This window comes from Sciurus carolinensis, chromosome 8 (genome assembly GCF_902686445.1).
Source record: "Sciurus carolinensis chromosome 8, mSciCar1.2, whole genome shotgun sequence".
NCBI lineage: Eukaryota > Metazoa > Chordata > Mammalia > Rodentia > Sciuridae > Sciurus > Sciurus carolinensis.
This window is the reverse complement of record NC_062220.1, coordinates 17,963,572-18,251,929: the sequence shown is the minus strand read 5'-3', so window position 1 is coordinate 18,251,929 and position 288,358 is coordinate 17,963,572. Positions and strand designations below refer to the sequence as shown.

Sequence of the window (288,358 nt, the reverse complement as noted above, 5' to 3'; positions counted from 1 at the left end):
CAATACAACCCTCCTGAGCTCTTCTTTTTACCTTTGTCTCCAAAGCTCCCTTCGTTAGAGTTCAATTATCACCTGTTCTACAAAGACCTTCATCTCTCTCTTAAACCATCCCTCACTTTAAAACCCAGCTACAGAGACTTTTGTCCTTCTCATCATTCTCCTTTTGTCTTTGGTTGATTTCTTCTGCAGAGAGTTGCTTTGCCCTTCTCAGTGTAAATCAGTCCAGTCTGTCTACCCTCTTGCCAACTTGCACAAGTTCAGGAACCAGTGTAGAGTGAATGAGGTGTTTTTGCATTGTTTTGTGTTTGCAAAGGAAATAGATAAGAAGACTCTTGCATTATGCAACATTAATGTCTTTTTCTATTACCTATCTTTTGATACTTCAAGTTCTTTTCCTAGAATAAAGAAAGGTATACATCAATACATAAATTATATGATTCTACATTTTATTCACTATTTCTGTGTCTCATTTGTGGTCTGTGTATTCTGCAGGATCTATACATACAGCCAGTAAATGTCGTATGAAGAAAGGAAGGTATGAATCAGTTCTGCAGAATAAGTTTAAATGTGAATTAATACATAAATTAATGTAATTTTTCATTTGAGTTTCTATGTCTTATTCTCAAACCTGTTTAGTCCTGCAGAGCTACATCTGAGCCCAGACTTTCTGATTGAATAAAATAACAGAATGAAGTAGGACCCTTGCCTTCCGTGATCAATATTCAAAAAATTAACTCAAAATGGATCATCAAAAGTAAACATAGGAGGGTTTTCAAGATGGTGGACTAGAGGGCAGCTGCATTTCACGTTGCTCCAGGATGCAGGATTCAAAAGAGGAGATAGTGAGAGGTTTGGGACCAACTCAAAGCCGCCGGGTGAGTCTCTCCCGTTGGGGAGGCGACCCGGATGGGGCAGTAGCCCCGGAACGCAGGGAACTTTGTGAAGTGGAGTTGCTCGGTGAGACGCCCCTCCCCCCGCTGGAGCGGTAAACATGGACAACTGGGATCATCGTAGAGGAGGCGGCTCAGCACAGCGCTTGGACTCCGAGCAACCACTGGGGCTCCGGGCGGCTGCCTGAGGAGGAGCTGTGTGGTGAGCTGTTTGTACTCAGAACGACTGCTTCTGAACACTGGGGGGTTGCCCAGAGGAAGAGGAGAAGTGCAGCGGTCGCTTGGTCTAGGAGTGACTGCATCAGAGGAGGAGGCGAGTGGTGAGTTGATTGGACTAAAAGCGACCACTCCTGAACACCGGTGGCCTGCCTGGAGGAGGAGCGCGGTGGGTCACTTGGTCTCGGAGCCACCGCTCCTGAACACCTGGGGGGCTACCCCGAGGAGGAGGAGGAGGAACAGGGCGGGTCACTTGGACTCGGATGACTGCCTAGGGCTACAGGCGGTTGGTGGGAGGAGGAGACGCAAAGTGAGTTGCTTGGACTCCTAGTGACTGTGTCGGAAACCGGGCCGCTGTCCGGAGGAGGAGGCATGTGGCGGGTCTCTGGGTATCAGAGCTATTGTACGAGGCTCCAGGTGGCGGCTCAGAGGAGGGGCTGCATAGCCAGGTGATTAGGTGCAGAGCAGGGTCCCAGGAGCTAGGTGGCTTCTTGCTGGAAGAGCTGCACAGAGACACGCCTAGGGGCGGAGCGAAGTTTCCAGGACTGCGGGCAGATTCTCTGAGAGAGGCAGCCTAAGGAGACTCCCCTGCGAAGGGTGAGGCTCCCAGGCCCAGGAGGTAGGTCCAGGCCCCTGGGAACGTTACAGAGGAAGACAGCCCAGCTCAGGTGGTAGTTGTAGATTGAGGGGAACCTCTAGGAGGGCAACTGACCAGCGAGACGTCCCCACTGGGTGAGTCTTCCCTGCCAGGTGAGGTTTTCCCACAGGGACGGTAAAACCAGAGACACAGGCACAAACAGGACTTGCCTCAGCCCACAGCCTAGTTCCCCATTGGATGATCATTGGTCAACAAGTGGAGGCACCTCTGCCCACTAGCAGGGAATATACACCACCTGAGGGTCACCACCCCTAGAGAGGCAGCTTCTTCGTGGAGCTCTGCATTATCAACTTCCTCCAAGACTTCAGGCTACTGAAGGATAAGAGGGGATATACTAGCAATCTTCAGGGACATTATAAGTCGATAGAGGAAATCTGCAATATCTTAATGACCCACTGATTCCTGAACAATAGGAGAAAACAAGGGAAGAAAATACCCCAAACAAATCTAGATGTTACATCAATAAAATCCAACGACAGCATGGCAGAAGAAATGACAGAAAGGGAGTTCAGAATGTACATAATTAAAATGATCAGGGAAGCAAACGATGAGATGAAAGAGCAAATACAGGCATTGAATGATCGCACCAATCGACAGTTAACAGAGCGAATTCAGGAAGCAAAGGATCATTTCAATAAAGAGTTAGAGATATTGAAAAAAAAACAAACAGAAATCCTTGAAATGAAGGAAACAATAAACCAAATTAAGAACTCCATAGAAAGCATAACCAATAGGATAGAACACCTGGAAGACAGAACTTCAGATATTGAAGACAAAAAATTTAACCTCGAAAACAAAGTTGAACAAACAGAGAAGATGGTAAGAAATCATGAACAGAATCTCCAAGAACTATGGAATATCATGAAAAGGTCAAATTTGAGAATTATTGGGATTGAGGAAGGCTTAGGGAAACAAACCAAAGGAATGAACAATCTAGTCAATGAAATAATATCAGAAAATTTCCCAAATCTGAAGAATGAAATGGAAAATCAAGTCCAAGAGGTTATAGGACTCCAAATACACAAAATTACAACAGACCCACACCAAGGCACATTATAATGAAAATACCTAACATACAAAATAAAGACAGAATTTTAAAGGCTGTGAGAGAAAAGAATCAAATTACATTCAGGGGGAAACCAATATGGATATCAGCAGATTTTTCAATTCAGTCCCTAAAAGCTAGAAGGGCCTGGAACAACATTTTTCAAGCTCTGAAAGAAAATGGATGCCAACCAAGAATCTTATACCCAGCAAAACTTACCCTCAAATTTGACGATGAAATAAGATCATTCCATGATAAACAAAAGCTAAAAGAATTTACAAAAAGAAAGCCAGCATTACAGAACATTCTCAGCAAAATATTTCATGAGGAAGAGATAAAAAACAAAGAAGCAAATCAGCAAAGGGAGGAATTATCCTAAAAGAACTGTCAAATAAAGGAGGAACCAAGATGTGTCAAAAATTTTAAATATGAACCAAATGACTGGGAATACAAATCATATCTCAATAATAACCTGAATGTTAATGGCCTGAATTCATCAATCAAAAGACATAGACTGGCAGATTGGATTAAAAAGAAAAATCCAACAATATGTTGCCTGCAAGAGACTCACCTCATAGAAAGAGATACCCATAGACTAAAGGTGAAAGGATGGGGAAAAACATACCATGCACATGGACTCAGCAAAAAAGCTGGAGTATCCATCCTCATTTCAGATAATGTGGACTTCAAGCCAATGTTAGTCAGAAGGGATAAAGAAGGACATTTCATACTGCTTAAGGGAAGCATAAATCAGCAAGATATAACAATCATAAACATCTATGCCCCAAACACTGGCTCAGCCATGTATGTTAAACAAATCCTTCTCAATTTTAGAAACCAAATAGACCATAACACAATAATACTAGGTGATTTTAACACGCCTCTCTCACCATTGGACAGATCTTCCAAACAAAAATTGAACAAAGAAACCATAGATCTCAATAACACAATCAATAATTTAGACTTAACAGACATTTATAGAATATACCATCCAACCAAGAGCGAATACACTTTCTTCTCAGCAGCAAATGGATTCTTCTCTAAAATAGACCATATATTATGCCACAAAGCTAATGTCAGCAAATACAAGAAGATAGAGACACTACCTTGTATTCTATCAGATCATAATGGATTAAAGTTAGAAATAAATGAAAGGGTAAAAAACAGAAACTAGTCCAACACCTGGAGATTAAACAATATGCTATTATATGATGAATGGATAACAGAAGATATTAGGAAGGAAATTAAAAAATTCTTAGAGGTAAACGAGAACAAAGAAACATCATATCAAAATCTCTGGGACACTATGAAAGCAGTACTTAGAGGAAGATTTATTTCATGGAGCGCATTTAATAAAAGAAGTAAAACTCAAAAAATAAATGACCTAACACTACAGCTAAAAGCCCTAGAAAAAGAAGAACAGACCAACACCAAAAGTAGTAGAAGACAGGAAATAGTTAAACGCAGAGCTGAAATCAACGAAATTGAAACAAAAGAAACAATACAAAAAATTGACAAAATAAATAGTTGGTTCTTTGAAAAAATAAACAAAATTGATAAACCTTTAGCCACACTAAGAGAAGATGAGAGAAAACCCAAATTACTAAAATTCGGAATGAACAAGGAAATATCACAACAGACACGACTGAAATACAAAACATAATTAGAAGCAATTTTGAAAACCTGTACTCCAACAAAATAGAAAATTTTGAAGATATCAACAGGTTTCTAGAGACATATGAATTGCCTAAACTGAACGAGGAGGACATACACAATTTAAATAGACCAATTTCAAATAATGAAATAGAAGAAGTCGTCAAAAGCCTACCAACAAAGAAAAGTCCAGGACCAGATGGGTTCTCAGCCGAGTTCTATGAAACCTTTAAAGAGCTCATTCCAATACTTCTCAAAGTATTCCATAAAATAGAAGAGGAGGGAACCCTCCCAAACTCATTCTATGAAGCCATTATTACCCTGATACCTAAACCAGACAGAGACACATCGAGGAAAGAAAATTTCAGACCAATATCCTTAATGAACATCAACACAAAAATTCTCAACAAAATTTTAGCAAATCGCATACAAAAACATATTAAAAAGATAGTGCACCATGATCAAGTGGGTTTCATCCCAGGGATGCAAGGTTGGTTCAACATCAGGAAATCAATAAGTGTCATTCACCATATCAATAGACTTAAAGTCAAGAATCACATGATTATTTCGATAGATGCAGAAAAAGCATTTGATAAAATACAGCACCCCTTCATGCTCAAAACACTAGAAAAAATAGGGATAGTGGGAACATTCCTTAACATTGTAAAGGCCATCTATGCTAAGCCCATGGTAATATCATTCTAAATGGTGAAAAACTGAAAGCATTCCCTCTAAAAACTGGAACAAGGCAGGGATGCCCTCTTTCACCACTTCTATTCAATATTGTCCTTGAAACTCTAGCCAGAGCAATTAGACCGACCAAAGAAATTAAAGGGATACGAATAGGAAAAGAAGAACTCAAACTATCCCTATTTGCTGATGATATGATTGTATACTTAGAGGAACCAGGAAATTCCACCAGAAAATTTTTAGATCTCATAAGTGAATTCAGTAAAGTTGCGGGATATAAGATCAATGCACATAAATCTAAGGCATTTTTATACATAAGTGATGAATCTTCAGAAAGAGAAATTAGGAAAACTACCCCATTCACAATAGCTTCGAAAAAAATAAAATACTTGGGAATCAATCTCACAAAAGAGGTGAAAGACCTCTACAATGAGAACTACAGAACACTAAAGAAAGAAATTAAAGAAAACCTTAGAAGATGGAAAGATCTCCCATGTTCTTGGATAGGAAGAATTAATATTGTCAAAATGGCCATACTACCAAAAGTGCTATACAGATTCAATGCAATTCCAATTAAAATCCCAATGATGTACCTTACAGAAATAGAGCAAGAAATTATGAAATTCATCTGGAAGAATAAAAAACTCAGAATAGCTAAAGCAATCCTTGGCAGAAAGAGTGAAGCAGGGGGTATCGCAATACCAGATCTTCAACTCTACTACAAAGCAATAGTAACAAAAACGGCATGGTATTGGTACCAAAATAGAAAGGTGGATCAATGGTACAGAATAGAGGACATGGACACAAACCCAAATAAATACAATTTTCTCATACTAGACAAAGGGGCCAAAAATATGCAATGGAGAAAAGATAGCCTCTTCAACAAATGGTGCTGGGAGAATTGGAAATCCATATGCAACAGAATGAAACTAAACCCATATCTCTCACCATGCACGAAACTAAACTCAAAATGGATTAAGGATCTCGGAATCAGACCAGAGACCTTGCATCTTATAGAAGAAAAAGTAGGTCCAGAGCTTCAACATGTCGGCTTAGGACCAGACTTCCTCAACAGGACTCCAATAGCACAAGAAATAAAAGCAAGAATTAATAACTGGGATAGATTCAAACTAAAAAGTTTTCTCTCAGCAAAGGAAACTATCAGCAATGCAAAGAAAGAGCCTACAGAGTGGGAAAAAATCTTTGCCAATCATACTTCAGATAGAGCACTACTCTCCAGAATCTATAAAGAACTCAAAAAATTCTACACCAAGAATGCAAATAATCCAATCGACAAATGGGCTAAGGAAGTGAATAGACACTTCACAGAGGAAGATCTACAAGCAATCAACAAACATATGGAAAAATGTTCAACATCTCTAGTAATAAGAGAAATGCAAATCAAAACCACCCTAAGATTCCATCTCACCCCAATTAGAATGGCGATTATCAAGAATACAAGCAACAACAGGTGTTGGCGAGGATGTGGGGAGAAAGGTACACTCATACATTGCTGGTGGGGCTGCAAATCAGTGCAGCCACTCTGGAAAGCAGTATGGAGACTCCTTAGAAAACTTGGAATGGAACCACCATTTGACCCAGCTATCCCACTCCTTGGCCTATACCCAAAGGACTTAAAATCAGCATATTACAGAGATACAGCCACATCAATGTTCATAGCTGTTCAGTTCACAATAGCCAGATTGTGGAACCAACCTAGATGTCCTTCAATTGATGAATGGATAAAGAAAATGTGGTATATATACACAATGGAATATTACTCAGCCATAAGGAATGATAAAATTATGGCATTTGCAGGCAAATGGATGAAACTGGAGAATATCATGCTAATTGAGATAAGCCAATCTCAAAAAACCAAAGGAAGAATGATATCGCTAATAAGTGGATGATGACACATAATGGGGGGTGGGAGGGGTTAGTGTTGGGGTTGGAGTTGGGTTTAGGGAGGGGGGCAGGAATGGAGGAAGGAAGGACTGTATAGAGGGACGGGAGGGTTGGGAGGGGTGGGGGAGAAGGGAAAAAAATGGCAGAATGAATCAAACAACATTACCCTATGTAAATTTATGATTACACAAATGGTATGCCTTTACGCCATGTACAGGCAGAGAAACAACTTGTATCCCATTTGTTTACAATAAAAAAAAAGTAAACATAGGAGTTAAAACCACAAAATTAGAAGAAAGCACAAGGGTAATCTTCATGACCTTGGAATTCATCAGAAATTCTTAGCACAAGCAACAAGGAAAACACAAATGATAGCAAAAGATAGATGAATGGGATTTTATCAAAAATTTGTGCATCAAAGAATATAACCAAGAAAGAGAAAAGACAATGGACAAAATGAGAGAAAGTGTTTGGAAATCATATATCTGATAAGTGTTTAATATTCAGAATTCGTAAAGAAGTCCTGCAACTCAACAACAAAAATACTAACAACACATTTAAAAAATAGTGTTGACTTGAACATATATCTCTTCAAAGAAGATAAACAAATGGCCAATAAGTACATGCAAAGATACTCAACATCATAAGTAACAGAGTGGGCATCAGTCACATTGTATAATGATGCACCACTTCACATCTGTAGCAATAGTTATAATTTTAACAAATGGAGGATAAGAAATATTGGCAAAGATATGGAGAATTGGAACCATTGTAGGTTGCTGATGGAAATGTAAAATGGTGCAACTGTTGTGGAATACATTTTGGAAGTTTCTCAGAAACACAAACATAGAATTACCATATAACAAGTAATTTCTACCCTTCGTCCATAGTCAAAATAATTGCAAAGAGGAAGATGAATAAGGTCTAGAGATCTGTTCTATGGCATTGTACCTATTATTAACAATGCTATATTGGGCATTAAAAAATTCATTAAGGTAGATGTCATGTTAAGTGTTCTCATAATGGTAAGTAAATAAGTGAATGAGGGTCACAAATAGATATTTGTATGCCAGTGTTCATTATGTCATTAGTCACAACAGATAAAATGTACAAATGGTCATGTGTCCAACTGCAGGGGACTGGATAAACAAAATATGGCATAAGCATACCGTGAAACTCTGTTCAGCTAGAAAAAGGAATGAGGTTCTGATACGTGCTACAACCCAAATGAACCCTGGAAACGTGATGCTAAGTGAAATTTACAAGAAATGACCAATCCTGTATGGTTCTGCCTATGTGGACTGGATGATCTAAAATAGGCAAATGCATAGAAACAAAATAAAGTTGAGAGATTACCAGAGCCTAATGGGAAAATAGGAATAGAAAGCTCTAAAAACACATGGTGGTGATGGTTGCACCACATTGTGAATGTGATCAGTGCCAATGTGTTGTATACTTAAGATGGTTTAAATGGCTTATTTTATATTACATACATTTTAAAAGAATGCAATTTTTAAAAATTGCTTGGAATGGAGTTAGTGTAACCTTTTCTTTCAAGAAGATAACATTAATTCTTTCATCTTATCAGTCTATCAAGACAAAGGTGGGCAATTTTAATGAATAAATAATTGTATTATGGTACTAATAAAACATTAAAGTTATTAGAAAATTATTAGAAATAGAATGATTTATATATATATTATATATATATATATATAATTATAATAATAGGACTATGATAACAATAGAAAATAATAGAGTCATTACCACTGTATAGAAGAGGAAAGTTGGCTGAAATCCCTTGACATGCCAAGCAAGCCTATCTGCTAAGAACAAAGAAGTGGAGTTGCTAATTAATTTGTACAGAAAAGTGTGGAACCATAGGAAGTCAACAAGCAATAAATAGAATTAAAAGCATCAGCAAGAGTCCAGTTGTTAGATAACTTGACTTTTGCCTCAAAATTCAATTGACAATGTAATTTTTAAAATGCTCAGATTCAGTTAAGTCCCTCTCTTAGGACGTGAGGTGCTTGGTACTCAAAGGCAAGTCAGAGGGTCTTCACTTTGAGGATGAAGGAAGGCAAGCAAGGGGGTGTGTTTAGGAATTCCTCTATACCAGTGATTATCCCGCTGGAATGAGCCTCAGAAATTGTCTCACAGACTTGTTCCAACACAAATCGCTGGGTCCCACCTTAGCGTCCCTGACTGAGTGGGTCTGGGCAGAGTCTAAGCATTTTCACATCTAAGAAATTCCTTGGGTTGCTGTGGCTAGTTTTCTGAGGAAGCACATTTAGAGAACCACTGCTCTCAAAACCTGCAGGAGGTGCTTCTGCTTGTGACCTCTAACTCCTCCTTCCTCCAGCTTCTCCGCCTTCTTCTTGGGGTTCTTGGGCCGGGTCTTGTGCTTCCTTGCTCTGCCTCATCTCACACTTGAAATGCAGTGCCAGCAATTCTGCACCAATAACCTGGGCACACTTCATGGCATCTCCTTCAAGGAGGAAAGGCAATTGTTTTCCTCAGTTGAGAAATAAGGAAAACCTTGGTCACTTCAAGTGGCTGACCAAAACTGTATACTTGGTTATTGCCATGGGTGGAGTTTAGGTCTCTTTACTCTCAACTTCAAGTCCTTGTCAATCGCATGCCTGGAGCTTCAGAGGTCTTATCTAGCCCAAGCAGTGAGTAGGTGCAGACGACACAGGAAAGCAATGACTGAAGAACAGAAACGAAACTTTTTACACTCTCCTCTGATTTTCTTCTCTCTAGCAAATAATGAATAAAGTATGACACTTGCGTGCAGATGGAATAAAATAAAATCAGGCTAACTTCTGGATTAAGATGATGTCTGACTAATATTCCATAACTTGATCTCTCTGAGCTTCAAATAAAACACAGTTGGACCTTCATATCCATGAGTTCTGCATCCACAAATTCAATAAGCCAGGGATCTAAATATTTTTTTAAAAATCACATCTGTGCTAAACAGGTGGCTTGTTTCCTTTTTGTTGCCATTTTTCCTTACCCAATACAGCATAGACACTACTTGCCTGATATTTACTTTGTACTAGGTATTATAATTAATCTAGAGAAGATTAAAAGTTTACAGATGAAGGGCACAGATTATCCCTTTTTTATTTAAGGAACAGCCTTATATTTTAGTATCCATAGAGAGTCCTGGAACTAAATTCCAGTGGTTACCAAGGGATAATTCTACCTATGAAGACTGATAATAAAAAGAAAACCTGGAACATCAAAAATTGACATAAAAAATTACTGATAGAATCTGAGAGGAATTTCCACTAATTTAAGACTAATAAACTGAAATAAGAAAAATTCATCTGCAGTTGATATTAACAGCAACATGCTCAGGAGAAAACCTTCTGATTGGCACGATAGGCTTCCAGAGTCATCTCTTCCCATGGTTATGGTTTTCCATCTCAATTTGAAGTCCCAAGAGCTCTTCCAACCAGAAATCCAAGCACTGGTCTCTCTCTGGCCCTTTTAGCTCCTGGGCTCATTTTGCACTTCATCTTCTGTCCTCCCACATTCCTTCTAAGAAGAAAATCTCCACTGTTAAAATAAAGGTGTGAGCTGAGGTAGGTTAAGTGCTACATTGTATCACCTCACCTGAAGCTAAAAGCAGAGCAGGCAAAGGGGATGGAGAAGTTGAACATGCAGGGCCCCATTAGATGTTGTGGCCAAAATGACAGTTTCTAAAAAGTAAACACACACATGTGCACACACACATACACACACATACACACATACACACACACACACACAGAAGTCACTTTAGATAATTCATGAAAAAATTATCTTTTCACTAACAAACAAAAGAACTTGCACCAGGTCTTGGATATTGTTTTGGAAGTTTGCACTTAGGTCAATTTAACTAGGAGTGTTTTATCTACTATTTCTCTAGTTTGATATCTGCCTAGAGGATTCTAAATAATAATTGAGATACTGTGATAATAATTAAGAAGAATCTACTCTCACCTTCTCTCTCTCTCTCAATAAATATTGTGATTTGCTGGAATGTAGCTTTTGTTTCAAGGTTGACTAATAAAATAAGTGACTGTAATAATGTGCATAGGAGGAAAAACAGTATCCAGAGTTAAAGCATATTTGGGGGAAAGTACTATAAACAACAGATGTAAAACTTTCAATGCATTGACTTTGGTATTCTCAATAATATTTGAGAAATCATGACCTCTAAGAAATGAGAAATGAATAATCAATTGGTAAAACTACAGCTTGAGATGAGAAAGAGCTCTATAAGAGGTAGATATAAATAAAAAGCTGATGAAAATGATACAGTCAGCTTGCAATAAAATTAAAAATAAAAAAGGCAGAAGTAAAATGTGGATGAGAACAAATAAGGACAGAGAAGCACTACAGAAAATTAAATTAGTGATGTGCAAGATGAACTTGAAATACTCCTTAAGGAAACGTAGAGGAAATGGAGGAGGTGAGACACATAAACAAGGTGAAAGACTTTGGAACCTTTGGCAGTATGACCAACCAGGTGCTCTGAGAACCTTCTCCCCTCTGTCCTCAACAAAAACTGCAGAAGTAGAAGAAAGAGAAGCAAAGGAAGAAGGAGAAGACAAAGACAAGATTTTAATCCTGCACAGAATACATTTTTTAAAAATGTATTTCTGGGTTTGCAATTCTATTTACTCTTCAAATTGTTGAATGACTTCATAGAAATGATGAACAATAGAAATTCTAAGAGCCAGGTTTGTGCTGAGAACGATGGCCTATGGCAGATGACCATTAGGTTTCCGAACTTGAGTCACCTGAAAGGTGCAGTCTTGAGCCAAGGAGACTATGTGATTATGTGCACAATGCTTATCTCTGGCTCCTGGTGGAAGTCTAAGCAGAGATCCCTGGAGGAAAACATCTTGAATTGAGACCCTCAGAAGTCCCTCAGAGTAAGATCAACCATGATAATCTCATCAGATATCTAAAATACAGAGACAGAACATCATAAGTCAGAATCAGCAACAGATAAAGATTCCAAGAACTGAAGATTCCAGAATTGTCAGATATAAACTACAGACTAATGATGCACAAGACTCTTTTTTCCTTAGAAATATTGTTTACTTAAATTCCATCCAACAAATATAAATGCCTTTCATGTACAAAGAGTTGTGCTAGACGAGGTAGGAAATAGATGAATAAAGTGTAGCTTTCTCAAAATGCTTATAGGCTAATTGCAAAAGGTGGAGATAGAGAAATATAGGACCATAACCTAAACCTCTAGGACAGGGAAAAATAAGTACCCAAGTAAAAGTGTGTGTGTGTGTGTGTGTGTGTGTGTGTGTTTTTAATAATTTGGGTTTCAACATATAAAAAAGGTACTGTTTCATGAAGGTTGAAGAGAATATCATGAAGGATGTAGTAGTCACTTCCCTATAGGAATGGGTAATTCAGATCCCGATAGGGTAAGTTAGGGCCGGAAAGATAGGTTGTGTTATTCTTTCCAACTAGCCCGAAAGGACTTAGATGCACAAGTCTTTTAAAGAGATAAAGGTCAGAAATGAAAATGTATAAATAATAAGGGAATAACTAAACTTTTAAAATGAAACTTTGATCAATGCTATACAATCGTGATATTTAAATACACACATCTAAAAGGTTAAAACTTAAAACAAAAAGACTTACATATATCATGATGAAATAAGTAGCAGTAAAGAGAGGAAGAAGATCTTAAAAGTAGGCAAAGAGAAATGATAGCCTTAGAAAGAATGCAAATTAGACTGAAGACAGACCCAAAAACCACAATAGAAGGCAGATGACAGTGAACTGACAGGCTCATAGTGTTTGAAGAAAATGCCTGTCAAGTAAAATTGCATACCTCCCAAATAATCCTTCACAAACAACAGAGAAATGAAGACATTTTAAGTGTGGCACAAGCGAGGGAACTTATCCAGTAATGAATTTTCTCTATAGGAACTTCTGCATATGAATAGAAAAACAATCCAACAGAAAAATGGGCCCAAGAAATGCCTGTTGGAATGAAGGAAGACTTATTTTATGTGCTTTTGTGTATTTCTAAATATTCCATAACATCCATGTATTTTTAGCATAAATCAATGTCAGTTTCAAACATAATGAATATGTCTTCTTCAGATTGGTCTCTGATTTCTACCTCTCGAGGGAAATGCATTAGAGGAAACAAAAGCCAGAGAAATAGTGTTTTGCTCTTGGATGGAACCAACAGAGAGCAAAGCATCCTGTGGAGAAAAGATTTTATTCCTCTGATACGAAAAGGTAATTGGGGAAATAATTTAAGAAGAACAACAGCAAAACCATTGACCTCCCTGAGCCCTAGGATGGTCCATTGTGACACACACATTCGTAGACATTTGCTCGTTTTCAAAGCATTTCCTTCTATTATCTTCTCTACGACTTGGGGAGGCAGGCAGGGCAAAGAATCATTATTTCTAGTTTGCAGACCATCAGAGGTTAAGAGAGGCTGTCTTTCCTTCAGTTGCACACTTTAAAAATGGCACCACCCCGACTACAGCCTTTGTGTTCTCACTTCGTGTAATTCTCTTTCCACCACATGCTCGCACCGTGCAGAGGGACTGGCTTTTGTTATCGTTCATCTTGATTATATGACTTTGGGCAAAATTACAGTTACAGTGTTAAGAAATTATATTCCAGTGAATTCTTAGATCTCAAACTGGCTCTCCAAATCAGATATTTGGTGGAATAGAACAGCTAGTCCATTGAATGAGCAGATTTTCAATGAGGTGCAGCAAAATATCACTTTATTCTTTCCATCACTGTTCTTCTAAACCCACTGTTTGAGCTCTTTTTTTTTTTTTTTTTTTTCATTCCCATTTTTCATGGGTGGGTGAAATAACTCTTTACTTCTTTCTTGGATTTAAAAAAATATCTGTAGACTCATCGATCACAAGAATAGACTCCATTTTCATCATCAAAGTCCCCAATCCATTTTAAACATCAGAACTCTAAACTTACCTCTGTCAAATATTTGCCCTCCCCAGTTTGATCTGCTTCCAGGAAGGCAGCCCTAAGTGGAGAAAGAGCATGTGTGTGTCCCTGGGGCTACGAGTGCCTGTTCCTTTTTCTTACCTGACTCTGGTTTTAGAGGTCTAAATGGGGCTTAATGGAGTAAATGGGGACAGAAAGAGTCTGTTTTTTTTTTTGTTTTTTTTTTTTTAATTTTCATACCACAGTCTGAGGCTGATTTTCTCTAGTTTTAACAGGTATTTATTTATTTATTTATTGGTGCAAGGGATTGAACCCAGGGGCACTTTAGCACTGAGTGACAGTTCCAGCCCTTTTTATTTTAAAAATTTGAGACAGGATCTCACAACGTTGCCGAGGGTCCTGCTAAATTGCTGAGACTGGCTTGGAACTTGCCATCCTCCTGTCTCAGATTCCTGAGCCACTGGGATTACAGCTGTGGACAGGTTTAGCGGGTGTTTAAAGCTGACTTTCCTGGATGGCGCTCAGTGGATACCACAGAGGTCCCTCATTGGGACAACGGGGCTCCGTCTTTCTCAATGTGAACAACAGTCCCTCCTCTAGCCAGTCCTCCAAGATGGTCTTCTCTGCATCTGGATCTGAGAATCCACCTTCAGCTTTTTCTGCTAGGACGGCTTCTCTTTAAAAAGAAGTGCTTTGGATGAGGTCTCTTTTCAAACAACCCGCAGGCCAGCTTCCTCCTCTGAGGCTCTGGCCTTAACCAAAGCAGAGACCTCTCTGCCTTGTGGCCAGAGGAAGCTGGGCCAGCTTCCCTGCTGAGTTCCCCTACGCTCTCCCCTCAGGCAGTCAGCTCCAGCCTCAGCTTCTCCCTTCAGACTTCAGCACTTCAGCGGCACAGGACAAAAGTCGGTCTCTTGTGTTCTCCAAACTTGTGAGGAATGTACCTCAAGCTCTCCGAGGGACCCTCTCATTTCTTTTGAAGTGGGGTGGTGAGGGAAAATGCCACAACCCTCTTAAAGTCTGACTTCAAGAAAACCCTCTCTAAGAAGAATCAAAACTTCTTTGCTCCAGCCCGGTGTGGGGAACAGAAGTCACTAAGCCATTTTTTGTAGATTACTCTTGCAAGTCCTGGATAAAGGCTTCCTGGGAATGATGTAATTAGTTGACCCTTATTGTCTTTTTTTTTTTTTTTTTAACTTTGGGACCAATAAAACCTAGACAGAAAAAAATCCTGCTTCTTTTCCTGATATTTAGAAGCTTAACTTAAAAATTTGAAGATTTAACACTTTTTTTAAGGTTTTTTACTCCTAGATTTTTAGAAGATTTTACTCCTAGATTTTTTTACTCCTAGATTTTTAGATTTCCTAAAAGGTAAGGTTTTTTACTCCTAGATTTTTAGAAACCTCACTCTCAACCAAATTGAAAGATAAGTAATCATCTACATTAACTTGGCTCCTTTTACGTGAACTTGCCAAAATGTTACTGTACTATATAATTTTCATTATTAGATGTTTCAATAACATACTGAGTATCTTTTTCTCTTTTTCAGTGCTAGGGATTGAACCCAGGGGTGCTTTACCATACAGCTGCATTCCCAGCCCTTTCTTTTTCTTTTTCTTTTTTTTTTTTTTTTTGTTTGTTTGTTTTAAGTTGTCCATGGACCTTTGTTTTATTTATTTATTTGTGGTGCTGAGGATCGAGCTCAGTGCCCCACACATGTCAGGCAAGCATTCTACCACTGAGCTACAACCCCAGCCCCTTTCTATTTTAAGAGAGGTCTAACTAAACTTTCTATTTTGAGAGATGGCCTCAAACGTGGGATCCTCCTGCCCCAGGCTCCCAAGCTGCTGGGAATACAGGCATGTGCCACTTTGCCCTGCAAGAATCTTTTCTAACCCTAAACACACAACTCAAACCCTTCACTCTTACCACTGAGTGCTTCTCAACACATTTGTGCCTGCTCATTGCCCTCTATCTAAAATAACTGTCAGTTACTTATAAACCAGTGATTTCCAAACTTCAGTGCGTCACCCAGAGAACTTTCAAAATCTGTCAATGCCTGAGCTTCACACCAGCCCAGTTGGAATCACAATCTCTGGGGACTGGGGCATTTGGGCATTTTTTAAAGTTCCCCCAGCTCATTCTAATACTCATCCAGAGTGGAGAGTTGCTACGATGCGTTCTCCAAGCGGGGATGCAATTTAAAGCTAATCTGCAATCTCATTCATATTCACATATTACAAAGGATACGCTACTTCTTTCTTAAGTGATTCTGGTTCTTTTCTTGAACTCCTCAGCCCAGACAGGGTTATGGGTCAGTGTAACACAAGGCAGGGGAAGGAGACCCAACAGGAAGGGGCTCAGCTACCAGGTGGCCTCGGGGCTCCTGCCTTTTCTCCTGGTGATTTGTTTTGACTCATGTGGAGAGGAGACAGAACGGAAAATAGATTTACTTCTCTAATTTTTACCTATGGGAAGAGAATACCTCTCAAATATGACCTGTGAAAAGCTGATGCATGCCGGTGCCAGATGATCACAACTCAGGAGAGAAAACTACAAAATTTTCAGGAATTTTGGGAACTAGTTGATATTACATTGTTAACTTGAAATTGACTGTGATGGGAGTATTTGCACCATAGAAATTAACAAAATCTACAAAGAAGGTTTCCTTCTCTCCCCCACAAAGCTAGTCGTGGAATCTTTTCCAGTAATCATTGGATTTAAGTATTAAAAAGAGATTTTCAAACTATCCTTATTTTCAAAGTTTGAGGCAAATGCGAGGAGGTTTTACCATTGAGTGAGTCCCTTTTCTCAGCAGATCTTATAGAAATGATCTATGGATAAGATTTGGTGGTGGTGGTGGTGGGTTTTTTTTAATTTTTTTATTTTAACACACTGCATTTTGATTCATTGTATATACATGGGGTACAATTTTTTGTTTCTATGATTGTGCATGATGTAGATTCATACCATTCATGTAATCATACTTGTACACAGGGTAATTATGACTGTCTCATTCCACCATCTTTCATACCCCCACCCGCTCCTCCCTCTCATTTCCCTGTATGTAATCTACAGTTCCTCCATTCTTCTCTCACTCCCCCATACCCCATTTATATATCATCCTCCACCTATCAGGGAAAACATTTGGCCCTTGGTTTTTTGGGATTGGCTTATTTCACTTAGCATGATATATATATATATATATATATATATATATATATATATATATCACAGTTTATTTATCCATTCATCTGTTGAAGGGCATCTAGGTTGGTTCCACAATCTAGCTATTGTGAATTGAGTTGCTCTAAATATTGGTGTGGCTGCATTACTGTAGTGTGCTAATTTTAAGTTCTTTGAATATAAACCAAGGAGTGGGATAACTTGGTGAAAAGGTGGATATATTCCACATCTCCATACTGCCTTCCAGAGTGGCTACACCAATTTGCAACTCCATCAGCAATGTAAAAGTGTGCCTTTTTCCCCACATCCTCGCCAACACCTATTATTGCTTGTGTTCTTGATAATAATCATTCTAATTGGAATAAGATGGAATCTTGGAGTTGTTTTAATATGCATTTCTCTAATTATTAGATATGTGGAACATGTTTTCATTTATTAGTTTACCTGTATATCTTCTACAAAGTGTCTGTCCAGTTCCTTGGCCCATTTATTGATTGGGTTCTTTGTATTTTTGGTGTAACATTTTGTAAGTTCTTTATAAATTTTGGAGATTAGTGCTCTATCTGAGGTGCATGTGGAAAAGATTTTCTCCCATTCTGTAGGCTCTCTTTTCACATTATTGATTTTATCCTTTGCTGAGAAAAAGCTTTTGAGTTTGAATCCATTCCATTTATTGATTCTTGCTTTGATTTCTTGTGCCTTGGGTGTCCTGTTAAGGAAGTTTGATCCTAAGCCAACATGATGAAGATTTGGGCCTACTTTGTCTTCTATTTGGTGCAGGGTCTCTGGCCTAATTCCTAAGTCCTTGATCCATTTTGAGTTGATTTTTGTGCAGAGTGAGAGATAGGGGTTTAATTTCATTCTGTTGCATATGGATTTCCAGTTTTCCCAGCACTGTTTGTTGAACAGGCTATGTTTTCTCCATTGTATGTTTTTGACTCTGTCTAGTATGAGGTGATTGTATTTTTGTGGGTTTGTCTCTGTGTCTTCTATTCTGTACCATTGGTCTGCCTGTCTATTTTGATGCCAACACCATAACCAGGGATGAAGTCGGAGGCACTTGACTCCTGAGCCACATGCTCAGCTCTTTTAATTGTTTAATTTTGAGATAGGGTCTCACTAAGTTGCTGAGGCTGTCTTTGAACATGCAATCCTCTTGCCTCAAACTCTTGAACTGCTGAGATTACAGGTGTGTCCCACAGCATCCAGTTTATGGATAAGATTTTTATAGGTCAAGAAGAGAACATAAATCAACGGTCATTGTAATAAATTATGTCCTTGCACATGATTTACTGAAGTGTATTTGTCATAAGAAGGAAATACACCATGGAAGCTTCCTGACTTATGAATCTCAATTCATGCCCTTGCAAAATTCCTGCTTTGTTAATCAACACCCATTTTCTATGTTTGTCCAATCTATGCATGAGCAAGCAGTGTTTATGTCATGCTTATTTGTTTCGTTGTTAATATAGGGATACATTTAGGTAATTAAAAATATTTTCAGTAAATCATGTATTAGCAGCATTTCTCCTCTGTAGATTAGGAATTCAACTTAAGGGAGAATATATTATGCAGGGTTGTAACATTGTATAAGAACATGTCAACTGTCATAAGCAGAAAGTTGCACACAATGGAGGCTATGGTGGAAGCATCCTGAGATAGCTGATAACCCACCTACCATCCCCCTCAGGATTGTCTCTTCCACCAGAATAACTAAAAACATGAAATTGGTTTATGTAACACTCAACAAGACCAAAAAGTCAGGTAGTGCCCTCTGTTTAATAGGTAAATAATAACTCTGCTACTTCCAGGGGCAGATTAAAAATAAAGAAACAAAACTTTAAAATATCTTGACAAAGACTTTATTGAATTCAGATGCATAACTCCTAAGATTTCTCACTTGCAGCAAGTTTCAAGAACCTGCTACACCTGTGTCTTCCTGCCTACACCATTTTTTTTTTCTTTTTAAGCATCCCTCCTCCCTCCATCTCCACATGTCAGTTTTCAAAGGACTACCCCATGGTCCCCACCATTCTAGCCCACTTCTGCTGGCTGCTGCTCCATGTCTCAGAGTTCCATTGTGAACTGCACCTCTATGCCCTGTATCTCAACCTCCAGGACCAATTCAGATGCACCCATACCAGGACTTTTCTAATGCACCATCATTAGCCATCACCTGAGATGGTCGGTGCTTCACTGCTCGTGCCATGGTATTTATATAGTTCCTTAGAATAGTCAACAACTGATCAGACACTCGTATAAAGACTGACAATTTCAAGCAAAATCATCCAGGACAATATTGGAATAGTTTGGAGACATAACAGTCATTTGTAGTAACTAAATGCATCCAAAGTGGAGAAGTTCTCTTCAGCAGTAAGGGAAGTCTTCAGAAAAACCACAGATGGATGATAAGATCTTTGGTGAGATTTACTCTTACCACTTAATAACTGTGCCAGTTTCTAAAAACTGCTTTTGCAGGCTTATACTCAGTTCATGAGCCTGGCATGTGGTAGGAAAGACAACCATATATGGGGTCTTTTTAGGTAACCTCACCCATCTCCCACCCCGTATACACATCAGATTATATTTGGAAATCTCTTAGAGGTTTGAGTCCTTTTTTTTTTTATGATATACCCAGCTGTTGAACTATTGCATACCCAATCCCATTTTATTCGGGAGAAACCATTAATAATAAAAGAAAATTCTTAGGATATTGCAAATAAATAAGAAGAACCAGTGTTCTTCATTTTTCTTTGTGATTATAATTACTAAAAAGATTCAGGGGGCAGGCATGATCTCTGAGTGGTGTGATTATAGGTTACTTATGTTTATTTTCTCAACTTTCTAAACATTAGCAGGGAACAGTGCATGGATGGTCTTTTAATATAAAAGAAATATTTGTTGCAGATAAATTCCTGATCATGGACACTTTATTATCCACTCAGTGAGTAGATCTTGTATATGTGAGTCAACACGACTCATATATGAAACAAGTCAAGTCTTCAGTATCTGTGTTGTGATGGCCATGAGATCAAGGAACACTTGTCACCTGAAATTCTTCCCGTCAACTATTTAATGCTTGATATTCTTTTAATACAAGATAGTTGTATATTTTGGGCTACTAATGCCCAATAACAATCCCATAGAAAGGCAAATAATAAATATCACTTCCACACAGAGGGTCCGTACCAAGTATCAGAATTCCCCATATTACTCCCCCAAGAAAAAACACTGGGCACTACAGGAAATTAAATCAGCAGAGAGGATTCCGTTTTCAGGTAGTCAGCCACAGGGAGGACTTTATAACCAACACCAAGCAAGAGTTCACTTCCCTTCTTTGCACATGCTCTTATCCCTGGGTATAGGTTTTAGTTCGAAACACAAATTTTTCTAGCTATATTCCCCCCCTGTGTATCTGCAGTCTTGTTATCTCTCCAGAACTCATTTCATTGTGGCTCTTTTTTAAAATTCTAACTATGATTTTCCATCTGCTGTCACTGAACTGGAATGTCCCCGAAATGTAAAGCAAATCCCACAGGGGTTTGCCTCAAAGACTCGTTTGCCTGATAAACAGCAACTTGCAAAATAGGTTTTAACACCTTTCAGTTAACAATAAAAAAATTAAAAAGCAGAAGACAAAGGCTTCCCTGGCTTGCACTGTAGGCTTGGACGAATCCTCTCATTCTTTATCTATTGAGGGAGAGTTACTATAGAAGGAGCTGGAAGATTTCACCCTGCGTGGCAGAGCTGCCTGGAATTTTTCTGGGGTGAGAGGTTGGACAGAGAGGAACTGGTAAACTGCTTCCTTTAAATGATTTCCCTGTACAATGTTTATAACTGGGATGTTTGCCTGCCAAAACGCTTGATGGAAAGGGAAGTGCCCCTCCTCCTTCTGTGGGCAAGTGGAAGAACAATTTCAGACTTTTCAGATATGTAAAGAAACAACATTATTTATTGAACTAGTATTTACTGAGTGCCTACACTATGTCAGAGTTTGTGCTAAGTATTGGTTAAATGGAACCGTGGACAGTCCCTGACAATACAGCTTACTATTTCGTAGAAGAGACAAGTATTAATAAATAATTGTACAGAGGCATTGCAGCTGGGTCTTGGGCTATGGAGGAGTGGTCCATGACTTATGAGAATTTACATAGGAAGGATTTATTCTAGCGAGTGTTGCCAAAGTGAGGAAGAGATTCTTGATCTGGGATCTTCAGGGTGAATAAGGGATTATTGCTACAGAATAGGACGTCAGAGATTTAATTAAGGTCAAAGAATTTGTGAGCCCTGTGCAAAAGGCCTGGGGTAGGAGGGAGCATCCCAAGCCCTAGAGTTGGAAGGAACATGATGCAGATTGAAGCAGGAAGACTGAGAGTGACAGAGGTAGCTTTTGCAGGCAAGTGTTACGAAGCTTTGTTTTTATGATTTTTATGTAGAAATAATTGGAGGTCTATAGAAAAGTTTTAAACAATACAGACAACTCTTATTTTCCTTCACTCAGGAACCCTAAGGTTCCATATTATAGCACCATAATGCATTGATTAAAAACAGGAAATGAACAATGGGCACAATGGAATTGACTCAACTGCAGGGTTTTTTTAGATTTCACTAATTTTTCCACCATTGCCCCATGTATATTTCACAACCCAAACCAGGATGGCCTGTTTTTTTAATCTCAGGTATTAATGGTCTCTGACCTGTGAGAGTTTCTTAGATTTTGCTTTCCTTTACCACCTTGACTCTTTTGCAGAGCACTCGTCAGGTATTTTGTAGAGTGTTTCCTCTGTTTAATTTGTTGATGTTTTCTTATCACTAGAATGAGATTACAGATTTGGGGGAAAAGTCTAGAAAGCAAAGTTTTTTCACCCTAGCCTCATATTAAGAGGTGCATAATATTAACATGACAGCACTGGTGATATTATCTTTGATCACTTTATTAGTGTGGTATCTGTCAAGTTCCTCTTAAGTTGCTACTTAGTTCTTTCCATAGTCTATTCATTAAAGTTAGTCTCCACATGGAGCCAAAAGGGAAAGACATCTAAACTACTTGGAGACAGGAACATCAAATAATATTGAACATTGGTTAAAACATTCACAGCAGCAAATACATATTTGGGGAAATACTTTGAAGCTGCAGAATAATTTTGATTCTTGAAGTGTTATCCATGAATTTTAGTGTGTACTAGTAAACTTTGCCTGGAGTGATTATTTTTGTAGTGAATATTTATTTTCCTGATTCCTTTTATACATATTCTTTTGAATTCTTCTACAAAAATGTGCTCTTTCTTCCACAGCTATTTACTTATTCAGTCATTTGTTTAATTCAGCATAGACACTAGACACATGCATATTTGTCTTATTTTGAAGTTATAATCAATGCAATCATTACTTACTTTCTTACTTTCTTGTTCTAGCATTTAGCTCTTCTAACTCTTCTAGATTGTTTCCTGGGTCTATATTCGTTTTCCATAGGATTTTTTTTTTTCGGTGCTGGAAATAAACCCAGGGCCTTGTGCTTTGAAGGCAAGCACTCTACCAACTTACTGAGCTATGTCCCCAACCCAGGATGTTTATTTTTTTTAGTTTAATCTATTTTTATTTTAATTGACAAATACTAATTGTACATATTTATGGGATGTTATAATTCAATACATGTTATTTTTTGTTGTAATTGACACGTAATGATTGTATACCTTTAAGGGATTACATGCAATACATGTTTGCAACATATAATGATAAAATTGGAGTAATTAGCATTTCCATCTCCTTAAACATTTATCATTTCTTTGTGTTGGGAATCTTTGAACTCCTTTCTTTCGTTCTTTACAAAACATACATATTCCTATGTCTTTTAAGGACTCTGTCAATTGTTTTCTGAGCAATTCCTTGCTGTGTGGCATTACAAATGTTGAACGAAGCATTTACTTCAGGGGTGAACCCTACTTTTTTATTGTGTATCATCCCTTTTCTATATGCTACTGAATTTGACTAGTTATTTTGTTGAGGATTTTTTCTAAAATGTGTTCATAAGATATATTGGTCCAATTTTCTTTTTTGCAATTTATTTGTCTAGTTTGGGTTTTGGAATAATGTCAATCTCATTATGTGAGTTGGAAAGTGTCCCATTCTCTATTATCTCAGGGAAATTGTGTAGAATCAGGTGAACGTATAGTAATAGGGACTTAATTTACCCTCCTCTATCAAGCAACTGCAAAAATATGTGCAAATTTTGTCAGTCTCTATATATATTTGCATGTACACACACGTAATCAGTAGTTCAGTTTCAGATATTGAACCAAAGGCAGCCCAAGATAATTATCCCAGAGAGAGGAAAATAAAGCAGGCGAGCCTTATGATTGCCCCAACTTACTTCCTAAAGAGTACCCAGGTAGCAATACATCGAAGGGAAACCCAATCAGAATTCGGTGGCCTCCCTGAACAGATTAGACAGACGGGACTCAGACTTCACAAGGATCAGGAATGTGTGTGTGCGTTTCTGTGTGTGTGTGTTTCTGTGTGTGTGTGTGTGTGTGTGTGTGTGTGAGAGAGAGAGAGAGAGAGAGAGAGAGAGAGAGAGAGAGAGGAGAAAGAGAGAGAGAGAGAGAGAGAAAGCGCCACAGGTATCTTCAGAGGACACCTCCTTGTGTTCTGTTAAGAACTCATCAGAGAAGACCTGTGAGGAAATTTTAGCACTGGGAGAAAGCCACCAGAAGAAAAGAAGCAGACATGGTGTAATGACTCCATAATGCTTGGGATATCAAGTCGAGTCTTCATCAGGTTAGTTCCTATACAGCCAAGACAAAATAACCATAATCCAAAGATAATGGTTATTTCCCTGGGTCCAGAGACCCAGGGAACAAAGCTTAGAAAAACAAGAGTGAAAAGGGTTAAACTGTTTCCATTTAACTTAAACTTATCCCAGAACTAAGTGAGTTCAACAAGGCTGCAGGATGCAAAAAAATAATGTAAAAATTCAATTTTGATTCTACCTACTAAAAATGAACACATGGGCATGAACTTTTAAATGCAATATTATTTATAATTGCTTTGAAAAGAAAACTCCATGTAAATCTTTTAACAAAAGGTAAAGACTTGTGTGGTAAAACATAGAAAATGTTAATAGAAGGCCTAAATAAGTGGAGAAACACCATGTTGTTTAATTGGAAGGCACAAAAACAGTAGTGGTGTCCATTGCTCCCCCAAATTTATATGCATGTTTAATACTGTGTACTTCAAAGTCCCATAACAATTTGTGTGTTTATAGGCAAAATTATTATGAAGTTTCAGTGGAAAAGAAAAATAATTAAAATAGCTAAAGTAATTTTTAAAAAGAAGGTGTTCAGAGCAAACAGTCTACCCAGGGTCAGTACTCATTGCACAGTGTAGTGTATTAAAATCAATGGAAAAGAACTAAGTACTTAGATGTATGCCTAACTAATTAAAGGAAGTCATGGCAACACATGGTGCTTGTAAATAATTGCACATACATAAGCAAAACATATATTTCAACCTCAGTTTCACAACTTATTAAGAACTAATGGTTCACAGGCTTAAATGTAAAGTGTAAAACTGTCAAACTGTTAAAACATTTAGATAAAGAATATAGGAGACCTAGTATTGTGATGCCTCCTGTTTCACTCTTCCTGCTCAGAATTGCTTTGGCTCTTCTGGGTCTCTTATTCTTCCAAATGAATTTCATGATTGCTTTCTCTATTTCTATGAGGTACATCATTGGAATTTCAATAGAAATCGCATTGAATCTGTATAGCACTTTTGGTAGTACAGCCATTTTGATAATATTAATTCTGCCTATCCAAGAACAAGGGAGATCTTTCCATCTTCTAAGGTTTCCTTTAATTTCTTTCTTTAGTGTTCTGTAGTTTACATCATAGAGGTCTTTTACCTCTTTTATTAGATTAATTCCCAAGTTTTTTTTTTTTGAGTTTATTGTGAATGGGGTAGTTTTCCTAATTTCTCTTTCAGAAGAGTCATCACTTATGAATAGAAATGCAATATATTCATGAGTATTGATTGTATATCCTGCAACTTTCCTGAATTCATTTATTAGTTCTAAATGTTTTCTGGTGGAATTTTTTGAATCCTTTAAATATAGAATCATGTTGTTAGCAAATAGTGATAGTTTGAGTTCTTCTTTTCCTATTCATATCCCTTTAATTTCTTTGGTCTGTCTAATTGCTCTGGTTAGAGTTTCAAGGATGATGTTGAATAGAATGTCTTTTTCCAGTTTTTAGAGGGAATGCTTTCTGTTTTTCTCTATTTACAAACAATAAAAAAATGAAGGAGAAAATTAATCTGTATCTAGTGTGAGGCAGATTTTTGGATTTACACTAAAAATATTACCCTTAAAAGGAGAAATGAATGAATTGACTTCGATGCAGGTTTTAAAAATTGATCTTCAAAAGATCCTCTCACGGATGAAAAGATGAGCTATCGGCTAGAAGTAAATATTTGCAAACTCATACAACAAAGGGCCAATATCTATACTACATACAGACTTACAAAAATTAACAGTAAAAAAACACATGCATTGCTTTTAGAAAATTGCCAAAGTGCACAAAAATTATTCCACCAAAAGTGAAAAGTCACATAGCAAACATGCACATGAAAATCCCTTAACATCATCATCCTCTGGGAACTTGCAGTGAGGTATGACTACATGCCTAACAAAATGTCTAAATGAAAACTTGTAAAAAGAGTTAGTGCTGATAAAGATGCAGAGAAACGGGCTCATCCATGTTTGGTGAAAATGTACAATACTACAATCATTTGGGGACTGGAAAACAGTTTCTGGACAATGTCTTTGAAAGATCACATACACCTACCATGCGACCTAACAATCGTACTCCTGGCATTTATCCCAGAGAAGTGAGGATGTGTTCATTGGAAACAAATGTATAGAGAGTAGCTTTATTAGTAATTTATAGAAACTTTAAACAACCCAGGTGTCCTTCAATGGTTTAATGCTTAACTGAACTGTGCTAACTAAGCTAGCTTAATTAACTGTGCTAACAGTGATAACTAAGTTATGTACTATCCATATACACAACAATCTGGTAAATTTCCAGAGAATTACACAGAGCAACAAAGTCCAGTCCCAAATGATCACATGTTGTATAATTAATTTATAAAACATTCTTGAAATGGCAAAATTATAGAAATGAAGAATAGATTAATAATTGACAGGGATTAAAGAGGGGACCAAGGACGGAAGGAAAGTGGCTAAGGCTCTGAGAGGTCAATATGGGGGGCATGAAATACTTTGTATCTTGACTGTATCAATGTCAATGTTCTGCTTGTGATTTTGTACTATAATATTTCAAGATAATGCTATTGAAGGAAACTATATATTACACAGGGTCTCTCTGCAATGTTTCTTATAAATACATGTAAATATTTAATTATTTAAAAATAAAAATTCTTTTAAAAATAATATGTGACAATTGGGTAATTACAGGTAGAGAAACATATAATTGTAGGAGCCTTACACTATACCTGAGGTGGTATATGTTAGAGCAGTATATTGTAAACCTGAAAGTACCTATTAAGAAAATTAAATAGTGAGGTATATACAATAAGCTAATATAGTATATGAAACAAAATCATAAAAGTCCATCAATGAAAAGTATAAAAAGAGAAAAAAGAAAAAAGGAACAGATGAAAAAACTATTAAGTTGGTAGAATTAACCTTACTATAAGAGTTAACTAAAGGTCTATACTAACCAAAAAGGTCAAAGATGTTCTGAATGGATAAATAAGTTAGATCTCATTGAAATCTATCTACAAAAGTCACTTAAATACAAACAGCATCGTGTATAGATAGCTATGTCTACATGAACCCATTTTAAATATGAATAAATGTAAATAAAATATTTTATAAAAAGTCAAATGATAAAAATACATGTTATGCTAATATAGATTTGAAGAACTTATATTAGTTTTACCTAATCTAATAATAAAGTCTAGGTTTTTTTTACCATCAATACATAACACAAGGTAAGGAATATTACCTTGGTGATGAAGACTGTGATTTCATAATAAAGGCATTAGTTCATAAGGACATAACTGAACATTTTTATGCACTTAATAAAAAGACTTCAAAATACATCCAGCAAAGCAGATAGATCTGAAAGGGAAAATGAACACATTTATGACTACATTTGAAGATTTCAACAACTTTCTTTTAATAACTGATAAATCAAGAAAATATTAAGAAACTATGGAGAACACAAATTATCAAGCATATTGACTTTATAGAATAGCCCACTCATTTCCTTTTCAGAAAATTTACCAATATAGACAATGTGCTTGCCCATAAAACAAGGTTCAATAAATCTGAAATGATTGAAACCATGCAAAGTGTGTTCTCTGACCATAAAAGTATTGAATTATAAATTAATAACAGGAAGTTATGTGGAATGTTCCAAATATTTAGAAATTTAAAAAAATGTTTTTGTATCATTTATGGATAACAGATGAAATCAAAGTTTTAATCAAAATATTTTGAATCAAATAAAAATGAAAATGTCAAATCAAAAGATATGTGGGATGCAGCTTAAGTAATGTTTCTGTCCAGTTAAACATTGAGAAAAATCCACTAGTGTACTCCTCACATTAAGTACATGGTAATACTAAAGGAATTTGAGGTTAGTGAAAGTAATAATGACAACAAAATCCAAAACTACTCCACATTTGCCCATACTAATTCAACCCTACAGCTGAATGTCCAACAATAGAAGAAGAATGCTCATTTCATTTATTCAATTATTTCAGCTCAGCTCTTCTGCAAACTATGCTCAATACTCAATCAAAACTTATGGGACTCCCCATAACTGCAAACAGAAAGCAAAACATAGTCAAGAGACAAAGCAATCAACGGAACCAGACCATGAGATGGTTGAGATGTTGAAATTTCAGACAGGCATTTTAAATAATAATGATTGGTATGTTCAAGACTCTAATAAACAAAGCTGACAAAATGCAATAATACGTGCAGAATTTAAAAAAAAAAAGCAGCCAAAACCATAAGAAAAAATCAAAAGGAAAGGGTAGAAATAAAAACCAGAGAAATAGATATAAAGACTTGGGACAGTCAGATCAGCCTCAAAAAACTCAGATAAGCATCTTTGCATTTACAGATTTATCAACTGAAATTACCCAAACAGAAACACAGTAGAAAAAAAAAAAACAGATTGAAAAAAAAAAATAGAACAACTAAAATTGTGAGACAATACTGAATAGCTTAACATGCAATTCTTCCAAAAAAGAAAGAAAAAAAACAGGGTAGAGAAAATAGTTGAAAAGATAATAGCTGAAAATTTTCCAAAAACAAACCAACAACAAACAAGATACCTTAAACTAGATATACAAGAAATCTTGGGAAATCCTAGAAGGTTAAAAACAAAGGAAATAAAACACACACACCTACATACCAACATGCTTCATATTTCATTAGCTCCAAATCAAAAATAAACTAAATATCTTGAAGATAATGAGAGGACAGAATAATACATGATTTATAGAGTAAGGAGAGAAATGAAGTAGAATTCTTGTCAGAAAGTATGCAAGCCCAAAGAAAAAGGATCATCATGTCTAAAGTACTGAAAGTAAAATGTTGTCAACCCAAAATTTATACACAGTGAAAACACTTATGTAAGTAGAAGAGGCATGACTTTCTTTAGAAAAACAAAATAAGGAATTCACTGCCAGCAGACTTGTGCCATACAGATGCTGTGTGATATGGTTTTCGGGAAAGCCTGAATGTAACAGGTAAAAACTTAGATCTACACATATACACATCACACAAAAAAATTCTGGAAATGGTTAATATAAATGTAAATATAAAAGATGTTTTAAAATGCTTTAGTTGCTATAAAAGATATTTTCTTGGTTTATATATATATATATATATATGTATACACACACATATATAGAATATATATAATAGCAATTTGAAGTTTATAATATATTATATATATATATAATAGCAATACATTTGGAGTTTATAAAGAAATGACATAAAAAAGATAAAAAGAAGGAAGGAATCTGTAGCCATCTATAAGATTCTTTTACTACATACAAAACCACATAGTATTATTTGAAATATGTTGATCGATTATTTGAAAGAAGCTATATTATGATTAATTAAAGCTGCACATTGTAAAACTTAATGGAACCATCAGTTGCTTAAAGAAGCATTAACAATGACCCAGTGACACAGATTATGTAAAATATTATGAACATAAAATTAATCCAAAAGCTTCCAGGAACAAAAAAAGAGGAATAAAGAAACAAGAAAAGGAAAACATAGCATATTTATGGGAATCCAAGTCTGGTAAAGGGAAATTGATCAAATTTGTGTTTTTATGTATGCACTAATGTGCCATAGTGAAAACCATCCTTATGTATAATTAATATGCACCCATAAAAATAAATAATTAAAATATAACTGGTTATCATGAAAAAGAGAAAGAAAATCATTGAATGTAATTCAACATATCAACATAAATAAAAAAAAGTTTAATCATCTCAGTAAATGCAGAAAAGGCATTTAACATTTTCAACATTCATCTAAAGTAAAACTCTCAATAAACTTGAAGGAGAATTTCCTCAACTTGATAAATATATATCAATTAAATAAGTAAATAAAATTCTATTAAAAGTGAGAGACTGAATGTGTTCCACCTAATTTCAGGAAAATGGAATAGATGTCTCCTCTCATCCATTTTACTCACTATCATACAAAAATTACTATCCAATGCAATCAGAGAAGAAAAAAATAAAATGCCTGCAAATTTTAGATAAAAAAATAAAATAAAATTCTATTTGAATGTCAATGCAGTTTTTGTAAACTAATTTTATGTTTTGCATTAAAAATCCTAGAACTAGTAATTTAGGTTGACATTGGCATAAAGTACAATGGCAATGAAGTATAATTATAATGGAAAAAAAAAACAGAATAGTACCCAGAACCATGAAACAATTAGGTATAGATTAACAAAATATTTGCATGATCTATACATTGAAAGCTAAAAATCACTGATTCAAAGATTCAAAAAATATTTTAAAAAATGGTGAGTGGAGGAAATCAGACTTAAATATATATGTGAGTAATGTCACATTTTACAAATTCTAGAAAATAAAACTATTTTTAGTGCTGGAAAACAAATAGATGGTTGCCAAGGAAGAGAGATGTTGATTGGGATGACATATAGAGAGACATATGAAACTTTAGGAGTAATAAAAATATCATCTTTATTAGGAGTAATAAAAATATCATCTTAATGGTAATAGTTTTGAGTGTATAAAATTTTTAAATTAAATAATTTTTATGCTTTAAACATATATGATGCAGTTCATTAAACATCAATTATCCCTCAAAAATCTCATTTTTAAAAAAAGCTATGTTCCTATACAATTTGTAAATGAAATCTGTATTGATTGATTCTTAGCCAGAAAATCTCATAAATGCTGCGTTTGCTAATGGACTTTGAAATGAAAAATTAAGGAAACAAAAATCTAATCTAAATGTTCAAATACATAAAATAATTATTGATTCTGCTGTTCATAAGGTGTGAAAGTCAAATTGTTATAAATGGGAGATTAAATTAAATGAAAAGAAAAGATCAAAAAAGTTTGATTTGAGAAAAGGTCTATTCCCAGGAAATTACTTTGCTGATGTAAACATGTTATGAAGAAAATTAATCTTCTTTTAGCTTCTACCTATGTATTGAAGTTGCCAGGAATTCACTACTCAATTATAACTGATTTAGAATTACAGCAAGGTAACTTGATGTCTTTTCTTTGATTTTATTTCTTGTATAGTACAGGCCTCTATGACTGGAGTAATGATGTTTAGCCCTGGCTATCCATTAACATTCAGTGTAGGATTAAATAAAAAAGGAAGAAAATTCAGAAACACACCCACGGAGGTTCTGAAGCAGTAGGGCTCACATCCTGTCCAAATACTTGGATTTCATAAGAACTCCGTTGAAGATGGGATGCCCCATAATGATTGACAACTGTGATTCTTGAAAAATTAAGAACCCTATGTCAAGTTGCCTGTGATTTTTACCCAAAGGTAATAATCCATGATAAAGTCTTCAAGGAGTTCTCTAAAGGTTTTGACTCTAAGTGAAGGAACACAAGCTAGTCACATTTGGATGGAAAACATGGAATGTAAAAATAACAGATGATATATGAAGATCTGGAAAAGGGGAAATATTTTGCCGATAATATTTATTACTTCAATTCATATGTAATTACTTCATCATAATGTTTATGCTTTGTTGATCACTAAATCAGAATCCCATCACCTTGGTCTAATCTACTTCACACTCCTGTTCTTCAATAAAATAACAGTGGGATCAAACCATGAGATCAATATGGAGGCCTCACATCTTGCTGATGATACTGAATTCTGATGTCAGACACCAGGAAGGGACATTCTTGACTTTTTAAAAATTAGTTTTTTCTTTTATTTTTTATAATAAAAGGAAAATTTAATCACATAATTTTTCTTATACACTATTTCTTTACAATTCCATTCTAATAACCTTGAAACTAACAATAATAAACAAATAAATCTCCAACATGTCACTACCAAACGATAATCACAGTCATCATTTGGTATGGAACATGTTTTTATAAAAATAAAGTCAAATACCTTTGTCAATATTTTTCATCTTTTCATACTATAATATTTATTTTAAGTGAATTTACTAACAATTTTTAATGATTTTTATTTTTGCCATTCACCTTGTTTCTTTAGTCAATTGTTATTTGCATTTATTTTAGGAATATTATTGAAGATATTTCCATTGCATAGAACAGAAATGTTAAAAATGGTCCAGTCCTTATGTCAAATATGCCACAAATAAACAATGTAGTCTCATTTACCTGGCTACTTTTGCTCAAAATTTCACTCATGGTATTAGATAAAACACTTATTATATGTTTAAGAGTTTTGTTTTGTTTTTGCTGAGTCCAAATCTATTTTTGGATTCACCACTTTTATCCTGCTTTTAAAATTTGATAGCTATTTTTCCAAGGTGGAGAGGAAGGTGGAAGAAGAGTCATTACTACTTACTGGATATTTGTTAACCAAGTACAGTACTTGATACTTTATATGCATTATACTCAAGGGTCCCCATAAGGAAGCTATGAGAGAGTCACTGTTTTTGCCCTGGATTTAAAATTGAAATAACTGTGTCATGGAACACATAAAAGACACTATATTCCTAAAAAGTGATTGATCCTGAGTATGGACAATCACTCTGTTACTGCAGTGCCCTAGATCTTGAGAACCATGAAATACTCCTCCTTTACCTGCCTCCAAATTTGTGAAACATTTTGCTTCTGTTTTTCCACCACTGTGGTGACAAGGGATAAAACAATATTCCTAACTGCTACATTTATAAGACCAAAACTTTCACTGACAGCAAAAATCATAATTTCAACCTATGGATCAAATTCACGTTTTTGAGTATATCCAAAAAACACTTGGAATTTTTTGTTATCATTTCCATAGTTCTTCCTTTCTCTTTCTCCCTCTTTCCCTTTCCACTCTACCTAACAATTCCTTTAACTTCAGACTTCTCTATAGTTACAGAGCCAGAAGTCTCCACATTTGGCTCAATACTGAAGTCTAAATAGGGTTGCCATATTTAGCAAAGAAAAATGCAAGGGTGCATTTTTAAACTTGTATTTTAATTGAAAAACAAAGACATTTTTAGTGTATGTATGCATCATGAAATATTTGAGGCAACTAATACTAAAAAAAAATATTTAGTTTTCATTTGAAATTCAAATTTAACTTGCTGTCCTGTATTGGATCTAGTAAGTCAAACCTAAATTGAAGCAGTATAATTTTAGACACTTCCCCCCAATGAGAGATAATCTTGTGTGTCCCAGGCAAATAAAAACATAAGACATTATTACAAATAATGCTTACTGGGTTTGTTTGTATAAAAAGAACATCTAAAGTCTACAATTAAAAGTGTTTTCTTTCCTCCTCCAGGAACCCTTTTTACTAACCCCTCTCCCATACTTTGAAGAGGGAAAGAAGAAAATATCAAGGCACCAATCATAGAATGCACAACATGGAAGGAAGGACTCATAAATATGGACCATGCCTCCTGAAATGCATTAAATCAGTGTCTGGGGGGCAGTCTTTTCTTCCATATCTGCTCTCTCCCTTTTTCCTATCGTACTTCAATCTTGACATAAATCTAGAAACAGCAGCTTTGCAAAGGCAATCACTTTGCTTGCAAACAGCCACCATGACCTACCCAGGATGGGGAGTTCTTTCTCCTTTCTCTAAGCATAAAACTGGTAAAGGTATTAAGGGAAGGCAACTTGAGACTTCTTTGCCTTTCTCTTTGGATTAACCTGAGAATCATTAGCTCCCTTTGGTAGTAGGGCCAAGTCTCTGCCTTCCAGAATGAGAATGAGGCTCTCCTGGATGGCACCATTATTCAAAGTTAGCATGCCATTCGATGCAGTCTATTTAAAACTTTATTAGGAGCTTGGATTCTTCCTCCCCTATAATTTACAAGGCAGATCAGAGAGGCAGTTTGCTCTTAAAACAATGCAATTGTGAGTTCCCGAGCTGTTGTCAGACCGACTTCCCTTCCATGGAAAGTAACTCCCTTGATGTATGCCAGAGATCTGTACCCCTAGATTAATGAGAGAGGGTTCACATAGCTGGTGCTTAATTCTGGAACTTTAAAAATGGTGAAGTGACGGTAATGGAAGGGGTAGAGGAAGAAACCAAGTAGCAAACAAGAGTCTTGGGTATGGTTCCCTTTTCTCAATCTTGCTGTCATTAGTGGTATGGCCTTCTGTAAGTTACTCACTGTCTTTGCAAGGCAGTATGTTCTTCTATAAGTACTGAGACTATTGTCAGGATCTTTTTGAAACTAGAGGTCTATGGCATTTTACATTAGCTTTCTGTTTCCCTCTGGATCCTTGTGTTTTGCTCAATTCTTGCAGCTCTGCTACTGTTTGAACAATACTCATAAATCACAGGGATCGCTGGCCCTCAAACAACTCTTTTAGAAATCTTTATGAAACAAACCAGCCTAAGAAATATCAAGGGCTGCTTCCTTAAAGGACCTTTGGGAAAAAGAGGTAAGGATGTATAATTCTTAAAATACAAAAACAAAACCCAGACCCAAGGCACTCCAGTGAGAAAAGGAAGAAAGGGGAACTTGATGAAAGTAAAATACGCAGCTAGTTGGAAAAAAAGAGATGAGTAAGAGAAAAATACAGAGAAGTGTTACAGTAGGACAGGGAAAGAATGACAGGCTATTCTTTCATGCATTGTTAAAGATGTGACACAGGAAAAGAGCGGAAGAAATCACAACACAGAGAGAAGAACAGGTTCAGGCTGCAGAAATAAAACTGAGTTCATTCTGGCAACAGAAGGGCTATAAAGTTTCCCAAAATAAAGAAAGCACGGAGATTCACATACACTGCTAACCAATTTCTATCCATGGATTGTTGGGCTATATGACAGAAAAGAGACAGGGAGGCAAGGTAATGAGTGGGGTGGAGTAATTAGGTAGCCTTTTGTATTACATAATGGCAGAAATTAGTCATGTGGGAGTGGGGATGCGGAGGACATCATGGGGAGGAAGACGGTGATGTGTGTCTATACTCCCTGGGAAGATCATGAGAGAACCACTTACTGAGGTGTCCTCAAGAGTGTTGGAGGGTTCGAAATGTCCGACTATTGAAAGATGGAACTCTCTCCGAGATCTTTACATACTTTCCATTGACTAAACAGAAAGAAGATGCAACTTCACAGAAGAATATTTGATGCTTGGGTGAGATTGGATGGGTTTTTTTCCCATTGGACAGCTGATGGGTAGCTGCTTCCTCAACCTATACAGAGAATTAGGTTTACTCTGAGCTGCAGGGACAGCTGGCACGATGAGAGAACATCCCTTCCTGAGTGGGCTGCAAGCATCTCAAGGTCATGGAGAGGATTTAGGTCATGTGTCCCTCCTCTCTTTCTACCCAGTAAGAATATGTTATCATTGTATTTTCATTCTCCTAGAATTAAAGATTAGAACACATTCTCATCTGACCAAAAGGAAAGGAAGTAAACACAACTTTGATTCTTATCAACTGATTCCAAGTGATAGAGATTATTTGAAAACATGATGTGAACCTAAATCAGGAGGACAAGATAGGAGCCTGGGCTGTACATGAATGTGAACTAGAGAGTGGTATGTGTGGTAGAATAAAATTATTCTAAATGGAGGATCATTTTCTATGTAGCACTGTCTCACAGGTCAGTAAAGGAGATAAATATACCTAACACTAAATAGCTCCTTTTGCTTATAGTTATCATGTCCAGTCCATAATCTCTGTACACCTGTCTTTACTGACACCTGTTTGATTGGAGAAAAAAGTGCATCAAAGCCAGCCAATACTGTCAACCCCAAAGTGCAAACACATCTGGTTTACTTAGCCATTATCTCTGTTTAAGTTAACTTTAAAGACTGATCGCTAGACAAACTGCTATAGAGAAACCAAACTCTAAGCACTTGTTGAATTATTGCTCTTAGCAAGCTCTGTGTTGAAAACTTATGAGGAAACAAAGTTGGAAAGAAAATCTCGGCCTTAAGTTCTCATTCTACTTTTAAACAAGAAGAAAGACATTTAGCAAAATAAAAGAAAGTGCAGAAAGAGGATAGAAGAGATGTTGAAATGGGAAGAAGAAAATTGTACAGAAAAAATGTCTTACATGTAACTGAAAAGATAGACAAATATACTGTATGTATAGAGACACATATTGTAATAACATACTAGCATTTTTATTCATCAGATGGGTAAAAAGTGAAAAAATGATGGGTGGTGAGAATGAGGAAAATAAATCACTTTATATTCAGTTGTTGAAAAAAATGTATATGTGTGTACATATGTGTGTATATTTATATATATACATATACATATATATATAAAGATTTTAAGTACAATGTGCATTTGATATAATTTATTTTTGGTAAATTTCCTATATAAATATTATATGTGCTCTACATGAGTTTTCTCTTTTTACACACACACACACACACACACACACACACACACAAAATTCTAGTAGTCTTCTATCAACTATGTTAGTGTGGAATCTTATACAGTTGTCAAAATATATTAAGGACTGAGGAGGGGCTCACTAGGAAAACCATAGGTGTGTACTAAGAATTTGAAACAATAAAGGTGTCAATCAAAAATTTAATTATTAATTCAATTAATTTTAGATTAGATATGTTTAAATTTAAGGTTAATATGCATAGTATGATCACAATACATTTGTGTGCGCCCATGTGTTCACACTGGGTAAGGAAAAGAAGAAAGATTGAATGTGAGCTCTTTGAAGAACAGACTAGAACTTTTTTTAGGTGTACCAGCTCTATGTACATATTAGTAGATGCACAGGAAAATAAGTTATTAGCAGTTGTTACTCTGGATGGGGGACTTACAAGGAAGATAGTGATCTTTCCATTTTTTATTTATAATTCTCTGTAAAGTTTCAAAGTATAATGCAAGTAGTTAATACTTTTGTCATTTAAAAATCATTAAGAAAATTTAACAGATCATGAAGTGCCTTATGGTTAGTATTCAGGTGAATTTTATATAGACAATAAAAGTGATAAGAGAATCAAAAAAGATAGAGTTAATTCCTCATTTGACTCAATCTTGAAAGATCAATGGAAGGGGTACCACTGAAGGTAGATGTCAGACAATGCTTCTTTAGAATCCATGGAAGCTGGGTGTTACCCTTATCTCCATGGCTGAATCACTGCAGGTCTCTGGGCACAGTGAACATATAAATGTCAGAGTTTTAAGCTGTGACTTGGGAATATAGTGTTTTCATTAACTGATGGAATTGGATCTGCTTGATCTTTTGGTATCTAAAGGCTTTGAACAGACAACTCTTGAGAGCCTTCCTATTCAAGAACTAAGTGATATTTAAGTAGGAATGCATTTGAAAAAAAGGAGGGAAAGGAAGCTGAAAAGTACAACCTTACTTCCAAAATTAGTGAGTAAACCCCTTTCCTCCAGAGTGAAAGGTGAATAAGATGGATTATGGGGAACATGATGGACAGGGTGAGTGTGAATGGCACTGCAGATATTTTGAGTGCCAGTCCAAAGAGGACAAACACCACCCAACGAGAAGCCACTGATGAGTTTAGAGCAGAAGACGTGTTGCCAAATTGAAGCTCTAAAGAACAGCAGTTTGGAAGTGATATGAATGAAGAAGGGACTAGAAGCTTTCGGGGTTCTATTTAGAGGTCTTGCCAATACATATGGGTGAAGAAAAAGTATCCTATACTGTATATTAATCATGGGCATAGAAAAAAGAACTCTAAGACCTGGTTTTAGAATAGATAATAGATGCCAGGAGGCTGAATGATTTTTTTCCTGATATTTCAGTTTGTGTAATAAAAAACCCATCAATTTGAGCCATAAATGTCACTATAGAACCCTGTTGTGGGAATTAAAAGGGATTCAATTATATGCTGTGTATAATGTTTATTTGTGTCTTGGTCACTGATTAATAAACTTTATGGGTTACATTTAAAAATCTATACTCCTGCCCATAAGTGGAAATAGGATGATTTACCCAACATTAGCCAACACAGTCCCAGTGCATTAAGAGTCGAAAACCACAAAGGAAGGTAATATACAGGAATGTTCACAGGAAGCACTCTCTGTCCTTCATACTTACATTATACGATTTTGATTCTAACAAGTGAAACAATACTGCAGAGCTAAAATTCTGACAATTTTATGGTACAGACTTCTACTTTAAAGAGAAATCATGTTTTGTTCTTGCACATTCTAATTGGCAAAGTCCTTCCCGACATGTTGACTCCTTTGAATATGCACAATTCTTTGAACTGAAGATGCTGGAGTTGATAGCATTGTTGCCCACGAGGAAGTTTACCCAAAGGCCCATGGCTGGTTAATGGTGGATCTGGTGGAGCCCAGGTCTCTTTCCATGCACTTACACAATATGTAACAAGAGGTAATGACTATCATATGATAGTCCCTCTTAGATCATTTCATAGCACATTGGAATGAACACAAATGTTTTCTAGAAAAAAATATTTATGATTGCATTATAAAGTTTTTGTAACTAACTGCTTATCATAACTGCTAAGTATGTCTGTCTCTGAAGATTCAGGCTCACAGAATAGGTATTTCTTCCTCAAGCACGCCCAGAAAGGAGAGGTCTCTGTGATACTGACTGCTTTCTTAGGCTGTAATGGCAGACATAGTGTCACCATTCTCCCATACTTTATTTCAGTTATCTATAATTTAGTATCATTGGTTCCTCTTAAGATTTTACTTTTGTCCATCTTGATGTATATCATAGACCAATTTCTAGAAACTCAACGATAGTGATTTTTTCCTACTGCATCAAAACTAACCATGAAGCATTGTCACATTAAGAAAAGGATTCTCTATACCTCCTGAGACTGGATGTAGCTGTGTGATAGTTGAGATTCCCCCAAAGTGATTTCTAGATGTTTCCTGGTCACTTGGACACCTAATAAGGAATAGTTACTTTGTTGTTTCTTTCAGTTTCTGTGGTGCTGGGGACCAAATCAGGTTCTCATACATGATAGGTAAAGGAATCATTACTTTGGAAGTCATACTGAATGTTGTCTTTGAGCATAGGAAGTGGTGAAGTTGGGTGGAACATCTCACATCGCACATAATCTTTATCATTTGCATTAGACCAGATTTGCCAACAAGCAGATACTCATTTGGATTTGGATGGATATGTAAAATTTACTGGCGGAGGAAGTGGAGGAAGATAAAAATGCCTTCCTTTAGACAGGAATGCAGGTGAGAGGTAAGGTAGAAAAATTGGGTAAAAACATCTTGGACTATATCACAGTTGTATGAATGGTTCTGTCAGGTTAATCTAGAGTCCTTGAACCATTGCCACTAGCTGGAGAAGTCTGTCATTTCACCAGCTTGGGCCTACTTGGTACCTTGGATGTTCATCAGGAACAGTCTATGTGGAAAATGGACTCCATGGATCCAGACAGAGAGAGCAGCTAGGGTCACCAGTTAGTGTGGGCAGCAGAGAAGATAACTTCAGAAGGACGTCTTCATGGGTCCTACAACAGTGGTATTTATTCTTCATTCCTCTAAAAGAAGTTGCTCTGAAATATTTGATATTTTTATATTCTTAATTGTTCTCAGTCTTACTGGCCATGAATTTCAAGTGAACCAAATATTAAATCAAATATATCATTTTTAAAGCAAATTAGGCAGAAATATTAAGCATGCCAGTTAAAATATACTATTATTTTTTGCATCTATACATGGATACACAAATAGAAACTCTATATAAATATGCAGAGGTGCCAGCACATATTAAATATGTTGTATCTATCATCTACTAAAATTCAGACTTTATGTAATAAAGTTATCTTGACAACAGTCATATTGATATCTCTATAGTAACAGTGGCTCTTGGAAGACTCCTCAAAATCAATGACATAATGATTACCATTTCCTGCAGTGTTTATTAAGAGCTTCACAAATAAATTTTAAAAGCAATGAATTCTTTTTATTTAATTTTCTACTTGTTTCAACACTACAGAGGAACCTTTGAGTCATAATCAAAGAGGGATACCTAGTCTTTCAAAGAATGAAATCGAGTTTTAAATAATGCATGGGCAAGACAAAAAATTGTGTGTGTATAAAAATTATTGTTATATAAATTAAAATTTAGTTCTTAGTAGCTAGACTTGTTTTTGAATGAAAAATGAACACAGCACAGGCCTAGGGGCTAGTTCTGTTGAGCTCTAGTAACTGGCTTAAATGAGTCATTTAAACTATTTCAGTCTTCAGTTTCTTCATTTAGAAAATAAAGAATTGCTCCTATGGCTTCTTTATGTTTCCAGGAAGGTCAAATGAGCTGTGAGGTCACCCCAGAGGACTTCTGAATGTCTATGAGAAAACAATAACTAGAAATGGTGATTGGCAAGATATACTCTCCAGGGTGGTTATTCATGGTGTGTAGCATTTTCTTTCAAAGGAGGTGAACAACCTCCTGAAAGCTGCTCTGCATTGTTTTCAAGTGAAAAATACACGGCATTCACCCATGTGCACACCCTAAATTCTAGGAGGAGTGATGACTGCCATGTTATCCATATATATGTTCAATGAACACTAATGGAGTACCCTTCAGTACTGTTCCAGACCCCTGGTACACAGGAGTGAATAAGAATGGATCTGTTAGGCAAAGTCCTTGTTCTCATGAACCGTGCACTCCAGGTAACTCTTCACTGGTGGCTTAACTTATATTCACAGGACAAGCATTCTTAAATAGAAATTTTTGTATAGGAATTTTTATTAAGAACCAGTATGTATGAAGGAAGGAGGGAGTGGAACAAGTTTGGGCAGAAAGAAAAGTTAAATTGAAGCTTAGTTGTAACAAAGGCCTCCTCCAAACCCAGAGCAGGAATGACTTTCCCACTGACTAGGTATCTGAGGGCAAGAAACCTTCCCCACAGCTTGGGGAATGAATGCTTAGTTCTAGCAGGGTTTTATAAGTGGTGGATCACAGCATCCAGGAGGAAAAATGGATATATGCTATTTCACATGGTGGATGCAATGGAAAACACAAAGTAAAACCAGGCATTAGAAGAGTCTGAGGCATGGAGGGGGATTCCATAGAGAAAAGGTAGTATGATTTGTTGAGAAGACACCTAAAAAGGCAAAGTAGTGAAGAAAATGGAAGAAGAGAGAAAACAAACTGCAAAGACTTTGAGGTATGTGTGTTTGAATAACAGTAAGGAGACCAGTCAGAGTTGAGTGACATGAACAGAGGGGAGATTTGTGAGAGGTGAGAGAGCTGGTGTGGGCAGAGGGGGTGTCATGCAGTCATGCTTGCTAAATATTGTGGTTTCCTCCTATGGCAAGGCCTTTTGAGCTAGCAATGCAGAGGGACTAAACTCCTGAACTCCTGGGGATTTATATGCCAGTAGGGGTGTGGGTGGAATATATGAGGCAGTAAAGAGTAAAAACAAATATAAAGGATTATTTGCAATTGTGCCTAGCACTAAAAAGATAAGTTCTGAAAGGATAATAATAGAAAATGAATGGGCTAAATAGGTATCTTCAGTTTGCATTCTCAGGGAGATATCTTTGAAAAGATCAAAGAACTGAGACTGGTGTCACCTGAAAATAACATCAGAATCTACATGCAAATTACTGAACAACATAGAAATTTTATTCCATTCACATGTATGAACTTTTCTCTCAATTAGTAGTATGTAGCCTGTGGGAAAATTTGATCAGTAATAAACTTTAATTGTGCCATCCTCATTAGCTGGCTACAAGATCCTACTGGATGGACTCTTGAAGAAAACCCACCAAATTCTGGGGTCCTCATTTTTCAGGGGATGAGACCACAGTTTTAATATATCCAAATTAATTACATTCGCTCTAGGAATGTAAGGCCAGTGAATGTCCAGAGAACAAGATAGATGGAATAGGACTAATTGAGCCACCATTTGTCAATTTTTCATTAGTTTACTTAATTAGAACTTGGTGAGTGAGACTAAGGCAATCTCCTATGTGAGTCAATTAACTTCACAAAGTTCCATAGTCACTGAGAAAATTGATAATCCCAACTAACATTCCAATTCAATTCATCTCGAAAATGCTTATTAATGATGCATCACATTTAAAACACAATGCTGCATGCACAACAAGTATACTAAGATGATCAATATATGGTTCATGTTTCCAAGACCATTATCAGAAAATTAGAGGAGGTGGGGATTTTTTAGAAAGAATAGAGCACCAGGTTGACTATGGTAAGTATGTGGAAGCACAGTGGCTAGTCTTTAATTATTAAACACGCTTTCGATCATGAAGAAGATGGCAATGAATTTAAGGTGACCCATCAGCAATACTAAACTTTAAAGAGGATTCCTTTGACAAAGATTAGCAGTAGGTGGAAAAGAGGACATCTATGAATTTATTTTCTAATTCTTTTTGCACAGATGCCAACTCTGATGGATTAAATTATGTTCCCCTTCCCCAAAATTCAAATGTTGAAGATTTAATGCCCAGTATTTCAGAATGTGACCTTTTCTAGGATGGGGTTCTAACCAGGTTAAAATGAGGTCAATAAGGGGAGCCCTAAACCCATGACTGGAATTCTCATAAAAAGGGAAAATTTGGAGAGAGACGCATAGAGCATGAAGACAACCGTCTATGTAAGCCCAGGCACACGCCTGGAGCAGACCCTTCTCTTACAGTTCTCAGGAGGAACCAATCCTGCCAACACCTTGGACTCCAGTACTATGAGACAACATGTTTCTGCTGTTTGGGTCACCCAGTTTGTGTTTTGTTGTTATAGTATCCCCCAAACCTAATATTCTTGTTTAAATATGTTCCCAGCTAATATCTTAAGTCAGAAAAGACTAATTAATTAATGCAATGGTTAATTCACACTCACAATTATCTAGCTCACACAGAAATGAGAGGTTTGGAAAAGTTCATTTTGAGATGACCAAAGTTGATCCCCACAAGTGCTGTGTTTTTTTTTTTTAATTAAAGAAATTAATATTAAAGGTGTATTAAAATTTAATTAACATCATTCAAACTCAGGATTATTAGGATGACTCAAAGTGTTTCACCATCTTGAAATACTACCCAGGTTTTTAGGGCCATCGGAATGAGAAAGTCTATGTGTTCAGGTTATAGTCTCAGAGATCTCTGCTTCCTCAGTTGCTAAGATAACTTTTAAATATTGTTTTTTTTTTCTTTTATCCCCTCTTGCCAGGATTCTAGTCATCTACTACCCTCAGTGTCTGCATGCCCGTTTCCAGAAGTTCTTTAATCCTTATCCCCTGACATAGTTAGTTGTCTATTGGTTGGGAAGCAGTACAGTCTGTAAGAGTTTTATATAAAAGAAGAAAAAAATGGGTCTGTGCTAATATCTGAAAAAAATGTCCACCCTAAAACATATATTTTACATTTTTAAACATCTATCTTTAATGCTCAGGAGTTGTCTCCTTGCTTGTTTGCTCTCCTGGGTTTACAAATATGTTGGAAGTCTGTCTTCTGACTAAGAAAACCATTGCTTTACTTTAGTCCTAACACATACAGGTAGTTGGTGTCCTGTTCCCAAAGGAATGTTAGTCATCTGCTTCCTGAGTTGCTGAGGATGTCTGTGTGCACTGAAGATTTAAGATGTGTCTGTGGAATATGCCTCTCGTTCATGAACACACGAATTAGGAATAACTTACGGGAAAAGAGCAGTAACTGATTTTGGAGAACTGCTCTCTTATCTAATTCAGTGAGTGTTTAATTCATATAGAAAAGTCTCTTGTAAAGAATTTCTCTCTGGGGTACTAAGTGTTTGAAGCCTTTTCTCTGGACTACGGTGGGTGCAGACTCCAGGTTTCCTGATGTTTGTCCTGATGCAGCTCTAGCTCCAGCCCTGCACCTGCTATGCCCTCCCTGCTTGCTCTGCTGATCCACCATCCGTCTCCCCGGCTTCCTGCCCTTTGCTCCTCCTCTTCTATGATGGCTCCCTAGGCAGTCTCAGCCTTGCCCACAGCTTCAATTACCACCTAGGAGCAAGTGACTCACAAGGTTATATATCTAGTTTAGACCTTTATTTTGAGTTCCAGATCTGTATTTTCAACTGTCTTCTTGTCACCCCTCCTTGTTTGTCTCAAAGGTCCTTCAAATTCAATGCTTTCAACATGAAACCTCCTCTGGGAGTCTTATTTTCTTCCTGTGTTTCCCGTTTCAGAAAACGGCCTCATCACTACATGGCGTCATCCTCAAAATCTCCCTCTTCTGCCAATCACAGCCAAGTCTCACCAAATTCCAGAAAATTCACCTCATCAACCACTTTGAAGCTTACTATGTTATTCCCACCATTGTACAAGTGGGACTTGTATAATGCTCAGTTGGACTTGAGCAAGACCACGTTTATCTATCCACATTTGTTCATGAATTCTTCCAGCACTTTTCTCCTCACTATGGCCAGAAAGTAGTTTTGAAATGTACTGAATTATAGTCATCCTGCCCACACCCTCCAGTGGATTCCCAATATTTTCATTAATAAGACAGAATTCCTAAGCATGGTTATACTGTTATGCAGGGTCTCCCTCCTCCATGCCTGCCTGACTCACTTCCTTTTATGAAGAATCATGTAAACCTCATTGCTTCTCTCCCACTCCCTCTCTGTTGTCCTTACTTTTTCTACCGTTCATGTGCTCTGCCACTACAGAGAATTTGACCCACCATTCCCTTTTTGTACCAACATTTATTTATATTCTTTACCTGATTAATTTCTACTCATCTTTGAGATTTAACTTAAGCTTCATTCCTTCAACCATGTCTTCCCTGACCCCTCCCCCCAATCACACTTGCAGATTCAGACCGCCTTACTTTGTACTCTCAAAGCAAAATAACATTAATTCCATCACATTCACCATAGTTGTAATTTTCCATTGAATCAGTGTGATTACTTGCTAATATTGTATCTTCCTTCCCCTTGTAATTTCTGTCTTTGATCACCATTTTATCCAGGGTGTATTTTTTCATGATCAGTAATATCGTAGCTGTTTAATAAATATTTACTGAATAAATGAAATATGATGAGATTTTGGTGAATCAGAGGCCCCTAAGCATTGTCCCCAAGATTACAAAGAAAAATTATAAGAACTTCAGCTACGGTATAAAGATGGTGGCAAGAACCTTAAAAAAAAAACCTAATAATTGTAGAGGTAAGAAATAAGATGGGTCCTTAGCTGGATGTTTAGGATTGGATTTGTAAGATATCAGAACTGGTTCCAAAATGTTCTTTGACTTTCAACATTAATATCAAGATTTGAAGAAATAGAAATTATTATGCAAGAAATAGGACAAGAAAAACACTCATTATCCAGAACAATTATCCATGCTCAAACGGTGTCCAAGTTGTTTGGCACTATCTTAGGGCCTGTATGACACCTACCTCATCTCTTTCCTATGTCTAAAATATTACTCCTCCAGAACTTGACCTCACTCACTAATTATCATCCAGTCTTTGCCTGAGAGTCAGTTCCTGAGTGTCATGACTTCCCTGACTAATCTTTACCAGTCAGAATAGAATAATCCTTAAGGGCAAAAGTACTTGTGGAATAAGACTGAAAGGTTTCTGGGAGCTTCACGTAGTAATCAGCATGGACGGAGTCAAAGATCACCTTATAGTGTGACTCCAACTGGCTTTAGCAAAGCTCAATCGAAGGCACTTGATATTGAGGGAAGAACTGCATAAAAATGGAGCAAGGCTATGTTTTCTTCTCAGTTTCAGCACTATCACTCCCCAAATCTCAGAGATGTTGGCAGAGGCTGACATCATAGAATATTTGACTAACTGGCTCTATCCAGATAATCTGTGGTGGAGTCATGTGTCCTAACCTCTCTCCAAGGTTCTGACTCAAGACTGGAAACTATTCTTGAACTGTCCCTAGTGCTGAATGTTTAGTATTAGCAAATGGCTTTCCTAAAACTTCTGTACCCTACTTGCTCTGCTAGGGTAGTTACTATAGTTGCCATACTTGACTGAGACTTTTGGACAAAATACTTGGCACAATTATAGTACCATAATATACCTGGAAATTGGGATAAATTATTGTTAAGCTTGTAGTACCTAAATCATTTATTTGACCCAAGTGGAAACCTGGTATGCTTGTTTCCTATGGCTGCTGCAACAAAGGGCCATAAACATGGTAGCTCAAATCAATACAAATTTATTTAGCTCAGCAGTTCAGAAGTCCTACAGAAATCTCACTGGGCCAAAATCACGATGTCAGTAGGACTATGTTCCTTCTGTGGGCGCTGAGAGAAAACTCAGTTTTCTTATATTTTCCAGCTTCCGGAGGCTGCATGAATTCCTGGGGTCACCAGCCCCCTGAATTTTCAAGGCTATCGATGGCTGGCCTTCTCACATCACATTGCTCCAATACTCAGCTGTCTGCCTGGATGATCACTTTTAAGGTTGCTTGTGACTACATAGCACCCCATTGAGCAATGCCAGAATATCTCTCTAACTTAAGGTAAGCAGGTTATCAGACTTTATTCTATTTGCCATTTGAATTTCTTTTTTGCTATGTTTGAGAGAAGCTGGAAACATATCCAGTATCCAGGGATTAGAATGTGGACATCTTGGGGAGGCATTTCTCTGCCTACCAAAGCTGAGGATTAGAAATATTGCTATAAGAACTATGATAAAAATGGTTGAAGAAGCTTGATGAAGAGCTTCTCTCTGTTCTAAAACATTGCTGAACATCTGGAATCACTTAGGATATTAGCATGGACATAATGTCTTTGTACAGATGAAAACAAGTGAGGCAGGAGTTAGTTAAGTGACTTATCCAAGGCCACATGGTATCCAAGAATTGAGGCTGGGATCCAGGACATTTGAAATTCTTATTGCATTCCATTTAGGAAGAACATTTATTTTAAAAATAATTACTACAAATCTATCAAGTGTTTTACTTTTAATTCATAAACCTTAAAGTTAACCAGGTGCAGTGATACACACCTGTAATTCCAGGGACTTGGGAGGCTGAGGCAGGAAGATCTCAAGTTCAGTCAGCCTCAACAACTTAGTGAGATCCTAAAAAAAGCTTAAAGTTTTAAATTTACATTACAAAGGTGATTAGACAATGTAGAATAAGTTCGTTCTTTGATGTTGGCCAGAGGAGTATTCATATAAGTATGTGATACAAGGAGTATCCCCATGCTCTGAGTGCCCTAGGTACAAGAACTTCATGTTCCCAGGTGTGGGCAGTGTGTAGTCGCCACTGTGGCAGGGCAGTTCTGTATGCAAAATACATCCTTGCTGTGAGAAGCTGAAGCTCACCATGTGAGGTTCATCTCCCTTCCCAGGAGTGTGCACATAAATAGATACATGTTTGAGGAGTTATTTTTAAATGAGCCCAGATGATCACTATTGAGGAAAAAATACAAACATTTGTGAGGATGGAGGCAAATATAGGAGCAGGTGAATGGAGACTTGAGATCTACTCCTGAATAATCATTCATCTTCAAATCTGTGTTGTTTGAAACTGTATTATGAAGTATTATCTGTGCTGGAGAGCCACGTTTATTCTTTAGGGCTAACTGAAAGCTAAACAAATACTTTGCATGTTTATAGACAGTCACATAAAATCGCTTAAAATATGCTGTCTCCCTAGCACTGCTGTACTTTGTAAAACAGGCATGGAAGATGCTATTTATATCTCTAATAAAGCATTTAGATTAATTTTTACGGTTCACCACGGATCCATTTTGAGAGAGACTGGGGCACGCTGGTCTTGGGTATCAGAGTCTGACCTTCATCCTCAGCTACTAGATGCCTGTGCATTCCAATCCTCTCTTCCACTCTGTCTCAACACCCCCAGACTATTTTGATACATTCTTTTCGTTTGTACCATCAGGTTTCTAAAGAGGCTATATTGTCACTACACAAGAGAGACAGTGAGCAAAAGCAGAGAACTAGAAGATTTTCAGGATTTTTTTGTTTTCAATACTTTTTCCTTAAGAGCTAAAATGAAAGGGGTTTACAAGCTGCATCCTGAGGAACTGAAAGCTGTGCTGTCGTTTCCAGCAGTCTAATGAAGGAACATGAAATGGCAGTCACTCCTTGTCTTTTCCTGGCTATTCTTCATCTACTTTCCCATCTCCCATCATGCGCTTGGGTTGACATGAGGAACTGGTTCTTTGGTGTCTCTCTTACATGACGAGCATCTGCTCCATCAGGACTTCCAAGTTCACTCAGTAGATGCCTTTTCCATAATTTCTTCCCAAACTTCCTCTTTCTACTCCAATCTTTTTCCATTGGATGCAGTCATGCTTAGAATTTATTCCTGGTTTACCATTTTCATTAGTGTTTAATTCAATGTTTTCCTCTTGGTGCATAGGTTATACTCCCTAGGGATAGCTTAGATTACAAACAAAAATATCTATGAGAAGTTCTATAAAGAAGAAAGACTAAAATAAGAAAATGTATTAAAATGACATCTTCACTAAGAAGTTATGGCAAAAAAAAAGTTTTTAATGTGGTGGGATTTTTAAGAATCATGTGAATAATGTATTTTATGTTAATATGTATATTAGTGTCTGATCTAATGTAAACTCAATGATGAACACTACTCATATTTTAGTGAGTTTTAAAAAGACTTCCATGAGAATTATTATCATAGTTACAAAATAAAATGTTGAGAAATGCTCCATATCATTTGTTGTTCAAGTTGCAAACGTTGTGTAGAGTTTAAATTAAATATACCCAAACAAAACTGATATGGCCATTGCGGGGAAAGTCCATTCTGCTGACAGCCTTGTAGGAGCCACACCCCAATTTTAAAAATGTTATTAGGTTCAAAAGTTCATGGTTCAAACCAAAAATAAAAATAATTTAAGGAGGAATGCACATTTAAAGTAACACAGAAGTACTGGATTGTAAGGGTTGAGGGCTAACATTTTCAAATGAATCTCCAGTCAATTCTTAGGATGCAAAAGAATAGAATAGCAATTGAACTTGAGAAAATGTTTAAGGCCAAAAGGTTGAGAATGTGAGAACACTTCTGAGTTAGGTGACCAGGAAGAAAAAATTTGATTTTCTTCTATAAATTATAGATTTATAGGAAGTTTATATATACCATTTTGCAATCCAAAAATGTTCATGGTCTAGAGGTTTAGAACTAGTTTGCATTTTCATAGAAACCACTGCTCAGGGTTTTTGAAGCCAGAGAAAAGCAACTGTCAGGGTTCTGAATTTGACAGGAGGTAAGACAGGAATCTTGCTTTTGAGCAGAAATCTCATCCTTTTCATTGAGAGTTATATAGTCAAGGCATACCTGGATTTCATATTGAGTCCACAAACATAAAGAAGGGTAATGACACACTTATATTATTTACTGTGCTTCCAGGGAACAGGATTAATTTCCTGACTAACTCTTCCCTTGTCTCCAACCACATGTTGCTTGATATTCCCCAAATAGGTATTATTTTTAATTAAGAGGAAACACCCACTTGGAAGGAGTTGGAATTTGACACAGGTAAAAGAAATCACTGGCAGACCAATTTAGCCACATGCTTATCATCAATAATAATGCACATAAATAATAACGAATGTGTCAATAATTCATTTACAAATGCTTTGACAAACAGGATTTTATTTAATCATCATGACGATGCTGGCACATAATTTGTACATTATTTACCTGTCATAGAACTGAGACATGAAGGGTAAGCATTTTCTCTAGGGTCACCTGAGCATTAAATGATGAAATTTGAGCCTAAACATGGCTTTGCCATTGGCAGTTCTGAATCACATCTTTCCCATGTTTTGACCCTAAAAGCAAGTCTACTATTTAAAACCTTTGCAGTCTTCCACCTCCTGCACTGCCCTGCCCCTCATGTTGCCCAGATGACCCTGCTTTTGAGATAATGACAGCAATGCTTTCTCCCCAGGACTGTTCTTAGGAACTGGATGGCTTATTATCCATGTTCACCTTGAAATTTGCATCCCTTCCTATTATTCATTCTTTCACTTACTCCTGTGGACAAGTTCTGAGGCAAGATGCATAGGAACCTGAGAGAGCACCCCTAGGAATAAGCCAGCAAACTGAAGGGATCTGCTCTGGCTCAGTGTTTCCCTCTCTTCAGTTCATTCTGTGATCAGAGACCACATTCCAGTTCTTAGTTACACTACTCCCATCCCCAAAGCCATCACATAATTAGAACAAGCTGTAAGGGCCACAACCAAGAATTTGCTTGAGAAATTACAATGTCCATGTGCCAGATACACTCACTGGTAAGTAAGTTGGCTTATTACTTCTAAAACATACAATTTTTAAAAGTAATAAAAAGAAAAGAAAGAGCTACAGGGTGGTAGGAAGATTAGGAATCCATCCTAAAGCATAGCATCCTGCACAAAGAACTTGTAGGAGTGTTCCTATCCTATCCTATCCTAGACTTCTCCATTAACCAACCACAGAAAGTAGACATGGTACTCAGTGATCTCAGATTCCATTTATACTTCCTTAGTGCTGTAAAGTGTGAGCCCAAGACTTTGAAATATGGTCATTGATAATATTTTCAATATTGGAAGTATCTTTCTGATAAATGCCTTAAGTATTTTAAGTATCACTTTATTGCCCAGAGATTTTACTCACAAATTTTAGGTAGAGTGTAAGTCAGGTAGAATTCACCTCTAGCATCAGCAGCCTGAGGCCGAGATATCTTTTTTGTATATGTTTCTCCCCAATTGTATCTTTAGCTTCTGATGGCAGGAAATCTTCCTTATTGCTTTTGTAGCCCTAGTATTGAAGAGAATATTGAGCAACCTATAAATATAAGTTAAAACAACCCCAATGCTTTGGATCCGGTCTGTGGTAGCTCCCGAGAAACACTCATTCTCAGAGACTGGATCTGGTATTCTCAGAACCACACTCTGAAATTCGTGTCACATGAAAAGGAAAGGAAAGCAATGGCTACTTGTTTACACAAGAGTTGCTCAAGAAAGTACTTCCAGGGTGCGACCATCAAGCAGAAAAACTGTCTACTCCATATCCTGGCATCAGTGAAAAAAGAGTGCATTATGTCATCTGTGGAGTCCTAAGGATAGGTTTTGAGATGCTTTTGAAGGCACTTAATGATTACCAATGCATGCTTTTGTTGCAATCTTTTTAAATAAACTAAGAAAATATTTGTCAATAAAAACTTCATAGGAATGGAACACACATATTAACTGTGACGAGGACTTTGCCTTGTCCCCCTCTGTGAGGATTTATAGACCACTGCCCTTGAGGTTTTGTAAATGAGGTCCTTACCTAGTCACCTTGCTGATTAAATGAGGAAGAGAGGACAAAATGCCCAGGATGTGTCTTATTAGGCACAGTAAATCAGGGAATTCTTTAGAGGCCACTTTCTTCAGCATGATTAGAAGAGTCTGTTTTTAAAGTGAAATAATCCATGTGAAGTGAGATTAGCAGTCACTCTCAGTTGAGTCTTACTTAGCAAAATGCTACTTTCTGTATCACAATGATCACATTCACTTTCAAGAAATAGATTGGGTCGCATTTAGTAAGGAAGCTGTCATATGCTGTGATGGCTTGCAGAACATACTTCTTTGGCATAGGTTAGTATTTCCAGCCTTCCCTTGAATGGTCATTTTAAGCTCGCCTAAGAAACTAGCTTGCTATATGATCTAAGACATACATTACAGGAATTCTCTTGAGTGATTAGTTCACTCTCAACTCTAAGTAAAGCAGGTTTCCCTACAGACTAAGATTTTAAGTATTCCTGGATGACTCTTTCCTGCACAAAGAGGTCTAAATCAAAGAATTTGGAGCCTCGTGCATATAAAAGAATCTGATAAGACCTTCACTTTGAACTTGCTAGAACCTTATCTCTGTCTGAGATTCCAGCATCTGAGATTGTGAAAAGGGGAAATTTAAGCTGTTTGTCAAAATATACTCTGAGATAAATGTTGTTGGAACTTTTCAGGTCAACCTCTCTTAGGGTTTCACCTCTGAAGCAGCCCTGAGCCTTACCTCCTGGTAGGGGAGACTCACCCACATTCACCGCTTCTCTAAGCAAACCTGCATCCTGTGTAGCCTACCCCTTCCGTATCCTTAACACTGATTTACCACCACAGCAACTTCTTAAGGTTTTTCAGGGTGGTGCTCCTCTTCCCCTACCCTTTTCCCCCTTCCTAATATTCCCTGTTTGAAAAAAAAGAGATTTGCATTTTAAATATTTCAGACTCAGCAGCAGTAAATGTTTTCAGGCTTTGGATAACAGTACCACTGCTAAGACGGGAAGAGTTTAAGACATCTGTGATGCCAAACTTCAAGAAAAAGGAAAAGAAAAAAAAAATAGCAAAGTATTGTTTGTCAGACTGTCACTAAACATTGTCACTCAGAATCAGTCCCATTTGTAAATGAAAACTTCTATTGCACGGTCTGAAAAAGAAAAGCTTAGGATTTTCTAGGAGAAAAAGAGATCATCTTTTCTAGCTAAAGAACAGAAGCTTTTAGATTATTCCCCGGGAAGGTTTATAGGGAAAATAAATAACTCTAAGAAGAATGGCATGTCTATTATGCGGCTGTTATTAAGATTTCAAAAAACAGTGAGGGATACTGCAGAACCCATTTTAAGTAGTGATTGTCATCTAGTGGAGATCCACTTTTAACCCAAGATAGTTTTATTTCAAGCTGAGGTCAAGGAAATGAAAGGTTCTTTTGGCATGCGTCAGATAAATCAGGCTGCCTTTGCCAAACCTCCTGCTGATAAATCCTGTGTTTCCCTGGTTCAACTCTTAAACAGTTTGTGTGAGTGGGAGATGAAGGACAAGGTAGGATCTCCTACTCTAGGCTCATTTTCCCCATATAGACTTCATCTTCATATCTTGGTTCTTTGAAAACAGAAAAACAAAAAAAGCCATGGCCGCCATACCTGGTGGGGAAGCACTGGGGTTGAACTTGGCACCCTCTTAATCCACTTAAGATGACAGAGTGCTGATTTGTACATTTAATTACTGAAGCCTAATTATTGCTGCACTGAAATCAACATAGCACAAGAAAATGTGTGCCACGTTCCCAGGAATAAGACCCATCGGTCCCCTGCTCTTCATGTTAGTGGTGACCTTATTTACAGTGTTATTCAGAGGCGAACTTTGTCAGAAATTCAAAGTCATCCCTTATAGGCATCTTCAGCACAAGCCTAAAACCGGTGTTATGAGGAGGTAGGTAATGAAGTTAGGCTTCACAAGTGGAAATTACTAATTTATTAGAGTTCTTTGAGGTGGAAAATAGGCATGTAGATAAAGGAAAAGCCATAGATGCATTCTACAAAGTCTTTAAAAAGCACTTTTGAAAATGTTCCACACTGAGAGTTACTAATAAATGTAAATGCTATATTCCTAGGGTGAAGGAGCACTCTTTTATCTCAGAAACTAAAATTGTTTAAGATATGAATATAAAATGCTCCAGAACATGCATGATTCTGATTATTTCTTGTATAGGAAGAAACCAGAAAGGAAAAGAACGGGACTCCCGGGGGCCCGTGTTAGGCTGGATGATGTCTGACACACCTGGTTCATGATGTTGATGAGGCTGTGGTTCCAGTGTCCCCGCCCACTACTAAATACTTTCTTGCAGTAGGTCATAGTCATGACCCAGGTAGCTGTGTTTCAAAATTTTAATGACATTTTTTTGTGTGTGTATGGTGCCGGGGTTGGAAACACTCTACCACTGAGCCACATCCCCAGCCCACTTGACTGACATAACTAATCTGTTCTTCGCCAGGCACTCTGCTGAGAACTTTACGTGAATTAATTATTTTATTATTTACAAAACCCTACAGATATCACTGCATCCATTTTATAGATTAAGTAACTGAGGTCCCAAATGATTAAATAATTTTTCCAAAATCATGCAGTCAGTGGCAGAGATCCAAGTACACATAGTAAGAGTGTTCTCAATGAGGACCCAGGTGAAGAAAATGAACAGTATTGATGATTCAGTCTATGTGCTTCCCCAAAGGTCTTAAGTATGGTCACTTATTTCAAACATCGTACTTCAGCTAGGAACATATTTGTTAGCCTTCATTGGCTATTAATTTTTTGGAATCGGTACCACCTGTTAGTAACAGGGCATTAATGATAGGAAAGAATATAATAGCAAAAAATCACTGGATTTTCTTCTGTATTACTGATCACAATTCCATTTCTTTTCTTGTTTTGTTTTGCTTTTGGTTTGATGTGTGTGTGTGTGTGTGTGTGTGTGTTCAAAAAAATTATGGCAACAATGTTGGCTTATGGAGGCTTAGTAAATAGAAATAATGGAATAAGAGATGAAATTGTGGATTTATTTTCAAAAGTGAATCTAAGGGGGGAAAATGACAAAATCAGATTATGCTGTGAACCCAATACTGGGAAAGGCTAGGGATCAGGTTGAACAGATCTGTCCTTACTTTTTCACATGGATCTTATTTTTCTGTTATGGTGGGATATGAATGTGGATATTGAAGGTAGGTATAGTATGCAATGCTTTATTTCAGGATGACATTAACTAAGCAAAATCAAGTTTCTGTCAGGTTCTGCATGGGTGAGTTAGCCATGAGTTAACAGAAAGGGCCAAAGATTTTAGTGTAGAATTTCCATTAATCAATGAATCTGTATTGTTGTATAACTCCATCTATGTAGATGTTTCACATGAATGTCTTCTCTCACTGACAAGATTAGAAGCTTCTAGAGAAAAGAACAGTGGCTATCACCATCCTGTGTCCTTTAATACCCAGCAGAAGCCTGGGCATCAATAATTAAGCTAAAGTCAATTGGATATATTAAATCGATAGATCCTTAACTTGCTCCTTGTCTGTTTTTGTGATTTGAAAGGTGATGTATCCCTTTCTGGGTTATTCAGTTTAAGGTTTCAACCCCTTTTCATGTAATTCAAGTTGAATGAGAGAAAATGCAAACTACATTACACACCATACAAAATGCTTTCACAAAAGCAAGACTTGTTCTCAGCTGTACTTTAGAAAAATCATATCATTCTACCTTTATCAGACCAGTTAGTAACTAAAAATAATGGGTGCAATTTCTGGAAGGAATTTCTCATTGAAATAAATAAAAACCTAAGGCTAGTCCTTATATAAAAAGTTAGCATCCTATTTTTTTTCATGGACATCACAAATTCCCCAAAGCATCAGACATATTTTAAGGCTACTTCTCAGTAATTGAAGAAATTTAGGAAAAAGATAGCATTTGCCAAAGTCCCAAAGAAATAAACAATCTAAGTCAGCATGATTATATATTTACTACAAAGTACAGTGCATTATTCTAACATTTCCCCACCTGGAAAAACTGGGCTTAAGTATCTTCTGCAATCAACAAGCAACACTGCATTCGTCCCAAAATGCCATGTCACCTTTGTAGCAATCAGACACTTGCTGGAATGGGACTTGGGAGTGGTGGTGGTGATTGCAAAGGTTCTGATGTGGAAATTGCAGATGGAGAGCAGGGCTCTGGGGATGGACATGGAGAAAAGAAGAAAAGAGCTTGGAGAAAAAGCTGTCATATTTGCTCAGAAGAACCGCCAAATCAGAGAGCAGACAAGATTTCATTGGAGGAGCTCCGTCAACGGCAACTAATCCTGTCATATTGAAAGAAAATTGTAAATGTTCTCTCCAGAAATTGCCCGTCCATTGCAGCTAATCGAACACACACGCACGAATACAGACACGCTCTCCTGCCATGCCCAGACCCAAGACACCCAGGCGCAGAGACCTGCTACAGTGAGCGCGCGCGCAGACACACACACACACACACACACACACACACACACACACGCCAGCTTGCGGGTTGGCCAGAGCCTTGTAGTCGCAGATAGCACAAGGAACTCGCCAGAGGGATTGGAATAAGTGTTGCTCTCCCCACACTAATTACTACTTCCCCAGGCACTTTAGTGAAGAAATGAATCCCGCCCAGCTCGCCGGCACATCCAGGTCTCGGTTCTATTTTAGTCTCCAGACTTATCTTCGCGAAGGCCAGGTTTGAAAGTCTTATTTGCTTCTTTTTTGGTGGTTTGTTGTGGAGGGCGGGGGCCGCAACAATTTAACTCCAGTCTCAATCGCGAACCCGTCTCAGACTGTCCAGGCGGCTGGGACCCGTGCGGGGTGCGCGACTGTGCTCGCGCGCGCGCCAGCCCCGCAGCTCCAGCCAGAGTCTTTGGGTCGGCAGTCTCCCCGCCTCCCCCGCCCCACCCCTCCAGTGTCGCGGCGCCAACTAATCTTTTCCTTTTCTCTTTCAAGATCAAGGGAGAAAGCGAGCCGGCGGCTGGCTTCGGACTCTAAGCGGTGCGCAGCTCGCGCCTGAGCCGGCCGACCCCGAACCCGCGAAAGGCTCCTCGCCTGTGCTAGCTTCCACCAAATCGCAGCCAGGAGTGACAGCTGGAGCTAAACCAGCAGCAGGTAAGGGCACCGTGTTGCCCAGTTCTCCGCTTGCCCACACTAGGGGCCCTGGTGCGACGGGTTTCCTCCCAGTCTCCCTAACCCGGGCACTGAGAGGTCGCGGTTTGGGGGGAAATGAAGGGTGGTCCCGACACTTGCATATTTTCCAAAGGAAACTTTCGCTTCTGAGGTTTGGAGTTATGAAGGCAGCGATGGCCAGTCTAGAAAGAAGGGGGAAATGAGGCACAGCGCAGGGTGGGGGCGCGATTACGCGGGTCACAGAGTCCGGAGGAATGTGGCGAAAGCAGCGTGGGAGCCGCGCTGCCCCGCAGCATCACTTAGAGCATGACATTTCCTCCATGGTCACCGAACCCCCTCACAGTCAATCCCTCACCTCAGATGCCTTCATGGAAAAGATAAGGAGAGCTTTGCCTCTCCCGCCCTCAAGCCCCTTTCTGCTTGGAGTCTGACCAAGTCGTCTGTGCGTTTAGGGTGGAGGCCCGACTGATCCTCTCTCCGCGCCTCCCTGACTCCGCCTTCGGAGCAGCCCCTCCAGCGCTGGAGAGAGGTTTGGCATTGCGGTCCGTGTACCCTGGCCAAGGGGCAGGGGAATGAGACTAGGGAACGGTTTCCAGGACAAAAGCGAAGGAAGCTTTCAGCCACCCAATCCAATTTGTGACACGCGCCGCCGGAGGTTGGCGGCCCGCCGCCACTGTGAGACAGGGTCCCACCGAGCCGGTGAGGTTCAAGACAGTGCCTGGGCTTGACCACCCAACTCACGGTGGGAACTGGATCACCCTAGAGGACCATGAGATCGTAGATAGGGAACTGCTGCGCCCCAAATATTCCTCGCTGCACCTGGACAATCGCCGCTAACTTGTAGCTCTCCGAACCCGCGAGGTGCGGTCCAAGCGCAGTGGCGCGTAGAACATGCAGAAATTCCACCTGTGCTCTGCACCCCGCGCCCCTGGTGTGACCCCCGTGGAGTAGGTAGAGGTTTGCCTAGCAGAGAGCTCCTGTGGTGCAAATCCAACCAAGTTATTGATTCAGAGCGGGGCACACACCCTCACCCTCAGCCTCCGTCCTCCTTCAGCACCGCAAACCTTTCTCTACTTCATGCAAGCCGCTGTCCTCGAGGCTGCTCTGAGACACAAAATCGTCCAAGGGGGGGTCCACCGACCCGCCAGTCCCAAGGTTCTTGCATATATGGAAATATCCGCGGAGAGAATCGCTCGGTGCAGAGAGGAGGGAGGAGAGCAGAGAAATGGAGGTAAACGCTTAAGGCAAGTAGAGCTGCCCGCTGACATCTCACCCAAGCCGCCCTCTTGTGTCCTTATGTCAGTTCACGGCCATGGCTTGCCTGTGACTGCAGCTACCCAAGGCTCCAAGTGCCCGCCCAGGAGCTGCGAGCCCTGCCAGAGCTCGGCGCCTCCGGGTCCTCAAGCTCCGGAATCCCCCCACATTGACTTTTTGTTTCCATTTCCTTTGTTGTTGTTGTTTGGTTGGTTGGTTGGTTTTTGTTTTGCTTTTCTTGCCCTTTTCTTAGCACTGGATGGCTATGGGTACGTGGCAGGCTTGTGGTGTGTCTGTTGCCTAGTACACTCAGTCAGAGACAAAAACACAGGTCCCCTTCCCCACGCTCTGACACACACACACACACACACACACACACACACACACACACACACACACACCAGCGCTCCTACACACAAACACTCTGGATAGCCCTGGGCTTCTGTAGCCAGGGTCACCGCCAGGGTTTGGGCCTCAGCCCCGCACAGCATAGGGGAGCCAGCTGACTCCAGAAAGTAACTCTGGGACCATTAGAAAGGCCTGCAGTAAAACTATATTTGGATGGGAAGTGTGGTGGGGGTGGCTCTGGAAGGAACAACTCCAGCTACCTCTCTGTGGAGCTGTGAGTGCTCCAAGAGACTTCTGCACCTCAGGCCTCTGTCCCTACTGCACAGGCCGCTGGGTGTCGCAGCAGGAACCCACCCAGGGCCCACAGCCTTTCTCCAGCCCGCCCAGAGAAGTTCAATGACCTAGTGCTGAGGTGGGCCAGCACCCCTCTTTACTCTTTGCAATCTGGTGTCCCTGGAGTGAAGAAACTCTAAAAATAAAGCAGCTCATAAACTCCAGGGTAACTAACCCTGGATTGTAAGGCAAAGCCTTCACATTGTATTTTGTTTTTAATGGATATATGTATATAAACAGTCGTAATAAGCATACAGTAGAATATTTACATACACACACATGTATATATGTATACATATGTGCATTTTAACTGCCAAGCAAATAATAGGGATAATGATACTCTTGACTACAAACTAGTAACAATTAGGCATTAGGCATATGTGTATCATCGTTGTTGGGGAATAATAACCAAGGCACTGATGACTGTAGAAGTAAAACCACTTGATTTGGCCAAGAAACAGTTTCATGCTGGGAACTCTATTAGGCTGCAATTCAAAAAGTGGACTTTTGAGACTCTGGTCAAATGGATGGCAGAATTCTGTGCCAATAATGTCGCCAGCCTTGCAGGCTTGGCAGCTAAGGACTCAGAAGCAATGCTAAATGCCATAATAGTTTTTTTTTTATTGTTATTAATATTATTAATAGTGGTCCTCCAGTTATGGAAATACAACTTCCCATTGACTCTGTGTGCTTTACTGGGCTACGTAATAATGCCGACTACACTTAAAAATAAGACTTTAACCTAAAAAGATGTGGGAACTCCATCCAAGTTGGTTGGTTTGAAAGCTCTGTGAATGAGGTGAGGTGGGCATGGGAGAAAGTTCTAGGACTCAAAATGCTGAATAGACTGCCTGATAGATGCTTTGCCTTCTGATAAAAGAAAAAGGCAATGTTTGTTTATGTAAGTGTGTCTGAGGGTTCCTGGAGGGGAAATGGAGTCAGAAAATAGGTGGGTTTGAATATCCCTATCCTAGGTCAAGTATAAGAGAGCCCAAAGAACGTGTTTCCACTCTTAACTGACTTCAGAGATGGATGTGGAAGCAACGATTAATTCAGATACAGGTAAAAGTCCTTTGGGGATGATTTTCCACGTTCTCTTAAATTGGGAGGGCAGCAATTGCTATCATCACATCATTACAACCACAACAACAAAAACTATGTTTCTCTAAATGGGACTCTGGCCTCTTCTTTGCACAGACAAGCCCCAAAGTCAGGCAGCTGGATGCATGTTCACTGGGCCCAATTCAGATCCACAGCAGCCAGCCCCCAGGGCCAAGGGCACAAGAGGCATGAGCAGCTTCAGAGGTAGGAAGAAAATAGCACCGTCACCAGCCTGCTGATGGATAGGGAAGGGACTGAAGGCATAACCGGCAAAGCCATCAGTGGAGAATAAGCTGGCAGATTAGAAGCCACCCTCTGACCCATAGCAATGAATAAACTTAAAGCAAGCACAACGGAGGAGGAAGAAGAGAACACAGAATAGAGTGAAAGGGAAATGAGGAGGGAATGGGAGAGGGGAAAAGGAGGGCAAGAATCTGTGGGTGTGCTGTTAACAGTGCGGGGTTCAGCCTCTGGCCCTGATGTTGGCCTTCTTCGTGATTGTGTGAAAACCTATTCTTAATCTTAAAAATTCTTCCTTTTACTCAGTGAGATAGAGATAGCTAAACATTTTGTTACACAGTTCACTTGAAGGGCTAATCTTCTTCACTGAAAGTTATATTGGAGTTGATTCCTTGTTTTATGATGTGGGGTCTCTGTCACACTTCTCATGTTGAACACTGACCATATCCTCCTTGTGGCTGTTAACAACTGGCTTTTGTTTCCTATCATCTGTCCTCCTTCTGCTTCCCTTTGGTTCACTGAGCAAAATGTTAGAACTCCTTTCTTTAAGGGTCAGCAGTGCAAGCGTGAGGACTGCATCCCCAAGCTTAATGGAGTTGTGTTGTGGTTTTGGTGGTGTTTGTTTTGTGGAGGACATGGGAAACAGGCCATCCTTCCTGGGGTAGGCATCTTCAGAGTATGTCTTAAGTCTCTGGTACCATCCAGAGCAGCTTACAGGTATTATATTATGTGTTTTGTTAGTGCTTTATCTTCCTTTATCTTCCCAACTTAAGATTGTGCCAGGCACATCCTAGGGACTTATTAAATCTTTGTTCACTGGGTAAATAGATGGATTGATTTTCTCATTTTATCATCGCAACAAAATATGAAGCAGCTGCTATTTTCTTGGTTTTATGGGAGAGGACACCAGCATTCAGAGGGTCCTAGATCACACAGCTATTACGCTGCAGCCCCTGCGTGCAGACACACAAACACCAGCCTGTCGGACTCGTCTTTACTCCTCTGCTGTGCTGATTGGCTCTCTATACATAGCAGTATCATTTGTTTTCCCCTATGTTTAGGGAATGCAAACTGTTGTATTCAGAGTTCAATGACGTTCTCCCCATCTGTTTAATTCAACTTTGCATGTTCTTGTTGGATCCCCTAAACTCTAAGCAAAGAAGATTGAGTGCCAACTAGATTCTTAGTTGGCACAACATGCTTATTCTATTTAGTCAGTGATTGCCTCCGGCAGGGGAAAACAAAGGCACCCAAATTACCTGACATTTTGGCAGATGCCATTTCCACTTCTCAGCTATACTGAGATATTACTAAATGGATTTTCTTTTGTCTGAAGCAAAAAAAAAAAAAAAAAAAAAAAGGAATTTTGATATCATCCAATTGAACTCATGGTAAGTGTTGAAGTGGACAAATAATTTCCAAAGGTGACACAGCTAACCAAGAGTGTCACAAGAATACACATATGCCAGCTTCCAATCTACTGTGTCTTCATTTAGCCATGCTGAATGAACTCCTCTTTCTTTATTAAGATTGTTCTGGGCAATTCCGGTTCTGAATTTCAAAGGCTTCATTTACTTTTAATTAAATATTCTTGTCCACCTTTGCTTTGAAAGGCATGATGTGACTTTGTGAATTGCTACTAACAAAAGATGAAGTGGGTTCCAGTTAGTTTGCTTCCTGCTACTCCTTAGATATTCTTGTCTTACTTTATTTCTTTTTCTTCTTTCTTTTTTCACATTTTCAAGCTCCTTTTATACTATGACCTAAATATACAATCATCTTAACTGGTGCTGTTACCATGGTAATGTTTCATGGTAGATAAGGGTACACACTAAAAAACCAGTTTCTTTCATTAGTGATGGAATTCTTTCTCCCCTCCCCTTCCCCCTACAGTCACGCTTTCGCTGACTGATGCCATCTGGTGTTCACTAACAGGAAGCACGTTGGTTTGGACAGGACAAGGACATCAGTTTTAAAGCTGGTGGTGGGGTGGGGGGTTAGATGTCAACTGCAATTACAATTAAAAATGGACATAAGTAAGAAATGTCTTCAATTAATGTGATTTAAGCAAAGAGATTAGAACAAAATATTTGTTTTCTGGGTTGTTTAGTGTTGTATATTGTGCAGTGTTCTAGAAAGTTATGGCAAAAGGAGGGATATTTATACCTTTTCATGCTAAATATTGTGAAAATGTGTCTATGGGAGAAAAAGGAGAGTACATATCTCTTGGAGGAGAACCTAATAGAATATTCTATATATTTAAGTCTTTAAGACTTCCAAATGGAAGTCTTCTGTCTTTAGAATGGGAACATTTTTCTTGCTGGAAATACTTGGAAGCTTTATTCTTTATATGATCGTATGAACAACATGAACACTAATACCACTTTCACATTTTTTTAACTACTAAAGATATGATGAGCTGGAAGTGAGGCAGGTAGACCATAAACAGCTCTTCATTCCCCTCACACCAAAGTCTGTGGTCTTCTGATCCAGTAAGTTCTATCCTTGACACCTCTCAAGGATCCAGTCCCTCCATCCATTGGCACATCTTTTCAGACCTTTCGCACCTCACACATGAACTATTACCAGAGCCATATGTTTCTAACTGGTCTCCCACCCTTCTGTCTTTCTCTAGTACAATCTATTCTCTCAATGCCAGAGTGACCTTTCTAAAATGCAAATCTGAACGTGTCATTCTCTCGGGAAAAACTTCAGTGTTTCTTGACTGTTTTGGATAAACCCTGAAATGAAACCCACACAAGATCTGCTATAGCTGAGTAAAGCTATTTGCCTGCTGGATCTCACCCATCATTTCTTCATTCTCTGACTGCACTGGAGGGCATACTCATAAATAGCTATACTAGTATAATGACTGGTACAGACTAAATGCCAAGTAAACATTCATCAAAATATTTATTTTCTTTTTATTCTCCTCCTCCTCCTCTTCTCCTTCTTCCTTTTAATGTAATTTATTATGGTCATTATATCAATCAGCAATGATAAGTTGCATACTTGCTATTTTATATATGTAATCAATATAATGATAATGTAGCTTTGCTGGCATTTAATATCCACAGAAATCTTTTGGAAAGTGAAAATGTGGGTTTCTTTTTTTATTTTAATGAGCACTGTGGATTTGGGTGAATCATTTTCCTGGATTTAACTAAATTATTTACAAAATACGAATGCTAGGCAACTTAGATGATTTTATCTGGTGCTGATAACATAACAACTAGAAGTTGTGAGGGATGTAGATGAGGTTTTGAGTAAGAGCTGAGCCATGTGTTTTACAGATGATGCTATATTCATTTTTAAAATGTATTAGCAGTAGGGGAGATTTACCTTTTTTAACATTTCACTTTCTTTTCCTCATTTTTTGGCACAGTTTATAATTCCATTAGTTTATATTCCCCTTCCCATTTTACTGTATCAGAGAAGCTATAAACCTCTTCATGGACTAAATACTAGTTTAAGGTTAGATTTCCAGCCCATGGAAAATGGAACAGCAACAACAAAACTGAAGATCTATATTTTTTAAAAAACTTTTCAGATAAGTGAAAATAAATAATAAAAGCATGGTAGAAGGTAATGTTTTGAAGCTATCTGCATTTATGTGGCTCATAAAAGCAAGATTTCTCTTGCTATATATCCTTAAGCAGTGACCTCTTGCAGAAATAAATATTTTCTTCAACACTCAATATTCATAGTGGTTTGAATGACAAGAGTGTGAATTAGTAAAGTTGCCACTATCTTCTAAGAAGTCTTTTAAAAAGAGACTAATAGACAGATTAAGTTCCTAAAATACTTTATTCCTCTTGCAAAGATTGAGAGTCAGCAAGTTGGGAATGACTCCCAGGAATCTAGATTTTTAACAAGCACCTGACATGATCCTGAAGTAGATGATCATATTTTACATAATAGCAGAATGAAAAATTAGAAGCTAACGGTCACTGAAGAGGAAAACAGAAAGCTCAACTCCATATGAGTTCTTCATCCCTACGTGGGTCAAGGCCCAGAAAGAGTGCTGAGTTATGGCCAGAGACTTTTTGATTCCCTAGGCAGATTCTAGTGTCAGTGATGAATCACAGTTCAGGAGGACAGTCATAGATAAAGATGCTTCTCTTCCATTTTCTATGGAACCTGCATACCTGTTGTTTTCACTGGGGCACAGTTCTACCTGCATACCTTATACCTTAGTCCTGACCACTTAAGAAATAAGCATTCCATTTTCTTTTCTAAGACTCAATTCATCTTTTTCTCTTCCACAGTCCTTCTGTTCTCTTGTGTATCTTCCCGGACCATAAATATCTTCATGACTCCAAAACTCCTCTGTGTTCTCTTTTAGATTTTTCTGGGAGATCTAGTTAGATGGAGCACCTGGCCGGCCCTCTTCCTCTTCCTCTCTCAGCCTTGGATGGGGGAGGAATTGTCTGAGGCAATTGTCTTAAATGTTAACAGGGATGCATTTGGCTGCTTATATTACAAAATGTCGGAGCACTATGATTATGCTGAATAACACACTGATATAATATCAAACCTCCTCTAGGAATCAGAACATTGTAATGATTTTTCCTGATGTTATTGTTCACTCTTAATCATAAAGATGATTCTTCTGTTTTAATAAAGCAAATAAGCTTTTTCCTACTTCACCATCCATGTCAAGCCAATAACAAGATGAAATTTCTTAGGAAGGCAAGCTTCTTATTTCTTGATTATTAACTACTAAGGAACTCTTTACAAGTGGCAAGACAGGGAGCTAAAGAATTACCTGAAGGACAATGTTCCCACTCTTCATAAAAGCAAAGCACAGAACAATTTCACTGATAGGAGAAATAAACTAAATTTCCTACACAACTTCATATTGTTGAACTTGTACCTCCCTCAGCACTGTTACAGTGGGAAAAGTTTCTACCAAGACCAGCATGAAAACCGGGAGAGAGAGAAATTGCACTTAATTGTATTCTTTGGAGGACTTCTGGTTTCATTTTAGGGAGAAGATAATGAGCAGCCCGGGGGGCCAAGGCATGTTTCCCAGGTAGGTCTGCTGTTTTCTTGCTTTATCCTCAAAATTAGTTTTCCATCAGATTTTATCAGTGGAGTGTGCAGTTGTGTCTTCACATGTAATCCTAAATATTAAAGTTTTTTTTTTTTTGCTTTTTGGTCCTTAGTACTGAGTGCTGAGGTCCTGAAGGAAAGGAGAGTTTTGGCTGATGCAGGTTTAAGTCCCGTTGTTTCTGGCAAATGGATGTCATTCAACGGCAAAAAAGGAGGCCCGATTTTGTCTTTAGTCTAATGGGAGCATAAATGGATATTTCCTGTGACTAGATATTTCCATGTTAAGGGAAATTTCAGAATTATGAGCAAGATACTTTTCTGTGACAATAACAAGGATCAGAGAAAGATGAAATGTCAGCTGCTGTCTCTTGTGTTGACAAAACTTAGGACTGCTGCCATTTCTTTACATCTATTGTCCCTGTCCCTTGCGCTCACCCTATGTGATGTTTCTTTGTTTATTTTTCTTCCTAAGCCTTGACATTGGGGCTCTTCCACACTAAGTGTCCAGGTCTCAGTTTTAGAGTGAGTTTGTGACTTTGGTATCAGACCCACACCTAAGGTTAAAAATCGGTTTTTAAACTTTAATGTTTTGCTGTACTTATCACAAGCAACTTCTTTAAGAGGCCATTCCATTATATTATTGACATTTAATTTTGATACAGTCACGGAGAAACAGGGAAGAAAAAGAAACGGAGGTAAATCTCACTTCCAATCAGTGTTCAGAGAAAGGAATCGTGAGGAAGTGGAGTTTGTGTGAGAGGGATGAGTCTCAGGTGAGGTTTAAAACCACTGTCTTGGCTGCAAACCTCCTGGCACAGTCCAGTTTACAGACTTCACATCTGAAAGTGCAGGAGGCTTCAGGATCTCCTGGGACCTCTTTTTGGACATGGACATGAGATACATATAGGGTGTTTCTGTTGAATAGGAAACCACCAAATATGGGTGAAATGTTATTATTTGATCTCCTTCTATTTCATATTGCTTTAACCATCAATTCCATTGCTGTGCAAAGTAATAGTTCTTATTTAATGTTAACCTCTGCATTGCAGATGCACAAACAAAAGGCCAAAGGACCTAATTGTTTTAAGGGATAAACCATCAGCAGATTAATTCTGTTCCTCTTTACATGTCCATTGTCAACTCCATTTATTTGTATACCCCAGGCTCCTGAGAATCATTAGTGTCTATTGGTAAATGATAATACCAGCTAATTTTTTACAATTAATTGAAATTTCACACTCTTACACTTCAATATCAGTCAATATTTTTACATACTGACACTTTTAATCAAGGATTATCTTTCACAAGGGAGCTACAACAGGGCCCTAATTAATTAAAGTGATAATTGCTTCTCTCTCCCTTGCAGTTTGTTAGTTACATAACACATTCTGCAGGAAATTCACATCTTTAGATTCCTCTTTAAAATTCCCCTATTTTTAAAAAGATCCTTTAGTTTCTAATGCCATAAGAATTTACTGAATACTCAAATTATTTATTTTCTAGCAGTGATACAGAAGGGTCATATTTATTTTCCAGTGAGATTCCATATTCAAACAAAATAAAATGACATCTTTCTATCATTGACGTATTCCAATCAAATCCCAAGGGTCACTTTCCTAGAAGAGAGTGTGGCAGTCCAGTGTCTCCCACTTTGACGTCCTCTAGCTTCTTTTAGGTTCTTTATTATAGTGCAAGTTCTCATGTTCATGCCTCCTGGGTGCTTTCTGTCTCCTAGTCCTCAGCTACTTAATAGCTCTCCCCTGCCTGCCACCTGCCTCTCTTTAGCCTTTTCAGTGTAAAAGCTTTGTTAAATTTTCCCATCTGTGTTGGTCTCATCAATTCAGGAGACACTGAATCTAGATGCCGTCTATAATTGGCAGCCATCCTCTCTTCTCCTTTAATAGATATTGCTCTCACTCCCATCTTTTGGCACCTCTTGGTATCTGAGATGCATTTTTGGAAATAATTGATGGCAACGTCAAATTTTGAGCTATTTTCCTAAGTCTTGGGAATCCAGAGCATTGAAATCCCTGCACCATATATTGGTCAGATTTTCTAAAGGTCACTCCTGTTTGCTTCTTTTAATTAAATCACTGTGACTATCTCATTTCACTTGTAGCAAACATTTGACCACATTTTAAAATTATTATTTCTCCCAAACTTGTGTGTGCTGTCTTCACTTTTCTAATACGATTGCAATGAGACTTGATACCACGAGGTCAGTTATCTACTATTCAAAAATTTCCCCTTCTTAGGTATAATTGTGGAAAGACATCTTTTCTCTCTTTCTTTTTATAAATAGACTTTATTTTTTGTAGCAGTCCTAACTTCACAGCAAACTACAGTGAAAGGCACAGAGAGTTCATAGACTAGCTATGCCCATGCATGCAAAATGTCCCCTATGATCACCATGCCCTAGTAGAGTGGTATATTTGTTAACAGTCCCTGAACCTACACTGACATGTCATCACCACTTAGAGCCCATCGTTTACAGGAGGTCTCACTCTTTCTGGTTCTTCTTCTCTCTTTTTGGTTGGAAATGGGATTTCACTCCAGGATGGTTTCCTAACTTTATTTATTTATTTGGTCTCCTGACTTTAAGCAGTCCTCCTGCTTCAGCCTCAGGAATATCTGGGACAACAGGCATATGCCACTGAGCCCACCTGGGATTCACTCCTGGTGTTGTACATTGTGTGGATTTGAACAAATGTATAATGATGTTTATCCACCATTATGATATCATAAAGTGTATTTCCACGTCCCTAACTCATGACATTCACTTATCAAATCCTTTAACCTTCTCCACACTTTAGTTTTCTCTAGAACGTCATGTAGGTCAGACTGGCTTCTTGTACTTAGTAATAAGCATTTAAGTCTGTTCCATGTCTTTTCATGGCTTGCTAGTTCATTTCTTTTTAGAACTGAATAATATTCTGTTACATGAGTTTTTCTAGAGGACTCTTCTTTTTAATCAGTAAAGGTTTACCCTTGCTCCTTGAAGATAAATTTTAACTGTATATTAGAAAATATATTTCCTTTCACCATGCATATTATTTCATTCTTATACTACATTTTTCTCTGATTCTTAATTTCCATGTTCTTAAATTCTGGAACTTTCCAATAATAACCACATAACTCCTGTCCTGAATATTTTAACTCTATCTCTTCTTCCTCTTCCTTTAATATACCCTACCCTTAATTGAGTACTGAGAGGATTTTTTAAATAAGAATTTTAAATAATTCAGGCAACAAAATCCTTTACCTTTCTGTTGAAGGATTTAAATGGTTTGTTTATCCAGTTTGGGCAACTGTTCTGCTCCCTTGAGTCTAAATTCAAGAAAAGGGGAGGAGGGGATGTCAAGGAGCTGTTTCTTTTCCATTTCTCTTCCTCAGTTGATCTCCCAAGATTTGGCAGCCATGGTCATGAAGAAGCTGGGTAAAAATGCTGGTGACCTAAAGGAAAGACTATTCCGTGAAACAGCACACTGACCCCTAAACGAGAACACATACATCTTAACTCACTTTAATCAGACAGGGAACTCTGATTTCTATTTGAGAAGTAAGAGAAGTCCTGGGGTCACTTAATGTCCCCTGGGGTGTGCCCTTCTCTCTTCTCTCTGTCTTTAGGAAAATTGATGCTATTGGATGTGTTGGTCTAGTCATCCCAGCTGTTTTAGACATGGAGTTTGCACAAGATAGTTAATGATACCCTTATTTGACTTGACTTTTAACATCTTCTCTTGGGTCTGCTCTTTACCTTATACGTGCATCGATATTTCAGCTCCTTCACACAGCAAAGTCCTCCTGATGTTTTCTGATTTCATTTGGAGAAACCTATTCCATAAGGACTGGATTTGAATGTCATTTGTTTTTTTTTTGTTTGTTTGTTTGTTTGTTTTCTCCTTTTATTTCTCCTTCTTCTTTACTTTTTTCTTTCTTCTTCTCAGTTTTGAATCTGATCCCTACCTCTATTCGGCACAATAAATATTATCTAATGAAGATGTTAAGGGGTGGTCTGCTAAAAGTTTCAAGTTTCCTCTTACCCCAATATACTTCTATTCATTCGGTAGTTACTGTTTCCTGATATAATGCCAAAAAACTGTTCTGAGGTAAAATTTCTCTTTCAGAATTAATCTTTCCTTCTGACACATTTTCCCACTTTTGAAAACAGCGCTCCATCTAAACTTTAGCAAAGTTTCCTCCAGCTGCCTTTGTTGGTATATGGTAGCATAATTCTGGTTAAGTGAATGCAGTTAATCTCAAGCACATGGACTTCCAAAGGGACCAAACTCTAGTTTTTATATATAACATATATTGAAAGAAATTTTAGCCAGAAACCAATCACGTATGATTTAAGTAGATTTTTCTACACATTAAGGATAAATTTACTACCATTTTCCCTTCTTACTTGACCCTATGTAAAAGGCATATGTAACAGAAGATGAAAATCAATTTGCATTGTGAATCTAAGTACCATTCTGAATAGTTTGCCATGTGTAGCCTTAGGAATAGAACTGAAGTATGGATTTATATGTCCTTTCATTTACTTATTCATTCAGTAAGTGTTTTCTGAACATGCATTTTCCTCATAAGGGTGTGCATATGTCCCACATCCCTCCTGCTGGGCTGCTCTCTGCCTTCCTATCACTAGGGAGGAGAAAACCCACTTCCTCCTGCAAGCACAGGCTTAGCATCACCTCATTACAGCACTGTGGCCACCTTGGTAGTCATGGGGGACCTGTGCTCCCTGGCAGGGCATCTTCCACTGTCTACTACTTCTTAGGAACTCAGAGAGGGAAGGTTTCAACAACACCTTTCCCAGGTTACTGCCAGGACAATTTTGTCATTATGAGTTTACCTTTTCCCTTTGCCCTCACAGATTCAATGGTTCAGTGGGGTATTCATCATGATCTAGTTTGAGACCTCTGCTTTACAGCTAAGGAGATGTTGACCAAGAAACAGCTGCAAGTTGCTTCGAGGGTTACCGTGATACGAGTTGACGGAGCCAGGAGCTGAGTCTAAACATCCTGATGCCCAACCTTAATTTCATCATCCGCCATGACTGCACTATGGAATGCTCTGTTATTTTTTATTCTCAGAATTCAACTCCTCCTGAGCAAGACCTGATTCTATAAATCCTCCTTGGTTTTTTTTTTTTTTTTTTTTTTCTTTTTCTTTTCTCAGTTGCCTGGGACTTTTAATTTTTTTTCCAATTCCTACTTATTTTTCCTAATGTTTTATCAAGGGATTCCATGATTTAGAGGTAATATTTTGCTGGAAAAGCTGAGATTCAAAACTGAGGGATTGTTAAAACTTCAGCGATAGATTTGAAGTAGTGCCTACCCCTTCGAATATGTGTTGGTCACTAAGCCATCTTCTGGGTTCTGCTGAAAAGTCAGCCTAGGGTCAGCAAGCTACTCTAATCTTGAGAGTAACTATTTTCCTCTCTCAGTGGTTTTGGAGATACCATATAGTCATTTTTGCTACTGATTTACATATAAATAATCAGGGTTTTTATTATATTATACTATTTGGACCAATAATTTTAAAAGTAATATTGGTGGTCATTAAAAAAAATAAACAACTAGTCCTTTTAGTTTTGTAAAATCAAGAATAATCAAAAACTCACTATGTGGGCTGGGGAGATAGCTCCGTTGGTAGAGTGCTTGCCTTTCAAGCATAAGGCCCTGGGTTCAATCCCCAGCACCACAAAAAATAAAAAACAAACAAACAAACAAAAACTAACTATGCAATGGTATTTGTTCCTTGGAGATGTGCAACTTCAAAAATTCTAAGGAAGGATGATGGACTAACTCCTATAAAACTGTATCAAATTAGACTTTCTTTTGCTTTCTCATTTCATAAGATTATTAGGAAGCTGTTATGGCATGTACTGGCCCAATTTGCAAAAATTGTCCATGCACTATCTTTAGAGTGAGCAAAAGAGACAAAGTGGAAAGCAGTATCTTGATGTCATCTTTCTTAATTCTGCCAATGTATTTTTTTTCTTTCAAATAGCAGATGACTTCATCTATAAGTCCTATAACCATATATGTAATCAGTTTGGCAATTAATTTTTTCAAAATGAAATACTTATATTTTGGAGAGGTGGGGCCATCTTTTTCTTTGCTTTTGATCCGGGGAAGGGGAGAGGAGAGCAGTTGGAGATGAGTTGAGGATCTGGTGTTGCTTGAGACACTGAGTATTTCATGGTCCACAGACATTCGCAGTGAGGTGATAGATTGCTCTCTCAGGCCCCTGTCACTTACACTGGGAACGTGATGTGCTTCTGGGGAATGTTGGGAAGGCACTTGTAAAGCTATTTTAAGAGGCGTGTGGAACTGTGAGAGGACAGGGAACTATGGGAGAACATGCCAGAAGCCTTGTTTGTAAAGACTGTATTCTCTTTAAGGGCTACTCGGTAGCAAAATCAAAAGGGACAGCTTGCCAGGAAGTAAAGCTGCTTATCTTGACTCACTAGGAGAGAATTCCACACTCAATGAAGCCTGAAAATTAAAACTGAAACATTTCTTTCAACGAATGACAGGAAATTTGTTTTTCTGTTTGTTTGTTGTCTGTGTTTCTTACGTGAGCACCCCAATTTATGAACCCCTAGTGCCATTAACTGGTACCAGTAATCCGCCAGAAGACAGACAGGACTTTGTTTTCAGAGAAACTGCATTTAAAGAGGCTGAAAGCTAATTTGCCTCCATCTTTTTTTTTTTTTTTTTTTTTTTTTTTTTTAAGAAAATGCTTCATTCATCTTAATATAAGATCCCAGGAAAAAAGATTTGGACAGGAATGGCAGTTCTTCCTTGGAAGATTGAACTCTTTAACAATGGAGCAAAAGAAACAAATATAACTTCAAAGTCAACCTATTGTTTGGTCTGTGAAATCCCAAGAATCCAAAGACAATGGGACACAGCTTCCTTAAGAAAAGGGGAGCAGGTCTTGGAAACTCCCTCCATCTCCACCTCTGCCTGGCAAAATAGTTTCCAATTCAGAGGTATCTTATGTGAATATAAATAAGAGGATATTATCCATACTTACACCTAAAAAAAGTCATCTTCATGTCAGTATCATTTTCATGTTGCTACTCTTCATTTTAAAGCTTACTTTTCTTTTCCTTGCTATATTCAGTCAGAGTATGGAAATCATATGGTTTATAAGGGATGGGTATTGCTACATTAGAAATTTTTGTTTTTTCACTTGTTCTTCAACATTTATTGCTGCAAAATTAGGTGCATCCAGGTACTTTTGCTAGACATCTAGACTTCAAGATGAGTCATCCTGCAATTCTGTCCTGAGACATAAGGGGAAAAATAAATGAAACATAACATATGGATGCTAGATGGAACTAGGAAATCACAGAGAAGAGGGTGGGATGAATCCAACTGAAGCTTGGTTTAATAAAGCACTAAAGAGTGAGTAGGGTCTTAATGGATTAATGGGAAGTAAGAAGGACCTCTCAGAAGAGGGTATGCCTGGTGTCAAAGCATAAGAATAGAGCATTGCAAGTCCTGCCCATTTTTCTCATAGCCCAGGGTCATCAGGAGGAAAGCAGAACATATTAAGTGGATCAGGTCATAAAAGACAGCCATTCCACAGGTTTGGACTTACCTTGTCAGTTACCATGTGCAAACTCCTTCATCTAAAGGAAATATTTTACCTAAGTTATGTGTACTGCACTCTTCTATTTCATATGACACTCACTTAAGAGGGTAATACACAATCTGAAAAAAACCATGACAGAGAAGATTAGTTAGTCTGGTCAATAGCAACACCCAGCCTGTATTTGCGAACTGCACAGTGTGCTGTGCTGAGAGCACACCCGTGAAAATGCAATGCCAGTTTTCTATTCCAATGATTTCACCACTCAGCTGCATAGTCTGGGCTTTGGCTAGAGCACTAGGACCATTCCTACGTGTATCCTAAAGCAAGTGACTGAGGTACTGGAGGAAGCAGAAAATGTACCCTGTTATTTCTGATCCCTTTGGAGAAGTATGTTCGCAGATAACTGCCTCTGGTACACTTTGAGGAATAATTTCCTGAAGAATGAAAGCAAGATTGGGAAGCATAGTGGCCTGACATCATGTGTTATGGATGAAGGGAACTTGCTTTTCTATGGTGGTTCTAATGGACAGATCCCATTGTCCTGCAAGCATCTCTCCTCAATCAGGTGTCTTATTTGGGTTTTGGAGTACATGTCCACCATCCACCCTTGTACTGGATTCCCACTTTCCTGAAAAGTGATATTTGTGGATTAAATATGGCTTAAATTAAGACTTTATTTTTAAAAATTATAATTTTATTTGGATCAATACATTCGTCTCCTCTTCTCATTTTTACAAAAATCCCAAAGGGAGGTAATGACAAATTGAGGAAATTCAAAATTACTAACATCCCATGACTTGTCCAAGGCAACACAGCCTGGGTGCAATCTCACTGACACTGTTATTGACAGAAATGTCCCGAATGTGTAGCAAAATGAACTGGTGACTCATCTGTGATAAATCCTATACATGAATTTTGGAGAAGTTAATTAAGTGTGATGAGTCTGAACTTTTCTCTTGAATCAACTAACCTGCCATAAAACCAGAGAATTTTAGTGTAAAATTCAAACCTCACTGACCCTGCCTCAAGGTAATTATTTTGCCTTCCTCCTGAGGAAAAAGAGTGTCTACCTGGAAGAGAAGAGTCTCTGGTGCTAGATCTCTGTGAAGCAATTCCCTTGTGGGGCATACTTAAAGCATTGTGTTTTACTTTCCTTGAAAATATCTTGTGATCTGATATGACCTGCTTCACACTGGAAGAAGTAGATGCCGAGAGGAAACTTTCTCTGTCTCGGGAATGTTTTGGTGGCCACCCTTGATTCACAGAGACAACTCCAACTTGGGGATCTTTGGGAAAGCACAACTGGGAAAATAACAGAGAGGATGTTTAAATCGTCAGGGGGAACCTAAAATTTTTCCTGTGTGCCCTAAGGGGAGCTCACTTGGACAGCCCATTAGATGCCTCTTTCCTCCAGGCTATGGTGACCTTTCCAGATCTTTCTTACTTGCCCTGACTCTGTTAGAAGTGTTACTTGATTCTACAGAATTTAAACAGAATTTTATCAAAGAACAGTTGTTCCTCACAAATAAGCACATCATAGCTTTGTCTGTGGTCCCCCAATATGAAACCTAAGAAAAGTCTTACTCTCTTAAAATAGAGAAAAACTGAGTTCCCTCTCTTCCTTGTGACCTCTGCTAAATGTACCCATTCTTGTCCCTACTCTTCTCTGCATGGGAGGACAGGGGAATCTTCCTGGTTTAATCGTTATTCAGCTTGAAGTGAGCAGCAGACCTGTGATGCTGGGACTTGTGAGGAATCAGTGAGAAATGTTATAGCAGTTTTTTCAGGAGAGAATTACATATATGAGTAGCAATAACATTTTTCAACTCCAGTCAATTGGCATTCGGCATTGCGCATAAAAGGTCTCTGGGGTAGAGAATGAATTTTGAGAAATGAGATATTAGCATTTCCTGCTCAGACTGTTGACAATAACTGTGCTTCAATTTCCTTTTATTTAGCATGGGTTAGGACTTCTTTTCTTTCCTCCAGCAGGAAAATCACAAGAAAGGTTATTCCTGTTTTAAAAAATGGCTCTGAAACTGCCAAGGAATGTTGATGGGCCTGGATCAATTGAAAGTAATTAGTAATTATCTATTCAAATAAAATTTTTCAGTCTTATAGCCTAGTTTGGAGTGTCCCCATTTTCCTTCAAAATTATTGTTCTCAAATATGGATGCAATACTCAGTATTGAAGGAGAGGTGTTTTATGGTGGTGTGAAAGATGTCATGGTCAGCTTTCAGTGAGTGGCTTAAGTGTTCTGGGGACACTGTGCCCATGACTTCAAGTTCTTCTTGAGGTGAGGAAGAGAATGATCTTCTTATATTATTTAACATTTACAGCTTTCACATATTTGCATCTGTTCTGTCTTTATGATCTTGGAAGATAAGAACTATGACTGATTTCCTGGTGAAGGACATGAGTAATTAAGAGTTTACCCAATCTCAACTTCAACTCAATTTTTCCACCTCAGGTGTAGAACATTTCTCCAAGAAAGAGTGTGTTAGGCCTTCACCCATCCTGAAACTACCTCATTTCTATGATGGATTGTGCCATTACCTATACCTCTTACTTGAAAGTTTTTCATGGATAAAAGACATTGGGAACATTTTGTAAACACCTACATGCTAGATGCATGAAGCATACTACAATTATAATTGCTACTTACAATGATTCAGCTTCAGATGAAACCTTCGATGATTTTTATTTGGCTTATTTAGATAATAGTACCATTATGAGGATGCCATTTTCTCCATGTCAAACACACTTTTAAATTATGTTCCTTGTCTTGTTAGACACACTCCTTCCTGTTAGACGCAGAGACATTTCACTAATATAAAGCACAGACAGGAGGTCATGGCTGCCTTCCAGTTAACCAGGATTGTCAATAAAGAACAAAACCCTCTCCCTGATGCAGCAGAGCTTGCCACGTCCAGTAGGTTCTAATTGTTTTCTGCACATGTCCAGCATGAACCTTACAATTACTTATTCTTTCCTAATTCAAGATCAGAGGTTAAAGTTATTTCCAAATTATCAAGGAAATCCCTTCAAAACAGATAATATGTTCTTAATCTTGAAGAGAGTTAAGAAATGTCTAGTTTGCATTTAAATGATCTTTGGTAAGTGCTGACTTATGTCTTGCTGATACAGGTTAGAAAGGAGGTAAATGAAATGTGATCTAGGTAAAGGCATAGGCACAGGGCATCAGAGCCATGATGTCATCCTGGCAGCGTTTCGTGGCATTGCTTGGACACAGGAATGTGCTGCTGTGTGTGCGACTAAGAATAAGCGATATATTGATCATGTATTCTGGGGATAACAAAGTGTCTGGACAGAGAGTATTCTGTGACCATTGGCTACCTTTCAAATTAAGTAGTTTTCCTTTGCAGAATCCCCAAAGAGTGCCAGTGCTCAAAAGAAAATTGCCATGTTCTGCAGTTGTGAGAACTTGTGACTCAGAGGCAGAAAGATCATGAATAGAAACAGTCTGTTTACCAGGGGTGCTCTAAGGAGAAGCCCCAGAAGGCTGCCTTCCTTCTGGTAGCCAGAAAGCTCAGGTTCTGCTCTGGTGAGTAATAGAACCGTGTGGTGGCGGCTTCTAGCCCCAAACAGAAGCAGGGTCACCACCCAGCTCTATGCACACAAGGGAGGCTGTGACCCATGGTTTTATGCAAAGACAGTTTAGAGTAATTAAGACTGTCCTTTATTGAGGACATATTAAAATACAACTGTGCATGTGGGTGTGTGTAGGTATCCTGAAAATAGCCCTTTCTCTGCGTTTGTCCCTCCTCTGTCTCCTTATCTTTCCCCTCTCAGGAAATGGTACCACCATTCACTAAATTGCTAAGTTCAGAAACTTAGTACCCATTTCTTTAAAAAGAGCCTTCTTATTTTATCATAGTTTTGAAATTAGAGTAAAGATAGTACCAAGACTTCTCATGTATCCATCACCCAGGGTCCTCTGTTAAGCCATTGTATCACTGTGATACAGTTAACACTCATGAATCAATAATGAATCATTATTAAAGTCTGTACTTTATTCCGTTTTTAATTGTTACCCAATATTCTTTTTTGGTTTGGGATCCCAACCAGATACTACAATAAATTTAGTCATCACATCTCTCTCCTCAGGCTCTTAGATAGGATGACGGTTTCACCGTAACTGACCTTCTTTGTTTTTGATAACCTTGACAGCATTGGGGTGGACTGGACTGAAATTTTGTAGACTGTCTTTCAATTTTGGTTGGTCTGATGATTTTCTCACAGTTCAACAGGAGGATGGAAATTCAGGAAGGAAGATCAGGGGTACCTGCTCTCCACGTGATGTATCACTTGGTGGTGTTAAGCCTGACCCCTGACTGCAGTGTTCACTGTGACTCATATATTTGACTCTCTGCTCCCTCAGACACCATGCTCCTTAATGTGGCCTTTAGTACATGACTAAGAACTTCTCACCTCGTCTATCTTATCTTGGGCTGTTGCTAATTAAATCAGATTTCAATCACACTTATTTGTCTCTGAGTTTCATGGACACAATTTGCCTTTTTCTGCATTAAGTCTTCTGTTTAGAGTATGTGGCATACATTGTTCCTTTCCTGTGGAACATTCTATCTTTTCACCTCTGCCCAATTGTCACAGCAAGCATCTTATTGTTCAGTTGGATCATCTATCACTCCTCAAAAAGCCTTTCTAGGGTTTGGGAAGGTTAGTGGAATGAGTCAGACATCATTACCCTATATACATGTATGATTCCACAACCGGTGTGACTCTGCACCATGTCCAGAAAGAGGAAGGAGATGTGCTCCATTTGTGTACAATGTGTCAAAATGCATTCTACTGTCAGGTATAACTAATTAGACCAAATTTTTTTAAAAAAGTCTTTCTACTGAATCCAGTCTAAAATAGTGCCCTTGGGCTTTGGTTTATGAGCCCTTAGCACCTTGTCTGTTGACTTTCTAGAATTTGATACAGTTATTTACCTAACTTTTTCTTTATGTTTTTGAACCTCAGGAGGAGGCAGGCACACAGCTGTCTAATTTACCAATGTGCTCTAAAATCATGTCTGATACATTAGGTATTAATATTACTTGACTGATTGAATCAATCACAGGGTCTTAGATTAATAAAACAACAAAGCTTGCTTTTGAAAATGAAGGAAAAGCCACTTGCTCTGGGTATTTTGGATGATATCTGCTACTTAGGAAAATTTCTTTGGCCTCAGTTGTAGACAGTTGGTGAATTGTGCTTCATTTGATATTTAATGTCATCCCTCCTCCTTGCTTTCTTTGATACATGATTTGAAATATATTTTAAGAAGACAGAGAAAACAAGATTTATTTCCTGTAAAAAAAAAAATAAAGGAAAATCATCCTATAACTCTTCAATAAGACGGTCTTGATTCTGAGAGGCCACCTCTGGGTTGTCATTCTTGATGGTCCCTGTACAGAAAAAATTGTGCGAACAAAGAGATGAAACTCAAGGGAAAGAAAATGAAGACACTTGGCAGGAGCACAAGAGGAAATCTGACCTAAGTGTCAAACAAACAGAGCAACAAATAGGTACCTTTGAGGTCGTCTGGACTCAGGTGTGATAAGGGCCCAAAACCAATATAGGGACAAGTTGCACATATTTAAAAATGCTTAAGGATCTCCTCTGTTCTTCACCATTTAGGATCTGACCCCTGTCCTTCCCAACTCTGCCAGCAGTCACATACATTTTTCCTAATTCAGTGGTCTTGGGCTTCTCCTTTTTAGATTGGGTGGGGCACAGAAGTCCTGCAGTGACTTACCTGAAAAAGTGGGATGCAGGTGTCATCCTTCGACAACACCCCAGCATATCTGGAAAGACTCATTGGAATAGGCAATTACTTGAATTAAAATGATCTTATCAGTGGTCAATCAAAATGATAAGGAGTTGAGATAGTGCTATAAACTCATATTCTTCTGCCACTGGTTCATATTGAGGCTGACTCCATAGTCAGCCTTCATGGTTACCCAAGCTAACTGCTCCCTGATGAGTTTAGCTCAAAATTGCTACAGAGGGCAGGTAGCATTTTTACTTCATCAAGAGGTTGTATTTGACCTCCAAGATCACTGAACCACTGAGGATCCTGGCTCCTGGCTCCAACCTTGAATCCAGGTCTGTGGATCGCTGCTTTCCTTGCAGTCTTCCATGGTCAGAGGTGGAAGCATTTCAAGGAAACCTTTCACCTGCTCACATAACCATCACAGCTTAATGTCCAGGTGTTACTCTGCTGACTGACCACCTTTCAACCTGAGGGAAACAGGAAATGGGCAGATAGGGTTGTGTAGATGTGGACATTCTTTCTTCCATGAAGCGATTGTAATCAGTCCCTGGTCCCAAACTACTCATCTCTACAAATAGTTCTTATATTTTTTCCTGCTTTTTACTTTCCTTTCTGCATCTTCAACTTTTCTCTTTTTCTAATTATATGCTTCCTCTTATCTTGGCTTTCACTCAGCACATTATACCTTTGCTTTTACCCTAGATCTGTAATCTTATTTACCAAAGGCCTTTTGACTCTTCTTTGTTCTATCATAACCAAACTACCCTCAACTTGAATGTGACATCCCTTCCCACACATCATTAAATAAAATCATAGACAATTGCAAAACATTTTAGAAAGTTAAAAACAAAAGGATCTAATCTCAAAAGATCCTTTGGGATCACTCTATATATAAAATGATATCAAAAACATCATAATAGATGTCTAAAGGGTAGCATATGAAAAAAATCTATCCCAAATTAAATAATATATAGGAAATGTTATATTATATTTACATTTACTCTCAGAACTAAACATAGTGAACTTTCTCTTTATATATTTTTAGAATTCTGTATTTATTTTTTAAATTTATTTGTTTTTTATTTTTACAGGCTGCATTTTGATTCATCGTACACAAATGAAGTGTAACTTTTAATTTTTATGGTTGTGCATGATGTAGATTATAACATGTATATATTTATTTTTCAATCAGAAAAAATAATAATCATAATTTTTTGAAACTATAAGTATTATGTATTCTACTATGTCATCTAAGTGTCCAAAACTTAGCTATGAACATCCACTAATCTTTAAGAATTTTTCATAAAGACTGTATACTTTAATTAGCACTGATTTTCATTATTGTCCTGTAACAACATAACCAAATTAACAAAGAGAAGGTTATTAAATGGGTCTGTTGTCCATTTGAGCTTGCTTGAAAGTTTTGTTTGTTGTTTATTTTTTCCCTAGGTAACTATTTCACACTTTGGAGTATCCATTTATCTCTTTGTACATTGGGGTTAGAAAATTTTTCGAGGACCCACAAAAGAAAGTAGGGCAGTTTATTTTATCTGTATAGATTCAAATGTAGAAATTGAAATTTCTACCTGTGTGTAGAAACCTAATACTGTGTGCTTAAATAAGTCTCATTTCAAGTTTGATAAAATTTATGTGTCCTATGATGCATAATTTTGAATATGCTTAATAAGAATCTAAATCCTGATAACTTTGCAAAAGTGCTCTTACAATAAAATATAATTTGAAATCCTCCAGTTGTTAGCAATTCAGGCCCGAAATTTTCTTCTTAATAAACACTTTAAGCTGTAACCCTTCTACTTCATTCCATGCCCACTTCCATTAGCCCAGGAGTTCTATTTAGTGTAGAGAATTGATGATTTTATGAATTTTTTTGAATGTTTCCACCATCTAGCCATGTTATTTCTACTTAAATTCAGTTTACATTTCTTTACATGGATTGTCTGAAATTAAATTTAATAATTCAGTTAGTTAAAAAAATAGGGTTTTAAGTCTTAGCTGCCTGTTCTCCTTTCTCTTCCTTGGTTGCAACAGCAAGATTTAACTCACTTAAACATTCCTTCTGCTATATCTTCCTTACCTGACCTCTCATCACTAAAAAGATATTTCCCTGGCAAATGACTTTTTCCTTAGTGTGATTACTGCCATAGGAAATATGGATCTTATGCCAGTAGTCTGGGCACAAGGGGCTCTGCTTCTAACCCTGAAAGTCTTGAAGCTGTGTACCACCACTGAGATAATTAATTTGATAATTTTTCAGAGATCTGGAGGGATGGGTGATATATGTCTGGTTGGGGGAACTTCCTGAACACAATGTTTCTGGTACAAATTCTTGAACATAATACTTGTGGTATATAGTCTATGCTTCCTATATGCAAGGTCTTCAGTAGTGTAATGAAGACTGATTTTTTTCCCCTTGCAGTTAGTGTATGAAGAAAATGAAAATATCTGAGTGATGTGAAAATTAACCTCTGTTTTTCTAATAGAAAATAACAACAATAGTAGACGTATGCAGAGAGACAACGCATTCATCTTGGTTTCAGTCTCTTTCACCAAAAATAAAAGGGTTGAATAGATAATGTTCAAAAGATCTATGAGATGGTATCCATCAGAGGTATTTAGAAAGTTAGTTCCAGTTTTCTACTACAAAGAAAAGCCCTGTCCTACAATTTTTAGAGAGATGGGACCTAATTTCTTAGTGACTGTCAGAGGTTAGGGCAAATGTGGTTTCCTAAATTTCGTGGGTCTAGGAAAGCATTATAGCAAAGTCTTCCCATGCATCTAGAAGCAATGCCTTCCTCATTCTGAGGGATTATTTTTCTAGGGAAAAAGTGGTACTTTCCAAGCTGGACAATTATTGACTAAACCATGAGCCCCTTCAATCCAAAGAGAAATGAGGTCCTGGTGCTATTACAGTTATTCTACCTTGTGTAGTGTGTGAACATGGTGTGTGTGCAAGCTCACACATGCACTTATATGTGTGTGTTCAGAGTGATTCTATCTAAAAATGAAAGGCTTCAAGAGCACTGTGAGAGTCGTATACTCTCAGAAGAGGCTGAAGAATCATGCAGAGGAAAACATGTGTTTGCCAAATTAAAGTAGCTGCACATGACCAGACTATTGGACAGTGGGGGAGGCATGGTGAAGCAGGGCCATGTGACTGTACAGGTTGGCAGTGACAGGTTACCAACAGCCTTGGATGAAACCTAAAAAGGTCAAATTTTGGGAAGTGAAACACTGTTAAAGGACTAATCAAGGAAGAAATATGATTGGCTTATGTTTATGAGAAATGATTCTGGTGTGGGAATGCAAACTGATTTGTAAAGAGTAAAGACTGAAAACAGGAAAGCAAAAAAAGAACTGAGGTTAAACAGGGTAATGGCTTCCAAACTAAGTTAATGTCAATGCAGGTGACAAGGACCAGACAGATTAGATAAATAATAAACAGCAAAGCAGACTGATTGGGGTGATTGGGTATGTGTGGTTGTGGTGGTAGACTGGACCTGAGGACCAGTAGGTTTCTAGGATAGGCAACTGGGCAGATGGAGATGGTTCAGGTCCCACAAGAAGAATCAATAGTTCAGTTGTAAATGCAGGGTTGAGGAAGCTAAAGTATGTCTAAGAAGAGAGTAGCATGAGTTATTGGATGTACACGTCTTAGAGAGATCTGGATGGAGGGCATACATGTATTATTTGCCAGTATAATCAGCTCTCAGTATATGCAAAGGATTGGTTCTAGATACCCCAATCCTCAATGCCCAAGTCCCTTCTATAAAATGGCAAAGCATTTGCATATGACCTACACACAATTTTCCACATTTTGAATCATCTCTAGACTACAAATAATATCTAATATAACGTAAGGTATGTATGAATAGTTGTACTATATTATTTAGAGAGTAATGATAAGGAGAAAGCCTATGCATGTTCAGTACAAACAGAATTTCATTTTATATTCAATCTGTGCATGGTCACATCTATGGATATTGAGGGGCAACTGTACATTAAAAATAAACTGCTATTGCATTTGTATATTCATGTGTAAACAATTTATTGTCAATTCATACTTGTTTCCAACTCAACAGCTCTCATGCTGCATCCCTTTAGGAAGTAAAATGGCCAAGTAGTGACGAACAAACGCAAATTTGTAATAAATGAGCTCCTGAAGCAGAAAGCAGTGTTAGACCATTTTTCTTAATTGAAAACAGTTTATCTTTTATTCGTTTCCCTGCTTTTTGTTTAATGTCTTTGCCTTTTGAATACTATAGGTATAACCCAAAGTATAATTAAAGAACTGTGGATTGCACCATTATTAGAGCCATTTTTAGCAAGCATTAATAACAGTCATGAGAAGTAAAAACAGACATGGCCTTTGTGGTGTTTCTCAGGGGAGAGCTCATATTTGCATATATGCCTTCATTTTTACTTCTGTGTAAACTGAATCACTATTTCTCTTCACTTTGTGCCTTTTGTTTATGTCTCTCCCGATGTGATTTTAATTTTTTTAAAAAATAAGAACAGTGATCAAAAGAAAGTAAAAGTCCAAATGTCAAAGTCCAAATGTTAAATTTTATATCCACTTCTGTAGTGTGATCAAGGGCCAGCTTACCTGGAGGTATGAATTTCTCTTCAGTACTTTGGGATAGCTAATGATGCCAGCAATAGCCACCCTGTGACAGCAATACATAAATTAGAAGTAATCTTATTTCTGGTTATTAGATGGTATAGCTGAAGGGTTGAAAGTAAAATTTAACAGAAAATCAGGATTCTCTTAAAATTAACATTGAAGATTATGAAATATTTTTCTCAAAGTTTACATATTTGTTATAGTCCATACATATGGTTATGAGACTTTGTATCCAATAATCTCATGTTAGCATTACATGGCTTTCAAATTAAAAGCAAAGATTGATCAGTGCCCTTTCATTAAAGGGTCACATTTAGAAAATACTCTTAACTTGACAGATCATCTCTAAAGTCAAGTACTAAATACATGCAGTTACAAGCTTGTCTAGGCCTTATTAATATCTGATTTTTTATTTCATTTATATTCATGCAGTTAATTATTTTGCATTGTGAATTCTTTAAAGTCATGGATTGAATTGTGAATTATTTTGCTTTGTTAATTCTCTAAAATTGTGTATGTGTGTGTGTGTGTGTGTGTGTGTGTTTAAAACTAAGGATATGTGGTAGTCTTTCTGTGACCCTTTAGGGAGAGAGGAAACTAACATGTAGTGACCAATTCATTTTTAAGGTTGGATAAAATAGTAACTGACTAGGAAGGGTTAGCCCAATCTTGATACATGATAAATGGAAAGTTGGATAAGGGATTCACTCAGTGCATATTGAGTGAAGTGGGTTCTGAAGGCAGAGAAAGGAAGCCATGGTGGCTACACAATGAGGTAAATTAAAAGGTTAAACTAAACCCCATTTATTTCAATTTGTTAAAGAATCTATCAAGTTGGACATAATGAAAGATCTCAAAGAAATTCAAATTTGTTTGCTAAAATAAGAGCACACATAAAACAATTATGGAAGAATAGAAAATATGAAAGAGTTGATAAGCTTATAAGATATATATGAAGCTAATTTTATATTCTATAAGTTACTTTGGCTGATTCATGATTATGGTTAGTTTATGGTTTATACAAATTCAGATGTGACAGTCATCATTTTCAGTCAACTTATACCTTAGGAATATTACATAGTTTAGAATTTCAATGTTTTGATTTTATTTCTAGTGATCCCTCATATTTTACTATCTGTATCATTTCCATAGCATTCTAGTGGGCATGGTCCATTGTTCTCCATAAGTTGAGAATTTCATTTTGGAAATTTTATTATATATGTGTTGCCCTTATAAATTATTTAAATAGTGCTTTAGTCATCTTTTCATCACTGTGACCATAAAACCTGAAAAGAACAACTTAGAGGAGGAAAATTTATTTTGGCTCATGGTTTCAGTCTTTGATCAGTCAACTCCATAGTTCCGAGCGTAAGGTGAATCAGAACATCATGGTGGAAGGGTGTGACAGAGAAAAGCAGCTCAGAACATGGCAACCAGGAAGCAGCAAGAGAGCTCTGCTCACCAGGGACTAGATATAAGCCTAAAGGCATACCCGCAATAACCTTTGTCCTCCAGTCTACACTTCCTGCCAGCCATGAACACCCAGTTAATCCATATCAGTGGATAAACCCACTGATTAGGTTACAGTTCCCATAATCTGATCATTTCGCCTCTGAACATTCTTGTATTGTCTCACACATGAGCTTTTGGGGGATACCTCATGTCTAAACCATAACAAAATAAACTAATTCTGTGTTGAAATCTCACCATTTAGCAAACTAAAAATCACCCCACAATTGAGCATCATGAGAGATCTTCTTCTTACAATATGGCATTAACTCCAGAGCATGTTTTACAATGTAATAATGTGAATAATTGATTTTACTTCTGAAGAATCTCAGTTATTAATTTCAAATTCAATGTTTTTTTGTAGGGAAGCTATTAGGGAATCCATATTGATCTGCATCATGTCTATCTACTATCCAAATGAAATCTATAATATGGAAGATTTTCTAGCTAGACCACATCTTTCCATATTTGTTGGAATCAGAATATTCATAATCCAATCAAAATTAAGAAATTAAAGAGGCATTGCTATAAAAGAGGTTTGAGCTACTTTCCACTATTACCTTTAGAAGCACTGCAGCAGACTTTTATAGAGAATATTAGATTCTGTGTCTTTCTCCCTACTGATATTATATAGAGAACATTATAATTCATCTTCTGTTTAGCCATATTCCTTCCTTTGACTCAACAGTATGTTTTTAAGAAAGTCAGGACCTTCTTCTAAGTTAAAATATGGAAGGGAAGATTCAGAGTGTTATGGATTAGGTGACAAGCAATAGATATGGGTACATTTCTTTGTAGCTTGAAAAGCTTGTTTTCATGCAAATATCTCTAGCAAATTCCTGTGGCAAAATAAAGACTGAAAATTATCTGATCAAGAAGAATAATCTCCTCTAAACAGGAGTGTTTAGTTTTTATTATTGTCATTATTTTTCCTTTTAGTTTCCCAGGAGGCACTGAAGACTGTTTAAATAAACAAAAATAAACACAGAATCCTAGGGAGCAGGGTTTTGTGTGCATGAATGAACAGGAGAAAAGCAATTCTAAAACAGAAGGCAGGGCTCTTTCTGGTACTGTCATTGCCATGGACAGTAGTTTCCCCCCATTCCTTGACTCTGAGGACCTGAGAGCCATCAGGACTGCACGCCAGTAATATGTGGAAGAAACAAGGCTCCCTGAACAACACTGAAGACCAACGTAGGTGATTTGTCACCTTCATACCACACAACCCTTCTAGGCCCAGCCACAGGGAGGAGTCAAACCGAATGGCCTTGCTCTTGTCCATCTTCCAAGCAGGCTGCCTTGAAAGACAATAAAATGGGGTCAGTGTTTGGAGCAGTAGCATTGGAATGACATTGGCCACACACTTCCTTTACCTTGGGTTCTCCCAGAAGCAAGATTCCACTTCTATTTGGGAAGCGTAAAAAGTCAAATAAAAAGAGCGCCACAGGAAAAGGGAGGCAGGCATAAAAAGGGTGTTCAATGAAAGCTGGGTACCTTAGAGGGTGACTGAGCTACACACTGGAGAAACTCTATGAAACGGTTTAAAAGCACTCATACTCATCTTGCCAACTGCTGAAATGATTATTATTTGAAAGAATCATTATTTGAAGGTTGCTTCTAGGGTCTATAAATTTCTGGACTATTTCCAACTTTTATGAACAGAGGGCAGATAAGCCTTCCTTGGTTTCTGAGAAAGTTCTCAGATGTAGAGAAACTGTATGGCATATGGAAATCAAGCATGAGGAAAGATCTGGAAGATATGGGGGTTTGGGCTACTGAAAACGTCAACTACATACCTCTAATCAAAACAATAATTTTTCCATGTAGTTTTGTTTTGTTTGTGTGATGTTGGGGATCAAACCCAGGGCCCACTCATGTTAGGCAAGCACTCTACCAGTGAGTGACATCCCCAGTCCCTCACAAATATAATTTGAGCTCTGATCAATATGTAGGTACTTATTGCCATATTGTATAGACAGAACCAGATATTCCTTGGTTTCATGTGCTATAATGTATACAGACAAAGTTATTTCAAAAGAGGAGCTAAATATAAATTATAATAGAGTTTCTAATATTTTCTTCCTGCAATCCAGTTGTCTTTTCAATCCCTGGATTCTAGTATCTTAATATGAAGACCAGTGACCTGGGAGAGTGAAAAGGCCCCTTTTAAGACCCAGGCACCACAGATCTACATGAAATGAAAGACACAGACTGGTGGCCCTGATTCTTGGAAAAGTAGGAAGGATGGGGTTTGCACCTGCCTTCAGGTGGAAGAGGATTAAGATGATTTAAATCCATGGGCTCTTGAGGGGCAGGTTTCCAAAGTGACTGTGGCTTTGCCATCCAGGAATCTTTGAAAACTGACACACAAACACTGTCAAAAGAGAAGAAAACTTTTCCTTATTCATCCTACATATACTTATTTTAGCATCCTTCACATGCTGGACTCTGCACTAGAATGAATCAAACAAACCAGCAGGCTGCTCAGGTGAGCTTGTAGTGAGGCAAGTAGAATATCAATGATCTTTGGAGTCCTCCCAATACAGTTTTGGCCTTTCTCTTCCATTTTTTTTTCTCCTTCTTTAGAAATATCCAAATACTTTTTGATTCTTTTGTTGAAAGAACCTAGCCCTTTGGTTTTCTGATCACTTGTATTCACTAAAATAATATTAATGATTTCTTAAATGTGTAAGCTTTAAAAACATACAAAGACTTGCATATCATCATGTATATACTTCACAAAACACAGGTTGTCATTTCCAAATAATACGTGGAGAAGCATGGGCTCAGAGGCTAAATGATTTGCCAAGATGATGCTGGTCATCAATGGCTGGAGCCTCAAGATGTGACTTTTAGTCCAAGTTTTCTGGTGTAGGAGAGTGTGTTCAACTCCAACTAAGCTCATTTATAACCTAACCGGTTGGGAGGATTCCAGGTAGATTACAATCAGTCTCTTTTTCTTTAACAAAATGCTATACTTGGTTACACTGGATTAGATAAATGAAGAGTTGTCTTTAACACTTCGGCCTCCACTTACCAGATCATTCTTTCCATGGATTTTATCAGACTCCATGGTTTCCCTGCACCAGAGCCTATTCTCAGATCAAAATAGGAAGTACTGACATTCATACTATGACCTATCTGTCATCTTTTTAAACTTTATCTGTTTGTCTATCTTTCTATGGTATATATTTCTATTATCTACTTATGTATATTACCATCTATCTAATTTTGTAGGGGGTTATCAGTTACCAAAATAATTAGAATTATTCTCAGAATCAATAATTGATATGAATTCCAAGAGTTTGGATTTAGGTTGCAACTTCATAAGAAGTAAGAAAGTAAGCTGTGATGTCTTTAAGGATATGCATTGGGCTTGTTTTTGTATGTTGGTTTCTTTGTTTTCTTGCAATGCTTGAGATGGAACCCAGGACCTCATGAATGCTAGCCAGGATATAGACATTTAATTGTTTTCTCTTTCTTTAACTGAAAACTGACAGTTTAAAACATCTAGAAATTGAAAGTAGGGTACATGCAAGTATTAAATGCAGTCCTCGCCAGATCTTAGGAACTCATACCATATATGCAGGTACTTTCCATAAATATTAGTCCAGCATTGGGACTCTGGCAATGTTTGGAGAAAATCTAACTTTGGGGCCCTGAAGCAAGCATTGTGCTTATCTGTGGGGAGCTAAGAGGCATAGAAGAAACAGACAAAACCGAAAATGACTTCCAAGACCCCATTCCAAACGCAAGACCCAGAAGCACCAGAAGCAGACCGCAGCAAGGATGGAGAAGCTTAGATGGGATTGTGGGAGTAGGACAACCCTAAGTGTGGAAAGGTAAATCATAAACAATTAGAGCCTTAAAAATTGGCTGCGGTCCTATCCCAGGTTAGTTTTATATATGACTGTTAGTCAGTCATCCCTTCTCTATCATGAAAGTATAGATAAGTGCAATAAGTTCAAATATTGAACTTTGAAATTCTATGGCAAGATGTAGATATTTGGCTACCTAGTTTAATTTAATGTTTGTTATACAACAGTCATATGGAAAACAATTTTGTACTCTTTGAACCATGATGGTAAGACAGACACTACTTGCCAATTTTTGCCAATTTTCTTGTTCGTTTTCCTTAACCAAAGGCAAAATGTCCAAGTCTGGGATTAATCTGGAGTCTGCAAATAAATATTGTAGCCAGAAATGGCCAACAGATGGAGAAAATTCTGACGGAGAAGACTAATGACAGAAACTCATTTGGGTTAGAGTAGGTACAGGCTGTGTGTTCTTCAACCAACGCTGGTGAAGAGGAAATCCCCCTCACTTTATGGAGGCCTGGCCTGTTTGGAAAGTTCATTGTTCGACACCATGGATCTCCAGGTGGGTCACGTTTAGAGATACACCAACCTGGAGGACTCCATGCTGTTGAGCTGTTCACAAGCAGCGGACTCTTCCAACTCCATCTCCCCAGGAACTAAATTGGCATCATCCATAGTGTGTAAGCACACCTCCTTCAAAAGAAAGCTTACTCTCCCCTCTTTCAAACATGGAGATGTACAAACTTCACACCTCTACATCAAAACAAATGTTATTTTTGTGGATATGATGAAAACTTGTGTCACACTGTAATTTATTAAAATGAAAGTAAGTATAAAAAGATTTATCTGTTTAAAAGCTGATTAGAAACCATAGAGGCATCATTGGAATATTAACTTGTGGAATTTTAATTATTTGTTCAATGAATTTCAGCAATAGGTGAGTCTAGGATATAAAACAATTAATTTTTTTTCTAGAATTTCAATTTGTTGGACTTCTAAAGTTGGTATGTCAGCATATTGTTCATAACTCATGGAAAAATGTTCCTTAGTTTACAATAAATATGTTTTTATTCTAGCTTAGCACCTTTTTAAATGTTTTTGCTATATATGTTTTGTAATACAGTAGTCCCCTCTTTTCCACAGAGTTCAGAATGCTCCATGATGCCTGAAATTGCAGATAGTACCAAACCCCATAAGCACAGTTTTTTTCTATTTAAATCTTTCAAATGGAGTTTAATTTAAAAATTAGGCACAGTAAGAGATAAACAAAAATAACTAATAATAAAATAATTATAGCAATATGTTGGAAAAAGTTATTTAAAGCATATGAATTATTTATTTTTACAATTTTCCAGTTCATGTTTTCAGACCCCATAGTTCCCCTGGAGTTACTGTGGGTAACTGGAACAGTAGAAAGTGAAGTCATGGACAGGGGGCACTACTGTGACATTTAATAAGTCCAAACAATCATTTTGTGATGACTTAGTAAGAACTTGTCTTTCAACAGTAATATGTCATTGGGGTTTGGTTTAAGGTAGGTGTTATATATGGTAGAGTGACTTTTATCAGAAGTTTTGGGGTTAATGTATTGGGAATGTCTTATACATAAGATATTTTTCTTATTGGGATTGTTGTGTGATATAATATTATTAATTTCTCTAATATTAACACATCTCTTAATTCCATGGTTTTAATTGTCCTGATATGTTACTCCTTTAATGTACTATTGAATTCCATTCGCTGCTACTTTATTAAAGCTTCTGCATCAACTTTTACCAGTGAGATTGAGATAAAGTGTTTGTTTTTAATTTTGTGTTATATTTGACGAATGTCTATATCAGAGTCACATATGTAAAATTAATTGGTGGCTTCTCCTTTTTGCTTATGCTGTTGAAGAGTTTCTATAGAATGAAATTGGTCATATATATTTGAATGCTCCTACCTTTAAAGCTTTAGGTAAAAATGTAAATTAATTCTTACAGAAATTTTAAAAGTGAATCATTACATTTTCTAAGTCATTTGTTTGTTCACATTTCGTATGTGTTTATTTATTAATTTTGGTAAATAATGGATTTCCTATTAGTTATCTATGTAGTGACAATGCTGAAAATTTCCTCAAATAATTGTGCATATGACCATTAAATTGATTATTCTCCAAATTTACTTTCTTTTCATTTTCCTAATTTTCTGTTTTTCTCATGCTTTTTAGTAAGATTTTCCAGAATTTTGTGACTTTTTTAGTTCCTTTTTATAATTCCATAGGAATTTTTTTCTCTGTTTTATAACTTTTTCAATTGAACGCTTACTTCCTCTTCCATCCTTTGTTTAATATTGAAAACATTTAGAGTCATGGATTTGTTTTTGACAATCGCTTTCATCTCATCCAAGGTTTAAAATGTAACCTGATTAATAAAAACATAGGCTTACAATGAAATGGGATTGGGTTTGAATTCTGATTGTGTCACACATAATGTGCAAGAGATTTTGCTACCTTTCTTTATTTATAACTTAAACACATCTACCTTATAGTTCTTGGTGAGATGAAATGAGATAATATATTCTAAAGTGTGTAGAACAGTGGTAGCAAAATCAAATATTCAACACATATAGTAATATTTATTGTTTTTCTTTTGGCCTGATAATTATTATAATTATTAAAACCTCAAGCTCTGGGTGTTTGTATCTTAGATGGTCCTCATTTAAAATTTTCTTATAAGTTTTAATTTAATTTTATTTTGTCCAGAGAATGTGTTTTTCTTTTCTTTCATTTTTTAATTAAAAAACTTTATTTTTCGCAGCAGTTTTAGGTACATAGATAGATTGATTGTAACCCATACAAGGTTCTCAATGCCACTCATCTTCCATAACCTGAGGCAGTTTCCTCTTATTAACATCTCATATAAAGGAGGTACATTTGTTACTATTGATAAGCTAATATTAATTAATTATTATTAACTAAGGTGGGTAGCTTACATTATAGTTTACACTTTGTGTTGCACATTCTTTGGGTTTTGGCAAATGTATAATGCATGTGTGCACCATGGTTTATAGATGGAAGTTGAAATAGGCAAATAGTCAAAAGAACTTTCAGCTATTAGAACATTTTATTCACTTTTGCCTGACAGTGTAAATAAATAACTTCTTATATTATTAATAATTGGCTTATGTTGTTTTGAGGCACAGCAAATCTCCTCCAAACTGATTCTCAACCCTTCTAGTTATAAAGTTTCTGTTTATTTTTGTAGACTTCTAGCACAAATTAATGCTTTTAGTTCTTTTCCAAATGCATTGAAATAAAGGATTCAGTTAACTGTTTCCTTGACCTAAGGGAAAAAATTAATTTCTTGGGATTTGTTTTCATTACTCTTTGGTTGTTGATGGTACTATGCCATCTCTTCAATATTAACTGAGACTATGTTCTTATGACATCTCTTCTTTAGATGATCTCAGTTTTAGTCTTAGTTGGATAATTAAATAATTCTTTTCTTTATTGGGGACCACCAAGATATGCACACACACAAACACACACACATATGCAGCCCCCAAGATACACGTCATGCGTATTCATTTCTCATATGCATTATATTATTCATTTCAATTAATCCTTGTTTTTTGTAAAATAAATGTGCCTACATGATCGCTGAATTTTTGTACCTTGCAGCCACTGTACTTGGGTCAAATTCTAACCAAATTGTTTTTTAAGCATACTTTGAATTTTACACACAATTATAGCTATTTTTCTGTTGTCTTCAATGCATATTGGTTGTAATTCCCATTTATTCCAAACTATATTGCCATCTCCTACTTCTTCCATTTCATTTGCCTGGTAGACATTTGCTACCCTTTTATTTTAAAAAATTTCTCTGCTATTTTGTTTGGGATAGTTCCTTTAAGTATTTTATAAATAGAAATTATATATTTGATCTTTTAGTCTTTGCTTTTACATTGGTGGCTTATTTCTCTTCTCACTCTCTCTCTTTGCTTTGCTTTCATTTTTTTACTCCCTTTATTTTTCATTTTCTCTTACTTATTGTATATTGAATTCTCTTTCTCTTCCTCAAAATAGTGGTTTGAAGATTACATATCCACTTTAAATTTTAATTAGTTCTTAATTTTACTTAGAAAAACATATTTCATCATTCTTTATTTTTCTGGCAACTATCAAAAACATCCTTGGGTAAAATTATTTTAATTAGCATTCATCTATTTCACACTAAATTTTAGATTTTTAGTGATGTAATATGAAAGAGTTAAATTATAATTGTTATTTTTTTATATTTCATTGTGTGTGTATATATATATATATATATGCACACTTTCCTTTATTCCAATATTTTTAATCAATTCCCAATACTGTACAATGATTTCTACTCTTTGTGTCATTGGTTTCTATGATCACAAGTCTTCATATAGCAGGACTGATTTCTAAATTCTTTTCCTCTGATTCAACCTTTTGAAAATGGTTTTAACACTTAGTTTAATTTTAATGAACTTAATACTTCCCAAGCCAGTGCATGTGTCTATGTATCATTCTCTTGTCCTCACACATGAATGCTTAGATGACGACAAAAATCTTGAATCCAAAGTTTTCTCTTTTGAGGTTTAATAGCTAGTTCATTAAAGTGGAGGCAGGAACATCAGTTGCTTCATGTTCTCTCTGGCCACAAACTAGGATGAATTGTCTTGAAAGAACTTGGGGATGGATCACTCAGTCTGATGGGTGTTTGTGCAAAACATCCCAAACTCTTCCCTTTACCTGTCACTCTAGTTATCAAGAAGCAACACATGGGAGATTCTAATGTGTGTAATGAGATGTTTTCATTTTCACTTTTCACCCTAAATCTCTAATTCTTTTATATCCAGGAAAGAGTAAATTTTAAAAATGAAATGAATGTGTCCCATATGTCTCTCTCTTGAGCCTAGACCCAGCCTGTGAAATATGTTTGTGCAATACACTCTATTTCAGCCAAAGGTACTTAAAAGTAGGCATTATGAGGCCAATTTTAAAAAAAAGGAGAAAAAGACAACAAAAAAATCTAAATTCCATTTAAAAATTACCTTATTTATTCAGTCTCCCTAGACTAAGCAGGTGCCCATTGAGAGGGGAAGCAGAAGTCACCAAGCTCTGGCGCTGGGCTGGGTTATTCCATCCCTCACCCAGTTCTCGTTTCTACTACCAGCCTCCTTCTGCCTTTCTGTGGGGTGCTTCTCCATTGCTCCCTAGGGGATATGTGCTTGACTTCCTTGAAAATGGCAGGAAGGATTTTTAAAGGAATTACCTGAATTTATGACTGAAGCACAATTATCAGTTTAATAGAGAGATTATCAGTTTAGTGGGAGATAGTAAAAGAGCATTATAGACATAGGGAATCATGAAAATAATAACTATTACTTGTTTGAAGACTATGTATTCCTGAAACTCTGTTATATTTATTTTCTTATTTAAAAATCAAAACAACTGTGTGAGATGACTGTTTGAGTTATCATCCTTTTCTGGGGGCGGGGGAGAGAAGAAAATTGAGTCTTGAGTAGTTTGCTCAAGACCAAACACCTGTGAATTGATTGGTTGTTTACATGCAAGTACTATGTAATGTTAAAATCTCAAAATTTTAACATTTTTGAACTAAAGACAGAGCAAGATGGGATATAAGTAACTGTGTTTTTCATAAATGAATTCATATTTATTATGATAGAATTTATAAATTGGGTTTTAGATATAGAGGGTGGTAAAGATTTTACAAGTTTGTCAAGTGGAAGCTGAAGCCACTGGATGGCAGGAATGAGGTCACTTCTCCCTTATACAGCAGGCGCAGTGGAGGATCCTAAGACCTGATTTTTCTGTCTTCTCTTTAACCCTGGCTTGGTGCTTCTGTGCATTAGCTAAGTTTTCAGTGATCAGGTGTTATGACTTGTTCAAATGAATGAGACTATTCTGACATTCAAGGTTGAATTTTCAACAAAATCAACCTGTTCATCTGGAAATTGAAGTCATCTTATTTATAAATATCCTCTAAAAGTATAACTAGAAAATCGATTCACAAGATATACAAATCTTTCACGTTAGTGAAAGGAAGATGTGAAATGAATACGAGAGAATAAACTTGCAAGATCCAAGATAAGCCTGCATCTCTGAAATATAGGTGAGAGTGCATTAGTAGACACAGAACTTGAAATGACTTATCACCCACTTACAAGCATGGAACAACAGAGAGAATTTAAAATTCTTTTGAATTATGAATTTTCGAGTTTGTTTTCCCAAGGAGTTGACAAGTCTTTCCCTTGATTTTCTGCTCCACCTTTTTATGTGCTAATTGTATAATAATACGCTTAACATGCTGATCAGCCAGCAGCACACAGGAATCCCACTGGAATTTCATCTCATTGACTCAGGGATATTTCTGGGCTCAATAACTGCTTCCAACTATCATTTTATTCTTGTGGCATTCATGTCAGCATTTGTAGGGAGAGAAAAGAAGATGATAACACACACAGAGAGACACAGACAACCTTGTTTTATGACCCATTCACAACACATCTAGTTATGTTGTATAGATATGTACTCCTTTTTGAGGACAGAATAATAGACGATAATATTTACTGATTGTTTTTTTTAAAATGTGCCAGGTCTCAGCTTTTTAAAAAGTTACTCTTCTTAACTCTCAGTGTAACTCAATGAAGCAGGTACAATTTTATGCCCTCTTTATATAGATGATTAAACTAAAACAAAGAGAGTTCAAATAACTTGCTTAAGGTCACACTGCTTATAAATATTAGCCCAAGCATTTGAATGCAAAAAATTCACCTACAGAGGTCAGCTTCATACTTACGATACACTTTATTACAAGAAGAACCCCAGTGTGTGCATTCATTCATGAACAGGCACACACATATATATGCTGGCAATATATGACTTCTCTGGCACTTTGAGCATGTTTACATAGAGGCTGGTTTGAAACCTATCCCAGCACATTTCTTTTAGAGGTACTTCCTTCTTCAACTCAAGCATTCATTTATATCTATCTTTTATGTAGCTGACACAAATCCCATAGCATTCATGGAAAACTCCATTCTAGCATACAATTTTGTTGGAGAAGGGCTGACTTTAAGATACCGAAACCATCTTGTACAGAAAAAAAATCTGTTCAAGATAAAATTATATATATATATATATATATAAAATATGTGAACAATATGTAATATATTTTATGCATGTATATATATCTCTACATACACAAAAGTTCATTTATGTTCAGTATTTGGGTGACTACTGGCAAATGTGATTTTTTTTTATTTTAGCTAAGTCAAGAGATCATGTGGGTACTATGGTCAGGGAAGATGTTTAAGAAAAAAGAGCAAAGACAATATTGTATTTAGATTGTTTAGGTAATTAGAACACACAAAAAGACATCTATAATCATTTGTCCTTAATATCTAAAGTGCTGTCCAGTTCCTGGTATATAGTGCCATTACTTCATAACTACTCAGCAGATTTTAATTACCTATGGTTTTGATTAACATAGTAAATTAGTAATATTCTCTGGGTACATAAGCTTAGTGCTTCCTTCCTCTCCCCCCAGGGAGTTTGAATTGAAGCCATTATTGTTTTAATAAGATAGGTTCTCTGTCAGGATTTGAATCATCTCTCAGAACTTTAAGGTCCTCATATGAAAGCACTGAGTGCTTTATTGGCTCAGCTAGTATACCTGTCACCTGTCACCTTTGTAAGATGTGAGGACTGTGAATCTCTTTTCATCACTGAGATTCTGGGAATAAAGCCTTCCAGGTTTACTGAGGTGGGACATGAAAAGGAACATGATTGGAAGTGTGTGGATACTCACCCACAGCTAAAACTGCCAACGCGTCCTCTGTGTCTGACTGCCTTGTCATTGTCACTGTGTCTCAGGGCCACTAATGTTTTGTTAGTGCTGAGTAGTTTCTGACTTCTGATTGCGTCATTCTCAGGTTTTGGTGTAGTTCATTAAATTTGAGTGGTGTGTGTGTGTGTGTGTGTGTGTGTGTGTGTAGGAAAGAGAGCATTTTGGTGCCAAATGAAATCGTTCGAATTATTGTCACTCCACAGTCATCCCAATTAGCATTTTAAATTTACTTGCTACTTCATAATTTAATGGCCCCAGTATGTAAATTGTTTCTTCACAATTTGGTTGACTCGATATGGAAATTCTGTTCTTGAGTAGTGGAGGTGACCTTGTGTGATTTCTGCCACTTTTAGAGAAAACTGGTTTTTTCTCACCAATTCCATTCAAATGGCCTTAGTTAAAGAATGAACAAAACAAAAAGTTTTACTTACAATGATCGTAAGTTATGTACTTGAGGAGCGAATTGATTTTATACAGCAAATTAACAATTAGATTTTAGCAATGATGTGAATGAAAGTAGTGTTTTGATGGTTCATAGAACTAAGACCAGAGCAAATATAATATCTAATGTGTCTAATATAATAATATACTTATTAGTATCTTAGCAAAATCAACCAAAAGACAGGGATATTGATTTAGTACTTGTTGTATATTTATACTAGGCTATGTATTCTACAGATAAAAGCTTTCTAGAAATTTGATACTATTATTCCACCCATTTGTATTTGAGGAAGCTAAGGATCTAAATATGAATTAAGTAACTTGCCTGAAGTTATAGGACTAGTCTCTTTCAAGACCATGACTCAGACCCAGGCTCCTTTCCACCAGTGTGCTGACTCTGATTTATTTGCGTCCTCAGGCAATATCTCCATGCACACAGGGTCTGAAAGAGCAGTAAGTGGTGAGTTGTATTGGGTTGCAAAAAGCACTTAGTAAGTAGTTACCACCCATCTTTGACATGTCTCAGTTTAGTCAATTTTCTTTTGGTTAAAAAGTCTGTTCTCTGTGTTCACTTTTCTTTTCCTTTTTGCATAGTTCTTAGGACTTAATTTATTTATCTTTTCTCCTTTATACAATCTATAATATTCTCATCAATGTGGATTAGCAAAAGCCTTAAGGAAACTTAGTAGACACTGTGCAAAAAAAGAAGACTGTTTTTTCAGTAGTTTCCACTGAATTCCTAAGTGGTCATCCATAATACTTCCCCATATTTCTAAATATATTATGACCATCTTAAAATAGCTATCCTTATAGGCAAATATTTTTAAAATAAAGTTAAGAATAATTGGCTAATGGTGACTACTCATTTTTGTTGTAGTAATTTCTTTGTTATGATTTTGTCCTCACAACAAAAATGTGATTAAAATACAGATCTTAATTTCTCATACCTTTCTAAGGGAAAGATTCTAAAGGAGTCCTTTATAAATGGGAAAAAATATTTTTTAATATTATGAAAATATAACTGAAATTTTTAAACCCTTTTCCTTCAATAGCTTTATGGTTCTCTTTAAGCAAGATGTGTCTAAATATTTACTTTTCAATATAGGATGTTGTCAATGAAAAAAATAATTTGACTTGTTTCCATCCTTCTACATATGGTCAATACAAAAAATATTTATTGGCATATACCATATGTTATCTTACATTCCCTATTGTAGTTCCATTGATTTTGACATGTTTTACAAATAATTTATTGACAATAATATTTAAAGGATAAAAATCTGTGAAAGGCTTTCTTCTTCACTAAGTTAGAGCACATGTTTTTTAATCACAGTGACTTGCAATTTAGCATAGTCACTTGAGTGAGAGGAAAAATCTGTCATTATACCTATTGCTCATTAATTTCCAACTATACCCGAGTGTTCCTTTACCTGTCTCAGTGTATCCAGCAGGAACAGAAGTATTGCTTTGAAAGATATGAAGGCATTAAATCCTGCTCCCTGTCCTGAGGGGACTGTGACCCTCTGCCTTCTTCTGGTCCCTTCACTGAACTCTCTTCATTCCACCTCAGAGAATTGTCACTCCATGTCAGTGGGAATTAATTTTAATACATGTAAAAGGTCTCTTCTTTGTCCTCCCAGTGAGAGTGGAGCTGCTATTTAAGCCCAGAATATCTGACTCTTCATAGAGCTTATTAGGCAGTTAAAAACTTTGCCACGTTAAGTATTATTTTTAATAAGAATATGACTAGAACTTAAGGCATTCCATGGATACTCTTTATGAAAAGATAACTAAAACACATAAATGTGTATCATTGCTACTACAAAACTGATAATGGATTTTAAATAATTGTAATCCTAACATACATAGAATTAATTTATTAAAGTTTTAATTTCATTCTCTGTGAAATGGGCAATAATGACACCTGTCTCATAGAGTTGTGGTGTGGAATGAAATAATCTGACAAGTTCACTGTGAGGCTTAAGGCACAATAAATGTTTTTGTGTAATTGCTACAGGTTTATTTAGCTCATCACTATTATGTAGAAGTGAAAAGATGGGGTAAAACTTAGAGTTCAAGTGGGAAACTGCTTTTTATATCTAATATCGTAGAAAATAAACTTATAAGTAATACATTTATAATATATGAAATTTCTGACAAAATGTCTAACTTAATGAATATTCAATATCTATCTAAATAATTTTGTGATACAAAGCAGATTATTCTATTAATTTGCACGATAAATGTTTTTGAGCATCTTTTTTGTAGCTGGTATCTTTCTGATTGAAATTTTCAGAATAAAAATTAAATAATGTATTAGCTTAGTTATTATTCAAGGTGGCAGTCTATCAATTTTCTATTTCTACAGGAAAAAAAAGTTATTCGAAGAAATCCATTTTCAGAATAAAAAACTTCTTTGGAAACCTTGCTAAAGCAATCTCTCAGTTTCTCTGGGAGATCTCAACAGCACATTTCCCTGGGTTTGGGAGAGATTCTGTCTCAGCTGATCTCCATAGAGTACAGCTGAGCTGTCTCTTTCCCCAAAGACTGGGGACCTATAAAAAGGTCACTTTGTTGACCACCTAAGAACCAGTTCCCATTTCTGAGTGTGTCCTAGTGCTTATCACCTTGGTGACATTTGCTTGTCAAAGCAATGCTGTGAATTGGGTATTATGAGCAGAGCTGAAGTCCAGAGAAACGATAAAACATGTAGATGGCAGATCTGGGTTCTGACTATTTATGCCTTTCATTTCCTTTTAGAGCCCCCCCACACCAGGTTTATTTCTCAAAACTAATTTCCAAATACAGGTATTATGCTTATCAAGACTGGTAGGGCCTTATACCAAAACAGGGCTGGTTATCATTATGTTAATGTACTGAATGAAAAGTCTTGCTGTGATTGTAAAAGATCCACAAACATGACAAGGGAAATCTGAGATTAACCCCTTTCCTCTCCTGCCTAACTCACTCTCCTGTCTTGCACCAGGGTTCCAAAAATACACATAAAATTGCTTACCACCTCTTCCTTTTATTTCATTTCATTGTTGTTCCAATTGTCAGCCTCCTTTCCTAGTTCATACCATTTTTCCCCATTGATTATGCAATCACTGAAATGGCAATTTCCAGCTCACCTACTCTCCAGTTGATTGCAAAAGATTCATAAAACGGCATCTAAGGAAAGGGTTATACCTGAACAAAAAACAAGTGCAGTTTTTGTTCATTACTACATATTATAGTGTTTAGGAAAGGAATAAACAGTGTCAGCCCACCTACTTCGGAAAGGTAGAGCAGGGCTCTTTGTGGGTGGCTGCAGAGCATTCACGTTGGTGCGCACCTGGGAATGACTTCACCCCCGTGTCTTACAAAAGGGGCATCATAACCTGCACCTGAGCAACCCATGAGCAGAATCAGAAAGAGCCCCTTAGAAATAAAGGAAATGAGACGGAGTTATTAAAGAAAGGGAACACGATGTTTCCTGATTCAAGTGCTACCTTGAAGATATGTTGGATAGTTCTAAGAAGCAATGGGATTTTTCAGCCTGTTTCCTCATTTATAAAATAGAAATATTAATCAAACCTACTTTATTTAAGGGGAACAGAGGATAAAATGGAAATCACAGGTTTTGGTAAACTGTAAATTATTTGCAAACATTTGTTTTTATAAAGAAGTAGTTATTGCTAAGTGAATGACAGATTAGGTCCGTGGGTGATTTTAGTACTTCAAGAAGAACATTGGTTCTTTTAGATAATTGAATGATTTCTGGACACATAAAGAGTTGTGATCCTACAATTTTAGAGGCCTAGAGAGAGAAATTGATGTTTCCACTCTAGTATCCACACTATATGCAGAGTATGACTTCCAAACCCTTCAGGAGTTGCTGGCATCCTTAATTCACTGACAGACTTCCACTAGAATATTGACTTCTTTCATATAAAAATTAGTTTGGGAGAAAGGGATATATTCAGTAAGAGGTATGTATAGCTAAGGCAAGGTTCATTTCTACAGTTTAGGGAAAGAAAACTACAAGGAGAAATGGTAAAGTCAAGTAATGTGCTTAGAGTCACAAAGCACAATCATGCATTATCAGTCTCAGGTTAAATGGGATTAATTAACCAAGGCTGTACATGCATACCATTAGATTAATTTACTGAATAATTCACTGAGAAAAGCCTGGCCAATTTTCAAATGCTGAGACTATAATGAATCATTGATGTGACTAATTTACCTCCCCTGAATTGACTGATTGGTTTTAAATTGAAATGATCGCTAATTTGGGCATATTGATCTCACTTTATGTCATGGATATTATTTAAAAATCTCAAGACTTTTTGAAGGACTGGAACATGTTTTTCTCTAGAGGGAAACTGAAAAATCTCATAACTTCTCAACTGGAATTTCTCCTTTAAATGCACACATGTCAATTAGCTCAACTTCCAGTCACAACTAAATCAACAAAACATTGTGTTGGTAGAAATATGTAACACTGTCAGGGACTCGTGGAGGAAGGCTGACAGAGGAGTGCCTACCATTGTTCTGTCTACACTGCCAGGGTGCTGGCCTCAGTGAATTCTATACAGCCTGACAGAAGACAATACCACAAGCAGGGATTAGGTTTCCAAATTGGGAAACATTTTTAAAATAAGAATTTATCTTTTTTATTTTATTTTATATTCTGTGACAGTGTAAAAGGTGTACTGGGGAACCACACTTTCTTACTTAGACACAGGAGCCAGTAAACTTAGATGAAGCCTAGATTATTATATTCCTCTCCATCTCGCTTTTACCCCTTTCAAGTCTGCCCCGTGGTAAAAACTTGCATATTGATGTGGAACTAACAGAGCAATGGAAGCTCTAACTTGATAGTGGGCCCCAGCTCACAGGAACCATGGCTGAATCATCCCCACTATTTCTGCTGGACTGAGATTCTTACTAGGAGGATGTTTTACTAACTCTTCCATCACATTACCACCGCCATTTTGGTTTTCATATCAGAACTCTTATAAATTAAATATGGTCTAACTTCTTCAGTATCTCAATTTGGGAAATGCCTATAAATTTTCAAATCAAATTTCATCTTAGAAAATACAATAAATAGGGTCCACTGTGGTGGTGTGTGCCTACAATTCCAGTGACTCAGGAGGCTGAGGCAGGAGGATCTCAAGCTCAAACTCAAGGCTCCCCGTGTTAAAATAAAAAATAAAAAGGTCTGGAAATGTAACTCAGTGGTAAAGCAGCCTTGGGTTCAATTCCCAATACCAAAAAGGAAAAAAAAAAAAAAAAAGAAAGAATAAAAAATATAATAGTGAATACATTTAATTCACCTTTTAGACACTATACTGTCTCTACCGAGAAGCACACACTTTATAATGGGTCCACTTTGGACTTTTCTGTAACATGCTTGCATCATATGGACTTCAAGGAACAGATTACACACTGGCTCAATTGAAGATACTTCTTATGCCTATTCTATTTCTTTTCTTTTCTCTAGATGGGTATTGCTACATTTTGTGCATACTTGTTTCTTGCACTGTTCCTTTCACGCCCATATTCTCTTTCTCCTTAAATGTGCTGTTTTTGAAAACCACTTCTTTATTGTTGACATTGAATATAATGTAGCTGTGTTTTTGTGTAGCTGTTAATCCCTCCTCCTCATTGTCTCCAATGAGGTTTGCCTTCACTTCACTTTAGTCATCCAGACCCTGCTGATGGTCATCATCTGGAACAGCTCTATCACCTCTTAAGATCCTAAATTAATTGTCCTCTCTGGACACAACTTCCTGTCCTTATGGTTTTGTTATTTCAATTACCTTTATTCTTCAGTAACATAAGGCCCTTCACCAATGATGACCCCTCACTTAACCATAACACCAGTTTCCTTCTCTGTTCAGCTTTTTCTCACTGTCTTACACTCCAGGACCCACCAGTTCAATATTCCTGTCATTACTTCAAATCACTGTCCCAACTGTCTTTTAGACACTGCCATTTTAAAGTCCCTTTACCTAGATAAAAACCAGCCTCTCTTCTCAGATGCTGCCCTTGCTCTGCCAAGTAGTTCTGTGGAAATGTCCCATCCATACAAATCAGGGCCATTGCAGTCATGTCCTCCAACCTCTCCTGGGCCCTGGAGATGTTCTGGAGTCAGTTTTGGTGTCTCTGCTCTCCTAAAGCTCATTTGCTCAAGCAGCAACTTTGCTGTCCCCATTGACATTTTGATTTCCTTCTTGCAATCCAGAAGTCCTGTAAATTTTGCCTCACAAACATTTCTCAAATTTCTCTGCCTTTACACCACCGCCGCCTTGATCTGGCCTGACACCTTGTTCCCCCTAGATTACTGTAATAACACATTTTCCAGGCTACCTCCTGGACCTGCTCTTTTTCTCATAGCAACTAGCATGATCTTTGGAAAATGCAAATCTGTTCACCGGCTTAAAGACATTCTTCTGTACTTCTTAGAAAAAGAGCTGAGATTCCTTCACATACCATTCAACGTCCTGTAGGCTCTTCGGACACAGCTTATTGTCCTTGTTTGTGTCTTCCCACACTCTACATCCACTCGCACTCTCTAGAATTTCCCATGCTCTGTCCTTAGTGAACTCTACCCCTACCATGTCCTGGCTTTCCTCTGTATCCTGACTGTTCCCTGTCACTCTCTCCAACTGACCTAGATAACCACAATTTATCATTCAGTCATTCACTTTGATGTTATTCTCCTAGGAATTGATCCCTGGCCCATCCTCGGTAACTGGGAGCAATTAGAAACTTTTGCTGACACTCTGATCTCATTACCAAAGGCTCTGTCTGTTGAGTTGGTTCTTTTTTCCTTGCATCTGTGTCCTGACCAATAGCCTAACACAAGACTGATTTGAGGTTTTGTGGGAGGAAAATATACTTTAAGAAGTGACTCTTTTATATACTTTCTGAATTGTCTGAGCCTCAGTGTACTTATCTATCAAATAGGGATTATAATAGGATTTGTCTCAGAGACATGTTGTTATGATTAAATGAGCTATCACATGCTAAATGCCTGGCATACATCAACCCTTAAGTGAACCTTAATTGCAATGTCATTTGGTACATCTAGTAGAGCAGAGGGTTATTAGATCATCATTAAAAGTCTGAAACTGGGTTTTATGAAAGGTGTTTTCTTTGTTATCTACCTGTGCATCTGGAAACCACGTAAAAACAGAGGTCATAAATGACAAAACAAGTAAACAAATAAAAACTAATATCCAAACAAGTTGCCATTTTATCCTGTTCAGTAGAAATGTGAACTCTCTACCAAATATCAAGTTCTGTTGACCAGCATGGTATGGACTGTCCACTCTCCCTCTGTCCAGGAAGGTGCTCCCTGCTCCCTCTACACAAACTGATTGGAAGGTCTGGGTGTAGAATTTCCTTGTTGGTCAAGGACTTGGTGAGATTTTCAGTCTAAACATTTGTTCAGCCAATGTCAGGTGCAGAAAAATAAGTGGATACTTAGGAAGAAGTGGCCACAAGCCTAGATGCAAACTGACCAGCACGGAATTAGGGAATTAGAGTGGGATGAGTGATCTAGCATCCAATTGGTGGGTACCTGTGATAGGTGTCCTAATGAGATCTTTATCAGTGTTGACAGTGACTTACATTTTTACAAAAAAAGACTTTCAGAAATTCAAACTTTAAATGAAAAGAACCACACTCTTTAATTCTCACTTCCTGCCAAGGGACAGGTTGTAAATAATTTCCAATCTATTCACCTAAATATAAGTTTTCTAAGAAAAGACATGGATGTATTTGTGTGTGTGCACATAATACTCCTGTGAAATTTCTCCCAGTGATATTTTGGCATAAATATCAAAGTTTTATGTTTGCAGGTACTTTTACACCTTGTGGTTATTATAAATTCATAGGTTTATCAGTGGGAAAAAAACCCTAGTCTTTATGTAGGTAACTCAAAATACAGCATGATAACCCCTCTGCCAGCTCTGAGCAGTGGACCCTCCCTTGCTGCTGGTCACCTCCAGGGCCATTTCACTAGTGCCCACATCCAGCTACAGACAGCTCTAATTGTTGTGAAACTCTTTTTTATGGTGAGGCATATCTTTTTTGTTATAATTTCCATCCATTTGTCAGGGTTCCACCTTCTGGAATAATGCACAGTATTTCTGGAAAAAAACACTATTAATATTTCACTTATTACTCCCCAACACGGCCTCTGTATTTATACCTACTCTGCTATCACTTTGTAATCATTTGTTCACTCATCTACCCAGCAAGCATTTAATAAGCTTTTTCTAAATACAGGGTGCTGTGTATGGAGTTGTAAGGGTAAAAGGCACATTAGACCTGATATCTTTCTGAAAAAATTTGCAACCATTAAAGTCCCTCTTAAAATGTGTGAGACTGAGCGAAAAGTATTCCTCCAATCTACTCTAAGCGGTGCTGATCACTGTAAGACCTCTGTTCCTGGGGCCTGGTGTCTTCATTTCTATCAACAAAGGCTTTTGGGTTTATCATTGTCTTATCAGACATCAGGCTGTGGGTCAAATAAAACTCAAGCCCCTCTTTATCTCAGATGAACTAGGTTTTGTTCCTAAAGTATGTCTAACCATGTAGGTATTATTAAGCCCATGTAACTTAGGGAATTTAAGGCTCAATAACATTGTATCACAGATATAACACCTTAGAACAAGTAAGTGGTTAGTAAAAGGAGACCTAATATCTCATGTCAATTGATGATTCTTTTATTTTGTTCAAAAAAGTATGATAATTTAAAAAGTACATAAACAGCTTCACAAGTTAATAATAACAAATAGTTGTGTTCTCATCTAGCCACTCGTGACCCTCCAATATCTCCTAAGAATGACCGAGTCCCTCCATGGACTGAGTGTTGGGAAATTAACCACTGGCACCTCTTGTAGCAGAAAAACATTCAGAGCTTTTGACTTTCGACTTTTTAAGGCATGTTATGGTTTGGATGTGAGGTGTCCCCCAAAAGCTCACATGTGAGACAGTGCAAGAAGATTCAGAGGAGGATTGATTGGGTTGTGAGAGTCTTAATTCAATCAGTGAATTAATTCCCTGAGAGGGATTAGCTGAGTGGGAACTGAAGAGGTAGGGTACCCTTGGAAGAGGTGGGACATTGGGGGCAGGACTTTGGGGTATATATTTGTAGCTGGCCAGTGGAGATCTCTCAACTCTGTTTCCTGATCACCATGTGAGCTGCTTCCCTCTGTCACACTCTTCTGCCATGATATTCTGCCTCACCTGGCGCCCTGAGGAATGGAGCCTGCTACATATGGATGGAGACCTCTGAAACTGTGAACCCCTAAGTAAACCTTTCCTCCTCTGCAAGTGTTCTGATGAGGACCTTTTAGTCACAGCAGTGAAACAGCTGGCCTAAACAAGCCAGTTCTTGCCTTACTTTCAGGTCTGTCTTCAGTTCCTACTGTCTTCTTTTTCTCTCCTGAAATCATGCCTCACTTTGAATATTCCCTCGTCTTTACTTAAAACTTTCAGTGAGGGCTTACCATAGGTGAATGCCCCTTGTATTTGTCTCCTGGAAGGAAAGTGCCTGCAACTTTTAAATTCTGGCTCCAGGCTTTGATCTAGTTCCCCCGACCCCTATTTATAAACTAACTCAGACTAATTTTCTTAACTCATATTTTTCAGTTAAGTCTAAAGTGTGGGAAGACACTGACGCTGCTCACAAACCGGTAAAGTCAGACAGCATTTCAGTGCCATTGCCTGGGATGGAATAATGACCAATGTCTGTCCCAAGGTAGAAATCCACGCATTCTGTCCCGTCACACCAATTGGTCTTTATAACTCTCAGCTCTTGGACTGTAACCTTTGAGTTCTTCTACCCACACATGAAAGTAAATAAGTTAAGTCAATAGCCCATTGTTTCCTGTCCCATAACTGAGGCAGTGGAGTTCAAGTTGCCATGAAAGAGGTAGCATGAAAGATTGTGAAGGAGGTGATGAGCATGGGTTATTTGCAGGAAATTAACTATCTGTACCAGAGGAGAGAGTTCCAGGAGTCTGTGGCATCTGTCCCTGTTCCTCTGTGCATGTTAGGTTGTGTTCTGCTGTGAGCATCCAGGAAAAAGGCAGTTCTTGCGATCGCAATGCCTCCTGATGGTGCCCTGCTGCAGCTGTCAGATGTATGGAGACGTAATTGATGAAATTCTATTTATATCCAGGGATAAACTTAGAAAAACAAGCCATGCTCCCGAACTAGCATATTTAGTGGATCCCCTAATTGCAGTCTCTACCAACCAGGGACCAAAGTCTACCACACACGTTTTGTTTGCCTTCACGTTCATTATTAGTTGTTTCGCACCTTGGGATGTGCTTGCTCGCGGTGGTGAAGGAGCACACGCAGCTTTTCATGTCTGACAGCCGGGTTCCAGGGTTGACTCTATTGAGGAATATGATCTTAAACAGTTTTATCAACTGCTTCCTCAGTGAAATGAAGATAGCGAGTCTCTACTTACAGTGTTAAGAGTGAGAATTTAAAAATCTAGATATTATGTAAAACTTTTAAAACCGCCTGCATACAGCTCTCTGGAACGGAAGCCTGAATACCTAGATTACAATATCAGCTATGCTCTTACCATTGAACTGTGGGACTAGGTGACACTGGACAAATGACGGAACTTCTCTGAGCCTCAGTTTCCTCATGTGTGCTTAAGGGGATGTGCATGTGTTACAGTGTTTTAAATGCTACAGTTTCTTTTAGCTCTAAAGGTGACCATCATCTCTACAAGTTAATGGGTCCCTAGATGAGCAGAAAAAAAGAACGGATGCAGTCTTAAGGAAATTATATTTTTAAAGATTCCTTAAGGAAGCCTTAAGGTCATAGGAAGTACTTATGTCAGAATATACAAATTATAAAACAAATAACCCAGAACGAGCCATCTGTGGATAACATTTCCAAGATATTTTGCTCAAGTGACAAGCCAGTTAAGGCGGCCTGGGATCAAGTTCTGCTTCTTGAAGGAAGCAGGTATACTCTTGCAGCTTTCATTTCCAAGAGCAAATTTAAATAAAGCTATTGGACTGGGAATTCCTAAATTCTCTGCAGAGAATTTTGCCATGTCACTGAGATGACACTGTCACTTGGTGTAATTCAGATGGCGGTAATCTTTAAATGAGTTACTCTTAGGCTCATAAAATGGGTCTGGAAAACATAATTATGAAATTTAGGCTATTTCTCTGATATATTATACTGTCTGTGATACGAAGGATTCTCACTAATCTGAGTAGCGATCTGGCTTTACATTTTATATCTCAGTTCCTTTTCCAGAAACAAAGCTGTTTCTTGTTCTATGGTGTTGCTGGAAAGAGCTTTGCACACAGTGGAAGAAGAAGGAGGAACAAGTTGCTATAATGGTTGAACCTGGCATCAAATCCCAACTTTTTGCCTGTGTAACCTTGGAGAATTTGGTTAACCTCTCAGCCTTGTGGTTCCCATGAGTATGTTGAGACTATATCTTCTTTAATGAACTATAAAGCAAATGAAATATTGGAAGAATCTAGCATAAAGACTGGAAAGGTGGATTATCAGTAATCTCTAGTGAATATTTTCTGAATGTGAAGGGGGAGAGGTTTGCATGTTGGATACCATGTTGATCCTGGAGCAAGGACTCGCGCTTCATAGCTCTTCCAAACAGCAGAGGAAACAATGTTTTTAATATTCAGTCACTTTACTTGTATTCACTGTAAATAATGGAAGTGATTGAGTTAGCCGTGTGCTATTCCAGCTGCTATTTCTTCTCAGTCAGATTATTTAGTAAATATTCTTCGGAGAAGAATTCACTCATGATTTTGAGACTGTAGTGCCAAGGGGCTGCAGCTCTGCCGTGCTTGATGGTGTCATATGCTGAAAAGAGCTCCTGATTTGGAATCAGATGTCTCATTGGAACACTAACCCAACAAGTCATTGGCCTCTGTGACAGGGGGAAAGCATTTAACCTTTGAGAATGGGTAACTGGAGATGGGAATAGAAAACAAAAGGAGCACCTAGCCAAAAAGGCTGGAATGAGACGATTTATTAGGATGCATTCCATGAGAAGGAGAGGTTCTACAGACATTGATCTTGATGTTGCCATTGAGGGAGGACCGAAAGCAAAGGGCTGCTCTCCCTCTTAGGATCCCTGTGTGCATAAAACATGGGACGGATAAAGGCCACCTCTCTTTACCTCCCCCCCGCAACTTGTTCTCTGGTAGCAGCTCCAAATTTATTAAGTGATAAATACCCACCTAACGAGTATTTTGCTGCTTAATTTTTGTGGACACAGCTATTCATAGGAATAGGAGGTTGATTATATGTTCTGCCTGGACCCACTGAAATTTCCAACCCAGGCAAACGGGCGGAGACCAGGACGTACAGCAGTTGCCTCTGCCCTCTCCTGGGATCAGGCCTTTGAAGAAGAGGGAATCCCTCCTTGACCACTCTTACTTTTGTTACTCTCTTTATTTCTGCTTCCTTGCCATTGTGACCTGTATCCTTACCAAACCAGAGCCGCCAGTCAGATGTCAGCGTGAAGTAGACAGGCCTGGTAGGTAGAAGATGTTAATTTGTGGATTAATTGAACAAATCAGAAGAAGAGTAGAATATTTGATATTTTGTTTTCAAATAATAGAAAAGCGTGTGCCTGTTTATATAAGAGAAAAGAAATTTACTGATAAGAGTAGGGTAATGAAACTCCAAGTTAGTGAAGAGATATTTCATGATTAAAATCATGGATATGTCAGTAAAAAATGAGAAAGGAATAAAGAAGAAATCAAAAAGGAGAATAATCATCAAATAAAACAGGAGGGTTAATATCAAGTCTGTTAGTCATTATACTGAATATGAATAGACTAAATATTCCACTCAAGAACAGAGGTTGTCAGATTGCATTTGAAAGAGAGACTAATAGTGCTTGTATGATAAACAATTTAAAGATGAAGAAAGCTTGATAATAAACTGAGTATAACCAGTGACAGTTATACTCCAGCTGAATTTTAGTTTCTTAAAAAACAATTCTGATTATATAATGTATATTGGAAGGAACAGCCGTGGAGTATCTGGCCTGTAGAATTTCTGAACTATATGCTTCATGTTTTACACTGATGCATTTATAGTTTTATTGAACAAATACAGTGGTACTCACTTTCAAAAGACAAAACTATATAGTGTGCTTCAGTGAGAACTTCACACTGATAATCTTTGATAGAATTGTGATTTATTTAGGTTCTTAAATTATAGCTTTTCTTCCTTTACTATTCTGTCTGACAGGTGTAGTTACAACCTATTTGAGCTGATGTTTTATCTCAATATGATATTCCTACGGACTTTTATGTTTGTACTAACCATGCTTAAAAATCTTATGACAAATATATATTTAGAACCTGAAATGCATGTTTGAATGAAAAAGGTGTTATTAACTCAGAAATTAAAATTCCAGATTATTTGCTAGTTACTTTTACCATTTTTAACTTCAGAGCTACAAGTTTCTCTTGATATTTGAAAAAAAGAAAACATTCGCTATTGTGCATTGCTGAATTGCCACACTGGTAGTCAGCGGTAAAGGTTCCAAAAGTTGCATGCCAACTTCTTCTGGAATCTAGTTAGCAAAGCAGAGAATCTGGTCCCAGACTCTCTGAATCATAATCTGCAGTGTAATATGTTCCTCAACTGATTTGTTTTTACTTTCTTCTCATTTTTAAATTCTTCTCAGGAAAGTTTTACTTTAGCTGATAAATTAACAGTGCAACTAAAATACTCAGTGCCTTACATGTTAAAACAAACGAACAAACCAACAACAACAACAACAACAAAAAAAAACCAATAAAAAATAGCCAGAAAGGTCTTTACCCCCTATGGGGATTTAATAGGGTGTCAGTTACAGGAATTTTCCTAAGTTCATTACTAAGATCATTTAAATTCATTCTGTTTTGCAGTGACTTAGATATATACACAGTTAATATAAAGACTTTTAGAACCTTTTTGGGAAAAGTATAAATAACAAAAAGTTTCAAAAATGTGCTTCTTTTTTTTTAATGTAATTTTTTTTATTGTAAACAAATGGGATATATGTTGTTTCTCTGTACATGGAGTAAAGGCATACCATTTGAGTAATCATATATTTATATAGGGTAATGTTGTTTGATTCATTCTGTTATTTTTTTCCTTCCCCCCACCCCTCCCACCCCTCTTTTCCCTCTATACAGTTCTTCCTTCCTCCATTCTTGCCCCCCTCCCTAACCCTAACTCTCACCCTAACACTAACCCCTCCCACCCCCCATTATGTGTCATCATCTGCTTATCAGTGCTTCTTTTGATGAGATAATTTAGGATGTGGGGAAGCAGCATTACTTTAGATTTCTATTCTCAACTACTTCGGGTTAAACTACTTGGGCACAAAGACAAAAAAAGGATCTTTGTTCCAGCAAATGCACAGTGGGAGCAGCTGAAACCCAGGGGAGATAATGTGCCAAGGACAGCAGTTAGGTGATAAGGAGCTAGATTCCCAAGTGAGCCCCAGGGCTCTTGGAGCAGCAGGCGCAGCCTCAGGCAGCAAACAGAAATGGCTGACCTCCCGGAGCTGTGAGGATCGTTGGGTACTGTCAGAGAGGAGGCCAGGTATATCCTAAAGGACAGTTGACCAGTGGCATTTGATTGTAAATCACACCAACCATCATATTGCACTAAGACAGTTCCCAGCACCTCCATTGAATCCAAAGATCCTTTCAAAATCACCGTGGTGCTGTCTACTCCTGGACACACCTCTGCTTTGCCCTTTGGCTTTGACAATCCAGACTTACCTCCTAGATCTGACTGTGGAAGACTGTATTTTCTTCCTTACAACTTCAGTGAGCTGCTTCAATTTTCACATCTGGAGAGGTGATTGAAAGACAAATTGCAAGTCCAGATGTCTGACTCTCCGACTCCCAACCTCCCAACAAAATAACCTGGATACAACTAAAATTCAGAAGGTTGATCAGAAACAAACACACTCTCAATGCTCAGTCCTAACTCAGGAATTTGTTTTCTGTGGCATCCTGACTTTTTAAATGATGGTCTCAGGAGCCTTCATTGAGGGTCCACAGAGGACAAGGGACCAAACTCTAGGAGTTTTTCCAGGAGCTTCTTTTTCACCTATTTTATATATTGGTAATCTACATAGATTGCATTTGATAAAATACCAATAATAGTAACAACAGAAATAGTAATCTGGTTCCAAAATTACACTTAAGAATGCTATAGAAATAAAAAGAACTATAAATCTGCAATGAACAAGTTAAATAACAGACAAAATGGGGGAAAAATCCTGGAAACATAAATTAATGAAACAGATTAAAGAATAACTAGAAAATTTGAATAGATATATGAATAGAGATCATCAACCCAGATAGCTTCACTGTTAAATTCCATCAAATGCCTAAAATAATCAATACTATTTTTTTTTTTTTTTTTTTTTTTTTTACCAACTCTTAAAACCGCATGGGAGAGAATACTGTCCAACCCTTTCTCTGAGGTAGGAATAAATCCTTATATTTATGGTCAATTTGTTTTGACAATGATAACAAGAGAGTTCACTGGGAAAAGAATGGTCTACTTACCAAATGTGCTGAGACAACTGGATAGTCACACACAAAAACTGTGTTCATGTCACTTCCTGACACCATACACAAAAACTAAAACTGATTGTGTACTAAATATGAAAGTTACAACTCTAAAATCCAGAGGAAAACATTAGAGTTCTTTGAGTTAGGCAATAATTTCTTGGATATGATGCAAGAAAAAAAACAGATAAGCTGCTTTTCTTCAAAATGAAAAGCAATATTTATTTCAAAACAAAAATATACATAGAATGGGGAGTAAATATTAAAAATCACATATTTCCCAAGGAAATAATTCTTACAACTTATTAATGAAAAGCTAAATATCCTAATTAAATGAAAAGCAAAGGATTTGAAGGAGGAATACAATGGTCAATAAGCTTATTATAATAATCCTAAGTAAAAATGATGATCAACATCATCAGCCATCAGAGAAATATAAATCAAAGCCACAAGAAGATCCTGTTTCACACATGCTGAATGTAGAGAAATTTGAACCATCATATATTGTTGGTGGGAATGAAAAATTTACAGCTGCTTTCTAAAACATTTTGGTATTTCCTCAAAAATTTAAATATAGAGTCACCATATGACTCAGTAATTCTACTCCTAGTGAAGTGAAGATGCATGTCCACACAGAAGCTTATCCATGAATATTCATGGCAATTTTGTTCATTGCTAAAAAGTGAAAATTACCCAACTGTCCATCAACTAATGAATGAATAAATAAAGCCTGACACTTCCATGTAATGGAATATTATCCATCAGTACAAACAAGCACAGTGCCAATGCATGTGGCAGCATGGATTGATCTTGGAAACAGCAAGCTAAGTGCAAGAAGCCCAACACAAAAGGACCACCACTATGTAATTCTATTTATGTTAAATTCCAGGGCAGACATATCCATAGAGATAGAAAGCAGAGTAATGGTTGAGTAGGCTGGTTGGTTTGGGAAAATTACAACTAAATCATTTTCCTATAGCGTTTTATATTTCTCTCTTAACCTTAAATTTTGGGTTCTTTTAGATTCTTCCTCTCTTTCCTTTCTTCCCTTGAGACTAAAGTAAGTCAGTCTTTTCCTGAATAATACTGTAAATCCAGTTCTTATTTTTCATTTATATGTTCACGACAATATTTCATGCCATTATCACTTCTTTTTTATAACTCTTTTTTAATATTTTTATTACTGCATTATAGTTGGATGTAAAGATAGGATTTGTTGTTACATATTTGTGCATGCACACAACAGAACAATGTAGTTTGGCCAATACAATTTCCCAGTATTTCCTCTCTCCTCTCTTCCCTCCTGCTGGTCCTTTTGCTTTAGCCTACTTATCTCCCTTTGATTTTCAAGTCAACTTTCTTTTCCTTTTTTCCTCATATGAGAGAAAACATATGACATTTGACATTCTGAATTTGGCTTATTTTGCTTCACATAATGATCTCAAATTCCATCCATTTTCTGGAAATGACATATTTTATTTTTCTTTACGGTTGAATAAAACTCCATTGTGTGTGTGTGTGTGTGTGTGTGTGTGTGTGTATAACATTGTCTTTATCCATTTAACCAATGATACACATCTAGGCTGGTTCTGTGGTTTGGCTATTGTAAATCATGCTGCTATAAACAGCATCTGTCACTGTAGTATAATGACTAATTTTTTAGGATAAATACTGATGAGTGGTGTTGCAGGATCACATAGGGCTCCTGGCCTAGTCTTTTGAAGAAACTCCATACTGATTTCCAAAACAGGTGTACTAATTTACAATCTCACAGTATAAAAGTGTTCCCTATATTTCCTACATCCTTTCTAGCATATATTGTTTTTGCATTTCTGATGGCTATCCTTCTAACTGGAGAGAGATGTATCTCAGAGTAGTTTTGATTATATTTCCCTAATGGTTAACGATGTTGAATTTTTTTATATATATTGGTTGACCATTTGTATTTCTTCTTTTGACTAGTATTTATAAAACATACACTTTCATTTGCCCATTTCTTAATTGGGTTATTAGGGGGAGTTTGGGGTGTTAAATTGTTTTGAGTTCTTTGTATTTTCTGGATATTAATCTTATGTCAGAAGAGTAGCTAGCAAAGATTTTCTCCTCTTCTCTAGGTTCTCTCTTCATATTTTTAATTGTTTTTTGCTGTACAGAAGCTTTTTAATTTGATGTCATCCCATTTATTAAATCTTGGCATTATTTCTGATCATTAGGAGTTCCTATTAAGAAATTCATTGCCTGTACTTGCATATTGGAGTGTTTCCCCTGTTTTCTTCTAGAAGTTGCATAGTTTCTGATCTAATTGATCCATTTTTAGTTGATTTTTGTGCAGGGTGAGAGTAATGGTCTAGTTTCATTATTCTACATATAGATAACTGATGTTCTCAGACCATTTGTTCAAAAGACTGTCTTTTGTCTGGTGTATGTTTTTGACACCTTTGTCAAGAGTCAGATACCTGCATACATGTGAGTTTGACTCCGTGTCTTCTATTCTGTAGCACGGGTCCATGCAGTTTTTGTTACTGTAGCTATGTAGTATAATTTGAAGACCTCAACCATTGCTTTCCTGGCTTAGGATTGCTTTGGGTATTCTGGATTCTTTATTCTTCCAAATGAATTTTATTCATTTCTTACATTATAACTTCTTAAATTGATGACTGAAGTTGTTTTCTAACTACCTTCTATTTTTTTTTTCTCTATTTAATTAGCCTTATTCTCCAAATGATTTTTCCAACATCTAATCATTTTTCAAAAATCTTAAGCATATCCCCATTGGAATAAAATCCAAATTCATGTTTGGCCATCTTGGACCTTTTATCAGCTATCTTAAGTGGATATTTATTTCTAGCCAAATCCAAATTTCTCCTACTCAAACAATTCAATTCTACCATTTATCCTCTCTGTCATCCCACTGGCGTGTGAATTATACAGTCTAGAGTTGGTAAATGCTACGTGCTTATGTGCCCAGACTCCCTAACTTGGTGGTTCTGAACTGTGTCTGTACCTTGAAATCATTAGGCACCTCCCAAAGTACATCAGAAGCCTGACATTCAGAGCTTCTCATGTCATTAGTATGGAGAGCACACTGCACATAGAAACAGTCTGAAAGTTCTGCAGGTGATTTGAATGTGCAATCAAGTTTTAACAACCTTACCCTAAGTAAACAGTAAATTCTTTGCAACTTAGAATGGCTCTCTGATTCATTCCACCCTTAGCACTCTGTGCAATACCTAAATGGAACCAGCCGTACTTAATCATAGTTGAACAACTGTTCCTTCATTATAATTCTTTGTCCTTCATTATTCCTTCACTCTTTTTTTGAAGAAATATAAATTATTGGATTTGAAGTTTTGAAAAATGTTATGTTGATATAAAAGTAAGGTCACAGTAAGAAGTGAATAGCCACAGTTCTGTTAATACTGACATTAGTTACCAGTGATACCTGCTGGAGACAGAGTCCTTGCTCGGGGGCATTGGTTCCTAGTTCTATAAAGATTTTCCCCCTATGCTATGCAATGTAGAGATAAGAATATATACCCAATAACTCGTCTTCAAAGAGTTTGCGGTTTGGAAGAATTGATACAATTGATGAGCCAGGTATCTGTCAACATCCTGTTTCAATAGTGATACCTCTGACACTGGACATGTCCTATTCATTATGAGGAATGTCCATTGCCATCACAAGCCCTTTTACAGCATGGGAGGACCAGAGTAATGAAACACAAAAATCATAGTACAAAGATAAGGTTTGAAAAACAGTAAGTAAAACTGCCATTACTTATAAATAATGTGATCTTTTACAGTGAAACAGAATATAATCTCCAGATAAATTATAAGAAATTATAAAGAGTTCCGAAAGGTGCCTAAGCCAAAAATTAATATCCAAAAGTCAAATTGCCTTCCTGTGCCTTAGAAACAAATAACCAAAAGTTTAATTGCCAAGGGGACATTAATTGCTATCTTGTCAAATATATCCATAAATTGTTAAAAACTGGAAGACGAAAGCTGGGCATGATGGTGCAGGCCTGTAATCCCAGCAACTCAGGAGGCTGAGGCAGGAGGATCGAAATTTCAAAGCCAGCCTCAGCAAAAGTGAGGTGCTAAGCAACTCAGTGAGACCCTGTCTCTAAATAAAATACAAAATAGGGTTGGGGATGTGGCTAAGTGGTCGAGTGCCCCTGAGTTCAATCCCCAGTACCCCCACCTCAAAAAAAAATTGGGAGACATGAATAGGCAAAATTATAAAATTGTGAGAGGCACTAGTGAAGACTAAATAAATGGAAATCGGATTGCATTCCTGGCTAAGGAGACAGTATTTAAACATATCAGTTCTCCCTTAGTTGTGCTTTACACTCAGTACCGCCCTAATTAAAATCTCTGTTCTGGAGAAAGACAGTTTCAGCCATGAGACGAGAACTGGCTGTGAGGGGTTGAGAGAAGGAAGAACAAGGCAGAGGGATGCCGGGTTGCAGAGAGGGCAATTTACTAGGGGCTTTACACAGAAGTGTATCTTGGCAGCAAGACAAGGTGGATCCCCTCGATTTGGGTCAGAGGGAGGAGGCTTACATAATGTCAGGGCAAAGCGACTTCATCCAAGTCAGAGTGTACCTGGTTTATCTCAAACTAATATCAGTGACGTCAGGCACATTCCTGGCAAGGATTGCACCAGGGTCTGCTCATAAAGCTCCGCATACCGTTCTAATGATTGGTTTATTTAAGCATGGTGGGAAACTGTGTGGGCAAAACTGACCAGGGTTACTTTGGGGTAATCATGGCAGTTATGACTCAAGATGGCTGCGGTCGGGTCAAGTCAGATCCCTACAATATCTAACAGGAATTTTTATGGACTTACTAAAGCAAATTCTAAAATTCCATGGAAGAATAAAGGGCCAGAGAAACCAAAGACTTTTGCTCTACCATATATCAAGACTTATTATGAAGCTATATTAATTGAGACACTGTATTCCTGTGTAAAGATAAACAAATTAGAGAAAAGAATAAAACTGACACCTCAAAGACAGAACTATACATATTTGGATAACTTTTTTTCTTACATATGGTGTGTAGCATCAAGTACGAAAAAATTGCCTAACTCGGGGCTAGAAGAGGTACTAAAATCAGGGAGAAGACAGTGCTCTGGTGGGAAACAATAAATTAATGATAATTTAAAATCGAACTGTGTTTGATTACATAGTAGGTAGTAACAGGCACATGTACACCCAGCAGTGAAGTTTAAATGAGAATAAAAAGAAACGGTACTAGACATGCAAATTGTCTTTCCTCCCTCTTGGGTCACACTCTCAGAGAGCAGGTGTTGGGGGGGATCTTCAGCTGTACTGTTTGCTTGCCATTTGCCTGGATCACTCCACCTTTCAATTTTCTTATTCTGATGGGAAATGAGTTACATTGGAGGTAGAGAGATTTCTTCAAGCTCTGAACATGTATTATTATTTTTATTACAAAGGATCGCTACCTCTCTGGACTTGGTACAAGTGCCCATGTAAGTGTTCGTCCAGTTTATTCCAGGAAGCAGCCATTTTCTGCTTCCCCTGAACATTAGGCTTCTGTAAACCTTGTCTTGCCTGAGAAAGGAGAATGGACTTAACCCAAAGTCAGACTCCACAAGGTTGACCCTCGGTGGTATTCATACTGACCTACAACTAAGGCTACCCCACAGTCCCTGTCTTTGCCGCTCCTCCCACCTGCCCTCTAGTCTTGGGAAAGTAGTGAGTAATTTATTCGTACATTACAGCTTCACAATGTTTGGGTAGGGTGAGGATTTTCCATTAGGGTTAGGATTTTCCATTGTCAATCTAGCCACGAGATACAATTAGCTATCCAATACACCTACATATGTGAAGTAATATACCCTTCCATTAGTGTGTTCTCTCCTAAGATGCAGTGATTGTTATTGTTCACAGTCTGGATATATTTTAGATTAAAATAAGTGTCTACTCAAATTGAAAAAAGTAGAGCAAAGAGACTATTAAAATGTCTCTTATATTCAGGTCTAACTTCTTCATATGAGAGGAAACATCCAACTCTTGGATTTTTTAAGTCCAGCTTATTTCACTCAGCATGATGTTCTCCATCCATCCATATACCAAAAAGCCATCATTTCATTTCTATGGCTGAGTAAAACTCCATTGTGTTTATATACAACATGTTCTTTATCCATTTGTCTGTTATTGGGCATATGGGATGGTTCCATAACTTGGTTGTTGTGAGCTGTGATTCTGTAAATATTAATGTAGTTGTATTGCTACAGTATGGTGATTTTAGTTATTTTGGACAAAAACCAAGGACTGGGATAGCTGGGTGGTTCCATTCCTAGGTTTTTGAGGTATTGACATACTGCTTTCCAGAGTAGTGGTACTAATTTGCACTCCCACCAACAAGAACGAAGAATAAACTACAAGTGACACAGCACATTGTACTATAATTAAGTGCAATAAGTGATTAATAGTCAACTACTAAGAGGTCTGTTGATTGATCAATGTATAAATTGCCTTTAAATGAATGGTAATTCAAACTATGAATCAGTAATAGCAGAATACACATCACTCTTAGGTAAATAATTTAAGATTTTTGGGAGTGTGTGTGTGTGTGTGTGTGTGTGTGTGTGTGTGTGTGTGTGTTTGAGTGGAATGTTTGAAATATTTCTCTGTGCCTAAGTTCTATGTATACATAGAAATGAAGGCTGAGGTAATATAGACTTTAAATACAGTCTCATTTTCTTTGTTTTGCCTTTCTGAATTTTCTAAATTTCCCACAATTATTTGGCACTACCTTGTAATCAAAAACAAAACCAAAAATAATTTTCAACATTTTACATTTGTTTTACCAGTGCAGATTTGCATTTTCTTCCATATCACCCTTTACCTCTCTGTTGCTTTCTCTTTAAGGGAAAAAGGTTCTGAATGTAGGCATCCAGATAAAGCTGCAGAGTTTGCACTACTGTCCTCCTGTAATCTGCTCTGTTTCAAAGAGATCAAGGTCACACATGCCTTCAAGTCTCAAGATCACACCATTCCTATCAAACCATTCGACATGAATAGAGTTTCGTATGAGCACGGTGATTTAAACCTGAAGTGCACTGCATTTCATTACGTCCTGAATACTAATGAACTTGAGCTTTTCTTATTGTCTCTAGGCCCAATGACAGAAGTTTTGACTAGAATAAAAATAGATAGCTTTCATTATTTTCTCTGATTTACCCAGGATCTACAGAAAGAGTGATCACAGCTTTCAATGACCAGGTAAATGAAGTTATCATCCTTAGTGATTTGAATGGACAGCCTTGGGATGGTTAAAATAACTTTCAAAATTAGGGAGAATTCTAGGACCTATAAAAATTATTTTATCCTCACTCTTAATTCTTCTATGGTAAACAAGAAGCCAAACTGAATGGAAGAACAAATTTCAGAATTTAATGACTCTAATATGCAGACTACTTTTTCTCAATGATTTCGTTGAATATCAGTGATTTTTCTCAGCTCTCTCTTGCCTAAAGATTCATTATGTTATAATACATACTTCACTTGGTCATCCTTTCTATTTAATAAGCTAAAAATAAGAGATGAAACAATCACTGTGACTGCACTGGAATCCAGCTCCCAGGATAAATTGTAAGCAGTTTGAATTGACATTTGTGTCATTGTTAAAAACCAACTGCTTGCCACATCAATTGGTGTTAAACACAACATCTGCTTCAGTATAATTAGGTTTTCAAGTTGGTTGATGAGAAGACGAGCCCTGTGCATTTATCCAAATGGAGAAGTGTAAAGAATTTTCTTTTGATTGACATAAATATATGCAATAGGCTTGAAAAAACAGACAATCAAGTCTTGAGATAAGATTTTCATGATTTTGACATCAAACATGACCATTACATCTCACTTAGAAATGGGAGATGGAACTCGTTTTCTTTCATCACACGGTCCATGACATTTTAAGCTTAGATTTAATAGGAGAGGGTCTCCTGCAGTTATTTCTAATTGAGTTTTTCCTAGTAATAAAGGGGAATCAAACTTGATGACTTACCAACAGCAAGTGCATTAGCATCAGTGGATTCCAGGGCTTCACTCTTCACGAGGGATAGGCAGGTATTCCTGGAGCGGGGAACAGGCCAGCTACTTAGTGTGGAGTTAGGTGACCTGGCCCAAACCTCATCTTTCTGTCTGATCTGAGTACTACCTCTGCACACTACTCTAGAAAAGCCAGTTGTAGAGATGGTTTCTCCTGCAGGTTTTCTGTGTTGTGGAGTCATTAGCTCCTGGCTCCAGAAACTTTTAAAAGTGCTGATGAAGCAATCCAACATTTACATAATTCCTATCTGAAGAGGTGGAGTAATTAAAGACAATGCTTTTAGCTTAGGAGCTCTGCTTGTCTTCCTTCACAGCCACAATCAGAGGTCACCTCCTAATTTGAGTTCCACTTAGCTATCACAGATGGCAACCTACTTGTCCCCATGAGGAAGTACCACAGAAGGAAACCTGCCACAGCAGTCCCTTGTAGGACCATGATGATTCGTGATGTGTTTCCCCCTAAAAGTAGTGTGTTTGGTTTTAGGAAGAATTGTTATTTTATCTCTGCTTTTAGAGGCTTACCCAGGTGTGACTCCATTTAACTTGCAGTTTCATTCAGGGCTTTCCTGGTCTTAATAACAATAATACAAACTTGAGTTAAACAGGTTCTAGGCCTAGTGCTCCATTCAAGTCATGACAATTTGGGGGAAAAGCTTCTGTAGCTTCAATGCTTCTCTATCTGTAAAGAAAGGACAATGCTATTTACTCTCCTGAACTAATGTGCAATTGTGAAAGGTAAAGGAGAAAAATTACACAGAAATGGAGTTTTCTTTGTTACCATTCTATGCAAATATTATTTATTTTCCTCCTTAAGATAAGATTGGAATGGAAATATCAAGTAAATAATTTTAGATGTTCAATAATTTGACTCTTAACAAAAATAATTAAAATACGACTAGCAGAGCTTACTATCTTATACTTTTCAAATGAGAGGAAAGTACCTCATGAAAATTAAATAAGTTAAGAAAGGTCACATCACTGCTACAGTGGGAGAAATAAAGCAAATATTTTAATATATCTTAAGTGGGCATTTGATGAAGTTTCAGAGGAGAAAGTCTGCTTACAATAAAAGTCGAATGTTGTGAAATGGAAGAGAATTCATGTAAATAAATCCATAGCCAGTTAAATAAGTATATCCAGTGAAATTGATTGTGTATCAATTTTGGTCTAGCCATAGGTTACAAGTTGTGATTTTATGTTCATATATATTTGGTTCATATACTTTATAACATGTTTATTAATATCTCAGATAAAATCTGTAAAATAATAATAGTTGAACAGGATAGTTTTTAAATTTAGAATCAATTTGGATTGGGTATACAGCTCAGCTATAAAGAACTTGCCTAACATGCTCAAAGCCCTGAGTTTGATACTCAGTACCACAAAAAAATTTAATACATAAAATTTAGAATAATAAATTTAAGTAATATCAGTAGGTTTAATAATGAGACAAAAATATCCAGGTGACATTTAGGTTAATAAGTATAATATTATATACCATTTCAAAACTTAAAAAAAAAACAGGGAAGTTTATATAGTAAATTTTATTAAAGAATCAATGAAGGTGATAGCAAAATCAATAAATCCATAGTGTGATTGAGATTTTTGTATTTTAGACAGGGTATTGCTATGTTGCAGAGACCGGCCTTGAATTTGAAGTCCTCTTGCCCTACTCTCTCGAGTAGCTGGGATCGAAGGTGTGCGATTAGCCATTGCACCTGGCTGATTCACACGCTTTTAAACCATGAATACAATCTCAGGAGATGGCAGGAGTAGGAAGCAGCAGCGGTAGTATCTATCTCTTTGATGGAGGGCCCTACAGAGGAAACCTTATGGAGAGATTAAAGACATAGGCTGTAGAATTAGATTACCTGGCTAAATACTGGCTCTGTAACTCTGTCTCCTAGTTATGTGATTTTGGGAAAGTTACTTAATCATCTTCTACTTTCGTCTCTTCCACTATAAAAGTAGAGTTAACACTAGTTCATGGCTGCTTGAGGCATTATGAGGCTTAAGATTCTACACCAGATCCTCAATACGGAACCTGCCTGGCACATAGTCAGCCTTTCTGACTATCAGTGTGAAAATCTGGAATCACAGACCAAGAATGGGGCATGGTGCTTACACCCTGGAACATTTCCTTAGAGGCAAGGAGGATGACATTAAGATAATAATAAATTGCTATTTATTGAATATATATTAAGCTCTAAAGCAAGAAATAATATTTGCATTTTATCTCTTCAAAACTCTGGGAGTTAGGTGCTATTTTTTGATTTTGCATATGGAGAAACTGAATTAGATAGATTATATAGCACAACTAAGTGATAGATAACTACTTGGCTTTGAAATATCATTTCCTATTAATTTAAATGATGCTTATTTGAGGATCAGCTGACAAAACTGAAGTTAAACCCAGACAAGCAATGGCCAAATAAAAGCACATTGTCTCCTAACATTTGAAGGACTGTCAAGTACAACAGGGCTTTGACCTTGCCAGGCTAATAATATAGTCCTACAGAAAGTTTCCAGGCCAGGGCTCCAGTTCATCCCCTTATCTGTTCAGGCCCGAGTTTACTGCATTAACCTCTTATCTGAACCTCATTCCACTAAGCTTTTCTTAGTACAATTCTTCCTGCATCCCATTACAAGATTAATCTTCCAAAAGTGCTGCTGCCATTATATCAGCCCTTAGCTTAAGACTCTGCAGTAGTTTCTCCATAGTTTTCAGGATAAAATTAACTTGGCATTCAAGCTCTTTCATGATCTGGTGGCAACCAACATTTAGAATCACTGCTTTTAGGATCAAAAGGTACTTCAGACCTAACGTGGACCTATCCTCTCATCAAATGGAATAAAAAAGCTCTGAAATGTTTCATGATTCATCAAAAACCTCTAAGTAGACAAGCACCATGGATTCTTACTCGAGTCTCTCTACCACTATTGTGACAAGGACACCCAAGTCAACAACAGTAACTAAAGCAAAGCACAGTGCATTGACCTGGACCACATGGTCGGCTATTATTTCTCCATGCAGCCCAGAGAGAGGTTTGTCTTTTAACCATCTATAAATAGTGTTTTCTATAGTTTTCTTTGAACCTAGAAATATATTCAAACTGATGTGCTGAAATATACATACGTCACAACAGGCAAAGTCAAGTGCCGAGTGAGGTGGAACTGAGGCTGCTGGTATCACCAACATTGATTTGCTTCTTGTTTGATTATTTGCCATTGCTATTTTGAGACTGTTGTAAGGAAGAAGAGATATTCCAGTTGTAGTGAATGCATCCACTAAATTGCCAGAAAATATTCGTGGTTCATGGTTAAGAGGGTTAAGTTCCAGTTCTAGAATCAGCAGTCCAAGTCCATCTCAAGCTATGTGACCTAGAGGTAGTAAGAACACCTCTCTGAGCCTTGGTTTCTTTCCTAGGTCTAAACAGGGACTTTCATATCTTACTTTTAGATCCTTGTGGAGTCTCCAGGAAATGATTAAAAACTGCTCAGCCTTTAGAATTAGAACCGAGTCTCAAGAGGAGGTGGACTGTTATTAGAATCAGTCTTATAAAAACCCAGTGTAGGTTTTGCGCTTTAAAAGGATAAAGACATTAAAAATACAGTATTTTCCTTAAAAGGAAAGGAAATACAGTATTATCCTTTACAAGGATAAAGACATTAAAAATACAGTATTTGAGGTCTGTTGTCTTTCTCTCATTGGAACCCACTGTCATCTCTGCAAGGTCCCCAAACTCTGCAGCTGCTGGTAGACTCCACAAGAAGGCTCCAGTCCAAGCAAACCCAGCAAGCACTGTCCTCACTTTGGCCTCGAGGATGGGGGAGAGTAAGACTTTGGGTTCTGGCAGTTTCTGCAGTTCATCCTCCTCTTTCCCTTAGGAAGTGCTCCTGGCTACATGACCTCAGGACCCATGTCAGTCCTATTACTAAAACTCAATAACAAACAGGCGCCCCTGCAGGACTCAATTTTTAGCGTGCCTATTTTGAAAGATAAAACACAGTTTTGTCAGGAAGCCCAAAGTGCTGTTCTCTCATTCTTCCAGAATTGGCATCCTTTCTCTGTGATGTCTGGCGTTTTTAGTTCTCCTCTTGTCCCTTTGCCCTTTCATTTAACACATCGCTCCTTGACAGAGGCTCACCTTCACTGTCGGAGAAGAATAACCCCAGGGCAGGTTGCTTTCTCTTCTGCCTCTGCGGTGCAAAGGATGCAGAGAAATAATTTAGTTTTTCCCAAACGTCTTTATCCTCTTTGATTTTGCACATGCTTTGCTGGTTTGCAGGCACGCACTGGGGCGACCACAGACAATGCACAGAAGAATTTGTTTTGAATTTAGCTCTTTTCTTCTCCTTCTCTGTCCCCTTGAAAATTCATCTTTGTCCTTCAGATCCTTTTCTTACCTCTGACTGTCGGAGTCTTCATCCCTGGCTAGGAGTGGCACGTTGGCTCACGTTTTCATTTTTAATCATGGCCTGCACAGGTTGGAAGGGACCTTAGAGGTCACCAAGCCCAGCTCACACAGGGACTCCGTCTTCAGCTCATGCAACGGGCAGCCCACTTGGCCTTCCTTTAGAGAGTTCCAGCGTCAGGAATCTCCCTGACACTGCAGCCCATCCCATTACGGGAACATAATCATCAGCAGGGCTCTTTCTTTTTTTTAGCTGTCATCTGTCTCTTGGTGACATCTAACCATTACTGAGGGTGTCTCTGGAACTGTACTGAAGAAATCCATCATCTCTTAGACATGCTATCTCTTCTCATGTGTTCCTTTTATTCTATGCCTTTAAACTCACCTGGTATTTTTGGCTTCCTCTTTGTTTTTGTTTTGTTTTTTAATTTATGTTGGAAATTGAACTTTCCATTGTGTTTTTCCCAAAAATTGAAAATAAGGAAAACGCAGGACCATAGCTTTCTGTCACTGAAATATCACTTTTGTTTCTAGTACTAAGACCTGAGACCTTTTGAGTTACACTATGAATTCTCAGATTACCTCAATTTATGCATCCATGATACACGGTGTTCCTATTAGGCTTATAAGAAGTCACCCAACTAATATCTCCTTGACCAAAAATACGTTTCTGAACTAGTAGTTCTTTAACTTGATATTATCTTCTGGAAATGTCTCAGGACAACAGTAGAAGACCAAAAATTGGGGAGCTAGAATCAGTTGAACCTTCAAGGTAGGTTGGTGTTTCTAAGTAAAATAGTGTTAGATGGTCAAATAGGAACTCAGCAGGAAAATGAAACAGAGATTCAGCTGTCCATGAGCTCCTCTGTAGCAGAAAGTATCTTAAAATAAACACCGCCTCAGAAGAGAGCCTGCATATTCATGAACACTAGCAAAAACGCTGGCTGACAGACTTCTCTCAGTGGAATATATGGAGAGCCCACCTGTCCGTGCACACAAAAGGGGAAACCTGGACACATATTCAGACAGCAGTGCAGCACAAAATCGAAAGTAACTCACAGTCCTGTGGCAGCTACAAGGACTATTGGATGTGTATTTGTGCACTTACTGAACACGGCTGCAGGAACGGGACCAACATGACCCTGCAGGTAGTTTAGAAGCAGGGTCCTTTGTCAGTAGGGAATGGGGGAAGCAGGTTGAGAAGCAGCTACAATTGCCAGGCTGCTGAGCAGGTTCTGCATTGACAGCTGCCTTGGCATGAATGTCCAGGTTCAGATGCAAAAGAGGAAGGTGCAAAGCGTAGGTGTCAGGCGTGAGGAGCCCTGTGTGAGTGGGCAAGGAAGGCTGGGAAGACATGTTGACAATAGGAGGGTTAGGGGGACATCAAGCCCTGACACTGGCCATCCTCAGCCACACATGTGACATGGAAAATCTTCCTGAAGACTTTCTCACCTCAACTTTCAAGAATGTGTTTCTTTATTTTTACTAATATTAATTTATTACATCTCAGTAATCATGTATAAGGCACTTACTGTGTGCCTGGCCAAATACTAAACACTTACAGTTTCTCAGTTAATCCTCACAACTGTATAAGATAAATATTATTATTTTGTTGTTAGTCAAGAGAAAGACCAAATCAGAATGATGAAATAATTATCAAAATTACATTGCTACTAATTCAAGATTCGAACCCAGCCAGGGATAAGATCAAAGGATATGAGCACTGTCCCAAGAGGGTGTGCAACTATTCCATAATGGCCCCAATAACCTCCAACAATTGGCTCAATCATTTTTGATCTTCACATAGATTATATGATCATAGAATGAAAAAACCAGCTTGTTGAAATGGAATAAGGATTTTGAGGCAGACATTTTTGTCCCAGCTTTAATTGTAGATAAATTTGCAGCATGCAAATCATTCAACTCTACTTAGACTCATTTGCCTTGAATGGCAAATGGAAATACCAACCTAATTTGGGTGTGATTCTACACATTAAATTATATAATACATATCAAAATGCTATAAGATTACAAGAAATATATGAATACAAAATATTTGGAATATATAAACAGAAAAATTTGGAGAGTCTGATTTTGGAAACAGCATTGGATGATATAAATTGGTAAAAATTAAATAATTTGTGTATTGATTTCCAAAGCACTTATTTACAGTCTATAAATCCAAAACTGTACAGAGTAGCAAGAAGTACAAGGATATATATGAGACAAAGCTCTTCCCTCAAAAGCTTTATAATCTTAAAAGTTGTATTGGTGTTATCATTAAGTTTCAGAAAATTTTATTTTATTTTCAGCATGTATTTATTTGGGTAACACTATCATTATTCTTGGATTTCTTATGATTGAAAGTACAGTGGAGGAAATCAAGGGCTTTGTTGTTGTTCTTATTTGTTTTGTTTTTTTTTCTCTCCCAATACAGAGTATATACTTTGGTTTGGTACCTGTATTTTCCATGCTATATTATATTCAAATTTACCAGAAGTAGAATGTTGCTACCCATTTGCAAATCACTTGAACCTGGAAAGGCAACATACTTTTAAAATACACTAGGATCTGGGCCTACACGAAGGCAGAAGCATGAAAACCTTTCTGGAGGGAGCATTTTCCTCCACAGAGAAAGGAAACAACCTCAAAGCTCACTTTCCAGTTCCTCTGTCAGCTTCTAGGTCTTCAGTTCCAGACCCAGAGAAAGGCTACCAGGAGAATCATTGTAATTACTTTCCCTGGTAGACTGACTATATGCACAAAGAAGCAATTCCTGGACTTGCATTGAAATTGCTGCCCAAATAATATCCTCCATTTTATATTAGTGAAATCATTTTTGCTTCTCATCCCCAGGAACAATGTCAATCAAGCCATCATTGTCTCCAGCAGACTAAGGATGGATTTGACTAGTCTTATGTCCAAGGCCAGCAAGTAATTTGGAGAAACATGGAAAAAAATCATCTGTGGGGTTTTGGCTTTTGTTATTTGTTTTTCTTTCTTTCTTTCTTCATATACAGAAGTGAATTAGGAAGGGGAAAATAGACAAATATTTGATGTAGATAAAAAGTATCTGTGTGCCTCTTTTCCTTATGTCCTCTCATTCCCTTAGGATCTAGGGATGGAAAGTCAATTTGAAGGAGAGAAATATTGTCACAAGACAGTCAGGTGAAATTGTGGAAAAGAATATGGTAGTTGAAGTCTTTGGGTTTGTTCTTTATTTTTATAACAAAGGTTAATGTAGACATGCTGTAAAATGATGATTGTAGGTTTTTCTCCAAGTGATAACTCAATTTTCACCATGGAAAATTTATTATATCCCTTTCATCATTGCCGGTTTGGCCATCTGCCCAGGAAGCCTCTACAACTATGCCATGTACCTGTTTATCTGATAGGAATTCCTCCTGCTTGGGACTTCTGCTAAGGAGCTCTGCTTCTTTGAAGAAAATGATTGCCTCCATTAACCGTATGATTATTATTTAAAGATCAGGAGACAGAGATCAAAGCAGGTGGAGTTGATGGGACCAGGTAGTGGGGTTAAGTGCAGCTAAGAGAGGTTGCCTTCTGTGGAACCAAGAGAAAAAATTAGGTTCAATTGGAGGGAAGTCGTCAGTGTCAAGGAAGGATGATTAGAACCTTCTCTCTTGATAGCCTCCGTTCCTAACAATGCAGGAGTCCGTGAGAACTCGGGAAATGAGACAAATAGTGAAGGTTTGAAATATCTGTCAAAAACACTTGGAAGGAGAGATGACTGAGGAGGATTCAATTTATCTTAATCCTGGTTCCAGTCCTGAGGCTAGGTAACTCTCTACACAGCAGTAAGCTGGGTTAATCCTGCACTGGGGCTTTTGGAAGGGTACAGTGTGCCAAATGCATTTCCCACACTGCAAGGAGCAAGAGATCCAAGTCCACGGATGGGTAAGGAAATGGACTATTGCCTTGCTGGAGCTGGAAATAAGAAAAAGAACTCAGGAGGAAAATTACTAAGTGAATGGCCTAGTAAAAGGGTCTTTCTATAGTTAAGAAGTCAGTACATGGGAACAAGGAAAGTGGAGCACCAGAATTCTAAGTTGGAGACAGACCAGGAAATATTAAGGACCTCAAGGCTAGAATAATTCTGATGTGTAAGTAGGTTAAGACTGAAGCCAGGGAGAGTGGTTCAGTGAAAGCTGGGAATGAAGATAAATAGAGTTGAAGAGGTCAAGAAATGTTAGTTTAGGCCATCCAAGGGATCCACCGCATGGACTTTAAATCAACTTGGTGGTAACAGAAGCGTAGAAGACTACCACAAGTCAAGGCCAGTAGACTACCGCAAGTCAAGGCCAATAGATTCTGAAAAACTGAGCAGGAGACCACAGATCTGATGAGAAGGCAGAGAAGGCAGGATTCAACGGCAAAAATGTCACATTGTTTTTATTGGGTTAACAGAGAATAGTTTGAACAATTACAAAGAAGGCAGTATTCTTTACACCACAACTTCTCGTGTGTAGAGAACGAGGGGGTGAGCAGTTTACAACTGGTGATGCCGAGAAAAGTCCATCCACAGTGGACCCACGAGGTCTCAGGGCAAGAAAGAAGGCAGCACTGTGGAAGGCAACCAAGGTAGCAGGAAGAGGGCAGTGAGCAGAGAGGTTACAACTGGGGACAAGAGATGAAGGACATCAAGAACAGGGAGCAAGACAGAATGACCATCCAGAAGAGTGGTTGAAAGGTCTGTCTGTGCTTAGTCCATGGAGACATGGGGTAGTTTCTCTGGCAAGATGACATTTTTCACCTGTGTCTCATTGCAAAGAGACCGGTATTAATATGAGAAGTAAAAGAAGTCAGAAACTAATATTTATCAGAGTGTAGATAAATCATTGGATAATCAATCATTAGAACGACTCCAGAATGTGAACATAAGTATACTCTTTTTTTTTTTAAGAAAGGAAGACAACATAGAACCTCAGAGAAATGAAGTAATTATTCTTCAGTTATTAATGCAGATAGTGCTTCATACAAAATTCCAAACGCTGATCGGTCCAAGCATCCTTTCTCCTCTATCAACTGGAAATAATTGATATCAAATTCCATATTCATATTTTCTGGATTAATTGGTGAGTCAATTAGTTTTTGAGTCTAGTTCTTTATCTCAAAAAAGAAAGAAAGAAGCAATAAGATCCACTTTACCTAACACTCTTTGAGTTTTTAAATGATCAGGGAGATGTTTGTAAAAACAACCTAAAATAAACAAATGAAATTATACATGCATCTATTAATTCCTTCTTTCATGACTCCTCATATTTAGACCCTCCAAGCCCTATCAATATAGGTAGATACTCTTACCCATTCATCCATTACTTTAAATGTAATGGTTTTCTGACGTATAAGCTCATTCTATGAGGAATTGGATACAGGAAGTAGAAATATTCTTCTTTATTAAACCACATTGTTTTCTATAATGGAAATTTTCTCCAGCAATTTCTTTTTCTTTTTCTTTTTTTCTTTCTTTTTATTAACCACTGAGCCACATTCAAACCCATTTATTTTGAGACAGGTCTTGCTAAGTTGCCTAGGGCCTCCCTAAGTTTCTGAGGCTGACTTTGAACTTGTGATCCTCCCGCCCCATCCTCCCAAGCTGCTGGAATTATAATTCTATGGCAACGTCTATGGTAATAGTTATTATGTTCCTTCATGTTATTTTCAGCACCTGCTATTGTAATATTTTCTTTGTTGTTGCCTATCTAGTGCAATTAAAATGATTTATGGTGGTCTTCACTTGCATTTATCTGATTACTAGTATTATTAGTAAAGAAGCTGAGATTCTTTGTTTATTTGTTGTAAAAATGTCCTGTGAAATCTCTATTCATGTCATTTTTGCACATTTTTCTATTGGGATGATTGTGCTTCTCTATTGGACCACCTTATTTGATATATGTGGACTTTGTATCAATAAAATAAAGTGAGGTGCTCAAAGTGACATAAGGATTTCGTAGAAGAGACTGAACAAGAACTGAGCAAGCCTGGCACTCAGACAGGACATCAGAGCCTCCTTTCCACCCAGAGTAGGCATTCTCTCAGTGGGCTCCTGGGTGAAGCTTTTTGCCCAGGACCACACAGAACATCCAGCTAGAAATGTTCTTGTTACTTCAGCTTCTTTCTTCCGGTAGAAATGAAACAAAAAATGCACCAGGCACATCAAATACAAGGGAACCCTGTCAACTGTGATGATACATGGAATTTGTTATCCAGCTTCCACTGGCACAGAAAAGGCAGTCCGAAGAAAGGAGAGTGAATGTGGATTTGATTTGAAACCTTACGTTGGATACATGACAGGCACTAGAGAGAGGACACTTGGAGCAGAAAGTAATAAAACTTGACTGGCTAGAGAGGCTGGCTGGCTGGCCGGCCAGCAGGAGGAGGTTTCATTACTGCAGCTTCCCCTCTTGGCCTCACTTTATGTATAACTTGCTTGACAGCATGCTATTCTCCCACTCTGATTGCATATGGAAAAAGAGGGAGTTGGGAGATCTGCATAAGAGAAGCGGACAGAAGATGATTTGCTGTCACTTCCTAATAATACCTTCCAAGGATCACTTTCTCCCAGGATTGGAGAAACCTGTAAAGTGTAATATTTCACTGAGTTTATTTCTTCACTCATTTCCTCACTGCTTCTCATTCATCCTGTGAGCACTGGCTCATTTTTCTTGAACAACATGCTGAATTGAACTTGGAAAGAAAGTCCTATACTTTTACTGAAATGGCCTCCAATGGTCTACATGCATTCTCCCCTTTCTTTCTGCTATTAGCTTCCCAGGTTCTGCCACCCATCTTTCCCTCTTGCTCTCTCCTCTTTTTTCCTTCTTCAATGTCTCTCCGATTGAGGAGGCTTTGCTGCCTTTGGAGTGGCTCTCATTTCCAAGCAGACTTGGCTCACTCCTGTCAGAGGCACAGGGTCCAGATCTGCAGACTCCTATGCTCTGAACTGAAACCATAGATCTTCAGTGCAGAAGGAAGTAGTAATAGCCCAAGAGAAGGACCCTGTGGTGTGTGGGCAGATTACAGGACAGGGCAGGAATATATGGGAAGGCTTAGGGAAACTGGGAAAGAGAAAAGGGCAAAACAGACCACAACGGAAGCTTTGAAGGCATCACCGATCCCTTTCCAATATTTGCTATAGGACAAATAGCTCTGCAATTCTAATACGACAATATAAAATATAATATTTTTAACTATGTCATGTCCTATCACTACAAGTTACAAAATATTCTGCTGAAAGCAATAGCTTAATTTTTCCTCTACCTTTTTTCATTTTTATCCTTCCTTCTTTCTTCTATTGTTCATGTATTTACTTTATTGATTTACAGACCTAATTGAGCCATTCTTAGAGATCTTATAATCCAGCCCTACTGCTTTACACAGGAGGCATTGAGTACCGAGGGTATTGTTCAGCTTCCTTATGCTCTTAAACCATGAGGCCTGGTCTTCTGACTTCAAAATTGATATTGCACTCTGGTCACAGTTGCCCACTGTGACCAGAGTGCAACTCCAGGAAACTACCTCCCAGAAATCTTTTGTAGCATTTATTTAACATCACAAATCCAAATCTGTTGCATTTGATTACCTTTCTTTCTTGGTAAATATTAAGATAAGTACTTAATCACAATTATATCAAATCTTAGTTACTATTTATTGTTTGTGTTTCACTGCAGTAAAGCTAAGTACAGTTTGAGTGTTCAGAGGTTGAGCATCTAAATACCCACATTATTCAAAGTCAGTGGCCTCTATCAATACCACTGATTCTGTGGTGTTGCCAAGTGGACCTGGTTGAGACCTCAGTAGAGTTGTTACCCTTTATAACAACCTACCAAAATGCAATTACATAGAGATAGCTTTTCTAGTGCATTGGTTTCTCATGATTTTTCCATGGTCACAAATATCTTGGATATATGCATAATTTGTTTTGCCTATCCTTGGGATTCCATACTTAGTAAAATATCACATCAATGGAACATTTAGTTATGCCACATACACAGCATTTATCCAACATCCATTCATTGAATACCTGCCATGTACACTCTGCCAGACAATGAAAATATAAAGAACAGGTCAACCTTTTTCCCCTCAGAAAGATAGAAGCAGTGACTGAAATACACGTGGAACCCAAAACTTTGCATCTTATTCCAGAACAAGTATCCTTGTGCTTTAAGAGTTAGAGAATGAGTCAGGTCTTTTTAGGAAAGTGAAACAAACCAAAAGATGGTAAAAATAATAGAGATACATGCCTGCATCTCTGGCTCCAGGTTGTACTCCTACTTCCTCTCTCGGGCGAGCCCACCAGCAATGTAGACTGACCGTGGAAGCTAGAAGATAAATCTAAGGAGAAGGACAAGTCTCAGCAAGCATATGCATTCTGACATTTTCCTACCCAGTGTCTCTTCCATCCTTTCATCATCATGGTAAGAGTGGAGGTTGGAACAGAACTGGACTAGTCAATTAAATAATGAGAATTGAATCAGTGAAGAAATGGACTTATCAAAAAGAGAATCTGCAGAGCTCAGCTGTGAATATCAGTCAGACACCTGGTGGCAATACAGACTATGAGCTGGCACCTTGATGACCTGTGAGAAGGGAAGACAAAGGGATCGGAGGCCAGCCAGGTGTGTCCCTACTTGTGAAGTCTCCAAATCACCATGGCTTTCTTCCCCATCACCTGTCTTTCCCTAAGGTTTCATGGAGCTGTGAATTTTCATCTAAATCCATTAACTCAGTTTGTTTTATTTCTTTTGACTAATGCTTACATGTTTTCCTTTTCATGTTCACTGGATTTCCTGTCTGAAGTATCTTTTCTAAAAATTTCTCTGCCATGAACAGTGAGTTCAGGGAACTACAAAAACCCTCCACCAGAAACCAGGGAAAACATGTAAGACCTGAAACATTAGGTGAGTTGGACACATTTCCTTCTCCACTCTTTCACCATGCTTAGTGCGGAGAGATGTGGACTACACTGTGGGTTCTCCTACCCTTTAGCTGCCAGTTGGGTGTCACCAATGAGAGGCACCAGGACATGATCTGAAAACAAAAGAAGAGTTGGATTAAGGTACTTATTGCTCCTTCTGCAAGGTCTCTATAGGTTGCCGCATCCCTCTACTGAAGACCGCAGTGCCTATCAGATGGGCTTCCTGGGTAAAGGATGCTGCCTTCCCTGTCCCCTTCAGTCCTAGCGGTGGCATGCCCCTCCTGGCACTCTACCCTACAATGTGTACGTATCTCTCTGGGTTCCTTTTGGGAACCTAGAGCTGTGTTGTAGGAGTAGGATATACAGGTTTCATCCTAGAAAAAAAAAGCAAGGTTTTTATTTGAAGTATACAAATCAAGAAATGAAATGGCTGAGGAGAGAGGGCTAAAAAAATGCTACAAGAATACCCTGAGGGACATTTCTCTGAGTTTTAGAAATTATTTAATATATGCTATGTATTTATTCTATTAAAAAAAAAAAACACTTCAGTCGATGCCCTTTTCGCTAAGAAAATGTCTCACAGCTTCTTCAACTGTTTTTCTCCTCTTTCCAGCACATTAACTTAAATGGAGCAGGCCTTGATCCCTGTGATAATTTTCATTTAGTTGGATGTTAATTATTTTCACAGGTAGGGGAAGCCCAGAATAAACCATTTTTCACAGTCTCCCTTCTCACTCCGCTTGTTTCCATTTCCATTCAGTCATAAAGGAATAGTAAATGCTCCTGTTTTCTTTAACATCAGACCAATTCTTTTGAGAAAAACACTCACCTTTCTCCTTATTTTCTCATGGCCAAATTCTAAAATGTGTCCTAACTTCCTGAGTCAAGACATATCATCCCATAATTCCAGTGCATTAATTAACGCAGTTTTCATAAACAATGTGACATAAATAATAATAATGTGAGTGAGAATGGTGCTTTAAGCAACTCTTCCATTGAGGTTCCTATTTTATATTTGTTTACTTCCTTGGAATATTCCTGTCTTCAGTCCTACCCACTACATGGCTCTTCATTATTTCCCTTAAGGCAAAGTCTGAATTCCAATGACAGAATAAAATGGAACATCTTGTGCTTCAGGCTGTGTCAGCATATTGTGCATCGAAGTCCAGCCATGAACTGAATGTGCTGTGCATCCATAGCCATGACAAACCTGGGTCTTAGTCTACTCTGTGCTGCTGTAACAAAACACCTGAATCTAAGGAAATTTACAATCCACAGAAAGTTATTTCTCACAGTTCTAGAGACTGGGAAGTCCAAGATCAAAGTACTGGAGTTGGTGAGAGACATCTTGTTGCGTTGTCATACAGTGGAAGGTGGAAGGGTCAAAGGAGAACCCGCTTCTGTGAGCCCACTAAGTGATGGTATCAGCACATTCGTGAGAACTCTGCCTCATGATTTAAGCACCTCTGAAGAACCCCACCTCTCAGCATTGTCACACTGGAGATGTAGTTTCAACCCATGAATATAGGAGGGAACCAAAGCATTCACACCAGGGTGACCTGATTCAGCTCAGCCACTCATTACCATGAGTGCTGAGTCTTCTCAAGGAGGCACACTTCATCCTGTTAAGCAGTTGGAGTCCTAGAAAGGGCTCATTGGTCTGAGCAGTTGGTTTTGCATAATTTTGGATGAACTACCCTCATACACTGAAGTTTGAGCATTCTCTCTATCCTTTGGTCCTAGCTTTGAAAAATATTATTGTAAAACTAAGTTGATAACAAATAATGAAGTGCTATTCTCTTGATACCTGAATTCCCAGTTGGCACATTTCACAGGCGTATAAAGTGTCAATCACATCACTGTCTCAGGATCCACTGCACCTGTTGACTGCATGTGTCAAGTGTGTATTTGAGTTTCTTTATTTTATTTTACCTGAATAAATTTGAGTACCTGCACCAACTGATATTTACAAAGCACCCTCTCTTATCCTTATACTTCTCCTGATGTTAGAAGTAATTCAAAAGTAAGATCTCTAAATTTCAGTCCACCCTGATGTATATTTTTGGTGGTGAAATGAGAGGGACTATAATTGTCATCATTTTACTATTGCAACACAGAGAGTAGAATTTAAAAATAATTTTGAACAAGAAAAGGAGGATGATCTTGAGAAAGGAGAGAGTCTATTTCAGGACTCTGGAATGGCACAGACTATAACATATGGTCTTTATGAGAGAAGAAAGGGAAAGAATGGTTAGCCAGTGGCCATTTTGTTTTGATTTTTCTTTAGTTTTTGTACTTTCTTTTTTTTTATGTGTACTATTTCTTTTCTGTTTGAGCTCTTTTGTAGATGATCTTTAATATAAATGTACTATTTAAGGGGAAATGCCAACTCTTAGTCATCTAGGAAAAATAAAAACAACAAGAACAAAAAAAACCCCACTTCACTCTGGTCTAAGATTAATGAGTATAGACAGATACGTGTGGATAGCAATAGGAAACCTAGATTGGAAATAGATCTGGTTTCTGAATCCTCCATCACAGAACACCAATATATAAAATAGCTGGCCATGGGCTTATCAGCTGCAAAGGGAGGCAGGAAGTCTCCCCCACAAAATTCACATTCCTACTCCCTCTGCCAACAGTGTTTGAGTTGTTAGACTTGTTCTTCTGTTGTTACAGCGTCCTAATATTATCCTTTATTATTAAAGAAACGGGGACTGCCAACACATCAGCCTTAATTCCAATTCCTTTGCCTACAGCTGTACAGTCAGTTGCTGAGAGAATTTTTTATTGTAAGCCACAGTAAAAAAACAACACACACAGGGGACAGGGGGAGGGAATGGGATCATAGGAAGGTTCTTTTTCTGTGTTGCTATTATTATGACAGTCATTTTACCAGAGGCAGAAGGATGACCTCTTGGTGCCTGACCTTGCAGCAGACAATGGACATGCCTGACTTGAGGCCCAGTTGTGATGTGAGGTTGACCCTGGGACCCACTGTTCAGGGAGGCTAGAAGCCTCTCCCTCTTCAGCTCCCCTCAGGAACACCCACTGGAAGAAGCAGTTGCTTTGGCCTTGGGGGCAACCATGTAAGCAGGCCCTACAGAGTAAGCACCAGAATCCCCCTTTGATTTGTACAGGTAGATGCCCAGAAATCAGGAGCTCACCCCAGTCACGAGGCTACAAAACACCATTTCTGTTCCCCACTCAGCATGTCTTTTGGAGGCAGCCCACTCCTGCTGGTATAAAACTTGTCACAGTGTTTTTCTTGTTGTTTTGTTTACTTTCCTAACATAGATCTAGTAACTAAGGAATCAGGTAGTTTCATTATTGGTAAAGTGTTCAGTGGGCTCCAATTTTCAAGTTGTAATTACTGATTTGATGCTCTTGCAAATGAACTGGAAGTATTAAGCTGCTTAAGTCAGAGATAGAGAATGAACATTTGTTTGCTGTGCAATGACATCTTACTATTATGAACCATATTAGTTTATTCTTTTTTTGGCTATTGACATCGTTACTGTTATGAACCATATTAGATTATTCCTTTTTGGCTATTGCTTAGGGATACCTGAGAAATGAGTTAGGATCGCTGACAAATGGAGAGCCACCAGGGGAGGATATATGAACCTGAAAAAGCCCCATGGTAAATGCCAGAACTATTTCCTCTGTGTGGTATTAAAGCATTTGGTGTCCATTCATTCTTTAGTCAATTTAAAAATTTTGTTTTGTTTTCTCACTGAGTGTACTAGATGTGCTGTATAATTCTGCAAGCAAGAATAAAATATTATAACCTCTCAATAACTTCATTTACTGAATAAAAACTCTTCCTAGTTAGAATATGAAGGGGAGTATTTTATTGAAACCACATCAATAATCAGTTAAAACACTTTGTCTGTTTTGGAATTCCTAAAAATCAATTTGCTGCCAGGTGCAGTGACACATACCTATAATCCCAGTGACTTGGGAGGCTGAGGCACGAGGGTCCCAAGTTCAAAGTCATCCTGAGAAAAAGCAAGGTACTAAGCAACTCAGTGAAACTCTGTCTCTAAATAAAATACACAATAGGGCCGGGGATGTGGCTCAGTGGTCAAGTGCCCCTGAGTTCAATCTCCTGATTTGGAAAAGTAACACTCTCTCACTGTGGCTACTTGAAATTATCAAGTCTGTTCACTTTTGGACCCATTTTGTGACTGGTGACACTGGCATCATTTCATAAATTCCAATTTTTAAAATGAGAACTTGTAAAATTTTGAATGTACTACACACTCGTGTGCTGATGGGAAGGAGCGATGGCAAGGGGGCATGAGTGGGAGGGTGAGGACTTTGAATACGTGAGAGACACCCGGTGGACTAGCAGAGATGCTGCCGGATGTGGGGACTTCCTCCAGCCAGCAGCCACCAGCACTCTGTGGGCTCTGCTGCTCATCATGTGGTACCAGAGTCCATGTGGAGCGCATGTGGACTTTCCTCTCTTCATTTCTAAATCCCCTTTGGAAGAGAAGGGCGCAAGGTCATCTGTCCAGAGTGAAAAGTAATCAGGCCCCCAGCTCCGTCCTCAACACAACGGATTACCAAAGTTCTACACCACCTGGGCCCATGCCACTGGTCCGCTCCTTACTCTCCTTATTCCCACCCGGCCCGGAGCTCTCCTCTTCTCCAAGTGTGAACGGCCCTCTTCCCTCCCAAGCTGCTTCTTCTCTTCATGCTCGCTTTCTTCTACTTGCCTCCGTCCTTGTTTTCCCAGACCTCTTTCACTGCCTCTTTTCTTTCCTAATATTCTCTGGCTACATCCTCAGTTGGAGAATGTACCCCTCAATACGTTTTTAAATTATAACTAAACGTGCATGAACTACTCTGCTAATTTTCACACTATATCCTAAAGTATAGTTTTAAAGGAGGTTGTACCCTTCTGCCCAAAATCAAATAAAGTGGTTACAGCAGGAGAGTCAGGAGAAATGTGCTTAGTGGGATAGAGAGCCTGACGGATGTGCAGACCAACGTGGAACTGTGGTCTGTAGATGGGGCAGACCCAGGACAGCATGAAAATGGAAAGGTTGATGAGACAGTTATTAGGAGAGATGAATAATATTTTCAGAATCTGGAGGATGTGCTTCCATGTGAAGACAGAAACCAGTGTCCACAGTTTTCCAGACTGGATATTTATGCAGTACATGCTAAGGGGCACTGGGGTCAGGGCCTTCTCCCAGTTTCCAGAAGCCTCACACAGTGCAGATGCTACCCGGGTGGGTTCATGAAACTGTGGGTGAAGGGCAGATAGCAAAGGAGAGCAGGACCTGGGTCTGCTCTCTTCTCTCATTCCTCCACAAAGCATCACAAATCCACCCCATTACATTTGGATAGCATTCTTTCTTTAATATTCAAATGTTAAACTGTCCCTTCAATTCAAAATTAGTGGAGAAAATGAAGAAATGTAATTTTTGAAAAAGCAAGAATTTTATTTACTTTGTATCAGTTTGGTAAAAACCCAGTACAAATTTAAAAGATATGTTTCACCTGCCAGAGAATGACATTATATTTGGAATAAACAGCCAAGAGCCCTGTCGCAAGACTCAGAAAAGATCTAATGAAAATACACATTTCTGCAAGGTGCTTCCTGTACTCCTGAAAAAGATCAGTGTAACTCAGGTTTACTCACAGAATAATAATTATTACCCCAAAGGCAACAAATATTTATTAAGGGCTTAAAATATGATCATATGATCTATAGGGTAGTAGGAATTATGGCAGATAGAGTCTAGAATTGAAAAAAAAGCATGCACCTGTAGATAAATTGAAAACAGAAACTGTAAAGATTTGATACAGTTGTGATTATGTATTTAATATTTACAAAGAAGGAAAGCTAATAAAATATAAGATCTGGATTTGTGATGTGTATATGAGAACATGAGAAAGGCAGAGACCTGAGAGGGGAGAAAAGATTACTTTTGAAGTGAAGCACTGTGCCAGAGTTCAAGAGAAACAAAACAAACAGCAGTAAAGAGAGCAGGAAACAGACTAGGAGGAAAGAAATAGAAGATAAAACAGGAGACCCTGGTGCCTGAGTACCCACCCCTTCCCTTTTTCTTCCATTAATTCATACATTTGTTTCACAAGCATTTATCTTGCAAGTTCCAGGCATTGTGCAGAGCCAGGAAGATACAGAGTTAAAGTGAACATGATTCCTGCCCTTGGGGAACTTCCAGTTCAGGGGAGTCAAAGTGAAGCGTGGATTACACTGCAGTGGGTCACGGATACCTTGCTGGACCAAGCAAAGCATTCATGGGAGCTCAGGTGGAAGTTGATTTACCTGCAAGATCTGAGGGCTCCAGGTCTCGGATATTTGTTTATATGCACAAAAAATGAGGGGAAATATGCTGAAGTTAATGGAGGGCATTATTTTTTCTCTATTTGAGACACTCATTCCACAAATCTGGTTTTGTTACCTCAGCTGTGGTTCATCTGTCCCTACTTAGAAGTGTGGTTTGCCCTGAAGTTTCAAGCCTTTTTTCACATTAGAGTCACCAAGAAACCTGGAAGAAAAGTTATATATATTATATAAAAATATATATAATATAAAAATTATGTTATATAAAAATATGTTTAAATTACATGATATATTATATATGTAATATATATAATATGTATATATATAATATCTCATATTACATATATATATATATATATATATTATATATATATTTCACTCAGGTGGGACCTGGAAAAAAGTATTAATTACAAGACTTCTCTAGATGACTCCAACATGCTTCCAGAGTCATCTAGGCCCACTAGTTCATACACAGAGGTTTGCACTGATTTTTATTCCAGTAGAGTCCTAGCTAAGGTGTCCGGTTGGTTCCAAATGAGACAGCAGTTTTTCTTTTGGCAGCACTTAGTTCTTCTTATTATACTTGCCATTTGCACACTGTACTATTGGGTTGAATTTACATGACATTCAGTCATTGATGGTATAGATTTATTCACAGGACATTCTTGTTTTGAAAATGTGGCAATTTGCTGCTGAGTCATATATTTCATGAAAGGGCCAGCCAAATAATTCTTTCCCAGGTGTACCAGAGGGAAAAAAGTAATTTCTGAGAGTTTAACATTTTTATTAATATAGAATTCTCAAAATAATTGTTGGTATTAGTTAATTGCACTAAGCAAAAGGTAAATGTATCTATATCTATAAATATATTTTTATTATATATATTTATTTATTCATTTATTTTTTGGTACTGGGGATTGAACACAGGGGCACTTTACCACTGAGCTACATATCCAGCCCTTTTAACATTTTTATTTTAAGATAGGGTCTTGCTAATTTGCCCAGACCTACCTGCCTTGCCTCCTCAGTCACTGGGATTAGATTGTGACATCATGCCTGGTTTATATCAATACACTTTTTTCAAAATAAGAAAGAAATTGAAACCTTTTATTTGAATGTATTATTGCTAGTTATCAGAATACCTTTCCTTCAACTTGTTCCAGTGTCTACATGTTTTGTAAGTAAAGAAGAATCACCCAAATCTCAACATTCTATGACCTCTGGATGCCTCTTGAATGCTGTCTGAAACGTTTATGTTACAGTCCTCAGTCAGCCTTGGCAGTTTAAGGGCCGGGAGCAAAACAGTTCTCAATTGCTGGCCTGCAAAATATCAGAAAATATTACAAGACTAGTCAGCCTTGCCAAAACACTTTCTTCTCTGTGTCCAGTCTCCCAAAGGAAATAATGGATTCCTACCTCCTTTTCCTTTGCAGACAGAAAAACAGAAGCTGTAAAGTCCAGTAAGCCAGAATCAGCTCTGCCTTTGCAGGCCTTTAATGACAGCACACTGTCCCAAGATGTCTGTGACACAGGCAGCAAGGACCTATCTCTCTCTACTCTGACATCATCTCAGTTTTCTTGCCTTGACTCCCTGTTCTGAACAGTGGAATGACCACATTTAATAAAACAATTGATAACAGTCTATTTAAAGTAAATAAAACTATCAAGTTTCTAACAACACTTTTTTCCCTTCTGAATTTTTAAACATAATTTTAACAAATGACCTTTTAGTCACTATAAAGCCTTGCAAATAATGGAAAATGTGTTGAGAGGGACTCATGATTGACATCAGACCGTGGAAGTTATACTGTGTTTAAATAAGGCATTTATAAATAGTGGAATATCTGCATCAAGAATAAACTACAGAAATGCATGAACTAATTCAGAAAAATATTGCAGTGGGCCTTTACATTATAATAAAATATTAGAGAAACAGAAGAAATGGTGTTTAGGGTGATTTCTACAAAATTCCTTGTAAAAGATTTTCTTAATGCAGATATTCAAGCTGATGCAGAAAAAAGCACATTAATGGTGAGGGGATTCAGATATTCATATATTGGTTAGAAGGTGATGTTTTCTAAACAGAGATCATCTAAAATCTGAAAGGCAATGTTTTGTTCTACTGTAAAGTTCATAATTTAGAAGTCAAGAGAGTAGTGAATGCAATGAATACTATGATTGATAAAAGCACATTAGTAAAATTTAAGCAAAGAGAAGTTGTTAGAGAGAATGGCCAACCCATTTTATTTTGCGTAATAAACATAACATCTTGCAAAACAAATTCCAAAACCCAAGTGGCATACACAAGACTTAAGGTCCATGTAAGGGAAAATAACTCAAAATAATTGGAGGGAATTGAAAAATAAATTGTTGACAGTATAATTGCAAACAATTTTGAAGAAGGAGAAGGAGAAGTTCCTAAAGACACAAAAATCAATGCAAAAAGTGTTTTCATCGGAGTTGATATCACAGTATCATCCTTGAAAATCAGCCTCCTGGTGGTCAGCTGCAAGTATCATGTTATGATGAGGATATTTACCAAAGGTCTACCAATACAAATTGGAACATACCGACAAAAATCCACACGAATGACAGAAAAATGAAAAATAAATGAATGACATGGGTTGGCAGAATCGTATCTGAGAGGAAATATGTCTAAATAAAAGAGGCTAAAGAGTGTGTCAACATCACCCTCAGTCTTTATTTGGAGAAAGGGTAGAAAGAAAAGCTCCCTTTAGAATACGCTGCAATGTTGACAGAGTACCATAGGGAACTAGAACTCAGATAATGTTGTTTTGCTTCTACAGTTTCCTATGAAGTAGAGTGTACTTTACACTAGAAAGGGCAGAATCATTATTGATGCCAAAAAAGGAAAAGTTAGCCTAGAAGAGCTTGGGTGGTTTGAATCACTGACTTCTAAATAAATGTTCATCATTTGCAAAATAAGAACTATAAAAATAAGGTAGTGATTTTACTTTATAAAACTCTATTTAACTTAAAAGTGTTCTTTCTTCTGCTGTTATTTGCTTCATTTGTTTTTGCAGATTTCTCATGTTTTTCTTGTTTGTATTTTTATACCTTTATTTTATTTATTTATGTTTATGTGGTGCTGAGGATTGAACCCCTGCCTCACACATGCTAGGCCTGCGCTTTACCTCTGAGCCCCAGCCCCAACCCCAGCCCCGTTTGTTTTGTTTTTAGTGAATGATGATGATAGTAGAAGATGGTTATATCTTTATATGAGGAAAGAAAAAGTTGGTAATGTTATATTCATTATAAATATTAAGTTTCATTGGATCATAAAATCTGAAATCCCAAGTAACTAGAATTTTTTTCTTTTTTAAAAATCCTTTTGGAATGGGAGCAGGATGTGATACAAAACAAAAGGTACAAATACTGACAGTGACAGTATTCTGTTTGTCCCTGTCTTTCAACCTCTTGTCCTCCAGTTTCTCTGCAGAAAGACAAGCATTATATTTAATTCTATACACAATTCTGCACAAATTCTGCAATTTGCACAAAGATATCTTTTTTTAACAAATGGTAGCAAACACAATTCATCTATAACTTGCTTTTCCCTCACAACACTGTGTGTGTGTGTGTGTGTGTGTGTGTGTGATTATCCATATATCTCCTCCCAGGATATGGGAACCATTATCTTGATTGTCTTTTGAGTTAAACTTGCATCTGGATATCAAAATAATTGATTGTTGTGCTTATAGAATTAGTGTGAAAATTTCTTGAGAAATCTTGGAGTATGAGATCTTATAGAATGAAAGATGGACATGTTGACTCAATATTTCACAAAGCAAAAAGAGGATGATTTGAAATCGATATACTGATGAGCTTGATACTAGATACAAGCTCTATGTTGAGATCAACGGCTTATGGACAGGTTGAAATAAGGATGTGGTAATGACTAGGGAAAATTCATGAATTCTGAAGAATAAATAAACAGAAACCTCATCAAGTTTTCTAAATAGCTACAATAGAAGAATATCGTAGAGACCATACATTTTGATTGTAACTAGCCAGGTGGCAAAATTTTTCAGGATGTGCATGTGGGCAACAGATGGACAGTAGGTAGGATAAAGTGCACCTCAAACCCTATTGAACAGTTTTATCTATAGAAGGTTAATTAATTACCTCTTAGAGATTCCTTACACAATTTTAAAAGTAAGGATTCACCTTTTAGCATTTTATCGATGCATTGAAGGCCAAGAGGGTATGATTGACAAGTTTGCTAACAGTGCAAATAGGGGAGGGAAAACATTGCAGTCCAAATTCAAGATGATCCTGACATTAAGCAACAATAAACAAATTAAAACAAAATTTAATTTTAAAGAGATCCAAACTATTGACTATTCAAGTCCATGAAAGGGGATCTGACTTAATGATTCAGATAGTGCAAAGTTGGGTATTGTTCAAGTTAATTTCAAATATATTCTTCTAAACATACCTTAGGATCTCCTGGTTTGAATACTGAGACTTTAGAGATAGAAATTCTCTTTTTTCTTCTGATATTTCCCCCCTTACATTATTTCTAATTCTCTATCATTTCTATTAAATTATATGTTCTAACCTTCTACTTTTCCGTTCCTTTGCCCCTTATCGACTCCATTCCCATATCCAGTGCTTAGTGTCCTCTGAAACTACAGTTGTGCTGAGTTCTTTCTTTCATGATACAATCTCTTACATGTCTATCTTTTTAGAGAATTTCTATATGATTCTTATTCTGTTGAGAATTTTCTTCACACACACATACATGAGACATTGTGGTAGTTTGAGAAGAAAAAAAGTACACATTGGATTTACTGTTTTATATTTCTTTCCATCAGTTTCTAATTAAAAATATTAATTCTTTACATTATGGCACATATGATTCTTCAATGTCTATATATATCATAGAATTATTAAATCAAGCTAATTAATATATTCCTCAGTCAAGAACTGAGGAATGGGTCTCAAAAACTAATTCCTCTTGTTTAACTGGAAATTTATAGCCTTTTACTACAAATCTCCTTGGCCCCCACAACCAATCAAAGCCTTTCAAATAGCCAACAGCATATGAAAAATTATATACTACTAATCATCAGGGAAATAAAAATTCCAAAGCAATAGCACCTCAGACTGTATTTTATCCAAAGGACAAAAGATAACAAGAATTGCTGAAGTTATGGACCCCTTTTTGCCCAATGTTGGCAAGAATGTAAATTGGAATAGGCACTTGGGAAAAGAGTATTGAGTCCCCCTGCCCCCCACTACCTAACAACTTGAAAATAGAATTACCACATGATCCAGAATCTCACTTTGGGCATATATCTGAAAGAACTAAAATCAATATATTGAAGAGGTATCTGCAGTCCCATGTTTACTGCAGAACTCTTCATAGATGGAATCAACCTAAGTGTTCATCAACAGATTAAGGGAAATAGCAAATGAAGCAAACATACACAATGGAACCTTTGAAAAGAAGAATATCCTATCATCTGCAACAACACAGATGAACCTGGAGGCCATTATGCCAAGTGAAATAAGCCAGACACTAAAAGACAAACACTATTCTATTTTGATGCAATATCCATTAACATAAACTAGCAAACATTAAATGTGTTTCATGATCTTATGAGTGATAATGGCAATTTTGTACTCAGGAAAAGAGCAACAATAGTTCTATTCTACAGAGCCTATTTGAATATTATCTTCATCCTATGCATAATAATGTACAAACAGTCATATGAAGAATACTTGAAGAAAGATATTTTTCTTGAGGAGAGGCAGAGATAGTCATCTTCAATTGTTCAAGAAATGTTATGTAGAAGTTAATCATATCTTAAATAGCTACAGGAAGAACACTTAGGGTCAATTTTTTCAAAAAAGACAACTTAGTAGCCTTCCTTACATAATTAAGAATATTTTGTTAATGAAACAAGAACTGTTGAAAAAAATGAATGAACTACCTCATAGTTGGAAGTTTCCCAGCACTAGAATTGATCAGAGAAAAAAAAAATGATGGCTTATTATGAATATTTTCAAGAATCAAACATTTATTTACCTAGTGATACCCTCTAAATTTACACTCCAAGTTTTCTGTTTCTTTGGGTTTCATATATTTTATCAGGCATTTGATAAAAATTTACTTTCTTTTATTTGGATTCATACGGTTCATGCTTCTCTTCTTGGTATGACCCATGACCATGCCCTGAAATCTTAGTTCCATGTGTCTCTAGATTCTTCACTACTTTCCCAATTTTGACATTGTGCCTTGGAAGCCCCTAGTTTCTAAAATCATCCTGCTTTGAATTTCCTACATGATTCCAAACTTCCTCCCCGAATCACCACCAGATCCATGTATTGTGCCTGGCTCTCCTGCTTGTTCTCTGTTTGGTGCTTTCTTCCATGTCTTGGTCCTGAAAAGAGCTGCGTCATCACACGTTCTATCTTAAGAGTCTTCTGACTAGGTTCTGCCACCCTTCCATCTTCCCTGTGGTTTTCTGTCTTTTCATTCCTCAAAAATGAACACAAATCCCCCTAGTACACTAACCTTCTATAGGGCTGCTTTAACAATTGCGTATCTTAAAATCACTGTCTCAATACCAATGTTTCCCAATAGTTCTGAGAGGAAGTGAGGATTTGTCAGCTCTGGCTGCCACAACAAAATACCATAGGCTGGGTGGTTTAAACAATCAAAATTAGTTTGCTTACAGTTCTGGAGGCTGGGTTATTCAAGATCAAAGTTTTGACCAATACAGGTGCTGATAAGGACTCTCTTCCTGGCTGGTGGAAGATTGCCTTCTATCCCTGTCCTCCATGGAAAATAAACATGAGTCTTTGGTGTCTTTCCTCAAAAAGGCACTGATTCCTTCATGAAGCCCCACCATCATGAATATCATGCCAAGTGAAATAAGCCAATCCCAAAAACCAAAGACCCAATGCTTTCCCTCATAAGTGGATGATGATATATAATGGGGGTGGGGGGTGAGAGAAGAATGGAGGAACTCTGGATTATGTAGAAGGAAATGAGAGGTAAGCAGGGTATGAAAAATGGTGGAATGAGACAGATATCATTACCCTACGTAGATGTATGATTACATGAATGATATGAATCTACATCGTGTACAACCATAGAAACAAAATGATGTACTTCATTTGTGTACAATGAATCAAAACGCAGTCTGTAAAAAATAAAAAATAAATAAATAATTAATTAAAAATTAAAAAAAAACATAAATCATAGAACCCAAATCACCTCCCAAGACACCATCTCAAGTACCATCTCTTAGGATGTTAGAGCTTCAACATAAAAATTTTGGGAAGACACAAACATTCATTCAACCTGTAACAAAATGTGCCATTATGATCTGGTTCCAAACCATATTTCTAGTTTCATTTCTTTGTGTTCCCTTAAACAGCCTCTCTTCTTAAACTACATCTGTATTCACACTTTCTTCTTGATACTCTTTTAACTTCTATTTCAGCTCCCTTAAAGATCTGCTCCCACCCATTTATTCAAAGTCTCTCCATCATTAGTTTTTTTTTATATTTTATTCCTATTTTTCTTTTAATGTATTTCAACTTAGCTTTTCACATGAATACATGGAGTGGCAACAACACCAATTATGGTTGTGTTAATTCTTCCACAATTACCTTGTCATTCTTTTTAAGGCAAAAACATGTCTTGGATTTCTTTGTACTGAGCACACAGGTCTCTAGAAAATAATTGCTGATGTGATTCATCTTCAAACCTTCTTTATTCAATAGCATTTAATGAGCACCTATATGAACTAGCAGGTTAAATATAATTCTCTACTGATTTGATTCTTAAATTGGTCATTTGATTCTTAAAATCTATACTTTCCCTAAAACTTCCATGCTAATAGCTTAGAGGGAAAAGTTCATCTCTCTTTTCTTCTTCTTCTTTATAACTCTATACAGTTAAACTCTACCTCACTTTGGCTCTCTGGAGACTCTCCGGTGATGTTGTTCATACCCCAGACTGTCAACATTTTTCCTTCAGTTTCCATTGAGAAACAGAAAATAGACTATATGTCCTTTTAACTTCTCCAAATTCAAAATATCCAAAGGAAATAATTGGTAAAATAAGACAAAATAAATTACTTACTTCTCTTTATCCTCTTAGTCCAGTGTCTGGCAATCATAAGCACTGAATAATTAGGTCAAGTGCAGAATGAAATCATTCTCAAGACAGGTGCTGATACCCGCCAGCACAGAAACTGAAAATGGTAGAATTAGAAACATATCTCAGATCTGAGAGATCACCCAGTTCAGTTTACCCACTTGTTCTGTTTCTCAGTTTACCCACTAGTTCTGTTTCCAAATGAGGGAGTAGAAGTCTATAGCAGAATTTCACATATAGGCCTCAAGTAATAGAGTGACCAACCCAGACTGGAGCTCAGACTGACCTCCACCACCCACCTCGAACTCCTTTAACTGTAGGCCATGATTTAGACCCACTGCTTTAGTGAGTTTAGGAGTATAACTTAAGGACATGCTTCAGGAGTTTAGTAAAATTATAACAAAAAAGGATAGTAGTAAAAAAAACCCAGAAAGAAAAACATTAAAGAGAAAAGGATAGACTTTCTTAGTATCTAAAAGGAGGAGGAAAGAAACACAAAAGGGTTTCCAACCTTGCTGTCATGGATTTGGTAAAGAACTAAGAGGCAAACTGAAAGGCATCTTGGATTTCTCACAGGCTAGAGGAACTTTTTATTTTACACATCCACCACTTGCATCTGTGTTTTTGGTGTTAATCTTTGAAAGGAGCAGACAAGTGGTAAAATCTCTGAACCCTCTGACTGATGTTGAACCAAAATAACTGTGTGAAAACCGCTGCTTTGTTTACATGATTCTAAAAAGGGCAAAATGGTTTGACTGTCTTTCTACTGATTGATCTGATATTTGGACATTATGCATACTGAGCCTTGGAGAAATAGCCAGGCAGCCGTTTGGGGGATTGTCAGCCGGACTCTTTTTTATTCTCTGGCTTTTCCCCTAAAGTTCAATAAAGGCCATCTTTCAGAATCATATAAATCCACTTAAAAATAAAACACAACCAAAGGATTTGTTCTTTTTGTGTGAGAGTGAAATGCTTATTCATTTCTTAAAAATGTCCTTTACCTTTTACCTCAGGCGAAGTTTTGGTACCTATGTTCATTTTAAGCCTCCCTGAATCTGTCTACCTTCTTTGAATCTCTACCTCTTTTTGTCCAAACTAGAGGATAACAACATCTATTACTTTATATATCTTGTTTCCAGAAACAATAGCCTGTGGCACTTCCATTATTTATTCTCTCTCCTTCTGTCAGTGACACAACGGTCTGCTGCTTGCCAAGAACTCTGCTTTTCCAGACCAGTGAGTCCATTCCCTCCAGCATTTTCTCAGATTTAATTTCTTGCAAAGGAAAAAAGAATATGGTTGATAGTTCTGTCAAATAGAAACTCAGCTTTTAATAAATTAGACTGGACTTTGGAAAATGCTGTGACCAATATCAGAATGGTTGATGAAGCTGTTAGTGTGGTCATGATGGTTGTAGGTAATGGTGTTGATGGTGGTGGTAGTGGTGATGGTGATGGTGGTGTTGTTGGTGGTGATGATGATGAGGGTGATGGTATTGATGGTGTTGATGATGGTGCCCACTGGCAATGATGATGACAATGCCGGTATTGATGTGATGGTGGTGGTGATGGTGGTGGTGATGGTGGTGGTGATGATGGTGATGATGGTGGTAATGATGATGGTGGTGGTGATGGTGATGGTGTTGGTGGTGTTGATGATGGTGCCCACTGGCAATGATGATGACGATGCTGGTGGTGTTGATGGTCATGGTGGTAGTGAGGGTGATGGTGGTAAGGGGACATGATGCTTACAGTAAACCTATTTGTTGGTCAGAGTGCTTTTCCTTTTAAAGAGTAAGGATTTCTTAGGATAATTTGATCCAATTGTACAATAATGGAGAAAAATACAGTCAGAATTTAATAGACTAAAGTGATATCAAATAATTTCCATCAACGTTATATTATTTGACTGAGAATCTTAAGACTGGGAAATAAGTTACCTGTATTGAGAATAAAATATTCAAAAATATTTTACTTTTACTTCTGCCCTGGCTGCAGTTCCAAGTTTGTGTCAATCTCTTTTATATGACAGCTATTTGCAAATATAATAAAATTACGTAGTATCTAAAGTTTATGCCACCTGAATAAATTAGTCTCTTTGCCATAAATTGCTTACTGAGCATTCTCCCAAAGCTTCTCCAAGCACTCAGAGTTTATTTTAGCACTGGGAAGGTTACTGTGGTCTTGCCTACAGGTTGATGTATTTTCATGAGAACTTATGATATTCACTTATCCTATAAATGTTTATTGAATACCTTTTAAGTGCTAGATGCTGAATCAAGCAGAGGAGATACAATGGCTGCCTCAAATTCTAATGGAGGACATAGAATTGCAAACTGCAATGCACAGTAAGAAATTTATTAAAATAGACATCCATGAAGTATACTGAAAAGAGGAGGAAAGAACATCTAAGTTTCCCTTAGTGGTCAAGGAAGGCTTTACTTGTAAAGAGACCATTTTAGCTATGACTTGGAGGGAAAACTTAAGCAGAAAAACCTTTTCAAATAGAAGAGACAGAATACACAAGAGTATGTTGGCCTGAGTGCATTTGGCTTTTACAATAACTGCAGCGAAGTCAGCATTGCTCTGAAGCAGTGGAGTGTGGGAGGAAATCTCTCTGATTTCAGATGGCACTTGGAGTCAGGCAGATGACATCATATAGAAGTTCTCATAGGCCTTTCTACATGGATATTTTATTTTCTATGAACTAATTTCTGCAGAGCAATGACATATTTAACTGTTAAAAAGTTCATGGAGAAGTCAAGGTAGAAGACAGATTAGAGTGTGTGGGTGGCCTTTGAAGACAAGAGCAGATTGGAACTCTGAACGAACACAAGGACTGTAGTAAAGCGAATGTGGCAATTGATGCACAGAATAGAAAAAGAAATAGTATCTTAGTACGTAAAGACCATTTTAAAATGTGGGAAGGTTTAAGGATGATGTCCAGGTTATTGGTTTACTACATGGGAATGAACAAGGAAAATAATATAGAATTAGTTGCTAAATTTTGTAGTTTCAAAAACAAGTAAGTTAAAGTTCATACAAGGGGGAAATTATTAAAAAAAAAAAAACTGTTTGCAGAAGTGTAAGGATGGAAGTTAAGGTATCCAGGAAGTGTTGCATGGAACACTGTAAAAATACAATTTTCCTAAGTGACTTAGAACTCACTTTGAGGGGGTATACTGGGGATTGAACTCAGGGCCACTCAACCACTGAGTCATGTCCCCAGCCCTATTTCGTATTTTATTTAGAGACAGGGTCTCACTGAATTGCTTAGCACCTCACTTTTCCCGAGGCTGGCTTTGAACTCATGATCCTCTTGCCTCGGCCTCACGAGCCGCTGGGATTATAAGTACGTGCCACTGCACCCAGTTTATAACTCACTTTCTATTTCCTATTTATGTTCTAGAGTCCCTGGACCCAGACCTTTTCCAAATAAAATTATATTTCTAATTAGAGAAATAAATAAAATCTCCATCACAAATCTTAGTAGAAAAGGAGAGAAGAGGAGGAAAGAAGAAAACGGGACTCAGTAATTATTCTCATGAACATGGGGAAGTAGTCAAAGAGTAAGATTTTACTTTTTAGCTTGGAAAACCTGACCTGCCATATCCAATAAAACAAAATAAAAATTCAACAGTAAAGTCATCATGCTGACATTTTCAAATATTAAGATGTCATTTTTCATTGCCCTCACACAAGATCTCTAATATCAAGGGACAGATATTTGCTATTTTATTAGGAATGATATAATATTTCTATTTGTTTCATCTCCTCTTATTGGCTTCTTTTTGTGCAAGTTGGTAAGTGCTGGGAACAAAGCCTGTAAGATTAGTGCCCATAATAAAAGAGTCAACTGACAGAAACAAAACAAGAAAATAAAGTACGAGAGTTTATCACCTTGTCCGATCATCTTGTTACTGTATCAGGGTAATTCCAATACTTTCAAGGACAATAGGGTTCTTGATCATATTTTCAAGAAAAATATTCTGGGTTATATCCACATGAAATTCTCATCAGTGTCCATATGTGACACAACACCAAGTGTTTCCGGGTCAGAAGAGGAAGTATTATGATTTCAGAGGAGCATGATCTCTCCAATGAAGTTAAATTGGAACAAGACCTGGAAGGATGATTAGAAATCGGCTCATTAGAAGGAAGGAAAGGTGCATTATGAAAAAGTAACCATGTGTACAAAATCTCAAGGTTGGGTTATGGGTTAAGCACGTCTAGGGTGTATGTAGCAGTCTCCAGGATGAGTTTTAGAATTGTTATCAAGGAATAGTGGTCTACAAAGTATTATATGAGATAGAAGCCTTCCAAGTTTAAAAGTTTAGACTTGGGAAATTGTTAGCAGATTATGAATAGAAGGAGGAGTTGGAACTTTACTGTTTTATGAAAGATAACATATTTACATTATTAATACTAATAAAATGAACAAACAGCAAACACTTTCTGAGTGCTTATTACAAGTGGCAGACAACACCTACTTCGGGCCTAATAATACCCTGTGACGTAGGTAAGATTTTCATCTCCCTGTTTTCCAGATGTATAAACTGAGAAGTGAAATGTGTAGGGAACTTGTATGAATAGCATCAGTAACCCCGGATAAAGCAGATGCACGAGCCTGGCACAGGATAGGACCTCAGTCTCTGCATCAAGTTTATTGTTTGTATGTCAAAATGCAGAATTAAAAAAAAAAAAAAAAAAAGCTGAAGAACTCTTCAGGAGTCTGTTCTCATAGATTAGGTCTGAGATGCTAGGGGACTGAACAGTAGTCGGGACAGAAGAGGTAGCCCTTGTGGTTGCCCTTTCATGCAAAGCAAGATGTCTCTGCAGTCAAACTTCAGCTCACGTAGAGGGAGTGACCCTTACCTCTGTAGTAGAGATGGATTTCTCAGCCAGGCCCAAGTCAACTGGCTTCCTGGAACAATGCCCCTAACTCTCTTCCACGAGTGGTATTTGCTTTCCCTCAAGGATATTTATTTCCTTCCTTCCATTCATAGGGTTTCGTTTCTGGAAATGTTGCAGTCTATTGACTATGTAAATGATGTAGCTGCTTTTCCATGAAAATGCATAAAATTCCTATTGCGCTGTCTGTAGTACTATTGGCTTTCGGTGGTGGGGTGGGGGATGTAAGTAGTTCAGTATCATTGTGGGAGAAAGAACATCTGTTTGCTTTAGAATCCAAAAGAAGCTCCTCACATGGCTTGCTTCAAAGCAGATTAGTAAGCAACTTGTGAATAAATTATCTTAAGGATCTTTCTTACCCTTGACAGTAGGAGTTTAATGTCCTTTACAATTGATTCCATCATTTTAGGGGTTACGTGGGATTCATTCTCTCTGGGATAGATTTATGGTACAAGGTAGTTTCCTCTGATTCCCGAAAGCCCTTTGCTGAAGATCTTATATCTCTTTCTGATCAGTCAAACTAGCCTGAGGATAGATCTGAATCTTCTTTATTTTCTCCCCACACATGCATTTACCAAGTATTTGTTTTTCGGTTCCTATATACAGGGTCTTACTAAAGCACTAGGTATACAATATGGAATAAGATGTAGCCAATCCCTTTAAGTAAGAGGACAGGAGTAAGAAGAGTTCTAAGTGTTGTGAAAAGACTAGTTGTTATGGGTTGGATGTGGGGTGTCCCCCAAACTCATAATGCAGGAGACAATGCAGGAACATTCAGAGAAGAAATGATTGGGTTGTAAGAGTCTTAACCCAATCAGTTAAGATTGGTAGGGTGTGGCTGGAGCGGGTGGGAATTGGGACATGGCTATTTGGTATATATTTGTATCTGGCAAGTGAAGTCTCTGTCTCTGCTTCTTGATGATGTGACCTGCTTCCCTCTGCCACACTCTTCCGCCATAATGTTCAGCCTCAGCTCAAGCCCTGAGGAATGGAGCCAACCTTCGATGGACTAAGAACTCTGAAACTATGAGCCCTCAAATAAACCTTTCCTCCTCTATAATTGTGCTGGTCAGATCATTTAGTCACAGCAGTGAAAAAGCTTACTAAAACACTAGTACACAGTTTTAGGAAAAGTGAAAGGTGGGATAACCAATGAAGACTTGAGCTATTTCTCATAGACAATTACTTTTCAACTGGGACTTGAATAATCTAATCCAACATGGGGCAAAGGAGGGGAGTGGGTGGGTGGCTAATCATAGAGTCTCATGGCAGGGAGCAGAACCAGTGAGCACAAATGTAAGGAAGTAAAAGAATTACCATCCAGAAAACCTTACTTATTTCAAACCATATGCCAGATCGACTTCTTGATTCATTTAGCATAGGGTTCCCTGTGTTCCATGGTATATTTTTTCTATAAGATGCTAATACATATTCCATGAGAAGATACTATTCTCCAATAAAATAATTTTGAGATATGCTGAAATATTTGAAGATAAATTGGATGCTCTGTTTTAGCATTTTTACTATACCAGTGTACATTATGGCTCACATAGTGAGTAATTGATGAGAATATTTTTACTAACTCTTGGAACTAATGTTCTCTATGGGACAAATTATGAATGCTGGTATAACATCATGGTAAGTTTCGGAAAAATCCCGATGCAAAAGTTTCAACACACAGCATTAACATAAACTTTACAGACGTGAAAATGTGTGTATTTCAACTATATTATATTTTACCAGCTACTAGTATTCTGGAGATTGCTACAATTACATTTGAAAGTCACCTCTGGTATCTGAAACAACCTGAGCCATGGCATTGAAGAAACCAATGGAGTTTTTACCAATCTAAGACAGGATTACACTTTAAGAATATTTATTATAAATGTCCTAGATTGGCATCTTAGTTATTTCCAGTGTTATCCAAATGTGTTTGTCTTATGGTGAGGACATATTATAACTTGACTATTTCTTTCAGTTTCCTATATAGTGTTCCTCTGCAGAAAACAATATTTAGGTGTGTTTAATGAGTTATATAAACTTGATTGCTAAGACTGGGGAACTACATGGGTAATTATTGACATGTATACTTGCCATTGATTTTTCATATTAATTTGGCAATGATCAGCTTTCACATTGAGATAATTTCTTAACAAGCAAGTAAGGCACTCAAAATCTCTTAATGATTTTCCATATCACAAAGGGTTAAAAACAAGAGGGGAGATGTCTTGAGGACAATGATACCTCTAATTTTCTTTGATATAAATGGATATGTTCTCAATAACTATATCCAGTGTTGCTTTCCTCTATCATACTAGAAATACATGAGAATCCAATCAGTTGATTTATGACTCATATTTCAGCAAGGATAGAACTGGAAAAGATTGCTCTTCTCAGCGGCTCCTGAACCCACTCCATAACCATCTCATATATTAAACCCACAAGTAGGAAACACCAAAGCATTCCTTTATTTTGATAGTTTTTTAAAAAATAAGTATTAATCATCCTAGTGCCTTTATTTCTTGAAATATATTTTCCCTTGAAGATGAAATTGTTTATATCAATACTTTCCTGCTTCTTACATCATTTTTTTTTAAAATGTAAGCAATATGCTTCTGGTATTAATCCCATTACCCGTAGATTCTGAGCTAGAAGTTCTCACTGTAGCCTGAGAGCAAAGAAACACAGTGCATGTACTGATCCCACGTGGTCATGAGGACACACTGGTGAAGTTCATTGCGAACTGCTGACTGCTTACCAGGCAGAGGGCTCCTTCCTTCTCATATCTCTGGTTTATCCATTGAGATATATTTGCCAGTTGGGATCAGCCATTTTTCTTCTTCCATAATTTTCCTAGTTATAATTTGGAAAATATTTAAAAATCTGGTTTGAATTTCTTTTTACAAACATTTCCCTCAAGCCCAGGGGCAGTCTCATAGTGGTGCAGGTTCAACCAGGAGCACCTGCATAATAGAGACCTTATCTGGGCCTCCCTTGTCCATAGGAACCCAGTCTGGTTCTAAGTTGAGTAGAGGTTTTATGTTAATTCAAATTTATTCTAACTGTAGATGAAATATCCCCCAACCTATACTAGACTCAATTTGCTTATTATTATGTGCATTCATTCATTCACTTATTAGCTTAATTTCTAGCTGTAATCATATGGAGAATGTTTTACACCTTTGTATTTGGTAAAATTGAAACAAACTGATAAATACAATCTAAGAAAAACTGGTTTGCTCTTCTAAATGGGAAAATGAATGTTTCTTCAATGTCACTACATAGTCAGATATCCTTTCTTTATTTCTCTTTCCTCTCTTCTCCTCCTTCCTCCATGGCTCCCTTCCCTCAAGACCAGGCTCACAGCCCCTCTCGGGGGCCAACACAGCCACAGTGGGGCTGTGCTGGAGGAGCCCCAGCCCACCTCCAGGCCTCCCCTCTGTGTGCAGACAAGCATTCAGGGGTGCCCCGTCTTCTGGAGTCAGGGCTGCACCAGTGGCGTACCCACTGTGCCTTCATGGCACCTCCCGAAACCAGGGTCTCCCCTTGCTCTTCAGATTACAGGTCGGAAGACGGCTCTGCAAAGCACTTCTCTCAAAGATCTGCCTCGACCCCCTCCGGTCCCTGGTTGACCTAACAGCATTTATCACACAGCCAATTTTTACTTACATGGTCCTTCTCCAAGCAGCTCAAGTGATTGATTTGCACTGCCCTTCACACAGACCACAGTGGTTCCAATGGCCCCAGGTAGGGCAAACAGGTAAATGCACACAGGTGAGCGTGCACAAATTAGAGCCACCAAGGACTCCCTGCAGGAGCTCCTCCTCCCAAAGGCATACCCCTCCTTCTTCAGTCATTGTCCTCTCTGAGGCCACTTAAATATTCTCTCAAGCACATCCAGACCTCAGTGAAGTCCTTCTGTCTTTCAGGAGAGTGTGTAGAGTGCTCTCTATTGATCACAACAGTTCCAACATTTTCTTATTTAATTAGATAGTCTTACAAGCAAATAGAGAGAGTGCACAGATTGATATTCATATGCTCTCTTCTAGGATAAGAATATTGTGTATCTAAAGTCTGCTTACAAAATTAATTTCATATGTATCTCACCACCACCCTCAAATATAATATATATATACCCTCAAAAATATGTATATATATATATATATACTCTCAATATATACTCTCAAAAATAAATAAAATATGAATACACACACATTGGATTATCTTCCAGGAATTTATCATATATCAGGAAAACTTCAGATATACCTTACGAAAAAAGAAATTAAGGAAAAGGGGAAAAAAAGAAAAAGGAGGAAAAAAGGGAAGACAGAGAGGGAAAAGGACAGTGAGGGGAGGGGAATGACAAAGGAAGGTGGGAAGGGAGGAAAAGGGAAAGAAGACGAAGGACAGAAAATATAACATGGTCGTCTGCAGGAAACGGGATTTAAGTGAATCATGAATGATTTGTGTACTAAGAGCTAACATATTTGAATACTTGTTATCTACTGGCTTGTGTGCTGTGTACACTCCATATATCATCTCACTTAAAATTTCAAACAAATTTCTATAATTTTCATTGTAGAGAGGAGGCAAGAAACTTGGAGAGGTTAAATAACTTGTCCAAGGTTACACGGTTCTGATTTGGAATCCAGAAGTAATATCTGCCCCAGGATGCAATCTTTATTGTTTCTTTCATAACTGTTAACAAAGAGAGCAAACAAATAGTAACTTCGTGGCCCAGAAATTGAACTCTTTCCTGAAAAGTTGCTTACCTAAGAAAATAATCAGAAACTACATAATTAAATTAGTATATTAAATATCTTCTTATCTCTACATATTTATAAGTATACATATATATAGATATAGATATAGATATAGATATAGATAGGACATTGCCATTTTTGTGAGTCAAAATGTTGAACACTGGTAATTTTATATAATTCAGTCTAATAAGTATGTCTGCATACATACATGTACTTTATATATATATGCAAACAAGTTTAAATATTCATACTAAAGATTAATATTTCTTCCATGCATATTTGAGCTTAAGAAAATACTCTAAATACTTCTCATTTATAGTTTCACATAGTCTTTCCACCAAACTTATGAGGTTGGTGTCTGTATTTTACCCATTTTATAAAAGGAAATTAAGGCCTGTGTGTGTGTGGGGGTATCTCTTGTTAAGTGTCACCCAGTTGTGACAGGGCTAAGATCTGTCCCTCACCAGTGTGATTTTAGGCCTCATTCTCTTGACCACAAGTTGTGTGGATTCCATGTTCTGTGTATTCATTTCTGTGCGTGTTTAGGAGGAAATGCATGGGAGGATCAATAGTATCATCCTGTGGTTTTCAATTATTCCATGTTGCCTTTGCATCTCTCCTCCCACATCATAGCTTTTCCTTGTTTTGATTTAATATTTAAATATTTAAGGGGGTGAGGATGAAGGTACTAAAGTCACTAATTCAAGTGAGTGAAGTAGGACTCACACTTTGGTCCTCAGGCACTATGGGCTCTTTCTGCTTCAGTAGGATGTCCTGACCTATGCCAATTCAGATGCTTATTTGAGAAGCAGTTTATTTAATGAGAATACAATCTATATTGTCTTGCAAGCTCATTGCTAAAGATGTGCATCAGAAATATCCGCTGCAGTATCAATACTCCTTTATAAGGAATTTGAGCCCCTCTGCTGTTCAGAGTTAACATTTAATGATAGAAATGTGTGTGTCATCTTTGATTCCTCCTTCTCCCTAGTCCCCCACATACAATCATACGTTTAGATGTGTCTATTTCCCCCCTTTTTATTTTTAGGAATGTTCTTGGTCATAGAACATTGTCCTGACCTAGGTATTAGTCTTTTTGTCATTGGTCTTCTCTTTTCATGGACAATGTTCCATGACCAAGAACACTCCTAAAAATGAAGGGGGACAGGGGGAAATAGACACATTAAAACATATGATTGTATGTGGGGGACTAGGGAGAAGGAGGAATCAAAGATGACACTGAAGAAGATATGCAGGTGATCAGCAAATATATAGAAAAGTGCTCATCATCCCTAGTAATTAGAGAAATGAAAATTAAAACCACCCTAAGAGTTCATCTAACTCCAATTGGAATGGCTATTATCAAGAACACAAGCAATAATAACTGTTGGCGTGGATGTGGGGGAAAAGGCACACTCATCCATTGCTGGTGGAATTGCAAATTGGTGCAGCCATTCTGGAAAGCAGTGTGGAGATTTCTCAGAGAACTTGGAATGGACCCACCAGTTGACTCAGCTATCCCACTCCTTGGCCTATACCCAAAGCATACTACAGTGATGCAGCCACATCAATGTTCAAAGCAGCTCAATTCACAATAGCTAGATTGTGGAACCAACCTAGATGCCCTTCAATTGATGAATGGATAAAGAAACTGTGGTGTATATACACAATGGAATATTACTCAGTCATAAAGAAGAATAAAATTATGACATTCACTGGTAAATGGATAAAGTTGGAAAATATCATGCTAAGTGAAATAGGCCAAGCCCAGAAATCCAAAGGCCAAAGTTTTTTTTCTGATAAGTGGATGATGATATATAATGAGGTGGGGTGGCAGGGGGGAAGAGAAGAATGAAGGAGCTTTGGATGGTGTAGAGGAAAATGGGGTGGGAGAGGGTGGGAGAAGAAAGATAATGGAATGAAGCAGAGAGTATTACCCTATGTATATGTATGATTACATGAATGGTGTGAATCTACATTGTGTACAACCAAAGAAATGAAAAGTTGTACCCCGTTTGTGTATAATGAATCAAAATGCAGTCTGTAAAATTAAAAAAGCTTTTAATTAAAAAAAAAGACATATTAAGGAATGGGGAGGGAGGAGGAAAAGGGAAAGGGGCAGTACTAGGGACTGAGTTAGAACAAATTATATTCCATTCTTTTATAATTATGTCAAAATGAATCATATTATTATGTGTTAACTAAAAAGAACCAATAAAAAATAAAATATTTTAAAAAACAGAAATCTACTTAAACTACACATTTATTTGGAGTACTTCCTTTTTAGAACTCTTCATCAGATCCCAATTATGGGATAAGGTTTGTGTTTCTTTGTTATTTCCAGAAACCCAGAGTGCTGGGGTCTCGAACCTGGGCCAGCATGACAGGTTTGCACTCTACGAGATGTGCTATATGGCCTGCCCCTAGGTTTGTGTTTCTTAAGCACAAGACATGAATATTTCACAACTTCCCTCGCTCAGCCATCTCCTTTCAGTTATCCCAGAAAAAAAAAAAATTGCCTTCCTTGCACCATTCAGTTTATATGCACTGAACTTTCTTGCTTCTCTACATTTTCTCAGACTATCACATCATTATGATCACGATCATATTTATTGCTTAAGACTTTTCTTCAGAACACTTTAGGTTCACAGAAAAATTAATAAGAAGATGGAGAGACTTTCCATATGCTTCTTAACCCTGCACATGCATAGCTTCTCCACTGGACCTACCATAATCGCCCAACGTGCACAGTTTACTTTACGCTTTACTCTTTGCGTTATATGGTCTGTGGGTTTGAACAAATATGAGCTGGGATATGCCTATCATTACAGTCACAGAGGTTTCTTTTATTGCCCTAAAAGTCCTCTGTCCTTTGCCTATTCAAAATCTTCCCAAACCTTGCCAATCATTGATCTTTTAGTCTCTTTATAGTGTACCTATTCCCAGAATGTCTTATAATAGGAATCATACAGTTGGTAGCCTTTTCATGTTCATTTCTTTTAATTAATAACATGCATTTAAGGATCTTCCTTGCCTTTTTATGATTTGATAGCTCGTTTCTTAATAGTGCTGTATATAGTCCGTGGTCTGGATGTACCTCAGTTTATTTATCCACTCACCTACTAAAAGACATCTTGGTTGCTTCTGAGTTTGGGCAAGCTATTATGAACAGAGCTGCACATTCATGTGCAAGGCTTTTTGTGGACTTAAGTTTTCTACTCCTTTGAAAAATAATAAGAAACACGATTACTTGATCATACAGTAAGATATGTTTAGTTTATAAAAATGCCAGACTCTCCTCAAACATGGTTGTACTATTTCGCAGCCCCAACAGCAGCAAACAAGAGGTAGTATTATCTACCATCCTTCACAGGATTTGGTGTTCCAGAGTTGGTCATTTTAATAGGTGTGTAATGGTATCCTTGATCTTTAATTTTCATTTCTTTTTTAACATGTGATATGGAGCATCCTTCCATATGCTAATTTTCCACCTGGTTATCTTCTTTGATGAGGTGTCTGGTTTGTGTCTTTGGCTCATTTTTAAATCAGCTTGTTTGTTTTCTCAATATTGAGAGTTCTTTGCCAATTTAGTATAACAGTTCTTTATCAGAGATGTCATTCAGAAATATTTTCTCCCAGTTTGTGGCTTGTCTACTTATTCTCTTGACACTGCCCTTCAGAGGGTAGAAATTTTTAATTTTAATCATGTCCATCTTATTAATTATTGTTCATGGATTATACCTTTGGTGTTGTTTGTAAAGAATCATAGCTGTTCTTGTTGGGCGGGTGACACATGCCTGTAATCCCAGTGGCTCGGGAGGCTGAGGGAGGAGGATCAGAAGTTCAAACCAGCCTCAGCAAAAGCAAGGTGCTAAGCAACTCAGTGAGACCCTGTCTCTAAAAAAAGTGCAAAACAGGACTGGAGATGTGTCTCAGTGGTCAAGTGCCCCTGAGTTCAATCCCCCGTACCCCCGCAAAAAAGTCATCGCCATTCTCAAGTCTCCTGTACTATCTTCAAGGAGTTTTATAGTTTCACATTTAGATGGATAATGTATTTTGAGTCAATGTTCTGAAAGGTGGAATGTCAGTGTCTAATTCAATTGTCGCCTGTGGGTGTCTAGCTCTGTCTCCGTTTGTTGAAGACTACCCCATCTTATTCTGTTGGTCTGTTTCCCTGACTTATTTGTCTTGTCTTCTGCCAATGCCACAGTATCTTATTCGTACAGATTTATATGTAGCTAATCTTTACAATGAATTCGAAGTAGACACCTTAGTATTCCACTTCAGAACCTTGCCAGGCTTGGGTTAACTTCCTTGGATGACATCTGGAAGTGACGTTCAGATATGTTTACACGGATTAACAATCTCCTGCTTTGCTGTTTCTCTGATGAAAGTCCCTCCATGTCTGCTTGATAGAATTGTGTGCATCATCGATGTTCAGTGGTTCCATGAGGGAACTCAGCAACACACTGTGTCATGGGTGACGGTCGTGGTCTCAGATTCCCATTTCTTAGTGGCAGCCAGGTTTTACTACCCCCTTGCTCACACTCCTTCTAGGCTGCGGCCTTTGCCAAGCCATGTTTCTCAGAGACAGGTCCTTTAATACACGGGATTCTATTCTCGGGCCTCCATGACTCTCCAGTCCCCCACATTCCTGGAGAAGTGGAGCTTTGGCCTGGTCAATTCCAGGGTGCCTATACTTCAGGCTTTGGGTTCTAACTGTGTACCAGAGGACTTCTCTCCCCATGATTCCAGTGCAGGTTCTGTTCTTATGAAGACAAATATGTTGCATTTTCTTTTTTTTTTTTTTTCCTACTATTTTTCCATCCCCACCCTCTCCCACCCCTTTTTCCTCTGCACCATCCAAATCTCCTTCATTCTTCTCTTCCCCTTCCACCCTATATCATTATATATTGTCTTGTACTTATCAGAGAAAACATTCTGCCTTTGGTTTTTTGGGCTTGGCCTATTTCACTTAGCATGATATTTTCCAACTTCATCCATTTACCAGCAAATGCCATGATTTTATTCTTTGCATTTTCCTGCTTGGGGGCAAGTTGTAATTCTTTTTTACTGTTTTCCATACATTGTTTGTCTCTCTTTTCCTACCAGGTTGTTAGCAACATGAGTGCAGGGTCTGGATCTTACCTGTTCAAGAGTGTATCCCCAGCACCCAATGCCTGGCCTATAGTAAGTGTTCAATAAACTTTTTAATGAATTAATGCATTTTATGGACAATAATATACTTTGCTATGAAGTCAAAATAGTCTTTTGGAAAGGTGTTACAGAAGGTCAAATTGGACATCTGATACTTTTGTTAAAAGGCAATTAATCTAGATGATCATGTTAGGATATTTTTATGAACTCTACCTTAAAGAAACCAACCACAGACCAAAGGCAAACTGTTATTTAAGATATGCCTGCCATTCTGAATCATACAGATTTAACTTAGCAGAAAGAAAGAGGCACACTCTACCTTAAGCACATAGCTTGATATGTCAAATTTTTCTCAGTTTTTAAAATTTTTTGAATATCAGACTTTCTTGAACATAGCCTTATATTTCTTCTAGCAGCAATGGCTTAGAATTTTCAAATGATCATTTTTGGAGTTTTAGTTCAGTAGTAGAACATGTGCTTAGCATGTACGAGGCTCTGGGCTCAATCCCTAGCACCAAAATATGAGTGAACAAATAAAAAATTGAATGTAGTATTTTCAAATTCGGTGTTCATACTGATTTTATGGAACAACTCTTGTGAATAGCAAGGACTGACTCTATTGAGATTCATAGTAAGGAGCTGGATTGTGCAATCATGAAGAGTAGAAAGTCTGAAATCTATTGAGCCGGCCAAAAGGTGAGAAACTCAGGCAGGAGTAAATGCTGCAGCCTTGAGGCAGAAAGTCTTCACCAGAAAACCTTAATGTTTGCTTTTAGGGCTTCAACAGATTAGATGAGGCCCACCTTCATTATTGCCAGAAATCTCCTTTACTTAAATTCAGCTGATGGTAGATGCAAACCATGGCGGCAGAATACCTTCAGAGTTAACACTTAGATTCATGTTTGGACAAATAACTGAATACTATGACCCAACTAGGTTGACTCATAAAATCAACTGTCATATTCACATAATCATGACACAGATATTGAGAAGCTTACAGTAAGGTCAGTTCACTGAGTGGTATTTTTATTTATAGAACTGAGTCATAACTGGAGAGAGAGAGAGAGAGAGAGAGAGAGAGAGAGAGAGATCTCCAACATGTTCCTGTTCCACCTGATACCACCGTTTATCAGTGACGAGTTCTGCTCCCTCTAATGTTGAAGTTTGAACCCCAGAGAAGCACACCAAGGCAAGCATATTAAGCAGGTTTTATTTAAAAGTAATAATGCAGACTTCTCCCAGGAGGGAGAAGGGGGCCTTGGCTGATGTTCTAAAGTCCCAAGAAGTCAGCGCACCCTACATCTTTTATAGGCTGAGGTCCCTTTTGTTCTCCAGTTCTCTTCCCTTATCTCTCCTTCCTGCCTGTGTGACTAGGCCTGGTTTTGCAGGTGAGATGCATAAAGTGAGGAGCGAATGGGCAGGGGGAGGGCCAAAGGATCGGGCCAGGCAAAGACCCAGGGGCATTAATTAGCAGTCCCTTGCCTGCAGTCCTTGATAAGGGCAGGTAAATTTGGTAATCAATGGGCTCTGCAGGTCCTTGACATTCCACTCTCCCAGGGGCAGTCTCCAACTTCCAGAGCTAGATGCTTTCATGGCCTCCATTTCGTCTATTTGACCTGATCCCCTGTTTCTACACTAACTGCCTGTCCCCAGTTCTGGCTTCACAAGTGAGAAGTCTGCATAATTGAGAACAAAAGTTTTCTCTGTCACCCCCTTAACTTCAAGAGTGAGCATCACTATTCACTAGCTGGCACTGGAAAATTTACCCATTTACCCAACTAATGTGCCTTTTCTATAAATGTGAGGATGAAAATAGTATACACCCCTTGACATTAGGACTTTTAAAACAGGTATTCAAACTATGGCAGCTCCTCCCAGTCTCCCTCCTGGGTACTGCCAGAGATGGTGGGGGTGGTGGAGCGCAAACCACAAACGCCCTTGAAGGTGGAGCCCCAGCCCACCCTGGCATGCAGAGAAGTGCCAGGGTGGCCTTCTGCAGGAAAGTGCCTGCTGAAGCCCAAAGACTTTCTGCTTGTCAGATAATAAGCCCAGGCTAGGAAGAACATGGGAAGGTGGCAGGTGCATGATTTTGACCCTATATCATCCAGAGAGAATAGCTTTCAAATGCATTAGCCTTGGAGCAATTTCCAAGTTCTATGATCAAAGAAAGTCAATCCCACAGCAAAAAGAAAAAGTAAGATGAGGACAAAATACAGATCCCTAAAGCCTTTGATACCATTTATTTTTTTTTTCCAAAAGAAGAAACCACTCACAAATTCAGTCACGTAGAGGTCATAGCCACCAAGTGAAAACCTTTAGTCAATTAGCTCCCATATACAATACTAACAGGAAAAGCGGTATGACCATGTTCCACTGTTTGTTTAAAGGTTGCTCACTGGTGTGTGATTGTAGCAATAGCAGGCAAATGCAGTAGACTAATGGTGAGAGGTGAAATCAAGACCTTGCTCTTCCAAATGCTCTCTGGCTCTGAGTGTACCTGCTCCCTTGATCCACGCCTGTCCCTGACCTCTGCATCACAAATGACAGACCTTGGGAAGAATCAGGGGACATTCTAAAGCAAAAATAAAGCTGTCATTTTACAGTCAAAAGTGTCAGAGCTCAGACATCAATGGTAATTCAGAAAAGTCGGTAATGTATTTTGTACCCATGCTTACCGACATTTAGTGGCTATTCCACATAAGAGTTATGTTTGAGTTGTTCTGGCATTGTAACAGAATCATCAATAGTATGTCTTTGTTTTAAAAGTATTATTTCCACTTTACAGCTTCCCCTCACTGGACCACACTACATAAGCCACATCCATTCCTTATTTTAACACAGAGGTACATTTAGTATTAATATAGAGGTATTATTTAGTTGTAAAACATTTACTTTCTAAAGTAACTTCCATGCTTTATAGTAAAAAGCACACTTAACATTGTTGTCTTTATTCAAATAATTGTCAATTATTAGTTTGTCAGGTTGTAGATGATTAAAGCAAACATATTAAATATGTATTTTTAATTTAGAAGTATCTTAAATGATGAGATGAAAACTAATGTATGAGTGAGGCACATGTGTGTCAGTTGAGTATAGATTGGGTCTATTTAATAGGAAAGTGGGGGTATGCAGATTTATGTTTTTTATTCTTTGTTTTGGAAAACTTTCAGTTCTATATAAGATAAATTTGAAGCAAGAGAGTGGTCACCAGTACTTTACAACAATCCTTATTCAAAAATGAGAAGACTGTGTAATAAGATGAAGTTCATTTGAGCACAATTTTATATAAGCATAATTTTAATTAATATATCATTCATTTATAAATGGAAAGGAGTCATTTGTAAAGTATTAGCTTTCATTTATTAATATGCCCTATACTGTTATGTAGAGGTAGCCACACATAAAATTAATGATTTTATTTTGTTTCCATATTCCCTGTAGACCATATGAGGTACATATGCATATATCACGATTAGAAATACATAGAAAAAATACCTTATTCATTATGCATCTAAAAATAAGCAAAGTCTAACTTAGCAAAATACAAACAAATATAAGATGAGAGCCCAAATCTATAAAACATATATGATTGTAAGCCATCACAAGAGAGAAAACCTAAACTACAGGGAACCATTTCTTCATGTGAATATACTATAGAGATATTAAGTGTTCCCAGATTAAAACAATCCAATAAAATCTCTCAGGATAAATGAATTCACAAAATATTCTAAGGTCTATGAAAATAGAATAAAGAAAATTTCAAAGGAACCACTAATAAATGATAGATACAATTAGACCTTTAAAATGTCATAAAATTATGATAGAAAAATATGATGTTTCTGGTGCAAGAGGAGACAATAAAGCAATAGAATAGAAAAGAATAAACAGGCCACAAATAGGCAAAGTAATATGCAGAGACAATTTACAGGAAAAGAAGTATAAATGGCCAATATTTTCATATGGCTAATCTCTAGTACAGAAAATACAAAAGACTAATACATATTAGTCATCTATTATTGTATAGTTATTATATGTATTATTGTGTGTATATTATTTCATTCTAATATATATATACACAAAAGATGGCTTGATGAATATGTAAATGAATAAATATGTGATAGAATTTAGGTAGTAGATGTATGGGTGCACACTATACACTTCTTTAAACTTTTCTGTATGCTTGAAAATGTCCATGATAAAAATGGAAGATGGGAAGGGAAGTCATATTGTACCTTTGACACAATAATTAAATTTTTAGGAATTTACCTGCAGAAATAGGTAGTCACATGCTCACAGATAATAACCAAGGAGATACCCTGCAGCTGTCACAGGGAAGAACTGAAAATCACCTAAATGTTCATTAAGAAAGTGTTAATGCTTTATGGTGTACTCATACTATGAAATATTATGCAACTGTTTTAAATATATTGCAAAGTAAAAAATGCAATTGCAGAACCCAATGGAAAGTGCATTATATTTCAATTTAAAAGCGATATTATTAAGCATATATGCATATATATATATTTTTAAATGAACAAAGAAAAAGAACTAGAAGAAGATATAGAAAACTGTGGTGTGTGGTAGTGTCCAGGAAGAGAAATTTAAAATGGGGACAAGAATAAAAGGAAATTTCCTTTTTTAGAAATTTGGTGTAATTGTGTTTGGTTTAGATTATTTACTATACATTTGCATATTATTTTCCCAATATTTTATTAAGTATTTGTCACTCAAGAATAAACAAAGAATAGAATAGAAACCCCTTAAGTAGACCCAAGAATACAAAAATATTTAGTAGATGCTAGAGCAAGCTTTCAAATTATTGAAAAAAAATGTAAATTTTACCATGACTGTTTCTGTGGTGATTTTTTAAATAATTAAAAAAAATCAGTATTAGATATATTCACACATTATCCTAAGTATAGTTCATATACATTACAGGATTGAGTATAAAATACAAGAAATATTTAAAGGAAATTATTGTGAAATGTTTACTTTTTTGGGATAGACAAAATCTTTTTGAATGACATCATAAGATCAAACATCAACAGATGTACACATGTACAAAAAGTTTGCTGCTACAGAAAAAGGACAAATTTAAGAAATGCCAACGAGTCCAGCTAACTCAGTCAGTACAGCATGAGACTCTTAAAAAATGATCAATAGCATAAAAAATATACAACTTCTCAAATCAACGAAATGATAAGTAAAACTATCCTTACTGATACTCATATCTCTTATTTACAAAGTTTTTAAAATAATGATCATTTTTGTTATCAGTTATAGGAATATATCATAAATATCAGTTGCTTTTGAAATTTTACAATCACAAAGAGCAATTGTATGGAACCTTAGTCACTGAGCCAACTTATAGAAATCTCTTCTAAGAAAGCAGTCCCAAATCTATAAAAAGAATACACATATAAAGAACTTTGCAGTGCCATTTTTTGTTAAAGTATAAAATTGTAAGTGACCTAAATGTCACAAATAGAGAATTATTCAATGAATTTATTGTATGTGCAGAAAATTCAATATTGCACCCATTAAAATGATATACTAGAAGATTATCTAATGTCCATGATGATCTGTACTAGGAAATGTAGTGACCTAGTAAATGTCAATGTTTAGGAAGTATGGGCCTACAGATCAAGTCCATGTATAGAACATTTTGTTCCTTTGTCAGTATTTTATAACTTCAAACTGAAGTATTTAACAATTGAGAGAATACACATAAAAATCCAGGTTAACAGTACTGTTTTACAATTCAAAATGTCTATCAACTCTCTTCCCAGGGCTGAAAGCTACTATGGTTCTCTGCAGCTCTAAGGCCTACCAGCCATCCAAAGTGCATGACGTCTTTCAGGTCCTGCCTGGCCCTAGTGAGACAATGTATTGACATGCTGCGTAATCTAAAACTTTTAAATATTGTATGTGTATGCAACGGAGGGCATTGCATGCTCATGCTTGTGCCAGGGAAGATAGACAACAAAATTCCAAAAGTTCACAGGTGCTTCCAACCATGCTAAAAGATATTTGGACAACAGGAAACAAATAGATACTGCTCATGGTTTTGCCTCCTGAATTGGCTAAAAAAAATTATGTGTTACATAGTCATTAAACAGAGAGCTCTTGTGGGTCAGGTATGAATGATTCCATCTTTTTTTTTTTTTTTCATTTTGACTTGCTTCTCTAAAATTCTAATTTGAAAATTAGAAAAAAGATATTTGTGATCATTTCTATTTCTTAATATCCAAAGGCAGAGAAGAGTTTCTGAGCAAAACAAAATCGTATCATAAATAAGCCTCACTTTTTTAATTTAAAAGAAAAAAATACACCATTTTTAGTTGTGACTTAATATAGATAATCCTTGGCAATGAGTTCTGCTCTATAACTCAAAACATAATAAATGAGCCAATTTATTCTTGTCTGATCTTTGGAATTTTGTTCAAATTTTAGGCTTCCAGTAGAAATTGTCAAAATACCCTTCCTTACCCTTTGCAAACTATTGCATCACTTAAACACACTCTTTCCAGGAGTCTTCTTTGCACTTCCCTCCCTCTTTGCAAGGCTACTTAGGCAGTGATTATAGTGATTCTATAAAAGAGGATGTAAGTCATTGGACGACTATTTCTAGTCTGTCCACTAAGTACATCCAGAGTGAAATCACTGGCACAGAGGTGTCAGTTAATTGAGGAATCAGACATCCAGAGAGATGAGACAGGGTGAGAGAACACCCTTATCCCAAGGACAAAGCCTTTGCTGTGACATTCCAGAGAACACACAAATGAACTTGCTGACAAAATTGCTTTCCTTCTCTAATATATGATCTCCTGCTCCTGCATTGAAGCTGCTATTGGATGAGTTGGTAGGTAAATATGGAGCTCGATTGAAAGAATTAGTTTGCACTTGTATGTTTTCAATATCAAGAGTGAAATGAAGATACAGATAGCAATTTGAATCTAATTTCCAAGCTTGCATGGATGAAGGGTCACAGAAGGAAGCTGAGATGTACCAGGATATTGGGAGTGGGAGGAATGGAGATCATGACAAAGGGACCTGGCTGAGGTGGAGCAGAGGACTCTGCAGTGAGTTCAGCAAGGCTGAAGGAGTGCAGATTCACTGGAGAGGCACCTGTTTTCTATGGCAGGTAAGTGAGATAGTGTGTTGGGAAAAATTCAGATCCAAGGAAGAAGTGAGTGACATCATCTCTGACCTCTCAGTCAAGCATCGTGGGGATCCTCAGAGAATTAAAGTAAAATTAGAATCATGGAACGTTTTATGAGGGGGAGGTTGGATTCAGACATCCTCACTGCCCCAGAGGACAAAAACCAAACACAGAGAGGTTACATAGCGCCTCCCAGATGAGAAGGCAGATATTCAACCATGGTAGACCCCTGCTCTTTCCAGGAGTTTAGAACAACACTGCTGTTTAAAAACAGAGATCCACGTAGGAACTGTCATATTTTTGAGATAAAACAGATTCAAAACCAAAACCTTTCTCAGATAGTGCTCCCGAAGTCTCGAAGTCTTGAATTAAAAAATTAAGGAGGACACACACGCACACACTTGGGAGGAGAAAACAACAGGAGCAGCTACCATTCAGGCAAGACAGCCCAGTGAATGACTTGCACAAAATGAAGGGCCGCAGGGAGGTGTCCTTGGATTCATTCAGCTGCTTTCAACAGAAAATCCTTACCTGGATAATTTAATAACTTGAGACCAACGCTTATTTGCATGGGAGGTTTATTAATAATTGGTCCACGGACACTATTCACAATTCATGCCTCCCTTTTTCGCCTGCTTATCTCTTTTTCATCATGTAGCTAAAGATGGAAATCACTGGAGTCATTAAATGCTGTCATTATGATGCTTCAATAACGTATTGATAAACCAGGTGTGGTGGCACATTGTAATCCCAGTGACTCGGGAGGCTGAGGCAGGAGGATCACAAGTTCAAAGCCAGCCTCAGCAACTTAGCAAGGCTCTAAGCAACTCAGTGAGACCCTGTCTCTAAATAAAATGTAAAAAAAAAGCTGGGGATGTGGCTCAGTGCTTAAGTGCCACTGGGTTCAATCCCAGGCACCAAAAAAAAAAAAAAAGGTATTGATATTTAAACAGAAGTTATGCAGAACATATTTTTGCTCTGATTACATCCATAATCCGCTGCGATTTGTTGTACACATACAACAAATAAACAGAAGAGACAGTGTTCTCCAACATCCCCACATACATGATGCTGTTACGTGACAAGAAAGGATCCACTTATGGATAACATTAGTAACAGAAAACAGTTATTAGCAAATTGATCTATTATATACTTAGAACAAATTCAGTAATAAATAGTGATTATTTGAATATGAGAGGTTATGACTTCAGGGCAACTATTATTAACCAGAAAAATAAGACAAAGCTATATCATTCTTCCAATATTCAGATATTCAAGAATCTGCTTTGTAAATAACAGAAAGTATAAAACAACATCTCAAACAGGCCTACCATAGTGGCCATTCTGCAAATTATACAAGTGATTTTCTTCCTATTTCTACTCTTGACCTAGCCAGAGACAATATTTTTTTATTTAATTTTTTTTGAACAGTAATAAATATTTTTAAAAAAAAATTCTTTTCACATATGTATATAGGGTAATAATGTCTGTCTCAATCTATTGTCCTTCCCATCCCCACCTGCCATACCCCTCCCCTCACTCCCCTCTGCACAATCCAAAATTCCTTCCCCTACCCACCCCCCACTATGGATTAGCATCCACTTATCAGAGAAAACATCTGGCCATTGGTTTTTTGGGATTGGTTTATTTCACTTAGCATGATATTCTCCAGTTCCATCCATTTACCTGCAAATGTCGTAATTTCATTCTTCTTTGAAGCTGAGTAATATTCCATTGTATGAATATACCACATTTTTTATCCATCATCTGTTGAAGGACATCTGGGTTGGTTCCATAGTTTAACTATTATGAATTGAGCTGCATAAACATTGATGTGGCTGCATCACTGTAATATGCTGATTTTAAGTCCTTTGGGTATAAACCGAGGAGTGGGATAGCTGCATCAAATGGTGGTTCCATTCCAAGTTTTCTTAAAAATCTCCATAATGTTTACCAAAGTGATTGCACCAATCTGCAACTAATCAACTATGTATGAGTGCACCTTTTCCCCCGCATCTTCACCAACATTTATTATTGCTTGTATTCTTGATAATTACCATTCTGACTGGAGTGAGATGAAATCTTAGAGCAGTTTTGATTTGCATTTCTCTAATTGCAAGAGGTAATGGACATTTTCCCATATGTTTGTTGATCGATTGTATTTCTTCTTCTGTGAAGTTCCTTAGTCCATTTACTGATTAGGTTATTTTTGGTTTTGGTTTTAAGTTTTTTGAGTTCTTTATACATCTTGGAGATTATGCTCTGTCTGAGGTGCATGTGGTAAAGATTTTCTCCCACTCTGTAGGCTCTCTCTTCAAATTATTGATTATTTCCTTTGCTGAGAAAAAACTTTTTAGTTTGAATCCATCCGATTTATTAATTCTTCTTTTTACTTCTTGCGCTTTAGGAGTCTTGGTAAGGAAGTCAGGGCCTAGGCCGACCTGACAAAGATTTGGGCCTACCTTTTGTTCTATTAAGCACAGGGTCTACCAGAGACAATTTTAAGCCTTTATTAAGTCTAAAACTAAAGGATTCAGAGCCTGGAGTGAACTTAAATCCTTTCGTGAGCATCATTTCATTTGATTCTTCAAATTAGTAACCAGCTGAGCAGAGGTCATCACAACATGAACAATGAGAAAACTTGTTCTTGAAGAATTAAGAAACAAGAAAAATTTTAGGTGAGTGCTCACGTGCTCAGATTGGAGTGGGGCATTTTCAAAGTGCTATGGCAGATCTTCATAAAGTCACAGCTGGTAGACCAGATCACACCAGGACCTGAACCCAGGAGAGCAGCAATCTAAGCAGTAAAGCTGGGCACCTAGAAACTGAAACCTGGCCTAAGATTCTACCAAGAGGGTTCTCACTGCCAGTTTGGTTGTTGACAAACAGCTTTTGATAGTTTCTAACTGAAGTGGCCTTCATTGCCGTGGCGATTCCAGACTCCAATGCTCTTTAAGGCCTCTGAATACTGTTACCCTCCTCATCCTCAATATAGGGATCAAGGAAATTTTCCTGAACACCCAATTCATTAGCATCTCTGGAAGTAACTGAATTCACTGTCATTCTTCTCCCCTTCCCTTCTATTTGTGAGATTAATTCTGGAATTCTCTCTCCATGTCTCCAGATTCATTCTCTTTTACTTCCTTCAGTTCTTGCCTAACCAGAGATGACTATTGCTCTTAAGTTTTGGGATATTTCTTCTCTTCATTATCTTTCATAATTTCTACTTTTCCTTTAAAAAAACCAACTAAACCAAATATTTCTTATTTTATTTATTCATTGTCATATCTGGAAATTGAACTCAGATTCTTACACATGCTAGGAAAGTATTCTACCACCGAGTTACATCCTCAGCCCTAAACCAAATTTAAAGGCCTCCCTTAACCTACTTTTATTTTAAATCACTTCATTTCTCTGATTTGTTTTATTCTCAAGGTACAAATCAGAGATCTGTCCATTCACATTTTTGTTTGTTACCAATCCAACTTTGCATACTACTGTGCATGTAACCAGAACTATTTTCCTTTTATTTTTATTTTCTGGCTTTTATATCTTTGTGTATTTTGCTGAAAGTAATTCATAATTTTCCAATTCATTTAACCTCAGTGTATGAAAATATTGTTTGAGGTATACAAATCCAGTGAGTCTTTTAAAGTAACCACTCAAGGGTTTATGTTTGCTTGAAAAGGAATGTGCAGTTCCTCTTAAGAATACAGGAGTTAGTTATGGTTCAGTGATACCCAAATCTTTATTTTAAGGCACATTTGGAAGTTTGAGGATGTACTGGACATTGTGACAAACATAATGAAAACCCTTCCCACCATCCCTACCCCCTACAACGCGTCTTGGTATTTTTGTAGTCTAGTTACTTCTTCCATTCCAGTCTAGTGGGCTGTTTCACTGTGACTTACTAGGTTAATCCCTTTTGAAAGAGGTCAGCTTTGCTCACGGGATCTTTTTTTTTTTAATTTTAATAACAAATACAAAAAGGAAAAGAAGGAAAAAAATAACAGGCCCAATCGTCAACTTTCAGCTTTACAATGAACTCAGAAAGCAATCAAATGAGGGAAGAGCCAGAGGCAGCTGCTCACAAGTTACATTCCTAAATGCCCACACAGAGCAGAGGATGCTTTATCATGAAGAACAAGGACTATGAGGACTTTAGCTGAGCGTTCCCATCGCACTAGCCACCCATAAGCCAGGGTGAAGACTGAGGGATGCATAGACCTGCTCCCCACGGCTACTGTGAAAATTGGGGTGGCTCATCAGACAGGGCCATAGGGTCTGTACAGCAAATGATTAGGTATCATTTTACCCCAAAGGACTGAATCCCTGTCTTGCTGCTGGAACTCAGCTCTGACCTAGTTTTGACTCCTGAATTCTAGGATGGTGAAACTGTGTCCATTGTCTAGCAGAATAATATTTCCAGATAATGTTTTTTTTTAATATTTTTAAACTATGTAGATGGACACAATGTCTTTATTTTATTCATTTATTTATATGTGGTGCTGAGGATCAAACCTAGTGCCTCACATGTGCCAGGGACCCTACCACTGAGCTACAAACCTAGTTAATGTTTTTTTTTTTATAGTCTCCAAATCCATAAATGGAGTTACATTTCTTACTTTTAGCCAGTCATACCAGAAGAGTAACATGGCATGCAAGATTAGGGAGTAGCTCCTCTTGATGTGGTTCTCAAACAGCTGATGTCACCTCATAAATGCTACACTTATTGAAGATGGGAGGGGTGAGGGAGAAAGTGAATAAATATATGGAAGATAAGGACTTGGAGGAAGCAGCTGGGATTATGAAGAGAAGAGACGAGTCAGGACAACAGGCAATTGGCTGAAAGAATGCTCTTGACTTCTATTGGTCACAAGGTGTCTTCTTTCAATGAGTAAAACCACTAACTTGAAACTTGGAATGCAGTTGTTTCTTTGAAAGCAGCACCAGAGTCATCTGTGAAATGGAAGTCACAAATTCATTTTATGACTATTCATAGCGCATGTTCTAAGCATTCACAATATTACAGATAGTGATTTTTTTTTTCTATTTTTCTATTTGCCAGCAAGAAATCTCTTAGTTTCAGGATTGCTTCTGAATTTGTGAACAACTAAATTTCTTTCTTTAGTACCTCAGAAAAATAATCTCCTCCAAAATTCACTACGTTGAGCTAAAATATCAGTTTAGAATCACAAAATAATTGTTCATGAATTGACAGCAAGAAGTGTGAATGGAGGCTCACCTGTCTGTAACCTTCTGACCCTTTGGTTCGTCAGAGACCGGCTTATTGAAGTTTAGATTGATGATTCCACTTTAGCACCAGTGCCTGAATAGCACAGAATGATAGTGGGATTTCTGGAAGCCTTAAGATGAATTGAAGTAAATAATAAAAGTTATATGAAATTGACTCATAGTAAATAAAAGTCAAATTACTTTCTTATATTTGGGGGGAAATATGAAGAGTGTGATTTGATCCTTTCTGATTTTTTTTTTCTTTATGCTCTGCTTGCTTTTAAGAGTCACCTGTCAGTTATAATAAACTCCATCATAGCAAGTGTTTATGGAGCACCTTCAAGGAGCCCAGCATACTGTGTTCAAATAAAAGAACTCATGCATGTCACATGCTATTTTCCATGTCTGTGAGATCTTTCAGAAATGGAAAAGCGTTCAACATATTTAAGTTCACACAACCAGAAAACAGCAGTGATAGGCTTCATCTTCAGGCTTATTGATTCCACTGACACCTCAGAGTTTTCTGTGTGTAAAGTTACAGGAAGAAGAGCTGGTTCACTTATAGAGAGCAAGAAGCCAGCCTTCTGCTGGTCCATCCCTCAGACATGTATTCAGGACCTTCGCTGCTCTCTCCCTCCAGATGTGTCCACCAGATAGTTCCATTCTTAACACTTGGATGATTACATACAGCAGTTCAGTTCAGGCCTTGGGAGGCCCCCTGTGTAATACATTGTCACTTTGCACCCATACTTCATAAGAAATTTTTCTTAACCTGTATACCTTTAGCAGAAGAAATATTGTCTTTCTTTTCTTCTCATATGTTTTATCATAACTTCCTCCTCAACTGACGCACTTGACTGACATGGTGATTAGGTGAAGAATCCAGGGTAAAATCTCTCAGCCTCCTGCTTCCTTCCACCTTGGGATCTTCTAGGGATTTGATAATTACTCACAGAATCCTACATCTTCTTCGAGGTCCACCTATGCATATCCTTCTCTCAGCAAACTCAAACTGCTTTGCTGTTAGGAATTCAACAGTGTTTCTGAGACCTGTGCACAAGTCTTAATCTGTTGACAACCTATCCATTGGAAAGTCTTCTCTTCTCATGGAATGGAAACTGTGTTTAAACACCTCCTTATGTGAACTGCTCAAACTTTAGTTACTTTTTATTAGATTACGTGGTGAAGATGGAGGTAGATAAAAAGTGGTGGGGCCATTACCAAACCAAGATGGTGTACCTGAGGATGAGAAAAGTCAATTTTGTCAGAACTTTCATGCTGGGCAAAGCTGCCTCCTGGGAAGGTGGAGATTTGAGGTCTGCAGTAATAGCTCAGTCTGCCTGAGAGATATGCTTTTCCTGTGGAGAGTCTGTGACTGAAGGAGAGTTGGGATATTTAAATATTCAAATAGGTTCTAAAAACTGGTGATGGGACCAAAAATGGGAGACGACTGGATGAAGAGCAGACTGGGTGACAATGAAATGACATGTCACATAATAATGTTGTGATTCCCCCTGAGATTATCAACAAGAAGTGGTTTATTTCAAGCAGGTAGAGCTGACTGCCCTGATTTACCACAGAAACCTCTTCATTCTCTCTGACCAACTTGCTTTATTTTAACTCTAAATTAGTGCTTCGGAGACACAAATCTTTGCTGAGTTGATGCAGATTTTTATGTTCCCTCATCTCAGTTGCCATTTGGTAAAGACTTTCATCTTCTCCCTGCCCTGATTTTTCAAGTTTTCGTGAGATAACACTGTGGTCATTTTGCTCAGTTCTAGAAATAGTCTGCAATCAGACTCTGGGCAAACAATCATTCTGTGTTTCGATTGGAAACAATAAAAATAGTCGCTGCCCATTACTTTCTACACTTCCTTACTATTTATTTTTATAGCTTCATTGAATCTGGTATGAATCATAAGTATATGAGGCCTGTATCATTTCTGTCATTGAAAACTGTGAGGATCCAAAGTTCATGGAGGTAAATTTGCTTCTCTGGGTTCTAGGTACCTACATTCTAGATTTTGCTCCCGGATTAGGGGGTATCTCTTAAGCTTATCCTTATAGGTGCATGTGATTTAAAGGGTGGTAGCCAGTAAATTTATATCTATAAAACAATCTAATTACATTTATTTTTCATGCAAATGTGATTTTTATGAAAAGTAACACATGCATTAATGGTCTTTTTCTTTCTTTTCTTAAGCAATGCAGCCTAAAGTAGAGAACCACTTAAATAGATGTCTATGCCAGTCATACACAATGTTTCATGCCTGCAATCCCAGCAACACCAGAGGCTGAGGCAGGAGGGTCTCAAGTTTCAAGTTCAAGGCCAACCTGGGCAACCTAGTGAGACCCAGAGCACTTACCAAGATCCTGTCTCAAAATTTAAAAATGTTAACTTAGTGGTTAAGTGCCCCTGGGTTCAATCCCTGCTATCAAAAAAGAACAAACAACTGAATATTGCTGTGTACATTTAAGTCTTCTTGCCTATGCTCAACTATTATACGTGCCTTATCTGAATGTTTATTTTCTTTACACTTGGAAGAAAAATATTTCACTTCTGTGTGCACCTCCTAACCTGTTCACCACTTCCGATCCCACTTATTTTACCCTGGATATCCTCGTCTACCCTGCAGAGGAAACACAGTAACTTCCTCTTTGACCTCTCTTCTCCTAAACTGCTTTTCCTTCCTCTCTCCCGAGCTGTCCTTGATCAGCTGTCCCAAATCCTCTTGCCATGTGCTCAACTTCCAAGGGAAGGCACGTGTACCATTGAAAACACTCCCAAACAGGGTGCATTGTTTGAATTGATCGGTTTCTCCAGAGAACAACAGCTTTCATTCTAGAATTTTCCATGGGCATCATAATAAGCCTCAATGCCTCTGCAAATTTGATTCACATTTTTAATTCAAAGCAATGAATTAACTAATTTAGAGTTATTAAACCAGCAGCCTGCCAACTTCAGGGGGAAAAGAAAAATAAAACAAAAACAAAAAAAGCCAACTACACATTTTCAGCTCCTCGAGATGGTAGGGAAGACACAGACTTTGATTCAAATCCAGCTGCCTAATCAAACGCAACCTTCAGCAGCTCTGCGGGCGCTGCTTCCACTCTCCTTTCACTACTCCTGCTTGAGAGGACAGAACAACCTTTTCACAGAGAGCTTCCTCTTTCAAGGACTGTGTGCTCTGGAGCACACTGATTAGCCTGCACCCTCTCTGCCACTGCATCCATCATCCCTCTGGAGTTCTGTCAAATTCCTCACACAGGGAAGGGTGGGTGCTGCAGGACTTACTCAGATGGAATTTGACTTTTAAAAGTCAAAAGTTTGGGATTTTCCAGGTTTCTACTTGTCTAGATCTCTTTTCCTTTCCAGCAGGAGGTGTGCTAAAATGCGCTAGGCTTGTCATGAGAAAGACAAGGATCCTAGTTAAGTTGTGTTTACCACAATGTCCCCATTAGTCATGACATTATTTAGGGTAAGTGGTGTTGGTGATGTGTTCTGAAGAGGGAAAGGATGGCTTGGCTGTCACGAAGTAGAGGCTTGTCCCAGAATCACTAAGCCTAGTGTCACACTTGACAAGCAGCCAAAGAAGCCCAGCACACGTGTTCACACCATAACAAGGTCTTGCATAATCCTGACGGTTTTTTGCACTGAGAAAAATTCCTGAATTATCTTCCATGGGTACTACTGTGAAGATCGGATTGCTGTTTCAGCTATTTTCACTCTTCTACCATTTGCTTTTGCATTCTTTTCTTTTTGGTCAAAGTGCAGCCTCCGCGTAGTAACGTGCACACCCCTTAAAGGCGCCCTTGGAAAATGTCATGTGTTTTCAGTGTGGCTGTTTTCTCCCCTAATATTTTACTTACTGAACATTTAATAAAGTCCACTGTTCTGTGCTGCAGTTTCCTAAATGGGAAAAACACATTGCTTCCAGAATACTTTTGACACATTATTTTGGGATCACATGAAAAACTCAGTGTAGGTGAGTAAGCCTTGTACTATGTTCTTGTTCAAGTTTCTGAACCTAACGGGTGTATATTTCTTAGGAAAGATTACCAGGGAGCCTTCTGTATCTATTTCTTTCACCCCATTCTGACCAGTCTTCCTCAGTAGATCCCTGGTCCTGGCATCTGTCATTACATTGCTCCGGAATTGGTATAGATAACTGGAAGTTTCTATTTGTGTCTCTCCTGCATGATAGATTCCTTATGGGCAAGAATGTTTTGTCTCTGGGAACCCATTCCTCTTCACTTCCACCCCAACAGCTCTTGATCACATAGGAAGTTCTGGTCATCAGCTCACAAGGGCCCTTCGACAGCAATTTTGTAATGAAAAAGGAACAACCCTAATTTCAGGGCTCCTACTCTTCCCTGAAGACACTACCCCCACCAGTGCAAATTGCTGTTGCACTGAGATCCAGGAGTCCACAAGGAAGCAGTAGAAATGTTGACCTACACCCCACATGCAGTTGACTCAAAAGAAACCCTGCAAATACCATAATATTACTCTTCTTTATGGCTGAACAATATTTCATTTGTATATATACCACAGTTTCTTTATCCAAGCATCTGAAGAAGGGCATCTAAAGCAGTCTGTAAAAATAAATAAAATTAAAAAATAAACCCTGATTAAAGGGCAAAAATTATAAAAACTCACCCCATTTCTGTGTGATGTTGCCAAAGCAGTCAGAAGTTAGAATGTCAATATTGTCATCTGGAGTGTGAGACTTCCTCCTGAGCCCCAGGCAAAAGCTACTCTTTACCTGTCAGTAAAATTTAAAGAAATTCATGATTTGCAAGGGCCATTGTAATACAAGCAAACTATGTTATCAGCTGCATCAATTTTAAATCTCATACAACAAAATCTTCCCTTAGAAAAAGAGGCTTTTGCTCCCCAAAACTTCCTTGAATAAATCTCTCCTCATGTTTTTTCTTTTTCTCTCCTATTTTATTGATGGAAGGAGTGATGGTTATTGATAATCTCAAATCCTACTTAATACCTGTACCAATTTTGATTACAGATTACTGGGATTATTTGAACGTTAAAAATATCAAAAACAGATCATATATTACATACCTCAAAAGTCACATCTTCTGTGTCCGAAAAAATTGACACTCAGAATGTCACTTATCAGATTAATATATACCACATTTACTTATAAATATCATGTATAAATTAAAAATAAATAAGCTTAATTTGCTTCCTAATCAAGTATTACACAGCACACGATCACCACATCTCATTCTTAAGACAAAAAGAGAATGTTCGGGTTCCTTCCCCCATCATCTGCTATTCCCTCAGAAGGTAGGGTCTTATTTCCAATGATATTTGGAAATATTTAATATTTTCTGTGTTACCACATTGTATCAACCTTATATTTTTCTTCTTTTCTGTGATAGTATTTTATATACATACTGAAAGTTATATATCTAAGTATGATATGATCATAACAAAATTTTAATTATCTGGGTCCGGGGTTGTGGCTCAGGGGTAGAGCTTGCCTATCATGTGTGAGGCATCAGGTTTGATTCTCAACACTGCATATAAATAAATAAAATAAAAGTCTATTGACATGTAAAAATAATTTTAAAAAATTAACTATCTCAAGACATATGATGGTGTTTAGTTCATATGTATATATATATATATATATACATATATATACATATGTACATATACATATATACATATAATTTAAAGGATAACATGGCTTATTGCTGCCCTGTCAGTTGTGGGAATTTCAGGCAACTCTGGCAAGGTTGATGATTCCGTCACTGTGTCTGTTCAGTGAATATGCTGTTTTTTTAGATCGCAATAACTGGAAGAGATGGGGGAAGATCATCCAGAACATCTTGCCATTGTTGACAATTTGTTCAAATAGAAGCAGAAATTAGAAAGTGTACATTTTAAAAACAAAAGTTAAAAGAAATATAAGCAATTATAAATTGAACTTCATGAAAGTCCCTCTTGATTTCCAAACTCCCTTCTTGTCCTAAATTAGATTTCACAATCACATGTCTCCCTCCAGATTTGATGGTTTCTGACACAGATTCATTTTTTTCCTGACTCTCTTATTCTTGTAGAGCACTTTTTTAGTGATTTACTTTCTGTTGCATGGTGGAACATTAGTGGAAATAATGTATTCCTAGGGGTCAGACAGATCTAAATTTGAGTGACAGCTCATTGTCATCTGTAAAACTGGAAAAGAGAATAATAATAAATTTTAGGGTTATTGTGAGAATTTTTTATTACTTTTTTTATTTTTACAGACTGCATTTTGATTTGTTGTACACAAATGGAGTACATCTTTTCTTTCTATGTTTGTGCATGATGTAGATTCATACCATTTGTGTAATCATACATGTATGTACATAGGATAATGATGTCTGTCTCATTCCACCATATTGTGAGAATTAAATAAAGTAATATGTGAAAAAAGAAAGTCTAGCACTTAGGCTAGACAGGTGCTAGACTTTCTTACTACACTATGGATGCACCTATGAAAGTATTCTTCACATGTTCATTAGGCTTACTGCCTGAGCTGGGAAAGGTGTGAAGAAAATCCCATTTATTTTATTTAATTATCAACTTGTGTCTAAATGTATTTCAGAATATTTTAAAAATTGTAATTAGTATTCTCTCTTTAGCAATTCAGAAAAAAAAATTAATGTTAGTATTTAGAAAATATATGCCATCAATATGAGTGTTTTTGTGAGGGGCCATTTATTAGTTCACATGGTGATATATACATATAGCTATTTTTCCAGTGCTAAGGATCAAAACCAGGGTCTTTTGCATATCTTGCTGCATCACTCACCTACATACCAGATCTCTTACTAATAAAAACTTACAGTTTTTGATGGTTGTTTTTAGTAAAATGTTTTGCATCTCCAATATCACATATTTTTTTGTGCAGAACCTCACTTATTAGTTCCTTATCTTACTGTGATTATCTCCACTCAAAGTCACAATATTGGCCTAGACAAGATGATCTTCACTTTGTTTTCTTAATCATGGACCCAACTTGACGTTTGAGCCCAAGGCCCTGGCGTGGCAGGTCACTGGTGTTGACGAGTGACTGTAGCTACTGACAGCAGTCCTCAGACAGTGTTTGTAGTAGAGGCTAGGGTTGGGTGCCCTAGGTTTCAGTCTCAAGCAACCTAATTCCTTGATCTTTAACATGTATGAAAGGTGTGTAATAAAATTACTAATCACCTTTTGAGTTGCTTTGAAGAGCAATTATCCTTTAAGTGTGTTATCATCATTATAATTTTTGTTAGTATTAATGCTATTGGTAGTTTAATATCATTGGTAATGATAATTTAGTACTACTTCTACCTCCAAACCCTGCACCTTCCCACTGTTAATGTGGTTCAAAGACACACACACACACACACACACACACACACCAGTTTCTGTTAGCTATTAGGAAAGGTGAATAATTTATACCCATTTGACAGGTGTGAAAATTACTAGTATTTCCTTAATAGTTAACATTTATAGATCATGGTTCAAAGACCTTATGTCACCATGAACCTTGCCACTACTCTGAAAGAAAAGGAAGATTGATTATTATTACTCCTGTTTGAGAGAAAAGAAAATTAAGGTTTGGAATTTAAGTGACAGGCTCAGAGTCACACAGCTTATAATCGAGAGTAGAGATTAGAACTCATAACATTGTGAAGAAAATACTGAATCACAGTTACATTCCTCTCTGCTATGTATAGGGACTCAAGTAGCAAACAAACTGAGGGCAGAGAATTTTTCATCTCATAAGTTTCCATAGCACTTTCAGAACTTAGAAACCAAATTGTGAAATACCAGATGGACTCTCATGACACACTTGCCATGCTAAGTTGCTGAGCTCTTCGGAGGTCATCTTCATCATTTAGTCTGTTGTGATTATGTTGTTTCATCAATGATGTAATCATTAGTGCTTTAATGACACCCTATGGTGCCACACCAGAAGTGAAAGCTTTTACAGAAATTTAAACAGCAGAAGCAGCGAGGGGTTGATGGACTTGATGAACGGAAGCTTTCTTTCATGGAAGAGGAAGCTACATATCTAGTCCGTGCATACACTAGAAGAAAGCAAGACAGAATTTTTTCCACTTTTACACAGAGCATTATTATAACTCAGAAAATAATACAACTGAAAATTCAGGGGATGTTATAGTAACTAAGTATGTTAATATGATGTAAATGTACTGTGCTGTACCTCAGTAAGAATTCCAAGTTCACCAAAAGAGTCCGTTACTAGCATCCTCTGGGTGCAATTCATCTCCGTGCTGCCTGCCTAACAACTTCCTGTGATACTGGATGAATTATAATTCTTCCAAGGAGAGGGGACACAGAGAAAGAGTATCTAACCCGCTGGGAAGGATAATGGGTTTAGTTGTAGATCATCTGCTCACCAGCCTTGGGATGAAAGCAAAGGTATAATTTCAGTTTTCTTCTTCACATAAGGAGGTGATAGAATCTGCCCCATATATTTCTATAGCTGTTAGCATTTAGGAAGGTACCTATTTGGGAGACCTAAGGCTGCAATTTCCTTTAATTATTTTTCTATTGAAAAAAGTGCATGCCACTTGTAAACAGAAGGAGGATGAGTAGGAAGGAGGAAAATAAATAAATAAATAATAAGTAAGGGGCAGAGTGAGAATTATTGACTGTTAATATAAATTCTACAATAATAATAATTATTAGCACCAATTATGACAAGAACCAGAAGACCAAGAACAAATAACTTAGTTACTCTTACAGTGACTTAATCTATCGAATAAAGGATCAAATCTGTTGATTTCAAAAATATATTTTTAAACTTAAATGCTATACATTATTCTCCCAGAGAAATTACCAAATATTGTCTTAAAACTAGACTGCAGTCCCATATATTTGGGTTTTTATTTTTAAATTATGAAGCTGAATATCTCTTTTATATGAAAAAATTACTTATGTTTAATTTTTCTTTGATCTAACTAGCATACCAGTGTTTTAGGTGATTGGTCTTCCATCTTTCCTTTTTTTCCAGACTATTTTGTATTAAGGAAAATAGGTGATTTTCTTTAAATATTCTTACAAATATTTTTCCTATTTTAATTTTTTTCTCTCTGCAAAAATGATGCATGTAGTACTTAATGTATATTTTTATGGCTATTGTATTTGCAGTCTTATCTATTAGGGTCAAAATCCTACTCTATTATCAATATTTTTATTATTAGAATGCTTGAAGATAATTTGCTTTCTCAACTAGAATAAACCATTTGTTCAAATGCTATTTCTGCTGTGAAGGTACTTACCAAAGAATTTTCTACCTGGATTTCAAGAGCAAACCACTGCCCTACTGAATCTCATACCATTACTGGAAATAAGTGATTTCAGAATCAATAGGGATTTCTGAATTTTGAAGGGATACCAAATACTTTCTCTGTAATTGTTTTTTTCTGACACGCAACTTGCAGCAGTTTTGTCCAAAGGAGGTGGAAGTTGGATTACGTATTCCCTTAGATGCATTTCTCCGGAAACATAATTCTTGATGATCTCCTATCTTTCTGTCCTAAAGGCCCACAATATGTTCTCCCTTATGGAAGATCACTGGGTGGTCATCAGACTTTGGCAGCATGGTGTGGAAAAATGTCCATGATGTGTTTACTCTAGTGCAACAGGGTTAGGCAGCAGAGAGTGCACAGGGCTTTAATAATCATCTCTCTCTCAAGCTATCTTAGCGGCCAGAGTTCATGCCTCTCACAAGCAGGAACTCTGTCCTCATCATCACAGAATGCTCAGACTATATCACAATGCCTAACAGAGAGAAGCTGCTCCATAGGATGAGGACAAGGTGGATGAATGAAGGAGTGTGCAAACAGGTTCACAATCTCATCCCTGTCACTGACTTCATATGTGAGCGGATACCAGTTTCTCCACTTTCTGAACCACAGTTCCATCTTCAGCAAAGCACAGTAAAAAACAGAGTTCATAGTGGTTTGAAGGAAAAAAAAATTCTGAAAATTGGTACAATTATATCGATATGCATTTAATAAGCAATATGGAATAATGGAAGTGTTAATGCTAGGTGACAATGACTGCAAGCATAAAACAGAGGTCAGAGAAAATAGTTCTTTGGGGGGAATTATATTGACTAATAAAATATCATTATGCTGTCTTTACTATTCCTCTCCTCAATATAATTATGAAAAAGGATTAGAACTACCAGGAGGGAAGGTTCCATTGACTAGAGAAGTCACACACACATTTTCATTCTTTCTCCCTAACTTTGTCCTCCCACTGTTTTATTAATTTTTATGTACATTCTAGAAGTCTCTGGATGCTTTGGAAATTTTTATATGTAATTTTGGTTTTTAGTTCAATTCATCAGAATTACGCTCTACTTAATTCATGAGATGGAGAGATGATGCATAGTTACATACTCACATCCCTGTATGGACACATTCAAAATGTTATTGGACTTCAAGTTCATTGCCAACCTGGAAGGACCTCTTGAATCCTCCTTATAAAATGTTTTCCCTTCTTGTGGGGAACTGTTATAGGCAGGCACAATAATCATGCAAGAGAAGAAAGATAGCAAGGAGTGGGAGGAAATAAAATTCAAAAGAAATCTAAAGTATTTTAAAGCAATGTTTATATTATAATTTTGAATTTTATTCTATTTCCTTGCAGGCTTAAATGTTGATTTGGCTACTTGGCTACTGAACACAAAATGAATAACTCAACAAACTCCTCTAATAATGGCCTGGCTATTACCAGTCCTTATAAGACATTCGAAGTGGTATTTATTGTCCTTGTGGCTGGATCCCTCAGCTTGGTGACCATTATCGGGAACATCCTGGTCATGGTTTCCATTAAAGTCAACCGCCACCTCCAGACAGTCAACAATTACTTTTTGTTCAGCTTGGCCTGTGCTGACCTCATCATAGGTGTTTTCTCCATGAACTTGTACACCCTCTACACTGTGATTGGCTACTGGCCTCTAGGGCCTGTGGTGTGTGACCTGTGGCTTGCCTTGGACTATGTGGTCAGCAATGCCTCTGTCATGAATCTGCTCATCATCAGCTTTGACAGGTACTTCTGTGTCACCAAACCTCTGACCTACCCAGTTAAGCGGACCACGAAAATGGCAGGGATGATGATCGCAGCTGCTTGGGTCCTGTCCTTCATCCTCTGGGCTCCAGCCATTCTCTTCTGGCAGTTCATCGTAGGGGTGAGAACTGTGGAGGATGGGGAATGCTACATTCAGTTTTTCTCCAATGCCGCCGTCACCTTTGGTACTGCCATTGCAGCTTTCTACTTGCCAGTGATCATCATGACTGTGCTGTATTGGCATATATCCCGAGCCAGCAAGAGCAGGATAAAGAAGGAAAAGAAGGAGCCTGTGGCCAACCAAGATCCAGTTTCTCCAAGCCTGGTGCAAGGAAGAATAGTGAAGCCAAATAATAACAATATGCCCGGCAATGACGGTGGCCTGGAACACAACAGAATTCAGAACGGCAAGGCCCCCAGAGATGCTGTGACTGAGAACTGCGTCCAGGGGGAGGAGAAAGAGAGCTCCAATGACTCCACTTCAGTCAGTGCTGTGGCCTCTAATATGAGGGATGATGAAATAACCCAGGATGAAAACACAGTTTCCACTTCCTTGGGCCATTCCAAAGATGAGAACTCGAAGCAAACATGCATCAAAATTGTCACCAAGACCCAAAAAGGTGACTCCTGCACGCCAACGAACACCACTGTGGAGCTAGTTGGGTCTTCGGGTCAGAACGGAGAGGAAAAACAGAACATTGTAGCCCGCAAGATCGTGAAGATGACCAAGCAGCCTGCAAAGAAGAAGCCTCCTCCTTCCCGGGAAAAGAAAGTGACCAGGACGATCTTGGCTATTCTGTTGGCTTTTATCATCACCTGGGCTCCATACAATGTCATGGTGCTTATTAACACCTTCTGTGCACCGTGCATCCCCAACACAGTGTGGACCATTGGTTACTGGCTCTGTTACATCAACAGTACTATCAACCCTGCCTGCTACGCACTGTGCAATGCCACCTTCAAGAAGACCTTCAAACACCTTCTCATGTGTCATTACAAGAACATAGGTGCAACGAGGTAAAACATCTTTGAAAAGAAGAGAAACGGTCAGGGGAGCTTGGGAAGTATAAGAGGATAGAAGAGCTCTGAGTTTTAAAATCTCTGCCATTGCACTTTATAGTCTTATTATGGAATGGGAAATGAAGGAGCTTCACAGTGACCCTCTACTCTGCCTAAGCTCCAGTTTGAAAAAAAAACTTGCACCTTATAAACACTGTCAGTTTAGGAGCAATGAGAACAGGAAAGAGACATGTTGGAATTGTTCATTTAAGGAAAAATCTATGCTGCCGTACTCTTTTGAAGAAGGGCTTCTGAATCTACAATTTTATGAGTCCCTGCACAAGAAGAAAAACCTATTTTTTTTGTTGTTGCTGTTTCTTTTTCCTGTTGGTGTCAAGTGTCCATCATGTGAGGATGAAATATGCCGTAGGTTCACACTAACATGGAGACTTCGATATGGAGAAATGGACCTTATACAATGGGCATGTGAAGAAAGAAAATCAAAAAGGCTGCAGAAATGGTCTCCAGAGTGTTAAGCATATTTGGTTCTTTTGGTATGATCTTATTCAGAGAACTGCAATACAATCAGTGCTTATTTTTTCACCTGTCCCTTTTCCCATCCATGAAAAAAAAAAAAAAAAAAAAAAAGAAGAAAGCAAACAAAAAAAACCCACCTAGATTCCTAGGTTACAAGATTTTTTTTCTTATTATAGTATTGGTTTGCACTTCTCCATTCTACATGGCTTATGGGTAATACCTGAGGGGCTTTCATTAAATCCAGCTGGAGACAACTGGAACACAGGCAATTCACCCCTCCCACTGCATCCTTTGCCTTCCTAGGAGGTGTAAATTGTATAAGACTTTCATTCACTTATGATCCTATGTGTGGGACATAGTCTCCAATCTGGTTTCCTTCTAAACTAGTTTTTTATTTTTATAGAATAGTCTACCTAAAACATGAAAATGCTTGAGAAAGCAGTCATTCTAAAGTTGAGATTTCCTCAAATTAAAAAATGGTCAGTCCAGCTGGAGAAAGTATGCAGAAGCCATGTTGAATTTCAACATGAGAAAGATATGAGGGTTAGAGTTGTTTCTGTTTGAACCTGAATCTGCCTGACCCAAGTAGGAAATGTTAACTTGTATAATACAAACTCCTGATATTTTCAATAGCTTTTTTCATTTGGATTTCTAAACAAGATTAGTTTACTTATTCTGTCTCAGAAGAGTTAGATCTTCAATTCATTGCCCAATAATGGTTGATATTCAAATTATAATCAAGTAAGGTGCATAACTATGCCATTATCTGTTGGAAGGAGAAAAAAATTCAGAAACATTAACCGAAAGTACATATTTCATATTCCTCAACTTGTCAACTTTCCCTAAGATTATTTAACACAACATTCTCTGGTTTCAGTAGAATCGCAGTAATCTTTGTGATCAGAATGTATCAATTAATCAAACAGCAGTCCAACAAACTCTCAGAATCTGACTGAAGAATGTAGGTGGGTGTTCCCTTGTCTTTTCTCACTATCTAATTCTAAACTTCATGTCAGGAATTATTATAGTGTCATTATACAGAAACTGGTCCATGTACAGACTTGCTATTTTGTAGCACAAAAAATGTAGGATTAATCAATTCACATTTCACTCATGTTAATCCTTTATATCTTTTCTTACATTATTCACCACAGTCTTCCAATCAGATTTTCTAAAGATGGCCCAATGGGTAGAAATTAAATTTGCAAATGTTATTTCAAATGTCATGAATTGCATTTACAATTTATGGGCTTTACAATATCTTGCCCAGATATGATGTGGTAGGTAATATGAGTTACATGACAAATTTGTCAGAATTAAACCCTAGAACTTATTAGTGTTATTTTGTATAACTTTTCTCACCTATTGGGAGAGTTAAAAAGAAGAGGGAAGAAGAAGCAGCACAGGGCACCAACAAAAGTTGTGACTCAGTAAGAAGAAAATTTCCCACAATATTGTAGGTAACTTATTTTTTATAATAATAACTTCTTGCTTCAACAATATCATCAACTCACCCCCAATATTCTATGTGTTACCTCATAGCATCCATCTATATGGACTCAAATAATTCAGTATAAACTTTTGCATTTTAAATTCACATTTTTTCCATATCATTTCATCAAATCAGCTCATCAATTGAGTGGAAAGGACATCAAGTCCATGGGCTTCTTGTTACCCGTAAACAAAGGAACCACTTGGCTTGCTATTTCACTTTTTCATTTGTTGTACCTCCATGGGGTAGATTTGGTTTTAGTTGGGATGAATGCTTTGGATCCCAAGGTCTATGATTCAGCATCTATTTTATTTGCTCCAAGAATCCAAATATTGGGAATCAAACTGTCTCTTTCTCTCCATTGCCATTAGAGGGGTCCATTTCTTCCTTCTGTTCTTGATATACACCACAGTCACCACAACTTCATGGAAAAAGAAACTACCAAGTTAAAGAAAAGAATCAAAGTTAGACTGACATTCCCTGGAAACCAGAATCAGAAAAATGGAAGGAACACTGAAGTGATTGAGAGATATGGAAGCTGAATTCAAAAAATTTTATTAACTATTTCTAGATTTGCCTATTTCAGTGACTCCCTGCCAGGGGCAATTTTCCTCCCAGGGGACATTTAGCAATGTGAGCTTAATTGTCACAAGTTGGAGAAAGACATTTTTACCTAGTGGGTAGGGCCAGAAACATTGCTGAACAGGTCACCATGCACAGGAGAGGCTCCCCACCCCCTCCAAACAAAATTTATTTATTTTGAAATGTAAATAATGCCATGGCTAAGAAGCTTGTGTTTATAAGGAATTTCTAGAATTAATCTCCTGTAAGTGGAGAAATAACCCACTTTTAGAAAATTAATGCAAATTGCTCACCTCTTGGAAAAGGAAAGTAAAATTAATCAATAATGTTTAAGAAACATTCCTTCATTCACTGGAGTATTTGCAATTCTCAGACTGGGAACACAGGCCATATGTATGTAGTCAAAATCACCCATCCCTGCATATTGTCCATTATTTCTAACATCTTAATGTTTGATCATGATTGCCATGCAGTACAGTCAAAGCTTGTAGTTGTTGTCCATCAAAAATGTTTGCAGTTCATATAGTCAGTTTCTATCAGAGCTGCCATTTTTCTTTTCAGAATAATGAAGAGTCATTTAAAGAAACAACATGATTCATCTCCTTTGCTTTTGCTGGAAACATCAATATCTGTTTAGTCTTTATTGCTTCTTTCCTCATAGCAATAATGTAAATATCCCAGAGTGGTCTTGAAAGAAGAGGGGATTAAGAATATAAAATGAGCCAGTACTTTCCTGAAAAAAGAAATAATTGTCCAGTTCATCCTTACTTTAATCCCAGGTCCCTAGCATAGGACAGAGTTGCCAACATAATACGTCACAAGAAATAAGCTCTCTGGGTTGAAATGTGGAAGCTGGAGGTCCCATATACTCTGCTTTTGGTCCACTCACTGATTTTTGATCTTGAAGAGATGACATTTTTGGGAGATGGGCGTTCAAATGATGGCAACAGTTACTTAGTAATAATGCAGTCTACTTACTTTTATTTTCTTCTACTTAGTTCATTGATAGTTGCCTCCCCCATCCAGTTTGATAACATCCTTCTCAACAACCATAGTACTGGTGTTGCAAATAGACTAGGAAAGCACCCACAGCTGGATGAACCTGTGTATTTTCAGCATGTATATACAATACCCTGCCTCTTCAATAAGCTTCTCTCAAAAGGATGCACGCTGTAGCATGAACTGTGTGCATATTTAATATATCTTCCTGGAATATGCTGTATGCTTAATATATATACTATAAATACAATAATAAAATGTACAATAGAAATACATATTTCTGTATGCAAATAAATATATTATACACAAAATCTTGGTATGCAATGTGGTGTATGTTGCTTTGGAAAAAATAAGAGTAGATTTTATGTGCCCCGTTTTCAAAGAAAGCAGTGTTTGCATTTGAAGAAAGAGATTTTAGAGCAGCCCAAATCCTACTTATATTAATATTCAACTGCTTTATAATCTTCCAGAGCCAGGCAGCGATTTTAAATATCTCTTGGAGGAGTAAATTAATAAATCTTGCTGGCATCAATCCGCATGACAACCAGGCTTTCTTCTCCTGCACCCCTGACAGGCTGGTGATGAGAATCTTCCCAGCTGGTGCAGTCCCAACAGCTGTGTTGATCTAGTGTCTGATTGCCTGATGAGGCTGCACCCAACCCGTTCTCAGAAAGTTTCACTCTCTTCCAAATTAACTGATTTTAGGGAAATAAAAAATAATCATACTGGGAGAAAAGGATGACCTTCAGAATATTTTTTATTCTGATAAACAAGGTAAAAAATTGTACAAGCACTGTATTTTATAAACCACTCTTTCAACTGGGCTCCAATACAGCCTCCCATACATTAAACACCAAAAATTTTTTAATGAAGTATAAAATTGCAAGTTTCCCCATGAAATTATGAAACAGATGGCTTGTTCTCAAGTGTCCTACATTTTCTCCACAAAGTCTCTTCCTCTCTCTGTTGCACTCTCTCCTAAGAATATTTCCCTTGGTCCACATTCTCCCAGGAACATTTCCTTTGGTCCATTACCAAGGTCTTACTGTAATTAGTTGAGATGAGGCAAGCCATCTCACGATATGCTTTTATTTTAATACAAAAAGCATTAACACTGAGTCTTTGTAAGATTACTATTACAGTTATTAGATACCAAGGCACACAATGCTAGAGATATTGTTCAATTAATTCTAGTGTTCTTTACATAACTTGTGACACATTTGATGTTTATCTACTTCCTAAGTTTTACCCCACATGAGACCATTTACCCATTGGTGAATTGGGGTCCTATATACCAAAGTCAATTATAGAAAAATAAAAAGGAAAACCGTTGAGGATTCTATCAGTTCTCATTGGTTTCATCTTGTCCCAGTGACCTAGTCGCATTTCATTTTTGACAATGAAATCTGTGTCAATGAAGTGTCAAATGCTATTCCTGACAGGATGTTTGCTAACACTGAAAAAAAAAAAAAAAAAAAAACACATCTTACCATGATTAAGGAAGAATTTTCCACTGTATACTTGTATCAGTTTTTTTTTTTTTTTTCAGTCCCAAATGGAGGAAACACAGTGTGATAAGTTGTGGAACCTAGGATTTATTAAATAGGTCACATTAAAAAAAAAAAAAACCTAATACACACTCACATAGTCATGGGAACTTGCACAGAAAAATAAAAAAAACAAGGTATCCATCTTCTGTACTTGTATCGCACACCCAGCAAGTTATCTAAATTCATAAGCCATCCCATTGCTGGAAACTGGGATATTTCTGAGGTTTTGTTAGAGGATTTTAGAAAATGAGTATCCTTTTCAAATTATTCTAAAATAATGGAGCACGTTAGTAACTACACTATATGTCTGTGTCTGGAAGTACAATGGATTGCAGAGGTGGCTAATTTAAATCTAGATAATAGCTCCACTCTTTGTATAAAAAGCAAACATCTTAATTCACTCTAATTTCTTCAACATTGTCTTTGTCTCCTAGCCACCACTGTGTAGGAAGCAGGAGCTTACATTGGTGTAACTTCGCCAGAGGTATATTTTATTACACTACATATCAATGGTTCTCAAACGTAAGTCTGCAAAAGAATCAACTGGGGGCTTACTGAAACAGGTTGTGGAGACTTCCTTCCAAGACCCCAGTAGGCTGGAGGTGGGGTCTGGGAGTTTGTATTTATAGCAAGTTCTCAAGTCATCCTTATGCAGACCACGTTTTGAGAATGACTGACTTATTAGTCCAGTGAAAAATTTCACCAAGCATCCTGATGATTAGCAAGACCTCTGCTCTTGATGGAAAAAATATTTACATCTAAAACACAATCTGTAGGAAAAGAAGTTTTTCTTAGACATAAATTTGAGGCTTACCAACTGGACTAAATCAACTTTGAGTAGCTATGACTAAAAAAACTGACAAAAACAACTAGAGGAGGGCAACTTTATTCTGGCTCATGATTCAGAGGTTTAGTGTATTGAGTCCATTGCTTTAGACCCAAGGTAAGGCAGTACATCATGAGAGAAGGGAATGGCAGAGGAAAGCAGCTCAGTTCCTGGTGACTAGGAAATGAGTCAGGGATGAACCCTTCCAGGGTACACCACCAGGGACCCACCTGCCTGTAGTTACCATCCCATCAGTCTGTTCAAACCTGTATGGACCAATTAAACAATAGCTCTCACAGTTCAATCATTTCATCTCTGAATATTCCTGCATTAACACAGGAGCTTTGGGGGTAGACCTCACATCCAAACTTAGGACAAATAAGCTCCTCCTATCTTCTTTCTTGGAAAACTTTGGGGTCTCATATTCTCAACAGCAGGGATTAAAAATAGCCATATTGATACTATATTGGTACTTGAAGAACCGTGAGCATATCAACATTTAAAATTAAATACAAGAGTTACTTGAAATTTTTTTCTATAAAATCCCCACTAAAAAGATTTTTAAACATAGATTTTTCTATGATGACCTATGTCATATATTTTTCCATAGATGATATAGGCCACATATTCTCTCCATATGAGTATTAGAGAATGAATCGTTTCATTATTTTGCTGTTTGAAATTATGATAGAGTAAAAATAATTGTAATTAAATAATTCATCAACCTGTTCATATACACACTCATGGACACTTATATAATCACACATACTCAGGCACATAAACACACATGTACACATAAAAATGCAAAGACACCAACATACATATAAACACACAAGCCTCACATTGTGTTTCTTGACAGTCTCCAGAGGTATAACCTTTCTACTACTTTCAAAAGCACTGGGAATTTTACTACAGAAAGCACTGAACTCTAGGGTTCAACTGAGCTGTGTTAAAAGTGGTAGTAATAAAAACAACAAAGAAACACTCTTTCCTCTTTGCATATGGTCAGTTTACTGCAGAGTTTTCTTACAGTTGTTAGGGTCACATGAGTTTTAGCCTCCTGTCTTCCACCAACATCCAGTCATCTGCAGGCCATCTCTTCACTGCATCCCACTGGTTACAGCGGGTCATTGAAAGATCAGAGATATACATCATAACCCACAGAGGACCAGTGCATAGACACGTATCCTCACAATGTTTTCCCCCAACACCAGGCAGCTAGATAATATGGTGCTTTTCATAACAGATCAACCATCGTGAGAGCAGAGGAGGGGGGAGAGAGGGATGATGCCTCAATCCATTTCTTCCAAAATCCCTCTCAGACATTCCTTTTCAACTAATAGCCCCTTACACCAGTGGATGGTAGAGAAATTTAGAAATGATATGTACCCCAAATATGCACAAGATAATCAAATGGTCAAAATGTCTGAGGTCCTGAGTGAGCAATAAGGAAGCCAAAATGGATCTGCAAGCTTGCAGAACATTTGAAGTTACAATTCAGATTACTTTTGTTTTGAATCTCATTATTTTGGACTTTTAATAAAGAAATAAAGAGCATCATTTAAAGGTCAGCTATTAAGTGACTGAATAAAGCTATCTTATTTATCTCAACAGTATTCGTTAACTTAGAGAAAAACTATAATCTGAACAATTTTATATTTAAGCAGGAAAAAAACCATAAAGAATAAAATAAAGAATGAAACATGAGTAATAAATATATGAAGCCTCCCAGCACCTCAAAAAAAATTTTTAAAACAAACGTATTATGTCCAAGTGAAGAAAAAATAACATTATCCCTAAATTCTTTCCAAGGAATGATGATAAAGTTTTAATAGAACTCCTTTTTTAAGTTGGTTGTAATTTTTTCTTATATGCACTTAATTCTTCTCTTTGAGGGATTGTTTCAAAAGTCTTACTAATGGCATTTAAAGGTACTTTTTATAAATGTTTTGAAAGGAAAATACAAAAATTGCTATTTCCTCTGGTTTGTTTATTACTTGTAGTTCATATTGCCATTCCATAAAGCAAAAATATTTTTTTAAAAAACTACCACAAAAGCAAATAATGATGCAATATGCTTTAATATTAAAACAAAATATAGCAAAAATACAACTTTAATTTAAAAAGTAATTCTGTGCACATGATGGTTTACATATGCAAACATTTCTGAACAACATGACAATTATTTCCTCTGTGGTCTTGTGGGCTCCCTCACAGCTTGCTTATAGTGCAGAGGACATTGTTCCAAGATCACCCCATGAAGACTGGACATATCACTGCTATGTTAAACTAGGCCTTATGGGAATACGAACATGCACAATTATCAGTCAAGAACTTGTCATAAGTAATTAATGATCCAAAATCAAAAACTGAAAGGTTGCCACGCCTTTGTTGAACACAGAGTGTGTGAGAAACTCTGCTGTATCATAAGTTTGAGAGGACCAAGGAATGACAATATTATTGAAAAATTCAGGCTTGATTTAAAAAAAGGAGCTAATATTTGTATTTAGTGTACACATAGCAATTAGGAAGAAAATTTTAACAGATAAATAACATTTTTTGGTCATGTATAGATTAGCTATTTTATGTAACTGCCAAATGAGAATTATAAATTATACTAGCTATAATGATTTCTAGAAACCTGTTATGACAAAGGAAACTGATGCCTTCTTGTTTGTTTCCACAACACTGATTTCTTAAAAGCAAGAAATATTCATTGGAAAGAAACACACATAATATAGAAAAATACATAATATAGGATCCTAATTACAATGTTCCAAAAAAAATTATCCTAATAAAAAGTACACCAAAAAAAATTTCATAAGGTGATATTAAGTAGATGTGAATTCTAAATCACAAAGAGATTATTTAATAAGTGGAATGGACACACTAGAATAATTTAAGAATGCATATTCTTAAAGAAGGAATGTTTTATATTCCATAAAGTGTATAATTGTTGATAGGGTCTTTAAAGATAATCCAAATTTATATTTAAATTTGATTGGATATATACAGTGTTCCTATAAATTGCACATATTTATACAAACTGTATTAATACATTCATATCTCACATTTTATTTATACAAAGAAAAGAACATTTTTAAAGGGATGGTACTAGAATTTAATGGAAAATAATTTACAAAAGCAATGAGATATGGACCATTGGAAAATACTCAACATACCAAAGGAGTGTGGGCTGACGTGTTGATGGAGCATGTACGCTAAGATATTCCAGATCCAGGGCTGAGGACTTGGTGGTGCCAAGTCCCAGAAAGAGCTGGAAAACAACAATCACATGTCATGTCCATAGATATATTTTTACCCAACTATATCCCTTAAAGAAACATTACAGCACTAAGAAAGTACAACAAATATAAAAATAAAAGATTTTGCTTTAAAAAAATGATTCATTATGTTTAGAACATATTTGTGAACATCTTGAAAATAAGATTCGGGGTACTACTGGGCACTCTAGAAAGAATGCCAACTAGTGTAAGTAAATACTAATTTCTGTGCAAATAAGTGCTAACTCCAACTCTACCCTTTCAGTACTTTCATGTCACTTTCTGTCTACCAGATGAAGGCTGTGCGTTCTTTCCTCTGAACTACATTTCTAAAATTCCTAAAATGCTGAGTAGATGGAAGTCAAGTTTACTGCTTCTAGAGGGAAACTTTCCTGTTTTGCACTTTCTTCAATGAACTGACTTTGGGACACAAATATGGAATTATTTTTCTCCTTCTAAACAAGGAGAGGAAAACTAAAACCCATAGACACCAACGTGAAATGTTCTCAAGTATACACATAAGTACCATGGTAACTGGGCTTAGAGTTGACTGTGTTCTTGCCAGTGAGGCAGTGCCAAGGCCAACTTTGGCAAAGAACTCATTCAGACATCCACACACTCAGGTTTGTGGTAAACATAGACACTTTGAGTCTGGGGTTGGTCAAATCCTCATCTACCACCTCTTCTCACCTCCAAGAGCAGGGATTCTCTTTTACCTCTTTTGTGGTCATAGGGCTGAGCCTCATCCTTCCCAGCAGGGGACATTCAAGGTCACTGGTACACCACTCTTGTTGCTCTCCCATCTCATTATTCTCTCCCAATGTGTTCTCATTCATAACCTCAGTTTTTATCACCTTACATGTGACAAGACATTAATGCCACATCTATCTAGTCTTCACCATTGCATACCGGGCCAGACCAGTATGTGCTATAGTCTCAGCATCTCAAAGCCTCTCTTGGACATCTCAAATGCAACTCAAACTCACCACATTCAGAATTGCATTCTTGATTTGTTTTAGTCAGCTTTTTCATTGCTGTGACTAAAAGATCCACCCAGAACAATTGTAGAAGAGGAAAAGTTTATTTGACAGTTCACTGCTTCAGAGTTCTGAGTCCGTAGAAGGGAGGCTCCACTCCTCGGAGCTTGAGGTGAGGCTGAACATCATGGTGGACAGTGGCAGAAGGAAACAGCTTACATGATGATCAGGAAGCAGAGAGAGGGGTCTCCACTTGCCAGATACAAATATATACCCCAAAGCCTGGTCCCTAATCCCCCCTCCTCAAGCCACACCCTACCACTTCAGTTCCCACTCAGTTAATCCCTATCTGGGGATTAATCCACTGATTCGGTTAAGACTCTCAAAACCCAAACATTTCTCTTCTGACCCGTCTTTCATTGTCTTAGCATGAGTTTTTGGGGGACATCTCACATCAAAACTACAACATTATTTCACCTACAAAATCAGCCCTGTTCTACTCAACTTTTTTGTCTACTAAGTTGTGCAAAATGGAAACCAAGGTATTGTCCTCGATTTTCACCCTTTATCATTCTCCAAATCCTCACAACTTTACCTATCAATTCTGTCAAACACACCTGTCAGTGTCTCCCACTTTTGCTAATACCACTTCACAGCAGAAATGGCCTTCCTGACCTTGCAACATCAACTCTAAGCCCATCCCACCTGCCTCTTACCGTGCAGCCAAAGCCATCTTCTCAGAAGGCTGAGTGGAGGGAGTCATTCCCCTCTTTCAAATCTATTGGTAATGACTCTTTTGACAAATTTCAGATTCGTCTTTCTAGCCTACCAGCCCTGGAAGAGCTGATCCCCTCCCTTCTTACCAGGCTTCCCCACGACTTCTTTGCTTGTGCCACTTTGCTGCAAACCACACCGTCCTCCTCAGACTCCTTCCACCAGAAGACATAGCACTCTGCCTGGGAAGCTCTCCTCACCCTTCATTACCTGGGTAAATCCTAATAACGCTTCACATCTCAGGGTAAGGATGACATTTTCAGGATCATCTGTCCTGACCTCTGCAATAACATGAATTCCTCCACTAGGGCTTCTTTGTCTTTCTCAGAGCAGTCTTATTTATGTGTGGGCTTATCTGAACACATTTTCATCTCTGCCTATAGATTGTAAGTACAAAAGCATGTCCACATTTGTCCACAAAAGACAGGATGGACTTTTAGACGAGATTACTTACACCTGGTTACTCTTCTTACACTAAGAACTGACTTTCTAGTTATTTAACTTTGAGAAAGTCATTTAATTTTTTATATATAGAGATAATCCATATTTACATATACAGTTGGCCCTTTGCACGTAAATACCTTTTTTATACTTTTACCCACTATGTTACTAGGTAATAATAATAATTTTAAAATGTCATTCATGAAGGTAAAAAGCATGAGCATGCCTCTAATTTCCATGAAATGCTTTTTAAAAAGTAATATAGACTGGGCATGGTGGAACATGCCTGTAATCCCAGTGATTCAGGAGGCTGAGGCAGGGCGATCACAAGTTCAAAATCAGCCCTAAGTGAGGCCCTAAGAACCTTAGCGAGTCTCTGTCTCCAGGTAAAAAATTAAAAGGGCTGGGAATGAGGCTTAGGGATTGAGCACCTGTGGTTAAATTCACAGATGAAAAGAAAAAAAAAACAAGAAAAGAACAGAGAAATTAATTTAGGACTCCACCTATTAAGCAATTGGATTAAAAAATCAGAATTTCAGAACAAGGACTGTTTTGTCAGTTTTTCGTTACCATGAATAAAAGACCTGACAAAAACAATGCAGAAGAAGAAAAGTTTATTTGACTCACAATTTCAGAGGTCTGTATCTACAGCTCTGGGCCTGAGGTGAGGTAGAACATCATGGTGGAAGGGCGTGGTGGAGGGAAGAAGTCCAGGGCGTGGCAACCAGGAAGAAGAGAGAGAGCTCTGCTCATCAGGGACAAAGTATAAGCCCCAAAGTCAGATCCCCAGTGACCTACTTCCTCCAGTTACACTTACCACTCAGTTAATCCATATCAGTAGATTAATCCTCCAATAAGCAAGATTATACCTCTCATAATCTAATCACCTCTGAAAATTCTTGCATTGTCTCACACATCAACTTTAAACCAGAAGTAGGGCTAAGAAATTAAAGAGGAATTGTCAATCCATTTCTTTTTTTAGAGACTTGGGCTAATTCAATGGACTACCCAGAAAACACGGGAGCCAGTGATTCATTGTTCCATTTGTGCACAATATCAGTTATTCAGCAAATTATTTATAGAGTAAAAATGATATACCTGGGTCTGTGCTAGATGCTTAAGAAACTTCACAGGGAAGAGGCAAAGGGCTTCCCACTGAGAGTAGAAGATAGACATGTGTTAGGCTGACCAGTTTAAGCGCCCCCTGCCTTCAGGAGCAGTATGCACCAGAACCTGAAGTCAGTCTCTGAGGCGAAGTGGGGCATGACCAACTTCCTGATTGGACAGGGGGCACATGGACACGGGATGCCTGGGTGCACTAAACTCAACCACTTCTTTACAATCTCTAGCCTGTGGTCTTCAAGGCCACCTAACTCCCCTCTAACATTATCTCGTGAACCCCTCGACAACAGCTACCCTCCACCGACCCTCCTGGGGGCTCCTCCCCTAGCCAGAGCTCTTCTTTCTTTTTATTATCTTAAAAAATTCTGTTACTTTCATCTCACCCTTCATGTTCGTGGATCTCAGTCTTTGAATTCACAAGACAAAGAACCAATAATCCTCATGTCTCACTGTTACATGATCCAGGTGACATAAGCAGAGTGATGGAACTCTGGAAGGTGGTTCAGTACAAGGCTGTACTGAAGATGCTCAAAATAACCCCAAGCTGGTAAGGGGTTTTGAAGCGGGACGGCATTTGTTCAGAACTGAGATTTTACAGTGCTGTTCCCAGCAACGGAGAGGATGGGGTAGAGGTAGACACAGGGTGGTGGGATTCTTGCACTAGTCAAGATTTCTATTTACTGACATAATTAATGTACTTTCTTAAGACTGATGTTCAAAGAGACATCTCTCACTTAATCACCAGCCAGGACGGCTTCAGTTGTCTTTGACTTATATGAAAAATGTATTATTAAAAAGAAATAAAATACTTAATTTTTAAGTTAAGTATCATTCTGAATGTTGTTTGCTGTGAACAATCTTTAAGAAAATACAAAGGGAATTTTTAAACAAAGCGTAAGGGTGATTATTTATAGGACTATTATGAAATATTCACTTACTGTTAGAACTTGAAATCACATGAGCTTAACATATCTTCCAAAAATAGAAGATAAAGAATACACTAGGCTCTACATAAATAATGAATTACAATGAACAAAAGGGAAGAAATCAAAAGCCATTCCTAAATATTTACTGGTGACCTAAAAGACAAATTAGCAGCTGTTTCAATTGGAACGTTGAACAGATCAATAAAAACCATTAAGTGAAATTACCAAGAAATTTGGGTTTTGAAAATTGAAGGTATTATCTTGTACAGATAACAAACTAGTTCTTATGCAAACAGAACTATGCATGTTTATTTTCTTCATCTAAAACAGGGATGATAATTTTATTGCTTTGGAATATTTGGAAGTATTTTCCTAAGTTTAGAAAAGTGTCCTACATTATTTAGATGCCAAATAATTTGTGAGAAAATGTGACTATCTGGTATTTCTGGATTTTCCTAATCTCATGCTTCCACTGTATGGCATCCTTGACAGAGATTTTCAAAAATGTGAATTTTAATTTTAATATGTTCCTTTCTGGATTTGTTTAATTTTTTAACCTTATTTCATTGGGTTTAAAATGCACAAGATTAGAGACTTTAAAGCATATCGTAATGTCCACTTCAAAAAGATAGTTCTGAACTTCAAAAAAATATTCTTTTTTTATTTTTTATTTATCTTTTAATTTTTTACAGACTGCATTTTGATTCATTGCACACAAATGGGGTACATAATTTTGTTTCTATGGCTGTGCACGATGTAGATTCATACCATTGGTGTAATCATACATGTAAGGTAATGATGTCTGTCCCATTCCACCATTTTCCATACCCCCTTCCTCTCATTTCCTTCTACATAGTCTAAAGTTCCCCCATTCTTCTCTCACTCCCCACCACCCAACCCCCAATGAGGGTGGAATACTCAATGGAATACTATTGAGCCATAAAGGAGAATAATATTATGGCATTTGCAAATAAATGGATGGAATTGGAGAATATCATGCTAAATGAAATAGGTCAAAAAGATATTATTTACAGATACTGCCAACTAGAAAAACTTGAGTTGAATTGAATGGCTATTGTTTTCTGCATATCACATATCTGAAAAAGATACTTTATAAGACTTAAGGCTTTGATACCATAAGCAGAAATCATAAAACAAACATTTTCATGTCTTTGAAATAAAAGTTTTAAAATATCTGTATTACAAAACTCCCTTCAACAAAGATAGAAGCAAAAGTAGAATTTTTTGCAACATTTATAGGTGTATATATATATTTGCAATATATATATTTAAAATATTCATGCATTCATATAGAGAGAGAGCTATCATGATAGATTGAACTTTGCCAAAAAGATGAGACTGACAAAAGATTGGTCAAAGAAATGAAAAAGTGACCCTATGAAAACAGAAACACAAGTTGAACACTATTCAATATGTAATGGTTTGCATTATCATTATTAATAAAAATGCAATTTAAATCAGTAAGATTCCATTTTTATGTGATAATGAACTAATGTTTTCAAAAATGCAACATCTATGTCAATAGAAGTATGAGTTTTTTTAACAGAATGCTTGTGAGGTTGTCAGTATATTTTTCCTTTTATAAGAAATTGGACATTTTATAATAAAACCCTAAAAATGAGCATTATTCTATCCCAAAGAAAACCAATGAAACAAGTGACTGGTTGTTTGAACAAAATTGATAAACTTTAAAAAATATGGACAGAGAAAAAGAGAAGATATAAATTACCAATATGAGAAATTAAAAAGGGTATATACCTATGGAACCTGCAGATATCTCCAGGGATAATTAGGGAATCTAATGAAAAACTCTGTATCTGCCAAATTGACAACTTAGGTAAGATAGACTCCCTCCTTGGAAAGCACAAATAACCATGGCTCACTTAACATGAAAGAGTTACTATGAACTATCAGGAAATTGAATTAGTAATTTTAACATACCCATTCCCCAAAAAGAAAAAAAAATCGGTAGGCCAGACCATTTTACTGGAAAAATCTTACCAGTCATTTTAAAACAATGGACCCCAATTCTGTACAATCTCCTCCAGAACAAATAAATAAATAGATAAATAAATAAATAAAAGAGGTGGATGTCAGGCATGGTGGCACATGCCCATAATTCCAGTGGCTGAAGCAGCTGAGGAAGGAGGATCACAAGTTCAAAGTCAGCCTCAGCAATTTAGCAAGGCCCTTCACAACTTAGTGAGACCCTGTCTCAAAACAAAACATTAAAAAGGACTGTAGTTGTGGCTCAGTGGTTAAGTGCCCTGGGTTCAATCCCTGGTACATACAAAATAATAATAATAAAGGAGTGGGGTTACTCCTCAAGAATACGGATACAACAATCCTTAGCAATATACTCAGCAATAAATTAAGAAAATTACACACTAAAATTATTTGACCTTTATTTCAGGGACACAAAATTGGTTTGATATTTGAAAAATATTTCATGTAACCCACCACATCAAGAAACCAAAGTAGAAAATCACATGACGATGTGATGCTAGAGAAAGAATTTGATGTAGATCAAAACTCGTTCATGGAAAAAGCATTGTAAAAACAAAAATATGATAAAAGAACTTCTACAAAACCATGCAGCTAATGTTGTTCTTCATGCTGAAAGAGCTCATGTTTTCTTCATATTATCAAGACCAATTGAAGAACTTCTGGCCTCACTATTGTGTCATTTATTGTTAGAAGGAAGATCCAGTGCATAAGGCAAGAAAGGAAAGGAAAGTACACAGATTCCAAAGGAAGAGATGAAACATTCACATTGCATTCTATGTGATGCAAATCACATAGAAAATCCCAAGAAATGTACAAACAAACAAACAAAAAAACTCTAAAACTTCTTCCACTAAGTGAGTCCAATAAGTCACAGGATACAATATAGACACACAGAGATCAATTGTATTTCTTTAGACTACCAATAAACTTAAGGACCACAACATAGAAATACAATATCTTTTACAATTGCCCAAACATTATACTTAGATATAAATCTAGTAAACATGTTTAGGGTCTATGCTGGAAACTAAGTAATGATGATGAAACCTTTTCTTTAAAAAAAAAGGTGTAAATACAGAGAAATAAAATGTTCATTGCCTGGAGGATTAAACATAGTAAAGATGTCGATTTTCCTTATAGTATATAAATGATTAACAGAATCCCTATGAAAAAATCCCAGCAAGACATTTTAAGGTGCATATAAGATTTTTCTAAAATGATATGGAAAAAAGAAAGAAACTAGAATAGCTAAGACAATTTTGAAAAAGGAGAGTAAATGGTGAAGAATCAATTCTACCTGATTTCAGGACTTACATAGCTACAGTAATCAAAGCCCTGTGGTGTTGGCAAGGAGATTAGTCGCTTTGCTACTGTGTTTGTATTTTTGCTTTGAACAGTCAACGACTTTTGGGTCTAGTCATAAAAACTGTACTTTACAGCCAGGGTTGTGGCTCAGTGGTAGAGCGCTTGCCTTGCATGTGTGAGGCCCTGAGATGGATCCTCAGCATCACATAAAAATAAGTAAATAAAATAAAGGTACTGTGTCCATCTTCAACTAAAAAAATTTTAAAAAAATTTTTTTAAAACTACAATTTCTTAAACACAGAGTTTCTGCTCTGTTGGATTGTCATTTCTATGTCATGGTAACCACACCTAGTATTCTTTGGGGGCTTAATAGACAAAACTGTTCTGCTTTAAATTTTTTTTTTTCTTCTCCACTCTTAACACCATGTTCTTTACTTTCTCTACTAAATAGCAACTAATTTTAAACTCTTTGGGAAAACAGGTGAAAGGATCACATCTTATCTTTGCTCTAAGTCACTTTACAGGGGTGAGACATTCTGGGCTTTCACCACTCAGAGCTCTTAAAAATGTTCTTTCTTTCCCCTTGGGGCTCTAACATCAGTCAGCTTTCTCAACCTGCCATATCCTGAATCACCACTTTGCCTTCCATTAGTGCTTACACACTAGCTATTGTTTATTGCACACCACCCTGAAATCATGTTTTTTTCCTAGAAATTTTTCACAATAATCGTCAACATGTTTTCATCTCCCTAGATTTCCCTAGGAGCTGTGAGTTCTCCTCCCAGATTATTCCAAGCATTTATTTCTCTTTCCTGCCTCTGACATCAGGGTTTTCACTAACCAAAAGCACATCATATAGGTGATGGTTTGGGTTGCACTCCAAAGTACAAATATCTATACTAGTGACAGGATTTACTGTAGATCTCAGTTACATGGAAGAGCAAAGGCAGGGTGGGAACTTCTGTTGATCAGTTCACTTCCAGAGTGACTCAAGTAGTGATCCCTTAACTCTGAGACATCACTAATTCAGAATCTTATGTCTTTTGTCATATGTATGGGGGTAAGATGATTCACACTAAGACAACTCGAGAGTTTAGCTTTCTGTTTCTAGGACTAGAACCCAGGTGGGTGAAGAACTAAAGAGGCATGTACAAGAAATTTCATTATTGCATTGTTCATAATTGTGAATACTGTTTAATTCTAAACATTTCTCAGTGGAGAAAGCATAATTTACTATAAATATGAAATTGGAGGAAATTCTTTAAAAGAAATAAACTAAATAACTATATGTGAAAAAGTTATAAAATACTATGCACAGGATAATACATCATTTATAGACTTGTGAAGTCAGGCACACAAATGACATTTTATAATTTCATTTACCATATGTAAATGTATGGGAAACAGGCTGTGAGGTTATACAATAAACCCAAAAAAGTCTTTCCAATGACTGAACAGTCAGAATTGGAAATGATTGTCATGGGAGACTTTGATGCTTTGGCAATTTATTTATTCAGAGACATGTTTATTTAGGAAAGCAAATCAACATTCAAGGGAGAACGCAGATTCTCTTTTCGGTAAAGTAAGAAATGTACATTCAAAGAAGAAGTCTGCCCATCTCCAGAGGGAGACAGTGGCAATGTTTTATTTCTTAAGCAAGGAAAAAATATTACTTGGGGGAATTAAAAGAAATGAAACAAATAACAACTGGAGTGGAAATACCACTACAAGTTTCTGATGGACACTGGGTGTCAAATTGTGACTGCATTTTATCTTCTTTGCTCTACTTTGTATTTCTGTGTTTCTCAGGAACATACGCTCATATTTAAAATTTTCAATTGCACCAAGTATTCTAAGGGAAATAAATTACAATGCTGCGTAAAAGGCACTTCTATCCCTTTAAAACCTTGAAGGATTTCCTTGACGTGGACAGTTGTTAAAGTCATTTGATTAAATAAAGAGCAGGTAACAGAAAAGAACGTTATCTTAGTTGTAGATTATTATGCACTTTTGAAAAACAGAAAACTTCTTAAGCCTGCCTAAGTGATGAAGAATTTATCCTAAGGACTTAGATGTCACAAATACATGTAAGACGCAGAAATAAGTCTTTCAGGACACAGAGCGAGCATCATGAAGTTTATGAGGGATGGAAGAAGCTGAGATCTTTCTGATTCTCTTGTTCTCACATAAAATTGAGAGAAACAGGAATGAAAGTAAATATAAACGGAGTAAGGTAAGATAAATTTATTTTTAATTATTTTTGCTAATAATTTCAAATTAGTCATTTATTTATTCATGTAAAAAATATGAAAAGAAGGTATAAAACTGAAAGGATCACAGGTTTTAAACAGTGATCAGTTACTGGCTATTGTAATCTCTCTTGACAAATGAAAAATCTCCTAACTTATTTCAAGAACATGAGATCCTAGAGTAAATAAATAACATGCTATCATTTTTCCTGAGTTTTTAAAATTTTTTAATGAAATCATTTTTGTGGATTCATTGCCTCTTTGGGAGGGAACAAGGTGTTTCAGGAAATAACCTCAGGGTTTACATCTATTTCCTTTTGTTAAGATTTGGATCTAAAATGCCACCCAACGTGCTCTTGTGTTAGCCAATGCTGCCGTGATCAGAAGTTAAAAAGATTAGTTTATGAGAGTTGCAAGCTTATAGATGGATTAATCCATATAAATGGATAAATCATATGAATGGTCTATTGGGTGGTATCCATAGGCATGTGCAATGTGGCTGGAGAGAGTTGGTCACTGGGTGTGTAGCCTGAAAGTATATATCGTTCCTGGCTCCATGCTTGTTGTTCCCTGGCTGCAATGAGCTGAGCGCCTTTTCTCCACTTCCCTCTTCGGCCATGATGTTCTGCCTAATCTCAGGCCCATAACAATGGAGCCAGCAACCATGAAATGCACATTCTAAAACTGTGAGCCAACAAAAATCTTTTATCCTCTAAGTTGTTCTTGTTGGGTATTTTGTTCACAGTGTCAAAAAACTGACTAACACATTTATGTTATATAGTTTCCCTGAGAATCACAAGTTCCGTAAAGTACTCCATAAAGATTCCACCTGAGAATTTAAACTCTGAATCAGGGGATACTAACTGGTTGGTTTCTTCATGGCTTTTGTGGATATAAGAGTGGGTTGGTGAAACGTACTGGAACAGGGACATTTAGGAGACACCATCTGGATGCAACATTTAACTGCTAAGGAATAGTTGATTGGCATGTTCAAGTTCATCTCTTCCTGTATTTCAGTACTTCATGACTCCTGAGGCTGATGTCCCATGAATTTATGACGTCCTGACCCACCATTTTCAGGGATATTGTAGAATTTAGGACACATAATTCACGTCAAAATCCTCTGTATCTCTTTAATAATAAAGAATACAGAATAATAATTTTATTCAAATAACCTCAAAAGCTCAGTTTTCAGCAATAATTTAGAAGCTTAATCCCCTGGAAAGAGAATTATGTAATTAAACACAAACACTTCAATTGTTTGGATTTAATAATAAATGTCCTCAATAATCTTATTGAGTAGGTTTGATCCTCAAAGGCACTATGATTTTAATATGAAGGAGTTTACTTCAAACAGAAAAGTGGAAGGTACTGTTACATTCCTTCCAAACTATTTTGCAATGGTATTTGGAAATGATAAAAAAAAAAAAAAAAAAAAAATTCAATTCCCTCTGTCCCCCCCACTCTAAAACCATAGACTAAATGTGGACCTGAGTTTGTACCATCTGTAAAGGAAAGCTCCTTTTCATGTAGATTTCACTGTTTTCTGGATATAAATTCTGCTCACATTTCAAATGATTGCCTCAGATATAAGGAGATAAACCGACTTTAAAAAATTTTATTTAGAGCCCGATGATAAACTTCTTGTAACTATTTATAAGTTAATATTAACTAATTAACAGATAAAAATTAATTATGCCATTTGAATATGACTTTATTCTTTAAAGAAAAAAAAAGTACAATGATTATTGTAATTTAAATTAAGCTAAGTGTCTGTTTCCTTTCCTCTCCATCAGGGGCCAAAGGTAGTATTGTTCCTACCTTTAAATTCTGAAAAAAACTAACTAGCAAAATGATAGCTTCTTACATCTGAGAGTTGTGCATTTGTCTTTTCAAAGAGCCTATGAACAAAATGTTAATTTCAAGTCAGATGTAAATGATAATTAAAATAAAATCTCAGGAAAAACTACAATTACAAACAAAACACAATAAAAATGTATTATGGAACTCATAATATAAAAGTACAAATAATTTGACTTTTAAATTCCCACTAAAACCATCTCAATGATTTTCATTATTGCAGGATTTCAAGGAATAATACCCTGAAAGTATATTTAGAGATGCTACTGCAGAAAATATAATATATTTCAGAGGAGGAATATAAATACTCATGTAAGAGATGAGATTCAAAACAAACAAAAATTGATTAAGGTAAGAAGCCAAGACTGCGGATGGTGATGGTTCAGAACCTGTTTTCATATTGATTAACTCAGTATACAGAGCATGTTCAATCTCTTCTCATTTGTTTTGTATCTAGAATACATAAAACTTTGTGCCAGGTGCTGGGGTTGAAAGAAAAATTGAACATGGCCCCGTGGCCTCATGGAACTCATGCTCTGGCAGAAGCTCTATAAATATTTGGTGACACAAATTATCCAGGAAGGAATTAATAAGTAAATGAGGAAGTTGATAAACTAAAAACCTTTTATATAGGAAGTGACAATTGAGACTGTCATTGTAAAGAAAATATGAGTTACTGTTCTGAAATTGTGGCTAACTATTAAGTGAGCCGAATGATAAACTCTTCATTAACAATAATTTGTCTGTTTAGTACATTGCTAACTCCATAAAGTTGGATAGGATCTAACACACAGCAATAATTACATGTTGGACAGTGTCTTCGTCTGTTCAGGCTACTTAGATTACCAGTAGACTGAGTGGTTAATAAACAGGAGCAATCTGTTTCTTACAGTTCTGGAAGTTGAGGATCCTAAGCCAAAGCAGTGGTAGTTTTGTGACTGGGAGGGTCTGCTTTGTGATTCAGACTATGGTCTGTCTGTCATAGAAACCAGGGTGTCTTTTGAACTGTGAGGATTCCCAATCCCTGTTGGCCAAGTAATAGATTCTGAATTGTAAAATACAGGACAGGGGAGGTGCCCTTTTATTAAGAATCCATTCAGGCTGATTAGATGTGATTAGGATTAGGAAACACTGCATATGTGAATTCAACTCTGCCTCCACCACCAATCCCCTTAGAAACCATTTTTCTCTTCCCTCTCTTCTCTTTCTCTGTCTCCTTTGTTTTTAGTTGCTATAGCTTGCCTTCTCTCTCCTACTCTTCCCCCTCCAGCACTCTGGTCCTTGACATTCAGAGATGCCATAAAGTCAACTGAAATGGCAGAAACTCAAGAGTGAATTCTTTTCTCATTAGCACTCTTCCATCAGTCTCAATTAGTATGCATGATAGCTAATATGCTATGAAAGTCACTTACCAATAACAATGCAATCTGTGAATACTAATCTGAAGGGTGCCAGCCATAAAGGAAAACTGGGCTACTCTGATTACGTAGGCCTAAGGAGGGAGCCTTGGGCAAAATAAGTGACAGATCCTGATTTTCATTCATCTCCTTCACCTTGCTTTGACACACCTCTTCCCCTTTCTTTATCTTTCATTCAAGGTAGAAAAGCAAGTACTTATGAGACAATTCCATATTCAATCCCAATATGCCTGCTGTTTTCCTTATCTATCCCACAATCATGACACATGAACCATTGAATGATTAGTATACTAGTGTAATAATCATATTTTGATTTTTTCCCCATGAAATTATCGAATGACTCTTCTGGAGATTTAAGATAATATTTCGCATCTTTCTCTCTTTTTAAATTCTTTTTTGGATCTCAATGCCTATATGCCTCAGTAGATTAGGTACAATGCGTCTCAAAGCTATTTGCATAATAGAATCAACAAGGAAGATCTCAACATATAATACTAATATCTTGATTTCACCTAACAATAATGGATCCTGGGCTTTCGAAGATGTGACATCAGTATATTTAAAAGAAAAAAAATTTTTGACACCATAGGTGCTTAACACACAATGAGAATTGATGTTCATTTGCTATGGTCATGGGTTCAGCCCTTATAGATCTAAGTGTATTTATGATCCTATCAGTCTTGTCCTTAGAACACATTTTTAGGGCATGGAGTAAGTAAGAATACAGGTTACCAGATGGAGTGAATATTTTTCCATCTTATAGGGGAAGCTGTTATTCTAATGTAGGAACCACAGTATAATCTTTTGTATAAGAATACTATCTTTAAGTATTTTAGCTTTTGATTTTGAATGATTTTAGATGAACAGACAGTTATAAAGGTAATACAGAGTTCCCACAACCTCTTCAACTTCTTCTCCCAAATGTAAGCATCTTATTTAACCTTGATATTATTGCCAAAATAAAAATGTTAATGTTGTTACAATCCTATTAATTAAACATTGGGCTTAATTTGGACTCTGTCAGGTAATCCATTAGTCCCTTTTCTGTTTCAGGGAGAAATTCAGGTTACAACATTCTGTCAAGGTGTTCCCTTAGTCTCCTGCATCTTCCATGGTTTTGTCATCTTGACATTGGCACATTTGAAGATTATTCACATTGTTTGCTTTGTAGACTACCCCTTATTTTGGGTTTGTATGATGTTTCCTTGTGATTAGATTAGAGTCTTAGTGCTTTGAAACTGCTGTAGCCAAATATGAGCTGAAATAACAAGACATTTATTTCTCACAGTTCCACAGGCTGAAAAGTTCAACATCAAGGTGCCTTCAGACTAAGTGTCTGGGGTCTGGTGAGGAGGGCCCATCTGCTGCCTCACTGCATCCTCATGGTGGGAGGAATGGGGACTAGGCAGCTCTCTGCAGCCTCTTTTACAAGGGAACTCGTTCCATTCCTAGGGCTCCACCCTCGCAGCAACAAAATCTTTACCCCAAGCCCAGTTCAAAATCATCCCCTTAGGGGTTAAATTTCAACATAAGAATTGGGAGTGCACACAACCAATCAGACCATAGCAACTATAGTTATAGGATTTGAGGAAAATCATGGCAAATGTAAGAAATCCTCTTGATGCATCAACTCTTAAGAGGGCATATGTATTGACATGACTGATCACTGTCATTAAAGGTCATGTCTGTCAAGTTTGCCCACTATGAACTTGCCATGTTCCCCTCTTTCTATATTCTCTGGAAATGAATCACAAACTCTAGTCCACACTAGAAGCAAGGGGAAATTAAATATTTTCTAAAATGCTTCTTTAAGAATAATCTGTCCTTTCTCTGTTCTTTATATATATATTGAGTTAGTTTCTTTACAACTATGTTTAAGGCATTTACTGATATAAATACCCAAAAACTATATTGTTAAATCGATAGTATGTGTATCAATATTACTCATACTCATTTTTATATACCCATGAACATTGATTCTTTGCAGTATTATTCAGTGCTGTCATTATTGTTCAGCTTTGGCTATGGCATGCACTTTGTGGTTGGTTCCTGTGTTAGTGGGACTTGCCCATCCTTTGCTTTGTTTTGTTTTGTCTGAGCATGCTCTTACTTTCTAAAACTACAAGAAGTTCCAGGTCTAACTTACATTTTCAGTATCACAGTCCTAGAATCATCTGTTTCTCCAATGAGTCCTGGTCTTTTCTTGAAAAATGGTGTGTAGAAATTATAATCTGGGTATTGAGTATGTTCAATATTACTAGGGTGTCACTCTGGTAAGCCTTTAAAAACCATTTATTTTCCTTTTAATTCAACATTCATGTCTACATTATGCTTCTTAGAGAACTATAGAATCCTTCAGAATCTACATATTAAAATAGAAATCAGAATGATGGTAATTGGGAGACATGAATTCTCTTTCTTAAGCTGGTCCTGGGACATTATTAAGATCCTGGCTTTCTTTTGCTAGATATTTTCATTACTGGTTTAATAAAGTTATTTGACCTCCATGGTTTCCTTGCATCCCAGATTTTTGTCAGGCACAGGGTAGATTTATATCTTTGCTCTTGAGCATGACATTCAACTATTTATCCTCAGAGAAACATTTTGTTTGTGAATGCCTTCTTTAACTTTTTTTTAATTTAAAACTGTAATCCTTTAATTCTTTTTTGTTTGTTTGTTTGTTATTTCTTTAGCTTTTTTACTGGTTCTCTTATAGTTGAATATCTGAGGAGCTGACGGTTGACTTACCCCACCTGCTTTCAAGAGCACCACATCTTAGCGTTTGGATTTTTTTGAATAAAATCCTTTATCCATCCTTTCTTATTTCAAAAACACCTTTAGCTACTCAGCATTCAGTGGCTATTTTTTGTTGGGGCTCTCCTAAGACTAGAGGGATTGGGTATGGGTATGTTTAGTTACTACAGCATGTGGAGTTGCCACTCCAAATACTTAGTGCAAAAATTCAGTCCTGACCATTAAATTGTTATGTCTTCATAGAAAGTACTTCCTAGAAAAGGAAAATGAAAGCTTTTCTGGGCATAAGAGTCTGGGCACATCAATAAATGTCTTCAGCAATTCAAAGATAAGAATCACTCAAGGGAGGAGTGGTGAGCCCCGCTCCAAAGACGCTATGCCCATTTCCGTCTTACCAGTGACACCATATGGAAGACACGTTGGGCAGGAGCGTAAACTATAAGGCTCTGAGGAGAGCAAATCGTTCAGAAATAAAATACCATGTTTCTTGGTGTACAAAAAATAGCAACTGTGGTGAACAGCTTACAAGTTATTCTGTGATCTTTGTTTCAATTGTTCAGCAGAAAACAAAATTATTACAATATGGTAAGAAATAATCTATAAAATCATTTATGAAGATTTTTATAACTGTGATATGAGGCTGCATACGTCTGTTTAAACAATTCAAAAGATTCTGCAAGCAACAAAACTATTTCTTAAAGAGGGAAACGAACATTGAAAGAGAATGTTAAACAAAAAAAAAAAAAATCCCAAAGAGAGACAAGTTCATAGTTCACATACACACAGACATAGTCAAAAAAACTGTGAAGGCAAGAATGTTTATTTTGTGGTTTGTTTTATTTTTCTTCCCTAAAAGTTAATTTTTTCCCATATGTTTATTCATTTTGGTGTGACAGGTACTCTGAAGACATTTGTTCCCTGAAGGACGAACATAGCACTTTCTCTGTTTAATGAGATTGCTTCAAAGATTTATGGTTTTAAAATCTTTACTGGGCATGACAACCAGGAACAGTTTACACACACCTGCACACACACATCCTTCAGAAAGTGGGTTCATCTTGTCATACTAAGGAGTCAATTGATGAAGGAAGAGTCTTTTAGTCTAAATGAGAATGACCTCATGAAATACAGAGGTAGAAAAAAAAATCGGGGGTTTTCAAGACGGCGGACTAGATGGTGACTGCATTTCATGTCGCTCCAGGACTCAGGATTCAAGAAGAGGAGGTATTGAGAGACTTGGAACCAACTCAGAGCCGCCGGGTGAGTCTCTCCCACTGGGCGAGGCTCCCTGGCCGGGGCAGTAGTCCCGGAACACAGGGAAATTCATGGAGAAGAGTTGCCCAGTGAAACTCCCCCACTGGAGCAGTGAACCCCAACAGCCAGGAGCGTTGAGGATAGGGCCGCCCAGCGAGATACTTCTGCACAGAGCGAGGCTCCCCTGCCCAGGCGGTAGTTCCGGAACTAAGGGAACTTCTCAGAGGAGAGCAGCCCAGGGAGACTTCCGCACTGGGTGAGTTTCCCCACCGTGTGAGGTTTTCCCACTGGGGCAGTAGAACCAGAGACCCAGGCCCAGCCCAGTCATGCACCAGCTCGCAGTCTAGTTCCCCTTTGGTTGACCATTGGTCAACAAGTGGAGGTGCCTCTGTCCACTAGCAGGGAATATATGCCATCAGAAGGCTACCACACCTAGAGGGGCAGCTTCCTTGTGGATCACTGCATTATCAAGTTCCTTCAAGTCTTCAGGCTACTGAAGGATAGGAAGTGAGTTATTGGAAATCTATAGGGACACTATAAGTCAATAGGGGAAATCTGCAATATCTCAGAGTATCACTACTAGAGGGGAAGATACCTGAGCAATATGAGAAAACAAGGGAAGAAAATGTACCAAACAAACCTAGATGCTACATCAATAAAATCCAATGACAGAATGGCAGAAGAAATGTGAGAAAGGGAGTTCAGAATGTACATAATTAAAATGATCAGAGAAGCAAATGAGATGAAAGAGCAAATGCAGGTTTTGAATGATCGCACCAATCAACAGTTGAAAGAGCAAATGCAGGAGGCAAAAGATCTATTCAATAAAGTGTTAGAGATACTGAAAAATAAAACAAACAAACAGAAATCCTTGAAATAAAGGAAACAAAAACCACATTAAAAACTCCATAGAAAGCATAACCAATAGAATAGAACACCTGGAAGACAGAACCTCAGACATTGAAGACAAAATATTTAATCTTGCAAACAAAGTTGACCAGAGACAATGGTAAGAAATCATGAACAGAATCTACAAGAATTATGGGATAAAATGAAAAGGCCAAATTTAAGAATTATTGGGATTGAGGAAGCACAGAGAAACAAACCAAAGGAATGAACAATCTATTCAATGAAATAATATCATAAAATTTCCCAAATCTGAAGAATGAAATGGAAAATCAAGTACAAGGGGTTTATAGGACTCCAAATATACAAAATTACAACAGACCCACAACAAGGTGCATTATAATGAAAATATATAACATAAAAAATAAAGACAGAATTTTAAAGGCTGTGAGAGAAAAAAATCAAATTACATTCAGGGAGAAACCAATACAGATATCAGCAGACTTTTCAACCCAGACCCTAAAAGCTAGAAGGGCCTGGAACACCATTTTTCAAGCCCTGAAAGAAAGTGGATGCCAACCAAGAATCTTATACCCAGCAAAACCTACCTTCAGATTTGAAGATGAAATAAAATCCTTTCATGATAAACAAAAGTTAAAAGCATTTACAAAAAGAAAGCCTGCACTACAGAACATTCTCAGCAAAATATTCCATAAGGAAGAGATGAAAAACAATGATGTAAATCAGCAAAGGGAGGAACTACCCTAAGGAATAGCCAAATAAAGGAGAATCCAAGCCGTGTTAAAAAACAAAAATGAGCCAAATGACCAGGAATACAAATGATATCTCAATAATAACCCTGAATATTAATGGCCTGAACTCATCAATCAAAACACATAGACTGGCAGATCAGATTAAAAAGAAAGATTCAACAATATGCTGCCTGCAAGAGACTCATCTCATAGAAAGAGATACGCACAGACTAAAAGTGAAAAGATGGGAAAAAACATACTGTGCATATGAACTCAGCAAAAAAAGCCGGAGTATCCATCCTCATATCAGATAATGTGGACTTCAAGCCAATGTTAGAAGGGATAAAGAAGGACATTTCATACTGCTTAAGGGAAGCATAAATCAGCAAGACATAACAATCATAAATATTTATGCCCCAAATAGTGATTCATCCATGTACATCAAGCAGTCCTTCTCAATTCCAGAAATCAAATAGACCACAACACAATAATACTCGGTGACTTTAACACACCTCTCTCACCACTGGACAGATCTTCCAAACAAAAATTGAACAAAGAAACCATAGATCTCAATAACACAATCAATAATTTAGACTTAGTGGACATATATAGAATATACCATCCAACAAAGAGTGAATACACTTTCTTCTCAGCAGTCCATGGATCCTTCTCTAATATAGACCATATTTTATGCCACAAAGCTACTGTTAGCAAATACAAGAAGATAGAGATACTACATTGTATTCTATCAGATCATAATGGATTGAAATTAGAAATAAATGACAGAATAAAAAACAGAAACTACTCCAACAGCTGAAGATTAAATAGTACACTATTAAATATGAATGGATAACAGAAGACATCCGGGAGAAATAAAAAAATTCTTAGAGGTAAATGAGAACAAAGATACATCATATCAAAATCTTTGGGACACTATGAAAGCAGTACTTAGAGGAAAATTTACTTCATAGAACACATTCAATAAAAGAAGAAAAAATCAACAAATAAACGACCTAATACTACAGTTCAAAGTAGTTCAAAAAGAATAGAGCAACACCAAAAGTAGTAGAAGACAGGAAATAGTTAAAATCAGAGCCGAAATCAATGAAATTGAAACAAAAGAAACAATCAAAAAAATTGACAAATAAATACTTGGTTCTTTGAAAAAATAAACAAAATTGATAAACTCTTAGCCACACTAACAAGAGGAAGAGAGAGAAAACTCAAAATTGCTAAAATTCAGAATGAACAGGAAATATCACAACAGACATGATTGAAATATGAAACATAATTAGAAAATCTATACTCCAACGAAATAGAAAATCTCGAAGACATCAACAGGTTTCTAGAGACATATGAATTACCTGAACCAGGAGGACATACACAATTAAATAGATCAATTTCAAGTAATGAAATAGAAGAAGTCATCAAAAGCCTATCAACAAAGAAGAGTCAAGGATCAAATGAATTCTCAGCCGAGTTCTATAAAAACCTTTAAAGAAGAACTCATTCCAATACTCCTCAAAGTATTCCATGAAATAAAAGAGGAGGGAACCCTTCCAAACTCATTCTATGGAGCCAATATCACCCTGATACCTAACCAGACAGAGACACATCGAGGAAAGAAATTTCAGACCAATATCCTTAATGAACATTGACGCAAAAATTCTCAACAAAATTTTAGCAAATCACATACAAAAACATATTAAAAGGATAGTGCATCATGATCAAGTGGGTTTTATCCTAGGGATGCAAGGTTGGTTCAACATCTGGAAATCAATAAATGTAATTCACCATATCAACAGACTTAAAGTCAAGAATCACATGACTATTTCGATAGATGCAGAAAAAGCATTTGATAAAATACAGCACTCCATCATGCTCAAAACACTAGAAAAAATAAGGATAGTAGGAACATTCCTTAACATTATAAAGGCTATCTATGCGAAGCCCATGGCTAATATCATTCTAAATGGTGAAAAACTGAAAGCATTCCCCCTAAAACTGGAACAAGACAGGGATGCCCTCTTTTACCAGTTCTATTCAACATTGTCCTCGAAACTCTAGCCAGAGCAATTAGACAGACCAAGGAAATTAAAGGGGTACGGATAGGAAAAGAAGAACTCAAACTATCCCTATTTGCTGATAACATGATTATATATTTAGAGGAACCCAGAAACTCCACCAGAAAACTTTTGGAACTCATAAGTGAATTCAGTAAAGTAGCAGGATATAAGATCAATGCTCAAAATCTAATGCATTTTTATACATAAGTGATGAATCCTCAGAAAGAGAAGTTAGGAAAAGTACCCCATTCACAATAGATTCAGAAAAAATAAAATACTTGGGAAACAATCTCACAAAAGAGGTGAAAGACCTCTACAGTGAGAACTACAGAACACTAAAGAAAGAAATTAAAGAAAATCTTAGAAGACGGAAGTATCTCCCATGTTCTTGGATAGGCAGAATTAAAATTGTCCAAATGGCCATACTACCAAAAGTGCTATACAGATTCACTGCAATTCCAATTAAAATCCCAATGATGTAGCCCACAAAAATAGAGCAAGCAAACATGAAATTCATCTGGAAGAATAAGAAACCCAGAATAGCTAAAGCAATCCTTAGTAGGAAGAGTGAAGCAGGGGATATCACAATACCAGAACTTCAGTTATACTTCAAAGCAATAGTAACAAAAACGGCATGGTATTGGCACCAAAATACACAGAACAGAGGACACCATTGATCAATGGTACAGAACAGAGGACACAGAGACAAACCCAAATAAATACAGTTTTCTCATACTAGACAAAGGTGCCAAAACATGCAATGCAGAAAAGACAACCTGTTCAACAAATGGTGCTGGGAAAATTGGAAATCCATATGCAACAGAATGAAACTAAACCCCTATCTCTCACTGTGCACAAAACTCAACTAAAAATGGATCAAGGACCTTGGAATCAGACCAGAGACCCTGCATCTTATAGAAGAAAAAGTAGGTCCAAATCTTCAACATGTCAGCTTAGGATCAGACTTCCTTAACAGGACTCCCATAGCACAAGAAATAAAAGCAAGAATTAATAACTGGGATAGATTCAAACTAAAAAGCTTTCTCTCAGCAAAGGAAACCATCAGCAATGTGAAGAGAGAACCTATGGAGTGGGAGAATATCTTTGCCACTCATACTTCAGATAGAACACTAATTTCCAGAATATATAAAGAACTCAAAAAACTTTACACCAAGAATACAAATAACCCAATCAACAAATGGGCTAAGGAAATGAACAGACACTTCACAGAAGAAGATCTACAAGCAATCAACAGATATATGAAAAAATGTTCAACATCTCTAGTAATAAGAGAAATGCAAATCAAAACTAAGATTCCATCTCACCCCTATTAGAATGGTGATTATCAAGAATATAAGCAATGATAGGTGTTGACTGGATGTGGTGGAAAAGGCACTCATACATTGCTGGGAGGGTTGCAAATGAGTGCAGCCACTCTGGAAAGCAGTGTGGAGATTCCTTAGAAAACTTGGAATGGAACCACCATTTGACCCAGCTATCCCACTCCTCCTCCTATACCCAAAGGACTTAAAATCAGCATACTACAGTGATGCAGCCACATCAATGTTCATAGCTGCTCAATTCACAATGGTGGAATCAACCTAGATGCCCTACAATTGATGAATGGATAAAGAAATTGTGGTATATATACACAATTGAATATTACTCTACCATAAAGAATAATAAAATTATGGCATTTGCAGGCAAATGGATGAAATTGGAGAATATCAAGCTAAGTGAGATAAGCCAATCTCAAAAAAATGAAAGAACGAATGATCTTGTTGAAATGCGGATGATGATACATAATTGTGGGTGGGAGGGAGGCAAGAATGGAGGAAGGAGGGACTGTTTAGGGGGAAAAGAGGGGTGGGGGGAAGGAAAAAAGAATGAATCAAACACTATTACCCTGTTAAATTTATGATTACACAAATGGTATACCTCTACTTCATGTACAACCAGAGAAACAAGTTGTACCCCATTTATTTACAATTTTATCAAAAAGAAAAGAAAAATGGATAAGAGGAGACTGAGAAAGAATTAAAAGGAGTGGGAGGAGGGAGAGGAAGGTGGTCATCTAATCTTATTATAATATTATTAGGAAGATCAGTCATTTTCTAGTTGGTCTTTTTTCTGTTTATCACCTTCCCTTTGCAGTAAAGAAATGAGTTTTGCTTTAACAAAAACCCAATAAGTAAAAATACAAAGTAATTAAGATCAAACAGAGAGGCTTGTTACTCTTCTCAAAGAATTTCCAGGAGTCTCCCAGGAAAATTCAACTCCAAGAGTTGAATTGTCCTAGTGGTCTTGGTTTAAAACTTGACGTTCCAAATTGATCAATCATAATCGTTTGGGGAATATTTCCATTTAAAAAATGCTAAGAAATTTCCTTAGACCTTTTGATATTTTTATCCTATGGTTCCACTGTGTGATCCACTTTCCATTAATGAAATCACTTATGATAGTGGATTAATTTCAATGACTACATCATTTAACCTGCATTGCTATTATTTTTCTATTCTGTGTTATGAAAGACATAATAGAAATGGAAAATCAAGTTTTCTAATGACGATTTCCCAGACTAATGGGTATACCAAGCCCATCATACACATTAGAATGGAAGAAAAATGGAGATCAAAAGATATAACAGAAAAAATTAAGGGGTAAATAGAAAAGACTGAATTGCATTCTAGTAGAAATTCTCAAAAGCATTTTTGAAGGTGAAGATTAGAATTCAATAATGCTTAGGCAGTCATTATCTTTTTATGTTCCTGGTAAGTCACAAATGAAATTTATAAAGATACCATAAATTCACAGAGTCTAGGGGAGGATACTGTAAGGAAAAGGACAGTGGAATCCATAATTAGACCAATTAGGAAAACATACGGGAGAACATCTTAGAGTCATGTTAAGGTACACTTCCAAAAAGTGAAATATTTGAATGAAAGGGATCTTCTGAAAAGAAATCAATTTACATTAGATCAGTTTTTCCCTGGGATTCTAACAGCCATCTCCCAAGAGGTACAGGAATCTACTTGCAAAATTCTATTTGCAAAACATTATTAGCATGATGATACTGTTGAATCCTTGCTGAAGGTGAACCAGGGAACCTGGTGGACACTTGACTCTAATCAGTCCAACACAACCTTGATCCATTTTAAATATTATACTTCTAAATGAGATTCCTTTATAAAATAATAGCATTTATTGCTACTTCACAATAAAGTGGGCATCAATGAACAGGATGGCTTCAATTCCATTCTGCTCTAAATACTGTTTCCACCAAATCAAACTGGGATTGCCACAATCTACTTTGACAAGATATTCTGCAATCTGTCCTGTTCTAATGCTAGAACATTTAATATTTATATATTTATTATTTTTAGACATCTTTATTCAGATGTGTGTTTTAACAATAATGTCTCTGATTTATAAAACAGCAAAATTTTAGTCATATTTTGACAGTGAAACATTGATCTCCTGCATAAAGGTCCTTATGCTCATTTTTGTCAAATGATTTTCTTTTGCAGATTCTCAAATATTTAAATAGTTTCCATATTTTCAACCACAGAGTAAGGACCTGAATTGTTGAAGGTTCAGGTGCAAATATCTTAAGTCATTGATAATCATATCCCACATGATTTGACTAAAGGAGCACCAATTGGCAAAAATATACTATAATTAATAACCATGCTTTCTATTGTATTCTATGTACTATTGTATTATAATTAATAATCACACATTTATAACTTACTAAGACAGAACAAGAACTTTTCTAAGTATACTCTGTTTACCATTAGGGTCCTAGACAAATCCAAGGGTTTTCAAGTGAAAAAGATTATTATGGTAAACCATTAGGAAGGAGTTTAAAAGTGATAAGAATTTATCTACTAATGGCTTCTTAAAGTGTGTTAGCATGCAGAGTGAATCCCAAGAGGAAAACAAAGTAAATTGCTTAGGGAAATATTTCTTTCAGGGATTATCTCCTGGGATTACTATTCTGCAATATATTTTTGGAGAATCACTCACCTAGATATTTTCTCCATTTTAAAAATGTAACTATATTACACACACATGCATACGCCGCAGAATTGAGAAGATACCTTCAGGAAAATTCATTAGTTGACTCACTGGAATAAGAAATTTATTTTTTAGATTGACAAATTCTTAATAGTCTAAACACTTCATGTTGTTTTAATTTGGTCATTTAAACATAACTTACTTTAAAGCATAGACCCATTTATCCCTAAATTGAGATTCTTTCAAAAGAAAATGTATTTTTGGCTTCTTAAAATTGTAAACTATAGATTTGCTGAAAGTTGAAGGATGGTTAAATATCATCTCTGATATTCTATTTTAGACTTGAGAATCCATGATCTTAAACACTGCTATCTCTATATGTATCTAAGGAAAAGAATTTCTGGCCCCGTTCACCATTTAAGTACTATAAAGCATGCATCAGTAAATAAATAAATGAGGAACAGAGAGGTAGAATGGGAAGAGAAGCTCTCTGTTCAAGAGGTATTGGTTGGTTCTTCGACTCATTCTAGAACATGAATGATGAATGACTGATTTGAGGGTGATAGATACCAGAGTAATGCCAGGGCATGGACAGAAAGAAGGAGCTAAGCACATATAGAGAGGGAAAAAAAGAAAGAAAGGAAAACTTAGAGGAATCATAGATAATGTAGGAGACAAAGAAGAATTCAAACACATCTAATTACCTCCTTCCAAATAAAGAAATATTTCTTCCCTATGTCATGAGACCTACCATGTCTCCAAATCTGAAGATTCCTTCCAAATGCAGCTATGACCTGCTTGACCTTGCCCCCTTCCCATTCCACAGATGGAAAGAAGTGGCTTCCTCAGCTCACCCTCATCCTCCTCTGTGAGCTGCAAAGTTATCTGCTCTTTCTACAAACTGGACCTTCTCACCATGCCTCTATTTGGAAATTTTATTCTGTTGTGATTTCTGATTGGTGTATAATTCAACCTCTGGTGTCCTGTGCAAACTTGTAGAAGGCACACTTGCCTTAAGTTCATTTTATAACATAAGTGTTATGTTGGTTCCCATCAACTCCTTCTTTGTATTTATTTATTTAATTTTTTTTTTTCAATTTGCTTAGAACCCAGATGGGAAGAAAATCACTGTAAAATATTGCCCTGATCAGAAATTTCCAAATCCATCCAAAGGAACAAAATACCATTAAAAAGGGAAAAGACAACAGTCGCATATGGAGAAGAGGGAAGAAGTCTGAAAACCTGAAGTGCAATTATTCCTCACCAAAAAGACCATTTTAGTCAGGTTTTTTTGTTGCGGGTGATCTAAAGACCTAACAGGAACAACATAGAGGAGTTTATTTGGGGCTTACAGAGTTGGATGCCTCAGTCCATAGACAGATGGGAATGACATCATGGGGGAAGAGTGTGAGGAAATCATCTCAGGACATGGTCATCAGGAAGCAGAGTGTTTCACTCCTAAGAAACAAAGTATGTATGCCAAAGCATGCCACCAACAACCTACCTCCTCCAGCCACACCCTACAGTTCACTATCAGCAGATTAAAGTACTGATTAGGTTAAATCTCTCATAACCCAATCATTTCACCTCTGAACTTTCTTACATTATCTCACACATGAGTATGTAACAAATTTATTGAGATGTTTTTAATCTGTGAACATGATAAATTGCATGGATTGACATTGAAATATTAAACCAGCTTAGTACTTCTGGAATATGTTTTACTTAATCATGAAGTATCATCATTTTCACTTACTGCTTGATGTCAAATGTCATCTATCTACTTAATATTTTAAGGGTTATTTCATCTACTGTCTTGAGAGTTATTGCTCTATAGTTTTCTTATGATGTCTTGTTTTCACATCAGGGTAAATACCTCATAGAATCATTTAGGAATTGTCAATGTCACTGAATTGTCAGTTCTCTCAAAAACTGATCTATAGATTTAATACAATCAAAATCAAAATTCTAGTAAGCTTTTTTAAAATAACAATTTGACAAACTCTATCCAAATTTAGTGTGTAAAGGCAAATGATCTAGAGTAACAAAACAGCTCTAAACATTAAGAACAAAATCAAAGTAAGTGGGCTGGGGAGATAGCTCAGTTGGTAGAGTGCCTGCCTTGCAAGCACAAGGATCTGGGTTCAATCCCTAGCACCGCAAAAAAAAAAAAAAAAAAAAAAAATACTATCAACAAAATCAAAGTAAGTAAAACATGAATTTGGGTGAGCAAGAATATAGAATCCAGACATTAATACACATAAGTGACTAGTTTCTGTCTGTGTGGTTGGTTGGTTTTTTGGTAGCAGGGATTGATCACAGAAGTGTTTAACCATTGAACCACATCCCCCTTTCAATTTTTATATTTTATTTAGAGTCAGAGTCTTGTTTAGTTGCTTAGGGCCTCACTAAGTTGCTGAGGTTGGCTTTGAACTTGTGATTCTCCTGCCTCAGTCTCCCAGTCTTTTTAAAATCAAACTTACTTTAGCTGATACACATAAACATAAAAATTATATTTATGTGGTACCATTTGGTGTTTCAATGCATGTTCACATTGAGTAATGTTTAAATCAGGTTAAGTGGATCTATCTCCTAATTTATCACTTCTTATGATGAAAACTTCCAAAAGTACTTTCTTCCAGCTTTTTAAAATAACATAATTGTTGTTCATAGTCACCTAGCATGCAGTACCATACCAGAACATCTTACTTTCCTCTAACTGTAACTGAGTACTCATGATCAATCTTCTCCATCTCTCCTCCCTCCAGAGTCTCCCAGCCCCGGGTAACCACCGTTCTACTCTGGACTTCTGTGAGAGCAGTATTACATTCTACATGAGTGAGAACACACATGGCTTGTCTTTTGTGCCTGGCTTATTTCACTTAACACAGTGATCTCCAGTTCCATCCATGTTCTTGCCAATGGCAGGATTTCTTTTTTTTCTTCAGGAATACTCTTTCATGGTACAAATGTGCCACATTTTGAAAATCTATTCATCGGTTGATGTGGACTTTTCTTTTCCCATTCCATTTAACATGGGGGTACAGCTGTCTCCCCAGTAGACCCATTTCATTTCCTTTGAACATGCACCCAGTACTGGGATGGCTGAATCATATGATAGTTCTGTTTTTAATTTTTGAGCAATCTCCATGCTGTGTTCCCAAGATTTGAACTAATTTACATTTCCATCCACAGTGTGCAAGGACCCTTTTTCCCCCACATTCTTATCAGCACTTGTTAGCTTTTCTCTTCTTTTGTAATAGACATTCTTACTGCAGTAAGGTTGCATCTCCGTGTGATTCCAATTTCCCTGATGGTTATTGATATCTGGCATTTTTAATACACTTGTTGGTATGACCAATAAATTTTCAAGCAACCTTATTGTGATATACTTTATGTTTCATAAACCCATCTGTTTCAAGGGTACAATTCAACACTTTTAGTAACTTTCCTGAGTGATAAAACCACCAAATCTCTTTGGAACATTTGTATTTTCCTCCCCACCAAAAAGAAAAAGGAAATTTAGACCCATGTACATTAATCCCCATTCCCATTCCGGGTCTCAGGGTCCCACAAATCTACTTTTTGTCTTTCTAAATTTGTCTTTTTTGGACATCTCATGTAAATGCATTCATATGGACATTGATATAAATGCAAACTCATTTGAGTTTCTCCTATGAAACTCGGAGTTGTCCATTTCTCTTTAGCACTGAATACTGTTCTAATATATGGAATAACACAATTTACCCATCCATTCCCCAAGCACTGAACATTTGTTTCCAATTTAGATATTGCAAGCATTACTGCTCTAAACATGTAATGTTTGTGATGTGGGAGGCTTCCTGTGGACACGGGTGTTTATCTAGGTAGATTATTGAGTCTTATAAAAGTTTTCCGCTTAATTAAGAAAATGCTATTTTTCAAATTACCACACCATTTTACATTTTCATTTTCAACATATGAGTGTTGCTTTTCTGTGCACACCCTCACTGAAATTTACCATTGTGTCTTAGTTATTATAATATTCAATTCCATATAAAATGTCATTTGTGTGTGTGTGTGTGTGTGTGTGTGTGTGCAACATATATTTTCCCCTAATTTGTGGTTTGTCCTTCCATTTTCTTAATGACTTCCCTCAAAGTGCAAAAATTTTGAATTTGAATGAGCTAAAATTCACCAGGTTTTTCTTTCGTGGGTCATGCTTCGGCATTGTATTTGCATAACCCAACGTCTCAAAAAATTTCTCCTGTCCTCTTCTAGAAGGGTTACTGTGTTCTTTCTCACAGTTAAATCTATGACCCATTTTGAATTCATATTTGTGTACTGAATGTGTTGAAAAAAGTGCCTATTTTGTCTTGTGGCTATCAAGTGGTCCCAGAAACAAAGTATTTACTGGATTGCCTTAGACATTTGTCAAAGATCAACTGGCTACAAATACAAAAATTCATTTTGGAGACTCCATTTTGTTACATTGACCTATATGACTCTTATGACCAGACCATTCTGTCTTAATAATTTTAGATTTAAAGTAATTTTTTGCAATCAACAATAAAAGTTTTGAATTTTTTCCTTTCAAAAATATTCTGGATAAGTGTTTTGTCTTCCCAGCATGTTTTTGAACTTCTTTGTTAGTGTCTGTTTAAAATCTCTGCTGCAATGTTGATATTGTATTGAACCTACTGGTCCAGTAGACAAAAGCTGCTATATTAAAAACTTTGACTCTTTTAACCTATGCCCATGAATTGTCTCCCATTATTTAGATTTTCTTAACTTATGTAAAATGATGCAAGAGGTTTACATGGAGATTTCCATTGTGTATCAAAAGAATAAAGCAGCAGGATCAGTAAGGTTTATTCAAGCAATGTAAAACTGATTCATCCTCAGGAAACATTGACTGTAATCTTTTATATCAATAAGCTAAGGCAGAGAAATAAATATGATTACATTGATAAAAGCTTTAAAAGCATTTAATGTATTTTGACAGTCCTTCTAAATAAACATTCTAAAAATGAATAGAAGAAAATTGCTTAAATGTGGTGATAAACTTTTTTTTATCTGATACATAAAGCAAATAATGTCATGATACTTATTTGATTACTTATTTGAAATATTTTCCAAATAAGATTAGTGACTTGATAAGGATACTTACAGGCACGATCATCATTCAATACCACTTTGAATGGATTATCAAAGTTCAATGAAATACAAAAATTAATAAGCAAATGTCAGAAAAGAAGAGATAAGAATCCTTATGGATGACAAGATTGAAATCCTAGGAGATCCCAAAGTTCCGACACAAAATATATAAATATATTTAATTCATTAAAGAATCTATGAAAAAAAAAAAAAAGCTTTATTCTACAAAGACAAGAAGACCTCGAAATGGATGTCCACAGATATCATCTGTCTCCTCAAAACGTTGCTGATTATTCAGGAATAAATTGAACATGCATGATGAAGAACCAAATTAAGAAAACAATAAGCCAAGATACGACTTAATGTCTGGCACATATTCTGAGAAATGAATCATGAGGCAATTTTGAGCAAACTTAGACCACCAGGGACTGCCTAGCCCACCACACACCCAGATGGCATAGTATAACCTATTGTTTCTGGGCTACAAACCTGTACATCACGTAATGTATTGAACACTATATACAACTATGACAATGGTAGATATTTGTATATATAAACTTACCTAAAAATAGAAAATACATGTATAATGAACTGAAAATGTTATACCTATAATTGGCACTTACATGAGAGGGTCTTGCAGGACTGGCAGTGTCCCCGTATGTGTGAACGAGTGAGTGTTTGTGAATGTCAAAGCCTCGGACACTAGTGTACCCCACAGCGGGCTTTACAAACTATACCCTTGGACTGCACTAGATTTATTTATTTAAATTTGTCAACAATAAACTAATCTTTTTCTTCATAACTTTTTAATTTTTTAACTTTTTGAATCACTGGTAATAATTTTTATGAGAAAACAAACATTTTACAGCCATATAAAAATGTTTTCTTTCCTTATATCCTTATTCTATTAGCTTTTTTCTATTTAGAGTTTTTTTTTCTTTTAATACCTTCTTAAACTTTCTTGTTATGCAGTTACATATACAATAACCTCTGCCTACATGGTGTTAGGAACAGCACATCTGTTCCCATGGAAGGTCCTCAGGAACAGTAACATGCATAGACTGTCATCTTCTATTGTAACAAAGTCTTTTTCTTGAATCCCTCCTGCAGGGCCCACCCAAGACTGTCCTATGGTTAACTAAAAAAATAATATAAGTAGAAGGAGTACATAAAATAACAATAAATGTAAAGTATAGAAGATACATAGACCTATAACACAGTAGTCAGCAAGTATTATGTACTGTACATAACTATATGTATTCTACTTTTATATGACTGATAGCACAGTAAGTTCACTCACATCAGAACAACAGAAACACTGGAGTGATATGTGGTACTATGACCTTATGGGGGCTCCAACATCACTTAGACAGTGAGAACTTTCCAGTTTCATTATAATATCAGGGACCATTGTTGTATATCTACTCCACTGTTGATTACAACATCATTATACAGTAGATGACTATAAATCATAAACTAAAATACAAATAAATGCTAATGCATGATTCGTTGTTGGAATAAAATCACAAAATGTATTATCAACTAAAATGCTTCTAATATATTAAAAGTCTCCCAGTTCGTGTTTATCAAAAATGTCTGAGAATTTCCAATGAAACAATAAAATGATAAACATTAGTAAGAGGATTTGCTTTATTATGTATTAGAGGTAGTAATAGACAAAATATTGGTACAATAGAATAACAGCAATATAGTTACATTATTATACATAAAGTTAATTATATTAAAAGTGGTAGCACATTTAAGTAGGCAATAATATTATATAAATGAAGCTACCATTCAACAATAAAAATGACAGTTATTTTATGAAGAGTTTTTTAAAAATAAATTTCAAATGCAATAGCAAGTTAATATAAAAAGTAAAAAAGTGATTTCAGAAAAAAGATAGAAAATAATAGCACCATTAGTGTATTGAAGGACCTTCTTAAACAATAATGGAAACCCAGAAATCAGAGAAGGACAAAAGCACAATAAGGCAGATAAAAATTAGTTTGTAAAACTTTTTTCTGTCATAAAACAACCCTAAGACAAAATTAGTAAAAAAAATACTAAATCTGAGCACAGTTTTTCAATGGAGATAGCGAATTGTTACATTACGAATTTCTAAAATATTAAGAAAATTTTTATGTATTTTCAAGATAAAACTAAATAACTCAGTAGGAAAAAGTGCAAAGTTATAGAGAGAGTTCAGAGAAGAGCAAGAGGAAATGACCAATGTTGTGTATAGATGCCCAAATCAATAGTAATTAGGAAAGTTTTAAAAAATTTTGTAAAGGTGAGTACTCTAGACAGATAAAGTTATATGCCTCTTTTCTGAAGAGAAATATCACACACCAAAAAAAAAAAAATCATAAAAACAACCATCGAAAGACACTAGGAAAATGATTAAATACAGCCAACCAAATGAGAACTATTTGCTCATTTAGAATGAGCTACTGCTACTAAAAAATGTGCTTTTGAGACCTCCTTGCTTCAGGGTGTTGCCTTCACCTCTAGCTTTAACTGAAGTTGGCAGGCTAAGTTTATGCAGATGTCAATGGAACTGTTAATGTTGGGGGCAGATTTTGAAAACTGAGATAACAGATTACTCCACATTTCTAGCTACTGATAAACTATGTGCATATGCTGTGGATCCCATGGAGGTTAGAATAAATTAAAAGTCTAGGGAATCTTATAAACTTCCTATGTCTTTGAATTTATTCCTTATCCATGCAGCAGAAGATGAAGACATTAGCTTCAGGTGTCTGAGCTACAAATTCATAGGGAAAAAGTCTTTTTAAAAATGACAGATATCAGCTGCACCTGTGCAGAAGATAGATCTCACAAATTAAGTTCAGACAACTTAATTGTCTGTTAACAACATAAATGCAATCTTCTGAAAAACAAAACCATAATAAAGCTCAATACAATACATTACATATAATGACTTGCTTTCAACCAAAATTTACTGTACATGAGAATATAGATACTGTGACTTACACTAAGAAGAAAAATAAATTTGGAAAAATATACTAATTGAATGATATAATGAAATCTTTTATTGAATAATATTATATTAAATAATATCAGTGTACATTTTACATTGTCAGTGGTTTTTCCTAAGTACAGGAATATCTTAACAGATAATATTATAAAGAATAAATAAGTCTAAATTATAAACCTTAAAAGTATAATAACCAAAATAGATATTATGATAAATGGACTCATTAGCAGATTTTGGGTGTTATAAGGTATTACTGAACATTATGAAAGATCAATAGAAATTATCCATGCCTATAATGAAATGGGAATGGATAATGAGGAGAAAAACATAAAAGCTTCAGATTTCTGTGTCAAAAACAAGTGTTTCAATATATGTAAATGATATTCCCAAAAGAGATCATGGAGAAGGAGAGGATTAATTTTGGAAATGATACCTAAAATTTTACCAAATATATTTCATAAAAATTTAATTCAAAGAGGAAAGAATTGTGACAAACTGCAAGTGCAGTCAGCACAAAGAAAAACCCTCTGTAAACAGCACAGGAAAATGCATTATCAGAGATAAAGAGAAATTTTTTAAAGATGCAATAGGAAATACTAACACACTAACTCCAAGGGAACCATGATACATTCAACAGATGACTCCTTATCTGACATAATGGATCCCAGAAGACAATGGAATAATACCAGAAGGGGTTCAATGCTAATGATGTGTTTATCAAGACTTTGCCCCATCATAAGTCAAGGGGCATCTGAATACTCACAATACTGAGAAAAAGAAAGAGCTGTCAATCCAGAATTATATTGCCAATCAAATTATACTTCAAAAATTAAGGTGACATAGACATTTCTACATGTATGAACACTATGATTGCAAATTCTAGCAATCATATCCTCCAAGACCTATACCATAATAAATGTTCAAGGAAGACTGAAGAAAAAGACAGGAAACAGAAGCATAAGAAAAAGTGAAAATTGTCAGAACTTACTATGTTAGTAGGTATCAAAAAATTATGTAAGTTTTGATGCTATTTTAATATTTATTAAAGATATGTTTTAGAGCAAAAATTATAACAATGTATTTTGGGGTTTATAATGTCTTTAAATATGTAAATATAATATATGCCTATATTATAATTATATACAATATTCCAGTCAGATTACAATGTGATCAGGCAAGGAAGTAGAGTTCTGTTGGTGTAAATTCCCCACATTTTATCAAAAATAAGTCAGGTGACATGAAGTATATTTCAAAAAGTTAAAGGAGCATATTTTAATCACTGGAGTGATCATTTTAAAATAACACAAAGATACATAACTAACATATCAAAAGATTTAAAAACATATATGTGTTTAATACAAAGCTGGCAATAAAAGAGTCTGGAAGGAGCAAGAAAGAAGCCAAATCAAACACTAATAATAAAGTGGCACAGCTAAGTAAAAATACAGCCATAATAATGCTAAAAAATGGTATTAATGCAAAAAGAAGTTTTTTGACATAGAGGGAGGGTCAGTTTCATAGGTGTTTGACCTGTGCAAACATATGAAGCCCCATGTTCAGAAGGACCCTGAATTTTATCTAATACTCTGCTGTCTCTCTTTTGAAAGTCTTAAAATATTATTAACCATTATTATGAATATTTAATACAATTAACATTATGTAATATTAATAATGTTTGCTACAATTATATTTGAACAAAATGTCCCACATTCATATTACCCTGGGCACTGGAAATTATGTAAGCTTTGTTTGTGTAGTGATTTTGTGACTGTATTAATTTAGCAAATTCATCAAACTCCGCTCTTAAAATAAGTGGTTTCATTGTTTAAATTATATGTAACTAAATCTTCAAAATTTAAAAGGAAATAAAAAGAACAAGATATTGCTTTCCACTTACCATAATCACAAATGTTAAACATAAATAGCTTTCACACATATTAGCAGGAAATCTGTGTGATAATAGGTACTTTCATTTATTGCTGAATGTATGAATGCCCATTTGTAAGACTATCTGAAAACATCTATTAAAATCAATAACATTCATATATTTTGACCCAGCAGTTCCATTTTTGAGACTCTATTAAAATACAAGTAATAATTTTCAAGTTAAGAATAATTACAGTAAAGGGATTCAAGCCTGGACTCACCTCCTCCTTGAGAAAGAGACAAAGACACAGAGGTCTAACCACAATTTAAGGTGAGTGGATATGGGAGAACACAGGAAATTACCAAGAGAGACTGGAACTTTGTAAGAGCCAAAAGACCTAGGACAACAGTATAATAAGCAAAACACAATACCCTAGACAAAAATCGACTCCAAATGGATCAAAAACCTATCTAAGTCCTGAAACTTTAAAACCACTAGAAGAAAAAATAGGTCAAGCAATTCAAGACATTGGTGCAGGCAGTGATTTTCTGGATAGAATCCTATAAGTACAGGAAACAAAAGCAAAAATTGACAAATTGAATTTCATCAAAGTCAATGACTTCTGCACAGCAAAGGAAGCAATCAAGAGAGTGAAGACATAGCTGACTGAATGAGAGAAAATAGTTGCCAACTATTCATCTGACAGGCTTAATATCCAGAATGCATGAGAAATTCAAAACACTTAACAAAAATAAATAACACCATAAAAATATAGGCATGTGATCTGAATAGACACTTCTCAAGAGAAGAAATACAAATGGTCAACAAATATATGACAAAATACTCAATATCATTAGCCATTAGGGAAATATAAATCAAAACTACAATGAGATACTATCTCACCCAAGTTAGAATGTCTATCATTTTTAAAACCAGCAAATGCTGGACAAAATGTGAAGAAAAAAGGAACTCTTATGCAGTGTTAGTGGGAGAATAATTAGTTTAACCATATGGGAAAAAGTGTGGAGGTTCCTCAAAATATTAAAATAGAACCACCATCTGATCCAGCAATCCCACTTCTGGGTTTATAGCTACGGAACTGAAAGAGTATGTTGAAGGGAGTTTTGCAATCCCATGTCCATTAAAGCAGGAGCCACAATAGCCAAGACATGGAATCAACCTCAGGGTTCATCAGTAGGTGAATGAATAAAGAAAATGAGATATATATACGCAACAGAATAGTTTTTAGCCTTAACAAAAAAGAAAGAAGTGCTATAATTTATGATAACATAGAGGAACCCAAGGGATATTATGTTACTGTAAATAAAGCAGGTAAAGAAAGACAAATATCACATCATATCACTTGCACGTGGAAACTAAAGAAAGTCAAACCTATGGGAGCAGAAAGGAGAACACTGGTTATCAGGGGCTGGGGTTGAGAAGATTGTAGAGATGCTGGTCAGAGCATGTAATACTTCAGCTACACAAGAGGAATGAATTAATGATATCTATTGTTCTTCATGGTGGCTCTCGTGGGTAAGATACATTGCAACCAGAAAATTGCTGAGTAAGTAAATTTTTTTTTAAATTTTTATTGTAAACAAATGGTATACATGTTGTTTCTCTGTTTGTACATGGAGTAAAGGCATACTATTTGTGTAATCATAACTGAGTAAGTAAATTTTAAGTGTTCTTGCTACAAAAACATGATAAATATGTAAAGTAAGACATGTTGATTAGCCTGATTTAGCTATTCTACAGTGTGTACATATCAAACTGTAATATATTACAGCATAAATAGATGCAGTTTTTATGTGTCAATTAAGATTGTTTAAGTATAAAAAAAGTTAATTGACAGAGAATGTCACTTTTAGTAATGACTCGATAAGCAAAGCAACTCTAGGATTCTGTTCAAAATCAGCTAAGGGAGAGTAACAAGTGCATGGATTAGATTTAAGTCTGTAAGAGTTCCAAAGTATGGAGAATTGGTAGCCTGGGGTGGAAACCAGAGTAGGAGAATGGAAGCTACAATGTTAGCAACCTGCCAGAAAATTTGGGGCAAGAAGAGGTCAGCTGCTAGTTAAGAGACTTCAGTGCAAGTACAGGACATCAATAGAGGAAAGGAAAATTGATACTCAGTTGGAAAGTCTGTGAGTCAGAGTTTTCCTCCCCATCCAAGGTCAAATGAGCTAAACATGTTATTCAGAATGACATATGGACAATGAATTAAAAAGGACAATAAATTAAAAAGCAACATCTTTCTTGACCTGGATCTGCACAATCTATATTTCCTTGCTTTAGGAAAGCTCAATATCCTAGCATCCTTTCCTCTTGGAAAATTACAATTCACCAAGTGTCATATCATTCTCTGATTTTAATGTAAACTTGAAATAATGAAATGCAAAAAGTGAATTCTAGAAACTGTCTTCCCTATGAGCCTGCCTCTGGCCAGCTTCCTCTAAAAAGAATAGGCCAAATGAACATGACTTCCATGTCCCTCTGGGACTGGCCTCTTTTTTGGAAGACAATCAGAAAGCAGAACTGGATGCCATCAAGTCCTCTGAAAGCTTTTAAATAAAAATCTCATGATTCCCTTCCTCTTTCCAAGTGTGTTCCTGAATTCATTATGAATGGAGATATATTCAAAATCAGATTTAGTGTTGTCTCATGGATTTAGGCCAATACTGCTTTCATCTATTCTACCTCAACGCTGTCCATGGTTTGGAGTCTGGTTTGCCTAGGAGGAAAAGCTCACTGTCCATTTGGAAGGAACAGTAAGTTTGTCTTCCTAATAGGACTAGTCGAACTACCATTCTTTGAAGTCTAACTACCATTCTATGAAGAATGTTTTTCTTTCTTGTAGTCATATATGCATGCTCTTAGGAAGTGACTTGTCATTAAAGAATAGAGTGCAAATAGTTAAAACTGGGAGCATGATTTGAAAGCATAAATTCCATTTCATATTCTTAGTAATTGTTTTGAATTCTGGTACTCTGGTAATTCAAAGAAACCAATAAAAAAAATGTGCAGGTAATTTGCTATTATTTTCTTTCAGTGTAGCACTCACATGTGTTTCTCATTTTACTATACTAATATTTGTCATTTTAAGAAATTAGTGACAAAGATAAGCAAGAAAATAAAAATTCACCTAAACCCAATACCAACAATTTCTATCAGTACAATTATGACTTGTGTCCTTTCATTGCATTTTCTGTGCATATATAAGTAAACCATTAAAAACGAGGGTTGCTGAATATCAGCTTTTAAAAATAAAAAGTCGCAAACACAGAGACACACGCGTGCGCACACACACACAAGCAACCTATCTTCAATGTTTCTCTATATTCATGTGTATTCTTGGTAAAGTTGGTTATAATTGATAAGTTACGGACACAACTGTATCCTTGCTTACCTCCAACATTCTGCTAAAATGAGAGAAGAGAGTTTCAGAAAAAGCAATCCGGAATCTACAAGAAAGAAAAAATAGCTGGAAAAGAGGCAAATGCAGCAGATTTTGGAGGCTGAAAGCAGATGGATGAGTGGTAACTGAAATAGCAAATACAAGAAAACTGGTGAGACAATGGGGATTCCCAGATCGTCACACACCTCGACAATGCCAGGTGTCTCTGAGCAGAAGAGAAGGCGGAACTGAAGCAACAGGCGTGTGTCAAGGTCTGCTGAAACCCCTATAAGTAAACACTTTACCATCTCATCCTTTATTGAGGTTTATGCTCTGAGGAGAATAAATTAGAGGGTCTCTGTACCAGGGTGTGGGGGAATAGCATAAACAAGTAAAAATGGAGAATTTGAAGTAGGTTTATAGCTCCTTTTCCTACTTCCATCCATGTCACCTTGTTTTGTTTTGTTTTTTTTTCAGAACTGGGGTTTGAACCCGTCTCATGCATGCTAGGCAAGTGCTCTACCACTAAGTCACATACCAAGCCCCAGATAGCAGATCAATAAACAATTCTCTGGAGAATTGTACCGGCCCAGGAGGAAATATGTAACCATATTTACAGTAGGGCTGTCCACAAAAATATCACAAGACAGTTATACCATGTAAGCAAGCCTCACCCACATTCAAAGCTTGGGATCAGCCTTTTATCTATCCTACAGCTGAATAGATAAAGGAATCTGAAGAAATCCTCTAAATACAGAAGAAAACAGAAAGAAGTAATTCAGAAGTAACAAACTCTGTAGGGGGAAAAAAAGCCCAAACAAGCTTCTTTTCTCATGTTTTATTTTGAAAAGTGTTTACCTTAAAGAAGATAAATGAAATGCTAAATGTTCACCATACTACAATGATCTTCCTCTCAAATGCTGAATCATGAAACTTCTTCCTAAATAATTCAATATATAGCTCATAAAAATAAAGGTTTTCCCTATATAATGACATTTTTACAGCTAATAAAATCAATAGTGGTTTATCTTTTATCATTTGCTTTCTATAGCTTAATTTTTCCCATAAGTGATTTTTTATTGGTCCTTTATTTTTATCCCTTAATGCAATTAGATTTCATATACATATGTTTTTGTATATCTCTTCAGATTCTTTAATATAGAATATCCCCCTGTCTTTTGTTTTTCTTGACATTGGTATTGCAAGAAGTCCAGACCAGTTGTCTTTACCTAATATAACATAACGCACTCTAGATTCACTGTTTCATCATTATGTCATTTGACTTATGTCCATATTCCTTGTGTTTTGTGAATGCAGGTCTCCTCTCTAGGTGATGTTGTTTGGGGTTGCATCTCATTACGGTGGATTTTATTGCAACTCATTAGAGTGGATTTTATTAGTTGTTCCATTAGGAACATAAATTTAGATTCACCATTTTTAATAATAATTCATGATATCAAATTCACCTGGTGAGCACCAGGTCCATGAGGAGCAATATTAGGAAGAGGTGCCATTGTTAACACCACCAGAGTAATCAGGTGCAACAATAGGGGTAGAGAGATTTCATAAGCATTGAAGATGATTTTTAAAATCACGTGACAGCTCTTTATACATACATAAAATAAAATAAAATGTAGATATTTAAAAGTAAGAATGAGACTGGGAAATTAAATTACAACACCTAGATATGACAGGTATGTGAAGAATCCAAGTGATATGACTCATGAGGAGGATGTCTCATTAAGTTTACATTAAGAAACTTGGATACCCATGTTCAAAAGATACAGGTGAGGAGCTTTGTGTAAGGCAGGGGATATAGCATCAGACTGTCTTGTTTGTGAACTCTATAACCTTGCATTAGGCATTTAACTTCTCTAAATCCTGTTTCCCCATATGTAAAACTGAAGGTGATAATAATAACTGTTTTAGAGTTTTGTGAATAATCAGTGATACTGTGTGTTAGCTATGTAAACTACAAACACAGTCAATAATTATTAACTATAGACAATATTGTAAGCATCATAATTCTTTTGCCCGAAAAATTGCTGAAACACCTACCTCAAGAAAGTCATTTGGAGAAAGGAAATAGTCTCAAAACTACTCCACAAGCTGGATTCAGTGGTGTACACCTGTGATCCTAGAGGCTCAGCTTGGGATGCTGAAACAGGAGGATCACAAGTTCAAAGCCAGCCTCAGCAACTTAGCAAAGCCCTAATCAATTTAGCAAGACCCTGTCTCAATATAAAATATAAAAGGACTGGGGATGTGGCTCAGTGACTTGGGTTCAATTTTTAGTACTAAAAATTAATTAATTAGTTAATTACTTAATTTGGAGTTGAAATATATTGTTTCAGGTGGAAATTATTTCTAAGGTTGCAGCATAATGCACATTGATTTTCCTTCCATATTTGTTCCTTTAACCTATCTTCTTTTACATCATGGAATTTTATTTATTATAACAATTAATGTTAATACTTAGTAGAGTATTTCCCTCTTAATTATTGTTCAAATTTTTGTTGATTGTTTTTATTCCTTTAAAATGCTTGGATCTAAATTTTATCATTAGAATGTGACATTTTTCTATTTGGAATTTCTAATTTTATCACATACAATCAAATCATCATTTGTATCCCAGACAATTTTTGATTGGTTGTTTTATCAATAAATTCTACAGGTTTTGGCTAAGTTAATTCCTAGTCATTTTTTAAATTTTTAGTATTATATATGTTATCTGTTGTCCATTACATTTTCTGTATTGATTCTTCAGAAATACACTCAAGAGAAAAACAACTGGCCAACATGGACGAAACTACAAAATACCTTGTTGAGTGGTTTCTCCCTGAGCAAACTAGTGGTAAACTCACCAGTCCTGACCAGAATGTCCGCTGGCCTGCACTGTGACAATGCTGGATGCCTCCAGGCTGGGGTGCCTCTGCGGAACGTGCCAGACAGAGGCAATTTAATAGACTGGTGGTTTTGATTTCAAATAGTTCATAATTGGTTCATCACCAGAAGATCCATCAAGGTTCAGGACTGCCTGAGGCTGATGGAGTCTCCAACTGCCAAGGCCTCAGTGTCACTCAGACAGCTCACCCTGGGTTTTATACCCTAGTGTGGTGGGAGGCGCTGATATAAAGCATCAAAGGACACCATGTTTGTTGGGGGCACTGAAACAGGCCAGGGACTTTTAGTCATTCCCCACTTACCTCAGGATGTTGCATTCCCAGCACAGTTGACAGCTTTTCTTAAAAACTGCAAGTGAGAAAAGGGGGAAAATTGGGTCAGTCCAAGAAGACTCAGAGAATGTCCTGAGAGAGAAGGTCAGGACAACCTTCAATCACCTTTTAAGAGGAAAATAATCCTTTCTCAGTCCAAGCTGTAAGTCAACAAATGGTGCTGGGACAACTGGATATCCATATGTAGAAGAATGATGATGGATTCCTATATCCACACAAAAGTCAAATCAGAATGAATAAAAGATCTAGGAATTTGCCCAGAAACTTCATAACTTCTAGGAGGAAACATAAGCTCAACATCTTACATACTGGTGTAGGCACTAATTTCCTTAACAAGACTCCTGAAACTCAAGAAATAAAATCAAGAATCAATAAGTGGAACAGCATCACATTTAAAAGCTTCTACACAGCAAAGAAAACAAAAACATGAAGAGAAAACCTACAGAATGAGAGAGAACCTTGCCAGCTACTCCTCTGACAGGTGATTCATATTCAGAATGTACAAAAAGCAAAACCAAAAAGACAAATAACCCAATCAATAAATGGGCAAAAGAACTAAGCAGATATTTCTCAAGAGAAGAAATACAAATAGCCAATAAATACATGAAAAAATGGTCATCATCGCTAGCAATCAAGGAAATGCAAATAAAAACCACATGTAGGTTTCATCTGACTCTAGTTACAATGACAATTATCAAGAATGAAAATAACGATAAATTTTGGCAAGGATGTGGGAGAAAAAATACACTCAACCATTATTTGTGGGACTAAAAATCAGTGCAAGCACTTCGTGAAACAGTATGGAGAGTCCACAAAAGACTAGGGATGAAACCACCATAATACTCAGCTGTATCACTTCTAGGTATTTACATAAAAGAACTAAAAACTCAGCAAACTATAGCGGTACAGCCACATCAGTTGTTTACAGCAGCACAATTCACAATAGCTAAGTTATGAAACCAATTCAGGTGCCCTTTAACAGATGAATGGATTTTAAAAACGTGGTGTATATATACAATGGAATATTATCAGTCATAAAAAATGAAATTATACCATTTGCTAGTAAATAGGTAAAACTGGAGAACATTGTTCTGAGTAAAAAAAAAAAAAAAAACTGACTCAGAAATTCAAGGGTTGGATATTTTCTCATATGCACAAGCTGGAATAAAATTAGGGGAAAGAAGAGGGGAGTCCATGAAAATAGAAGAGAGATCAGTGGAGTAGAGGAAGGAGATATAGGGGCAGAGAGGAGAGATAAGGAGGGAGGAGCAGCTGAATGAAATTAACCAAATTATGCTATGTACATATATGAATATACCCTGAATTTCACCCTTTTTCTGTATCTATAATGCATTATTTTTGCTAATTTTTTGGGGGGGTGCTGGGGATTGAACCCAGGGCCTTATGCTTACAAGGCAAGCACTCTACTGACTGAGCTATCACCCCAGCCCCTACAATGCATTATTTTTAAAAGCTACAATTTATAAATAAATAGATGAAAGATCAGCAGAGTAGAGCAAAGGGAACAGGAGAAGGGAAGAGAAGAAGGAAAAGGAAGGAACTGGGGAGTGAACTGAAGCAAATTATATTCCGTGCTTGCATAATTATGTCAAAATGAACCCCAATATTATGCATAACTATAATTCACTATTAAAATTTAAAAAATAAATAAATAGGAGGAAGACCAGTAGAGTCAAGGAAGGGGAAAGGGTGAGGCAGGAAGGAGGGAAAGTGGAAGGACTGAGGAATGAAATGGAGCAAATTATATTCCATGTGGGTATGACTATGTCAAAACAAATCTCACTATTAACTATAATGCTCTAATAAAAAAGACTCATACCTTTGGTTACCTCAATTACTCCATGTTTTCAAATATCTTTGGGTCTAATGCATACAGAGGTATACCTGGTTTCTGAATTCTGGAATCCTAAGAGGCTCCTTGTACGTAGTGTTGAATTTCTGCATCACAATTCTGTGTAAATAAGTTCCACTTCCTGCAAGATAGTCCTGGCAGGAAGTCTATTCTCATGGACTTCTTAATCATAATCTTCTTTTCAATTTCCTATATAAAGTTGATCAATTTAAGCTTCCTGTTTCTATCTGGATCAATTTCAGCAAACGATATTTTCTTAGGAAAGTATCCATTTCCACTAGGTTTTCTTTACTGTTGCAAGAGATTTGCACATAACGTTTTTCTGTGCATCAAATCCACAACTTCTATGCTTATGACTATCTCTCCTTTCTTTTTACTAATGGTCAATATTTTTGTGTCACTTTTGTTCATCAGGTTTGTTGGGATTGTAACAGAGAAGGGTCCTGTCACCAGTGAAGCAACACTAGAGATCTGTGAGGATTAGAGTTTTTCCCCATAGCCAAAGGTATCAATGAAAAACCAGGCAGACTACAGGTTTTCCAGGGTGAACAAGAATTCCCTACATTGTCAAGTTGCTATTCACATGACCCCACCCAGAAATAAGCTCTTAGGTGTCTTCTTTTCTTATTGCTACCTGAGGGAAATAAGACAGTGACAAGCAGGATATAGCCTATCAAATATGGAATGGAAATAATAATAAAATAAGAATTTCAATGCCTAGAAAGGTAAACCGAGACCTTTCAAAAATACAAAAAAAGTCATCATTTTTCCTTGAGTAAGATAATTCATGCTCACATACATTCTTGAAAAATTAAGGAAAATGAAATTAACATGAATGACATTGGGTTCGGCAGATCAGGTGTGTCTGTAAATTCGAGTCTGGACCTAAAGTCCCAAGCACTGAAAATTGACATGCTCAAGAGCCTCAGCCCAGATGCTTCCCTGCCTGATCCCTGTGATTCCCTCATAGAAAAGTGCTAGGAGGAGGAACTGATCCCCAGACTCCTTCAGGTTTCACAGGTGTCTTTCTAAATCTCTGTCAATATCTGGACTCAGGATCCATGAATAAAGAGGAAAAAGAAAAAGGAGAGGAGGAGGGAAAGAGAGAGGAGGAGCAAGAGAGGAGAAGGAGACCACTAGAGATGGTAAAACTGTTCAAGATGGCATGAGAAGAGGCAGACCAGCATTAAATACAGAAAAAATGAAAAACAGAAGCACGACAAGTGTGACTTGTTGCAAACTAATTTTAAGAAAAAAAAAAAGATATTTTAGCAAAATAAATGTTTATAGAACAAACTCAAAACAAAGCAAAAGCCAAAAGAATATTAATATCATAAAGGGTTTGTATACTGAGATATAGATATCTATCAAGGAAGAAATCACAAATAAACGGTTTCTGAGGACACAGTTAACCAAAAGTAAATGAATAATTCTAATAAAAGTAAACCATAAAAAAGGATGGCAATCTTTATTGGTTTATCTTCAGGGAGCATCACATTTTTAATTAAAACTTAATATAAGATGGTATAAAACACTTTTCAGAAAAATTCCATTTGCAAATATATGTGCTTGCATTCTAATTAAAATATTAGCAGAAATAATCTAGTGTAAATCAAAATTATATGCCACAACCTCCAGGTAATTCATACACCAGGAACAATAGAATAATTTTTAAAATATCCATCTAAAATATATCAATAGAAGAGTAATTTAATAGATTTAGAAGTCTTAATGTTTTTATAAAAATGAATTCCTAGTTGGGTCAGTTATTGCTTCATATATATTCTACCTACATTAGTTGGTAGATATGTGAATATATATTTTTGGTGAATATAATTATTTTCTGATTGTTCTTTGTACCAATGTAGAACAGCCTTCTTTGTTACTTAAGATATTTGCTGACAATCTTCATTTTGTCAAAGATTAATATTACAACTTCAGATTTCTTCTAGTTTATATTTTCCTGGTAAATCTTTCCTTATCCTTCTATTATCAATGTGTGTGCATGTGCATGTGTGTGTGCACGTGCATGTATGTATATTCGTGTCTCATAGAAAACATTTTGTTAGGGTTTGCATTTGTTTAACCAGTTCTTAATCCATTGATTACTGAGAAAATCCAATTATACTCACTATACTTACTAATATATAAAATGTCTTATTTCTTATGTCTTTCAATGACTTTATTTTCTTATTTTCCAATGACAAAGTAAGATTTTCTTTCACTGTGTTATGTATTACACAATCATTACATCTGTTGTGGACTTATTTTGATTCCCCAAACTCATCCAATTAAGTTCTAACCTCCAAAGTAATGACTATATTTGGCAGTAGGGTCTTTAAAAGAAAATCAAGGTTAAATGCAATCATAAGGGGGGCAGTCCTAATTGATAGAACTGATGTCCACACACAAACCCCGAGAAAAGGCCTTCAGAAGACCCAGTATGCAGCAAGAAGACAGTAAGTCAAGAAGAACCCTCAGCAGAACTTGATCCTGCTGGCAAGCTGATCTCTGATTTCCAGACTCCAGCACTATGAGAAAATTAATTTCTGTTGATCAAGCAGGCCACCCCTGGGTTTTGTTTTAGCAGCTGAAGCTAACTAATACAATATCTTCCTTCTACTCTTCTACAAGCATACACTCCACTCATGAGGAACAAGCTGGGATAAAATGTACATAAATAATTTATGATTTCCCTAGTATTCCCTAATTCTCAAGCAGAGTGGCCATTATTAAGCCTTCTCTCAGGTTCTAGTGTAGTGTTTCTGAAATAGTACCTGATGTTTTTCTGACATTTCTACTGTTTAATGTGATCTCGAGCTTCTATATTTTCCCTATAATCTATGTTATTATGCCAGGCTGACTAAAGTGGTGTGTGTGTGTGTGTGTGTGTGTCTGTCTGTCTGTGTGTGTGTGTCTGTCTGTGTGTGTCTGTGTGGCTGGGGCCAGATAAGAGCACCCCATCACAAAAGATGTTCTTTCTCCTTGGCTAGGAGCCAGGCTTAAGGAATAAGCCAAGAAACCCTTCAGTACACATGACTTCTACAGTAAACTCAGGTTATTAAGACATAACAGATCTGGGTTTCTGAAAACTCAAAATCAAAATGTTTTTCTACGTTACTTGTGAGAGTACAAAAATCTGTCTTTGTGTTGAAGCAAAATATTCATCTTTGCCACCTTTACCCAGAAGTTCAGAAAATCAGATGTTGGTAATGCCTAGCTCTGTCTCAGGACCCGTATATTTCAATGAGTTCCCCAATTCAGTTTGGTCCCCAGACACTGCCAGATAATACATGAGTCCTTACTCTCTCAACCGAAAAGGAGAAGAGGGCAAACCCAAGGAGCCTTATACTTGCTTCCGTCTCATTCAAGGAGTGTCAAGTATGTGAATATGAAGCCTCAGAGGCTTTTCTACATAGCATACTACTATACATAGTCATTTTTGAGTATTGTTAGGTGAAGGTATTCTGTCTCAAAAATACTAATTGGAGAGTCAAGCTGTTTGCATACAAAATGCTCTGAATAATTGATTAGTATTTCTCCATAAAACCATAATTGCAATCTGTCTTAAAATCAATCTTAGGATGAGATTACCTTTGTGTTTAGCAGTTTTTATTTTGGGCCAAACAATTATCTTCATGCTATAATTATCATTCCATCATCACACAATGCTCTTTCTTGAAAATGGACAGTTGAATGCAAACAGGTTATGAAATACCAAATAACAAAGATTTTAAAAGCATTTTCCTTCTTTTTCTTGAGGAGAATGTTTGTAATCATCACTGTGATTTTTGAGAATATGTTATTTGTAGATTTGAACAAGAAACTTAAGAAAACATTAGAAGTGTTCTATTTACTTTCAGTCCTACTAGATGATTTATACATCCCTGATAAAGAAAGAATTCTTGAGAAATGTCTTGAGATTGGCTCATAGCCTATAACTGTTACAGATTTTGATGTCTGACTCATTAAAACTAAATTTACTTCACTGGGCAATTTTTTTTTAATTCAGTATTTACCTTCACACTAGATGGAATTCTGCAGTTAAGGAATTCAGCAATAGTGCTAAATGGTTCCAGATTTCCTTTTAGTAGATATCAGCTCACAGGTGCAGTCTATATACTCTTTTGCCACCTTTATACCATCTAAATCCAGGCTCCAGGAGGATGGAGAGCTTCTAAGAGGAAGAGAGAGTGGCACCAAGATTGGCCTTCATTCTCTTCCTTTTTTCCAAGGATTGCAAAGTTGTAAACCCAGGACAGGACCTAGAATGGGAAAATGACGTTAGCAGTTGTATGAAAGCATGTGATACTTGTGCTTTGTACAGTGTTATAGAAACTTTGGGAATCATTTAAGAAATCATTCCAGTTGGATAATGAAAGCACATTTAAGGCCAAGAGATTTTCCTTTTGTGTTGTTTTAATCATAGTCTTGAGTTGTGTAGGGTTAAACACAGCAAGGAAAGGATGCTAGATTTGGAGTTCAAGCTGCTTATAGTTGGCTGTAGGCTAGAGTACATTTAATTTGTCCATCACCATCCAAGTTTCCCAGAACTTAACTGAATAATGTTAAACAGTAGGCATGTCATGCAAGTCTGTTTCAGGAAATCAAACTTGGGATACAAGAAGGTGAACAAACAATAAATGGGCTTCTTCTAAGCCTTCCCAGGAATATATGTGAGATGAGCACAACTTGAGAGTCTCTTTACCAGTAATAATAGCTTCTCCTGTTTCTGCACTGACTCAAGGCAAAGAGTTGACATGGTTGAATCCCCATATCAAATTGGATAGTGACTGTTGGATTAGAAAGGAAGTTTCACCAAATTGCATGATTCCAAGGATACAAATAATTATTGAATTTTTGACTAATCAGTTACCCATGACAGCCTAGGGCTTTCTGGAAAACTCATATATTACTCCTTATTATCTAACCTATTAGAAATATCAATTTTGGAACTTCTAAATTGTTATCAATTCAGGAAAGAAAAGAGATTGGCTGGCTTCCTAGTCACCCATCATGGGGAAGAAATACAAAGTTGCTTAGAGGAAACTTTATTCAGTAAAATGATAAACAGAGTCACCATCTCATGTGGAATGCAGAAATTTCTTGGATATAATTTGCTTCATTTAAACAACGAAATTAACTCTTGGTATGAATGAGTTGATGTTATACATTATTAGTATTTGTGTATATTTGAGCATCAAATTGGAGTAACAATCAGTTCTATAATTGCCCTTCAAATAACATATTTTCCTGAGCAACAAAATAAACCAATTATTACTTTAAATTAAATATTTTTCAAAATTTAATTTTCTTATTCTTTATTATCAGAAATTTTATATATTAGCAAGATTCAATTTAAATGCCAGTATTGAGATTTTTTTCCCAGTGTTTGGTGATTTCAATTCACTAGTTTGAACATTCTATAGTAAATATATTTAAGTTGTATTTAGGCAGCACCTTGAACTTACCTTAAAAGAAAGGTAGCTCAGAGCTCAAATTGTTATTGCTTTTCATACTACCTTCTTTTAAGGTAAAAGACCTTAAACTAATTTCACCATGCTACTACAGCTAATGCTTTAGATCTAATAATACATTAAAACAAACAAAAAAGATCAAATTGAAGTTGATGGAATAAGATTACAAGGGTAAAAGTAAAGAGGAAAACTGTTTCACATAAATTTGGGGGCTATTTCTAAATTGATTCAGGCTAATTTTCTGCAAAGAGTACATACCTTTTTTTTTTTTTTTTTTGAAATTGTGGAGTTTTGCTGGAGATAATCACTCACTCTAAGGGAAAGGTATCATCTTCTGATAGGTTGGAACTCTCTGAGAAAAAGGAAAGGCATCTAGACAAGCTAGAATGCACATCATAGCTTCCTGAATGACAGAACACTAAAATTCATTCCCTGCGTGCACATGGAGGGTCCCACATTGGGCCAAGACAGCATGGGAACACAAGGAAATGACCAGCACTGGGAAGAAGCTTAAAAGAGAAGGAATGGCATCCCATGTGTGCCTAGGAGTCACTCAAGCAGACCTCACTGCCTGAAGACCTGTGTGATCTTCTAATGGGGAAAGAGTCTAGACCAGAGAACAGATTCTATTCCAATGTGAGAGAACCAAGTGGATCAAGAAAGCCCTGTTAATGAAAGAGGAAATGACTTACCCCATGATGACAGAAACAAATCTCTTCCTCTCATATTCACCAGTGGGCACCACGGAGTTCTGCTATCCTTGCTGATGAATATTTCTGTACATCCTGAATCTAAAAGAAAGTGTTCTGAGCCTCTTTCCTGCACCCTTTTCTGTAATGTCCACAAACTCTCTCAACTGAACAGGTAGCAACCACCATCTGGGTACTTCAGATAATTACATCATAGTTCTTTTATTTGTCCAGTTATCCCTCATTCTTTCTATCCCTTCAAATGATGGAGATGCCACACCTTACCATTCACTTGTCAGGTACCTAACCAGGTGAAATTGGTAAGTACCCTGAAGAATCTGGCTAAATATATTTACACTTTTTAAAGAGGGTCCACTCTTTGCTCAAACTATCTCCATACAATTTCCTTCCCTGCCTTATATGTATTTCTACCCAATCTTTCTCCAAGCCTGGTCAATCTAGTATTTGACATGTAAGAAGGTCATTTTCATTTTCATTAAATTTCTCAATAACCAATGTAAACATACATTCATTGCTATAAAGCAGATATCAGCAACTTCTTGTAAGGTTAAACATGTGCTTTCCAAATGACACAGCCCAGGGTGACCAACTGTCCCTGTTCACCCAGGACTAGTCCTGCTTTAGCACTGAAAGTTCCCGTACCCTAAGAAGTACTCAATCTTAGGCAAAAAAAATAATAATAATAATAATAAGTTTAAATTTATATTTAATCTTACCATTCCCACTCCTGACCTTATGCTTGGTCAGTATGATTTAACAGCAGTTATTCACTGCTGTTATTATTAAAGTATTACTTCCTATAAGAATATTTAAAGGATAAAGTGAGGCTGCTCATAAAAACAGGGAGAATCAGATGTGGAATGTGGATATATCAATATTGATGTCATAGCTATCTGCATTGACAGGATACAAGTGGGAGACCTCACATTGTGAATGCTCACAATCAACAAGTCTACGTATGCATTTGGGATCTATCTGCACCTGAAGAGAGTGAGGGCCATGACCACAGTAAGAGTTCACATGGATATTAGGGAAATGTCCATATGCATGTTTCTTTGCTGCCATTGTGGTAACTGCTGCTCATCTGACTTTACACCAACCTTTCTATTTCTCCCCACTAAAATAGAAAGCAGCAGATGGGGCTTTCCATATTCACTGCCCTCAAGGTGTCTCAAGCAGAAAAACTAGTGCTCCTCCTTTATGAGTCCAAGGAAAAGGGATGTGAGTAGCGAGAGTGGAACACCCATGGTACTCTGAAAGACGGAGGGGCTCGCAGAGCAGAAAAGCCTTGGCCTAGATTCTCAGAACACAGCAAAGGCAATTGAAGGGCAGATCTGCCCTGCATCTAACAAAAACCTGAGAGGTAAAGCAGAAATATCTTCAGCTACAACCATCCTTAGATTGCCCCCCAATAGTACGATGGAGACACGGCAAAGGGGAGTCTGTCGATGTTCCTCAGACTCAGAACCATGAATCAGAATCAAAGGAAGTTTAGATTTCTTTATAGAGTACAATGTATGACCGATCTGAATTGAAATAGGAAGTCAGACAGATTGGGTTGGTTTCTGTTTATCTGGAATTATCAAGAAAAGCAATCAGATGAAGATCCAGAGAAATGTACATTACAACTCCCAAAGGAGCTCCCATAATAAGGGAAATGCCCCCCCACACACACACACACAGTTAAGGGCTAGAAGAACTTCCTTTGCTCTAATGAATGACTTCACCCCAGACACAGACAGCTAGGGAGAAGTAGAGGTGAAAACCAGGAAGAGTGTCTTTCAGACATGACAAGAGCCCAGGCCACTCTGCCAATGGTGGGGTCCAGGAGGAAATCATGAGAAATAGAGGTCCAGCTGGACAGGGATCTTCCAGGTGAGAAGAGAGGTCTGTGAAGGGTTCCATGGAGGATTCAGCTTGTGGACAGCCACTTCCTAGAACCAGCCTAGGACAGTCCATGTCAGGCAAAGAGTTGGCAGGAGTTCATCACTGATACTGTTGGACAATTAGAGGTCCAAGCTGGACCAAACCCTCTCAGCACCGCCTCATTGCCCCTTCCCTGCTCAGGGACTAAGGAAGAGCAAAAGAACATCCTGCTCACTCCAAGTCCTGAGTCCACTGGCACCAGTGACAGCAGAGGAGGTGGTGGCATTTAAGGGTGAAAGGTGCTTTTGGCTGAATGTGCATTAATTTAAAATGACTGGAAAGACCATGGAAGACTGCCAATGGAGTTGTTAAGGAGTGAGAAAGAGGAATTTGTTAGAGTAAGTTTAGAAAAAACAATGAGAAAAAAAGAAAAAGAAAACTTCCTATTATTGCCTCCATTCAATATCCTGGTTATACGCACAATATAGTTAGAAGTGGCGACTGATACCATGTGTGTAATATACCAATTTCAGATTCTCCAGTTACACAGAAATATTTAGGACTTACAAAGATAATCCAGAATAGGGCCTATCTATAATATTAGATAATGTATCTGGAGCACAAAATAAAGCATTTCGGGGAGGTTGGTTCCATGCAATTCGGAAAATTTTTTTAGATTTAGTATGTGATCCTCCCATCAAGTATTCAGTAAAGATCAAGTTTAGTGAGCTAAAAATGACATTAAATGGAACTCTTCAGACACTTTAGAGCGCTCAGGTAACTCCAATTCTTACCAACACAAGTAACGTCAGTGTGTCTGTTAAACATTAATGCGGTCCTAAGCCAGACCAATAGAAATATTGTGCAACTTCCTGGCAGGAAGTCAGCATTCCCCGACAGCCTGAACTGACCAACTCCTATCCGGAGAACTACATTTTAGGGAAAAGAGAAACAGGTTGATTCTCTTCAGAGGAAAGGGACTGGATGAGCAAAGCTTCTGGAAGTATGTATGGAATAGACAAGGGAAATCACAGTGGGGCTCTCAGCAAGACTCTGCCCTTTGTAGGATTGTCGGGTAGTAGGAAGTATGTGCCAGTCCTTTGATACTCCAAGGAGCAAGAACACAAACAGAGCTTAGCGAAGGCGCATGTAGGGTAAAACCAGCCTCCTTCCGAGCAGTGGTGGTGGTAGTGGGCGTGTGCTAAGCTTCTCAGGACTGGGGTTTCCCAGCAGAGGCTCCAGGGCCATCTGTCAGAGCTGCGCAGAGGCTTTCTGCACCAGGTGGAGAATCCAGGAAATGATCCCCAGGTTTCTCACCAGCTGCAATCTCTGTGTTTTTAATTGGGCCGTCTACATATGGTCTTGCTTTACCTTCTTTTTCCAGAAATATAAAAATAACTCCTTTCGACAAATAAAAAGATGGAATTTTTCCTATGTTAAAACAAGAAGGAAAGCTAAAACGGTGATCCTTGAGGTTATCCAATCTGTAATGTTATTGTTCCTGTGGTTGTTTGGACTTCTCCACAGATTTTTTTTTTTCTTTGTCCTTTTTTAAAATGGAGGAGGAGGAGAAAATTGATCTGGAAATTTTCAAGCTTCTATAATTACAACCACAGAAATCACATTTTGGTACATCACAGAATAGTGTCATTATTTTCTTTGAATCTGAGTATTTTGAGCAGAATTAGTACAATGGCATGTTAGCATGTTTTGATTTTTAGAGATTTTATATTTACTTCTGTTTATAGGCATCTGCTACTAAGGACAAGACCAGGCTACTTTCAAAGCCTTGAATTTAGGATTCCTCAGTGCAGCATCGTTGGTTGAAAAAATTTCATCTCAGCTTTATAAATGTATGTTTTCTCTTTTTAATATGTAAAAGTCTACAGATGTCTCAAAACATTTCATTCATGCCTAAATGGCAGCAATTTTTTTTCTTCCTGTTGGCAAATATCCTGCTCTCTGGGATTTGTACAAAACTAATGCCAAACTTACTCAGTGTGGTTAGCTTGTGTTTGTGCAACAAGCTTATCATTCACAATGAACACATGGCTTTTAGGCACAGAAATTAATCAGTGCTGGAGAGACACACTCCTGGCTTCGATTCCAGGCCACATGCTGGCATAAGCTTGCTTTGGGATCTATTATACAAAGCAGGATCCACAGATACAGGACACAGAATCCATAGTTCTCTGTCAGTCTCAAACTTTGCATAAAATGTCTAACAGTTTTGGGGGAAAATAGTGAAAAATATGGATAGATAGTTAAAATGGGATTAGTACTATCTCTTTGGCACAGGGCTTATATGAGAATCAAATAGAATATTATATGTGAAAACACTTTAATAATATATGCCCTTCCTTATTTAAAAAAGGACTTGAAGTGGTTTATAGTGCCACACAAATATGGCAAGATAATATACATTTGAAACAGATGTGAAAGAAGAAAGCATAGAGACATGTACGGTGGCCAGGAATAAGGCCATGTCCTGTGCCCTTATTATTGGCTTTCAATAAAATTGGATTTAATCATTTTCTTAATTGACACATAACAAGGGCATCAAATCAGTTCCTATCATTATACACAATATCCATTCGATTGAGTTCCTTAAGACACACACAGTCATTCCCTAGATATGTCTGTAGGAATTTTGTTCTATTAGTAAATTGAGTTTTCCAATGGTGTCTTCTTGTGATGCGTTCTAGGACATTCTGAAAAGGATAATTTTGGAATTCTGCTGGTTAGTTTTCATCCAGACTAGAAGGTGCAGAAGAAATGAATTGGCTACTGTCGTAAATACTTTGTAAATTGCAGAGCAGTTTATAAATGCAAGGTGCTATAATTTTCATTATCATCGAGGCTTCGGAAGCCAGGTGGTGAATATGAGACTTAATGTAATAACCAATAGGATTGTGAAAATACTGAAATGCTCTAGGAAATGCTATTTTTCTTTTGTTTCTCTTTTGCTTGGGAACAACTTTTCATCCCAAATAGGTATGACTTGTCCATAGTTGTATCTAATTACTGATTTACAAATGACTTCCAAAATAATGACTCAAAACATCTGGATTGCTTACCTATAATGGAAAAGCAGATTCTCATGGTAAAAAGTAATTAATTCATGCGACAAAAACAGCAAATAGAAAATCTAAAAGACTGGATATTCTAAAATGTTATCTGCATATTTTAATCTGGTTATATTGAAATTGTGAAAACATCAGTAATTCAAACTAAATGAGATATTGGACTTTTGATATGTAAAAACCTGCCTATGCCACCAGAGTTCTTGGTTACAATTTTTTTCTCAAGATTTTTGCTGCATTGAGGATTTTGCAAGATTTATCTTTGCAACTGAAGTATCTTACCTCTATAAAGATACAATCTATTTACTATTACATTTACTAGGAGCAGAAGTGAAAGGTTTTGTTTGTTTTCCTACTTCTAGTTCAGTTTTTTTTTTTAATTTAAAATGATTTGAAAAAAATAAAATGATTTTCATGGTTACAGAACAGAAAAATAAGAAAGAAATGTTTCTTATTTATGCAATATGTTTCAACCTCTACTATGAACCAGACAATAGATACAAAACATATATCCTTGTCATGGAAAGTAATAGTGACAGTGCAAATATTTCAGGCTATTTCTCAGCCAACTACTTTCTAAGTTCTTTACATACATTACCAAACTATATCATCTTGGCAAAACTGCAAAACAATCATTACTATCATTTCCGTTCAGCAGATGAAAATTTAATGCACAAAGAGGTTAAATCATTTACCCAAGGTCACAGAGCTAGCTGCAAAACTAATAATGCAGGTATATATTATCAGTGAAACTGAAACTTTTAACTATAGCCATATAGAGGTTTGTAGCTTCCTGGTAGAATCTCAGAAACAAATAGAGGGCACAGAGCATCAAGTGGTATATCATGAAGAAAAACAGGGTGTTGTGGTATTTTTGAGACAGGACAGCAATGCCAATATTCCAGGACCATGTAAAGACTTTCTGGAGGGGATTTATGTGCAAGGTTTAGTCTGGTGAAGGAGCAGAGAGAAAAGAGGAACAGTGTTCCAGAGAGAGCAGAGAGATATTTCTTCCCTGTGTATGGGCTAGAACAAATTCAGCAAAATACAGAACAGAAAGTGGTCATGTGTGAAAGAAAGAAGCTAAACACTCCTCTGTCTATAAAGAAATTTAATGCATCATAGACATGATCTTTGGAAACAAAACACAAGTCCATTAGAGAGAAAATACGATGACATCTGATTACACTGATATCTGGAGGTATAAATTATATTTAATTGTTGTCTCCTTTATGATGTATAGTACACATTTCCTCATTCTCTACGGAGCTTGAAGTGCCTTCAAGGACTTTCTCACCTCCATCAGCTTATCCTTCGGCTTTATTTAGTAGTCTTATCCACTGACACTTGAAATATTGTTCTAATTAAAGTGTTGGCACTTTAGGGGTGCTGTGAAATTTCTCCTGGAAAAATGCCCTCTTGTCTTTCTCATCATGAAACCAGGAAAAAGGTTTAGGGACTCATCCAGTTTCGAGTCTTTTGAAAGCCTCTAGCAATTCATACCATAATCTTCCCTTTGAATGACTGGCAGATCTGAGGTCAGAGATCACCACGCTAGACCTAAAGGTTAGCTTTTCGGCATTTTTATGCTTTGCAAAATTTCCATAAGAAGATAAATGCTGAAGGATCAGTAAGCTAAACAGCTTGGACACCCACTGCTGCCTCACAGGCGTGGGAAATGCCGCCATCTGACTCATGATTAGAGATGTAAAATTGTCATCTAGCTCAGGATCAGAGCTTGACATTAAAAGTATTTATAACGTGTGTGAGCACAAACTGTGGGCTTGGAAAATCATCTCTGGAAAACTGGAATTCTTAAAAGAATTCCAACAGGCTCAAAGGGTTCTGGGTGAAATATGTAAATATGGAGAAAATTGTGCCTCTGCTGCTATGTCTTCCAATTATTTAGGTACAGAAATAGCTGTCCTTTTTAGTCAAGAGTAGATGATGCCTGGTATTCTATTTACATAGCGAAATAATCCTATAATTTCATCTCCTTGGATTTTACACTGTTAAAATGCCATTCTTATTTTTTCTCTAATCAATTTTCTAACTGGTGTTTTGGCATATACCAAGAATTCAATTATTCATTTAAGAAATATTTATTATTTGTCTCCCATAAAAGAGGCGAGCTGCTAAAGAATCTATACAATTTTTTTAAAATGTACTTCATGTAAACTGAAGACCCTGAAATAGGACAGATATTACTGTACTCAAAAACCTGAAAGCAAATCCACATCATTGGTGTTTCATTAATTTTCTAAAGATTGATGTGAAATAAACTTGATGAACAGTCAGAGCCAGATTCTGACAGCTGGATGTCTCTGTGGCTCCATCCTCCATGCATCTTACTAATGAGATAAAATACAACCTGATAATGAAGTTAGAAACCTTCATAGACATTTTAAAGCTAAAAAAGTGAGAAATTTCATTAAAATTCGAGTTGTTTTATATATACTTTTTTCATTCAATTATATTTCAGACATTGACACATATTTAGAAATAATTTATGTGGTTTTGAAAGAAACACAGTTAAGTTTGCAGTGTAATATACTGGGTGAGATGGCTTTTCCTGTCATGGTGATTTGGGTCAATTTTCACCAGGTTTTTCATTTCAGTATTTGCAGAATGATAATGGTGGCTAATTTGTTTTTTTTCCTTTTTAGCAGTAGAAACTTATTTGGTCAAATAAGATTTGTTTAATAAAGTGATTACTACTTCTATCATTTCATAAAACAAAGGAAAACTTGACAAAAAATATTAGGAAGGATGATTTAGAATCTCTAAATCAAAAACATTGAATTTTATGGAAAACTAGTTAAATATCCTCATTTTTCTTTCTCATTTCCTTGAAACCTTTGATATTTCCTCAATTGACCAGGGGCTCAGAAATTAGTAGCCATTACCATGTAAGACATACTATCAGAATCCAGGCATAAATTTATGAGTTATATATCCCAAATTCTGATATATAACTGCTGTTATCAACAGTTCATATAAAAATCTAGTAATGAGTCTATGAGTCAATTTCTGAAATAACCTGTCTTGATATGCTCTGAGATTTGGAAGGGGTCTGGTTCACCAGGCTTGGTGGAAGAGTTACAGGAAGCTGCAGGGGATACAAATTGAGAACTTAGCCTGAAAGAATATCACCCCACAAGAGGATACTCTAAGAAGATTGGAATCAAAACTAGTCAATGACTTTGAAATACATGGAATTCAGTGGGTGGCTGGAATCCTAGGGGATACTGAGGTTAATGAAGAGCTATGGCTGATGAGACACCAAGATCAAAATCAAGAAGTCCTGATGGATATACTCAAGGGGCCCATTATCTCCCTTTGCTGGAGATTTGTCCATAGTTTTCCCTATTTTTGTGTTTGGTTGCTGTATCCAGTCTTGTAGGACCTGTGCCACCCAGATCATGAATCTGACATTTCAGTTGCTCTCTGGACTTTGTATCTTTGGGCCCAAGTGAGAAATTATGACTCTTCAGACTTTTACAAAGTTGCATTAATTGACAAAATACTGTATTTCTATCCTTTCTCAAATTTCTTATACACAAAGCTCCCTTTCAGTAGAGAATGTGAGGTCTTGAACATCAATATGATCTGTGGTTGTTTTCTTCTGTCATTGAATGATTTCCTTCCTTTCAATTTTTTGTTCTCTCTCTAAAAAATTACATTGTTTGGAAATCCTCCCTTAAAGTAAATATCCTATTTTTTTCTTCCCTATATCCCTTCTGCCTTTCGTTCCATTCTATTACAGAGTTTCACATCAAAAATTCATAAACTTACACTAAATTATAAAACTCTGCCATAACATTTAAATTTTTCTAAAGTTCTTCTTTATTTTTCACGAATTCCTTGATGGGTTTTCTATTACGGTTCCCACTAACCATGACAACTGAACACTGAAATATGGCAGAGGGCCAAATTTAGATGTCCTTTCAAAGACAGCGTGAACAAATTTTTTTAATTTAATTTTTCATTTTACATTGTGTTCTTGTTTCATGGATCCAGTCTTTTGTTTGTTTTGTTTTGTTTCTGGGTGCTCATGGTAGCTGGGTACTATTAACTAAGTTAAACTGAGATTATTTATTTTCCCAGAATTCCCTTCGCTCTCTTGTCCTGGGCAAGAGTTGGTCTCAGTGTAGGGCATCAAATGCAACTGCAGCTCACATATATTTCCACTGATCTCCAGGCAGCTCTTGATAGCTGAGTCACAGCAACACCAGTTTCTACCAGATCTCCTGGGGGACTATATCTTCTCCACAGCCCCTTCCTCTCTCTGCTTCTTTGCCTCCATGAAGTGAGGAGATTTCCTCTGCCATGCCCTTCTGCCATGATGTTCTGCCTTGCTTCAGGCCCAAAGAAATGGAACCAGCAACCATGGACTGAAGCCTATGAAACCATGAGAAAAAGAAGTCTTTCCTCCTTTAAGTTTTCTTTATGTCAGGTATTTTGGTCATAGCAATGAAAAATTGCCTAGCATAAGAGCATTAAGAAATAATGTCTACACATGAAAAATAGGTTAGATTAATATAAATGTTGGGTAATAAAATGGTAGTAATAACCATAAAACATATGAAGGAAAGATTTGCACACATATACATGCATATGCAGCGAAAAAACATACAGTACAATTCAATAGTAACTAGTGTCTATAGGACATAATAAAAGATAAACATTTGATTTTTGGTATAATTTTGATTATAAAAGTATTATTTGGCTTGCATATGCTTTGAAGGTAGTACACACCAAAAAAAAAAAAAAAAAAAAAAAAAAAAAAAAAAAAAAAACTAATGAGGTAATAGTTTAGTAGTGTAAGAATGAAGAATGGAAATTAATGAGCTTAATTTAGTTACCAAAAAACCAATGGGAAAAAAATGGACTCATGTAGATGGCAGTCTAACCCTAAGAGAAATCAACAGGGAGAATAGATGGGATAAAAGAAGGAGCTTGCTGCTGCTGTGGCATTTAATAAAAATGAAAATCTTAGAAATCTATTTGAGTACGTCTAGGATGCTCTAGTCTCTTACTTTTGTAAGTCAGTATATTGCATTTTTAAAACAAATTAGTTGGAGCATATGTGTGTTACTTTGCTTCTTTTATTTCCCATTAACAATATCTCCATGGAAGCTGGTACTTTAATTAGAAGTTGTTGAAGCTATTCTCCTGGTAATGCCTGATTGCCATCGTGAGTACAGCAGCCCTGTTCTAACTGCAATGTTACCCTTGTTCCTCATGAACACAAAGACCTCCTGAGGCTGTCCAGTGCAAGAATATTTCTATAAATACTAGTAAAAACCAAGTAACAGAATTGGAAGTAGCTGACTGTGGAGAATAGGAATTGGGTTAACAGGAATGGAATAGGGGAATACTCTTTTTGTTAGAGCCATTAAAATTATATATTTTAAATTATTATTCACAAATAGTATTTTGGCAAAAAGTCAAAATATAATTAAAATGATAACAAAAGTTATAAAAAATATTTTTAAAAAAACATGCCAACTGACCACACCTAAAACAGTCATAGTATTGTACTTTAAACATTGTGGGAGAAATCCACTTTCCATGTAGATTCCTAGATCCAAGCAAGCTACTAATTAAGTGTGAGGAGAAAAAAGACACATAGACATATAGATATTTATGAAATTGAATCTTTTCATCAATCCTTTCTTAGAGAAATATTGAAAATGATGTTTATGAAATCAGAAAAGCCACAGAATTGAGGAATAATAAAGAAAAAACAATTCTAGAGAGAGGTGGAAGGACGTTTGAAACAGGCAGCTGTCAGAACAGTCCTCAAGATAAAACAGCTCAGACAGGACCAGGGAGACAGAGGCACATAATAGACAGTATTGACACAGTGTGGCCTGTTGATGCTCTGCATTGAGCACAGTGGAAGCACGCCCATAAATTTCCAGCCACAGTGCACAGGGTATATTCAAAGCCAGCCCTGCCCTGGAGAAGTTGGCCCCATTAGACACCATCTACATTATTGATCAGCTTTGGAAAGGTTGTCAGGAAAGTAAGAATTCATCTGACTGGCTGCCCGTGCTGCAAGTGAACAGAAGAGCGAGGTCTATCTCTATTTACTGGTATCAAATAATAATCTCTGTGAACTAGAAATAGCAGTTCATAAATATAATTTGGATAACTTGATTGGCTGTCAATTTACCAACTGCCTTCCTTCAACCAGTCCAAATGCAAACAGACTAAAGTTCTTATTTTGGGAAGAAAGAGGTGAGAACAAAGTAGCAACTGGTACAGAAATGGCCATCGACGTCAATCAGGGGAAGTGGGGAAAATGGGCAGGTACCCATGGACCCTGTGTTTTCTCAGCTAAACAGGTGAAACCACATGGACAAAATGTGAGCCAGAGAGATGGCGGGAGTCCCGGTGACTTTACAACAAACATATTTGGTAAAGTCGGTTTTGCCAGTCGGTAGACTAGGAATCTTCTCCTAGACATTTCAATGGAAACAAAATTGCCACCAGGGCAGGGGCAAATCTCAACAGAGACCAAGCAATGTCAACCTTCAGCTCTCTGAAGGCTGATCAGTCTCATCTTGCCCATAGCATTTTCCTAATAACCCTGTTATGGTTCAGATGTGAGGTGTCCCCCAGAACTCATGTGAGACAGTGCAGGAATATTAGGAGGAGGAATGATTGGGTGGTTAAAGCCTTAGTCCAATCAGTCAATTAATCCTCAGATAGGGACTATCCGAGTGGTAACTGAAGGTGTGTAGGGTATGGCTGGAGGAGGTTATTGGAGGTGTGCCTTTGGAGTATATATTTTGTATCTGGTGAGTGAAGCCTCTCTCTCTCTCTCTCTCTCTCTCTCTCTCTTTCTGCTTTCTGATCATCATGTGAGCTGCTTCCCTCCACCACACTCATCTGCCATAATGTTCTGCCTCACCTGGAGCCCTGAGTAATAGAGCCTGCTGCCTATGGATTGAGACCTCTGAGACCATGAGCCCCCAGATAAACTTTTCTTCCTCTGAACTTGTTCTTGTCAGGTCTTTTAGTCACAGCAGTGAAAGAGCTGACTAAAAGAAACCCCAATAATGCAACCCTGAATTTCAGTTGATTAAATGTTTTATTCTGCTCACTATGCCATGAAGAGGTTTATACATACAGGTGCATGCACACACATATGTGTAAAGATAGAGTTGACAAAATTGTATATATTTACTGTGATGTTTCCATATATGTATACATTATGAAATGGTTATATCAGTTAATTAGCATCATCTGGCATCATTTTTTGCTGAAAACCTGTAAGATCTACTCTGAACAATTTAAAAGTACATAATACATTATTATTCAGTATAGTCGCCATGCTATACAATAGGATCTCCCAAACTTACCCATCCTGCCTAACCAAAACTACTTTGTAATTTGAGCTATATCTCCCCATTCCGCAACTCCACTTGGACAATGTCAAACATTATATATTTGAATCCCATAGCTTGTGTTATGAGCAGGACTGCTTGTGTTCTTTCACATATATAGATCACACACACACACACACACACACACACACACACATACCTAGCCACATTAATGTTCCAAGCTGATGTGGGGAAGGATAACAAGAAACTAATAATAGATATTGCCTCAACAGGTGGAATTAAAGCATGAAGATAGGAACACATTTTTGTTCTGTTTGAATTTTAATTGTCAGTTATCTATAATACTTATTAAAATAAGCTTACAGATAAAAGGAAAAACAAAAGGGTATCACGATATGTCATTTAAATAAGTCACTGTAAAAGGGGTGCTGATGCAGGATGACCACAGACTACTACAAAAAGGAAGACCACAGAGGAGTAAAGTACAAAGAAGGGTTTCTCCTGTGAAGATGTGAAGAATAACGCTGTGAATTTACATGATCTACATATTTGGTATTTTTAAAAAACAGCATGTTGAGTTAACCTCATGGAAAAATACAGATTTCACAGACATACTAACATTAAGAAAAACAAAATTTTACTTGTATTTTTAAAAAAAGATTATTTTGTTTGGCACTTTTCTCTAATTCTACCACATTTATGTAGTAAGCATATTTTCAACCTCGTGTGATTATTTCTTATGCTCTTTTTCTGATCAAATTTCTTCCAATATTTCACTCATGACATTCACTTAATCACCCAGTCTTTAGTTGATCATTCTGTCTTAATTTCATTGACTAAAGAGAACTAAAAAGGAAAAAACAGACTCTCACCTTCCAACTCTTCAAAGTAGAAATCCTATTTGCATCTTCACCCATATTCTGTGCGTGTTCTGGCTAAATGCTTGAGCGTTTTTAAAGAATTCCTTGTCACAGTGGCTTCTGTTGCTGACCCTCACTAGCCTGCTCAAGAGCATCCTGCCGCAGCCAGTCTCTCTGTTATCTGCAGATAAGATATAAAAACAAAACTCTCTTGCCAAACTTTCTTTCCCCCTTTGCACTTTCTCCTGTGAATTCGTTCTTGACTTTGTTTATTGAGAGCAGTCAAACTTCCATCACATACTTAAGTAAATAATGGCATTCATTAAATAATTCAATATTTCTGTTCCCCTCAATATCTCTGAGTTGATAAATCTTGTCTGAAATGGCCACTGACAAATGACAGCCCTGAGTTCTACAATTGTAGCCAATACTGTGTGGACCCTGAAGTCTGATCCATACATTTTGAGGGACTCAACTCCCTTGACTCTCACATTGCCAATAATTCAATGCCTCAGCTGTGACACATCACATAGATTTCTTAGTTAAGTTTGTTTCTGATTATGATCTTATTTGTGCACAGCAGATTGTTTATTGCCCCAGATGGCAAAAGTAAGTAACCTGGATTTTGATTCTATAGTCTGACCATCTGGAGATCTCTTAACAGGTGGCAGACAGCAGGGGTTTATTCTCTGTCAGCTGACAGATGCCTGGGAATTTGGTTAATAAAAATGTATTGTCTGTCTGTGTTTATACCAATGATTCTACTAATTTTGACATTTGGAAATAATAGGGGTGAAAGTCATTAATATGTGTCCTTCCGTTCATAAAATGGAAATCTCCTCTGTTTTTGCTTTGTTTACACTAGTATGTATTTCTCTAATTTGAAAGATCAAAGCTTTATTTTTCCTCGGCAAAAATCAAGGTTAGATATTTAATGTTTTCTCATGGGTATGACAATTGTCAAAATCCACAAAAATCAAACTTTAATGTCCAAAACAATGTTAACTTACAATGGCCTTTTTAGGAAGTTTTGATTTGGGTAAAGTGTTAAATCTAAGTGGAACTTTAAAATGCATAAGAATCCCTAGAATGAAAAAAAATACCATTCACTCATTGATATGCAGAAGTCTATAAAGTAATAGAATAATTTCAAATCAGAAGTCCCATTGGACTTCCTTTATAAGGCTATAAGAAGGAGAAAAGAAAGGTATTTAATCAGACATTACTCAGATTAAAAATTAAGGCTTTAGTAGCCATCTAAATATTAAGTGTTTTATTAGTTAACATATAATAAATTGCACATATTTTCAAATAGGAGAGCTACCATGAAATGATCACCACATCAAGAAAGTGAGCCTACCCATCAACCCCCAGAGTTTCTCCTGGCTACTTTGCAGTGTCTCCTTCTTTTACTCCCTCATTTCCCACCCCAAAGAGCCTTTGATCTGTTTTCTGCCCTTTTTATGACATTGCATTCTCTAGATGTTATATAAATGAAAACAAACAGTATTGTCAGTTTTCAATTAGCTTCTTTCAGTCCACACAATCATCTTAAATCTATCTATGTTGCAGTATGTATCAATAACCCATTGTCAGTACTGAGTAGTATTTCACTGTATGGACATACCACTGTTCCTTTATCCATTCACATATTGATAGGCATTTGTATTATTTCTAGTATTGGCTAGTCTAATTAAAGCACAGAAGAACATTTGTGTTTAAATCTTTGTAAGGACATGTGTTTTTATTTCTCTTAGTAATTATCTAGGAAGAGAACAGATGGATCATGTGGTAGGTATGTTTAACTTTTTGAACACATTGTTTTCCAAAGTGGTTTCGTTATTTTACTTAACGATAACCAATGTGAAAGAGTTACAAGTTCTGTACTTCCTTGTCAATATTAGATATGGTCAGTTCTTAATCTTAGGCATTTTAGTTATAAAATTTCCACTTTGTTCTTCTTTATTTCTTCTATTTATTTCCAGAGACTCTCTTTTTTTTTCATTTGTTTCCAATATATTTGTAATTGTTTAAGTAAACATTTGTGTGTTGGCTGCTTTAAAACCTTTGTTAGACAAATCTACCACCTCTGACACTTCCGTATTCATAACTGTGACTCTTTTCTCATTCAGTTTGAGATTTTCTTGCTTCTTTGTATAAACAAGTGATTTTCACTAGAAACCGGAATTATTTGAGTAAGATATTATAAGACTCTGGGCTTCATTTGAGCTTATTTGTATTATGCATCAAATCTCCTGTTTTAGCATCCCTCATATAACAACTTCCTGCCAGGCAGTGATGGACATCAGCAGTCCCGTTGGCCTCTGTTGATGCCTAGGGTGGAAGGGCTTCTTGCCCTGTTGAGTGGGGGTGTGAGACCAGTCTGCACTTTACACTCCTGCTGGTACCAATCTGCCTAAGAAAGGGGCCTTGTCACTCTTCTCAACCACCCTCCTCTAACACAGTCTGTGTCCTTATCACTGCCCAGAAGTCTCAAGTCTCCACTAAACCGCTTCTGACATCCCTCTTTCCAATTCCAGCCTCCCTTATGCTGATCTGCTGATTCCTGCTGAAGGACATGCCCTTGCTCCTGCTGAGTAGACGTGAGTACTTACTCTCCACTGGTTCTGCACTGACAGCATCCTGGAGGGAAGTTGTTACAGCTGGGTGCAGGTGGAAGTTTGAGCTTTCCAGAAGTTCTCCACAAAAGCACACCTGTAAAGGCAGGGGAGGGTATTACTGTCTACCAAAACTTGTGGATATGATCATTTTCTTTGCTGTATTGTCTTGGATTTTTTTTTCATATATCATTCATATATATTAAGTATGGATGTATTAATTGAGGTAAAAAGAAAACCTAGGGAACTTAAACTGTGTCGCTTCTCGGATTCTAAGATCCTCAGCTTCTGTACCTAATTTTCCAGTCTTCAGAGTCTTCTGATATAGGTTTTATACATAGTGTCTAGGGGTATGGGTTGTACATAATGGGAAGAATAGGGGAAAATATGTGTATCCCATCTTCCCCAAACTGGAAGTCTATTTTTGAGTTTTGAGAAATCTTTCTATATTCCAGATATAAGTCCATTATAAAATGCATGATTGTAAATATTTTCTCCCATTCAGTGAATGGATTTTTATTTTCTTCAGTGTACTTTGAAAAGCAGTGGTGCTTAATTTTTACAAAGTTCACTGAATTTGTTCTATCACAGATTGGGATTTGGGAGTTATATCTTATAAAAAGATTTCCTAATGCTAATATGACTTTTCCCCCCTTATGCCTTATTGTTTTTGATTTTATGTTTAGTTCTATGATCTCATTTGAATTGCTTTTGTATAAGGCAAGAAATATGGATATAAGTCATTTCTCTTTCAAATATGAGTATCTAATTGTCTTCAAAGCACTTACTGAGGGCTGGGGTTGTGGCTCAGTGGTACAGCGCTTGCCTAGCATGTGTGAGGCACTGGGTCTGATTCTCAGCACTGCATATAAATAAAGAAAGAGAATAAAGGTTCATGAACAACTAAAAATACATATTTAAAAAAAAACACTTATTGAAAAGAATACTCTTTCTTTACTGAATTGCTTTGGCATCATTTTTGTAAATCAGTTACACATGTACGTGTGGGTGTATTTCTTGGCTCTCTATTTTGTTCTATTTTTCTATTTTTCTATGTTTGTACCAATAACACATGTTCTTGTTGTCTACAGCTTTAAAATAAGCCTTGAAATAAGATAATGTTATTGCTTCTCATTTTTCCAAGTTTTTTTTTTTTTCCTTTTCGTTTTCTTAGTCCTTTGTATGTCCATGTGAATTTTAGCATGTTTCTCAACTGCAACGACAGTAAAATGCCTGCTAGGGTTTTGGTTGGTTCTGTGATAAATCTATAGATATATGGGAAGATAACTTGTATGTTAATAATGCATGAATCTCTTGACTCATTTGGTCAATGTATCTCTCCCTTTCATAGGGTCTTCTTTAGTTTCTCAGCTGTATATTGGAATGTTCTGTGACAGGTATTTCATATTTTTTGGTTTTTATAGTCTCCTATGTCTATCATATTTTTGCTTTTATTTTGAATGTTATGTTTTGATTCAACTCCAAATTTGTTCACAGTAAATGTAAATGCTATTGACTTTTACATATTGGCTTATATCTTGCATTCTTTCCAAACTCTTTTATTAGTGTAGCAGGCTTTTCATATATTCCATCAGATTTTTCCATTAAAGAATCATAGACAATGGAATGGAGACATTTTTCTTTGTTCCTAGATGCAATTTTTTTTCTTGCCTGGATTCCTTGGCAAGAAACTTCACTATAAGAAGAAATATAAATAGTTAGGATGGACATTTTGTCTTGATCTTTATCTGAAAGGAAAACTATTTGGTCTTTCTCCACCGAACATATTAGATGTAGAATTTTTATAGATTGTTTATCAGGGGAAGGAAGTTTCCTTCTACTCCTAGTTTTTTGTTGTTGCTGCTGTTTGTTTTTTTCCTGAGAGTTTTTATCAAAAATATTTAGTCTTCTCACCAAACATTTATTGCAATAATGATAATTTTAACTCCCTTTAGTATAATTATAATTATGAATTATAATATTTGAATTTTGTATATTAAAGCAGATTACTGAAATAAGCCTCACCTAGTCATACCCTACAGTATTTTACATTTGATTTGATTTAATCTGGCAAAAACTTGTTCAGAACCGAAGTTCACAAAGGATACTGGTTTAAGCCTTTCTTTTTTTATAATGAATTTCTTTGGCATGGTTTCCTTCTATAGCAGGAGTAACAGTATAAGTTGGGAAGACTTGCTATTTGTTCTGCTTTTCTAGAAATGGTTGCATAGAAATGCTATTTGTGTTCTTAAATGTTTGGTAATATTTACTAGTTAAGCTATCTTTGCCTCAAATTTTCTTGTGGGAAAATTTTTAGCTACAAAATCGAATTTATTTAAGAGATGTGAGACTATTCAGTACAATCATCATCAGTTTGTTTCTTTAAATTCTATAGTGCATTTAGAAGCAACTGAGAAACCCCAGAGATTTTAAATACTTATTTTTCCTTTACAGAAAATTCTATGACATTAAATACTTGTTTAAACAGGGCCTTGCCATTTATTGGCCCTTGTGAGTAGGTGACTATAAGTGGTTATTTTATGACTGTGTGCCATGGACTGTCAATGTCCCACATCTTATTAGCAACAGGGTCATGCATGCATGACTAAACAGTCAATCAGAAAGCCAGCCCAGATGTCCATCCTTAAGTTATGTTCCCCTGGAAACACTTCTAGTGTCAGTAATGGAAGTTTAATCCAGGAGCAGAGCAGTTAAGACTGTTATGTGTTTTATAGTAAAAATTAGACCTCGTCCAACTTTGAGAGAGAGAATTGAGATCTTAAAATCTTTAGAAAAAAATGATATGGATTAGGGTAAGGATAAATTGTATTAAATTTCTTCTGTTTCAATACTATATTAGTTTAAAATAACTTCTGCATTACGAGGACGTAATTTAAGCAGCATTCTGAAAAAATAGCACTTAACAATAATTGCTAGGCATGAACGTCATTGAAGAGGTAAGGTGGTGTATGATGATGGCTTACATCTGCATCCCAATCCACAAAGCACTGAGGACAATTCTTTACAGAGAACTGCACTAGATAGAAAATTTATTTACTTTCCTGACATAATGGACTGTTCACTCTTTACCACATAGCCAAATAAATCTTACATATGGGCTTAGGCATATTCACAATAGATCAGAGTAAGACAGATTTAAAAGAAAAATGACTCCATAATCATACTGCAGGAAAACACAAATAATGTTCTTTTTATGGACAATTATGTTTACTTAATTTTTAATCATGAAAATTTGGAGACCAGGTCAAGCAATTTTGTGCTGATGTCACCTTTTTATGAGATGTTAAACACACACACACACACACACACACACACACACACACAAAGGAAGAAGAACATTATAAATACCTGTCTGACCGTTAACCAGTCAAGAAGTACATCTTTATAAATTCCATTGAAACCTGTTGTAAATCCCCAGGATTGTTTCTCCCTCAATACTTGACCATGTTGTAATTCATCTTTATTGTATCTATGCATACCTTTATATCTTGAATAAATATATGTGTTTTTCTAAAACCATTTGGATATTTTAAATTGCAAATTTTTACATGATGAAAAATTTTATGTTATCCAAATCTTCATATATGTCTCTCATCAGTAGTGTAGCTTAAATATTTTCATACAATCATTAAACAAAGTTTTGCTCTCCTTTGAAGTACCAGTTCATATTTTACACACTTTCCTGTTATTAGTCTTTTATTTATTAAGCCGTATGAATTATTTTAATCATATTTAAATATTAGCCTTTTTTTGGTTGTACATGAATATAAATGCCACCTCCAACTCTATAATGACCTACCAATGCTTTGTAATTTTACTCTGCTTTGCTTTCAGGTCAATTCAGTGTAAGTACTAATTCTGCTACTTGAGGCATTGAATTCACTTATGTTTACTTCAAAACTGTTGAAGTTTTGGAACTACACAGATTGACGTTCTTCAGCTCACCTAGATTTTATTTTTTATGGTATGGACTAAATAGTAATTTGTGTTTTCCATTTTAATAAAGTTATTCCAAAATCATACATCCATCGCAATCATGTCCCCACTTACCATCTCTGACATAAATGAAGTATCCATGTGCATGGAGATTTAGCTGTGAATTCTCTAGTCTGTTCTATTCTTATTTGTCTACTTGATTTTTTTTCCCCTAAATTCCATGCACTTTTGATCTTCATTGCCTTGCCATCTTTGGTAATTAGAAGTCCTCCCACATTGCCCTCTAAATTATTTTGTCTATTGCTTTGGGATTAATCCTATTCTTTTGCTGTTTTATTGACATTTAAAATCTTGTCAAATTCCAGATAAACTCTATTATTATTGATATCTTTATGATATTCTGTCTTCTTGCCTTAACCACAGCATGCCTCTCCAATTTTTAAGAATTTCTCAAACTATCTTTAAAAACATATAACATGAACCATAAAATTTGTGATATATTTTGTTACATAAATGTATCTGGCATGTAATTTATGTTGTAAGTGGGTATTACCTTTTGTTACTTTTGATGATTCTGGCTCATCTTTAAGATTGTAATTTATTTTTATATTTTAATTTTTATATCTATATAGTTCTTTGAATTCTCTACTATTTCTGATGAGACTTCATGGATTATCTTTGGTTTCCTATGATGATAGTGGTGCTATTACTTTACAGTAATGGCAATTTTCTTATACTGTCTTATATTTCATAATTAATATTATACTAGACTCATAAAATCTGATGGAGCCTATTCTCTCCATTCTACTGGTTTTCTATTCTTTAAAACAAGTTATCATTTCAACCATTTTTACTTTTCATGTTGTATTGAACCAAAGTCCAAGTTGAGCTCAGAAATCTCACTCAGTTCTCTCGTATCTAACAAGAAATTCCTGTTATGAATTATGTACTTTTGCTTATAATCAATGTATATGTATCATGAGACAAATATATAGACAGATATATATGTGTATATATACACTTATATGTGTATATATACACACATATACATATATACACATATAATTTAGTTTCTCATATTTTAACTTGATATAACTGGAGTCATGCTAGTTATATCAAGTTCTATCATGCAAATTTCGAAGCCAGGTCAAGTGATTTTGTGCTGTTGGGACTTGTTATATATTCTTAAATTTATTTTTCTTGATTTACTTTGTGAATGAGAGTCATCCATCTTGTTTCATGTCTGTTATTTATATTATTTATGAAAATAACGTGATTTTTTTAAAACTGATTTATTCATGATAGAGTTCACAATTACTTCCACTTTCTTGTTATACAAAATATGGCTTTCTGAGGACACGGGGGTATACTCCCTGTGTTCATATGCGGGAGCGCCCATAGGGTAAAGGCAGATCCAACTGCTGATTTGAGGGGTATGTATATATTCAGCAAGAGCAATCGAATGTTGAGTCAGGTCTCCGAAAGCAGGTCCTACTTCAAAATATTAATGGGAAGATATCAGCATATATGTGAACTTTAAATTCATTAAACTAGGTGAGGTCTTCACGGCAGTGAGAGCAGAGAAGAAAAAGTTTTAGCAGGTTCCCATTCCAATACCAAGAGACCAGATAACTCATCATGGAGTAGCTACTGGTTCAAAACAATCAAACGCAATAACAAAGACATGATTCTAACATCTAGAAGTCAAAGAAAAAGAAGCTTCAACAAGAAATTAATCGCTAGCTGAATGCTAATAATAGTTCAACTAAGGTGAGACTGAGGCTTGAGCTTAGCATGTGGCAAAGAGGTGGTGTTCATAGCATGGACAATGACAGAGTATTGAGATGAAAGGCTGATTGGGGTGTGTTTTTAAAACTAGAGAAAAAGAAACAGCAGTTTTTGAGACATGAAGCTCTTTACAACAATGGTGTGTGGGATGTGCTGAGAAAAAGAGGAATCTGGTTCACCTATTTTTATGGTAACTACTAGTATATTTGGATTTCTATCCTTTTGCATGTTTTTAAATATAATTTTCTGTTTTCTTTCTTGCCTTCAGTATTGGTCTTCAGGTTGCACACTCACAATTGCCTTGATTAAAATTGTCTTTTCTTTTCTTAAGTATTTTTCCCACCGGTTATATGATTCCAGGAAAAGATTTCATATTTCTTCTCAGTATACGACAGATACTACTTCATCCTACTTTCTTCTGACTTCTACTTTTATTTAAAGTTAACACTCAAATTGATTATTGTTTCTTTTAAATGCTCTCTCTTTATGACTATTTTTAATATCTTACATCAATTACTTGCTTTTGATGTACCTTACTAGTTTAATTTTTATATGGCTTGAGATTTGTTTTGTTTCTTCATTATGTGAATTGGTATCTTTCCTAAGTTGTGGAAAGTGTTCCAGATAATGCCTCAGCAAATTCTTTCTCCCCCTTTTCTGCAACTCTGATTAAAAGATATATTAGACTTCGCTCTATACCCATTGTCACTTTATGATTTTCATTCTTGTTTCCATTTCTTTGTCTCTTTGAGTCATGTTTTAGACAATGCCTTCATAACTTATCTTCCATTTTATTATTTCTCTCTTTAGTTGTAGCTAATTATTAAAATCTATCTTCTGTTCTATTTAATTACTCTTCATTTTAATTCTGGAAGTTCATTATTAATCCATTCCTTCCTTCATTTTACAATCTCTTAATACTGAGATTTTGAAATTGTTTGCATTTCATTAACTACTTTATGCATACCTCGATATTTTATGTCTACTTATTCCAGTTCGCAAATTGGATTTCTCAATGTGCTTTCTTTATGCTACAGTTCCCTTATATGTTCAATAATGTTTCCCTATATGTTCCCTTATATGTTCAATAATGATTCACTATATTAATATAATTTTCAAAAGTTACATATGGCTGTTCTTTGAGACTCATGGATAACTTCATTCAGAGAGAATTTTTACCTAAACTGAACACAGGACTTAATCTGTTACCATGGATAGCAGAACTTGGAGCTATAAACCTGAATGACTGAATTTGCGGGAATGATTATTTTTTCTTCTGCACTAACTGCCTTATTTTAAGAATTCATTTTCACTGCAGTGCTCTCAGGAACCAGGTTCACTTGCACTTTGTTTGAGGGTACAGTACCTTGGAGTTCCAGTTCTATTTAGGAATTTTAACTGGAACACCCACCTAAAGTGAGTTATATTTTGTCTTTCACTCTCCATTAAATTGGAATCACAAATACTACCATTCAAGTTCACTAGGTGTGGCATATACAACAAGATTAGTCATGCTTCTTTTCCTCACTTACCTAATAGGTTTTTATTCTTAGTTTGGGATTTCTTACCAATATTCTAGCTCACTGATGCATTTTTAAAGTTTTTCTCTTTTTAAAGTTATCTCTTGCATAGGTTTGATCAGGATACTCGGGTACCTTGCAAAAGACAGAAGTCCTAAGTAGATTTTAAAGTACCAATAGACATTATTTAAGGGTATTGGTTTATTATTGAGGCTATTGAATCAATTGTGATGAGATTATCTTTCACGAATTGTTCATTTTCTTAATTCCATGTGTGTGTGTGTGTGTGTGTGTGTGTGTGTGTGTGTGTGTGTATGTGTGTGTGTTGCTGGGGACTGAATCCAGACTTTGAGCATGCTAGACAAGTGTTCTACCACTAAGCTACATTCCTAGACTTAATGATTCATTTGCTCATATAGCAGGCAGGAAACTAAATGAATGTCAAAATTCTGTTTCTGAAGGTGAAAGAGGAAAAATTTTTGAACTGCCTGATAAATTATGGTCAATAAAGACCACGTGTATATTTGTGAGAGAGAAAGAGAATTAGAGATAGGGATTCATCAGTAATTCTCTAGTACAAACATTATGTTCATTTCAATTATACATAATAGTGGAGCTCATACTGACATAATTATACAAATGTAAAATATAGTTTGCTCTAATTCAACCCCAGAATTTCTGCTTTCCCTACCCTCCTCCCTGCCCCTGTTCTCTTTCCTCTACTCTTCTGATCTTACTTCTACCTAGTACAAACTTTGGAAAAGATTTTAGAGAAGATAGAAATGACAGAAACCCTAAGAGTTGCTGGAGGAACATGTATCACTGTTAACTTGAAGATAACATTGCTAATAATCAACCTTGGAAACATTTGTACTGGGCTTCCTAAGCCATTGGTGAATAGTCCATGTTCCAAAAGATTTTCCCTTTCAATTTTGTTTATTTTTCTAGTATTATATGTAAGTCCTTGACTCTTAATTAAGCCATTGACTTCATTAAAGTAGCCTTAATTAAATTAGACAACACATAAAATAGAATGAACCTGCAGTATTAATTGCATTTTTTCCCAAGAATCTGGAGAAATTAAATGACTTCACTCAACTTTGTACTTATATGCCTATCTTTTCATTTCTTTTTCCAAATTCATGCTGTTCCTTCTGCCTGGAAATCTTTCCTTATATTTTTGGTTCATCCCTACACTTCTTAAAGTCTTGATTTAAATGACTTAAACTTCCAAACAAATGCATAGACTCTCATAATCTCCCATACCTCCTCTTCATGGAAGCTAATGCAATTTTATATTTACTTTAGTGATGTGGTTTTCAATATCTATTTTCTCCATTCCAAGTCTAGACTGTCTGCAAGAGGAATGCATTTATTTTTTTCCCTTGTTACGACCCCCCTGCCTGGCACATGTGCTGGCCTTTAATATGGACACAATAAATAGTTGACAAAAAGTGAAGGGAGGAATCTGCTATTTAAAACTTTGTTTTCACATAATCCTTTCATGATTTATTATATAATTTTGCCAACTAGCATGCCCATTTTTGGAACAATCATTGTTATCAGCATTGCTTACACCTTGCTGTAATGAAATAACAATTTTCAAGACTTATGAGCCAGTTGGAGCTCTTTGTCCCTAATCTAAAATTTCTAGGATGATAGCCATTTCTAATTATTTAGCCAGCATTTATTCTATCTTCCTGCCTCTCTGTTTAGTCATCCCAGTATCTCCCTCTTCAGTATCCTCTGTTGGTGACATTGGCTCTGCTGTTGGATATAATAGCCCAAACCAATGATCCTGACCATTCATTTACACTGCAATGCAGGTAAAGCAGAATTTTCAACAAGTTTTCTCACTGTGATGAGTAAATTAAGTTTTCTTTTTTTTTTTTTTTTTTTTTTTTTGTGGTACTGGGGATTGAACCCAGGGCCTTCAAGGCAAGCACTCTACCAACTGAGTTATCTCCCCTGCAGCCCTCGGTTTTCTAATTAATCATATGTTTTGCCTTTCAATTACTCTTCTTAGACAATGTTCTGCATAATTGTGAGCTCTTAATGTCTGAGTGACAGGAAAGTAGTGTCGCTGACTTGAAATATTTTCAGACTGAAGATCTTCCTATTTAAATTCACACAAGGAAGCCTAAAAGAAAATAAGGGGAACACCTGATAAATGGCTTGAAAAAGCACTCTCTCATTCACTATTTCTGTGCTGTCTGAAAAGTTATTCCACATTCTGACTTTGGGTTTATTGACTGTAAATTGTGAATCATAATATTTAATTCTTAGGAAAATTAAAATTAAGGTGTCTGATATTTAAACATTATTCAATAAATATTAATACACTTTCCCTCACTTCTAAATTATATAGACTTAAAAATGTTAAGATTTAAGACAGGACTGAAAATTCAAGTTTAATTTGAAAATATCTATATTGGTGGTTTAAATACTGCATCCCATCGACAAGCTCTTTTAGAAGTCATTTTGCTGAGGAAGCTCTTAATGAGCATGTTTTAGCTGTCACAAAAGTTAAACTGACTGAGACAATTAGCCCTTAATTCAATGTGATTGAATCCATAAGCTTCAAGAGCCCTTTAAATCTAAGGCACCGGTCAAGGCACTGAGGAGGTTCCACATCTAAGACCCACTCCCTGTCCTCCACCAGGCCCAGGCTGAATCAATGACAAGGACAAGAATGAGAGAGAAGTCTATTGCAGAGTTGTTGCAGTGCCCAGCAATCACATGCAAGTTCAGTAAAGAATTGGAGAGTGCACAGCACTAAGAAAAAGGAATGTGGCAGAGAGCTGGGAACCTTGCACCGGGTTTTGTAGGTTTCCATGGAAACGGTGAGACTTGAATGCATGGGTGCATAAGGCAGTCTTACCAGGTGCCTGTTATTGGTTTGGAGGAGGGAGAAATTACATTTCCATGACAGTTACAGATTAGCTGAGCAAGTAGCTTTCCAAAGTGATGTACTTGCAAAAAATAGATAAGCACTGTCCAGAGTAAAAATGTTTGTATTCTCTGGTGCCAGCTGGGTAATTAGATCTCCCCTTAGAAAGGACCAGATTGCAGCTTGTACTTTCTGACCATTTTACCCAAGATAGCAGGATCTTCTACACAGAAGCAATTTTCAGGGAGAAAAAAAAATCTCATAATACGTAGGTAAACAGTAGGAAAGAAAATTGAAAATGGGAGAAAAATTGCCCCAAAGAGAACCATGCAGATATTTTAGAGGTTACTAAAAAAGGGAAGGAGTACAAGTGTATGTACACATTGGAAGTTATGAAATATTTATAATGGCATTGAGACATTGAGGCATTTGGCCATGTAGTGAGGCAATCCTTTCTTCTGTTTGGGATTTAAAGCAACAACATCCAGTCATTCATCACAGATTAAGAGGTGACAAAGAAAGAAAAGAAAGACAAGATTGCAAAAGGAATCTAACTCTCCTGAAAGAGTCTAAGTTAAAACACACATACACACACACACACACACACAATTTCTCGTATATAGTCTATTACATACCCATTAATATAACACTTTTTCTGAAACATGCAATTCATATATACATGTACATGCATATTTTTGTGTATATATACATATAAATAAATTTCTGCAGTGATTAAATTGTTTATTGAATTCTGGTACTATAGATAATATTGACAAAAGGCAAAACACATCCTCAAGAAAACAAAAATAAAAAATCAGGAAAAAATTTCATGTCAAGAATGTCAACATAAATTAAGGATTATTTCTTAAATCCTGTGTCATGCTAACTAAAGGATTCTGAAGGAAATGGTTTCTTGGAGAAATATTTTGGATGGAGGTAAGTTTTGAGTCAGAATTCAAAGACATGGTTGATCACAGGTTGGTAATGACCACATGGTAAAGACTATGTCAATGTTTGGAATTCTTTTGTACTACCAAAAACAAAAGCCATAAACTTTAGCAAAGTTTGATGATAAGTAGATGGTGTATCTGCAGGCAAACTTGCCAGTCAACAAAAACAACTTGTCAGTAAAACAAGACACTGTGCCTACCACAGGCAGTGTTTAATTGCTAAACTGCCTTCACAAGGTCTGCCTCCTCTCTGGCTTTGTATTCTCCACCTGGGTTTTCCACATCAAACTTAGGCTGTATGACCAAGAAATGTGAGACTTGGAATAGAGACTGGAAGGCTGACACTTTGCACAGGTATAATCAGCCCTCAACTTGCTTTACTTCAGAAGAGCAACTAAGTTGGAAAAGGAACATGGTAATCTTACTACAAAAGTCCAAATATATAAAGTAAGAAATATGGCGGGGGAGGGGGGCAGTATCCACCTGCTTAATATCTTTTTTTTTTCTTTTTTAATATACTCTCCTTTCTCCTCCATGATTTTTAAGACTGGCACAATATCTTTTATTGAATGAATGTGCAGAAAACAAACTAAACTAAAAGCATAGCAAACCAAGGTCCTTGCTTAAGGTACTTGTAAGAACCAAGATGTAGCCAGGCACAGTGGTGCATGCCTGTAATTCCAGCAGCTTGGGAGCCTGAGGCAGGAGGATCACATGTTCAAGGCCAATCTCTGCAACTTAGTGAGTCCCTAAAGCAACTTAGCAAGACCCTGTCCCAATATAAAAACATGAGAAGGGTAGGAAATGTGGCTCAGTGATAAAGCACCCCTGGGTTCCAAAAATAATTTAAAAATCTAGATTTAGAACCTCAAGGTCAAGAACCAGAAGGTCAGGACATGACAATTCAAATGAGTCTCTCTGAAACTATACAGACATGGAACTGATTGCTTCTCTATTAAATGAGGAAACTTGGCCCAACTATTTAATATTGATGAGCCCCAGTTTTCTTAAATATAAAGTGAGGATAATGCTACCAAATCAAAAAAAAGATTGTTATGAGGATAAACTAATGTTATACAAATCACTTGATCATTTAGCTTATCATTGGATAAATGCTAAGGAATCAATCATCATTGAATATTTCAAAAAATCAGATTCAGTGTCATAACTTATTTGTGACATCTGGGGTATAAAAAAAGAAGCTGAATTATTTCCTGCCTTAATAGTTTAAATTGTTTTAAAATCAAATGACTTACCCTCCATGTTTATTGCAACACTATTTACAATTGCCAAGAGATGGAAACAGCAGAAGCATCTTTCAAATGATGAATGGATAAAGAAAATGTGGTACCAATACACATTGGAATGCAATTCAGCCATGGACATGAGATCCTGTCAATTGCTACAACTTGGATAGAACATGGAATCCTCAGGTTAAGTGATATAAGCCAGGAATGGAAAAACGAGTACCTTATGATCTCACTCACGTGGAACCAAAAAAAATTGATTTCATAGAAGTTGAAATTAGAATGTGCTTACCAGAGGCTGGGAAAACAGGAGGGAGGGAAATATGGGGAAGGTTGATCAATAAGTAATACATTATGGTTAGATAAAAGGCAAGATTTTCTGGTGTGCTATTGCACAGTAGGTAGACTACAGGTAACAATTATTGACTATATATTTCAAAAAGCTAGAAGAAAGAATTTTGAATGCTTTTGCCATAAAGAACTATTTTTTTAAGGGCCTAGGACTGAAACCAGGATCATGTGCATGCTAGGCAAGCACTTCGCCACTGATCAAAATCCCCAAACTCAAGAATAAATATTTGAGGGAATAGATATGCTTAACCTAATTTGACATTACACAACATGTATAAGTATTGAAATGTCATGTGGTACTCCATTAATATGTACAGTTTTTTGTTTTAACATATCAATTTAAAAGCACATTGAATTACTAAAGCAATCAAATGTCATTAGGCTTCAAAACTTTCCTTCTTTCTCCCTTACTGTTGTTCTGGTCCCCACCAACCACCCAAAGCAACCACTAATTGACTTCCTCTCACTGTAAATGTGTTTTTGTCTTTTCAGTTATTTCATGCCAATGCAAACAATTTGAACTATTTTATGTCTAGCTTCTTTAATGGAGAATCATATTTTAGGATGCTTCCAAGTAAAACAATTTCTTTCATTTTCTTATTTCCAGTGTTATTCATTATTGAATAATGTGAAATATTATTGAATTACTCTCTGTTGAATAATATTACAGTATAATTTGATAATCATTTAACTCTTCATGGGAATTCAAATTTTTTTTTCCAGTTTAGGTCTATTATGATAAAAGATGCTATGATAAACGGTGTACAAGTCTTTGTGTAGACGTATGATTTATTCCACTGAGATAAACATGTAGGTGTAGAATCTCTGGGTTGTGTAAAGTACATGCTTAAATTTTAAGAACATGCCTGTTTTTCATGTGGCTGAAATACTTTCCATTTCCACCAATGATTTGTGAGTTTCAAGAGCACCCGCTTCTCTCCAACAATAGACATTGTTAGATTTTGAATGATAGCCATTTTTCTGAATGTGAAAACTTATTGTGCTGTAGTTTTAATTCACATTTACCTAATGGCCAAGATATTAAGCATCTTTCACCTGCTCTTTGTATCTTCTGAATCAAGAAATATTTGTCCAACTGGTTGTTTTTGTTGGATATGTGAATTCTCCTTAGTAAGTTGTTAAAATTATTTATTCTGGTTTCAAATTAAATGTAAATGTGATGGATATTTTCTCTGAGTCTGTAGTTTGCCTTTTTAATTTCTTAATGCTTTTGAAATGTTAGTGGACTTAACTTTATTGAAGTACAATGAATCTTTTTTTTAGTGACTTGTAATTTGGGGCTTAGTACCTACGAAGTTTTCTCACCCCACGGTAGCATAGTTTCCCTTACTGTCTTTGCTTGATTTGATACTGTTGGCTTTTACAGATGGTTATGATCTGTTCAACATTGTACACAACAGGCTTCATAATGTTCCCATTGCACTTTTTACTTTATGGATGTTCACTACCTCCATCATGCTTTGTTGAAAGCATGATTCTATCCTCATTGTAAACTTTGTGCAAGTTAATTGAGAATATAGGAAAGAATCTATTTGGGGGATACCAGACCTTTTCTATTGACTTGTGTTTCTTGATTAAAGTGAATCTTGAAGTCAAGTGGTGTAAGTTCTCAAATTTCGTTCCTTTTAAGAATATCCTGTATATTCTTTGTACTTGGAATTCCTAAATTAATATTGGACAACTCTTACCAAGTAAAAATTCAACTGAAATTTTAATTGAGATTGTGCTAAATTGTATGCAGTGTATTGTATGTGCTAAATTGTATCCATGTCTTTTCTGCCCTCCATTTCCTGGTAAATTGGCAATCAGACTGAGGAGTTGAACATCCTCCTTTGTAGTACCTTTGCCCAAACTGTGCATGATGTGTTCTTTGGGTCACAGCATATTTGATTGGTCAGCAACAGGTGTTGAGGTTCAATGCTTTTATATCAAGTAATTCATTGAGGTTGAAAGATTGTGATCACGTAATTTTATAATTAGTTTTTATAATTAAAATAATTTTATAAAGAAGTGTGTTCTTTAATCTATTATTTAGTTATGTAATGACACAGATCATACAACAAAAGCAAGATAAACACTTTGCTATTTTCCTTTATTTATAATTTTCAAGATAATGTTATTTACCCACCATCCACTAAAAGCAGTCAATCAAGTTTTTAAAAATTGTATTATGAATTCATGTATTTGAACATATTTAATAAATTGAAATTATTATCTCTGGATAATGAGAGTCTATTAAAAGGAAATTAATTTATAAAACAAAATAATTTGCATTTTACAATGTGAAGATTGAATTAACTACACATAATGAACCCGATAGAAATTTTCAGTTATATAAGGAGCTACTGAATTAACTGGTTAAAAATGTTGAGCAAATAAAGAGTTTCAAAATAGTGAAGACAATATCACAAATGATATTTCTGTTAGTAATTTTATTTTTCTAAAATAGTAACCTTGTAATAGTTCTTCTATTTACACAGAATTGTTTCCTGCTATCAGCAGAATTTTGTTTTTGATATTTGAATGTCTAACTGTCTAATATTCTTAACCCCTTCTAAAATATTGTGACAACCAAAATATCCTCCAAGAGTTGACAATGCAAATTACTGGTTTATCCAAAGTGCATCTATTAGTTTCATTTAAATAACTTCGAGTTGCAGTTGTCATATCGCTTGTGGTCTTGGTGCATGGTGCCTCATAGCCCTCTGAAAGTGCTTCGGGAAGAAAGAGACGTGGATGCTGCAGGCACCGAAGTCTTCTGAAGTTCTGACTGCTAAATTTAACAGGCACATTTGAGGTCAATTCCTCTTCAAGTACTAAGGATTAAGAGACAAAGTACACTCGTTATTGAGAGCCTGTGGAACAGGACTGTGGAGGCAGGATTCATTTCTGTGTGTTTGGGTTTGTAAGCCCCATTGTGTACACTGGGACAGGCCTATATCGCAGAGGGTTGCAGATATTCTCTGTCAAGAGAGCGAAAAACAAAAAAGGAGCAATATATTGAAGTGCCAGTGAGAGTATCCTGTAAATAAGCACAACAAAGGTGTACCCTGGAGCTTTCTGATTATGTCTGCCTTGAACCTCACATCCAAGGCTTAGACCCTCAAGTGCTGCAAATTCACACTTTGGTTTTGCAAAGTTCTACACTGTTAGGTTGATTCCTTTGAAGGAAATCCCAGTGCTGGACAAGGCTGAACTGATACCAAGTACCGTTGGTGAAGTGATGATTGTTATTTCACAGCTTCCTAGATTGGGGGGGGGGGGGGGTCACACATTTTTATAAGCTGAAAAATTAAATAGAAATAGAGAAAGAAGAATATATTAACATGCATACAGATAAAAGATAATTTTGTACACAGAACAATTTCAATTTCTGATGTTCTCTTTAAAATCTTGTGACACTGTTTTCTGTACATCTTTCTCATTTCCTTCCCTCTTACCCTACTGCTTTTAGATGGAAATTATTCCTCGTTTTATGTATTGATCATTCACCCATGCCTGCTTATCATTCAACATCCAGGAGTATTCATATTTTAGTGATTTTGAAGGCAGAACACAATTTTCTATTTATATATCTGTGTGTGTATATGGTGTGTGTGTGTGTGTTAGCCTCATGGTTTTCATATGTGAATTTTGTTGTATATGGAAGTTAAAAATGAATGTCTGATATCTGTCCACATCTCTGAATGTAACTCTAAATTGATATGCAATGTGAAGTCTATTTTCCCCACTTTATTTGACCATCAATGCACATAAAACATGCATATATTGGTATGTTGTGCCTATGCAAACTTTTATGAGTGTGGATGTTTGTAAATGGAAATGGTTCTCTGTCTGTGTGTGTGTGCAAGAATATTGCTTGTGAATTTGTTACATGTAAATATAGATAAAATAAGTTCTCTATGTTTTTCAAGCTTTTCTTTAGATTCATTGTATACATGTATAAGTAATATACAGATAAACATCAAAAGTAAGTTAAAAAAGCACAGTTTTCTAACATTTACTTGTTCACATAATATTGCACGTGGGTCTATTTCTTTGTATTGATAGAGGTTTGTCCTGTCTGAATTCACCCAAGGCTCATTTCTGGTTCTATTTCCACATTCTCTCCATGTCTCATGTCCATCCTGCATCCACATCTCAGTGTGCACCCTCTGCATTGCTCCTTGTTCTCAGTGGGTCAGTCAATAGCCATTGACTTTGGATTTAGGAAGTAAAGGTGTGAGCATTGCACTCAGCATATTGGACAACTGTGAAAGTTTTGCAAAACCTTGAAAATGAGGACTTCCTGAGATCCAAGCCTATAAAAGAGACTCTGACTTGCAAGCCACGGCAAGACACAAGTGGAGGTAAACATAACAAATTAGGCACTACAATCAGTTCTGTTTTTCCAGTACCTTCCTCACATGTCAGGTATTCTGCTACTGTTTTTATTGGTGCATCATAATCATGTCTAACAGTGGGATTCATAGTTATGTATTTGTACATGCACATGCCGTCATCTGGTCAACCTCACTGCCCAGTACCTCCCCTCTTCCTGCCTCCTCCCTCTCTCTACCTGGGTCCCCTTCCTGTCCCCCACTGGTTTCCCTTCCTTTCCCATGAGATATCCCCCACACCTTTTTTTCTTTTTCTTCTCTAGCTTCCACACCTGAGAGAAAACATGACCCTTGACTTTCTGGGTCTGGAGTATTTCACTTAACCTAATCCTCTCAAATATTCTGCTTCTTGAGAAAACTTATAGAAACTTTTAGTATCTATATCCTTATTTTTAAATAACTGACAAGACTAATGATTTTTAATGCACCTCCTATAAAGAAATATGAGAACTTATCTCTTTATTTCAACCACTAGATCCTCACAAACCAGGACTCCACTTATAAAATATGGTTACATCAAAGTAATAATCATGCAATATTAATGACCTCATGACCACAGTAGTACTCTTCATAATTGAGCCAGGAAGTTTATTATTTCTTGCATCTTTTTATTGTATAGCTTTCTATTCCCCTATTTATTTGTTTAGCATCCATGTGCATATATTAAATGCATCCTCCAATCCGACAGAATTGTTAATTCTTCTGAATATGTCCAAAATGCATCAGATAATCCATTGGACCTTTTTTCTTTATAAAGAAAAGATTAGTTTTGCATTTACACTACCATTTATATTTTACATACATGTATAGGATAAGAAAAGTCTATAAAAGATATATTCTAAGCTCCTTTACAGCAGGAACTGGCTTGGTGTTTCCTGAACATGATTTAGACATATGTGGTTGAAAATCACAGAAGAGAGAAAGAAACTTACCTCACCTTCTGAAAAGACCAATAAAAAGATAGAAGAACTTTAAAAAATAGTACTAACTCATAAGAACAAAGAGAATGGAAGGGAAGATAAACAAGAGGGGGAATTGCAGCACAATTTTGAAAGGAGAAAAGAAAACGGATAATGGGTAGGAGACTTTGCAAAAAAGCAAGAAAACAAAAAAACAAACAAAAAAGGATACTACTTCTGGTATCTTAGACAGTGGAAAAGGGAATGAGGAGAGTTGGGAAAAAACCTTGTAGAAAATTACTATTTCATGTTAATTATACATTTTTTCATAAGATATTATATATAATACATTGTTACTTGTTAAACATATAATTAATGCAAACACTTCTTGCTCCTTTTGTATTGTTAGTGCTCCATGCAGAGTCAGTCCTCTTCATTTTATATGTATGAGTGAATTTACTTTTATTTTTTCAGTCATAATATCTATAAATACATTGTCTACACCAAGAACTGAAGTGTTTTCCATAATGTTTATCTACTTATCTCCTCACATAGCTCATCTTCTTATCTGTCTTTCAACTTCAGTTTTGAGCTTCTCGCCTTATAGCATTTTTGTGTATTATAATTTACATGCAACATTGTTTTGTGACGAGTTTGGGAACTTGACATAAAGGACCTCGTATTATGTCTTCTAAAGATTGCTTTCTTTACTCAGCATAATGTGGGTAAAATTTCATCACTTCATTGTTCATTCATTTCCAATGCTATGCACTATTCCATTGGGATGGTATATCAAAGTTATCCTCATTTTCTTCGAACTAACTGTTTTTACTAAGTTTTTGCTTCTATGTTCAGGCAACTATGAATTCTGACACACACACTCTGCTACACATGATCTAAACTTCTCCTGGGCGAGTAAGCAGAGCAGAGGTGCTGGTATAAGTGTCCAGTTTTAAAAGTGAGACACGTAGTTTTCCTAGGTGAATCAAATTACTGACACTCCCCCCACTAACATCTCAGGAGATCTCATTGATCCTTTTTATTACCTGATAGTTTCTGACTTCTTAATTTTTGATGACAATTTGTGTAATAGTTGCTGTTAAGGTTGTGATTTGCATTTCTAGATCACCGAATCCTCTGAAGATAAGTTCCCTTTCTTGAGTTTATTGATTGTATGCATTTTTTTTTCTTTTTATTTCATTCACTCATATTTGTTGCCATTTTTTAGGATTACCTATTTTTATCTTAGTCTGGAGCTTTTGATGGTTACTTTTCTTTCTAATTTTTAAAATTTATTTTAAAAAATTACACTCTTATTGGGGTAGTTTCTACTGTTTCAACATATATATATACAGTGTATAACTTTGAAATCAGGTTAAACATATTCACCTGCTTGAACATTTACAATTTCTTTCCCTTATTTTGTTTTAAAATTTGTCCTAATTAGTTATGGAACCAACCTAGGTGCCCTTCAAAAGATGAATGAATAAAGAAAATGTGTTGTATATACAATTTCTTTATAGTGAAGACTTTTGAAATCTCTAGTTTTTGAAATGTATGGCATATTATTATTATCTTTTATCACCCTACTGTATAAAATAAAATAGCACATCAGGACTTCTTGCACCTATTTTGTTACTATTCTTGATACTAATTTTTTATTAACTTTAGTCATGAGAATAGTTTTCCAACTTGTAACTTGTAATTTCACCTTTTTAAAAGATGACTTTCAATAGAAAAAAGTCCTTAATTTAATATGGTCTAATTTATCAATTTTGTTTCACATATAGATAACAATTCTTATATATTATTTAGTGTATTGTCCTATTCTTGGTTCAAGAATTTTCTTCTAGATGTGTTAAATTATGCTTTTGATATTAGATGGTTTCATCATTGAGATTAATCTTCAGTATGCCTCACAACAGGATCTAGTCTCATTTTTTCCCCATATGGATAGCCACTGGACCAATCAGGCCTTCATTTCTCTTGTTTTATAATGTTCCTCTGAAATATATCTCATTTCTATTTATGGATATATCTGATATTGAGTTTGCACTTACATTCATTAATTATCCATGTTCCAATAGCTCATTTCCCTCCTTATTTTTCTATAATAAGTCTGTACATGTGTTAGAGTCCGTTTCTTCTTCTTCATACTTTTCCTAACTATTTTGTCTACTGAGGCATCCACTGGGCACCCAAAAACATTTCATAATCAAATGCACAATTTTCACAAAATGTCCTTGTGGAGATTTTAATTAAAGCTAACTTTAACCTGTAGATCAACTCAGGGAGATTCTTATCATCACAAAACCAGGTTTTATTATCCATTAACACATGCTGCCTCTCCTCCTCTTTAAATATTTTATCATTGTCCCATAAAGTTTTATAATTTTAATATGTACATCTTGAACTCAATTTGGTTCATTTATCCCTAGTTACTTCATAATTGTTATTGCCATTAAAAATGTTACTTTTTGAAATTCATTTTAACTAATACATAAAAACTGTGTATGTTATAGTTATCTTTTTATTCGATATGCTTATTAAAAATTCTTTGTTGATGGTAACTAAAATTGATATATATCTGGTAACCCTGCTGCATTCTATTGAATTATCTTTACCTACTTTTAAATTCCCTATGAAAATAATTATACATGCAAATTAAATATTTATTTTCTTTCATAATCTTTATACTCTCAATTACTTATTTTATTCAACAGTCTAAGGCTTTTAATACAGTGTTCAATAGAAGTGGTAAAAAATAAGAACCCCTATGTTATTTCTAATTCTAAAAGTCTGTAATTCCAGTGTTTCCCATTTATAATTCTGCATATTGTAGGGATTCTTTGTTGCTGTATCAAGTTAAACCAATATATTTCTATTTCTAGTTTATTGAGAGTTTGCAATGAAACAATATTATCAATTTTTGGTATCAACTGATAGGAACATAAAGCTTTTTCTTTAATTTCTTAATGCAATGAATTGCATTTATAAGTTTCCTTTTATTAAAGCATCATTGTGTTCCTGGAATGCAATGAGCTTCTTTATGGTGTGTCTTCCATTAATATTGAGCTTCTTTTGCTAACATTTTGTTTAGAATTTAGAAATCACAAGGAAAGTGGGCTACACTATTTATTTTGTTTTATTTTATCAGTTTGGGGTTGTATCATTCAGAGAGTACTCTATTGCTACCATAGCAAAAACACCTCTTATATTTAAGTGACCAAAATATCATAATTTTATTTATTGCTCATGATACATTTTCATCTCACATCAGTCACATAGGGACTCACATTGATAGAGTTTTGACCATCGGGGACACTGTCAGTCACCAGGGAGAGAGGAAAATAACAAAGCATGCACTGGCTCTTTAAGACTTTTCCTCTGAAAGTCACACTTATAATATCTACTGTATTTCACCAGCAAAAGCAAAGCCGAATGGCCATTGCTATCATCAAAAGACAGAAGAACTGCATTGGTCTCAAGTTTGCCAAAAGGGAAGAAGAATTGAAAGATTGTAAGTAGTGCTCATGCTACCTCGGCCCACAGTTCCGGTAAGAAAACATCTTGTTCTCTCTTTCTTCCACATACAAAATACCACCTCTCCTCTATTAGGGGAAGCAGTTCAAGAGTCCATTCCAGTTACAGCATCAATTTCAAAATCCAAGGTATCTGAGGTGTGGATGGATTTGCTCAGTACCTTGATATCACATCTGGATATGGATTTTCCTGACTTGGAAGATGTGTGAAATCTTCCAAAATTCAATGTAAAAAGTGAATTTGGGACAGACAACTGCAGCAGACATTCTGAAAGAGGACAAACACGAATTGCATAGCATAATCTGGTCCCACATAGCAAAGATTTGTCTGTAGCAATTCTGAAAAGTTTCTGAAAAACCATTTTGAAGAGGCCCCCTCCTGGCAAAATCGGTGGGGAATGATTTTTGAACAGGCCCTGAATTGTCTTCTTGGAAATAACTAACTTGTCCAACTTCTCCCTGAATCCACGCCCCATGTGGCTCTCCTTTTTTTACATGAGCCTCCTTGGCTGTATCTGAATTGGACATCAGCAAGATGTTCTTCTTGGAACTTCAGCAGATCTCAGCTCACAGCTCACAACTTGCCTAGATATGGTAGAGAGTCCCAGGAGTTTTTTAAGTCTCAAAGAGTCATAGTCTATTTTAATCCAGGCTGCTGATTTTTTCGACAGCCCAATTCTCTCAAACACATTTTTGCTTTTCTATTTTATTGCAATCAGCTCTATGAGCCATGACCACACCCAGCTTTCTTTTGAGTCACATTTTTTTTCATTTCAAATATTTCTTTGCTTTCTCTTCTGTTTCTCTCTCTCTCTCTCTCTACTTATCTATAAATACTTTGAGCCTGTATGAGGATCTCATCATGCCTGCTAAGTTGCTGTAGTTGTACCTTTTATCAAGTATTGAGACACAGTGTAACAGACCTACAGCTTCCCAGTCTATAATTGATGGTTCTTGCTGCCTATCACTGTAACATGTGGATATGAAGTGTCCTCCCAAGCCTCGTGATGAAGGTTTGGTGCTCAAAGCAGCAATGTTCAGGGCTGGGGCTTTTGGGAAGTGACTGGATCATGATGGCTGTGAACTCATCAGTGGATTGATCCACTGGCAGATTAATAATTTTATGGCAATATTGGGAAGTGGTATAAAATGTGGAGGTAGGATGTATTGGAGGAAGTAGGTCAATGAGGACTTGCCAGAGACCCCTTCCTCCCTCTCCTTCCTGACTGCCATGAGGGGAACAATTTTGCTCCCCCACACCTGTCTGCCACAATGTTCTCCCTTACCACAGCTTCCCAGCTGACTGGGAGTTGAAACTTCTTGAACCAAATAAACAGTTCCCTCTAAGTTGGTTTTCTCTCTCTTTTTTTTTTTTTTTTTTTTTTGCCACAGTAATAAAAAGTCAACTAACATAGTCATGTAACTCATGAAACCAATGCCCATTCAAGGTGGCTTTATAGCACACCCATGTCAAGGTGTAAGTAAGAGCCATCACGAGTAAGTTTTTGCCACAGTAGGCAATAATTCCCAAATGTTAGTGGTTTAAACCAAAAAAAGCTTTACATCATGCTTACAATTTGGGGTTGGCGGCAGCTCTTCTCCAAATCGTGCTTATTTAGACACTCAGACTAATGGAGTCCTCACTAATCAATTTGGTAGGATAAAGAGAATGCTATAGTCCACATGCTGGCTCTTAATTACTTCCGCTCTCAAGTATTCTGGGAAAGTAAAGTGTGTGATAATACCTAACTTTAACAGGATGGGAAGAGTAATCTTGTCATGTGAAAGAAAGAAAGAAAGAAAAAAAAAGAAAGAAAGAAAGAAAGAAAGAAAGAAAGAAAGAAAGAAAGAAAGAAAGAAAGAAAGAAAGAAAGAAAGGAGGGAAGGAAGGAAGGAAGGAAGGAAGGAAGGAAGGAAGGAAGGAAGGAAGGAAGGAAGGAAGAAACAGAGAGAAAGAGAGAGACAGACAGAGACAGAGAGACAGAGAGAGAGACAGACAGAGAGACAGACAGAGACAGACAGAGAGAGAGACAGAGAGAGAGAGAGACAGGGAGAGACAGAGAGAGAGAGAGAGAGAGAGAGAGAGAGAAAGAGAAGAAAAATTTATAATGTTTACTGTATGTGTTAAATCTTAAAATGTGGGCTCCCTTTTTACCTGCTGAAATAAAGAATTGGATGTGATTATTGACTGAGATTGTTCCAGTTCTGAGTGTGCAGAAGCCTCCACACTATTACACTATCCCTATCCCTATCCCTCCTCTGGATAGACGGGGCTTGCTGTATAGAGGGAAGCCTCAAGGTTTTAGTCATGAACCAGTAAACATTCACAACATCACAATAGTCCATTTTATTTCAATGCAGTCTCACCAAATTATCTTCTAATCAATTGCTTTTCTATGTAGCCTGCTTGCAAGGAAAAAATGCACCAGCTAGGGAGATATCAACACTGTGTCCCTTCGAGTGATAATTCCCAGTAGAATTTACTAGATCAGCATTCCGCTTTCACATTTTGTATGAGATTTCTTAGCATGAGTCAGCATGACCAAATCTGATCAGCTCTGCTTCACTGATAAAAGCAGACTCAAAAACAGTAAATTTTAAGATAAATCACTAAAAGATCTAAAGGCAGGGGGATCAACCTAAGATTTTCTTTTTTATCTGAGGACTATATGAAACTATTTTCCTGGAAAGCAAAAACAACAAAGAAAAATCTTGCATTTCTTGTATTTCTTGTTTTCTTCAAAGAATGTGGAGGGAAAATTATGATACTTATTAAATATTATGGGCTTAAATGGCTAAATTGTACATTCTTTAATTAGAGAAGTAGAACAGTTATTGAGTCCTTATTGACATAACACATGGACAAAGAAAACAGAGAAACAAATACAGAAACCTACTGATATCACATCTTTATTTAAAAAAATATATATATATGCATATATATACACGTATATATATACATACATATATGCATATATATATACATGTATACATATATATATACATATATATACACATATATATATGCTAATAATGAAACCATATGTAGAATAAATTGAGTCCAGAAAGTCTGAGTTTGCTGTGCGGGTCTGTTGATGATAAATCAATGGTAAATATCCACATGAAATATCTGTCATATGAATGGTTTCACTGCAAGCCAGGAGGAATTCTCACTGGCTTGGAGCAGGACATGTATCTGATGTATCTGGAACAATATGAACAAAAGTGTGTCCAAACACAATAGAGGAAGATCCAAGATGCCTGCATTTTCCTTTTCTCTACCATTGAATGTCTATGTCTGTTCCCTTTCAAGAATGGTCTCCATGTAAAGATAGGAAAAGTCAAAATATGATGGTGCTGACCCACTGCACTCAAAAGTAAAAAAAAAAAAAAGAAATATGCTACCCAAGTGAAATATGTTTCTATGCTCCTGAAAAATGTAGACTAGCTGTTTTTTGTAAGTTAAAACATTGTGAGATATTGAGGAAAAGATTAGAATTTAGAAAGAAAAGTATTTAAGCAATATGTATAACCTCTCAAATAAAAAAAAAAATTAACTTCTAAAGACCTAAGGAAATAAAGAAGAAATAGATTCCTATAGTTTGGGTCTTGAATATCCCTCAAAGGCCCATGTGTTTAAGGGAGGTCTCCAGCCTGTGGTGCTATTGACAGGTGATGGAAGCTTTAGGAGATGAGGGCTCATTGGAGGAAGGTAGGCCATTTGGCATGTGCCCATGAAGGGGATATTGGAACCTGGACCCTCCTCTTCCTCTCCTTTGCTTCCAAGTTGCTGTGAGATGCATGATTTCCTCTGCCACACACTCCCACCATTATGTACTGTGACCATGAACTAAAATATCTGAAATTCTAAGCCCAAATAAATTTTCCCCCTTTAAGAGTTTATCTATCTCAGGTATTTTGTCACAGTAACAGAAGGCTGATGAACACAGAGATTAAAAGTCCTTGTTACAGAAATGGAATCACATTAGCAGAGGGAATAAAAAAAGACATTAGTTAAAGCCCAGTTAAGAACATGGAAAATAGCATGAGGAAAATAAAATAGAAAAGAAAGAATATTAAAGATGGAGGTCACAGAAAGAAAGTACAACAAAAAGTATATATGGTTTTACTGAAGAGACCAGAACCAGTTAAAGAGAAAAAAGAGTATAATGATTAATTTCTTGAAAGAAAAGAAAACTTGCATTAAATGAAAGATCCCATGAGGTACCAGAAATACTTCTATAGAGAAAACTCCTTAAAAAGAAAAATGAGAAATTACACTCCATTTTTGTATGATCTATCAAAATGTACAAATGCATTCTACTGTCATGTATAAATAATTAGAACAAATAAAAATTAATAAATATATTAAAAATAAAATATCAAAATAAAAAATGACATCATCTGGAAATAATACTGAGTTCCAGAAAGGAAGGAAGGAGGAAGGAAGGAAGATTAATAGGTGTCCTGACACAATGTCAAATCATTTCCACAGAGGGAATGGTCAGGGCAGCACACGCTTCTCAGTGAGGAATAGTGGGTCCCAGTATTTGTCTTCAGTCACTGTGTCACTAGAGTAGAACAGCAGTAGTAGGCTGTTCTGTAAATACAAGTCCTAAAGAAATGCACATCCATATGGAAAACAAAGAAACACAAAACCAGCTACAACTATTTAAGGATTAACTCCAGATAACTGTAAGATGAATGTAGAAACTATGCTCACCAAGGGTGAACGTCAAACATATGCAAGGTGAAACCAAGGCTAAAACTGCAGGCATCTTTGTAATAGGGGCAAAATATAAATATCATAAATCATAACAGAACTATGAGGCAGAAAAGAATCCTGTCACTTCGACCATTAGTCAATAGGTTTACAACAAACATTTTTAAAGCATAGGTTTGATATTTTAAGAAATACACATATACATGCAGTTGGTGTTACTCAACTTTCTGTCTTCCACCTTTCTAGTTTTAGATGGCAAACATTCTCTGGGGGACTCTTTGGTTTTATGAATTCAAATACTATCTAGATAGAAAATGGCAAGTTCTTTGCTCTGTAATTTGAATGCTGGCTTCATCCTGAGCATTTGATAGATGGCTCATTCTCCTATTAGAAACTTCTCTTGGATATTCAGTG

General features: G+C 36.7%; 1 protein-coding gene across 4 annotated transcripts; it reads left to right on the top strand.

Annotated features, from left to right (window-relative positions):
• Positions 1 to 55,500: 55,500 nt before the first annotated feature.
• On the top strand, positions 55,501 to 191,038 carry Chrm2 (cholinergic receptor muscarinic 2). 4 transcript variants are annotated; one of them, XR_007109975.1, is made up of 4 exons: positions 55,501 to 55,835; positions 56,096 to 56,254; positions 162,592 to 162,669; positions 163,673 to 163,816. XR_007109975.1 is itself a non-coding variant. In XM_047562790.1 (4 exons), the coding sequence occupies exon 4, from the start codon at positions 185,755 to 185,757 to the stop codon at positions 187,153 to 187,155; it is 1,401 nt and encodes a 466-aa protein (XP_047418746.1). In that variant the 5' UTR covers positions 55,501 to 55,835; positions 56,096 to 56,254; positions 162,592 to 162,669; positions 185,715 to 185,754; the 3' UTR covers positions 187,156 to 191,038. The 4 variants fall into 4 exon arrangements, 3 of the variants coding, with proteins under 3 accessions (XP_047418746.1, XP_047418747.1, XP_047418748.1); XM_047562790.1 differs by lacking the exon at positions 163,673 to 163,816 and adding an exon at positions 185,715 to 191,038; XM_047562791.1 differs by lacking the exons at positions 162,592 to 162,669; positions 163,673 to 163,816 and adding an exon at positions 185,715 to 191,038.
• The last annotated feature ends 97,320 nt before the right edge of the window (positions 191,039 to 288,358 follow it).

Bases quoted from the DNA above. Each gene is read 5' to 3' on its own strand.
- Chrm2 (XM_047562791.1), top strand. From the start codon at position 185,755: ATGAATAACTCAACAAACTCCTCTAATAATGGCCTGGCTATTACCAGT.